General features: G+C 35.9%; 8 protein-coding genes and 7 long non-coding RNA genes across 27 annotated transcripts in view; 6 read left to right on the top strand and 9 right to left on the bottom strand.

Annotated features, from left to right (window-relative positions):
* The window catches only part of LOC147837958 (POU domain, class 6, transcription factor 2-like), a 58,536-nt gene extending 26,263 nt beyond the window's left edge, over positions 1 to 32,273 (bottom strand). Inside the window, exons 1-4 of the mRNA XM_087308948.1 lie at positions 32,097 to 32,273; positions 10,707 to 10,916; positions 5,009 to 5,165; positions 809 to 977 (exon numbers count right to left, since the gene is read on the bottom strand). Of these exons, the coding sequence (XP_087165074.1) occupies positions 809 to 977; positions 5,009 to 5,165; positions 10,707 to 10,916; positions 32,097 to 32,273 (713 nt within the window). The remainder of the gene's footprint in view (positions 1 to 808; positions 978 to 5,008; positions 5,166 to 10,706; positions 10,917 to 32,096) is intronic.
* Positions 32,274 to 45,527: 13,254 nt separating this feature from the next.
* On the bottom strand, positions 45,528 to 52,042 carry LOC147837957 (uncharacterized). The gene is made up of 5 exons (XR_015524795.1): positions 50,880 to 52,042; positions 49,999 to 50,127; positions 47,907 to 48,852; positions 46,509 to 46,921; positions 45,528 to 46,410 (listed from the first exon to the last, which is right to left on the bottom strand). It is a non-coding gene; the product is annotated as an uncharacterized LOC147837957 (long non-coding RNA).
* Positions 52,043 to 67,888: 15,846 nt separating this feature from the next.
* si:ch211-69l10.2 lies at positions 67,889 to 122,508 on the bottom strand. Its single transcript, XR_015524789.1, has 2 exons — positions 122,409 to 122,508; positions 67,889 to 69,392 (listed from the first exon to the last, which is right to left on the bottom strand). It is a non-coding gene; the product is annotated as a si:ch211-69l10.2 (long non-coding RNA).
* On the bottom strand, positions 79,394 to 87,367 carry LOC147837956 (uncharacterized). The gene is made up of 3 exons (XR_015524796.1): positions 86,833 to 87,367; positions 84,779 to 86,108; positions 79,394 to 79,896 (listed from the first exon to the last, which is right to left on the bottom strand). It is a non-coding gene; the product is annotated as an uncharacterized LOC147837956 (long non-coding RNA).
* Positions 91,109 to 93,125, top strand: LOC147837955 (uncharacterized). The gene is made up of 3 exons (XR_015524792.1): positions 91,109 to 91,216; positions 91,981 to 92,053; positions 92,915 to 93,125. It is a non-coding gene; the product is annotated as an uncharacterized LOC147837955 (long non-coding RNA).
* Positions 93,211 to 97,233, top strand: LOC147837954 (uncharacterized). The gene is made up of 3 exons (XM_087309319.1): positions 93,211 to 93,361; positions 95,148 to 95,310; positions 95,551 to 97,233. Exons 1-3 carry the CDS (start codon positions 93,271 to 93,273, stop codon positions 95,678 to 95,680), a joined length of 384 nt encoding a protein of 127 aa, XP_087165445.1. The 5' UTR covers positions 93,211 to 93,270; the 3' UTR covers positions 95,681 to 97,233.
* Positions 122,509 to 123,808: 1,300 nt separating the features above from the next.
* On the bottom strand, positions 123,809 to 126,350 carry myca (MYC proto-oncogene, bHLH transcription factor a). Its single transcript, NM_131412.1, is given in 3 exon segments — positions 123,809 to 124,818; positions 125,202 to 125,830; positions 126,147 to 126,350. Coding segments are annotated over 3 exon segments (1,251 nt in total). The 5' UTR covers positions 126,173 to 126,350; the 3' UTR covers positions 123,809 to 124,222.
* A 6,648-nt stretch (positions 126,351 to 132,998) lies between these two features.
* Positions 132,999 to 141,600, bottom strand: si:ch211-69l10.4. The gene is made up of 2 exons (XM_087309315.1): positions 141,160 to 141,600; positions 132,999 to 135,468 (listed from the first exon to the last, which is right to left on the bottom strand). Exons 1-2 carry the CDS (start codon positions 141,578 to 141,580, stop codon positions 134,969 to 134,971), a joined length of 921 nt encoding a protein of 306 aa, XP_087165441.1. The 5' UTR covers positions 141,581 to 141,600; the 3' UTR covers positions 132,999 to 134,968.
* Positions 141,601 to 145,180: 3,580 nt separating this feature from the next.
* Positions 145,181 to 183,918, top strand: ankha (ANKH inorganic pyrophosphate transport regulator a). Its single transcript, NM_001030259.2, is given in 12 exon segments — positions 145,181 to 145,584; positions 157,534 to 157,750; positions 157,838 to 157,956; positions 161,933 to 162,016; positions 164,393 to 164,563; positions 164,649 to 164,783; positions 168,173 to 168,265; positions 168,999 to 169,091; positions 176,421 to 176,550; positions 177,181 to 177,304; positions 178,246 to 178,345; positions 182,726 to 183,918. Coding segments are annotated over 12 exon segments (1,491 nt in total). The 5' UTR covers positions 145,181 to 145,488; the 3' UTR covers positions 182,855 to 183,918.
* A 1,010-nt stretch (positions 183,919 to 184,928) lies between these two features.
* LOC147837953 (uncharacterized) lies at positions 184,929 to 186,347 on the top strand. The gene is made up of 2 exons (XR_015524791.1): positions 184,929 to 185,472; positions 185,666 to 186,347. It is a non-coding gene; the product is annotated as an uncharacterized LOC147837953 (long non-coding RNA).
* A 2,307-nt stretch (positions 186,348 to 188,654) lies between these two features.
* Positions 188,655 to 231,464, bottom strand: LOC100001665. 5 transcript variants are annotated; one of them, XM_087309303.1, is made up of 12 exons: positions 231,345 to 231,443; positions 231,092 to 231,240; positions 227,269 to 227,666; positions 221,972 to 222,997; positions 218,169 to 218,345; positions 211,874 to 212,161; positions 209,489 to 209,574; positions 209,262 to 209,368; positions 204,876 to 205,019; positions 203,806 to 203,934; positions 201,021 to 201,290; positions 188,655 to 189,201 (listed from the first exon to the last, which is right to left on the bottom strand). In XM_087309303.1, exons 3-12 carry the CDS (start codon positions 227,400 to 227,402, stop codon positions 188,986 to 188,988), a joined length of 2,577 nt encoding a protein of 858 aa, XP_087165429.1. In that variant the 5' UTR covers positions 227,403 to 227,666; positions 231,092 to 231,240; positions 231,345 to 231,443; the 3' UTR covers positions 188,655 to 188,985. The 5 variants fall into 5 exon arrangements, with proteins under 5 accessions (XP_087165429.1, XP_087165432.1, XP_087165428.1 ...); XM_087309306.1 differs by having other exon boundaries at positions 221,972 to 222,994; positions 231,345 to 231,442; XM_087309302.1 differs by having other exon boundaries at positions 231,092 to 231,464.
* Positions 231,465 to 231,809: 345 nt separating this feature from the next.
* On the bottom strand, positions 231,810 to 238,695 carry otulina (OTU deubiquitinase with linear linkage specificity a). Of its 2 annotated transcripts, none has more exons than XM_087308378.1 (3): positions 238,438 to 238,695; positions 238,096 to 238,347; positions 231,810 to 232,668 (listed from the first exon to the last, which is right to left on the bottom strand). In XM_087308378.1, exons 2-3 carry the CDS (start codon positions 238,155 to 238,157, stop codon positions 232,239 to 232,241), a joined length of 492 nt encoding a protein of 163 aa, XP_087164504.1. In that variant the 5' UTR covers positions 238,158 to 238,347; positions 238,438 to 238,695; the 3' UTR covers positions 231,810 to 232,238.
* Positions 238,696 to 241,425: 2,730 nt separating this feature from the next.
* On the top strand, positions 241,426 to 247,067 carry LOC141380827 (uncharacterized). The gene is made up of 3 exons (XR_015524786.1): positions 241,426 to 242,007; positions 242,102 to 242,155; positions 244,484 to 247,067. It is a non-coding gene; the product is annotated as an uncharacterized LOC141380827 (long non-coding RNA).
* Positions 247,068 to 266,140: 19,073 nt separating this feature from the next.
* LOC141380826 (uncharacterized) lies at positions 266,141 to 270,055 on the top strand. Its single transcript, XR_015524784.1, has 2 exons — positions 266,141 to 268,428; positions 268,500 to 270,055. It is a non-coding gene; the product is annotated as an uncharacterized LOC141380826 (long non-coding RNA).
* A 505-nt stretch (positions 270,056 to 270,560) lies between these two features.
* pou6f2 (POU class 6 homeobox 2) overlaps positions 270,561 to 288,358 on the bottom strand; it is a 232,754-nt gene continuing 214,956 nt past the window's right edge. For all 8 annotated transcript variants that reach the window (XM_087309297.1, XM_087309300.1, XM_087309294.1 and 5 more), the window contains one exon: positions 270,561 to 271,927. In XM_087309297.1, coding sequence (XP_087165423.1) covers positions 271,420 to 271,927 — 508 coding nt within the window. In that variant the 3' untranslated portion in view covers positions 270,561 to 271,419. The remainder of the gene's footprint in view (positions 271,928 to 288,358) is intronic.

The raw sequence follows: 288,358 nt of genomic DNA, 5'->3' as shown, positions 1-288,358 counted from the left end.
ATCCATCCATCTACTGTCATCCTCTCTATTCTCGCCTATGTGTTCATCCATATATCTATAGTCGGCCTACGTGTGTCCACCCACCCATCCATCCATCCATCCATCCATCCATCCATCCATCCATCCATCCATCCATCCATCCATCCATCCATCCATCCATCCATCCATCGTCGGCATGTGTTCATCCATTCATCTATATACAATATCTATAATCAATCTGTTCATCTATACATTCATCTTTATATTTATAGTCACTTTATCTGTCCATCCATCCATATATCTATAGTTGGCCTATGTGTGTCCATCCATCCATCCATCCATCCATCCATCCATCCATCCATCCATCCATCCATCCATCCAACCAACCATTAGTCCATATATATACTGTAGTTGCACTGCATCTGTTCCTCCATTCCTCCTGTGTTTGTCCATCCATCCATCCATCCATCCATCCATCCATCCATCCATCCATCCATCCATCCATCCATCCATCCATCCATCTATCCATCCAGCCATCCATTAGTTGATCTATCTGTCCATCCATCCATCCATCCATCCATTAGTTGGTCTATCTGTCCATCCATCCATCCATCCATCCATCCATCCATGCATCCATATATCTATAGTCAGTCCATCCATCCATCCATCCATCCATCCATCCATCCATCCATCCATCCATCCATCCATCCATCCATCCATCCATTTTTACTTAATCTATGTATCATTATAAAAAAATACTTTATAATTGTGATACATATTTACTTTCAGGTAATCTTCGGTATATTTGGCAGCTGATAGAGCTCCATACCTGCAGATGGCAGACTGACTGTAGGCTGGACCTTCAGTTGCACTGAGTGCCTGGCCCACCTGAGTTTGAGTCAGACCCAGAGACAGACGCCGAATCTTAAATGCCTTGGCGAACTCTCGAATCTCTTCCAGGTTTACACCATCCACTTCACTGGGGGCAGTCTGGGGGTCTGTAATACGGGGAAAAAGAACAAATCTGACTCTCAATTCACACAGACTCATTGCCTGAATATAAAATTTCTGTTACAGTTGTTTCTTTTTCTAGTTTTTGTCATGGTCCCAACCTTGACAATACAATACAATCAACATTGCATTGAAATCTGTTCTTATTAGGCAAGCCAAGAACTACACTACACTTCACAAATGAATGCCTCAGTGAATAGCGTGCTAAAGTAATTTTTGAAAGCATTGTATATTTATTTTTATGCCATATTATTGGTCCTTTTGCTATAAAAGACACAGGTATGCAGATAATCAGTTCTTTGTTTGATGTATTTAGTAACTCAGGCTTTAAAGATTAAGATGCCATTTTGACTTTATTCTTACGCGCATTTTAGGTTAATAAAAGGTGATTGGGTAATATACATCAGTGCCAGGTGGTCTTACATCCTGCTTACATGCAAAAAATTTGGTCGGCTAAATAATTCATGGATGTCATTATGAATGAATTATTAAAAAAATCCATCAGCCGTATTTAAAGTCCAAATCTATTGAACCAGCACCCTGTCACTCCTAATATGCAAATCAGATGCTGAAACCTGAACTTGCTTCTATGCAGTATTGAACATTTTTGTTACCTGCAGCAATTTTGTATTTTGACCTCGAGATGATGATTTATGGCAATTTGTAAAAGCACACTATCATTTTGTGTTCAAATATTACATTTTTAAACAACTATTAACTATTAAAATTATTATTATTTTTGATCATACACCTAAAATAACAGATTTATTTTGTCTTAAAGGGGCAGTTCACTCAAAAATGTTAATTAATATCTGTCATCATTTGCTCACCCTTCACTTTTTACAAACCTGTTTTCCCCCCCTCTTTTTATCACAAAAGATAACATATTATATATATTGTATTTCTATTAAAAAAGGTTAAAGGCCAGTACCTTTGACTTCCATGTTATTTTTTTCCACATATGTAATTTATTTCTTCAAAATACAGTGTATCAGGAAAGTATTCATAACGCTATACTTTTTCCACATTTTTATGTTACATCCTTATTCCAAAATGGATGGATGGATGGATGGATTGATGGAGGGTGGGTGGGTAGATATAGATAGATAGATAGAGAGATAAAGAGATAGAGATAGAGAGAGAGAGAGAGGGAGAGGGGGACAGACGGACGGACGGACGGACGGACGGACGGACGGACGGACGGACGGACGGACAGACAGACAGACAGACAGACAGACAGACAGACAGACAGACAGACAGACAGACAGACAGATAGATAGATAGATAGATAGATAGATAGATAGATAGATAGATAGATAGATGGATAGATAGGTAATAAAACTAATTTATTCCCAAACTACAGACAATACCTAATAAGGACAATGTGAAAAAAGAGTTTTTGAAATTGTAGCAAATTTATCAAAAAAAAAACAAAACAAAAAAAAAATTCACATGTTCGTAAGTATTCTCAGCCTTTTCCGTGAAACTCTAATTGGAGTTCAGGTACATTCTTTTTCCACTAATAATTCTTGAGATATTTCAGCAGCTTCATTGGAGTTCACCTGTGGTAAGTTCAATTGATTGGACATGATTTAAAAAGGCATACACCGGTCTATATAAGGTCCCAGGGTTGACAGTGCATGTCAAAGCACAGACCAAGCATGAAGACAAAATAATTGTTGGTAGATCCCCGGGACAGGATTATCTTGAGGCACAAGGGTGGAGAAGGTTACAATAAAAATTTTAATGCTCTGAAAGTTGAAAGCCGGCCAGCCATATAAGCTAAGTGATCGGAGGAGAAGGGCCTTACTCAGGGAGATAATCAATAACCTAATGGTCACTCTGTCCAAACTCCAATGTTCTTCTGTGGAGAGAGGAGAGCCTTACAGAAGGACAACTATCTGTGCAACAATCCACCAATCAGGCCTGTATGGTAAAGTGGCCAGACAGAAGCCACTCCCCGCCTGGAGTATCTGAAGGACTCTCAGACCATAACAAACAAAATTCTCCGGTCTGATGAGCCTAAAATTTTACTCTTTGTAGTGCCAAGTATTACGTTAGGAGAAAACCAGGCAGCGCTCATCACCAGGCTAATACTATCCCTACAGTGAAGAATGGTGCTGGCAGCATCATGCTGTGGGGATGTTTTTCAGCAGCAGGATCTGAAAGACTAGTCAGGATAGAGGGAAAGATGAATGCAGCAAAGTACAGAGACATCCTGAATGAAAACCTGCTTCAGAGTGCTCTTGACTTCAGACTGGGGCGATGGTTCATCTTCCAGCAGTACAATGACCCGAAGCACACCGCTAAAATATCAGTGGAGTGGCTACACAATAACTCTGTGAATGTCCTTAAGTGGCCCGCCCAAAGCCCAGACCTTAATCCTATTGAGCATCTATGGAGAGATATGTAAATGGCTGTGCACTGTCGCTTCCCCTCCAACCTGAAAGAGCTTGAGAGGTACTGCAAAGAGGAATGAGCAAAAATTCCCAAAGACAGGTGTGCCAAGCTTGTGGCATCATATTCAAAAATACCTGAGGCTGTAACTGCTGCCAAAGATGCATGAAGAAAGTATTGAGCAAAGGCTGTGAATACTTTTGTACATGTGATTTTTCAGCTTTTTTATTTCCATTTTCACATTGTCATTATGGGGTATTGTGTGTATAATTTTGAGGAAATACATGAATTTCATCCGTTTTGTAATAAGGCTGTAACATAAAAAAAAACAAATTGTAAAAAGTGAAGTGCTATGAATACTTTCCATAAGTTTGTGTTCAACAAAAGAAAAAACAGGGTCACGCTTTATTTTAATGGTGCATTTGTTGAATTGAAGTTACATTGCATCTACATGGCAACTAATTTTTATTAGATTATAAGTAGACTGTTAGGGTTGGGGTTAGGGTTTGGGTTAGTGTAAGTGTACAAGTACTTGCAAAGGCTCTTATGGTAAGTTAAATGTCTGTTGAAGGAGCAGTATCAACAGATATTAAGCAGACAGTCTACTAATACCCAAATGGACCATCAAAATGAAGTGTTAACGAAAATAGACTCAACTTGAGGTAAATAGTGAGTAAATTTTAATTTTAGAGTGAACTATCTCTTTAACAAAGCCAAACCAAGTGATTATATAATGCCATTATGACTTCAACTTCATTAAATGCAACGAAAACACAAAAGAGTATTTTCCAAAAGTAAAACACACATAGTCCAACAGCATTTATTCCATCTGAGCTGAGCATGCTGGTTTTGGGGTCAGTCAGACTGTTTTTTCGTCCCTCTATTCAACACATGTTCTGGGGAATTAACGTTAGCCAAGGACATAGCAGCAAACACAATCTGGCATGGAGAGCTAAGCCACAGTGGTAAACCAAAGAAATGAATGGAGAGCGCTTAATGTATTGTGTATGTTTTGAACAAAACAAATCTGAAAAAAGAAAGACGCAACAGTCCACTGCTTATATCCACAGCAAGTTGATCAATGCAACTTCCTGTTTATTGGATTTAAAACTCCATTGCAGATGGTTTTAGCCCAATTGGCTGTGACAAATGAGAATTTATCTAAGTAAAACAGTTTTTAAAAGGGCCGCTGTGGCTCTGACAGGCCAGAGGGAGTGATTTATATGTGGTGCTTTTGGAGGCCAAAGCCGTACCAAACAACCTTCCATTCATTAGGTCTACAGTTTGGTCAGCTGGATGACAGAATCAACTGCAATCTGATAAAAGGGGAATGAAAAAGGGGCATATTTTTGAGATGAGAAAACATCTAGAAGCAGATTTCCAGCATTCTACTTGGGTAAACAGAGTGTTTACGTGTGCTATAATTGGATTAGTGAACATATAGAGATGCACTGTAACAAAGTGAGTGTTTTTACACAATTCATTCATGCTGTATATATATAACTTAACAAATTTAAGTGGATGGAACAAAACAATTAAGTAAAACAAGAATTTTGCTGTTTCAGCTTGTTATAAAAAAGAAGTTTTTGCAAGCAGCGAAAGTAATTTAATGCACACTCACTGCTGACTAGCTGGCCAACGCTGAGAGCCGAGGATGAGGATGATGATGTTGAGGAGGAGGAAGAGGCCTGCCGAAGGGGACTCTGGCTGTGGGGCATACGGAGCAGATTGGGCTGAGACACAGGAGGAGCCTGTGGAGTCTGGCCGGTCTGCGGCAGCTGTGAAAATGCATATGTTTAGTTGTACACATATTAGTAAAACAACACAACAAACAGTGCTCAGCATAACCAAGTACACCCCATTTTGAAAATGAATATTTTTATATATTTCTCGGTCAATATAGGCAATGTATTTTGGTACATATATTTGGTATGGATATATTTATTAAAATAATATTCTAGTCTCCAAGCATATTGAGAAATCAAAAGATAATACAATTAAATTCAAGCAAAAATTGCACTAAAAATTACAACCAACAAAATTTCAACTAAATTTATACTTTCTTTGCTTCTCTTGATTTTTCCTGTTTTCTAAATGCGTATTTAATATTTTTCTATAACATGTCAATTTGGGTGTACTAGGGTTTAGACCGTTATCGTAAGTTATTTTGTTAGATAAACTCCAGATTTGGCTTCAGTACTGACTAATTTATTGTATATGCACGAATATAATGTTGTGTACCATCCTATAAAAATGTATGAATTTAAAAGATTGATTCGTCATGGGTGTACTTATATATGCCAAGCACTTTATTTATAACTACTTTACAAATAATACTGTTAAGTAGTAAGTAAATAGTAAGTACTAAGTTAAGTAGGATGTAAGGGTTAAGATAAGGTAGCAATGTGACAGCGATTTGATTTCAAATGTCATAATTATATGACACCAATATAATTATATACAAATTATAAATTATTATTATTATAATTATTATATTATATAATTATTATATAATTATAATTATTAAACTGACAAAACATGAAATGGTACCATGGTACTTTGTCATAAAACCATTTGGCTTACCATAGTTTATATTAGATGCTATAATAAGTTCAGTACAAGTTTACGTCAATCATCTGCATTTGTGCCATAAAATTGTTTATTACAATTTATTCAGACTGACAAAATTAAAATAATTAAATGGGACCACTAATTATAATAATCATTATTCATATTCTTGTTGGCAGTAGTAGTAATTTAAAAGCAAAAATGTTATTCTTAGAACTTTGTAAAATAGTTATATTATTCAGGTAAATCTAAGTATTATTTGAGCTAGTTTTGGTTAATTCTGTTAATTTCATTTAAAAATGAATATTGGATAATTATATTGTGGCAACACAAAATACATTATCAATGTAAATAAGTGATCATTTTTCCACACTAAAATCATCTACATGGTGATACAGATAATGTTCCTTGAGGAACAGTTTTGTACCTTTGTAAAAGTTGTACTTCATATAGAACAGAAAATACTTCTTATAATACTGTTCTGTACCTTTTATGGTACAACTAAAATGAAGGTATACAATTATTCCCAAGTAAAAGTACAAAAGTGTACAACTTCTTTATTACAATACCTATGAAAATAAATATTACTGGAAAGGCAAAATGATTCTATAAATATTTTCCATATTAAAACAAGAATCACCATTTAAAGATATATGTTTAAAGAAACTCATAAACATTAATTATTAGGATCTACAATACAATAATACAAAACAACTGGTAAAACATGAAACTATAGGTATTGTAAGCTAAACATTAAAGACATTTTAAATACATGTTTGTTAAGCAGTTTGACACTGTTAAGGTACAAAGTGTCTTGTCACTGTGGTGGTACCTTTATGGATCAGATTTGTACCTTTGATGAAGGTACAATATTGTATCTGCAGGTATTAAAAACCAAAGGTACATTTAAGTTTCCCATGGTACAAATCATGTGCTTAATGTACAAACTGCAATGGTACAAATTAGTTTCTTTGTCTTAAGGTACAATTCTGTCCCATAAAAAGGTACTGCCTCAGTGACTGATTCTTTTTTTTAAATATTTCCCAAATGATGTTTAACAGAGCAAGGACATTTTCACAGTATGTCTGATAATATTGTTTCTTTTGAAGAAAGTCTTTTGTTTTATTTTGGCTAGAATAAAAGCAGCTTTTAATTTTTTAAAAGCCATTTTAAGGACACAATTATTTGCCCCTTCAAGATATATATATATATATATTTTTAAATAGTCTACAGAACAAACCATCATTATAAAATAACTTGCAAAATTACCCTAACCTGCCTAATTAACCTTATTGATCTAGTTAAGCCTTTAAAGGTCACTATAAGCTGTAGAGGTCTTGAAAAACATCGAGTAAAATATTATTTACTGTCATAGTGGAAAAGAAAAATAAATCAGTTATTAGAAATGAGTTAAATAAGAATAAAACTGTTATATTTAAAAATGTGTTGAAAAAAATCTTCTCTCCGTTAAATAGAAATTAGGGAAAAAATAAACAGGGGTGCTAACAATTCAGGGGGTAGGGGGGGAGGTAATAATTCTGACTTCTACTGTATGTCTGTACCTTCTTTGGAACAACATTGTACCATTCTTTTCTGAGAGAGCATGCTAAATAGTTCCTTGTAAAATTAAATTCATGAATATTTAATTCAAGATAATCAACATTATGCCAAAAGTTGTCCTAAATGGAACCGTAATCCTTCATCAAGCTGTTTTTTCTTCAGCAGGCTTAAGCATACTATTCAGAAGCTCTCACGTTAAATCTGAAAAACAAACTACACAATTAACTTTAGCTTCAAGAGAAAGCATGTTGTAGTTTATGACAAAACTGTTGAGTCTGTTTTTTAGAAAGCTCAAATGTGGCCTCATTTGCTTGTGTATTATTATTTATATGTTGTAAGATGCAAGAGCTTGCATTCGTCCCTCATACAATATCTCATTGAACACGGCTGTCAGATACTTTCAAGTATACACAAAAGAACCATCAGGCTATTCGGCACCCAAAAAACCTTAACACGAAAAAAGGAAAAACACGCACGTTTACTGAGCCCAGAAATCAGAATTATGTGGCTACAATATGAGTCATTATTATGGGCAATGTGGCATGACTGCGGCACCATACATTTTCATGTTTTATGCACCATCGAGCGCCTCTTGTAGATGCTGCATCTCCACTCTTCAAGAAAGCAAGCGTCTCATCTGTCTAAAAGTGGGTTGGCTTCTATCTGCTGTTCTCTTGCACTATTAATTCTCCTCTGTGTGTTTGCGTGTGTGTGTTTTTCTTTGGATGCTGAGAGATGTCAGTAGTGTTGCACACACTGTCAGAACTGTCGACAGGTCTGTGAGAATTACCCAGCTTCGGTGGATCTCTCCGCCGCCACCGTGTTTGACAGCCATAAATTATCGCTGCACGAAAACGTTCGGGAGTCAATTTGAGACGCAGACAATCCATAAACATTATTACAAATGCATTACTGCGTTTACGTCCGCGATCAAAGGTTCCAGTAAATATGACACACAGCTGCTCCGACAGAAATGAGGTTGACCTATGGATGCTTTTATAGGTGACCGCTGGAGATTATAGGGTTGGATGAGGGATAATATGCATTTTGTGCTGTTGTTAGACTCTCTAAACATGTATTCTTGCTACTCTTTTGATTATTTAATAAAGGGGGTTGATTGTTGTTTTTTGACTTTGACTTAGATTAAACTTTGTTGATTATTACTTGTTTTGTACTGTATTTTTAAGAGAAAGTTCAGCCCAAAAGGGTCATTTTCTCACCATTTGCTCATTCTCAGGTTGATTCTTTTTTCTTTGAGCACAAAAAAAGATATTTTGAAGAATGTCGGTAATCAAAATCAGAAATTAATTGGTAAAGCCATGTTTCTGCTTACCAACATTCTTCAAAATATCTTCTTTTCTGATTGACAGAAACTCATATGGGTTTGGAACAAGTAGAGGGTGAGTAAATCATGACAGAATATAAATTTTTGGGTTACCTATCCCTAATACATTAATCACACTGTAGTAGTTTTTACATGAGTTTTTCACATGAAATCTTTGTTTATAGAAATCCACAGATTTTTGAGGCCATCATTGAATCTATTTATTTACTTATATAAATGCATTTAAATTTATGTTTATTCCATTATTATATTAATTTCAGAAATATTGTCAAATATTAAGAAAATGTTTAGATGATTTATTTCAACAATACTGTTTACAAAGTAATATTTTTTCTGTCTATTGTTGTTTTTATTTCCCTATACCTCTTTCTTTTATTTGTGTTTATGTACTGTAAAGCACTTTGAATTACCACTGTGTATGAAATGTGCTATATAAATAAATTTGCCTTACTTTGCCTTGCCTTTAAGTAGATATGTCATATGAGAGACGTACTGTAGCTTTGTTTAACAAACAAGTGGTTCTAATTTCATTGTAAACCATAATTAAAAGTCTTTTTATTCCATGTGTCAACATTTTAGTTACTTACAAAGACATTCTGCATAAATATGGAGTTAGATTTGCGACACAATTCTGCGTCCAAACGATCATGTTTTAAGTGTGTAAAAAGACATTGTGCATGTTAGAAACATGATATTTCGTATGCAGAATTGTTAATTCTATGCAACAAGCCATTTTGTATACTTAAAACAGGATCTTTTTCATGCAGAATTGTTAATGCTTGTGCCACAAGACATTGTGCATGCTTAAAACATCATCTTTTAGATGCAGAATTGTTAACACACATTCAAAAAGCCATTTTTCACGCTCAAAACATGATCTTTTGTATGCAGAATTAATGCTTGTGCAACAAGCCATTGTGCATGCTCTAAACAAGATCTTTTATCATACGCAATTGTTAACACGCATTCAAAAAGGCATTTTACCCCCTTGAAACATGATATTTTGCACTGAGAATTTTAAATGAGATGCCTTTGCATGCATTTTGCATGCTCAAAGCATGATCTTTTGCTTGCAAAATTATAAACATGCATTCAACAAGCCCTTGTGCAAGTTCAACCATTATCTTTTGCATGCACTATTGTTAATGCCTCTGCAACATGCCAATTTGTATGCTCAAAGCATGATCTTTTGCATGCAGAATTGTTAACATGCATTCAACAAGCCGTTTTGCATGCTCGAAACATGATCTTTAGCAAGCAGATTTTTAAATATGCATGCAGCAAGCTGTTTTCCACACTTAAAGCATGATCTATTGTGCACAGAAATAATTTCACACATACAACAAGGAATTTTGCATGCTTGAAACATGATCTTTTGCATGTATAATTGTTAACATGCATTTAACAAGCCAGTTTGCATGCTCAAAGCATGATCTTTTGCATGCAGAATTGTTAACACTCATTCAACAAGCTATTTTCACACTCAAAACAGGATCTTTTGCATGCAGAAGTCTTAATGCCTTTGCAAGCCATTTTGAATGCTCAAAGCATGATCTTTCGCATGCAGAATTGTTAACACACATTCAATAAGCCATTTTGCATGCTCGAAACATGATCTTTTGCATGCAGAATTTCAAATGTGCAGAATTTTAAAAGCCATTTTCCACACTTAAAGTATGACCTTTTGTGGACAGAAATGTGAACACGCATCAACAAGGGATTTTGCACACTCAAAACATGATCTTTTGTGCACAAAATTGTGTTGCAAATCTAACCCCATACTTAAACCTGCAGACCTTTTTTTTACAGGATTCTCTTGCAGAAATAGCCAGAATATGTTGTGTACCTGTTGTCCAGGTTTAATGGGTGACAGTGTGATTCCCTGGGTGTTGATCACTGGCAGGATCTGGTTGCCGATCACAGTGGCTATAATCTGACCCTGTGCGTTGGTCAGCAGCTGTGGAGTGATTGGCTGGACCTGCAGGGGGGAAGTCCCGCCCCCTGACTGGTTGGAAGGTCCTACAGAGTTTGGCATCAGAGGGATCGTACCAATGATCTACATGGAAAGAGAAACAAAATTTAGTTTGGGCTATTCTTATAGTGATCAACAATATTATCGTAGGTACAGTTCAATAACTAAATAAAGCAAAACAAATTAAATACTGATATAAAGTTTGGAGTTCAAGTTTCTCATGTTATCTTATGCTCACCAAGGCTGCATTTGTTTGTCTTACTGTACTTGAACAGGTATATTTGTTGGAATAGCCAAAAATAAACTGATAGAAAGTTATCCATTTTTCTTTTATGCAAAAAATCATTAGAACATTAGGTAAAGATTATGTTGCTTGAAAAGAATTTGTAAATTTTCTTCTGCAAATTCATTAAAGCCCAATTTGTGATTAGTAATATGCATTGCTAAGCACTTCATTTGGACACCTTTAAATGTGATTTTTCTCAATATTTCAATTTTTCGTAACTCAAGTCAGATTTTCAAATAGTTGTATCTCAAACAAATACTATTATTCCTAACAAACCATACATCAATGCAAAACTTATTTATTCAGCTTTCATTCGATGTACAAATATCATATTCCAAGAATTTATACTTTTGAACATAAGTTGTCTTGTCTTGAATCATATATGATTTAAAATAACTGTTTTCAAATTTTATATTTTTAGAAATATTATTTATTTCTGTGATGGTAAGCTAAATTTTCATCAGCAATTACATATCAGTGTCACATTATCCATTCTAACATGCTTATTTAGAGTTCAACTAAATAAGTAAATAACTAACCAACTAAGTAACTAAATTAAAATAAATAAATAAATAACTTAATAAATAAATAGATAGATAAATAAGTACTGCAAGCGGACATTTCCTTGAGCGAGAATGACGTTGACTGAAAAGGCACTTCTGTCATACACTACACCAGGGGTGACCAACCCTGTTCCTGGGCATCTACCTTCAAACAGATTTCAGTCGCAACCCATATCAAACACACCTGCCTGTAATCATCAAGTGCTGTTCAGGTCCTAGTTAATTGGTTCAGGTGTGTTTGGTCAGGGTAGGAGAGCTGAACTATGCAGGAAGGTAGATCTCCAGGAACAGGGTTGAGCACCCCTGCACTACGCTCATCATTGGTACCCTTTTGGCAGTGGTAAGGCCTGCCAGATAGTGGTGACTCGTACCGATCAGTACCATACTGTACTGTACCACTCAGTGGAAAGGGGTATCCCTTTTTTCACATCCCAATATTGACAGGTATGATACAAACATGTATAAATATGTATTTAGATGTTTACACAAAGAAGAAATTCAACTATACCAAACCAATCTAAAAAAATAAATAAATAGAGAGAAACAAAAATTTTTCAAGAAGTCTTGGTCAGAGCCAAGTAGTCATATATTTTTTTTCATAGCTGTATCTCTCTTGTTTTATTTGTACAACAACTTATTTGTTCATTATCTTTTAGAAAGACGTGACAAAGATGTGTGTTTCCCCTCATAATCTTTACACCTGACAAACACGGCAAAGACATCAAACTAGAGCCCTTCATACACTCAGAGGACCTCATCAGCGCCAGAGTATCAAAGCCCTCCGATTTTACAGGATCGAGGGCTACTTAATACAGGGTGGAGAAAATACACAGTATAACCTTTTTTTATTGTTGTGAGAGGCTTAAAAGACTTACACACACTCATACATTACCACTTGCACTGAACCACAAACCCAGATGAACGCCACAGTCTACACACAGGCACAAGTACTGTATGAGCACATGAAAAGCCCCCCTCTCACACACACACACAAACACACACACACACAAAATGTGCTCTCTGCTCCTCTCTAAAGGTCAGACTCTGAGTACCTTTGTGTTAGCTGGTGCACACCACTGACTGTATTATCTATCATAAGACCAGAGAAAAAATATGTGTGTGTGTATGTCTCTGTGTGTGTGTATAAAATGCATAGAAGGGCCGAGTTAATAATGCAGCCTCTTAACCACTCGTCCTCCAATAAAGCACACACGCACACTTTTATAATCCTGGTCCCGGTCTCCATAAGGGACGCCCTCCTCCCACAATCCCTTTCTGTGGTTTTTGTGCACCCCCTTTTCTCCGGCTGTCACAGATCAAGGGCCGTAACCCTTTGTAGTTGCACTGTTTTACCTCTCAAGGCCACGGCTTCAATGAGCCATGTAGAACAACAGCGCTGGAGAAAAGGACCCGACGCCTCCTCCTGACACACACACACACACACACACACACAGCACAAGGGTGGAACCACAAGACTTAAGACCTTTATCATCCAGAGTACTACAGATAAACTCATACATCAAAATGCTTGAGTCACTTACTAGCGCATTAAGAAAGAAACACTTTCATATTTATTACTGATGACTCTAGAGACAAATAAGCAGATTTTCATGCAGTTTATTTACTGTAAATGTGTATTTCAGTAATATTATTGAAAACTATGTAAATGTTTCATGTATAATACAGTTTGTAAAGTAATAATTTGTGTCTTTTAGTAGATATATTATTTCTAGACAGACGTACTTGGATAACAAATCAAGTGGTTAGATTGATTTGCATTGCAAACCTTAATTAAAAATGTATTTTTTACAGATCATTTTCTGTGCAGAAATACAGTAGAAAAAAAAGAATCTGCAGATTTTGTCTGTCTCTGCTGATAACTTTCATATTAGAGTCAAGACTATTCATGCATTGATCAAAAGTACAGTAAAAACAGAAATATTGTGAAATAAATATACATTGAGATATATTTTATTATGTTTCTAAATAAATACACTGCAGTGATCCTTGGGAAATCACACTAATGTGCTTTTTTTGCTCAAGAAGCATTTCTTATTATTATTAATGTTGAAAATCCATGATACTTATTCACAATTATTAGATAAATTAAGCTAACCAAACCAAACCAACTGAACTGAACTGAACTAAACGGACTGAACTGAACTGAACTGAGTTAAACTTAACTAAACTAAACTAAACTAAACTAAACTAAACTAAACTAAACTAAACTAAACTAAACTAACTGAACTGATTTGAACTGAATGAATCAAACCAAACCAAATCAAACTAACTAAACTAAACTAAACTGAACTGAACTGAACTAATCAAACTGAACTGAAATAAACAAATTTAACTAAAACAAACCAAACCAACTGAACTGAACTAAACAGACTGAGCTGAACTGAACTAAACTAAACTCAATGAGCTAAACTAAACTAACTAACTGATTTAAACTGAATGAAACAAACCTAAATAACTGAACTGAACTGAACTGAACTGAACTGAACTGAACTAAACTAAACTAAACTGAATTTTTGAATCATTGCGTAGATGTTTCTGGTCTTCTTCTGCAAAAAAAAAAAAAGCACATTTCACATTCCTGTGTCATTCGCCTTTAGTTTCACACATGTAAAATGTTCTCTCTGGAACCACTGATGCCAATAAAGAACCTATATTTCAAAGTGTGTTTTCTGTTTTACCTGACATCATTTTAAACTACATCCGTAAAATAGGTTGTACATTCTGTGTCCTTAAAGATGGATCAAGCTGGAATCTTCATAAGTCTTTCAATTAAAAATGAAACCTCTCTTTCTTTCTCTCTCTCTCTCTCTTTAGTCAAAATGATACAATCTTTTACAAAACATAATATTAAGTTAATCTAAAGTCTAAATTTTTATTTGTTTTTGTCTTCAACAATAAATTAATCTTAAAATAGACTTATATACTGTAAATATACCCCGTCAGATTAACTATTCATTCTCTAGTAAGTTTCTATCTTACATCAGTCAAACTGACAAAACTATCAAGTTAAACTTGTCATGTTATTGTAACAAGCTAAAGTAGCATAAAACATTTGTTTTCATGACTTTTTGTCATATCATTTTTTTTTTACAGAGAAGAAAAGGTCAGAAAAAGGGTGAAGGCCTTGAAGTGTTACGCACATGGATTGCTGACGCATTAAAGTACTGAAACTCCAGTCTAGCACAAAAAATCAAAAGGCCAAAACCCCTTAAAAATAGAGCCGGGAGGTACATAAAGTGTTAAAGAACACTTTTCTGTAAGAATGTGGCGTGTGTGTTCAAACACCTAGACAGAAAAAGCACCATTGATCTATCGCATATAATTTACCCAGGTCTGCCAGCGGACCCCCAGCTGCGCTAACAAGCTCTGCATCTGTATAATCTCTGACCGTTCCTCTCCCTCCTCTCTCTTTGACATAATGACGATGGAGCGGTGGAAAAAAGGAGGGCTGACTATGTGTAATTCACCCTCACCACGGCTCATTTGGTTGCGTTGCTTCGCATTAAGCGACAGATAATTTATCTCTCTCTCTCTCCCTCCCTCTGTCGCTCTTTATCGCTCCCTCTCAATCCTCCGCGGCCCTCTCTCCTGCCACTTAGCATATTTTATTGTGCGGTGTGGCGCTCGTGTCCCCCGACATGGCATTTGCATGCCGTCTTGTCTCAGGGCTTGTTCCGCTCAATTATTCACTCTCATTGGACTAAGTGGCTGCTCTAACACGGGCAATAATACAGCACATGGGCTGACAGCTACATACTGTCCCGGGCTGCTCTGAATAGTCCTGTTCACAGCGCTCTCAGCTCACTATAGCTTACAGGACTTTAGAATTACAACATTACCTGCTGCCCAAAACAGTTTAAAAACAATGTTCTCAGTGATATTTGATGCGTTTTGAAGTTTCTGAGATTTGATTTGTTTTTTTTTTTTTGTTTTTTTTTGTAGTTTTATCAATTATGCTGTAAGCCTGCATTTAGTAGTGTGTGCTGTGGTGAGACTTCTAAATTATGCAGACTACATTGTTGTATTGTTTGCTACATTTACCTGACTGTAAAAAATCTTGGCTTCACACAACCAATTTGTGTTGGGACAACAAGTAGGAATGAAGTTAGCCTATAAGTTTTTACATATTTATGTGGATTAAACATAAAACAATAAAGTTTTGCCCAATAAAACCTCAAGAATTGTGTTGCTTAAGCTCATTTTAAATAAGTAGATTGACCCTACAGCAAGGCGGCATGGTGGCTCACTGGTTAGCACTGTAGCTTCACATCAATAAAGTCGCTGGTTCAAGTCCCGGCCTGGGCCAGGTGGCATTTCTGTTTGGAGAATGCAAGCGTGTATGGGTGTTTCAGAGTACTGGGTGGCAGCTGGAAGGACTGCTTAAAACATATGCCGGAATAGCTGGTGATTCATTCGACCCCTGATAATTTAGGGACTAAGCCAAAGGAAAATTAATGTATGAAGAAACAAAGAGCAAAAGTCTTTTTCAGTGTGTATGTGTCAAGTTGAATGTTTAATTTATTGGCTTCTGGATATTGATCTTGATTAGAAGTAAATTTTCTGATTATTTAGCTTTAGTATTAAATACTATGCCTAAATGGAGTCTTTTATGCCCACTATAAATGGGCATAAAATATAAACTATTGTTTTTAACCTTAATAAATGTATGGCATATCTTTCATATCAAACTATTTACTTGTAAGATTAATTAAATACCATACAATAAAATTCTACAGGGTTGGTTATAGTAAAATCAAGTGAAAGACATTTTTATTTTACAAATATGAAAGTATTAAATATAAATGCAATTACACTTTTAAATATGTAGGTAAACCACAATTACTAGTAAGTTATTTATTCAGCTGATTTATTCAGAAGGCTGATTCATTATGAATTTCTTTATGAATATGTTATTAAAATAAAGTTTGTCTTGTGGAACATAAAATAACAGTTAAATCCCAAGTGACACATTGAACACTATAGGCACTTATATACTTAACCATGTATTGAATTGAGTTTAGTGTAGTCCTAAATGAAACAATAATTATTATAATAAAATAAAAATTATAAAGTGGAAATTCAAACCTTTGCAAGCTGATATTGAAGGATTGCCAAATTAGTTAAATAAATGTAAATGTAAAAACTAATTTTAACTGTCATGAGTACAAAGTCCATTAGATCATTTTGCTTACATAGTCCAAAATAAATAAAGCAATTCAACTTTAGCCCCCCGATAGCTTTCACTATAAAAGCAAACTGTGACAACGAGTACATGGTGTTCAATATTCTGTTTTAATACACTTCATTTCCAAATAAGTACATCATCCAGGTATTTATGTGTGTGTGTGTGTGTGTGTGTGTGTATGTTTATATAAAGCACTTTTTTAAGGTTTAGTGGAAATGCACTACTTTTACTATTCATACTATAGAATAGAATAGAATAGAATAGAATAGAATAGAATAGAATAGAATAGAATAGAATAGTGTGTAAGTATGCAGTTTGGGACACACCTAGGGTCCTATCATATCAATGCGGCGCAATTGTTGTTTGCTAGTTTTAGCTCGATGCCTGACTTGTTTTGATGTCTTGCGCTACGCTGTTTAAATAGCAAATGCATTTGTGCTCATATGTGCGCCCATAGGCGCTCTGGTCTAAAAAAGGAGGTGTATTGAGGACTGTTGCTGGTGCGTTGCTATTTTGAGAAACTATAATTGGCTACACAATAGACCAGATGAAAGCTGGTCTAAAGTCCAGCGCAGAGCGCGTTAGTTACGCAGCTCGCTTAAACATTGCTTAATACATAGGATGTACAGCAATACGCAAACATATTTACAAATGTGAAAAAATAAAGAATTAAAATATTACAAAAATTATTATTTTCTAGCTTACAAATATAAAAACAACCGCCTTCATGCCTTCTTCATCTCGGGAGGCTTTTTTTTATATATATATTTGTTTTATTAAAAAAACAAGCTTAGATTTGCCCACCTGTCAGGTTTTAGACCATATGGGGTATCGCGTGTGTATTGCACACTTCGTTATTATTGTTTATTTATTCATTTGCTGGATACTAGAACTAATTATGTATAGGCTAATGGATGTCTGTGTGTACAATGCACTTTGCGCATGGATCGTCAAAATAGAGTCCCCAATCTATTTAGAGTAAATTCTGAAAAAAAACCTGATTGACTTTCCCTGTATGAACAAAACAACAGAAATATCCTTTAATATGTCTTTTTTTATGTTTCAGAGTGAATCAAAAAATAAATAATGAATATATACACACACACACACACACACACACACACACACACACACACACACACACACACACACACACACACACACACACACACACATATATATATATATATATATATATATATATATATATATATATACAGTATATATATATATATGAAGGACAAAGTGTTTCAAATTTAAGAACAAATAATTTTAAATGATATTTTTCTGAACTACATTTTTAGGTTTTAGGAGTAAAAATTGTTTATAATGTATGTTTATTGTCTTAAAGCAGCTAAGCTGGAATAAAAATTTTTGCTGAGGGACAAATTAAGTTAAATCTGGTTTCCACCAGTGTCTGACAGGTTAGAGTTGACATGTTTCTCATAAATCCTTATAAGCACCAAATAAAAATCCCTCTGATTTGGTAAAACCATGTGATACAAATGTGCTTGCCTGTGACTCAATCACGTTGAATGTTTGATGTAAACAATCTCCTGAAACATCGTCTCCAATTCTAGCATGAGCCTGAGCTACACTTAAATCTGATCATGTGGTTTAACCTCATGAGGAACACCTGCCTGAAAAAGCAGGAGATAAAAGAATAACTAAATTCTAAATGGGTCCATATATTTTGTCATACTTCCAGTGATGGAGCTAAAGGGGTGTCCATGGTGAAATAGAACACTCCGTCATCTGATTGGCCATCTCATGTGTCACCCTGAAATTTAATTCACTGCTGGAAATCTCAATTTTCATTTTATATTACCAAAAGAAGCATTTCTTTTAGCTTTATCTTTACAAAGCAATGAATTTTGCATGCTGCAATGACACAACTGACCCTCACACTCGCAGAAAAAAGACAATGTGCTAACAAACAAAACAGAGCATGTTAATTCTGATAGGACACAAGCAGCTTTCAAATTGTGTAAATGATAATTCTGTTTCGATCCTTTTTAAAGTGGCCTAACAGCATTTAACGTTCAGTTTAAGCAAAAAGGGGCACATCTGAACTAAATAAATACAAATAAACAACTGTTTAGAAACAGCACATCTTAAATGGGAAATCCGTGCATTAATATAAACAGTGTATTACTATGAACTACATCAAAAGAGTTCAAATAAAAAAAAAACTTGTTAACAATATGACACCTTATTAACCTCAGAAAAGACATTTAGTTGACAAACTCTGTACTTAGTTCTCTATAGAGTTATACTCTATACTCTTTTCTCTAAAACATACTTTAGAGAGAAAACATTTGCAAAATATTACATCCAATTGAACCAATAATGTATCACAAGTTTATAATGAATTAGTCCTAGCAGGATTATCATTCTAAGCTGATTCAAATTTTGGCAAATCTTTAAAGTTTGAAGTTAGTTTGATGGGTTACAGCAGTTCACCCAAAACAATTAAATAATATCATCATTTAACCCACCATTGACTTTTTTTCCAGATTTTGTTCTGTTGAACACAAAAGAAGATATTTCAAAGAATGTTGAAACCAGTAACCATTGAAACACATAGAAGAAAATCTATAGATATCAGGGGCTAACAGTTTCAATCTTTTTTTCCAAAATAACTGTGTATGTGTTCAACAGAAAAAAAAAAAATAATTAAATCAAGCATGATCACATTTTCATTTTTGGGTGAACTTTCCTCTTAAAAGGTAAAGTAAAAATTTACACACTATTAGCTCACCCTCAAGTGGTTCCAAACCTTTATGAGGTGAGTAAATGACAGAATTTTTATTTTTGGGTGAACTATCCCTTTAAAGGATCTAGTAAAAATTGACTCTATATTTACTCACCCTCAGGTGGTTCCAACCCCTTATATATTTTTTTCTTCTTTGCTGAACACAAATAATATATTTTGAATAGAAATAAACAATTTCATTGACTTGAGTAGTATCAAGTGTAGCATCATGTAGTATGTAGTATCATAGTATCAAAAAGCTAGCAATATGGAAGTAAATGGTTACAGGTTTTCAAAACTTTTCAAAATATCTTATTTTGTGCTAAACAGAAGAAAGGAAACTCATAAAGGTTTGAAACATGTAAAGGTTGAGTAAATGATGACAGAACTTTTATTTTTGGGTGAACTATCCCTTCAAAGCATAAAGAAAATTGACTCAAAATTTATGCACCCTCAAGTGGTTCCAAACCCTTACATTTTTTTCTTCTGCTGAACACAAACAATATATTTTGAAGAGGGATAAAAATACTATTGACTTGAGTAGTATCAGGTATAGCATCATGTATGTAGGATCATAGTATCGAAAAAATGAATGGAAGTCACAGGTTATTAACATTTTTTTTTAAATATCTTCTTTTGTGCTAAACAAAAGAAAGGAAACTTATAAAGGTTTAAAACATGCAAAAGATGACAACTTTACCCCTTTAGCAACTTTACAAAAAAAGTCCCTATGTTAGTTGCACATTAGTCTAAGATTGTACAGGTGACACAGTTGCTCAGTGGTTAGCGCTGTTGCCTTAGAGCCATTCTCCCCATGTTTGCATTGGTTTCCTCTGGGTGCTCCATTTTCCCCCACAGTCCAAAGACTGTGTAGGGGAATTGAATAAATTAAATTGTATGTGTGTGAATAAGTGTGTATGGATGTTTTCCAGTACTGGGTTGAATGTGTAAAACATATGCTGGATAAGTTGTCGGTTCATTCCGCTTTAGCACCCCCTGATAAATAAAGGAACTAAGCCGAAGGAAAACAAATGAATGATTAAGATTGTACAGCTAACTGTAATGTGTATTCAACAATGAATGTGTTTGTGGTTTCTGGTATCAGGGTATAACTGTAATCTACTTGTCTGCCATAGTCTATAGCCCCCCTACAGCCAGAGACACCCTTTGTCCACTTCATGTATAAAACTGTAGTTCCACCACTGCATCTGTCTGTCAATAAAAGTTTGTTCTAGTTCTTATTTAAAGACTTGCTTCCGTTCCTCTGCATTATATGTGTGTTTTACAGTGTGACGAGCATTCATCTCCCTTTCTCTTTTCCCCCTCTCTTTCTCCCTCTGTTTCTCCTCTTTGAGCAGAACTCATTAGGATTATACTGGCAGTGATTCCTAGGGAATGTCATCTCTTCCTGCAGCCAGGCCAATCTTCAGCGTTAGCCATGGCCGCCAGGCAATATCCCTGCCCATTTTCTGCCCTACTGCCCGCTGTTTGGAGGGGAATAGGATGGGGACACATATTGAGAGAGAATTCCAAACTTCTAACACACGCCGCGGAGACAGAAACACAGATCAGAAACGGTCAAACACAGCTTTTTCTGATTCAGTTAAAGGAATAACTTGTTAAATAATAAGACATAATTGTATTTATTTATAATTATCTAATTATTTAATCACTAAAAAAGAATCATTACTGACATGCTAGTAATATCAATAGTAATTCTAATACCTGTCCACTCATTCATCCATTAATCAAGCTTTTTATCCCATTACTCTTACTGAAAGTTTATTTACAGTAATACGTTCAACAACTGGAATTTTTGAAGAGGACATTACACCTTTTTTGTGTAATGATAATAATAATAATAATTTGTTGTATTAAATAAAATCATTCAATAGTTTATTTTATAGTAAAACATTAGGGTTAAACACATTTCAACAATAACAAAAATATAAATTCTTTGTATGTTTATGTCTCCATGAGCAGAAATTAAATTTATTTAATGTTCTACTTCTGATTTTGATGCATTGCTGCAGTCCTGAACTGAACATTCTACTTTTGGACTTTCAGCCATCTTAAAAAAAAGAATGTGTTGAGAAAGAGTGGTATTTATGTTAAACTTCATCCTCAGATTTAAAAACTTTAAGTCTTTTTATTAATAACAGCAACAGCAAAACTGCTATTACCAGTGGTGTAAAGTAACAAATTACAAATACTCATGACTGTAACTAAATAGGTTTCAGGAATAGTAATTTACTAAGTAGTACTTTTACTTTCCCTTGAGTACCTTTTTAGTGCTGTATTGGTAATTTTACTTTTTTTTTTCTTGCCTATGGGGATTGACACAAGTAGAATGATCAGTCCTGCAATTTCAGTCCGATCCCAACCCAAATCAAACACACCCGAACCAGCTAATCAAGCTCATCTTAGATATAAGAAACTTTCTGACAGGGTGTGTTGAAGCAAGTTGGAGCTAAACTTGACAGGCCCTCCTGGACAGAGTTTGGTAATCCAATACACCTGGATAAGACTGTATTTCATTGATGAGAAGTTGACGAATGTTTACGGTATGATGACTGAAATGCCCTTAAACAATCACTAAATGCACTACAGAATGTTACGTTTTCACACACATGCAGAAATTGCATGTAAACACATCAACCTTTCCCAGTGTAATACTTAATACTAATTTGAGTACTTTTGAAAGAGCTACTTTTTACTCATACTTTAAGTAATATTTACAACAGATACTTTTACCCTACTTGCACTACATTTTTGGGTAAGTAATAGTACTTTTACCTGAGTATGATTTCTCAGTACTCTTTCCACCACTGGCTATTACCAATAGTTTAAATTAATCTACAAGTACAAAACAAACAAGTTTAACAGCTTCTCTAATGTAATAATTTGTCTTAAAATACAGGCTTAAAATGTTTATATGTTTTTGTTTAATAGTTTCAAGCGTGAAGACAAATACTTTGAATAAGACTTGAAGTATTATATAGAAAAGTAAATGGTTAAATCAGTGCTCATGCAGAACTTGTGCTCAAATTGTGAACTCTTGCAGAGATATAACGATTCCAAAGAACTGTAATTATGTAGATAATTACAAGTCAAATAAAGGTTATATTTTTTTAGTTTTTTCGAGTTCTGGGTTGCGGCTGGAAGGGCATCGCTGCAGATGTTGAAATAGTTGGCTGTTCATTCCCCTGTGGCGACCCCTAAGAAATAAGGGGCTTACTGAATGAATTACTTGCATAAATGTGATATACATACCCTTTGTGTTGGTGGTAATCATTGAAGAGAGAACTGGGCTAATAACAAATGGGCCTTTATAAAACAAATACTGAATGTAGACAACAGAAAAAATATTTAAATGATGTTATTTTATTTTTTTTCAATAGTTGTGATTCATTTTCATTTCGGCTTAGTCCCTTTATTAGGGGTCACCACAGCGGAACCTGCGCAACACAGTGCAACCCATCACTGGGAAACAGGAAACACCCATACACGCCGAGTCACACACATTCACTGAACATACAACTTTGAGGTAAACCCACTCGAATACGGGGAGAACATCCAAACTCCACACAAAAAATGCCACCAAAATTACGTTACAATAACTGTGGTAAAAATAAATTTTATAACAGCATCATTGATAATTTTCTGGACCTTAACTACCGTGGTACACATTTATTTTCTCATTAAAATGTAAATGAAATATAAATGAGACTTTAATAAATTAATTTGACAGAGTCAACACTTTTCATGAGACATTTTACAATAAATTCAAGACACAATAATAATGGACTCATGACAATCATGTTTATGTCAGATTTATGACAAGTTATGTTGTCGTCATGATATGAAGCTGTCATGACAAAGGTTATTGTGTTTATGTTAACTTGTCCTAGCAATGACATCTCAAACAATTTCACCTTTGAATTTAAAATTTAATAGCAGAGCGAATGACACTTAATATTGGTTGTCATAAGCATGTATAGAATGTCATTCACATTTATGACATGTGTCATGATTATAAAGATATCAAGACAGTCTTATGAATAAGTAAAAAATTGTCATAATATCATTAAAGTGATCCTTCACTTTCCTTCGGCTTAGTCCCTTTATTCATCAGGGATCCCAACAGTGGAATGAACCATTAACTTATCCAGCATATGTTTTACACAGCGCATGCACTTCCAGCTGCAACCCAGTACTGGGAAACATCCAAACACACTTATTCACACACATGCACTATAGACAATTTAGCTAATTCAATTTACCTATTCAACATGTCTTTGGACTGTGGGGGAAACCGGAGCACCCGGAAACCCACACCAACATGGGGAGAACATGTAAACTCCAAAGAGAAATGCCAACTGACCCAGCTGGGACTCGAACCAGTGACCTTTTTGCTGTGAGGCGACAGTGCTAACCACTGAGCCACTGTGTCGCCCTAAAGTGATCATGCCAAGTCATATTCAAGAAGTCATCTAGCTTATTTAAAGCATTCAGCATTCCTGCACCATTAACACTCTGAATTCTCCACAAACAGGCGATGTATTATTTTCAAACACAATCTCTCATGTAAAATGAGGCAATGTTCAGCTGTGCTGCAGCTGAGGGAACACTCTACTACTTATAGCTTGTGCTTAAAGCCACATTTGTGTTATTTTAGTAATCTACTATCATCCCAGCATTAATGCCTAAGAGCTAAATCAACACCCAAACCAAACAAAGAATGCTTAGCTATAAAACAACACATTGCCTTGTCCTTTTTCTTTGCTTTTTTGGTGTGTGGCAGCATCTGCTGTTCCCCTGGCCACGTCTGAGGCCTGTATTAGTATCATTTTAATGTTAAAAGTAAAAGAAGGGCGGTGGGGACAAGCCTCAAAAGGGTGGTGGGTGTTTTAGCAGACTCCAACTGAATAATGCACGTCAGTAATAAGGTAGAGAGCAGAGCCTGTAGCCCTGGGCTTTGACCGTCTCAGTGACCTGATTATGTCAGCCAGTGTCAGCCGCCACGACACTACAAACACACAGCGCATCCCATCAACGGCACCGCCATGCCGATACGTCCAGCCAAGCCCTCCAGGCTTCTTCAGAAAAGACAAGGCCTTACCAGTTCGTTAGGTAACGTCTAACGTACAACATGCATGCGCACACTTGGCAGCATTTGTGCGGCAGCTCAAATGAGCGACAATTTATCATATGCCGAACAAGTATGGAATATACAGTTAAAAAAAGCAGAATTATTGGCCCCTTTTAGATTTTTTTTCTTTTTTAAATATTTCTTAAATGATGTTTAACAAAGCAAGGAAATTTTCACAGGATGTTTGATAATATTTTTTTCTTCAGGAGAAAGTCTTATTTGTTTTTATTTAGGCTAGAATAAAAGTAGTTTTTAATTTTTTAAAATACATTTTAAGGTCAATATTATTAACCTCTTTTAGTTATATATTTTTTCGGTAGTCTACAGAACAAACCTTTGTTATACAATAATTTTCCTAATTAAACTAATCTGCCTAGTTAACACTTTAAATGTCACTTTAGGCTGAATACTAGTGTCTTGAAAAATATGCAGTAAAATAGTATGTACTGTCTTCATGGCAAAGATAAAATAAATTTAAAGTTATTTAAATTTAAAGTTATTAGTAATGAGTTATTAAAATTATTATGTTCAGTAATGTTTAAAAAATCTCTTCATTAAACAGAAATTGGAGCAAAAAATTAAACAGGGTGGTTTATAATTCTGACTTCAACTGTATATGCACATAAGCACATTTATATTTACATAACAAGTTTTACAAAAAGAGTTTAATAATGATAATAAATATTACACAAAATGATACAGATTTTATAAAGGTTGGAGTCAGATCTTTTCATGTTTTTGAAACAACTCTCTTATAAAAAAAGCATTTATTTTATTGAAAACAAAAAGTACTAACAATATACTGATTATATATATATATATATATATATATATATATATATATATATATTATATTTATATATATTAAAATAAAATAAAAAAAATAAATTATATATATATATATATATATATATATATATATATATATATATATATATATATATATATATATATATATATATATATATATATATATATTATATATTATTTATTTATTTTTTTATTTTATTTTTTTGCAGCCATTACTCTTCAAATTATTGTTATATGTTGATGAACTCAAAGAAATATTTTTATTATTGTCAATTTGGAAAACAATTGCGCTGCTTAACATTTTAGTACAGACTGAGATAGATAACTTTCACAGAATTATTTTAAAATGATATACATTTCTGTAATATTTATTTATAATGATTATTTTAATTTTAATTTTTGATTTTTTTTAACCACAAAACAGCTGTTAACGAACAAATTAATGGATAGAAATTGACAGATATATATTTGCACAAATGATTTTTTACACTGCTCTGTACAACATTTCTATCTGAAAGACAAATACTTACATGTACAGTATTTATATCTGGTCTAATATTTGCACAACATCAGTAGTGCACTGGTCAGTGTTGTTCTGTCTCTGTTATTTGCACTAAATATTGCACAAACCACACTTTGCGCTCTCATTCTAATTTTTATTTATTTTTAATATATTTTTATATAGTGGTGCACAGCCCTGTGTTATGTTTTCAATTTATGTTGTGTAATGAAGCACCTTGGTCCTGGAGGAACATTGTTTCGTTTGACTGTGTACTGCACTGTATATTGCTGAAATAACAATAAAGCCAACTTGACTTGACTTATTTAAACTAGAGATTCATTGATGTTTATTAATATTCTTAATATGTTTTTATTATCAGTAATTGAGTTTTCAATGTCTTAATTTACCCTCATTTTCCTTCGGCTTATTCCCTTCGTTGTCATGGGTCACCCACTGAGAATGAGCCACCAATTTATCTAGCATATATTTTTCTTGCGGATGCCCTTCTAGCTGTGACCCATCACTGGGAAACACCCATACATTTCATTCACACTCATACACTAAGGACAATTTAGCTTAACCACTTTACCTATAGCGCATGTCTTTGGACATGTGGGGGAAAACAAGTACAACCCTCAGTGCTGGGAATCATTCACACCTTCACACACACAAACTATGGCCAATTAATCCAATTCACCTATACTACATGTCTTTGAACTGTGACATGGAGAGAACATGCAAACTTCACACAGAAATGGCTCAAACCAGTGACCATCCTGCTGTAAGGCAACAGCCAACCACCAAGCCACTGTCTACATTTTTAGTAATTTTTATTATAGTAAATAAAAATAATTCCCTGATAAATATCTTAAATTTTCAATCCGATATGTGACCCTGAACCACGAAACCAGACATTAGTGTTTAGTCTTTTTGTGATTTATACATTCATTTCAATTTAATTTACCTTTATTTGTTTAGTGCTTTTACAATGTAAAATGTGTTAAAGCAGCTTCACATAGAAGATCAGAATAAATTGAAACTGTCAGTTCAGTTTTGTGTTATATATAAGTTCAGTTTAGCTCAGTTCAGTGTGGTTACTGAAATCTGAAACTGTGGACAATGGACACTCATTCATTTTCTTTTTGTCTTAGTGCCTTTATTAATCTGGGGTCGCCACATTGGAATGAATCGCCAACTTATCCAGCTCATGTTTTACGCAGCGAATGCCCTTCCAGCCGCAACCCATTCTTGGGAACACACTCTCATACACACTCCTGTAATTAATCTATAGCGTATGTCTTTGTAACATGGAGAGAACATGCAAACTCCATACAGAAATGTCTCGAACCAGTGACCTTCCTGCTGTAAGACAACAGCCAACCACCAAGCCGCAGCAATCACCAAGCCGCTGTCTACATTTGTAGTAATTTTATTATAGTAAATAAAAATAATTTCTTAAGAAATATTTAAACTTTCGATCTGATATGTGAGCCAGTACCAGCCATAAATGTCTTATTTTTTGAATTTGTGATTTATACATCTGAAATCTGAATAAATAAACAGTGGACATTGAACACTATTTGATCAAAATACTTGAAAAACTTGAAAAACTGGAATCTGAGGGTTAAAATTTTCACAATACTGAGAAAAATAACCTTTAAAGTTGTCCTAATGAAGTGCCTACCAATGCTAATCACTAATTATAAATGCACAAAGATATTTACAAAATATCTCCAAAAACGTAAACTTTAAAAACTTTAAAAAAAAACACACTATCTGTTTGTTCAAACTAATTTAAATTGAGCTGAAACAACACAATTCTAGAGTTTTAGGGGACAACTATGATTAATCCACATAAATTTGTAACAACTAATACGTTAACTTAATCGTTTCATGATGACTTAACATAAATTGATAGTGTGGAACCCAGCATTTTTTAATAGTGAATTTAGTATTCTAATGAATTTTGGCATTAAAGCAAAATCTACACACACACAAACATGCACGCATGCATACACGCACGCACACACACACACAAAGCTTCCAGTGTCTACCAAGCTTCTTCTGCTAAGTTATAAATGAATTTGATTTGATGCATAGCTTTGGCATAAACAACATATACAGATCCCATTTCCTCCTTTCTTGTAGCCCATTTATCGAAATGTCCACACCATGTACAATTCTATGGTTCTTTTAACATATAAAACCTCATTACATATTTTTGATTACATTTACAGCCAAAACTGTTAAAAGCACCCATAAAACCTTCAATCAGAGCTGGTAGGTTACATGAAGAGGCCCTAGAGTACAATTTCTCAAACAACACTTTCCGTCATATTACGGAAGAGAAAGTGTCAATGCGCGGAGGGGAATGAGACAAGGGTTAAGGTAAATAATGCCGTCTGTAGCATGAAAGGGCACATTGGCTATACAATCTTTCCTTTAATATGGGAGCGGTGCGCACCTGCGATAAGATGATTCATTAGATAGGGCTCTGGTCTGACAAGCCTCATCGTTCAAGCCTCTGGATACTGATGGAACAATTCTGCAGCCGGCCCCGTAAATATGACAAGGTCAGCATTTTATCCCCTGCACTCCCACGCTGCTGTCCAATCTAAACACAACGCCCCTCTCGGGCTCGCTCAAACAGGGCTAGAGATGGTCTGCGAAAAACCTAAACTCATTCATAATGTGTGATTCTGTAAAACTTGAAATACGCTGGTACGTTTCTTGGCACTTTCTATATGTAACATCCACAAGAGGGCGCTGTTTTTTTTATAGGTAAATGATTCTTCAAATCTTGAAAAACACTTTTATGTTTGGTGACACTATCTATTGAAAACATCCACTTGAGGGTATTGCTTTTTATACAGTAGGTATATGATTCTTGGTATGTTTCTGCGACTCCTGAAAGGTCAAGAAGGAATCAATAAGTTTTGTGCACGAGCAGAAGAAATCGGTGCGCAAACAAAAAGATTGGCATGCTCGTATTAACGTTACATACATGCAATCCCGAATTGTAATACTGCGCTCCCCACATTTCTCCATTTGTCATTGAAATAACGCCATAGGTAGTTGGTAGATTTATGTAAAAGACCTGCTGCCACAGCTGGAAAAAATCCTTGAGGAAACACTGAACAGTGCCGAAATGTTAACGGGAAATGGACAGTTTTTTTTTTATTTCAGTGCCAAAATTTTGTATTGCGACAAGTCTAACATAGTGAAAGAATCAGTTCATTAACTTAAGTTTGATAAAAGGGATCTAAAACGTGCGTTTGGGAAAGAAAACTTTAGCTAACTGGTGCCATTTCCCTTAACTTAGCTAATAGGTACCCAATTCTAATTATGTTTCTTCAAAATTTCTAAAACAGTGTTACGTTTTTCGAGGCGCTTTTCATATGAAACATTTACTAGATGGCATTGCAATTTATGAGTATGTAATTCTGGCTACGCTTATGCAAAACCTTAAGAATGTTGGTAAGTTTCGGATTATATACTAGAGAGCATTGTATTTGTAGGTACGTGACTCAGGTTACATTTCTGCGAAACCTGATGTTGCTATGTTTCGTGGCTCATATATGAAACATCCACAGGAGGGCGTTGTATTTTTTGTAGGTAAATGATTCTGGCTATGTTTCTTCAAATCTTGAAAAAAAATGTATGTTTCTTGACACTTTCCATATGAAACATCCACTAAAGGGGAATGCTTTTTATACTGTAGATATGCGATTCTTGCTATGCTTCTGCGAATTCTTAAAAATGTTGGTACAATTCAAGCCACTCTACATATGAAACATTCACTAGAGGGCATTGTTTTAATAACAGGTACACAATTCCGATTATGTTTCTTCAAAATCTGAAAAACAGTGTTACGTTTAGAGGCACTTTCTACATGAAACGTTTACTAGACTGCATTGCTTTTTATAAGTATGTGATTTCTGCTTTTCATGGTACATTTTATGAAACACTTACCAGAGGCCATAGTTTTTTATAGGTATGTAATTTTTGCTATGTTTCTGAAACTCCTGAAAAAATGCTTTTGTTTTTTACAATTTGGGAACTTTCCATATGAAACATTCATTAGAGGGTGTTGGTTCATTTATAGTTCAAGATTCTGATTATGTTTCTTCAAAATATGAAATATAGTGTTACATTTTGAGGCACTTTTCATATGAAAGGTTTTCTAGACTGCATTGCATTTTATAAGTATGTGATTCTGGCTACGTTTCTGCAAAACCTGAAACATGCAGGTACATTTCGTGGTACATTTTATTTGAAACTGCCACAAGAGGGCATCGCATTTTATAGGTATGTGATTCTTGCTACGTTTTTGCAACTCCTGAAAAATGTTGGTACAATCTGAGGCACTCTGCAAATGAAACATTCACTAGATGGTGTTTTATTAATAGGCATGCAATTCTGATCATGTTTCTTTAAAATCTGAAAAACAGTGTTATGTTTCAAGGCACTTTTTACATGAAGCGTTTACTAGACGGCATTGATTTTATTAGTATGTGATTCTGGCTACATTTATGCAAAACCTGAAGAACGTTGGTATGTTTCATGACACTTTCAATATGTAATATCCATTAGAGAGCATTGTTTTGGTAGGTATGCGATTCAAGCTACATTTCTGCGAAACCTGAAATATGTAGCGTGGCACGTTCCATATGAAACGTCCACTAGAGGGCGTTGCTTTTTTTTTTTCTTTTTCAAATGTAGGTAAATTTTGCCTACACTGTGAACATGTCTGTTAATTAACAGTTTCATATTTTGTGCTTCACAAGTTTCGATTTATTTACGGTTACATTCTAGGAGTGTCATATCTGCTCTGTTCATTTTTAATGTTGAAAATTCAACTCTACAGCTTAACAAAGTGACTTTTATTCAAATTTTAGTACTTTGAGACTTAAAAAATAATATATAGAGAACTAAGTTTGTAAAACAACAGAAAACGTAATAGCAGCCTATTACCAGATTTTTGTATCGTTATTTACAACACAGACCTAGACAATATACAACTTGATATTAAAAATGTCAAGAAAAGTCATTTTTTTTCAAACTTTTTATCATCAAAAGCTTTTAAAGGAAAGATCAAGTTTCCATAATGCAATGCAAAAGCATAAATGTGAAAAAAATATGATTCACAAAATAAGAAAAACAGACAGTAAATATGTTTTTTTTTGCATGTTTTGTGGCACTTTTTATGTAAAACATTCATAAGAGAACGTTGTTTTTTATAGATACCTGATACTGTTTCTGTACTTTAAATTTGCTGGCATTTTCCATACGAAACGTTTATTAGAAAGCAAAGCTTTTTATATGTATGTGATTCTGGCTAAATTTCTGCAATATTTGAAATCGTGTTTTTTTTGTGGTTCTTTTAATTTAAAACATCATCCAGAGGGTGTTGTTGTTGTTTTTTTTTTATAAGTATAGCTACATTTCAACAAAACATGAAATATGTTGGAACCTTTTCCATACGAAAGGTCTGGCAGAGGGAAGTGATTCTTGCTAACCTAAAAGACATTTACACTTACAATTTTGTGCTTTACTGAATGTTATGTAGTTTTTATATAGCTTTTTACAAATAACTGCATTGATATATAGTTTAATTGTCACTAATCTGCTCCTCTAATTGTAATTTGTGTAAAAAATTATGATTGCCAATGATATTTTACTGCCTTCTAGTTCATATTTTACCTAAAAACTGCATTGAGACATACTTAAATTCACTTTTGTGGTGTTGTAGAAACATAGCCAGAATCATATAATAAAAATGAGCCAAAGTTGACCACAAAAATCCAATCTATATTTATTTGTCTGGGTTACATTTCACTAATAAACGAAATCATGTTCAGACTACTACAGGAGAATGTTTACTTGTCCTTTGTCTCGTGTTATGATTAATGTGCCGCACACTTTAGCTTACACATGCATTTCTTGAGTGCATTTTCATTTGAATATGCTTTGCGAATGTGTGTTCGTACCTGTCCTTGTGCATTGGTGACCAGTTGTCCAGTGACTCCCTGCAGGCTGGACAGAGCATTACCAAACACCTGTGACCCAGCAATTGAACCCATCGCTGCTGCTGCTGCAACCGCTGCTTGACTGGCCAAAGGGTTGAGCTGAGGAAGAGAAAACGATTCACAAATGATTCCACACATTACAGCAAGAATGCATACAATACTGGACTTTTTTCCACAAGTATATAAATTAGAAGAAAAGCTTTAAATTAAACAGATGGTTTCACACAATCAAACCAATTGGACTTTAGTTCAAGGATAAATAAATAAATTGCTGCAGATCCATAATTTTAGATGATTAAATAATTAATTGTAAATGAGAATGAATAAACTCTACATATGAACAATATGAGGATAAGTGTTTAGTAGTTCTGAATAGAAAAACAAAAATTGTATTATATACCTAAACATTCATTCGTTCATTCATTCATTTATTTTCCTTCGGCTCTCCCTTTATTCATCTGGGGTCGCCAGAGCATAATGAACCACCAACTTATCCAGCATATGTTTTACACAGTGGATGGCCTTCCAGCTGCAACCCAGTACTGGGAAATATCCATACACACTCAATCACACACATACACTACAGCCAATTTAGTTTATTCAATCCACCTATACCACATGTCTTCAGGCTATCGGAGAAACTGGAGCCACCGGAGGAAACCCATGCGAACATGGAAACATGCAAACTCCACACAGAAACGCCAACTGGCCCAGCAGGGACTTAAACCAGCGACCTTCTTGCTGTGAGGCGACAGTGCTGACCACTGAGTCACTGTGTCACCTATATAGCTAAAAAGACTTTTCATATTCCATCATCATTTGTCCTTCAGGAGTCTCCAAGTGTAAAACTAAATTTACCTAATGTTTTTTTTTCATTTTAGTGTTTTTTGTAATACACTAATGGAACAATAATGATAAAATAAATGTATTAAGCAACATAAATTATGTGAAAGTTTCATGATAAAAAAATGTTTTATTAATTACAATAAAAAACAATCTGATGACAGCTGTAATATATGTCTTTAGATGACATATAAATGATGATCTGAAGGGCGGTAGGGTGGCTCAGTGGTTAGCACTGTCGCCTCACAGCAAGAAGGTGTGCATGTTAATGAGTGTATTTGGGTGTTTTCCAATACTAGGTTGCAGCTGGAAGGGCCTCTGCTGCGTAAAACATACTGTATGCTGGAATAGTTGGTGGTTCATTCCACTGTGGTGACCTCTGAAATAAAGACTAAGGCAAAGGAAAATGAATGAATGAATGAATGAATGAAGCTTTGTTCCTTTACCATGGAGAAAAAAAAAAACGATTTTTGAATTAATTTTTGCTGTTTTCATATTTATTTTTAAAATAAATTATTCACTTTAAACTTAATAAATTGTCATCCTGAAAAGTAAAAATAATAATAAAAACGATTTTTTCCACATTTTCAGTAAAATATATATTTGAAGACAAAATTATTTACACTTAATTATTTATAAAATTTTTTAACAAAATAGTATAAATAATTCATTCGTATATATATATATATATATATATATATATATATATATATATATATATATATATATATATATATATATATATATATATTTATATATATATATATATATATTTATATATTTATATATATATATATATATATATATATATATATATATATATATATATATATATATCATTCATTCATTTTCTTGTCGGCTTAGTCTCTTTATTAATCCGGGGTCGCCACAGTGGAATGAACCGCCAACTTATCCAGCAAGTTTTTACGCAGCGGATGCCCTTCCAGCCGCAACCCATCTCTGGGAAACATCCACACACACATTCACACACACACTCATACACTACGGACAATTTAGCCAACCCAATTCAACTGTACCGCATGTCTTTGGACTGTGAGGGAAACCCGAGCACCCGGAGGAAACCCACGCGAAGGGAGGGAGAACATGCAAACTCGCCTATATATATATATATATATATATATATATATATATATATATATATATATATATATATATATATATATATATATATATATATATATATATATATAATTATTATTATTATTTTTTTCCATGATGAAAACTATAAAAATATTTAACTGGTTGTTATGCAAGATACTTATGTTCAGCTTAAAGTGCAATTTAAGACATAACTAGGTTAATTAGGTTAATTAGGCGAGTCAACAAGAGTGGTTTGCTTTGTAGACAATAAAAGAAAAAAAAACATCTTAATGAAACTAAAGTTATTGACTAGTTGTTTTTTTAATAGTGTATCTGTTTCCCAGCCAAACTAAAAGACAAGATTTTCTCCAGAAATTATTTTTATTATAATAGTTGTAAAATAAATGTCCTTGCTCTCCTAAACAGCACAGCAAATATTTTCACAGGATAAATATTTTCAGGAGAGCTAACAGTTTTGTCTTGAATATTCATTTTCCTTTGGTTTATTCCCTTTATTCATCAGCGGTCACCACAGCGGAATGAATCGCCAACTTGTCCAGCATATGATTCATGCAGCGGATGCCCTTCCACATCCATACACACTAGTTCACACACATACAATACAGCTAATTTAGTTCATTCTATTCACCTGTATGTCTTTAGAATTGTAGGGGGGAAACCGAAGCACCTGGAGGAAACTCACACGAACATGAGGAGAACATGCAAACTCCACACACAAATGCCAACTAACGCTGCCAGGACACGAAACCAGCGACCTTCTTGCTGTGAGGTGAAAGTGCTAACCACTGAGCCACTGTGCCCCCCCCATTTTTAACAGTATATAAAATATTCCATGACTTATACTGTATAGGATGATGTATTATAGATTATTTAAAGAGCCCATATTATACATGAAATAGGGTCATATCCTGGTTGTAAGGGTCTCCAACAACAGTCTAATATGCATGCAAGGTCAAAAAACACTTTCATGGTCTTATAATCTGCATTTATTTTTACCTAATTATCCCAGCGACTCCTGTATGAATCGTCCAGTGATTCATTTGTTCCCAAACCCCTCCTTAGCGCGGAGCTAATCTGCGCTGATTGGACCGATGACAGTCTGTCGCGATTGGTCGACTGCCTTCAGTCAGAGAGGGAAATGGCCAATAGCTAATCAGCAATTTAAAAAGTAATCACAGTTCATACACGCTCGATAGTGCAGACGTGGATTTTAGCTGCCACACTATGGCGAGTGGATAGTGCCACGGATAACCGAACGAAGGAGACAGTCGTGTACTGGCCATACCACACACACACAAAAACACACACACACCTCCGGATGACAACGCTCCCGCTTCCGCCCGCACCCGCCAGGTTTTAGCCTGAGAACCCGCTCCGTTTTCTGCCCGCCGCGCCCGGTCCCGCTAGAGCGGAGAACACAACCAAAAATCACCCAGTATACAGTCCAGACAGCCAAGCTGTCGTTCGTTCGTTCGCTCGCTCTCTCTCTCTCTCTCTCTCTCTCTCTCTCTCATACGCGCGCGTGCGCACTAACACACACACAAGCACCACGCAGACTCTCTCTTTCTAATTCGCATAGCAATATCCGTGATATTGCTAGACAGCCCGCTCCCGTCCCAAATTAAACCCGTTACCGACCGCTCCCGCGATTTATTCGGAAATTTATTCCCGCGGCTGTCCCCGCGCCAGATTTCTGCGGCGCGGGAATAAATTTCCGAATAAATCGCGGGAGCAGAACTCTAGCACGGAGCTCCATAAACAAACAGCACGCGTCGCGTTTTTAACGTGACTTTGCACGCGATAAGATAAAATATCCAGTTAACCTGATACAGTACACGCGGTTACAAGTAACAAATCACAACTAAATACATTTGCAAGCTAGAGTCAACGAGGCAACAACTTTAACCGCACGTACTTACACTTGAGAAATGGAAGAAACCCATCCTGATGTCCATCAGTAAGTTACTGATCCTTACAAACAAACGCAGATGAAGTATTCTTTGTAGCATGTAGCTTCCAGAAGTTTCCAGTAGTTTCCAACTGCTTGGCTATAATGCTGAGGTTTCATCTTTGGGTAGAGACTCAATATATCCATCTGCAATGTGACTTCAATCGACCGGCATGTTTGTGTGCGTGTGTTTGTGGGTGTGTGTGTGTGTGTGTGTCTGGGTTACTGCGTCAGAGGGCGGGGCCTCAGGTTTGAAATCTCCCGGGTTTGCGCGTGCACGTGAAAAACTTTGTTTCGTTCGTACGTCATGGCGAAACACCTAATGAGTCGGTATCAAGGCGACTCGTTTGAAGCACTATGATTCGACTCTTTTATAGATGAATCAACAGTTTTAAACACTGTATTCTTACAGATTTAAGCCTTAGCTGGATACTTCACTTCACTTAGAGCTGTGTTACACACTACATGGAGGGGAATTTTCAAAAACCCATAATATGGGCTCTTTAATAAACCATGTAAAATGTTTGTCTTTTTGCATTATTCAGAATCATTTAGCATCAGAAACAATCAGATTTAAAGTTTATTAAGTTAAGTTAGTAGCACCACTACTTCAGATAGTTCCCCCGCAGTAATAACGAGTGTGAATGTTCCACTTTACCAGCTCTCAATAAATGCAGGATTAAATATAGCTAGACAGAAAGATCAGAAACCGCAGACTGTTTTACTCTCATCTCTTCATTTTTAAAACTCCCGTGTTAAATTTCTCCTAGTTATAGCGATTTGCTAGCGCTAGAAACACACACAAGCACACATACAAACACACAGGTGAATAAATCAAGCTAACCTCCTAATAAGCCCGGTGAATGCAGTGCTTATTTGGTTGCAGGGCTGCAGAATACAGGCTTATTAGGTTCTTTAAGTAGATCAAGAGCTCACGCAGGACTGCACACAGACTACCCAATTACTCTTCACAATGAGGCAGTAATGGAAACAGCGCTCGGAGCAGACAGAGGAGAACAGGCACGGTGACAGCAGACAGAAAGAGTAAAATAAAAAGACAGCATATCCTAATGGCAGTCAACAGTGATATAGACAGCAGGTTATTTCTGAAATCAAATTGCTATTCTTTTTTTTTTTCTCTTGACAAGTTCTGAGTTTGCTTTCGCTGTGAATCACGAAGCGTATAATCCCAAAAGATGCTGTCAGAACAAGAGTTCACACACAGGTGTGCGCTGAAAGTTTAAAGCTGTGGTGAGTGAGAATAGGGAAACACATTAGCACATCTCAGGCACACTGATGGTATGAGAAATGACTTTTTCTAAATACAAAGGACTGTCACTTACATCGCCTTATTCCTAATTATGAGCAATATAGGAGACAGCTGCTATTTTTATTGCACTGTGGTTGATTATATTTGTGCATTATATTATTTTGTGCACAATATTCAGTTAATTATACAGTTCATTTATATAAATAGTTTTTGTAAAGTAAAATGCTTGCATTAATACTAGAAAATTTATGTAAATTAACAAACACTGAGACAACGTTTGTAAAGAAAATGTCTTTATTTACATTAAATTGTGTTTTGTTTATGTCAGTATTGTAAATATTGTATATTTTATATATTTTGTTCCTTTTCTAAGGTCATTAACCTACTCCCGCTAATACTACTACTACTGTTACAACGCTACAGTATTGTATTATTGGACAAACTGAATGCTTGTCAAATGTGACAGAATTTAAAAATACAAATGTTGTGTTGAAATAAAAAAAAAGAATGATTAAAAAAAAAATACTTGTGTTGTGAAGAAAAAATAATTGATATCATATTGAACCAAATCGATGGCATGATAATCATAACCGAACCGAACCATGAGACCAGTGTAGGCTCACACCCCTAATATATATATATATATATATATATATATATATATATATATATATATATATATATATATATATATATATATATATATATATATATATATATATATATATATTTATTATTTTTTTTTTCCTTTTTCTTTTTTTATCAATTTAATCAATTAATAAAGAGGCTAAGCTGACAAGAAAATGAATGAATATATATGTATGTATGTATGTATGTATATATGTATGTATGTATATATATATATGTGTGTGTGTGTGTGTATGTGTGTGTGTATATATATATGTATATATATGTGTGTGTCTATATATGTATATGTATGTATATATGGTCAATGTTACGGATGTCAAGAGGATTAGAGTTCCAGAGTTTGGGAGCAAAGCGACTGAAAGCTCTGCTCCCGAGACAGAGAGGTGGATGGAGGTAGAGGATCTAAGGGAGTGGGAATGAATGGTGAAATGAAGGTGTGAGGTAATGAATGACCTTGAATGTATGCGGAAGGATTTTATATTCGACTCTGGGTTGGATTGGAGGCCAGTACAGATCTTGTAAAATGGGGGTGATATGGTGAAAAGAAGGAGTTTTGGTGATGATGTGAGCAGCTGAATTCTGGACCAGTTAAAGCTTATAAAGGGATTTCTGTGGGAGACCATAAAGGAGGGAATTGCAATAATCAATGTATGAAGTGACGAGTATACGAGGAAAGAGGTAGAGTGGTGAGAAAGGTAAATTTATGTTAGAGATGAAAATATGCAGACTTGGTTATATTATTACAGTGTAAAACCCATCAGTCAACTTTATCAACTGAAATGAGTGTAGTTAATTCAAAATTGACTGAAAGTTAATTCTACTCATTTGAAAAGAGTTTTGAACTCAGTGTTGAAGGTAATGAGTTAATTAAATACCTCAATACGTCAACTTAAATGGAGTAAGTTCGCAGTACTCATCTAGATTAGTTTTTAACTCAAATGGTTTGTTGCAATCAGGTTCCTCAAACGGTTTGAGTTGGCATAACTTATTGGGTTTTACAGTACTCAGTTGGTTTGAGTTCTCTTCATTTATTGGGTTATACTGTGCTCAAGTGGCGTCGTTTACTCAAATGGATTAAGTTCACCGTAATCATTAGGTTTATTAACTTAAATGGTTTGTTGAAATCGGTTTTCTCAAATGGTCTGAGTTACCTTAACTTTTTGGGTTATACAGTGTAATATGAAACTGGGAAGAGAGTAAGCTGTGGAGGATGACACCCAAACTCTTAACCAGAGGAGAGGGGGAGACTGAAGTTCCATCTATAGTAAGGGAGTCAAATTTAGAGAGTGTAAATTTGGTGCTAACAAGAATTTTAGTTTTATCACTGCTAAGGTTTAGGAAATTTGAAGTGAGACAGCATTTTCACCGTGCCTCCCTCAATGTTTGTTTATTGTAATTTAAGCTTGAAAATAAAACTAGAAGAGAAAGAGAAATTGCCTTTTAAAGTTGCACTGAAAAAACAAATCTTGCTGCCTTATTTTTTAGTTGAATAAAACTTTTTTAAGTCATCTCAACTCACACCAATTAAATTTACTAAAAATATTAAGTTAAACTTTGTATAATTAAAAAAAAAACTGTGAACCTGATTAACTCAACAAAATGAGCGAAAAATACTATAAAATATTTGTTGTCTTGATTTTTGTCAATACATTTTTTACAGTTTTACAGTAAAAAAACAATAATAAATTATGTTTTTACTGAAATACAGAATAAATCAAAATACCTCAGAACGTTTTGTTTAGTTGTTTAATATGATCAGTTATTAACAGAAAAAAAACGAACTCCAACTCCAATTTTTTATTGTTATTATTTACTAGAGTCAATAAATCAAATAAATCAGAATTTCCAAAATCAACCAAATGAGAGACGACTATCTGATTCAGAAACTGATTCACTGGAAAGATTCTTTGACTAAGACAGTCAAATACAGTCACAGAGGTTTTAGGATGAATTTAATTCACAATAATTTTTTATTCACTATGTACTGATCTAGCATTTATCGTTCATTTTCTTTAAAGCTAAGTCCCTTGTCATTCACACTCATACACTATGGACAATTTAGCCAACCCAATTCACCTATACCGCATGCCTTTGGACTATGGGGTAAACCGGAACACCTGGAGGAAACCCACGCGAATGCGGGAAGAGCATGCAAACTCCACACAGAAACGCCAACTGACCCAGCCGAGGCTCGAACCAGCAACCTTCTTGCTGTGAGATGAGCAAGATTAGGTTAACTAGGCAGGTTATTTTAATTAGGCATGTTGTCGTATAACAATGGTTTGCTCTGCAGACTATCAAAAAAATATAGAGCTTAAAGGGGCTAATAATTTTGACCTTAAAATGGTATTTCAAAATTTAAAACTGCTTTTATCATAGCCAAAATAAAACAAATAAGACTTTCTCCAAAAGAACAAATATTATCAGACATACTGTGAAAATGTTCTTGCTCTGTTAAACACCATTTAAGAAATATTTAAAAAAGAAAAAAAAATCAAAGGGGGGATAATAATTCTGACATCAACTGTATATAAAGTTGATCTTGACAATAATGAATGTGACTTTTCAACTGTTCAAGATAATTAATCACATCAGTAATTACTCTCCATCGGTGTCTAATATGGAAAAGAGAGAGTGAGAACTGTTCATTACAACCCAGTTTGTTAGAATGAATCAGACTTTCCATAAAAATACATGAAAGATGACCAATAAGTTCAAACGGTTCACTAGAACAAATTGGACTTTCCCTGCAGTGTTTACTTTTAAGCAGTTTTACTCAATTCTTCCCCAACTTAGACATGTGAAAGCAAGCATACACACTGATAAAACCCTGTGTGGGGGTTTGAGAAACAGAAAATAATTTCTTCATTTGAGAAGATCTGTAGAGTCAAATAGAAATCATAACACACACACTCACACACAGACAGACAGAATCATTTATTTAATTGTTTTTATTTTGATATAACAAACACGATTCTTCATGATTCACAAATATGAAGTCATTTGAAAAATTCTAAGGGTCACTAAACCTGCTGGCGGCAAATGACACATGGTATACAAAACACTTCAGATGAACACCGAAAGAAAACAGAAAAGAAATGGTAACTGCTCACTATAAGATTTAACATTTGCAAATACACTGAAAAGAGCAATGCAATAGCGCAGTAGGTAGTGCTGTCGCCTCACAGCAAGAAGGTCGCTGGGTCCAGCCTCGGCTCAGTTGGCGTTTCTGTTTGGAGTTTGTATGTTCTCCCTGCGTTCGCATGGGTTTCCTTAGGGTGCTCCGGTTGTCCAAAGTCCAAAGACATGCAGTACAGGTGAATTGGGTAGGCTAAATTGTCCGTAGTGTATGAGTGTGTGTGAAAGAGGATGTCCGATCAAGTCCGCTCTGCACCTCAAGTCCGCCAATGTACGTGTCTAGCTACCGGACAAACTGAGTGGTAAGCTGGTTAGCGTGAAAAGGAACGTCGTCATTACGCCCCGTAGCATTCGTTTTAAAGATAAATTGTAGCCATTTGTACCTAACTTATAAAGTTACTAAAGGTAATTTGTTTGTTTAAATTCAACACATTTCCCAGTGACGGGTTGCGGCTGGAAGGGCATCCGCTGTGTAAAATTGTGCTGGATAAGTTGTTCATTCCCCTGTGGCGACCCCGGATTAATAAAGGGACTAAGCCGAAAAGAAAATAAATGAATGAATGAAATTCAACACATTTAAATTGTTAGCAACAATTTTGCAGACATAATTTTTTTCCGTTTTCAAACTGAGCCAATGTTGACTTTTAAAGGGGTAAGTTAGCTTGTTAAAATGTTTTCTTAAAATTATTAAGTAAATTAATTATGTCCATAATTGAATTAATTAATTTTATAAAATTAAAGCCGTTTCAAGTTACAACCGATTTTCTCAATTTTTAAACTAACGTCAACTTGTTGCTTTAAAGGCAACAGGTTTACTCTTTTAAGGATAGTTAATAATCACCTTTTACAGTGTACACTGTAAAAAGTGATTCATTACCTAAAGCGAGTAAACCAATTGCCTTAAAAGCAACAAGTTGACTTTACAAAAATAATGTAGGTAAACCAATTGTAACTTGGAACTGTCAACTAAATTTTTATACTAATGCAAATTGAACTCACCTCTTTTTAATAAAAATAAAACTAATCACTTTTTCCAGTACAACTTTATTATATTAGTTTTTTTTTTCAGCTTTTGTGTATCCAGCAAAATGACAGTAACTAAAATAAATCTGCTCTTGTAAACTTCAGTATGTGTTCTAAATTCAATGCAGGCTATAACTGTAGATTTTATAGACTTAATGAAGCACCAAATATGTTATATATGTAATTATTTGAAAACAGAAGTGCTACAATAGTCTGACACTGTAAAAAGGGATTAGTTGACTTAACAGTTCCAAGTTACAATGGGTTAACAGGATTCTGACCAGAACCAGGATATCAGAGCACATCACACCGGTCCTCAGGTCTTTGCTATGGCTGCCAGTTACAGTCAGAATAGATTTTAAAGTATTATTACTTGTCTAGAAATCACTGAAAGGATTAGAACCTCAATACATTACAGACATGCTCACTGAATACAAACCTAACACTCAGATCTCTAGGATCAAATAAACTACAAATGCCAAGAGTCCAGAAATGATCAGATGTGCTCCAACATTAGGCACATTCAAATCCAGACTGAAACACATCTGTTTAGCTGTGCCTTTACTGAATGAGCACTGTGCTACGACCGACAGATTGCACTGTTATGTTTTGCTTTTCTCTTTCATTCTTTTATAACACATTTTATCAGATTTTCTTTATTTTTTTATTATAATTATTATTTGTTTTTATTTTTCGTAAACTTGCTTCTTTTATTCATGTTTATGTAAAGCACTTTGAATTGCCACTGTGTATGAAATGTGCTATGTAAATAAACTTGCCTTGCCTAGTAGACATCTTTTTTGGAGTCACCTTGTTGCTTTAAAGGCAATTGGTTTACTCGCTTTAAGTAACGAATCCATTTTCACAGTGTAGTAAGCTGTTTATAAATACAGCTGTATAAAGTGTTCCCATTTATTCTTAATTAGGCAGCCAAACTACCGTATACTTCCAGTAAACCTGATTATGCAACCCATATCCTCTTTTTACATCCGTGGGTTTCTCTAGTAAGGTTCAGATTTTTAGCATTAACTGGAAAACATTGCATTTCTCAACTTGAAATGTTTGCTTAAGCAACTGGTAATGTGATAAAGAGGACAGATCCAAATTTGAGCAGATAACATTAGCTTTATCCAATAAAACAATTTTGAAACAAGCAGATGAACAATACATCTTTCACAGCAAGATTTCCAAATCCGTATCCAGGATCATGGGAAAGTTCAGATTAAATCTCATCTCACCTGTGATAAAAATCAAAGATGTGTATGAGAGCATGTTCTGAAATCACGGTGTACAGTTTTTCTGCAACGTTACACATCAGACTGTGAGCAAACTGCCTGTTTCAGGAATGAGACACTCCTGGGATAACGCTGATTAACCTAAACTGAAAATTCTCTTTACGTAAACATGCAAAGCAGATATTTCTTTAGTACAGAATGTGTATGGGTGGAGTGTGTTCTGCTTGTACAAAGACTTCAAATGAATTATAACAGGTGAGAGAGTGTTTCAAACATTTCAGTGCTTCAGGCTAAAACTGCTATGCAAAAATCCACATTCCACTGTATTTCCAAAACAGAAATAAAAGTTCAAAAAATAAATAAATCTGTTATCATTTACTCCCTCTGACATTGCTGCAAACCATTAAGACTTTTGTTTATTTTTGAAACGCAAAACAAGATATTTTAAAGAAACCTGAGATTTCAGATCTTCCTTTAAAAATTATTTCAGAGTTTAAAATTTTCAGAAAATCAGTGTAAAAGTAACTTACAAGACTTCATCTTCTTCATTCATTTTCTTTTTGGCTTAGTCCCTTTATTATTCTGGGGTCATCACAGCGGAATGAACCGCCAACTTATCCAGCATACCCAATTCACCTGTACTATATGTCTTAAATATGCAAACTCCACACAGAAACGCAAACTGACCCAGCCACAGCTCGAACCAGTAACCTTCTTGCTGTTAGGCGATCGTGCTACCCACTGCGCCACCGTGCAGCCCCTATATTTATTCAACCCAGGCTTATTCTGAAAGTGTAGTCCCCTGGATGTTTCTGGAGACCGCAAAATAAGTCTCGGGAGGTATGTATGTAGTTTTTGTTTTGCAAATTCAGTGTGCACTTTTTCGTATGTCAAATATCTCTCACGAGTGCTGTTCGCGCCTGCGCTGTTTTCGCATAAACTCACTAGAGGCCGCTGTCGACTGACTGAATGGTTGACTGAGCGACCTATTAATCAACTGACCCACACTCCTTCCCTAAACCCAACCAATTTTACCGATTGACCCGCCCGCCCGCTTACTTTCCTAAACTCAATCAATGGTTTACAAACGCCATCCAGAAAAAGAAAAGCCCTCCTCTGATTTTTACCATGTTTTCGGATTTTACCACATTCTCACTCTGTTATTCACTCATTCATTTTATTTTTTGGATTCTTTTTTTGTCTTACCTGATTTCTGGAACCGCTCTTCCCCGGACTTAAACCTGGTCGTCGTCGTCATGATCAACTCCTCTCTGCATTTTAAGTCCGCCGACATACACGACGAGCTAACTGGACAAACTGGTTGCCCTCCACACAGAGGTAAGCGTGGAGCCGGTAAGTGCCAAAAGGAACGGCGTCATACCGCCTCGTAGCGTTCACTTTAAAAAAATTAAATGCAGCCATACGTACCTCTGGCTACATAATTTGCGGTCTCCAGAAATGTCCACGGAAATACGTTTCCAGAATGAGCCTGTGTGGCATTTACTGTATAGAATGATCCAAATGCTTTGTGCAGAAGTTCAATAAATATTTAGACTACTTATTGACAAAATATCAGAATTTCAACATATAATTATAAAATACAACTACAACCTATATTAGTAGGAGGGTGAATAATTTTGCCCAGTGTTGTCTGGTTTTAAATTTGATTGTGTAGGTAAAAAAACAGCATAGGCGGGTTAACAAAATTTGGGCGGTTTTGAAACGTAAACTTTATATGCAGCTTAAACATATGAGAGGAGGTGAAGGAAATTTGACTCCCCAGACAAATCTGCATCACACAGCAGCTGCAGTTAAACGTACAACAAACATACAAGCGTTGTCTGATTGACAAGCAGCACCTACTTATGTTCAAAAGAATTTAAAACGCCAATTGTGATGAATTTATACCCCATTTCGAAAGTAAAACACATTCTTAATTGGTAGTGTAATCTACACAACAGTAAGTGCAGTGTGTGGGTGAGAGGGGAGCAGTGTTCTGATGTGATCCAGTTATGTTTTGGTTCTGTGACTGCTGGTGTTGGTTGCTGTATATAAAAATATGACAGTTAAAGTAACTAGGTTAATTATGTAATTTAAATAAAGTAAAATTATATAAAATATTAATCTATCATTTGGGCTATTTTTGTGTGGATTAGGCAGGTTTTGGACAGTTTTTGAGCTGGAAAAAGTCAGCTATATCTGGCAACATTAATTTTGCCTGCAGCTGTATAGATATTCAATACATTGACCAATGAACAGTTTCTTCTTCAGATGATCACATTCAAGAAATGTACTTGTGTGCACCATTTAAACAAAGACTTAATGTAAGGAAAAATCTCTTCCTCTGGTGCACATTTCAGGTATTATAGGGTGTTTCATGAATGGATATTGTGTCAATACAACACCGTTTGAATTAAAATGAAGCATTATCTTTTATTTTTAACGGTGCAAAAATACTTGGACTTAAAAGTCCTATTTACATTCATATGCATGTCCATATATGACATTTAGTGTATTTATTTTTTTTTATTTTTGGGTCACAAACAAAGCACACTTGATCACTTTGCATCATGTGGATTCCTTTCTGAATATGGATTTGAAGCTCAAAACGGTTGAAAAGAGCTTCAAATTAAAAGATAGTTCAGAAAATTCTATAATTTGACAAAAATAAATCCTTATATGAAGATTGCTAAATATACTATTCATTTATTTGTTTGTCTGTTTATTTATTTATACTAGAGTACGTTATTTGTTTTCATATGTTTTGTTTAATGTAATAATTACAAATGCTTTGGCAATATGTTTGTAAAATTTATAATACCAGTAAAGCAAGTTTGATTTGAATTAAACTGAATTTAATTGAAATCTTCATGGAATTATTAGTCTTTTGTGATACAAAGATGAATGATTTTGAAATAAAAAAGGCAGTAAACTTGCCCTCAGGTTGAAACCTCCAATGCTGTGTTGGTTGGACTACACTTTGGAAGCGTATCACTAGATAACCAATCACTCTGAGAAAAAAGAAAATGGGCCAATGAATGCCTATAACTTGGCAGCAGGCAAGCTATTCCCTAGGTTGTGGGCGCACCTGGCGACCCCCGTCCAAGGCATGGGTTTTCTGTGTCTCTCATGGCCAGATCCCACACTGCCATGAGCCATGCTGTTTCTGCACTGCACCACGTTATCAGTGCAAGTGCTGGCCATGCTGCATAAGGGCGGTTCTTCCCCAGGCTTGATGCAAGAGCTCTGCAGTGGGAGATTTAGGCATGGACAATGTGGGCGATCGCCCAAGGTGGCCTCTTGCTAGGGTCGGCATGGAGACTACAACAACACCCGACCCCCCCTCTTCACTTTCATCCGTGAAAGGGTGGCACAAACACCGGCATCTTCCTAGAGCATTATTTGCCTAGAACTCCAGTTAAGCTTGCGCTGCTACTGGCATGGAGGCATCAAGTGGTGCCACTGATGTTTTTCAGCTCCTGGGGGAGCTGTAGCCGCTCTAGCGCCGCTTAGATTGTTCATATGAGACCACTTCATCGCTGGTTTCACGATCAAATGCCTAGATCAGGCGTGTCCAAACTACGGCCCGCGGGCCATCTGCGGCCCGCAATCAGTTTTGTGGTGGCCCGCGAGGCTTTTTATAAATAATAATAGAATCTGGCCCGCTATACAAAAATGAACGTAATTCAATAAATAACCACCGGGTGTCGCTATTACATGCATTCAATTAAGCAGTAGTTCTTGTTATGATCTATCTATCTATCTATCTATCTATCTATCTATCTATCTATCTATCTATCTATCTATCTATCTGTCTGTCTGTCTGTCTGTCTGTCTGTCTGTCTGTCTGTCTGTCTACACACAGTTGAAGTCTGAATTATTAGCCCCTCGTTGATTTGTTTCTTCTTTTTTAAATATTTCCCGAATGATGTTTAACAGAGCAAGGACATTTTTACAGTATGTCTGATAATTTTTTTTTCTTTTGGAGAAAGACTTTTGTTTTATTTCGACTAGAATAAAAAGCGGTTTAAAAATTTTTATGAACCATTTTAAGGTCAAAATTATTAGCCCCTTAAGTCTTCAGAACAAACCATTGTTATAAAAAACCTTGCCTAATTACCTTAACTTGACTAGTTAACTTTATTAACCTAGTTAAGCCTTTAAATGTCACTTTAAGCTGTTTAAAAGTGTCTTAAAAATATCTAGTCAAATATTATTTACTGTCATCATGGCAAAGATAAAATAAATCAGTTATTAGAAATGAGTTACTAAAACTAATATGTTTAGAAATGTGTGGAAAAAATCTTCTCTCCGTTAAACAGAAATTGGGGACAAAATAAATGGGGGCTAATAATTTAGGGGGGCTAACAATTCTGACTTCAATTGTATATATATATATATATATATATATATATATATATATATATATATATATATATATATATATATATGCGTGTCTGTGTGATGTATGTAAAATTTGGCCCGCGACAACGTTTGTTTTTTTGCATCTGGCCCTCGGCCCAAAAAGTTTGGACACCCCTGGCCTAGATCCATCCCACCCCCTTCTCATGTCCTCTTTGAACCTCTCGATCCACATGACTCAGTATTTTTAAGATTTACGTCCATGAAGACAGCTCTGCTGGTTGTGTCGGCATCGGTTAAGGGAATCGGGTACATCGGAGACATTTTTGGTCAGCGAATCATGTCAGGAATTTGCTAAGTGACCAAGGTTCCTACTGCGCACTTTTTAGCCTAGGTAATGAACCTGCAATCCCTGCTTATGGAGGAGGCAGACCCAGCCCCTTCCATTGTTATGTCCTGTTCACGCACTGTACTTTGATGAGACCGCACTTGGAGCATACGCCTCTAAGCAGCTCTTTAAATGTTCTGATTGGCAGAAAGGGTGTGCAGTATCAAAGCAAAGGTTGGCCCTCTGAATAGATGCCATCGCCCTCGCTTCAGTGCCAGCCGTGTTCCCCGGGGGTTGAGAGTACACTAATAGGGAGCGCTGTATTAGCACATGACACCTCTATAACAAAGGTTTGTAGAGCTGCGAGCTTGGGGACATAGAGTGAAGATGGTTTCCTCATGTGTACTCAATTTTTCTGGGCTGTAAATGGGGGAAACTAAACACGGTGTCAAAACACGCTTGCAGCGCCATTCTCCCTCATCAGAAATGCAAGTGCTCATTGTGCTCTGCTTAGCGAGTTGCCCATCAGGCGAACCATAGAGAGTTCCTTCAAGGCCCCCAACACCTGACTCAGCAGAGGAGCCAGGTGCCTGGCCCAATAGGTGCCTCTTTGGTCAGCCTGCATTCTGGGAATCGGTGCCAGCTATGCGTGGTCCCAGCTTGGGGATCCCATATGCATCACTTACCCAGTGTACAGTTTCTCCTTCTCAGATGGACCCGTGTCTTCCCTACCTGATATGTATCTTATCATATGTTGTGCTCCTTCTAGTTAGGGTTAGCCCACATGCTTATATTGTCACCTGGGGCCTCATGTATCAACACTGCGTACGCACAAAAACTTTGCGTACGCCAGGTTTCACGCTCAGAATCGCTCACGTTTGGATTTACTAACGATGAACTGAACGTGGGAATGTGCGCAGCTCCACGCCAGCTTTATGGCTGGCGTACTCACATTTTTTTGTGCGTGTCTGTTTTATTTCCATTGGCGACTCCTAGAGGCAGTTGTGTTAAATTGCACTCTACAAGGTGTCTTTGAGCCCTGCAATGGCAGCTGTATGAGACGGGTTCATCTAGCAGGTATATAAGGTTTCCATACCATACAGTTGACCAGCCAAACATTAAAGCGCAATTTGCAGCGGTCGCCTTTGTTTTCCCATTGTAGTGGGAGCGATCTACCGCACACACATTGCTATAAAGGTGCCACCTGAAGATGAATTTGCATGCGTGAATCAGAAACATTTCCATTCAATAAATGTGCAAATAAAATATGATGCACAGACTTATTAATGATTCCTACTTGTCTTTCTTGTGATAAATAGTAGGCAAAATCTGATATGTAGTGGGGAAAAAAAGAAGAATGAGTTCATCAGACGCTGGATTTGAACCGAGTTCATGCTCGAATGTGTCAAAACATGTTAACATGCGATGTATGAGCTGCGCCACTGAAACTGTTAAGGGTGTTACAACAGTTTACACCTATAAATCACATTATTCTCTTTTAACTCCACAGTGCGATGTTCAGACTCAACTGTGTTAACCGCATCAGCTAAACTCTCCCACTCTATTTTTTCTTTTGTTGTTAATTCAGGAGGACAAACTTGCAAATAACAACGTTTTCCTCCGGTCTACCTCCGAAAGCAGCACCTCCAATTCACATTCTGTTCAAAGTTTCTCTTTTTGCTTGTTTTTGCCGTTGCTTTTTCGTTGAATTTTGCCAAAGAAGAGTCATTAGTATATTCATACGGGGGAGGAGGCAGGAAGGGGTTTTGTGCTCGTGCATGTTGCGCTCAGTTTCACGTTCATTCAGATGTACAAAAGAATATGCATAGGATTCGGCGTACGCAGTGTTTCATACATCTGAATTTTTTTCTGCGTACGCACATTTACAGCTTTGTGCGTACGCAATGTTTTAGTATGATTTCCACGCAAGTCTTTGTACATGAGGCCCCAGGTCTTCCCAGCTGGGTAGCAGCTTCAGGACTGACATGCTTTCCCAACATACTGTTGTATTTCAAAAGGTATGAATCTCATATAACCTCCCTGAAAATGTAATCCACAATTAGGTAAGTAAAGGCCTGAGGCCTCATGTACGAAGACTTGCGTGGAAATCTTACTAAAACATTGCGTACGCACAAAGCTGTAAATGTGCGTACGCAGAAAAAATTTCATCTGTAAAATGTTGCAGTACCCTTAACAGTCTCAGTGGCACACCTCGTAAGAAGCATGTGATCATATATTGACACGTACGAGCATGTACTCGGCTCGATTCCAGCATCTGATGAACTCTTTCTTCTTTTTTTCCCCGCTACATATCAGATTTTGCCCACTATTTATCACGAGAAAGACAAGTAGGAATCATCAATAAGTTTGTGCATCATATTTTATTTGCACATTTATTGAATGGAAATGTTTCTGATTCACGTATGCAAATTCATCTTCAGATAGTGTCTTTATAGCAATGTGCGTGCAGTAGATTACTCAGATTACATTGGGAAAACAGGCGACTGCTGCAAATTGTGCTTTAATGTTTAGCTGGTCAACTGTATGGTATGGAAACCTTATATACCTGCTAAATTAACCCATCTCATACAGCTGCCATTGCAAGGCTCAGACACTTTGTAGAGAGGAATTTAACACAACTGCCTCTAGGAGTCGCCAATGGAAATAAAACAGACACGCACAAAAAATGTGCGTACGCCAGCCAGAAAGCTGCCGTGAAGCTGCGCACATTCCCACGTTCAGTTCATTGTTAATAAATCCAAACGTGAGCGATTCTGAGCGTGAAACCTGGCGTACGCAAAGTTTTTGCAGCGTTGATACATGAGGCCCCTGGTGACGTTGAAGGACTGCACCTTTGGTGATGATTGTGCGCTCGCGTGGTGCTTGGCAAATTTCTTGCCAAAGCTTCATTTGTACAGCATTGTACTCGTACAGCATTTATTAAACATAGTTCAGCATTTACGAATGAATAATTAACATCCAAATTCATGCTTTTTAACAGCAATTATTGCACGTTGAGTGGACATGAACTAACAGTGCACAACAATATTTTCATTACCTAATGTTAACTAATATGAACAAATACTGTAATAAACGATAATAAAATAATACAACTTTAATGTAAAGCGTGAGGAAAGCTTCTGTCTTAAAGTTATTAAGCAAATGAACTGCATGCATAATTCCAAAAATTAAGTTAAGTCAACTTCATATCTCCAAATTATAACAGGTTTACTCACTTTTAACTTGTTTATTTAAAGGCAATGGGGTTTCCGCCTATTTTATAGAGTAAAGTAACTAATTGCTTTTTTGTTGTTGTTGTTGAACTAATTCTTTAAGGACCCTAGATCTCTTACAAGCAGCATTCTACAAAATAAGCTTTTTTTTACATTCCCAAAGTTGCACATTTTGAAACAAGATTTCACTATTCTGAAGAAGAAAGTGCTTGAGTCATATCCACATCAGCAGGACAGTACGAGAACTCATTGGATCAAAAAGGATGTGAAACTTAACTCAGGCCTCAAATGCACAAAGAAATATCCTTGAAATAGAACGTTCTTCTTATTTCTTTGTCCGGTCCTGCAACAGCTATTGCAAGATGTGAACAGAACAATACTCTAAACCATAGAATTACGCCACACATTTCAAAATATGAATCAAAATATGTACCTAGAGGTAAGTCTTGCTGCATTTTGTCTGTAAAACAAATGCTAGGGGGGCGGCATGACGCCCGCTGACAGCCTCTGTTCCTTTTCATGCTAATGCTGACTACTTACCTCCATATAGATGACTTCTACAGTGTTACCAGTTTGCTCAGGAGCTCGCCGCATACGACAATAGGCTTGGGATGCAAAGCAGAGTGGACTGTGACAATGGGGTCAAAGTCTGGCGAAGAAACGTTTTTTAAAAACAGGTCATATAAAATCAAAAAATAAATAATAAAAAATAAATAAATAAAACGCTGAAAATGAGACAAAATCTCAAAATGTCCTCGGCGTTATATATATATATATATATATATATATATATATATATATATATATATATATATATATATATATATATTCTTTTTTTTTTTTTGTACACTAACGGTTTCTTTGAAAACACTATCGGTTAGGTTTAGAGAAGGAGGTGGGTCAGCCTGTCGACAGCGAGCTGGTTTTGCAGCCCCCGGTACATTTACACAAGAGGAGGACACACAAATGGCATGTACAAAAGAAATCCGCTTGTTAAGTGGTGACGTGTTTGTGACGTATGTATACTGTTTCCGGGTCTGGATTTCTCCATTCATTTGAGTGGAGAAATCATTCGTTTATGATCACGTTTTATTCCTATCACGCATTAAAGTTAATTTTATATAAAATCATAGTGTACACAACAATCTCTGGGCTTGCTGCATAACAAATATACCAAAAATGTAACAATTTATAAAAAAAAAAATTATCACATTCTGGCCATCGGATATTAGGCATGGACATAAATTCTGCGATCGTGATTTTCGAAAGCATTAAATCGCTTTGTAAACGTTTATTATTACCATTTCATGAGTCTCCCCATTTAGTTGAATAGAGCGCTTGGACCTGGAAGCTGCTTCGCTTGACGTCACACTTAACAAGCGGATTGGAGATAATCAAAAAGTGTACCATCGGCTTCAGGTGGATCTGAGAAAACAAAACCTGCAAGCAGATGTACGTTGTTCTGGGTATGTATTTTGCAATCTCCAGAATTGTAGGCCTGGGAATTTATCCACAATGAGCCTAAAAAAATATATTGCTAATTATTATCTCAATCAACCACATCTTCTGCATCAAATAAGATCCTGTGAGTAACTTTTCAAAAATCATAAAACATTCTTTACACTGTAAAAAGCAATGAGTAAATCTGGCAGATGAAAGAGTAAATTCTTCTACTTGGTGTTTTACAGTGGTTGAAAACAAACTTTTTGGTGATTTACTGCCACTTCTCGCTCCAGCTAGTGACATCGCCAATCAATCATTGGGCTGACACGAGAAACTAGCTTGATGGAAAGATGACTGCAGAAGATTTATTTCTAATGCTGTGCTCTTGTTAGAGTTGAATTGGTTAAAATATATTTAATGTTTGCTCTGCAAATGTGGCCAAGTGCACTTAATATTGTAATTTATTGTAAATGCAGTATTTAAAATATTTAAAATACTATAGTGTTTATAAACAATACTATAGGGATGTAATGTGATATATATATATATATATATATATATATATATATATATATATATATATATATATATATATATATATATATATATATATATATAATTTTTTTATTAATTCGTTTTTTTTTTACAGTATATTAGTTCACAATAATATTAATACTATATTACATATTAGAACTCATTAACAAAGTTATAAACCCAAATGATGTTTAACAGGGCAAGGACATTTTCACAGTATGTCTGATAATATTTTTTCTTCTGGAGAAAGTCTTATTTGTTTTATTTTGGCTAGGATAAAAGCAGTTTAAATTTTTTCAAAACCATAGGTCATAATTATTAGCCCCTTTTAAGCTTTTTTTTTTGTTTTGCGATAGTCTACAAAAAAAGAACATTGTTATACAATAACTTACCTAATTACCCTAACCTGTCTAGTTAACCTAATTAACCTAGTTAAGCCTTTAAATGTCACTGTAAGCTGTAGAGAAGTGTCTTGAAAAATATCTAGAAAAATATTATTTACTGTCATCATGACAAAGATAAAAGAAAAAATTACTTATTAGAAAATGAGTTATTAAAACTATTATGTTTAGAAATGTGTTGAAAAATTCTCTGTTGAACAGAATAAACGGGGGGCTAATAAATGGGGGGGGGGTAATATTTCTGACTTCAACTGTATATATAAACTAAGTTTACATATTACACATATTTTGATCAGTTAGCAGGTTAGCATACCCTGATTCTTTGAGTGTAATTAAGTTACGTTTCAAGTAGAGTAACTAATAGATTAACTCACTACATTTACCATGTAGCTTGCCCAACACTGCTATACGCATAATTGGAAAAATTAAGGTACGTGAACTTAACAGTTACAAGTTACAACAGGTTTGCTCATTTTTTTGAAGTAAAGTCAACTTGCCTCTTTTTTAGTCAATAGGTTTACGCACATTTGAGTAAAATAACTAAGCGCATTTTACAGTGTGTGATATTCAATAAATAAAACTCTCAATCAAAGCATCATTCTTCACCTATTGTGGATGATACTAAATGTCTGCCAACATCATCTTTTTTTTAAAACACAGGTGATGCCATTCAGCTCTTGTGAATCAGCTGCTACCGTCTTTCAACATCCTGGCAGCCTGTCATCAGCCACTCACACGTCTAATTGCAGTGAGGGAGGAAGAGAGAGAGACTCGGGGAAAGTTTATCTCTGAATTACTGCTCACTTAAACATGTTCTGTCATGAAAGCAAACCGCTTTAACGGATTGTTAAAAGAACTTGCTTCTGTAACCCTGTATATGCTAGCAAGAGACTGACTTCTCAAGCAATGAAGCTAGTTGCTCTTATTTGCAACAAAAAAAGAGAAAAATTTTAATGTAAGTAACTTTTTTTAGTGTAGTATTTTATATATATATATATATATATATTATAATCATTTTATTAACACTTTAATTTAAATACAGATTTACTGCTTATTTTTGAGATATTGGCTGTTTATTACATCTTATTATAATCCCACTTAATACCTAAATCCAACTTCTAACGTCTGACTATTAATAAGAGGCAAATTAGTACTTTATTGAGCAAAAAGTCCTATTGGTTTGTTATTATACCTTAAATAAAGTTACTTACCTTTTTGCTTGGCACTTATCTACTGTAGGCACTCAAAGCACTTTACAGATTTTGGGGGGGATTTTCTCAGATTTTTTTTCAGAATTCAGTTTCTGTCATCACTTTATTCTACGTGACTTTGTCTCTTCTGTAGAACAGAATAAGAGATATTTTGAAGAATGCAGTTTTACGAGAAATATTTTGAAAAATTGCTTTTTATTATAGCGAACAACTGCAACAAGAGTAATTTAAAAGTCTAATATGTTTTTAAGGGACATGATTATGCAAATAAAATACGTAAATGTAAGCAACTGTAGTTTTGATATACAATGATGGCCAAACTTAATTTATTAAGTTGTGTACCGAATAATGAACCGCCAACTTGTCCAGCAAGTTTTTACGCAGCAGATGCCCTTCCAGCCAGCATCAACAAACACATTCACACACACACTCACTACGGACCTGTACCACATGTCTTTGGATTGTGGGGGAAACCGGAGCACCCGGAAGAAACCCATGCGAAGGCAGGGAGAACATACAAACTCCATACAGAAACGAGGTTCGAACCAGCAACCCAGCGACCTTTTTGCTGTGAGGCGACAGCACTACCTACTGCGCCACTGCCTCGCCCTAAACTTAATTTAACACCAGTATTTTCACATTTTTTCTGAAAAATAGAGAAATATCTTTAAGTTAGTTATCTCTGTTTTTCTTTAGCGTATCAGTGGCAAGTATTACTTTCAATTTCCAAACATTCTTTTTTATTCATCAATAATCTGTGAGGGATGACACTTTGGTTCAGTGGGTAGCACTGTCGCCTCACAGCAAGAAGGTTGCTGGTTTGAGTCCTGACTGGGAAAGTTGGCATTTCTGTGTGAAGTTTACATGTTCTGTTGTTGCTTGTTTGAATGTATGCACTATGGGTGAATTGGGTAAACAAAATTGGCCGTAGTGTATGAGTGTATGGGTGTTTCCCAGTACTGGGCTGCAGCTGGAAGGGCATCCACTCCATAAAACATATGCCAGAATAGTTGGTAGTTCGTTCCACTGTGGCGACCCCTGATAAATAAGGGACTAAGCCGAAGGAAAATTAATTAATGAACAATCTGTACGATGATTTTATACAGTCTGACAGCAGTCGGTGCTCCACAGAGATCTGATCTCATCATCATCTTTCCATGTCTCAAAATTGTTTCAGAAACAAAAACTAATTATAGACTAAATTCAGAAAAACTGTGGCAAGAGAGGGCTTCCTGCAATGCTACTGCATAGTATTATTAGTATTAAGAGTAAAAATGCTGTAAAACAAGAATGCTGTCAAAAAAAGAAAGGCATGTGTTTTCTTTTTGATTAGTTTCTGTAAACTAAATGACATAATTTGGGTGTGCGCATTCTTTGGGTTCAAAGCTTTTACCCTAAAATCCGGGTTTCTTCTGTCCATCCCATATCCAATGTCAAAAAAAAAAAAGGAAATGTAAGAAAATGTTTTTTTTTTTTTTTTTTTTTTTTGCTCAAAAAATGGGGGGAACAAACTAGATTTTGGCTCTTTTTTTTTTTTTTGGTTTAGGGTAGGAACACAGATTGACGACTTTAAAATTCATTATACACATGTAGGCGGTGCTGAAACACTTTTTCCTCTAATTAGCCAACCAAATCTGAGCTTGTGACACCACCCTCAAAATAATAGTCCTCTTATATAACTAAACAATAAAAAAACACAAAGTAAACAATATTAATTATTATTATTAGCCTATTATTATTATTATTACTATTACTATTTAGGTGTAGTAGCTCTAAAACAAGCATGCAACCCAGATGCTGCTCGGAAATGGAGAAATCTTTGCTTAGCATCAGGTGCACAGCAGTAAGACATTTGGCGGCGAATAGGCATATTAAAATTGTTATCATTAATTAATTTTCTTTTGAGCTTAATACCTTTATATTATTATTATTAGAAGTAGTAGTAGTAGTAGTAGTAGTATTGTTATTAGTAATAGCAGTATTATTATTATAATTATTATTATTATGAAGGTTTGCTCAGAAGCAATCATGCAAACTAGGCAGCAAGACGTTTGGCGGCAAACTATGACCTTATTTTATTGACAAATCTGTAATAGTACTGCTAATTTACATTTTTATTTAATTTATGCATACGCAATGAATGTAGGCCTGCTAACTGATCAAATGAAAGAATATGTAAGATTAGTTAAACTGATTCGCAGAGGACTATTTTTTTAGGATGGTGTCACAAGCTCAGATTTGGTTGACCAATCAGAGGAAAAGGGGCGTTTCAGCACCGCCTACACATTTCCAGACTGACTGGCTATTGGTGCGATCAGATCTCTGTGTGAAGCACTGGCTATTCTCAGGCTCCTTGCACATAGAAAGATCTCACTGGATTATTACAATTAATTGCAAAAATAATATTTGGAAATATCCTACTGACATATACAGTATTCAGCATAATTGAGTACACCACATTTTGAAAATGAATATTTGTATCCATTTCTCAGTGAATATATGCAATGTATTTTGGTGCATTTGCTTTCACAAAGCAGGCCCACTGACAAAGGTCCAGAATTTGTCCCATACGTGAGCTCATATGTCCTATCTTGACTGCTGTGTCATCCTAACTTGTGAAAATAACTCATCGAAGAAGATCAAGTGGAATCTTACATAAGTCATCTTTAACTAACCTACTGTACTGTTGTTAAATAGAGAATATAGTTTACAACTTTAAACTTTTATTCTAAGTTCTGCACCTTATTCTTGAATGAAAAAATGACCAAAAATATATATATAAAAAAGTGATAAAAAGGAGAAAATATGAAAATATAAAAATATGATAAAAAGGAGAGAAGCTCTAAAAGGTAATTCTGAAGCATTCGTTCATTTTCTTTTGGCTTAGTCCCTTTATTAATCTGGGGTCACCACAGCGGAATGAACTTATCCACCATGTTATACGCAGCGGATGCCGTTCCGGCTGCAACCCATCTCTGGATTACATCCTTTGCTTTGAGATGACTACTACCTATTACTACTACCTATTGTTGTTATCTATGACTTTTCAAATGATCTATTTTAAAGGAGAAACTACAAAAAGGGTTATTATTATTATGTTTTATTTTTTTATTATTATTTAAATGGCCAAATTCAACAAAGAAAGTTGAATTTGCTTTTCAAAAAAAAAATCTATAAAAAAATAGACTACAGTATTTATTTAAAACTTAACATTTTTTTTCTAATTATATATAATGTGATAAATTTGTAATTTAAAATATTAGGTAAATAAGTTTTTTATATATTTATTTATTTTAAATAATTAGGAAATGTGTTTGGTACGTTAACCTCCTACTACTTCAGTGGCCACATACATGGGCAGCACATTTTAGCTCTTAAGTGGCTCTTAAAATACTTTGAACCTTTTATATTTTGTTATACACATACAGTGTCATCCTACAACTGTTTTGCAGCATATGAAATGTCCCAAACTGTATTTTTAACTGTCTAAAATGGGGGAAAAATGTTGTTTTTACTCTCTGATAGTCAAAGCAAGTTCAAAAAACTATTTATATGTTATATATGGATTAAAAACAGTCAGGAAAAAGTCTTTTATCTAAATTTGGACCACGAGTCCACATATATGGACATAATTTTTCTCTAAAAGTACATCATATCAAAAAATAATACTTGCATTTTTATTTCCCTTTGCTATTTGGGCTTATTGGAACAAAATTAGAATAAAAATCCAAGTAAAAAAACATCTTGGGCTATAAGAGGTTAAAATTTGTGGTTATGATGACCAATAGACAAGCTAAAATTGGCCTAAAAATGTCACTACAATGCAGTATTTAAACCTCAAATGAAAAGTAAATGAGGTGAATAACTGCAAAAAAAAGTCCACTTTTTGAGAAAAAAAGAACCACCTCTTTCACCAGGCTGGCTACAGGCCTGCAAACTGCCAGATGGAATCTCTCCACCTAATCAGATAACTGAACCGCCACTCAACAATAAAACAAACCGCAGAACCATAAAACTTTAAACTGTTCAATATAAGAGAGAAGCGAGTGCTGTACATAAGAGTTTATTACTTTACAACCAAAAGAAAGAACAATAAGTATTTTCTTTCATCTCTTTCATGGTCTCTCATGTTCTGCTGTAAAATAGGTGGGAAGAATGAATCATTGATAAAAGCTACCAATTTGTGCAATGCAAGGACACCTCTCTACAAAGTGTGTATTGTTCTTGGACAGGTGACTGTGATTTATGTCATGTCATGAAATATGTCATACTGTAAGTGTCCATATTTTTGTGCATAATTCAATAAATCAATGTGTTTTCCATTGATATATTGCTAGAATAGGGCAATATCTGGCCAAGATATAGTTTTTAGAAAATCTGGAAGGTTAAAAAAAATGGTAACTGTGTGGCAACAGTGTGTGTATAATGTAAGGACACTGGACAACAAAATTGGAGATCCACATACAGTTTATTAAAGAGTAGTCAAAAACAGGAGCAAACAGAAACATTAAGGTTTTCCAAAATTTGTAGTCAAAACACAGGCTAATGGTCAGGCTAGGCGGCGAAGAATCAAAACAGTAAGCAAGACAGGGATCAAAACATGGCAAAACAATCAAGGAAAAACACTTATAACTTATATTATTATAATGCTACATAGGGTAAAACAAGACTCAGCAACGTGTATGAGAAAGTGAGTGGTTTAAATAGTCTAGCTAATCAATGATCATGAGTTTCAGCTGTGTGTGTGACCAAATGACTGTCAGCTGTGGCAGGAATGATGAGTGCAAAATGTTCTGGGAGTTGTAGTTTGGTTCAGTGGCTGAATTGTATTTCCCAAGCATTCTGCAACTGTTCATAACAATGTGAACATCGACAGCCTCTAATTGTAAAAATGAATTCTATTTTTCATAAACACAGTTAAATTGACATTTTGGCTTGTCATCAGCGGGGAAAACCCCACCCATTAGTCATGATCTTTCCCCCATTCGCATAGATAGTCCTGAGTGATAAACAGTCATCCACCATTAAAGTTTTCACTTGCTGAAGATAATCTCAGCAAATAAGGGCATTATAAACAGTGAGTTTTAGGATGCACAAATGAACACCAGAGTCTATATAGACCAGTGACGTGCGGTGAGGTTTGTGGCTGGTCAGGCACTGACTTACAAATATATGCACCCAATATGTTATTCAACTACCGACAGTGTTTCATATCTCATAGCAGCTTTCTTTTCTATACACATAGCAGGTATATAGGCCTATTGGGCCAAGGAAGAATGTAAAATGTATAATGATTCAATATGCTGCCCCAAAAAACAACAAGGTTGGCACTACAGACACAGGACCATGGCGTATGCGCTCTCTGTCTCTTATTCACTCACACAAACACACACATACACACAGGATTTGCACACTGGTTCTACCTTTATTTGTTTTGAAATGACTTGAATTCATTTGAAAAGATCAAGTTGTGTTCTGTCCCGTCCTTTGAAACAAGCCCTTTAGCTCTGGTATTGATCTGGCTATGACGACCTTTAGTATTAGTCGTCAATTATTTATTACTTCATGATTTAATTAAAAGTCCAATTTTGATGATTTTTGAGCTGAGATATTGACGTTACATCAGCCATTTTGCAGCCAGTCAAAGCAAAACATAAAGGACTCCTTGAACTGTACTTGACTACTTAAGAAGAGCATCCAACCAACAAGAATAACCGTGAGCTCACGTGCGCCCCCTCCATTGCGGCAGAGCTACTGCCTGCCTCACCCCAGGTCTTTTCAGTGCGGCTGCATTTTAGATCTTAACACTAAATAAGTGATAGACATTCCTGAAATACATTACATATTATATGGAAAGTGAGGACATACAATAAACAAATAAAAACATGAAGCATTACATTGGTAGCATACACTGAGTAAGCAAAAGGCACATTCTCAAGCCAGTGTGCAGTGTATTGCGCAATCTGACCTGAGGCACAGCTCTGTGCTGCCTCACCTCACTTCCTACGCTATCAATGAAGAGGAAATATGCAGAATACAGCGATTTTGATCATAACATGCAGATCCAAGAGTTATAAAATATTATTTGTGAGCTGAAACTCCACATACACACTCTAGGAACATAAGAGACAAAGGCCCCGTTTACACTAATACATTTTAGTTTTTAAAAAGGCATTTTAGTATGAAAACGATCCACGTCCACACTGGCATTTTACCTAGCATTTCTGAAAAGATCTCCGTCCACACTATACTGTTGAAAATGCTGCAGCGTAGGCGGAGGTCTGAGCCCCATGCAGTCAGTGGGGGCTTTGAGAAAACCCCAGGGTAGAGCTGCGCACGTCAGACGGTTCATTAAGGCTCTTCCGCTAGATCTAATCTCACTATTTTTATTAAACTTGATATTTAATTCATCTTGTTGTCTATATCTAACGACATACTCCCCTACTTTGGTCTTTTAAATCTATTATGCCTAGTTCAGACTGCGTGATTTTAGCCCCGATTTTGGTTCGCTGACAGGTTTTGAGAAATCGCCGATAAATGCCTGAAGTCACAGGCTAATCGCTGCTCGTGCACGTGAGTGACAATCACACAGTATGAACGATCAAAGACGCGATCTGAGAGAATCACCGATGAGTCGGCGATGCCTGTGAGATATTTGGCATGCTAAATATCTGGAGCTGTCGGCGATTCAAATCATGCCGCGTGAATTGAGTTTTGACTAAAAATAACATCAGCCATCGCCTACAGCCAATGAGAGAGCAGCACTCACTTGTGTGTGCATGTGTGTGTGTATACCTGCTGCAGGCCAGCGGGAGGCTGGGGGAGAAGTTAAAAGTGCTCTTTTTCGGTTTATTTGGACCCACGAAATGGAGGGAAAACTAGTGGAGGTTTGACAGGACTCAGGAGCAACCGTGTCTGTTTGACGTTTCGTACAGAAAGAAATTAGTTTATTATCAACGTTGAGGAGAAATGGCTAATTCCCTTTAAACCCAGGTGAGCAAACATGTACATGTTCTACCCCATTAAAGGCTTCTTTCTCATTATGTAGTTAATAACAAAAGATATACTACATGTTTTTGTCGGCGATTCTCCCTATAGTAAAGTCATGCAATGTGAATGTCCATGTCGCCGAATCATCTTGCAGTGTAAACAAAGCAGCGACGAAACGCTAGCCCAGATAGTCATGCAGTGTGAAAACATCTGTGACACGACTACTTTGAAAATCATGCAGTCTGAACTCGGCATTACTTGTTCTCAGGTAACGTGTTTTGGCTGAGCGCAAGGATACGTTAATCTATTAATTTATGTAACCACGCACACTGATTCAGCACATTTGACTAATTGCTTGCCTTTATTTCCTATAATGTATAAACATATTGTACGTTATACATTTATAATGGCCATTATTGATTTTTAAAACTGAAATTCAACAAGAGACGGTGTATGTTTAGCATTTTTCATTGAAAATGAATGGAGGCCGTTATGTTATAAGCTCCATTTTGTTATAAATATGCATACAGTGAAGATGACGGTCATACAAATATATAGCTACATGACCTCTCAACATTTTAAGTATCTGTTCAGTTAATATTAAGATGAAAATAGGCAGTTTCTCATATCATGTTTTCATTTTACTGTTAAGATACTGAAACAATTTAGCCAGAGTAATGCGAATGAGTTTATAAAGGACATTGTTCCCTTTGAAGATTTATCCGACGTGTCCTTGGAAGTTTTCTATATTGAACTTGTGAAGTCTGAACTCAAGAAAAAGATGCAAGATTGAACTTTTTGTAGGCTACTTAAGGCCTGTGCACACCGGGATGCTTTTTACTCGCGTTTTCCATCAACGTTTAACACCTCTTGACTAAATAAAGGGCGCCAATGTGATCATGCACCCCAACGTGCAAAACGCCAGGCGCAAATACAACCTTTTTTTAAGAAACGCCTCATGCTCGTTTTTTTGTTTTGACGCCCCGTGTTAAAACCTTCTCCTCCTGTCAGATTGGCAATTTTGTTCACAAAAGTTACAGCAAACAGCACTTTAAGTCGCTCAAGATCAAAACTGTCAATGCGAGCACACATTGAAGAAGGTGCCAAGAGGCGATATGAACGTGGAGCTGCTTATTGCTCTGTGTACAATAATCATTTCTTCATTGCTAGAGCTGGAGCTACTACTTAAACCATCCATGCTTCTTCGAGTCACCAGTAACTTTAACAAGAAGCATGTGAACTTCCTCTCTTCCTCTTCTTCTGTGTTATAAGCAGGGTGTCAGAAGCTTAAAGTTGTGTAGCGCCATCTAACGTCAAGGGGTGATTTTGCATACTCTTCTGCTTGACCCCAGTGAAAATCACTTGGATCTTGAATCTGAAAAAGTGTCTCGTAAAACGCTGACAATTAACGCAAACGAAAAGCGTCCTCATGTGTACGAGCCTTTAATATTGAGGGAAAAGCCTGACACCATCCAAACTGGAACGGAGCAGCAGCGTTTTAAAACCAAAACAGCCCCTACACCATTTTCAAATTGCTCCGTTTTCGGGGCTCAAAAACTCCAGGGTAGTGTGGACGAAAGGCATAACCGTACTTATGCATTTCAAAACAAAAAGGTATTAGTGTAAATGGGGCCTTATTGTACATCTTGTAAAAAGGGGCATATAGGTCCCAACTTTAAAGTTGCAATGCACATTAAAAATTGGGTTGACATATTTACAATAGGAAATTTTTATTAAAAATATTTACTTAATTTTATTTACTTATTGTTGCACAAAAGAAAAATAATTTTGACCCATTAATGTATTTTGGACTATTGCCAAAAAATATACCCGTGCAACACACAGTAAGAACGGTTTTGAGGTTCACTTTTGACTTTCACAGACATTTATTATAGCCCTTTACCCTTTTTATTATCAGAAAATACTACACTCACTGCAACTTCACCAGTTATATGCTTCAACAATATGAGCATGTGAGGGGCTGAAGGGTGTGAAAGCATCGCTATATGGACAGATACTGTTGCAAAGACACGCTGGCTGTGCGATATTCCAGGGATAGTGATGAGGTTTTGTCAGGAATGTGTATGAAGGGGAGAGGCTGTTTAAAAAAGGACCAGCTTGACATGTTCACACGCACACACACACACACATGGACTCATTCGATAGCTCATGCCTCTGCCCTGATTCTGTGAAGGCTGCTGATTGACAATAAACCTACAGAAGTTGCCGGTGTCATTCAAAAGTGCATGACTCAGGATAGATAATGTCAGTTTACAACAAAAGATTTACATATGAAAACAGCCAGCAAACATTTTTGTGACATCCAATAGAAATCTAAATGAAGACAGCTTGGCTAAAAAAAAGGCTAAACTTGGGCTGTCATTGAGAATCTAATAGACATCTAAGAATAGACCAAAAACTAGAGTAGGCAGATTACACTGACTTTATATGTGTAGTCATTTGTCTCTGCTTATTTGATGACTAGTCTAGTTTTGGCCTGTTCTTAGGCATCTATTAGATTTTCACCAAATTTATCCTTATTTTAGCAAAGTCGACTATGTTTAGACGTCTATTAGACATCTATTAGACATCTTTTAAAAACAAAAATGTTTGCTGACCATAGTTTTTTATTATTCATTACAATTCACCCACCCAAAAATAAACATTTATAATTCTAAAACTACAACATACATAAAATGCAATATTTTTCAAAACGTTTGTGCATTATAAACACTTTTGTAAAATTAGAGACTGTGTGTATGTGTGCATAACACCCTGATTCAACACACTTACCTGTATTACACTTACCAGGTTAAATTAACACTGTCAGCTTTAATTGCACTTGCATTATACATTACAATTTAATTGCACACACACATGCACACAAACTCAACCGCTCTTTCTTCACTGACTATTAAATCATTTACTGTTGCTGCCAAGAGCACATTCCACAGCTCCAACATACATGATCAGGACATGATTCATAAAGTTTCACGTTGGAATGAAACGCTAGTTTTCCTGGAAGATGGAAGTGGATCTTGTTCACAAATTCCAAGTTAAATTAACCTGGACACCAAATTCTCCCACAGGCATTTCAAACTAGATGTTTTTTGAATGGCAAGTTCTATCAGGGCAGGTGTGTCTTCCTATATACATATATATATATATATATATATATATATATATATATATATATATATATATATATATATATATATATATATATATATATATATTAATTCATTCATTCATTCATTTTTTTATATTCACCAAAGCAAATCCTTGTATCATCCAACAAACCTGAACTCAAGCTTCTGGGATCCATTTACATACTTGAAAACTGTTTCCATGTACAGTTGAAGTCAGAATTATTAGCCCCCCTTTCAATTGTTTTTTTTTTCTCTTTTAAATATTTCCTAAATGATGTCTAACAGAGCAAAGAAATATTTACAGTATGTTTGATAATATTTTCTCTCATGGAGAAAGTCTTATTTGTTTTATTTCGGCTAAAATAAACGCAATTTTAAATTTTTTTAAACCCATTTTAAGGTCAAAATTATTATAAATTACTCCAACTGTTCTCTGTGGTTTTGCAGGCCAATACCAGTTCTGTTAGGTCAGCAACAGAGCTGTATAAACCCTACTATTTAAGTAACAGGCTTTGGAGAGGGTCAAGATTTGTTTTAACATTCCTCATCCTATGCAGCTAGGGGTTTTGTGAAAGACAAGCACAGACCTATGGGTGACGTATGTGTGTATGCATGCGTGCATGTGAGGCGGCCGCTCTGTGAAACACAAGAGTCAGCCATTCGCAGCAAGCTGTTCATCCACTCATCTTTCATCAAATGACCCTTGCTGAAAAGTGATACGTCAGGAATGCGCGCCAGTCAGTCCCGGCCAATCACAGACAGGGAAGCGTAATGGAGCACCGTCAATGATGAGGAAGGTCTCATTCATCGTCTTTCTGCTCATTCACCCTTTAGTTAAATGGACCTTGCAGAGTTACAGAAATGATGATCCGACCTCCCAAAAAGTGGCATCCGCAAAGATCATTGGCACTTACTTGGAAGGTTAAGGGTGATTAATAACTGACAAAAAACATGATGTCTTTGTTTTTAACAAAGTCTCTCATGCTCACAACAGTAGTGATTTTTTTATTGATTATATTTATTATATTTATCTATTTTAAAATGTGCAAATAGAAAGTTTTATCTAGTTTTATTATTTAAAATAATAATTATGGTCACCTTTAATGTATTATTTAGAAAAATGTAAAAACATCTATTTGTATTGTATGTAAATAAAACAATTATATTGTTTTAGTAAGATTTATAATGTTAATGCAAAATATTAAAATTATTTCACAAAATCTTGTGGAAAATGGGTAAAAGTGAAGAACAGTAAAAAAGTATTAAGATATAAATGTACAATTTAATTGACTATTTTACTGCTGCATAGTGATCTTTAAATGCAGTATTTTAATGAGTCATCAATTTATTCTTAATAAATTGTATAAAATCCATTTTTTTGTTTTATTTATTGTTTATTTATTTATTTTATTATTGTATTTATTCATTTATATTTTGCCCATTTTATTGTTCTAAAATACAAGGGAAACTAAATAATATTAAAGTTGAATTATTATTTTAAGGATTGAAGACTTGTTTACACATAGCACATTATGTATGCTTTACAATGTTTTCTTTACAATTAATTGAGTTTTTATTAGCATTTTCTAAGTCCAATGTTAAAATTTCAGATACTAATAATCAAAGACTTTATAGATTACACAAGACAAGTCACTCTATAGTTTTGAATGGGAAAAATTGTAACAGTCAAAGCTGAATGAAGCCCCGCTTCTAGTATAAGAGACTAAGGATTTTCCTGGGGAGGGGCTTAAACCAGACGTGAGTTTCTGCAGAGTTTGTGTAAGTGGAACATTTAGAAATGCAACTAAAAAGACAGTTGTTGTTAAATTTTATAGGTGATTCCTAATTTGCAATCGTAAGCTTGGCAAGCAATTTTGGAGAATTTGATGTTTCCCCATTTACACAGAATGCCCAAGCAAAGATGGCTGCTGAATAAAATGACTTGAAAAATAATTGAAAAAAAAATGTATAGAAACAAAATGCATGTTGATAATACAGCGTACAAAAGCACCAGGATTTCTTGTTCACAATTTTATTGTACACATTTTTGCGATGTTATTGCAAAATAACACAAATTTTGGTTGTATTGTTTGTTTACAGTTTTATTGCACAAAATACACATTTCTGTGACGTTATTGCGTTATGTGCATGCTACTTTGATTGAGCATTGTAATGTTTGCTTGTTTACAGTTTTATTTTACAATATACAAATAAAGGGGCTGCACGGTGGTGCAGTGGTTAGCACATTTGCCTCACAGCAAGAAGGTCGCTGGTTCGAACCTCAGCTGGGTCAGTTGGCGCTTCTGTGTGGAGTTTGCTTGCTCTCCTCGTGTTCGTGTGGGTATCCTCACTTACCCCACATGTCCAAAGACATGCCGTACAGGTGAATTGGGTAGGCTTAATTGTCTGTAGTCTATGTGTGTGAGTAAGTGTGTATGGATGTTTCCCAGTAATGGGTTGCAGCTAGAAGGGCATTCACTGTGTAAAACATGTGCTGGATAAGTTGGCGGTTCATTCTGCTGTGGCGACCACAGAATAATAAAGCGACTAAGGCGAAAAGAAAATGAATGATTGAATGAATATACAAATGATTGACCTGTTAAAAAGTTTAACATGTTGACCTCCAGTGTGAGGTAGTTATTTATTTTTATTTAATTCACCCATTTCTCAAGTTGTGAAAAAAAAATAAATTAACAACCATGTACCAAAAAAGGTAGAATTTTGATGTTTCGAAAGAGTTGTAAAATGGTCACAGTTACGTAGCTCTGAAATATGTTATGGAAAAGCAAATAAACAGAAATAAATTACATAGCAAATAATATATATATATATATATATATATATATATATATATATATATATATATATATATATATATTTTTTTTTTTTTTTTTTTTTTTGTGAAATAAATGCCCAATGTGACATATGTTCATTGATTCATTTTCTTTTCGGCTTAGATCCTTTATTTATTATGGAACGCCACAGCGGAATGAACCGCAAACTTATCCAGCACATGTTTAATGCAGCGGATGCCCTTGAAGCCACAACCCGACACTGGGACACATACAACATACAACCCATACACCTTTGCATTCACGCATGTCTTTGGACTGTGAGGGGAAACCGGAGCACCCAAAAGAAACCCATGCAAACACAAGGAGAACATGGAAACTCCACACATAAATGCCAACTGACCCGGCCGAAGCGATTGTGCTACCAACTGCACTACAGTGCTGCCCAGATATGGGTAGCAAAAGCTCATTTGTAGCCCAGATCTGGCAAACAGGAGCGTTCCATACTGTGTGGTGTCCGAATGCAAGTGTCCAGTGTGGGCCGGATCTGGGCCAAAATAAAAACAAACTCTGGCCCAGAATAGGGTCAGTTCTGGTTCATTTGGTTGAATTCTGGCTAATATGTGACATTGCTATGGCTTAATTGTGGCCCAGATCTGGCAAACAGGAGCGGACCGCCCAAGTGCCATCATTCTATGAGGTATGTGAGCCGGATGTAATTGTCGGATTTGAGCCACATGAATTTTGTTAGCTGGGCTCAGTTTATGCCAAAAAACATAGATATGCAGATATTTCTTTTTATAAAATGTAAAATCCCAGCACAGTCACAGTTTTAGTTTGTTTATATCAATGAGTCTTCTTCAGTCTGTATTATTCTGTTTTTTGAAATTCATTTGTTTATAAAACAGCAATTTGGTTGTGGCAGAAAATATTATTTAGCAAAAAATGTGCAGCAGTTAAGAAAAAAAAAATTAAGGGCTCTTCATCTTAAATGAGTTTTAAAACATTTTATTTAAAAAATCGAGAATAAATCGTGAGATTAGTATCGTGAATCCTATCGAAATCGAAAGTCAGTTGAATTGTTACATCCCTAATAACATTACAGATCTTTCACAAAGAGGGGCTGCATTTCTAAAACAACTGCCGAAACGTGTTATATGTGGTCCATTCGGTCTGTATTATATGCCTCATAACTTTCCAATAAGGAGAAATTGGTTATTATGGACTAAAATTACTAATAAACAATTACAAATAATGCAAAAACACCAGTATAAGCTGAAGTGTATAATACATATACAAATATGCTGCCTATATACCGGTTTCTGTCCGACTCCAAATACCACAGCATTCCTTACCCTTTTCCGCATCTTTATGCCATTGTGTGAAACCCAGCTGTCCGCAGTCAACAGCCGATCTTCATCTCCTTGCAGCAAAGCAGTATTGTTGACTTTGATGGCAAAGAGCTGTCAGCTCACGGGGGGCCAGAATGTGGAGGTCTTTTCCTGAAAAGTTTGGCATTCACCCCTAGCTCTGGTTTCAGGCTTCCAGCAAGAGAACGACAGGCAGGCCGGCAGCTGCTCTGAATGTCTGTGAGGAAATGAGGTAGGCAAGTCATCAGTTTATAGGGATGAATGGGCATGACTAAGCCATAATAAAAACTGAGCATGTCCACTAATTAGGTTTCTACTATGCATTAGGGGGGAGGGACATCTAATAGCATCTCTCGCTTAGGTGAAAGAGGCGTATACCTTTTACGATGCAAATTAGAGAGAATTTGCTTCTAAAATTACCCAACAGCTGGTTCAGCTATTTTTATTTCCACACACTTACATGCTTTTTGTGTCTTCCTGCTAGCCTTTTAACCTATCTTCAACAGTTATCGGCTAAATTATGCAGCAATTCACTCAAGATTTACCGAGGAAAAGCTAAAGTGAGCTTTTATTTAATCTCTGATCTGTTTTCCTGTAAGAACTCAGTGACCTCAAGCATTTCCTTGATTCGACTGCGCTAAATCTTGAACAGGTTTGTCGGGACTCGCTGATGCTCTCGAAATGCATTAGCACCACATTATCATATATTTAACTCATTTTAGATGTCAAGAAAAGCATGTGAACGAGGCCAAGGAGACGCACTGACTCACTAAACTCCAGCTTACTAATGGCAAGAAAAAGGAGAATATACTCTTGGGAAACAGCATGTAATTTACCATTAGAGCTTTTAAGAGCGAGTTAAACGCCAATTAAATGTTCAGTGAGTCAGAATGTCATCCTCACCTTGGAATTTCAAAACAGGTTAACACACGCTGCCATTGTTGAACTTCAGAGAGAACATGTTTAAGTGTCTGTTACGCAGTGTAGATTACGGCTTAGTCACATGTTTTGACAGACGGCACCATTTTCAAAACCAACATAATTAAGGTGGAAATCTGTAAACTAGACCTGTGAGGTGTAAATGTAATCGTGGTGTGTGAACAACTTCGTTTTAACAGCTCAACAGAAAGTGATTTGTCCTAGTTCCGATTCTAGGTGAGCTGCTCTCAGCTGTGTGCAGCTACTGGAAGTAGAACTGCAAAGACGGCTCTTTTAAAAGATGGGGAGTCATACAGTATTTGCAGCTGCAGCCTATAAATTAGTGGCGTTAAACTTGGACCGGCATGTCGCACAACAGGTGCATTGCCTGAATAGGGCTATGATGCTCAGAGAAGTACTGAGGGGAGGTTTTTTTTTTCTTTGCAGCAGCAGCAGACTGTGAATTCTGTATCAGATTATAGAGTATGATTATCTGATCATCACTATAGATTGTGCAGCAGCTGTAAGAAGCTGTGGTGATGTATAGGTGTTTGTGGTTTATGTATATATACACACACACATACTGTACACACTCAAACTCACACACACAAATATACAGTATATAGAGTAAAGAAAAATCAACATAGGCTCATTCTGAAAACATAGTCCTATATACATTTTAAAGTTTAAATGGCTGCATTTCATCCCTAAAATGAACGCTATATTGGGCGGTGTGATGACGTTCCTTTTCTCGCTTACCAAGGGCCTCATGTATGAAGACATCAAATTAATACTAAAACATTGCCTATGCACAAAGCTGTAAATGTGCAAACGCAGTAAATAATTCAGATGTATGAAACTCTGTGTATGTGGAATCCCCCGCATATTCTCTCTCAGTAATGATTTTAAATCACACTGAACTGAGCTAAACTGAACTGAACTTAAACACTAAAAACTGAACTACACTGTTCCAGTTACTTTGACCATTTATGTGAAGCTGCTTTGACACAATCCACATTGTAAAAGCGCTATACAAATAAAGCTGAATTGAATCGAATATTCTCTTTGTACATACAAATTAACGTGAAACTGAGTGCACATGCATGAGAGCAAAACCCCTACCTGGCTCCTCCCCCTTATAAATATGGTAATGACTCTACTTTGGCAAAACTAAAAGAAAAAGCAAAGGCAAAAGCAAGCCAAAAGAGAAACTTCACAGAATGTGAATGGAGGTGCTTCTATCCCTCTACAAAAGAAAAAAAATAGAGTGTGAGAGTTTAGCTGATGCTGTTAACGCAGTGGGATCTGAACATTGCATGAACATCATATGAGTGAATTAAAAAAAGAAATGGTCCGACGTAATGGTGTCAATTTTTGTAGTGTCTATTTAGGCTAAGTGGAATTTAGGCACCTCGTTGGAATGAACTAGTTGGGGGATTCCCGCCCATCATCAATTGATTACCAGAGACAACATAACTAAAGAGAGCAGCAAACAGCAGTGTAAGTGGCGTAGCTCGTAAAGTGCTTGATAATATGTTTTGACACGATCGATCATGAACCCGGTTCGAATCCAGCGTCTAATGAGCTGCTCCTTTTTTTCCTCACTTACACATCAGATTTTACCTCCTCTTCATCGTGAGGAAGACAAGTAGGAATTATTAATAAGTGTGTGTATTATGTTAAGCATATTTGAGAATCACATATTATTTGCACATTTATTGAATGGAAATGTTTCTGATTCAAATATGCAAATTTGTTTTCAGATGGTGCCTTTATAGCAATGTGTGTGCAGTTGATCGCTCTGATTACAATGGGAAAACCGGCGAACGTTGCAAATTGTGCTTTAATGTTTGGCTGGTAAACTGCATGATATGGAAACCTTATATACCTGCTAGACATGCAGATGATCTCGTCCCATACAGCTGCCATTGCACGGTTCAAAGATACTTTGTAGTGTGCAATTTAACACAATTACCTCTAGAAGTTGCTATTAAAAATAAAACAAACTCACACAAGAAATACACGTACGCAAAGTTTTGCATTGATACATAAGGCCCCAGGCGATTACTGGGACAGTTTAGACAGATAGACTGCTTTTCTGCTGTTACCAGTTTATCTAGCTCGCCATGTACGTCATTGAACTTGAGACGCAGAGAGGAGTTGACCGTGACAACAAAGTTTGAGTCCAGTAAAGAACAGTTCCAGAAAGCAGCTAAGACAAAAACAAAAGCTAAAAAATTAAATAAACAAGTAAATAACAGGGTAAAATGTGGTCAAATCTGAAAACCTGGTATAAAATCTGTCTTTCTGGATTTCTTTTTAAATCACTGCAGTTGTTTAGTAATAGCTCCTGGGACGTATTTTGCTCTCTCCAGAAATGTATATAGGGGTACATAATCAGAATGAGCCTGGGTTGAGAAAAATACAGTTAGAAGAAAAGGTTGATAGACAGACAGATGGACCGATATATATCTACAGCCTCTTATTGCCATCTAAAAAAATATTCATCAACATAAAAGTGAAATTACCGAATCTACTGTACACACAGAAACTTGAGGAAAATTTTAAGTGTAATGTTATATACAGTAATTAATTACATATTTAACAATGAATTAATAAAATATTATACATTCAACCCAGGCTCATTCTGAAAATGTACCCCTATATCCATTTCTGGAGAGTGCCAAATGCATCCCAGGAGCTATGTTTTTTGCAGTTTTTGTTTTCGCGAATCCACCAGAGGCTGCTGTGTACGCATTTTAAGATCTCAAGTTTCTCTAATGAATGCCTAGCGTGCCTGCTGTTCTCATGCAAATCCACCAGTGGCCGCTATTGACTGACTAAATGAATGACTGACTGATTGACTGACCCACCCTCCTTCATTACACAATCCAATAGTGTTTTCAAAAAGCAAGGTTATGACGGTTGCGGAAATGTGTGTGGGGGGTGACGGGTTGTGACGGTCGCTGAAATCACGCTAAGTAGGGGGAGGGGGGTGTACGGGTTGTGATGTTCGCTATGCCACTGCCACCCACCCACTTCCCTTAACCCAACCAATAGTTTTACAAAGCAATCCAGCAAAAGCCCTCACGTTATTTTTACCACATTTTCAGATTTTACCACATTCTCACCCTGCTATTTACTTGTTTATTTTATGGCTTCTGTTTTTGTCTTACCCATTTTCTGGAACCTTTCTTCGCCAGACTCAAACCCCATCATCGTGGTCTACTCCTCTCTGCAGCTCAAGTCCTCATACTGCCGGTAGTGTTCGTTTTAAAGTTGAAATGCAGCCATACTGCGTACTTCTGGCTTTATAAGTCATGATCTCCAGAAACGTATACAGGGGCACGTTTTCAGAATGAGCCTGTGTTGTATACATAGTGCATTTGTAAAATGTGCTTCACACAAGTGAGTAGGCTTGACAAACCACATGCAAAACACTCATCTCTATTTAAAAAAACTCCAGCACTTAACTCTCTAAGATCCTTTGTATCATTATGACTTTTTGTGTGTATTGCCTCTTCTTGTTGAATTGCTGAATGCCTCCTCAATTGTAAGTCGCTTTTGACAAAATTGTCTGTTGAATGACTAAATGTACAGTATGTGTTGTTAGAAAACCGGAAAGTTTAGTTATATGCTAAAATTGCTGAGTCTGCACTGTTGCAGACATTATACATTACCTTCCTGTCACTCTCCTTTGAACTTTTGCATTCTGGGTGAAGGTGTAAAAACTGCAAAATCAACAGTTGACACACTGTAGTGTAAAAGTGTGCAATGTTTATAATGCGGTAAAATATAGAACAGTACTGGCCACACAGTATGTGTACATCTGTAGGGTGTACTGTAGGAAATGTAGTGTGTACTTGAAGTATATTGTTTTACTTGAGTTTATTTATTCAAATTTATTTCAAACAATAAAAACTATAACTGCAGATGATGGTCTGTCAAGACAGGAAATCAGTCCGACATTAACAGCAAGTTCTCTTTGGAGGATATAAAGGACAGCATTCATACAAACATGCTCACATCCTCTCTTTAATGATTGTAATGTAAATTATGACTTTTGGTGTGGCCTGGAGGAATGACATCACAGAAGAACCCTGTTGTCTATGCTAGAATCTCTGAGAGGTGATTCAAGATCCACAGGCCACGTCTCTAATCAATCCATCCATCCTCTAATTAACGGTTTCTTCGGTTCATTATAACTCTTCCTGTCATTTATGTTCGAAGCAAACCAACTGAGAGTTCAAACAGGGGACCATCACAATAGAGTCTGGCTGCAGATTTGCACTTGCACCTTCAGGCTTGCACGCTCGGACTTGCACGCTCAGGCAACCATGCTTCCTCTGCAAGTGACGTCATTTGCAATCGCCACCTGTTGCCGCTTGCATGAAAGTCCTTCAGTAACTTAACTTAAGGGTGTCCCTGAGGGGGAAAATCTGAGGTAGCATTCATTAAGATCGTTGCAACAAACTTCTTATGTTTCACCCTTACTCAAGTGCCTTTTTTCTAAGCGTTTCACCACTGTAGTTTCTGGCAACATACAACAACGGGCGCCACAGTTGCTATAGTTACGTAAACGGATCGAAACGAACCACGAATGCTTTCCTTACAACCACAGCTTTGCAGTAATGTTACACATAATCTGTGCTGTTTTCTTTCCGTTAAACGAGTCGAATCGTTCCTTTATCGAGTCTATCTCGACATAATGTTTGGAGGACCTATAAAACTGGGCTGGGATCATGTAGAGCAGGGGTTACCAACCCCTGTTCCTGGAGAGCTACCTTCCTGCAGAATTCAGTCCCAACCCTGATCAAATACACCTGAACCAATTAATAGTACCTAAGACAGCACTTGATAATTACAAACAGGTGTGTTTGGTCAGGGTTGCAACTGAAATGTGCAGGAAGGAAGCCTCTTGGTGACCCCTGATGTAGAGACTGCACTGACACTGCGATTTCATATGAATGCACTCCTGCGCAGAAGTGCTAACTTATCAACACATATTTATTAGTTTATTTATTAAACTGTTTTAATAAATTATTTATTTACATTCCAGTGAAAATTTTAATCTAAAACATTATTTTGGGTTAGAATGCTTGCATTTTGAGTGTCATTTGTTCAAGGGAGCTGATTAGGTCTTTAAATGTTTTAAGAGGAAATGGTTACTAAGGACTAAGGTGAAATAGTTAATAGCAGTCTTAAATTCCTTAAGTCAATCTTTTTTTTCTCCTTGCAAACCAACTTTTACTAAGGGTACCCTTAACCCTAAACTGATTTTTTTGACTATAAATATAATACTTTAGGAGCAAAGATGGGCCAAAGATCGCCAGTTTGCCAACAAATACATGAGAAAATGGTTGAAATGTTTAATAACAATGTTTCTCAAAGAAAGATAGGAAGACTTTTGGTTATTTGGTTTATTGTCGTTGTTTTTGATATTAATTGATGTTTCTTTTCTTTAAGGATAGATTCCGACTGTCGGCTTGATAAGTGGAAGCTGAGTGCACGTTTGGAGACTCTTTGTTTTCCAGCGCGTGTCTGACTGATCCTCCCAATCTTTACTCTGTTGAGAGCATGACTTGTACTTGCTAAGAATCTCTATGTATCTTATTGTCCTGATGAATGTCTCAGAATTCTGTGCGTGTCTTGTGCAGCCACCTCTGAGGAGCCATGCGGGTGTTGTTGCTATTTATTCAGTTCTTCGTTTATCTATGTTCTATAGATCAATTAATTGATTTAATTAATTATTTTGATTGAGTAATATTGTTAAATTAATTATCTATATTTTTGTTGCCACTCCTAGACGAGCCTTAAAAAAAATTGGGGTTCGTAACACCACAATACATAGTTACATCCACAAATGGCAGTTAAAACTGTACTGTGTCTAAAGGAAGCCCCATTTTAACAATGTCCAGTCCAGAAGTGCCAAAATGATGACTTTTCTAAACTTGGAGGAACTTGTGATGGAAATGTGTACTGTGGTCAGATGAATCAGTATTTCAGGTATGTTTTGGAGGGAAGAAACGGACGCTGTGTGTGTCTGACCAAAGAAGAAAAGAATCATCCAGACTGTTACCAGTCCGAAAAGCCAGTGTCTGTCATGACATGGGGTTGTGTCAGTAACTTGCACTTCTGTGATGGCACCATTAATGCTGAAAAGTACATAGAGATTTTGGAGGACAATATGCTGCCTTCTATTCCAGGGACACCCATGCATTTAGCAGAATGGAAAAGATAACAAGCAGGAATTCCGGTGAGAATATAAACATGCATCTTCATTTGTTGGGAGTCATGATCTTTCAAATGGTAGCACAAAATGGATTACAACCCATCCGTCTCATTGATTAACTTCCACTGTTGGCACAATGTTTGAAATCTTCCCTCCATCCTCTTGAGGACATGCCAATGAGGTTAAGAGCCAATGAGATGCACTCCACACATCGTCCTCTGAAACTGGAAGCTGAGTAGATCAGTGTTTCAGAGGAAGTAGCAGATAATGTGCCAGGTAATTTTTCACTCCGCTGCTTCCTGTCAGGATGTGTCGTCGACATAAATGATAAAACTTCTTGATTAAACTCTCCGGCTTTCCTAATTTAATCTTCCGCGAATCAAAGCAGGATCTACAGTAAGTGTTAGCAGAAGACAGATTTGTGATGTTATGATAATATATGCTAAATTGACTTCTGCTTATTTATATCTGCACATCTTGAACATTAGTAACTAGGGATGTAACGGTATTGTAAATACCGTCATACCGCAATATTAATTTTTTTCGATATTACCGTAGTCGCATGACTCGGTAAAACTATAGGTCTTCTGAGAAAATTTGCTCAGGCGAATGAAGCGAACGGGAGGTACCGGAAAACTACAATTCCCATAAGCCCAGGCTTGGCCATAATCCCTTGCGGTCTGTTGTCGCTACAGATCCAGTAATGCGGAAATGGAGTGTGCTGCTAGAAGCAGGGATCAAAAAGAGCTGTAAAACTCTAAAGCGGGTGTTGTCGCCGCGCGCGTCCTGAATAGTGGTGTTTTCGCGCGAGTTCTTATCAGCTGTGTTGTCGCGCGAGTTCTTATCAGCTGTGTTGTCGCGCGCGTACTGTAAAGCGGGGACGGAGGGTATGTCGCGTCGCGGGGGCACTTTTGATCATTTTGGAAGGGAACATTCTATCAAAGGGCATGTGCACTGCACAGGTTGAGCACTGTGTGTGCACGTGCCTGCAAGTTGGGGAATACGACTAATAATCAGTCATGGGGACTGCAGAAACACAGCACACTGTTCAGATTGATGCAGACATGAGATCTCTATCTCACTCATGGTTTGTCCTCTCAAGTGGGGGAAAGACAATGCACAACGTTACCCACTGCTGTCAACCTGGGCCAAGTCATATCTCTCTTGTCCCAGAAACCTCAGTCCCAAATGAGAGGGTTTTTTTCTGTTGCAGGGGACATTGTAAATACCCAGAGATACCAGCTTTTACCAGATTATATTTATATGATAATTTTCTTTTAAACCCATCTCTATCTAAGTGAGTGAGTGATTAAATCTTGAATGTGATTTTTCAACACTACTAAATTGAAACTTTATTTTTTTACATGGTTTAATATTTTTTTGTTATTAAAATTGAAGTTCCTGTTTCAAAGCTTACAGATAGATGACTAATTTGTATGTCATTGACACTTTTGGCACTTTTTTGGAGTATTTTCATAAGTTTTGTTTTTTCCTGTAAATGATTCAATAAATACCGTACCGTGACATTCATACCGAGGTATTACCGTACCGTGAAATTCTGATACCGTTAGATCCCTATTAGTAACACATACTCCAAGTTTTTAAAAATAATGAAGAAAATATGGCCAAACTCTAAGATATGATCAGGAATTATCAGTTGATCATATGATGGGAAAGAGGTCTCATTTCATCTGTGAAATAGTATATGCTTCTTCCAGCCAACTTCAAGTTTATTAATTTCACATGCCAAGTGAATTTGTTACTACAGTCATGTCCTATATTAGCTAGAGTTCCCTTGTTTTTTTCCCATAATGCTGTAAATATTGCTTCTCATGACTGCCAGGTAAAATACAGGCTAAATCAACTTAATTTACAAATTAAAGCAACATAAGACCAATTTGGAAACTGTAGCCCAATATACATTTCTGGAGATCGTGAATTATGTAGCCAGAAGTACATATGGCTGCATTTCATCTTTAAAACGAACGCTACAGGGTAGTCCAACATCGTTCCAGCTGACTGTTTACCTTTGTATGGACGGCTTTCACTCTGTTCCGAGTTTGTCCAGTTAGCTTGCCATGTACGTCGGTGGACTTGAGACTCAGAGAGACGTTGACCAAGACAAGGGTGTTTGAGTTTGGCGAAGAATGGTTCCAGAAAGCAGCTAACAAGTAAATAACAGGGTGAGAATGTGGTCAAATCTGAAAATGTGGTGAGGGCTTTTCTTTTTCTTGATTGCTTTTTAAACACTGTTGGTTGAGTTCAGGTAAGTGGGTGGGTGCTGGTTAATTGGTGCTTTTGAAAACACTATTGGTTGGATTTAGGGAAGGAGGAGGGTGGATCAGTTGATCAATCATTCAGTGAGTCAGTGGCCTCTGGTGGATTTGTGCGAGAACAGCAGATGCGAATGGCATTCGTGAGAGAAAATTGAAATCTCAAAAATTGTACACAGTAGCTTTGGTGGATTTGCGAAAACAAAAACTTACTTTTTTTTACTGTATTTGATGTATTAAAGTATTTGGTGCTCTGGAGAAATTTATATAGCGGAATGTTTTCAGTATTAGACTGGGTAAAATTTAAGTGGATTAAACATAAAACAATTAAGCTTCCCAAAAAAATAATCAAGAATTGTTTTTTCAGCTCGTTTTAAATAAGCACTTTGAACAAGCAGCAAAAAAGTGTGTGTTCTGAGTGTGTGATTCATGAAGCACATTTACGCAACTTCTGCTTTAATTTGATTGCTATTATTTAAGAAACAATAAATTGTCTCATTTGATCATGTAAATTAGGATACAAAAAACTGGATAAAGTACTGGGTAAGTGCAAATACTTTTTTTTCTTAATATCGTATGGATTTATCACTAGATCTGTTTCTCACAAAATAGCTTTTCACAAGAATGTCAACTAAAATGTCAACAAAAGCTATTAAATTGACAAAAAAAAAAAAAAGCAAAATTTTGAAATTTGTCAAAAAAAATTCCATAATGCTATTCAAAACCTTAAATAAACAGACAAACATGTGAATCACGGTCTGAGACCAATTGTTAATTAAATGATTTTTTTTTTTTCAGTTTAATAATATTTAACATTTTTAGCGTTTTTAATGTAAATGTGGTCAAATAAAAAAAGCTTCAAGTAGTTTATTAGACTTATTTAAAGAACAGTCTCATATTATAACAATTACAATAACTGAATAATAACTAGGTACTAACAATGACCCTTTGACCCAGTTATATAATCCATTAATATTACCTCACATTTACTCGCATTCGAGTGGTTTAAAACTTTTATCCACCCCTTTATTAAACGCAAAAAATAAATTGTGAAGAATGATATAAAAATCCATTGACATTCACATAGGACACAATTTATAAATGTGCATATTCGATACGTAAATTCGAAACCCAAATTCTAATTACGCAAATCCAATTCGTAAATTGAAAACATGATTCATAAATTCAAAATACAATTCTATTTTATAAATTCATCATTCATTCATTTATTCATTCACTTTCTTTTCGGTTTGGTCCCTTCATCAATCCGGGGTCGCCAGAGCAGAATGAACCGCCAACTTATCCAGCACATGCTTTACGCAGCAGATGCCCTTCCAGCAGCGTCCCATCTCTGGGAAACATTTTATAAATATAATTCTGTATTATATTCGACTTTCTATTATACAAATATTTTCAATTTTTACTTTTGAATTCACAAATAGTGTTTTGAGTTTACAAATTGAATTTGTGTATTTTAAAATTGCTTTGAATTCAAAAACTGGATTTACATAATGTGAAATGCACGTGTGCATGTATGACTTTTATTTTTGCAAACATAATATTTTTTAGACTGATCTAGCTCCATAACAACTTATCTCAAAAACCAACCCAGGCTCATTCAAATTACGTACTCCTAAATATGTTTCTGGAGAGAGAAAAATATGTCCCTGGAGGTAAGTTTTTTTGCATTTTGTGTTTTCACTAATTCGCCAGAGGCCGATGATTACGCTTTTTGAGATCTCAAATTTCTCTCGGGAGTGCCATTTGCACCAACTGTTTTCACCTAAATCCACCAGAGGCTGTTGACTGACTGACTGCCCAGCCCACCAATACCACGTTTTCAGATTTTACCACATTCTCAATCTGTTATTTACTTGTTTGTGTTTTTTTTTTTTTTTGGCTTCTGTTTTTGTTTAACCTCCTTTTTAGAACTGTTCTTCACCGGACTCGAACCCCATTGTTGCGTAAACTCCGCTTTACATCTCAAGTCCGCCAACATACGTGTCGACAGCAAAAAAACCTGTCCACATGCAGGTAAGCAGTCAGCAGGTTAATGAGAAAAGGAACGTCATATCGTCCCTTAGTGTTTGTTAGAAAGATGAAATGCAACCATATGTAGCTCTGGCTATATAATTCACGATCTCCATAAACGTATATAGGGCTACATTTTCAGAATGAGCCTATGTTGTCAAAAAAAAAAAAGTCTTACTGACTTTTGAATGTACAATCAATAGTATATTGTATAATGACAATGTCACACTCGTCCACTACCATTTAAATTAGAAAAGCTATGCAGAATGGCAATATTTTTGTCTTCTTGGAAATTCAATAAATTAAAATAAAACCTTAATACTCATAAAAACACATAACTGAATATATATATATATATATATATATATATATATATATATATATATATATATATATATATATATATATATATATATATATATATATATATATATATATATATATATACATCAGAAAACAAAACATACAGAAGTTAGATGTCATATTTCTTGTCTTTTTAATACCACACACTGGACTATAAAAATACATCTGATTTTTGCAACACTGGGGAGTACATGGAATTCAGAGATGATGACACTACGAGACCACAGATGCTATGCTTCACTGTAGTTTTGGGATGGGCTGGGTCTCAGCGCTCTATTTAAAGTTCGTCCTGACCTCAGAACCTAGTTTGAAAGTGCTGTGCAGAATTGCATAAGACTAAAGACTTACAGTGTAAACGCTTGATTTCTGTCAGATGATTTATATCTAATACATGGGGTTCTAAGTTTTATTCACCTATTCTTTAAGAATTAAATAATCTGATGACTTCTCCTATTTCTTGTACTGTTTTCACAATCTCCAAGGGAGAGATGGGTGTCAGGGTGTGTCAGAAACAGAAAGGGTCAACAGGGTCATAATAAACTGTGTTTTGATCAGGGCAAACAGTGGAAAAGCATGAAGACAATAAACGTCTGCACAACATAGATATGAGTAATCACAATGTGATCAAATGCAGTTAAAGGGACAGTATACAATGTTACAGTATTCATGTATTTGTTGTTTGTTTACTATGAAATAAGAGTAGTGTGTGCTTTTTTCCAATCCTACAAACTCAAAATACAGAGCTCTGGTTAAAAATAGTCAAAAACACACAATTTACTGCAATTTGTATGTGAAATAAACAAAAAGAAACAGTATAATGCCAATAATTTTAGTACAAATCACAGAGCAGACTACCAATAAGTCTTATTGTAATGCAGCATTATATACAATAGCATATACAGACATCTATATGTCTTTACCTACAAGTCCTATGAGCAGGATTTGTAAACATCTACGAATCTCAAAAATCTCTGTTTGGATTCTGGAATGACATTTGACAAAATAAGCTCAAAGCTGTGTAAAAACAAGTTAAAATGGTTCGGATGCTTCAGCAAATACATTATTATGTGACAGGAACTTCAATCTCTAGAGTCCAGACTGTCCAATCATTTTCTAAGTTTAAGTAAAGAATTAAATAATAATGTGGCCACACTGAAAAAAAATTATTCAGAAATGATTTCTTGGATTTACAATTTTTTTATGTTAAGTGGCTGTAAACAATTTATTTGGACAGAAAAAAACAAACAAATAAACAAAAAACAGTAGAATTTTATTAAATTAAATTTATTTGTTTAATTTTAACACAAATAGATTGTTTGCATTCAATGACATTCAGTTCAGATGCAATGACATTCAGTTCAGATGTTTGTACAAATAGATTATTTTGCTTCACAATCTCTCATCTTATAGTAAATGGCTAGAGTATTAATTTTGTTGAGTCTTAAGCTGCATTCACACCAGACTGTTTTGCATCTTAAGTCCGCCAAGGTATGTGTCGAGCTACTGGACGAACTGGTAACAGTAGGTCCACGTGCAGGTAAGCGATCAGCTGGTTGGACGCGTTAAAAGAACCAAAACAAAAATAGCATTCCGGCATGTAACAGACATTTTCAAAGCAACTGGCTTCAGCATTGTTTTTCAGATAAACAAATATGTTTACTTAGCCTATCATAGCCCAAACAAGTTATGTTATTTTTTACTTTAAAGGGCCATTCACACAGACCTCTGAGTCACAAAAAAAATACTAAACTCTAAAGTTAAAGACACCTATATCTTGGAGTGAACAGTGCATTTTCATTTTTGGGTGAGCTTTATCTTTAATATAGCTTGATGAAGTTTGCATCTGCATTTCTGCTTTTGTCACAAATATTCACTACAATCATTCACCCAGAACTTGTCTCCTGTGAGCTTTGTCCAACTATTTAGAGGTGAGTACAGAGAAAATACTTCATTCATTTCTGCCGGATCCTTTGAACGCTCCCACAAGAGCACTAAATATTTACTTGAGGTGCCTATGTTTGTTTAAAAGTTGGGAGACACACCAGAGAAGCTAAAGGGGCCGGTTAGGGGGGGGGAACTTGAGACAAAACACCTCTTTAGTTGTGATGACTGCCAGACCACCAGGTTGGTCTTGCTTGTCTTCCTCTGAGCGCCATCACCTCTTTGCATCCTTTTGAGGGCATGAGGGAGTGTAGACCACAAGCTTGCACTAACACATCCCTCTCTTTTCAAGGAATATTTACAGACTGAGCCTGCATGCTGTTGCAATTGTAGTAAGGTCTAAAGATTGTAAGTTTCACAATCACAGTTTGTATGGACTCCACAAGAAGGGAAGGATAAATATTGCACACATGCAAATTATGTTAGTCTTAGTTACACTTAATAGGTTCATAAGATGTGTTCACACTTGTAGTCCATTCTCTTTAATTGTTTGGTCCGCAAAAAAAGTAAATTTTATATATAGTCCTGGTTCATGTCAAGTTTAGACTGTCATTTTTAAACTAAACGTTGCAACACAGGCTCATTCCGAAAAATGTACCCCTATAAACATTTCTGAAGATAGCAAAATAAATTCCAGGAGCTATGTTTTTTTTGCAGTTTTTTTGCCACCGTTGAATGACTTACTTACTGACTGACCAACTGACCGATTAACCTCCACCTACCCCCTTCACTAAACCCAACCGATAGTGTTTTAAAAAGCACAGATTGACCAACACCCACCCACTTCCCTAAACTCAACCGACAGTGATTTGAAAAGAAATCGTAAAAAAGAAAAGTCCTTGTCTGATTTTAACCACGTTTCAGATCTTACCATCTACTCACCCCGTTGTTTACTTGTTTATCTTATTTTTTGGCTTTTGTTTTACCTGCTTTCTGGAACAGTTCTTTGCCAGACTCAAACCTCATAATCATGGTCGCCTCCTTTCTGCATCTCAAGTTCGCCGACGTACATGGCGAGCTAACTGGACAAACTGGTAACAGCGGGAATGCCGTCCATACAGAAGTAGGCTATCAGCTGGTAAGCGCAAAAGGGAACAGCGTCATACTGCCAGGTAGCATTGGTTTTAAAGATGAAATGCAGCCATACATTCTTTTGGCTACATAATTCACGATCTCCAGAAATGTGCATTGGGCTACATTTTCAGAATGAGCCTATAATGGAACTTTAAGTCTGCGTGAAATGAAAATCGACGATGTTTATTTTGCTAGTGCACGTTGTTATTCTTTAGGTTAGTGGTCACCAAACTTGTTCCTGGAGGGCTGGTGTCCAGCGGATTTTAGCTCCAACCCTAATCAAACACACCTGAACAAGCTAATTAGTTCTTACTAGGTATACTTGAAACATCCAGGCAGGTGTGTTGATGCAAGTTGGAGCTAAACCCTGCAGGGTCACCAGCCCTACAGGACCGAGATTGGTGACCCCTGCTTTAGGTGTACAATTAATCTGTGCAATAGGGCTGCAACAATGCAGGCTTCTGTGTGGAGTTTGTATGTTCTCCCTGCGTTCATGTGGGTTTCCTCCGGGTGCTCCGGTTTCCTCCACAGTCCAAAGAAATGCGGTACAGGTGAATTGGGTAGGCTAAATTGTCCGTAGTGTATGAGTGTGGATGGATGTTTCCCAGAGATGGGTTGCAGCTGGAAGGACATCTGCTGTGTAAAACATATGCTGGATAAGTTGGCGGTTCATTCCGCTGTGGCGACCTCAGATTAATAGAGGGACTAAGCCAAAAAGAAAATGAATAAATGAAAACTTTCAAGGATTTAAAATGTTGATGACTATTAAACTCATCTTAACAGTCTGAGTAAAAAAAGTAAATGGTGGGGTGAATATATTCATTTTCCTTTTGATGATACAGTAGTGTATCATCTTATAATAACTTCCTTTGCAAAGTGGGTTTAATTTACACAATTGCACAGGTCTATGTGTTATTGTCCTCTGCCTGCTTTATCAGGACTCTCAGAGCTGAGATCACCGCAGAGGGACAGTTCATCAGGGACCAGCACATACTGTATAGTGATTCAGCATCAACAGAAAACTTCTTCATCCCTCACTGCTCTCAAATATTTAACAGACAGTTAATCAAATATTTAGCAGACAACAACAATTTGCCAAACAAGACATGATGCTTTCCTTAACTGGTTTAGTACTGTTACAGTAATTAATGGCAGTGGTATTTACAGTATTATAACCATGTACCAAGGTACAGGCAGGGCTGGATTAAGAACATATTGGGCCTTGGGGCTATAGCAAACCCAGGGGCTCCATTTATGTAATCGCCTCACAAAAGTAGCCTTTTTTCCTATTACAATATATTTGCAAATTAATATTATTATCACATTTTTCACTATTTGATTTATATTTGGTTATAATAAACGGTTTCTATTTTAAGTTGAAAAAGCTTGTGCGAGCAAGACAGTCAACAAATCTGACTCAGTTACACCAATTCTGTCAGAAGGAATGGGCAAAAATTCCTTCAAACTATTGTGAGAAGCTTATGGAAGGATACCCAAAACATTTGACCAAAGTTATACAGTTTAAAAGCAAAGCTAAAAAAATACCAAGGAAATGTATGTAAACTTTTGACTGTCTAGAAATTACTAAAAAATTCTCAAAAAAAAAAAATTACTCTTTATTCTGGCATTTAGCGATTGTAAATCATTTAGGTAATCCTAACGGACCTAAAATAGTAAACTTTTAGTATGATTTACCATCAAACAATTTTTTAAATGGTTATGTTCCTCTTTTTATAGTGTACGTAAACTTCTGGCTTCAACTGTATAAGTTTCTTTTTTACTGGCTCAGTCATAAACCATGTATTTTCTTGCATGAGATACTCTACATTTTGATAACTTGGTGTGTAGGTTATTTGATTAGTTTCCACACTTTCTCGGTTATATTATTTGAGGGAAAGTTTGCACAGATGAGGCCAAGACTGCGGTTCAGTTATGAGTAGGAATGTAACGATTCATGATTCGATACGATTCACGAAATCTCGATTCAGGATTTAGTCACGATTTTTTTACAAAATTATTTAAGACAAATTCTAGGTGAACAAGAGCTCTTTCCTTTTTTTTCAAATGCTGCACAATGTTTTTTTACAAAATGAAATCTTTTCTGCAAATACTAAACTGGAATTTTCAAACAAACTCCAAATAAAAAAGTGAACAATACAAACTAAAGAAGACTTTGACAGGGCAGCTAAATTACAAAATTAAAACAAAATCCAAATAAAAAGTGAAAAATTAACAATACAAATTAAAGAAGACTCTTTAATACAAACAAACTAAAACTGTGACTGTTCTGGTATTTGACTTTTTGTAAAGAAATATCAGCATATCTATGTTTTCTTGGAAATTCCCAACTGTTGTATGATTAAAAATACATGACAAAAAGGCTCTTCTGAAGAGGTAATAGCTTTTAGTGTCTGCGAACGTGTTCCGCGGATCAGCAGTTAATTCGATTTGTAGAGCCATTATTGTGGAATGCACTGACTCAATGCATTACAGTATCTGGCCTAAAGAAATGAGAATTACTTACTGACAATGATTTCAATGGGGCTCACTTTGCTCTATGGAAGCTCTCCTCTGAGCATCTGACATGAAGTTATTTGCTAAACTGAGTTGTCAAGACTTCATCTGTACTCTGTGCGAATGAACAGAACAACTGATGTAGACAAGCCTTAACAAGACAAAAATCTTGATATGAAAGCAATACAGTTCTCTCTTTTTTTCTGCCCTCCCACTCACCTCCTGTTCGCTCGTACTCATAACACAAAAGCACAAGGCTCTTTTTCTATATTGTTCCTCACACTTTCGTCCTTGAGCGTAATCTCTCTCACAGACTGCCATGCTGAGAAGCTCCAAATGTTTACGTCCCATCAGTCTGTTTCTCCTCTGACCCTGGAGAGCCCCTGCTGAGGGACTTCTGACCTCCCACCTGTTACTTCCTGTCAGTGAGTCTGAAAAATGGCCTTCGGAAGTATCATCCTCAAAAAAATAGATGAAATATTTATTTATTTATCATTTTTTCCATTGATTTATTTATGTCTTACTTACATATAGATTCTTTTTAATATAAAGTGAGTAGCACGATTGCCTCACAGTAAGATGGTCGCTGGTTCAAGCCTCGGTTGGGTCAGTTGGCATTTCTGTGTGGAGTTTGCATGTCCTCCCTGTGTTTGCGCGGGTTAAGGTTCAGGTGACATGTGGTATAGGTGAATTGTGTAAGCTAAATTGTCCGTAGTGTATGAGTGTTAATGAGTGTGTATGGATGTGTGCCAGTGATGGGACTTCCAGTTGCAGCTGAAAGGGCATCCGCTGCGTATTACATATGCTGGATAAGTTGGCGGTTCATTCTGTAGCTACTCCAGATTAATAAAGGGTCTAAGCTGAACATAAAATGAATGAATGAATGAACGAATGAATGAAAACACATTTGTGTTGAAGAAGATGGCCACTAAAAATCTTCCTAACTGACAGCACTCCAAAAAGCCAAACTAATCTTACTAGTCTGTTCGCACTCTTGTAAACTATTCAACCTCACACTTTCCATTTTCTTTTTTTTAAGTAAGACTGAACTAGTTATTAGATTATTAGGTCACACTTTATTTTGATGGTCTGTTTGTTGAGTTCAGGTTAGAATGCCTCTGCATGCCAACTAATTCTCATTAGATTATAAGTAGACTGTTAGGTTGTGGTAAGGGATAGGGTTAGTGTAAGTTGACATGTACTTGCAAAGTTTCTTATAGTCAGTTAAATGTCTGTTGAAGGAGCAGTATCAACAGATATTAAGCAAACAGTCTAATACTCAAATAGACCATCAAAATAAAGTGTTACTGATTATTAGTAGTTTGTTTACAGTGGTACAACTGGGGCTACACAATATATTGTTTCAGCATCGATATTGCAATGTGATTATTCGCAATAGTCACATGGCAAGTATACGCAACTCTTAGGGCTCTATTTAAACAATCTTGGCGCAAAAGTCCAAAGCACAGGGTGCAAAAGCATTAAGGGTGTGTCTGAATCCACTTTTGCTATTTTAAGCATAGAAAAATCCCCTTTGCGCCACAGTGCATAGCCTAACAGGGTTAAGCTTATTCTCTTAATGAGTTTCATCTCTCATTTCGTTTACATTTGCTATTTACAAGACAAACTTTGTAAGTGAAAAAACTGAGCATTTCACTAGCAAGAAAACTGTTAAACAGAGCATCTGTAGCGCGAGAATGAGAGATGAGCCTCCTCATTCTTTACTTTCACTTTCACTCTCTTCCGTGGATAAGAAACGTGTTGTACGCACAGACATCCATTAGCCTACATAATTTAGTTTATTAAGCGCAAAGATTTGTTTCAAAACTATTCCTAAATTCAGTTCTAATTTCCAGCAAATGAATAAATGTAACTTGTTAATAAATATAAATATATTTGTCCATATAATAAATAATACTAATGATAATAATAACTTTATAAATGACAAAGTTGTCATGAATAAACTGAAAAAGCCCCCTGAGATGAAGAAGCTATGAAGGCAGTGGTTTTTATGTTAATGTTGAAAATAATATTATTTTGTAATATTTAATTCCTGTAATTCTTTTTTCATTTGTAAAGATATTTGTGTATTGCTGTACATCCTGTGTGTATAAAGCAATGTTTAAGCATGGCACACAACTCACGCGCTCTGCGCTGGACTTTAGACCTCCTTTTAGCTGGTCTATTGAGCGGTCTATTTTATTTCTTCAAAATAGCAACGCACCAGCAATGTGCCTTAACACACTTCCTTTTTTAGACCAGAACGTCACGTTTTCGCCGCATAGCGTTGGGTGTATGAAAGGGCCCTTAGTGTTTTTGAGGCCTGTGACTGTGTGATGGTTTAAAAAGCATTCAGGCCTAAGACAAAGAAAATACCATTTGTAACTTTGAAAAAAAATTAATGCTTAATTTTATGGAATTGTTTCTATAACAAAGTCTATGCAGTATTATTTTACAACTGATTATTCAATTACTGTATACCTAATTACATTTTGACTCTTCAGAAAACAATAAAACGCTGTTTTTTAATTAACATATTTTTCTTTATTAAATGTAATGCATGGCAAATGTGAAAGAATACACATTAATATACACTGCTGTATGGATATCTGTTATATTACTATACAACTTAAACCTGATTTAAAGTCCACAATCCATGATTGAAGCGTCTTCTTTTAAAATTGTACTGACATGTGGTACTGTGGTGATTAATTACATCGAATTTACCGTCTTTATTACTAACATGCACTGTTTTAAACACACTTTAAACTTGTAAAACTGTTTGGCAGGACCACACTTAGCATAAAATACATATCATAAGATTTTGCCACTCTACCCTTCCAGCTCTTCTTTCTCTCTGCTATTTTCCCTTTTTGTTTCCATGCTGTTCTTCTGTCATCATAAATTATAACATAATACTGTTCAGAGTAAAGCTGTCTCCGTTGCAGGGTCAGTTTGATAGTCAAAACATAATCCTGCTTACATTAACCACCGTACACAACAGCTTACATTTCATTGAATATTCCACATCAACACAGATAAATAAATCATTGCATCATCTGCAGGTTTACAGAAACAGATTGTATAACATCCAGTGGATGCATTACCGCCATTCATATTCTATAGGCAGCCCAGGCCAAACACTTGATCTGTTTACATTGAGAGCACAGATGTGACGCTCATGTAAGGATTCAGTCTGCTCTCTGTGACCTCAGGCCAGCAGGTTTCCTCCGATACATTCACGAGAATAGAAAGAGAGAGCGAGTTTCTGTGAAAAGAATTAACCAGAGTGCAGATAAAATAGACAGTTGTTCTTTACAGAGACGAAGAGACAGAGAGCAAGACGCAGACAGAAGGAGAAAGACAACACTATGATTCAGCAGAGACTGTCACTTCCTCCATATGGTGGCCGTTCTCCTCAGTGGGACTAATGAAAGGGGTAATAAATCCCTCTGTGGAAGCGAGAGGAGAGGGGAGTGCTGAAAGAAGCCCTCAGAGATGGGGCACATCAGAATGTGGATCTCGTCTTCATATGTCAGGCCTCAGGAAAATAGAAGGCACTGAACTCAATATGGCCTCGAGAGATTAGAGGATAATCTCGTTGAAGTGAAGGTATTGAACTTATATGTGAGAAGCACTGGTGTTTTTAAGATGGCTTTTTGGAAAGTTAATCAGCAAACATGATTGATCTAATAATGCTTGGCTTTTTCTGTAAGGCTCAGATTTGATGTTTTGCTTTGGGGAAAAAAGGTATAGAAAGACTTACAGGTTCTTACATGGCCACAGACATGTAAAGTAATTCCACAAACAGCACAGTGCCAACAGTTGGCTGATTTATGTAATAATCCGCGACATCTTCTTTCCAACAAATTTGTGCTGGTGCTCTTTTGAGACTTCTCAGAACTGGCTCATATTTATCCCTTTAAAGCCAAACAAATGTACTATCTGATGGTATTACACTGTAAAAAATGTTTGTGAAAATAACAGTGAAATTCTGTAAAATTGTGACATCTAAATTTTGTAAATAGAAAAACAATGAAACAGCGTTAAATTTACAGTATGCTTTTGTAAAAAATAAAAATACAGTTGTAAAATGTTAAACTAAATTAAACTGTTAATTGTACTGTAAGTATGTGTATCAATAACAATGTTTATTTGTAAAATTTGCTGATCACTGTTATTTGAATAGTAAAAACATGTAATACTGAAAACTGCTGTAAAAATTACAAAATGATACTAAACAAACAAAAATCATGCTATTACAGATAAAAGCAAGTGTAAGCAAGTAGAACTATCACAAATGTTATCCTACATGACATATTTACAAGTTTTAAATGAGGGGTTTTAAGGCAATGTGTCTGTTTAGAATTGTCCTTATGGTCTATAAGCTATTTTAGCTTTGCTAATTATCATATTTAATGTAGGCTTACATAGAAAGATAAGGGTTATTTGTCCCCAATGGTCCTTTATTTTTGCGATGTGTTTCTATTTAAAATGTATGCTTTTGCGTAAATTAACGTCTGCGTTTGAATTTCAAACTCTGTTCTGCCTTGTCCAATCACCAATCGGCTATCTGATTCTTGCGGGAGCAGCCATTTTACAGATATTGTTTGTGAGAGCGCGCGCTCAATCTGTCCGGCCCGCGAACAAAGCTGTGGAAGACGTCTTGCAGCATTTCTAACTACCGAGGCACTGGTAAGTTTAGTGAAAAGTTGGTTTACTTTGTACTTTAAACGCTTTACCATACAAACACCTGCAAAAAAAGAGAGGGTATTATTTGGGGTGTTGCACGGTCTTCGGAATAATAATCAGTGTTACAATGCAAAGGTAACGTTAACTCGACCACTTGTCATATCGTCCGACTAACGTAAAGCTGAAAAAAACTGAAGATTTTGTTAGTCTAAGGATGATTAACGTTACGTGTCATTTTTGCAACAAAACACTTGAGACACTGAGACGTTATGTGTTGCATTGTAAAGTTCACAGAAACGAACCCCATTGTTTTTTCAAATGTGTTATTGCTGGCTGTATGCGAACATTTTGCGCTTATGCTGCATTAAAAGCACATGTCTATAGGGATCACAGTTTGCCAACTGGCATGTCTATAGGGATCAACCGTTAGTACTCAAGCAGTTTTTGCTGATTTAAATGTGCCATTTTGTTGTGTGACCGCACGTTTAACACGGCTAAAGATTTAATAAGCCACTTAAAAGAGCATTTAGCAGATGGCCGACCTGTGTCTTGTCCAGTAACGGGTTGTAATACTTTTACAATCAATCGTCTTTTACAACTCACATGATCAGGAAGCATAGAGCTGCTTCAAATGATTCTATAATTTGGGTTCACACGCCATTGGTGGGTTAACTGAAAATTTCAGTCATGCTCAATATTTTTGCAGGTATTGTGAAATCACAAGAAATGAATTTCAGAGCGATAACTCAAATGTTTGTGGTCCACAGTGAACCCCTGAAACTTGATTCTGTTGTTCATGATTTACAATCTGAAGACTATCAAGAGATCAAAGGAATAAAGGTAAACTGCTGTTTTCAATACTTTGAAATCTTTTCATGCCTGCCTTTTTATCCAAGTCTTTACAGTGAATCAATCAAACATACAGAGAATTTTTTCTTTTTAGAGTTTAATACTACTGACAGAAATAATGTATAAAGGAACATCATACAAAAAGGGACATTTTTTTGTGTCTAAAAATGATGTTTGATTTTGGAGAACTTCTCATCATTTTAATTCAAAATGGCGAAGCTGTGTTTTTGTAATGAGAATACAAAGAGCTGAATATCATTTTGAATACCATCTGTACTCTATGACTAAACAGAGTAACTGGCTACAGTGTCTTAGCATTAATGACTTGGTTGATTTTTATCCGCTAATATCATACATTGTTAATGGGTACCAAGTCATTCTGCTGAAACACAGCGTGCTGTCGAAGTAAAGAGATCTTGTCCACAGAGGTGGAAAAAATATGGTAAAAATCATTTAAAGAGATAGTTTTCCCAAAAAATTTAAATGTTGATATCATTTACTTAACCTTGACTTTTTTTCTTTTTTTCAAACCTGTTTGGGGTTTGTTTGTTTTTGTTTTTTTCTCAAGAGGATATTTGAAGAATGTTGTAACTGTTGACTTCTATAGTATTTCTTCCTAATGTAAAAGTTGATGATTACAAGTTTCCAACATTCTGTCCCCCCAAAAAAACTCAAACTGGTATTAAATGTGTCAAGGGTAAATAAATTATACATTTCAAAATTTTTGGTAAACTATCTCTTTAAAATAATAGTAAGATCTGAATTTTTGTTTTATTTGCATTTAGATGAACAGAAATAAACTCTTAATAAATTTAATAACTACATGTTTAATCACTACTTGCTTAATTTCAGTATTGACTGACTTGGAGACAACATTTCTTCGTACTGCCATCACAGAGGTCTTGCCTAACCTTCCAGAGGCAACAAAAGATAATTTAGAGGAGTTATTGCAATCCATTGGAGTGGAGACATATGATGATTTTCAGTTTATTGAGGAATCTGATTTGCTGACAGCATTGAGGCCAATCCAAGCTCAAAGTTCTTGCTGCTTGGAAGTTAAGATGTAAGTCGTGTTACAGAGCAGAATGCTACAAGACAAGTTCACAAAGTAACAAGTGTAAAAAGGTCTTGAAAAGAAAATATAAAAAAAAACTTTGTTACTGACTATTGTTTGTGTATGATCTTTTGCAGGCCAGACACCTGATACCATGGGATACATTTCCTCAGGAACTAAGGCAATTTTTGGAGAGAGGAAAACGACCAAGTTCACGAATGAGAAAAGAGATGGTCCGAATTGTGGTAAATGAGATTCTTCACTAAAGAATAGTACCCTGGCCCAACCACACCCCCATCTATTACATCTAGAGACTCTGTATACTTTGCTAGCAGTCTTTTTGAATTCCATTCACTGGACATATCCAGTTTGTAAAAGTACAGTTTCAAGTTTTCAGTAAGAAAAAAATTCAGAACATCAAACTCAATATTCTAAAATTCTAAACCAGATATTCAGATTGTGAAATTCAGATTCAGCAGAAAGTAGGTCAGGAGTCATCAACAGGGAAGAGTAGACGATCACTGAAAAGTTAAAGCTAAAATTAAGCATTTTGGCTATTCACAGAGCTGTGTGAGTTTACTGGTGTATTTGAGGCTCAGGAGGACACAATTCTTCTGCAAACTGACTATCGAAGTCCGCTATTTTCAGTAGTTTGTGTAATAAATATGCTTCAGTGAACTAAATTCATATATTTAATTCAGTTACATCTCATTGATTAATCAGTTTCATTTTCAAACTCCCTGCGTTTAACAGCTGTGGTAAATGACATATTTGCATGCTCCTGCTTTTTCGTCAAATTATATAGGATATTATATTGCTAAATTTCATCAAATTATATAAAATATTTATTACAATATTTATAGTACAGCATAGCATATAGTATAGTATTTTAAGGAAGATTTGAATGATGTTTGGCCAAAGCCTATCATCAACACTGAAATGCTGCCCGTTTTAAATATCTATTTGCATCCAAAATGTCATATTTAACCTTGCATTTATATTTATTTGAATGATCAGATTTTTCCATATATTTAAAAATGAGATTTTTTAGCTAAAATACGTTGAAACCAAAATGTCCAATAGGTGGCGCCAAATCCCTATCTTTGTCATTGAATTGTTCATTCAGAGTCGTTCGATTCAGCTCATTTATAAATTAATTAAGTGACTCACTATGAATGACTGCTCAGAGATTCTTGTTAACCTCATTTGTTAAGTGCTTTAAACTTTGTTTCAAATGGTTACAACATAAGAGGTGTTAAGTTTATTGTTGTGAATAATGTACAGGGAAAGCCACTTGATGAGTTTTCAACGTTTTTTTTTATGTGACCCGAAACTAAAAGCATCCTTCCCCATACCCCCCCCCCCCCCCCCCAAAATCCCACCCTCGTGGTGAATGATTCCTAGTTTAACTTTTCAGTGATCGTCTACTCTTCCGTGTTGACTCCTGACCTACTTTCTGCTGAATCTGAATTTCACAATCTGAATTTCTGGTTTTGAATTTTACAATATTGAATTAGATGTTCTATATTTTTTGTTCTGAAAACTTGAAACGTCTATAAAAAATTTCAGCCTTAAAAAATTTAGTTGTCTTAAATTTCAGATGTTCATTATTCAAGTTAAGAAATTCAAATTCAAATTTTTTTAACAGCATATAAAAATTTAGATTTATAGAATTACAATTGTCAATAATTCAAACTAACACAATTCAAATTCAGATTGGAAAATCATATTATTAGCTCCATACCTTACAATAAGAATAAATGCGTTACCATTAGTAATCATGAACGTACAACAATACTTATATGGTTTTTATTAATTGTTGTTACTAAAATTATTATGTATTTCAAGATCAAAGACTGTCATGATAACATTTAATAGACCATTCAGTAAAAGTATTGATAATTTTACATTCATTTTAAATAATAGTAACAAATAAATCTTGTAAAAGGTTTTTTAATTTGTTTGTATTTTAAACTTTTATGGTATTATAAATAAATACCAAATGTAACTTTTATTTAACTTTTTTCTTAGGCCAATCCTGCTTTTCATCGAAGCGTTTCCTGCTGTGTGTGGATCGAAATGTTGTACATGACAACATCCCCTCCTTTATTTCTGCCCTGTGCATGATGTTTGGGAGCTATTATTGCATCCATTACCCATCAGAGCTGGCATCAATCTTGGAGTTTTTGCAGAAGTATGTGTTTTTGTACAGGCTTTATTCAAAATTGAAGTGAAAAAAATTTAAGTAATTGATGCAGTGGCTTTTTATGAATACTTGAATTGCTAATGCAAAGTTTTCTTTTTATTTTCCCTGGTTTATATGTATAGGTTGATAAATTTCACTATAGTTTCAATTAAAAAGGTATTTTTCCCCCAAAAAATAAGTTGTTTTTTTATCATTAATACAATTTAATTTTTTCTCTTTTTTGCCCAGGTGTTTCTTTTCTATCAACCCAGAGAAAGGCACTAAAGTGGAGAAGACAAACACAGCCCGTCTTCATGTGAACCCAAGAGTTCTTACCTTGATTCAGGAACTTTCAGATCATAAATGGTGTGACGTCTAAATATGGACTGAAGTCAGTAAGATTTGACATACACTGAATGCCAGTTTCTCAGGTTTGTTTGATCTGCCATGCTTAATGTATGTGTTAAGTTGGTACACAATTATTAGCGTTTTTATTGCTCTAGTGTTTTCTGAATTAGGTTATTCCTGAATTGGTTGTTTGTATGGAATATTTGTTTATAAAACAACTCTTAAATGTTCTTAAATCGATTTAAAAGAAAAGTTGGTAACACTTTATAATAACTACAAACTATGAACCATTTATTAAGCATTAGCATATAGTGTATTCATTTACTGTTGAGGATTAACTCTACTATAATAAACATTAGTAGACAGTTTATAGCTACAGCTAAAAATGCTGTATTCTTGACTTAAAAGCATGTTTATTGTGCTTAATAATTGTGTTTTCTTACTTGGTTAAAGATTTTTTTTTTTATTACTAAATTAAGTATAGCATTATTTACAAACCAGTTATTTAAGAGTAGTTGGTGGTTTTTTTAAGATCATTCAGAATGCGTATGTTAAATATTAAACTATTGAAATCAACATTTATATATCTTATTATTCGGGCATATATTAATAGTTAATTTGTATGTTAATAAATGCTTTTTTTAACTCAACTTCATCTAGTTTTGTGACCTAATCTAAAGTGAGGACTATTTATGCTTTATAAATCCCTTTTTAAATTCTTAACAGGAATTATTTTTTTAATTTGAAGAAACACAAATGAAACTCTGTCAAATGAAAAATTAATCTTTGCAATCTTATGTAAAATAAAATTACTGTACAGTTTAAACATTGCTAAATAATAAAATGTTGCATCCTATTATATTGTTAAATTATATTGTTGTTTAATCCAATTTTATGTCATTATGACACTCCTGTTATTCAGTAATGTTTAAACTTTACAGTAGTTTAACTTTTTAGATCAGATTGAAAAGATGTATTGGTCATTTTATACTGAGCCTTTATTAGTCATTTATAAAGGATTTATAAAGCATAAATAGTCCTCACTTTAGATTAGGTCACAAAACTGGATGAAGTTGTGCTAGTAAAGCATTTATCAACATACATGGTAACCATTTCTATATGCCTGAATAATAAGATATATAAACATTGTTTTCAATGGTTTATTAGTCATTTACTAACTCATTCTCAATTATCTTAAATATCTCCAACTGCTCTTAAATACAAATGGTTCGTAAATAATGTAATACTTAATTTCGTCATGAAAAATCAATTACTCACAAATTATGAAAGTACAACTATTAGGCACATTATAAATGTGCTCATAAGTCAAGAATACAGCATTTGTAGCCTTAGATATAAACTGCTTACTAACGTCTGTTAATGTAGAGTTAATGCTTAACAGTTAATGTTAATAGCTATTAATGTTAATAGCATATAGTGAATAGTTAAATCACTATATGCTAATGGTTGATAAATGATTCATAGTGTGTAGGTATTACAAAGTGTTACCGAATAGTCTTTCATTTTATTGCCATTTAAATTTTAGTTTTACTGGCAATGTCTCCCATGTCTTTGTCAATAATTTTCCTTATTTGTTTTTTTAAAGAAGACAATCATTAATCTGTCACATGCTCTCAAAGTGGTGAATGTATAGTTTGTAAGGAAAGTAAGCAATACAAATGTGAACTGACAGACAGTGTTGACTTGTTTATGGTTAATAAATACAAATTATAGTTTGGTTACTAAGTCTTTGAGTGCTGTTTCTGGTCTAAGCATATCTAGAATTTATATTCCTAAGTAATGTGTAACATACAAGTTATCGTATTATTGGTCAAGGGTAAAGCAAATGATTTACAGTTGCTACTGAAATCAAACTATGTTCAGTATACGAAACAACATTGGTCTTCTTAAAATAATTGGTTTAGGTGTAGTTGTGCCATTTCAGAAAAGATTTACTTGTTTACTTTTTGATAATTATGAATAAACACAATTGACTAAAGTGATGATTTTATGCTGTTAAGCTGTTTACATTTTACAATGTATTTTTGTTACATAATTATTGTGGCAACCACAGCTGCCAGATTAGTAATTCTATATGTTCAACAGTTTTAAATTGTAAAGAGGTTTACATTTTTATTGTAATTTTTACAAAATTATTCTGGCAACCACAGCTGCCAAAATATTTTTGTAAAAACAACAAGATTTCTTTGTTAAAATACTAAAAATGTAATTATTTCTTACACAAACTTTCTGTAAATTTTACATAATATTAATTTGTTTTTACATAATTATTCTGTACATAAACAGTTTTAAATTGTAAACCGGTTTACAATTTTATTGTATTTTTTACAAAATTATTCTGGCAACCACAGCTGCCAAATTGTTTTTGTAAAAACAACAAGATTTTTTTGTTAAAATACAAAAATTTTTATTATTTCTTACACACAATTTCTGTAAATTTTACATATTATTAAATAGTTTTTTTACATAATTATTCTGTACATAAACCGTTTTAAATTGTAAACAGGTTTACAATTTTATTGTATTTTTTACAAAATTATTCTGGCAACCACAGCTGCCAAATTTTTTTTGTAAAAACAACGGAATTTTTTTTACAGTGTACAATATAATCGGGCACAAACATGCTAAATTATACAGGTGCTTTTAAGAACATATTGTAAATTGAGAAGGTACTAAAATCTGCCACTCCAATATCAAGTGGCTTTAAGGTGATCAGCAGAAATATTACATGTATAATTCACAGCAGTCAATTTACATTGATTTCCTTTGATATAGAGAAGAGGAATGGAGTCATTTTGTGTACACTTGAAGCATGAATCAGGATCCATGAACCTTGATTATTACGCCACATCATTATTCCATATTTATTAATTTAAACATAAAATAAAATATACTAAAAAGCACTAAATCCATATATAAATTAAACAATTTAAGCTAAACAAAAACAGCAATAATTACAATTAATAATTATTAAATTACTAAAACATAGATGTAAAATTAAAATGTAAAAAAACTGAAAAATTAAAAATTTTTATTGTTAATACTATAATTTAAACAAAACATATTTCAATAGTATTAACTATTTATTATATAATTAAATATTAATATAAATATAAATATATATATTTTTTTAATATCACATTTATGAAACCTAGAGCAACAAATGCAGACGGCTGACTTGCATTTACAGTAATCGAGTAACATGACTGAAGCAACTGACTTATTTAAAAGTATATAGTGCAACCGGAAAGTATTTACCGTGCTTCACTTTTTCCACATTTTTTATGTTACAGCCTTATTCCAAAATGAATTAAATTAATTTATTTCCTCAAAATTCTACACACAATACCCCATAATGACAATGTGAAAAAAGTTTTTTTTTAATTGTAATTAAAAATCAAAAACTCGGAAAAACACATGTACTTAAGTATTCACAGGCATTGCCGTGGGGTCATTATGGGGTAGAATTTTGAAGAAATAAATGAATTTAATTCTGTGAATACCTTCCAGATGCACTGTAAGTAAACAAGTTAGTTCCATTAGTATTATAATTCACAATAGTCTAGATTTTAGATTTAAAGAATAGTAAAGATGTTATTAGTATTTATAGCCAGCCTGATCTCACGGGGAAATGTAACTATTTTGCGTTTTGTCACTTTAGTGTCTAATTAGTTTAGAGTTCAGTCCTACAAAAACGTACAATTTTGGAAAGGAGGCATAGCATCCAACCCCGCCCCTAAACCCAACCATCATTGGGGGACAAGAAAATCATAATAAATTGTAAGAATAAAATCATTTCAATTCATACGGATTAGCCACTAAATCATAAAAGTTACGAATTGCTGTGATATCGTATTGTTATAACTCCTAACTCAATGAAGCAGGTTTTGTGACTATGATGAATAATTACCTGAACATTTTCATACATGAAAATTAACTTAAATGTATGCACATAACTAATGGGTTTATTTATTTTTTTCTTGGTCAATTAAAAGTACAGTGTGCAATTTTAACCACTAGAGGGTTTGTATATCACAACAAACAAAGGCAAAGTTTGATGATGCTGAGACTGAGTGAGGAATAATGGCTGCCGTCTTCATTATGTTCATTATTAGTACAGCGGTCCCTCATTAATCATGTGAGTAATGTTCTAAAAATAATCTGCAATAGGCGCAATGTTTTTTATTATTAATATATATGTCTTAAGGCTGTAAAATTGAGTGTAACAAACTGAAGATTCATTTATTCTGCTGTACAATGGACAGCATCTTACTCTGCCTTTTGGCTGCTACCGCAGGTGCCTTTGAGGATATTTATGTAAATTTAGCAAGCTGAAAGCAAGCTATTTCCTAATCCATACCCACTGAGGTAACACTCTTAAAAAGGAATTCATGCTGTAGTCTGGTTTATTACGGTGACCAGGCAAGTCCTGCCCCCTGTGACTGTTCATCTGCTCCGGTGTGAAATGGTTCTTCTTCACACCCAAACAAACAAATTAAATGAGTGCACTTAATTAACACAATGAGCTACATGCTGCCTGGGGCTGTTGATTTAAATTCCCCCTGATGTTCAGTAGGTAAGCCAGCAAAATGAATGGCGGTGATTATTAGAGTCTAACTGTGGGTAACTACCTGATTAGTGTTAGGTCAATACCATGACACCTATTAGCAGGATTGTTAACAATAAGAGAGGGGCTGTATTTAATCATGCAATAATCAGCTTTTTATCACACGTGTTTACTCATGAAAACCTGCAAAAATGTTTCCTTTTTTCGTTTGTTCCCTGATAATTAACAATAAACTGCATGATTTTCAAAGATGATGGTTTGCCGGAGTTTGTGAAGTATTGCAATAATGAAGTTTCTTAAAATACAACATTTCCCCTGAAAAAGTCTATTATTATAAGCTATGTTTCTTAATTATTTCTTTACTTAATGATAGTAAAACAAACAGGTACACGGTATTTTTCAGATTTAATTAATTCTAATTCAATGTCAATTAACGTGACAATGTGCAAACATTAAGGCTGCATTCCAGTCCAAATTTGTATGCCCTTCACTTGCCATCTTGCTCCCATCTTGTTCGCTCAGATATGATTATGCTATCTACTTCTGGTGGAGCATCTGAATTGTTTTAAATGGAATAACCTAAAACCTTGAGCACTTCAATAGTGTTGCATTCTGGGACATACAGGTGATGGAGAGAACATATGAAGTAGACTCGCTTCCTTTGTCAAAATCTAGTGATCGAGGATATTTCCATGTAAGCATTTCTCATCTGTTTAATAAAATGCAATGTACTTTTAAAAAGTGGCGGGTATTCCCCTGAGGAAACAAGTGAAGGAAAGTTTGTGAGTGTGTGTCTAAAAGTGGACTGGGACACCATTTAGGCTTTAAAACAACTTGAATGAGTGAAAACCTCAGTAGATATTCTTACTCTGATTGTATAATGAGTTGGTTGGCGTCAAGGGTTGGATCCAGCTTTTATTAAGAATCCTCATACAGGCAAGGTGAAAACCGGGACAGACAGAAGCATGCATGTAATCCAAAGAGTAAATGGTTTGACAGGTAAAAGGTCAAGCATGTGGCAAAATGCGCATTAATAAGATAATAAACAAAGGTCAAAAACCACAGTAAGACAATGGTTTGTACAAATGCGTTGTAGTGCTCACTACAGGGAAACAAGACTTAGAAAAGATGCGTGTGATATATATATATAGTTCAGATAATTATTCCTCAATGGTTTAGACTGTGTGAGTGTAATCAGGAGGTGAACTGGGACTGGTGTGTGAGTGAAATACATGATGGGAGATGTAGTTCAGTTCAGTGGCAGATGTTCTACAAGATATTTTACCTGTGCAGTGTGAACATACAAAGTATTGGATGAAATCAAATTTGTCAAATATGGTCAAACCCAACAGTTGGGTTAAAAAATAGATTTAAAAAAGATTCAATTCAATTTAAAATTACCAAATGCTTAAATTTTTCCATATTTCACCCAATTTGAAACAGAGCTTTTTTAGTGTATTCAGTTATGAGGTCATCAGCTCATAAGCAGACAAAGGAGACATGCAAAACATGCAGTGATGGTGGTCCTCCAGGAACATGGTTGAGATACACTGTTCTAGGTGGTATATTACTGAAGCATGTTTCCACCATTGAATTAAAAAAAAAAAATGAAAAATTGCAAGCTTCAGTTGCCTATAGTAAACCAATAATAGTGTTTTTTGGTAAGTGCTGTAAGTGAGTGGGTTTTTATTTAACCCCTAATTCAATATTTAAGACTGAAGTGAAGTAATTATCATCAAGTATGGTTTTTACCCATACTCAAAAACTGCTTTTGACCTATTCAAGTGCACACACACATTATAAGTGAGGAGTGTGAGCACACCCACACACAAACAGACCGTTCAAGCACACAGCAGTGGGCAGCTATTTCTTCCAGCATCCAGTGAGAAATTAGGGGTTAGGTGACTTGCTCAAGGGTATCAAAGATGGATAAGAGGTTGATACATTCACTCCCCACACCTTCCTGTCGGGACCAAAAACCTACCACCTTTGGAATATCCAAGTCCAAATCTCTAACCATTAGTCCACAACTGTCCCACTGGCCTCTTTAAAATCTTTTTGTACAATCCAAAAATAAGCCAAATGAAAACAAAAAAACATTAAATTTCTGAGCTACCGATCAGTGCATCTCTAATTATGTTTAAATCTTGCAATTTACATGTTTTTTTTACTCAGAATTAAAGATGCACAGATTAACCTGAATGGTGATCGCATGATCCAGCTGGTCCATTTATATTGTAAGTGTACTGTTGTCCATTTATATTGTTAGTGTACTCACAGCCACCTGATAACATGTGATCACTGAGGATTCACTGTGTAAAAGCAATGCTATGTTCACTATATGCCGCTATGACTGCCCGAGTTGTTTATTTCATGTACAAATGCAGCTAGATTCAAGCCAATCTCATACGTGAAACCCAGACGAAGAATACCCCATTCGTCTGGAAAGGAATCTACAGAGCAAAGCTCTCCACTCACCTCTAGAGTCTGAGCTCCCCAGCAGCAGAAATGAAAAACACGCTGACCTACTGCACTGGAGTATCAACAGAGATTTGTCCCTTTGCTAGTGTTGACCTCTAGATTAAATGACAGCAAAATGTATCAGGTTTTTAAATGTCGTTTAAGACAATGTTAATTTTTTTTTTCTCTCGTTCAAGCTAAACATACATTGGTCAAAGATTCAGGCTAAATATACATGAATCAAATTTGCTTTCTGAGAGAGAGAGAAATCATGTTGTCAGTAAAAAAAAATTTAAATACAAATATATTGCATAAAAATCCAAACATAATTCATAAGAAGGGCTGGGTAATTTGGCCTAAAATCAAAATCTCGATGAATTGAACATCTTAACTCGATTACAATTAATGAATAGTGGCACAGGACGTTAACATGACGTCATATCGACGTTGTACCCCAACGTCATGGGGACGTTGGATTTTGTTTGGAAATGAAAATCAGGTTAACGGTGGGGTATATTATCTTTCCTTAAAGAATCTGTGATTGTAAATTTTGGTTTCGGGACTGGTAAAATAGTTTTTTCTATGTAATTGTGTCTTATGATAATCATCTTTTGTAAGCAGTTTGAACAGAACTGTGTGTAGGTATAGTGTGTTCACTGTCATAATGTAATAAAAGAAACTCAAATAGGGGCCGATTACACTGAACACGATTGTTGCATTGAGATGCGCCTTTTTGAATGATTTATTAATGTTCACAAGCTTTTTGTTTGCTGCTTATGCGCCCTGTGCATTTTGCACTATGTCATTTGCGTCTTTTTCATTCTCCAATCAAATGAAAGCAGAGGCGGGGTTTCCGTTGAGGTGCCTGCTGTGTTTGCGTAATCAAGACAACTATGGAGACTTTTGAAGATGGAGGAGAGACTAGAGGCTGGTATTTTGAATTATCCAGGGCTGTGTGACTTGAACAAATGTTAAATATCACAATATTATCAACAGCAACACTTTTGCACAAAACACAGCTGATTCAGTCGTTGCCTTGCAACATAAAAAGTGCACAGCAATCCTTTGTTTCTTGTCAACAAAAAGACAGCGTGATACGCCTCACATTTTTGGAATGTAAAAGCATGATCGGTGTAATCGGCCCCTAAGTCTCTCTTTTTTTTATTTTCTGACTTTAAAATAGGTCCCAAATCCTTCCCATTTTGAGTTCAGTTTCCCCGCCCACCAAATTATTGACAGCCACCTATTAGCATGTCTACATAGAAACACATATAATCATATCAACAAGACAGGACATGTGCAAAGCAACTGGGATTAAAAGATCTGTTTAGCTCTCTGAGATCATCAGTCATCATCAAATGTGATCAAGAATGAGTTTTACAAGTTTAAAACTTTTTTTAAAACAGTGCATGTTTGTAATTATACAATTATTAAAAAAGATGCTTCAATCCCTGTTTTTGGCCGTTAAATAAAGTTTAGTTTGTACATTAACATCATGGATATCCATACAGCATTGTATATTGTATTATATATGCAAAAACAGTGCAAAGTTAAACGCACACGCTTGTCTGTGTGCGTAAGCATTGAAACAACATAGTGTGTGACTCATCGTAGCAGAAAGGCTTGAATTAACTCGACAAGTATTGTGTGAGATCTGCTTCCTTCACGTCTGTCACTGTTCTGTTTATCTGATGCAGCAAAAGATGGAGACAACATGGGAGACACACATCAGAGCCATAGTAAGCCATCTCTGTGGCTCTGACAGGCCTGTGCGAGTGGTGGGAGGGGATATCTAGCTCAATTTACATTAAAGGCACAGGCAACTAAACAGCCACAATGTACTCAGAGCTAAAAATTACAATGTTAAGAAAAATATATTAATTAATCTGATGGGTAATTTGAGCTGAAACTTTACAGACACATTCTGGAGATACAAAAAACTCGTAAATCTTGAAAAATGTAAAATAGATGCCCTTTAAACATTTGTAAACTTTGTAATGTATTTATTTGTATTTATTTATATGTACATTTTGTATATCTGTATTTTATGTATAAGTACCCCCCTGGCAAGTACTTTATTCATAGAAGTTTTTGTAAAAACATAAGACCAAATAGTGTACATCTATATATCTGTTAACAAAATTATCTTAGTGTGACTACCTGGTACTAACTAGAACATGCACCAAAACCCTAGCAAACAATACAGTAATTATACAGCACCATAAATAATAATAAAAAAACATTAAAAAAAAGTCTCAGCCAGATTAATGGAATAAGAAACAACATAGAATGACATGTAAAAAGAGAGAAGAGAAGAAAAAAAGAAAAAATATTAACAAAAATAAATTATTACAAAAACATTATTAACTTATACATCTAATGAAGGGGCCCCATATTTTTGCATACAACTTCTGTTTGCTAAATCTAGAGTAACGTAACCTTTCCAGCTTGAGGGCAGAAATAATTTCAGCTAACCATTTAAAAAAATGTGGAGGTGTCAAGGATTTTCACTCCATCTCAATCCCTCTCTTGGCAAGCACCATGCCAAACATGGGAGAGTTGTTGATGTTTAGGCCAAGTTAGAACTTGGTCTGAACTAGGATTGTGCCGATAAACGATTGCATCAACCATCGTCGATGGCCGACAAACTTCACGATGCTAGACCGGCATCGCGATCCATCGCCCCGCCCCACATTTATATTGATGTATAACCTATTATTTGCATGTCATCTTAATAGCAATAGCGGTCTTTTCATGAGCTGTGTTAAATGTTACATATAGCTGCCACTTGCAAGGGTGACAGCATTGTGAGGATTAACTGAAGGTTTATACAGTTCCTCTCACGCTTAAAATGTGTAGATTCAGTGGTAAACGCTGTTACCTGCAAACTCACAGACTTTACAATGAATGGCTTTAGTCATTTTCATAGCGGACTTAAACTGGAAGTCTTTTATCCACTTTTGGAAAAGTGTAAATGGTGGATCAACATTCAGCACATGAATAAGATGTGCCATTATTAGTAACTGTAGGTTAATCTGTCAGTGTTATTTATATTCTCTCATCTTCAGCGCTTCACATTTTCGCGGTTGCAGCTCCTGTCATCTGAAGGCAGAAGGCATTGACTGAGTGATTGACAGCTGATATTAACCAATCATTCGCGTTCAGTTCAAAAGCAGTGAGCCAATAAGAAAAGCACAAAGGCGGGGCAAGCACTGCGGGCATTTATACTTTAGAAAGTTCACATAACTGTTTTAATCTGTTTCTGAGTGCTGTGTTTGGCATTTTTAGGTGCTAGGATGCAATCTGCATAAATGTCTCCTAAATCCGCGCACACGGTGAGGATTTTGGCGTGAAAACAATGAAAATGTATGCACTACAGTGAACTCCAACCGAACTCTCGTCTCCTCCACCAGCTGAGGGAAAAGCCATTAGAACGTGGAAAAAAAGTGATTGACAGGTGAAATTTGTTTGTAACTTGTTTTGTAAGGTTATGGGTAAAGCAAAGACCATGTGGGTCAGTTAGTGAAAACTGTAGGCTACAATAATTAATTCGCTATGAATTAATTGATAATTAAAAAACCAACCCACCCCCCGCCTACGACGACGATGGCCTCGTCCATCGCGATGTTTCACATTAGACATCGTACGATGCCAAATTGGTCAACATCGCCCAACCCTAGTCTGAACATCCAAACAGTGCTACGTCCACATCAATTTTAATTTTCATGTCAAAAGCCTGGGAGTAAAGTCCTAAGATACTTCTCCAAAATTCAGATCCTTCTGGACAGGACCAGAATATATGACCACAGGTCCCGACTAAGCCTTTGCACTTATCACAAAGAGAAGAGATAGACGGATACAGCAAGTTTGGCTGTAGTATAGTGTAATCTATGCATCACTTTAAATTGTATGAGCTGCAGTCTTACATTTATAGAACAAGAATGAATACGACTCAGTCACTCCTCCTAAATAAAAAATAAATAACATAACAACTGGTGGGCTACATGAGCTTACAAAGCGGTATCGCCAACTAGTGGGCTGGCATCATAACACAGTTTTATTTGTTTGGAATTTTATTGTGAAAGACGATAGCTTTGACATGCTTGTGGTTTGACGTCAAAAACGTGAAATAAAAAAAAGGTTAATCACTATGAAAATTAATATAATTTCTTTAACAAGCAACACACTCATTAATTTCCAAATGATCATAAGCCTAGTAATAGAGGTAAGTTTAAATGCTTGAGCAATACCAGCAATAATAGCAACACAATTTAAAGGTTTATTGTCCGTGAGAAAAGTACACAACATACCTCAACCATTCTGTTACATAACAACCAAACAATGTTCTATATATATATATATATATATATATATATATATATATATATATATATATATATATATATATATATATATATATATAAATGGCCACTTGTTTTATATCTGATCGTTCCAACTGGATAAATGCTCAGATATCCTGTTAAACAGCCCTCCTCTTTAGCGTGCCTATTATGTAGGTCAGTTGTACAGTTTGGATTTGAATAACCCTTTAGTTTAAAACTGCGTGTGTGTGTGTCAGAGTGTAGTTCATTGTCCACTAGTGTCTGTTGTCCTGGCATGCGGTGTGTTGGCAGGCAAGCAAACACACTGTTTGTAGTAGCAATGACTCACACATTAACAGAAGCTGGAAAATGGGCCAATGAGACCAGCCCATCATCCATCTATGGCTTTTTCAATCCATCCCTTTTCACCCTCCACAGCTGCTGACATTCAACTGGTTTGACTCACACTTTCAATCTGAGTAATACTGAATCCTTAAAGATGTAAGCAGTGTGCTACTGTGTGCTTATGGTCTATCTGAATAGAACAGGCTATTCGTTGTATTTGATGTCATACCATTTGATATTAAACCATATCATTGTCTTTCATTACTTTTTTTTCCTCAAACTACAAACATAACGCAAGGTGGTTTGATGACAACTCAAAGATGGACTTTGAAGGCTCAAAGTCCCATTTTCTTTGTTGTCATCAGAGGCTTGTCAGTTGTAGCTTTCATTACCTTTGCAAATTACATCACCATGACACGCCTCTACTATGGGAACTGTCCGGCCAGTGAGAATTAACCTTAGGCTAAATCCTGTTGACACGCAGGTGAGTGAATGGAGAGAGAGATTTGTAGATTAGGTGATGAGTTTGAACTTGACTTTGTGTGTCAAAGGGTGTGAGAAAGGACGGATATCTGCCTAGGGCAATGTTATCTCACAAATTCAAAGATCAATTTTAAAAGAGGAAGAAAGAACGCATTCAAAATTCAGAGCATATTCAGAAGCTGTTTCAAAAATGTGGCTCTTGTTAACAAGTAAATGTCAGGTTTGCTCCTAAACTTGAAAAGTACTGAGATGGGAAGCATAATAAATTTATAATATATTGCATATATACAAAACATTATAGGGATATAATTCTCAAAATAATAAATACACTCAATGGCCACTTTATTAGGAACACTTGTCCAACTGCACACACAAGAGTTCACACTTAAATAATGCTTGACTATTTAAGCAAGTTTGGCATGCTGTCCCGGGAGAGAACCCTGAGCTCGGTGATAGATGAGCCCAAGGCTCCCGCCTGGTCAATAAGCATTAGGAGGGATATGAGATAAGGTAGTTCTCGATAGCTTCCCAAATAGACCACTAGCTACCCTAGTTTGTAGTAAGTGCTTGTGACTTTAACTTTTGTTGCATGGTTTTTGAGTGTGGGAGGAAACCGGAGTACCCAGGGAAAACCTACGCAAACACAGGGAGAACATGCAAACTCCGCACATAGAGTATCGGTTGGCTCAGGTAGTGTTAAACCAACGACCTCCTTGCTGTGGGGCAACTGTGCTAGCCACCGAGCCACCGTGTCGCCCGAACAGAGGAGGAGGGAGAAGGGATGGATGGGGGGGGGTTTCCAAAACAAAGATGAGTAATGAAGTTTAGGCTGGATATCTATATTGAATTTAGAGTGATCCGATTGGCTAGTTAGTGATTAGTGATAGGGATCAGCTGTAGTCAATCCTATCACGTGCTCCTCTCGAAATTAGTTTAAGAAACTTCACTTAACGCAAATTTCTAATCAGCCAATCACATGGCAGCAACTCAATGCATTTAGGCATGTAGACATAGTCGAGACGATCTGCTACACTTCAAACAGAGCATCAGAATAGGAAAGAAAGGTGATTTAAGTGACTTTGAACTTGGCATGGTTGCTGGTGCCAGGCAAGCTGGTGTAAGTATTTAAAGGGTCACGAAACACCAAAACACATTTTTTGAGCTGTTGACAGTCGTATATGTGTCCCACACTGCTAAAAACACTATTAGGACACCTATATTTCACTAAAAAGTGTAAATTGGTTGTTTTTGCGTTATTTTAAGCAAATTCGTACTTCCTGTTTGAAACGAATTTTTGAAGCTGCGTCACGGTCATGACATAATAGCGTGTATTCCAGCGTGCAGACTGGACGTCTGTGCCCGAGTGAGTCTTATTACGTCTTACAGTGTGTTGCATTAATGCATGAGTAAGGCTTGGGTCAAACCAATCAGCGCACTCTATTGTGCAACTTCATTAATATTCATTACTATCACCGTGTTTTCAGGACAGAGACGCCACGTTGTGTTGGCAAAACAAGCGTGAAGTGTTGCTTTTATAGTTTGCTGCAGTTAAGTTTCGTTTTCATTTTCACTCTGTGAGAGCTCAGACTCACGTGTGGATTAACAGTGTACGCGACGCGCGACAACAATAACTTACGTGTCTAAGGAGGATTATTGTTTACCTGAGAGCTGTTCTCATCTGCAAACGCTGGGATCTGGAATCGTTTGTAGTATTCTCTTCATAAAGACGCGGCTCTAGTTGCTGGTGATTGTCCTGTCTCTACAGATTTGGTAAGTGAGCGACCAGTGCTCTTTGTTTATTCAGTTTGTTCGTATCTAACAAACTATTGCACAGAGTGTAAACACGTTAGCACCACAACCAAACTTTAACCTCGTGTAGGGTTTTTACCGCATTTAGTGACCGGAATAACACGCGCGGCTTTCTGACACTACCTGTCGTGTGCATCTAAGTTTCTGGGAAATGCAGAGGGTTTTTTTCTCTCATTCGCCGTGCGGTATAAAACATTGCATGAAAAATACACGCTTAGAGCAGTTCCTCGAATCAAATATCTCGTGTGTCGCGAGGGGCATGAATGAATTCCCTGAATGAAAGAGCCAAACTGCAGTTAAAGTCCACCATTTAATAATTTGGCTAATAATTCGACTACAGATGTCCATGTAGGTTAAACACCATCACATTCTCCTGTATGTATGTGTGTGTGTGTGTTTATTTTGACTCTGAAACTCGCGCGTGCCCAAATCGACACTCCCACACCCTCCCACTTTAGTTCCTCCGACACTCCCCCCTAAACAGAGCTGGACATGCCCACTTTTCTGACTTTTTCCAAAGAAGAGGTGTGAAAACACCCTGCTGAAACGAGGGGGTTTCATGGCCCTTTAAGAAACTGCTGATCTACTGAGATTTTCACGCACAACTATCTCATATCTAATCAGCAGCAGTTCTGTGGGCGCAAATATTTTGTTGATGCCAGAGGTCAGAGGAGAATGACCAGACTGGTTTCAGCTGATAGAAAGGCAATGGTCCCTAATTCGACCATTCATTACAACTGATGTATGCAGAAGAGCATCTCTGAATGAATAACACGTCCAACCTTGAGGCAGATGGGTTACAGCCGCAGAGGGCCAAAACGGGTGCCACTCCCAACCCCCAGTGACATCACTTGTAGAAAAAGTGCAAGGAAGGAGGAGCTGGAGCTCAAGCTCCCAAGTGGCTCTGCAGTGAGAACTAATGGTCTAACTTGATACTACTGTAGTAAGGTGTACCTAATAAAGTGCTCGATGAGTGTATATTACAAAAATACATTGCTTTTTTCAGTAGTTAAAGTACTTTACACATTTGGAGAGGGAAATCACCGCAATCACCCCCTGTGTGCAAAACCAACCTGGATGACACAACAGCAGCAGAACTGCGATCGGAGCACACAACAGATGTGTCACACAGTGTTTACAACAATTATTGGATAAAGATATGGTAAGAAGGCCATGATAAATGTGTGTGTGTGTGTGTGTGTGTGTGTGTGTGTGTGTGTGTGTGTGTGTGTGTGTGTGTGTGTGTGCGTGCGTGTATATATATATATATAGAACCACTGAGATTTAGCATCTCAACATCCAAAATGGTGCTGTTGCCAATAGTTTCCTTAGCACTTACTGTGTTACAGGATCAACACAGAAAGCAGGTTAAACACCCCATTTTGGCCTCACAATCACCTCTTCCCGCAGCACTTTAGTTTTCTCAGGATGTCTCCAATCCAGGTGCTGACCAAGCTCAATCCTACTTATAGTAGGCAACTAGAACAGAACTACAGAGGGATGAGATTACTGTTATTGAGTACTGTTATTTTATGCATTCTAAGAAGTAGGTGACTGTTTCTTAAGTACAAAATACCCAGTGTCGTTTATACTATATATTGAGGTTTTATGAAGAGAAACAATTGGTTTATTTGAGAAAAACTATTTACAATAAGAACATTATTACTATAGCCTCAGCAAATGCTCCTGACAACAGTTCAAAAGTAGCTTGAGTATTGAGAAAAGACTATTTTGTTGAACTGTCAATATTAGTATTCATCTGCTTTAAAAAAAAAAAACAACAACAGCACACTGTTTAGCAGTTAATGTAAAGTTACAAGTAAATTACACATCAAGTCTGTATTCTTATTAATGACACTTTTCTGATTAGGGATGCAAGATATATAGAAATACAACTGAAATAACGGTATTATTAGATTGCAAAAGTTAAGTAAATGCAACTTTCATATTCAGAAACCATTTTACACCCAAATGCATATTTTTTGGTTTAATATGAACAAATTAAAAACAAAATAGAACAAAAAAATGCTTTGAATTTGCTTGCAGTGTAAAAGCATGTCTTAGTCAATACATGTAAAGCTCAGGTCACGTATAGCTAAAACTAATCCCTCAGTGTTTACATGCAGGTCATCCCAGGTCAGGTACACTATGGCATCAGACGGCTGCCTATTCTTCAAAATCTAGTTGCTGTGTTCATATTAAGAGCAACTGGTAAAGTGCAAATATATTTAAATAAGAGGCTTTTGTTTACACAAATTCAAACGCAATCGCAAATAAAATGATTCGTCCAATCACTGTGCCGGTTATTTCCTGACTCTGTTTCTCAATGAGCTGAAAGTAAATCAAATAATTTACTTAACTCGCACAAATACTTCTCTGAAATTTCCATATTGCTTGGAATTGTTGCGTTTGTGTGTGTGTGTGTGTGTGTGTGTGTGTGTGTGTGTGTGTGTGTGTGTGTGTGTGTGTGTGTGTGTGTGTGTGAGTGTTTGAGTCTGTCTGAGCTGCTTACATACTGTCACAATCGCTAGTCCATACTAAGTCTTTAGCAGCTTACATTCAACAGTCATCCCTTACACTGAGGTACCTATTGCATATACAAATACCCTTTCATTTAAGCCCGAGACAGACATAAATAGTCTCTACTGCTGAGTACTGACACATCACAGAGCACATAGTAGAGAGTATATAACCGTAATTCAGTCTATAATTCTGAAAACAATCTTGTTTTTGGAATAGAGCGTCTAACATAGGCTCTGACATCACAGACTTTTTCCCTCAACAGCTGTTTGAGACGACAGGCGTGTGCATTCGCGCGTGTTCGCCTCTGTGTGTTTGTCTTGGGGAGGTCTGCTTAAATATTCACAGAGGTGCCCTGCGCTCCAGAGACTGTAAATGAGCAGGATTACAGCGGGAGTCCTGATCTTTGGTGGTCCGAACATGTCTCTTTAAGTGTGTAAATTTGGATGGCTTAGTTTTCCAGCGCTGCTTTTTATGCCTAGAATGCACTCAGTGAACGCCAGCTTTCGCAGAGCTAACACGGGCGAGAAAAAGCAGAAAGCTACTTGGCAAGCTGACAGCCCAGGGTCAGCAGGGCCAGGAAAACACAGACGCCGCACCAACGTCACTGCTGTCTGATGGAAAGAGTGAGAGATAGGAAAGAGAAACTGGAGAAAAAGAAGTGAGAGAGAGCATGTTTGAAACGTAATCAATTAAAATGATTTGCTGATGATAAAATTAGCAATATAACAATTATTTTAATGAACATTACATTTCCTGCAGAGGCTGAAAATTGCAACAGTCCTCACTGCAGCCTGTATTTCAGTGCACTACGTCATGGACATTGATTTGCGCATTGGGAATGTGACATGTGTAATGGAGGTCAGCTAGCAAGTGCTGTGCAGGTAAACCTCACTCCTCTGACCTCTAAAGGTGCTCTAGCGACAGACGCTAGGGGCCATGGGCTTTAGCCGCCTTGGTAGAGCAACTAACTTTGATGGGGACGGTTATCGGTTCAATCCCAGTTTGAAGGGGGTTGGGTTGTGTAGGACCGGTGGGTTTACATTGGTGCCGTTACCTGGATGGGAGTGAGGTTTAAGGGGTGAGTGTAGCGGAGGCCAGCTAGTAAGTACTGTGCTGGTAAACCTCACTCCATTGATCTCTAAAGGTGCTCTAGTGACAGACGCTAGGGGCCATGGTCTTTAGCCTCCTTGGTAGAGCAATCGACTCCCATTTGTAAAGTCGCCCTTTTGATCCCAGCTCCGAGCAGGTTGGGTTGTGTAGGACTGGTGGGGTGACATTGGTGCTTTGACTCGGATGGGAGTGAGGTTTAGGGGTTGAGTGTAACGGAGGCCAGCTAGTAAGTGCTTTGCAGGCAAACCTCACTCCTCTGACCTCTAAAGGTGCTCTAGTGACAAACCCTAGGGGTCATGGTCTTTAGCCTCCTTGGTTGAGCAACTGACTTCCATGCGGAAGGTCGCTGGCTCAATCCTTATTCGGAGCGGGTTGGGTGGAGTAGGACCGGCGGGTTTACATTGGCGCTGTGATCTGGAAGGGAGTGAGGTTTAAGGAGTGAGTGTAATGGAGGCCAGCTAGTAAGTACTGTGCAGGTAAACCTTACTTCTCTGACCTCTAAAGGTGCTTTAGCGACAGATGCTAGTGGCCATGGTCTTCAGCCTCCTTGGTAGAGCAATCGACTCCCATTTGTAAAGTCGCCGGTTTGATCCCAGCTCAGAGCGGGTTGAGTTGTGTAGGACTGGTGGGGTGACATTGGTGCTTTGACTCGGATGGGAGTGAGGTTTAGAGGTTGAGTGTAACGGAGGCCAGCTAGTAAGTGCTTTGCAGGCAAACCTCACTCCTCTGACCTCTAAAGGTGCTCTAGTGACAAACCCTAGGGATCATGGTCTTTAGCCTCCTTGGTTGAGCAACCGACTCCCATGCGGAAGGTCGCTGGCTCAATCCTTATTCGGAGCGGGTTGGGTGGTGTAGGACTGGCGGGTTTACATTGGTGCTGTTATCTGGAAGGGAGTGAGGTTTAAGGAGTGAGTGTAATGGAGGCCAGCTAGTAAGTACTGTGCAGGTAAACCTTACTCCTCTGACCTCTAAAGGTGCTCTAGCGACAGACGCTAGTGGCCATGGTCTTTAGCCTCCTTGGTAGAGCAATCAACACCCATTTGTAAAGTCGCCGGTTTGATCCCAGCTCCGAGCGGATTGAGTTGTGTAGGACTGGTGGGGTGACATTGGTGCTTTGACTCGGATGGGAGTGAGGTTTAGAGGTTGAGTGTAACGGAGGCCAGCTAGTAAGTGCTTTGCAGGCAAACCTCACTCCTCTGACCTCTAAAGGTGCTCTAGTGACAAACCCTAGGGGTCATGGTCTTTAGCCTCCTTGGTTGAGCAACCGACTCCCATGCGGAAGGTCGCTGGCTCAATCCTTATTCGGAGCGGGTTGGGTGGTGTAGGACTGGCGGGTTTACATTGGTGCTGTTATCTGGAAGGGAGTGAGGTTTAAGGAGTGAGTGTAATGGAGGCCAGCTAGTAAGTACTGTGCAGGTAAACCTTACTCCTCTGACCTCTAAAGGTGCTCTAGCGACAGACGCTAGTGGCCATGGTCTTCAGCCTCCTTGGTAGAGCAATCAACACCCATTTGTAAAGTCGCCGGTTTGATCCCAGCTCCGAGCGGATTGAGTTGTGTAGGACTGTTGGAGTTACATTGGTGCTGTGACCCGGATGGGAGTGAGGTTTAGGGGTTGAGTGTAATGGAGGCCAGCTAGTAAGTGCTTTGCAGGTAAACCTCACTCCTCTGACATCTAAAGGTGGTCTAGCATCAAACGCTAGGAGTCATGGACTTTAGCCTCCTTGGTTGAGCAACCGACTCCCATGCGGAAGGTCGCTGGGTCAATCCTTATTCGTAGCGGGTTGGGTGGTGTAGGACCGGCGAGTTTACATTGATGCAGTGATCTGGAAGGGAGTGAGGTTTAAGGAGTGAGTGTAATGGAGGCCAGCTAGTAAGTACTGTGCAGGTAAACCTTACTCCTCTGACCTCTAAAGGTGCTCTAGCGACAGTCGCTAGTGGCCATGGTCTTCAGCCTCCTTGGTATAGCAATCGACTCCCATTTGTGAAGTTGCCAGTTTGATCCCAGCTCGGAGCAGGTTGGGTTGTGTAGGACTGTTGGGGTTACATTGGTGCTGTGACCCGGATGGGAGTGAGGTTTAGGGGTTGAGTGTAACGGAGGCCAGCTAGTAAGTGCTTTGCAGGTAAACCTCACTCCTCTGAGCTCTAAAGGTGGTCTAGCGACAAACGCTAGGAGTCATGGACTTTAGCCTCCTTGGTTGAGCAACCGACTCCCATGCGGAAGGTCGCTGGGTTATGTTGTGTAGGAGTGGCATGTGTTTAAACCATGCATGTTCACAATTTGTCCATTATATAGTAGATGCTGTAATGCGCATGCTGAATGTTAAGTTTAGGGTTGGGTAGACGTTAATAACAGTGAGGGGTAGACAATGTAATGTGTAATTTAATAACTAATACAAATAATTCTCCTTTATAGCAACAACCAAACATATGCACAGCGACATATTGGATGTAACTGCTCTACACCCATTCATTTGTGTGGTTTATTTATAGACTAATTTTGAGAGGATCATGGCTGGTCCCGCATCAGCTTCATATATTGCACCAATCAGATGAATCTGATTGGTACAATAATTAACTCACTATAAACAAGTTTTTCACTTCAGTCATCTTTGTCTTGAAGAATCCTCACGTCCACTTCCATTTCCACCCCTTCCACTCCATATTTGAAGTCCATCAGCATTCAAGAAACAGAAGCTGTCAGGGGCGTCATAATGCCCCATAGGATACATTTTACAGATGAAATTCAGCCAGATGTACCTCTGGGTACATAATTCGTGGTTTCCAGAAATGTAGACCTGGATACATATCCACAATGATCTTGTGTTGGTCATTTCAACTTCGGTGATCCCATAGATCCTTGTTAAAAAAAGTCATCAGAAACCAGCACAAATTCCATCTTGGTCCAAGGCTAGTTTATGATTGGAGCTGGTATAGAGATGGTCTAGTTAGTGAACCAGCATTCTCAACATAACCTCAAAACCAAGCTAATATAGCAATCACACCTTCCATACCAGGAACCTACAAACCACTAGCATCTCATGTCAGTCCCATCATGCAAAATATGCCCCGTGCTGGTGGAAAGCATGGCTGGATTTTTCACCACTGATCCCAAACCTTTGAAGGTACACATTGATATAATATGTTGCAGCATTATGTGAGCAAATGACAACAAGCAGTAGAGAGAGCCTGTGGTTATAAACAGAGTGATGTCAGCAGGAAGTGATGTTGTTGGTAACAGAGGCCAACGTTGGGGGAAAGAGTTTAAAAAAAAAGAGACGATGAAGACAAAGACAGGCAGTCCTGCACTGTGCTCAGATCTTGCCGCGGAATGGGGACCTCCATTACAAACTAAGGGAGGGATTACATAACACATGGAAAAGCATCCAAAGAACTAAAACAGTCCGGTCTCTGTGTTGCCAAAGGAACCTGTTCCACCCTCTCTCACAGCCTATAACACAACTGATGGATCCAATTTGTCTAAAGTGCAGTTCAACAGAGTTCTTGGAGTCTGCTCTCAGAAGTCAAATACCAAAAGTTATACACAGAACAATGTTTAATAGACTTTGTTCCCTGAAACTGAAGATCTAATAAATATCAGATGAAGGTTTGTTAAAAGGGCACTACACAAAGTTAAACTGAGCTGCCAAAGTGCAGGAGTTTTGTTTCCAAAACCCTGTTTCGATTAAATTTTTTTCTCCAGTTTTGCTTGACGTGATGTTTCATGGGGATTCGCAAATGACAAATGAGCATTGGGAGGCACAATTTTGAAGTATAGGTAGATTGTGATAAATTTGGTCATTGCGAATTTGTATTATATGTAAACACTTTCTAGATGCTTTCCTCTCAACATTAAATAAACACAAAAAAACTGTGGTCAGAAAACAGCCATATAAAAACACTTTGCACCAGCTTTGCAATTCTACACTCTGGATAAAGGGATAGTTCACCCAAAACTGAAAATTCGGCCATCATTAACTTGTCACAAACCTTGTTTGAGCTGTGTTTTTCTTTTGAACAGAAAATTAGTTATTTAGAAAAATGATAAAAACCTCTAAACGTTAGCTATGTTTCCATCCACCTATTTTTATGCTCATTTTGGATATGCCCATAAAAATACGGATTATGGAAACCCCAAGATGCACATAAATTTGCACATACGTAACATAATGTATGTGCATAACTGAAGAAGGATAAACTTTTTATTCAATAAGAAAAGATGCACATAAACTATGATGGAAACACTTCCACCAAACAAATTCCAGTATACGCATTAAAAATTCTTGTGATTTTGTTATAAGAGATCATGTGATGGTAAAAATGCGTGTGAATGGACAAACCAGCAAGCTGACACATTGTAAAACATCTGAAATGTAGTTTTGGCCATTCTAAAACGCCTTACCTTACTGTTATTATATAATAAATTACCTCCACGTCTGACACCTTTAAATGCCACCACACATTCATTCCATGTCGGCATACTGTCTTCTGAGGTGCAAGTCATTTATTAAGTAAAGAAAAAAATACATGCAGCTTCTCCTACTGTAGCAAATTCCGCTTTTACTTTTGATATTTGGTGCGAGGTAATCAGAAAGTGACGATTTTGTTCTCTTTGACTTCTTGGGTGGAAACACTACTTTATTCACATGTCTTATATGTGATATTCCAGTTTTGCCCATATATTTATTTCACGACTTGGGATGGAAACATAGCTGTTGACTTTCATAGTATTTGTTTTTCCTTCTATGGAAGTCAATGGTAATGGGTTTCAAACATATGCTCTTTTGTGTTAAAGGTATGGAACCATCACTTTAATTAACGTCATATCTACTTGTATGTGATTTTTACAACAAACTGTTTAAAACAGCTTTATAGCATCAAATATGAAAATCATTGTATCATTTGCTTACATTTCAACTGACAACTTCAATATCTACTATAAACCTAGGGTGACCAACTATCTAACAGTCTGAACAATCCCAACATTGGGAGTTTGTCCCAGGTTTTGAGTACTGGGAGCTTTGACAATATGTGAGCAGTGTCCCACATTTAAATTGTATCTGTAGCCTATTGTTTTTTTGCCCTGAAATAAAAATAACACAATAAAAACACCTTTTTAATTGGGTTAAAATTGCTGCACAATATATTGTTACAGCATTGATATCACAATGTGTGCACTCACAATATTCATTCATTTATTTTCTTTTCAGCTTAGTCCTTTTTTTTAATCTGGGGTCACCACAGTGAAATTAACTGCCAACTTTTCCAGCATGTGATTTACGCTGTGGATGCCCTTCCAGCTGCAACCCATTACTGCGAAACACCCATACATACTCATTCACACACATACACTACAGACAATGTAGCTTACCCAATTCACCTATACAGCATATCTTTGGACTGTTTGGGGAAACCGAAGCAACCGGATGAAAACCCATGCCAACTAAGGGAGAACATGCAAACATGCATGCAAACATGCTTTGTTTTCTTGCTTTTCTTACTTTGTTTTTTTTTGTCATTTCTAGTCCAAATAAAAATTTAAAAAAAAAATCTTAGACCAAGTAAAAATATTGTTTTATTTGTGGAAAAGACATCCACATGTGCCACATTGTCCTGCAAAATCTGATTATTGTCCTGCAACAGAAAAGTAACCAGATGGTCATGCTTTAGCTTGATCTTAGAAGAGATAAACCAGAGAAGAAGTTCACATCAAACTTTTCTATGGTGTGCATTTGACAAGCTATTTTCAAACAACCAAAATAAACACGAAAATTACACAACAGCTTTTACCTTAGTTATGGGTTCGTACACATTTTTACTGCAAAAATTCCTTCACTTTTTCAGGACTTTCAAGTCAATTTTGATGACCTAATGTTTCATGTTATGTCTACATACAGTTGAGGTCAGAATTATTAGCCCCCCTTTGATTTATTTTTGTTTTTTTATTTATTTTAGCGTATTACCCTAACCTGCCTGGTTAACCTAATTAACCTAGTTAAGCCTTTAAATATCACTTTAAGCTGTATAGAAGTGTCATAAAAAATATCTGGTAAAATATCATTTACTGTCATCATGGCAAAGACAAAATAAATCAGTTATTAGAAATAAGTTATTAAAACTATTATATTTAGAAATGTGCTGAAGAAATCTTCTCTCCGTTAAACAGAAATTGGGGGGGAAAAATAAACAAGGGGTCTAACAATTCATGGGGGCTAATAATTCTGATATCATTTGTACGTGGTAAATCATGAGAAATGTTTCAATTTATTACAGCATATCACAAAACATGCAGTAGTCTCAATTTATTTTTATATTTATGTAAAATAAATGATGCTTACACATGTGAGAGCATGTTTTTGGCCAAGAAAAGAAAAGAAGTCAAATCAACTAAGCTCCATTCCAATATACATATATTTGTCAAACCAATTTTAGATAATCTTAATAGTTTGTTAAACTAGTAATAGTTGGTAAAAACGACTTCTATTATAAAACCGTGATCACACTGCACTTTTCGCTCCATAGACTTCCATTTATAGGCATGCAAATGCAGCAGAACAGAAACGCAAGCACGTCTTTCGCATTTCACTGCACTTTGAAAGTTCTTACCTGCAAAATCACATCAGGTGATTGCTTGAGACCAAAAAATATCATTTAAAACAATTAATTTTAAATATGGAGCAATCGCTCACTTTTATTAATGAATAAAAATATTGTTTAACCCCGTCTCTTTTCGCAGAATTTTGCAGGGTGTGACTCAGCTTAAGTCACTTTGAACAAAATGTCTGCTAAATGATTAAATGTAAATGTAATTTCCATGACTTTTCCAAAACCTTGTGGGTTTTTCTGTTTTTCCAAAACTTTCCAGGTCTGGAAAATGCCATCAAAATTCTATGACTTTTCCAGGTTTTCTGTTAACCCTGTTAGTTTTACTTGATAGTTCAACCAAAACTGAAGAATCTGTCATCATTACTTGTTCCAAACGTGTTTGACTTTTTTCAGATGAACATAAAGAAGATATTTTGAAAAAAGCTGAAAACATGTATCCACCCAGCAAGCCTATTTTGTTTTTAAAAGATGTCTAATAGATGTCTAATAAACATAGTCATCTTGGGTAAAACAAAGCTAAAAGTTTAGCTTCGTTTCAGCCAAGCTGTCTAGGTTTAGCTGTCTATTAGACGCCAAATTAATAAACACAAAGTTGTTTGCTGGGCATTCCATAATACTTTTTTTTTTAACTATGGAAGTCGAATATTAAAGTTTTTCAGCTTTCTTTATAATAACTTCTTTTGTGTTTATCAAAAGAAAGAAACACATAAAGGTTTGGAACATCTTGAAGGTGAGTCAATTTTAATTTTATTAAATAAATAAATTTAATAGGCGGTTCATTCCACTGGGGCGACTCCGGATTGATAGGGGGACTGAGCCGACAAGAAAATGAATGAATGAATCAATCAAATTTAATAAATATATTTATTTTTAACTATTCTATTGGTCCATCAAGTGACACTCACAAGGCACTTGAAAATAAAAGTTTCCTTAAAAAGCTGAGACTTCATCATTCATTCCTAAAGCACAAAGTGCCAAAGTTTAATACATCCACTTAAGAGTTTGTTCAAAGTTTGAGCAACAGCAAAAGTGCAATCACTGATGTTTGTCATGTTTAATCTGCTACATAAACTTAAGCGAGTTCAATAAGACAAGAAGGTATAAATAACGGCCAACATATCCTAAATGCGCCAAGTGCAGGTCTGTTAAAAGAACAAAGTGTATCATCTACTGCTTGCTGATCTAAAATCACTCATTGATTCAATTTGTGGCTTGCAAATAATAAACACAAGCTTTATCATTTCAGGCCACCTGTATTTACATTTATATACACCTAATATATGCTGTTAAACAGGGTTTTAAGACTGCAATTTGTGTCTGTGTTTCAGACTAACCCCAAGGCCAGGACAGACCTCGACTGTGTATTAGTGTGTGGTCTACCTCCCTCAGTCAGACGTATTCTGCCATTGCCAAAGGGAATCATGTGACCCTAGAGAAGGATGAGCCAGAGAAACCAGTTTCTTTTCTGCTTACAAGTCACTGCTAACATTTGCTGTGATGTAATTTTAAGAGCATAAAGTAATTAATTGTGTTTCTCTTGCTTGCTGTTTTTATACTAGGCGTTTAATGTTACAGACTAAAACGTATAGCTGTACATCAAAATCTGTGCACCACACCTGTACACTTTTGCAAGGTTTCTGCATACATATGTCAGCTGACAATATACAGAAAATAAAAAATGATTGTATTTTTAAGTCCATATGAACATTTAAAGCACACATGTTTAAAATCAAATCAAAACAAGAGAACGCAATGGATATTCCGTGCATGGAAACAATAAATGCATGCTGTATGGTCGATTATAACCTTGTTGGTGAGGAATCATGCTTTATTAATACGGAATATGAACGTATTAATGCAGAATACTTTTAAACATTTATTAGAACACCTAATATACTTAATAGCCGTTATATGTTGCAGCTTACTGAGACACAAAAACAATATTTTAATGCAGGAGCAATCATTTATATATATATATATATATATATATATATATATATATATATATATATATATATATATATATATATATATATAATTTTATTTAAAACAGTGAAGATGTTGTGGTGCAATGTGGCTGCTATACTTATCTGATAGACAAAAGGAGCTCAATCAAAGCAAACACATTGCAAATGCTTACTTAAGAACCGTTTGATTTTGTATTTTTTGTCATGTATTAAACATTATTAAGTATATGTGTGATCTGGGGTGTTCATATGTTCTCTTATATTGGTTTGTTACACATAACAGCATAAAACAAAGAATATGAAAGATAATAGTCTATAAGTGTTACAATGACACAATCAAATCTTAGATAGGCAGTAATAATAGATACATAAAACATTATGAAAACTGGAAATAATGTGAATAAACATTATGAAACGGCTAACGTCTGAATACATATAATAACAAGCACATATGTCTATTGTCAAAGCATCAGTTTGTGCAGCATAAACACGTGAGGCTCTAAAACAAAATTATAACGCACAGTATTGGAAAAGAATACAGCACCTACCCTCTTTTGTTCCAGAATTGATTCGGTTTCTGCAGATATTCCCTTTCAGGTGTGGAGTTATTCTTTGGATACTTCGTCTCGAGCCCTCTTCCATGTGCTCAGAGCACGCGCTCCGCGGCACGCGCTGCGTACAGTCATACAGTCGATGACGTCACGCAGACCCAATACAGCGGAGTCGGGGAAAAATCACAGCTTTGTGTAGTCAGTGTGGAAGTATCGTCATGCAGGAGACAAACACTGAGCGTTTAAAGAAGGGACAAAGCGTGAGCCTTGCTGCGACAAGCATGCTCATTGATTAGCTTCTCATATTGATGCATGATGTTTATATTTTTATGGATATGAAAACACTATAATCATGTCAATCACCATGTGTCCACACATGGTGTGAATTATGGGACAATACAGATGGTGGCGTCTGACCACTTCATTAAAATAATGGTTGTGGTTAGCTTTAGTAGTAAGCACAGTATCAGTGTTTTTTTCTTGTGTTTACATTTTGCCAGTGTTGGGAAAAAAAGTAATATATTACAATTTTACGTCAACCTTATCTCTTTAAAAAAAGAGAAAAAATTACCATAAAACAACATAGCACATTTATATTCACATTAGGCCTTAAAAAGTCATTAAAATATTTAGTTAAGTTTTATTTATTTTAGTTAAATAAAATATTTTATTTATTTTATTTAGTTTTTATTTATTTTTTAAGTGACAACAGATTGTAATATATTACTTTTTGCAGTAGGCTAAATTTGTCATTCAGGAACTGAAATAGCTTGCGTACATGTAACAAACATTTAACGCTTGTACTGCTTATTAATTTATATATTAAATAAATAAAAGATCTGAAAAGCTTGCTTAAGCTGAACTACAACATATAGTTTTAAAATGTGTTTAAAGAAATCAAGGCTATAATTCTCACACTGTTTAATTATGTCTCCATAGCTGCTGCACTGGTTTCTGAGTGGTTTGCAGCTCAGACTGCATTAACAGAGCTTTGCCACATCCATAGCAGATGCTCTGTGAGCCTTCCTTCTAGACATGATTGAGAGATCTTAATGACTCAGCTTCGGTAAATCACCTGAAAGGGACTTCTCCTGCAGGCAAAACGGTCCACAACATACATTTCAATAGCTTTCATTTTTGACTTCTGAATGCCAAATGTGAAGGGGGTCAAGTTCATCTTGATGCAGGGATGCAAGTATTTATATTCTTTAATCATGCTTTTAAGTATTGTCTGTGTATTTCATGCAGCAATCCCACATAACATTTTGGACAGGCATCTTTTCGTTGTAAACAAAATGCAGTATTATACATTACTTAGCTATTTTTTCTGAATAAACACTCTACAAACATTTCAATAGTGTCTAATCTGTGTGTATAATGAGACCAAGAGAGTCAAGTTCAGAAAGAAATTCCTTTATGATTGAGTGAAAACATTGAAAAACCATATAGTGAAAACGAATATGGTTTATGAGAACACATAGCTAATACAGGTTCAAAAATATTTTTCTTAGGAAATATTAATTCGTTATATACAAAAACTTACAAAAACATTTTAATCTAGGGCTGCGCAGCCCTATATTTTTCTTATTTTATTAATAAAAATAAATGCCTTAAATACAAATTATTTGAACAACCTTGTAGTTTCCAACCAAACTGGCAGTTTCAAACATAAAAAAAGTTGACAATATTCAAAAGGAAAAAAAAAAATGCATTTGACATGCAACGTTCAAACTATACACAGCAACAGTCTTGCATAAAAAAGCAGGGGGTGGGAGTTCTTGGAAAGTCTTTTCGCTTGTGACACAGATTCATTAATGTGAACTCCGCAGCTGCTGAAGCCTGTGTTTTAACTGTTCGCTCTTTCGCCTCAGCTGTTCTTTGATGGACAGCAGCCTCTGCTCGTCCAACTGCATGCTGTGGATGCACTCTGTCGCCTTCTTTAGGATAACCACTTTAGCAGCTTTCTCGTTATTCGCGACCTCAGGGATCTCATCCCGTAGCGCGAAAAAGCTGAGTTTGAGTTCATTCCTGCGCTGGCGCTCCAGCACATTGTGAGTCCTGCGTTTGTCATTGTCCTCAGAATCCGATGTGCGAGGACTCGCACACTTGCGCTGCTTCACATGCCTGTTGCTGCTGTTGATGCTGTGATTGTTGCTAGCCTCAAGTCGTAGCCTCTTGACAGCAGGCTGGTCATGCCGCGTTGACGGATGGGCGGCGTAGTTGTGCTGGTGGGTGGAGACGTGACAGCGCTTCAAAACCAGGGGACTGGGGTACCTCGACTCTGAAGCATCCGTCTCGTGCCTTTTCTGTCGCTTTTCCACAGTCACCACATCAATTTCTTCCTCCTCTTCCTCCTCTTCTTCCTCCTCCTCTTCTTCTTCCTCCTCCTCATCCTCTTCTTCATCTTCTGCAATTGAATGAAAAAATGTTTAATGAATATTACCTTGCAAAAAACGTCCCAACATTACACAGCAGAGTGAATACAACGGAATTTGGCAAGTGGCTTTCCACAATGGGTGGGGTAAGTGGGGGGTGAAATCTCTGCATTCCAGTCCCCGCCCACTTTCCTCATCAGCTGATATTTGAACATTGCAGCCTTTCCTACAGAACTGACTCGGGCCGAACAGGGGGAGGTGAAGGGATCTTACGCAACTACCACTTGCATCAAGGGTACAAGGATAAAGTCCCGTGACCGGCACGCTCCACCTCAGCGGTGACAAGTAGAGGTCACTTACAAACGCGAGCATGCATTACATCAGGATGTGGGGAGATCTAAATGACATAACATACCTGAATCGCTGCCACTGCTGCTGGAGCTGTTAGGTGGAGTGTCCAGGACCAGCATGGGCTGTGGTGATGCAACCTTGCCGGCTTTCCCACACTCTGTCAGAGGATATGGGAAGACCACAGAGGGATCGATGCATTCTGATGCAGAGGTGCTCAGATCCTGCAAATAGCTCGCGTTTAGTCGATTTGAGTTGCTGTCAGACATCAGTTCCTTCCTTTCCGCGTGCAAAGACGCCAGTCTCTCTGAAACCACTTTCTCCAACTTGGCAGCGGCGGAAAAGCCGCTCCACATGCAGTCCTGGATGATGATGGACTTGATGAAGGACTGGGAGTAGTCCGCATCATCGCAGATGAAGCTCTGGCTGACCACGTCGTCTCCCAGGAACTCGCTGACCATCTCCAGCTGTTCCGCGGTGGAGAGCGACTGTCTCCGGCTGGGCGAGAGGGGCGGTGTGGGCAGCAGTTCGAATTTCTTCCAAATGTCCTCGCTGGGGGCTGAAGGTTGAGTCTGTCCTTGCTGATGGTGATAAAAATCCTCATCGTCGTTGTCGAAGTAGAAGTAGGGCTGGATGGAGTCGTAGTCGTAATCGTAGTTTTTACACGCCAAACTCGCACTCACCGGCATTTTGACACTTGAGGAAGGAGATTAAAAAAAACAAATATGAATCACTACGGTGCAGAGGCAACGTCTAACTAAACACACAACACAAAAGCTTCACCAAAAAAACTGCACATATAAAGATATACAAGCGTGTAAATAACACAAGCAACTGACAGCGTGTGTAAAAACAGCGAGTGAAGCCCAAAGCGGCGGTTACTTCTACCAAAACATCCTCGAGCATCTCTGCTTGTGGTGCTTTATTCGAGCGCACATCCGAACCAAACTTACTGTCAAACAACACTTCAAGTCAAAAACACGCGTGAAACGTCCAATTGTCAGATCCTTACCTTGTATTTAACGAATGCCGTTCCAGAATTGTTTCTTTCGAGACGCAATGCAATGAAAAGAGAGCAAAAAAGAAGGAGCGAGAAGTAAAATCCAACAGTTTTTGCTCCGGTCACTTGCAGCATAAGTGGCGTCAGAGTCACGGTCAAGTGGAAAGGAAAGTGATGGAAAATATAAACAACCCTGCGCGCTCGTGCAGCTCTCAGATGCTGGACAGACTGATAGTCTGAGTGTCAGGGGCAGGATGAATAAGCTCCCGCGAGCTGATTCTGAAGCAACGCCCCCTGACGTATGGCTGTGCTAGTAATGTTTCCCGCCAAACCAATACACGGTAGTTTGCGAATTACATTCAAGCGTTGAGCTCAAAAAATACAGCTACTGTTTGAAATCATATATTTACTTCACAGGCGTGTTGCTATAAGATATGAATGTGAAAAATACGGGACTATACTCGCGGAAGGAAAACAGTAGGCAGACTGGGGGCTTGACGTCACCGCTCGATCAAGCAGTGACAGCTCACTTTTTACAACGAGGGTGTATTTTTATATTTTCGTAAACAAGAGTCCAAGCAACTCCCGCATGTCATGCGTTTAAACACCACACAGAAAATATGAAAAAATGGCTTGAAAGAATTCTAATAGAAATGCAGCATCATTTTAGACATAAGAAACATAACAAAAAACACAAAATTGTTATTTTAAATATTTATTCTTTTATATGTATGCTTCATATTCATCTGCTGTTTCATTATAATTTTAATTGCTTCGAGAATTTGTATATTTATTAAATATGATATTAATGCAAAATATAAAATAAAATTATGATATTCCTGCAAAATAGTTACAAGGAAACCGTCACTAGTTTACACGTAATGCCCATTGACTAAAATAAGTAATACCATCATCAGCTAACGTCAAAATGGTCAAAGTAATCCACTAGGGGGCTTTATAAAACATCCAAAGATGTTGCAAAATGACTTTAATTGTTGCATTATAATGAAGGGATTAATGATTACAAAAAAAAAAAAAATATATATATATATATATATATATATATATATATATATATATATATATACACACACACACACACACACACACACACACACACACACACACACACACACACACACACATATATATATATATATATATATATATATATATATATATATATATATATATATATTATCTCCAAGGTTTCCTCATTCCTTAGACAGGAACGAGCATGGAAAGATAAATACAGCCTAAATGATAAGGTAAAGCTTTGTGGTTTAGAAAACCATTAAACAAGATGGGTAAGATAATTGTAGGGGTGAAAAAAATTTATTAGTTGAGAAGAACAAGCCCTGATGTTGAAGGACGGTTATGAAAAGAGCGCCATGTTTTAAATTTCACCAGGTATTGTGTCTTTAAACATAATCTTTAAAAGTAATCAATTATAATTAGATAACTAGAAAAGTGGTTAGACTCTTGCTCTTGAGGAATGAACTGAATATGAAGGTACTGTAGAGATTTCACTGACTCTACGATAGGACAGTTTGAAAAAGCGTTGGTATGCGGCGCCCTCTGCTGTTAACTCTTATAGTGGCAACATCATATTTTATTTTAATTTAAACAAATCTTAATTAAGCAAATAAATGGCTTAAAAGTAGGGCCAGACGGAATCTGTGGACGTTTTTTGCTATTTCTGCGGAGAATTTTGGTAAAAGTCTGCGATTTTTTGCAGAATTATTTTGGGAATATCATAACTAAAACTTTAATATATGAAAAAAATGTGTGTGTATATATATATATATATATATATATATATATATATATATATATATATATATATATATATATATATATATATATATATATAATATCTGGATTTTTTTAACCTTTTATCAAGGTCTTGGACATGTGAAACAACATTGCCTTGGATCTATAGTTTTTTAAATAATTTTTTTTTTCTCTACTGTTGGTGACTGTTTTAACCCCAGTGACTTTCGTTTTACCACATTACCACATTTTTACCACATTTAAAACCCTTTAAATTGGCCTGTGCAAAATAAGCTTAGCTTCTGGATTTTATATGGAGTATAACTGCAAAGTAAATTGTGTGTGTGTGTGTGTGTGTGTGTGTGTGTGTGTGTGTGTGTGTGTGTGTGTGGGAGAGAGTGACCTTTATGCACTTAACTTGATGTGTCTGAGAAAATCAAAATATGCAATTCAGCTTTCAGAACTACATGGAGTACATAAAAACATAAAGACTGCATATTTATACACCATCAAATAAGGTTATAAGTCAACGGAGCAAAAACAGCCACCAACAGAACATTAGGGAGAACATCTTTTAAATCTAACAATTAATCAAAGCCAATGTTTTTACTAATCACTCACATGTCCAAGACAGTGGTAAAAAGTTTTTTTTTTTTTTAATCCAGTCCACAACTCCCTTTTTATTAAAAAATACATAATTGTGTGTGTCTTTTACTAAATCAGTGACATCAATTGTGAACTTGTGAATTCTGTTATTTTCTAAACTTACAAATTAAATTTTTTGATTAAAATTTAGTAGTTTTAATCAGGACTGAGGATGATCAACAGAATTATGCAAAAAAAATGATTAACAATAATATATATATATATATATATATATATATATATATATGTATATATATATATATATATATATATATATATATATATATATATATATATATATATATATATAATTTTTTAAAGATATTTTCCAAATGACGTCTAACAGAGCAAGGAAATTTTCACAGTATTTCTGTTAATATTTTTTTCTTCTGGAGAAAGTCTTTTTTTGTTTTATTTCTAGCTAGAATAAAAGCAGTTTAGAATTTTTTAAACACCATTTTAAGGACAAAATTATTAGCCCCTTTAAGCTAGTTTTAGTCTACAGAACAAACCTCCTTTATACACCAACTTAATTACCCTATTCTGCATAGTTAATCTATAACCTAGTTGAGCCTTTAAATGTCAGCTTTTAAGCTGTATAGAATTGTCTTTAAAAATATCTAGTAAAATATTATCATCATGGCAAAGATAATATAAATCATTAATTAGAAATTAGTTAATAAAACTATTATGTTTCTGCTGAAAAAAAAATCTCTCTGTTAAACAGAAATTGGAGAAAAAAATAAACAGGAGGGGCTAATAATTCTGACTTCAACTGTATATGAAAAGATTGGTTGCTTCTTCAAGTGGAAATACAGACATTACTTTGATTTCATTGAGCGTAAAAACTAAAATATTGCTGTGAGACTCAGTCTAAAGAACTTTCGACTGCTTAACCAGCAACTTGTTCAAGCACTTGAATAGAAAGCAATCTAAGAAAATACTCATCACCAAGGAGGACACCGGCGCCCAAAAACACAATGACCCAACTCAGCCTACGTGTACGCTTGATGCAGAAGTATAGATCAGCCTTAAAGAATCAGGATGGTGACAGAAGTGAGGATCAAAATGCAGTTTATTTAGTAAATGATTATTTTTGAAGTCACAAGTAAATAGTCGGGGCGAGCAGCAAAGCAACATGAACAATAAACAAAGCGAGGGTCAAAAACACAGCTTGTATTTCATTGCAGACAATAGAACAAACATTACTTAATGTGTTCCTGTGTAATTTTTATTTATTTATTTTTCAAGATAAACACATATTCCAATATTGGTTCTTGCAGGACTTTTTTTTTTTTAAAGTTGGAACAGTAAAGCATTTACAACTTTGTAATGTTGTCTTTCTTTTTCACAACACTTTAAGAGACTGAAGACACTAAGTGATGCACATGGCATCCATTTCTCACAAAAAAAATACCTAAAATACTGATTCATCTGACCACAGTACACATTTCCACTGTGCCGACGACACTTCTGGACACAATTAACATAGGTGTCCATATTTACATTATACCTATCCCATATTTGTGGATGCAGCTACTTATTTTGGTACTTGACAAACGATTGTCAAAGTAGTCCTGAGCCCATGTGCTGATATCATTTACAGATGAATGTTGACTCTTGATGCAGTGCTGCCTGAGAGATCAGAGATCACAATAGTTCCATTTAGACTAACGCCATTATCCTTCAAGCACTGACATTTTTCCAGATTAATTGAATCTTTTTATTATGTAATGTTTCCTGGGGACGGGTTGCAGCTGGAAGAGCATCCGCTGTGTAAAATATGTGCTGGATAAGTTGGCGGTTCTTCTGCTGTGGCGACCCCAGTTTACTAAAGGGACTAAGCCAAAAAGAAAATGAATGAATGACTTATGAAATGCTATCTTATGCTGTTGAAGGTGAAATGTACAACTGTCTTCCTTTTTTTCCTTTGAGGAACATTGTTCTTAAACATTTCAATAACTTTCTCACGTATTTGTTGGCAAACTGGCGATCCTCAGCCCATTTTTGCTCCTTAAGGATTAGACCTTTCTTGGATGCTGCTTTTCTACCAAATCGTAATTGTAATTATCTGTTGACATCACCTGTTTCAAATCACATCATTATTTACATGATTACTATCCCTAAATTGCTCCTATCCCAAACTTCTAATACATGTTTGTTTGTTTTTTTTTTAATGTTAATAAAAATAATCAGAAACACATTAAAAAATGTTTGTTTTACTGTCTGCAATAAATTACAAGTCTAAGTAAATTTGGAAATCCCTTAATTTTTATGTGCATTTTCCATACTCTCCGAACCTTTTCTGATTTGGGGTTGTACTATAAAATCAATATTTTGGAATATATATTGCATATATGTACATAAGTACAGTTGAAATCAATTTATTCTAGTTTTTTCTAATATATCCCAAATGATGTTTAACAGGGCAAGGACTTTTTCACAGTATTACCAATTTCTTTTCTTTCAGGGATTTTTTTGCTTCTTATTTGTTTTATTTCAGCTAGAATAAAAGTAGTTTTATAAAACATTTTAAGATAAATATTGGTATACCTTTTATTTTATTTTTACAGAACAAACCACCTTTATACAATGACTTGCCTACTTTAAACTGCCTAATTAATTAAGCCTTTAAAATGGACTTTAAGCTGAGTACTAGCATCTTGAAAAATATCTAGTACATTTTGTGCTGTCATGATGGCAAAGTTAAAATAAATCGGTTAGAAATTAGTTATTAAAGCTATTATGCTTAGAAATGTGTTTAAAAAAAGTATTTCCGTTAAATAGAAATTGGGTGAAAATATACAGGCGTCTAATAACTCAAGAAGGCTAATAACTTCAGCTGTATACAGTTTTATGCAAAGGTTTGGGCACCCCTCTGTGGCTGCATAGTAATGTGCTCTTTCTTTATAAGAGAAGATTGGAGTGATATGCCATTCGGCTTTTACACTTTAAAGCCCAAAAGTCCACTTTATCAAATGAAATGAGTGAAGTTATATGATTTGAAAAGAGTTTTGAACTTAGTGTTGAAGGTAATGAGTTAATTAAATACCTCTTTACTTTAACTTAAATGGAGCAAGTTCACAGTAGTCATATAGATTAGTTTCTGAACTTAAAATGGTTTGTTGCAATCGGTTTTCCTCAAATGGTTTGAGTTGCCTTAGCTTATTGAGTTTTACAGTACTCAGCTGGTTTGAGTTCTGTTCATTTATTGGGTTTACTTTGCTCAAATTGCTTCATTTAATCAAATGGATGAAGTTCACCATACTCATTAGGATTGGATTTTGAACTTAAATGGTTTGTTGCAATCCGTTTCCTCAAATGGTTTGAGTTACCTTAACTTTTGGCGTTTTACAGTGTAGCGAAAGCTAGATAATATCATGTGTAGTAGTATCGAGATTTGTGAAATTAAATTAAACTGAATAATAGTCTGTGCAAAAGTTTGTCCACCCTCTCTTTTGTGTGAATTTGAAAATCCCTGAATGAATTTTGTATTACGTAACAAATGTTGTACTGCTGTGATTTATTAATTTGCTTATCTAACTTGATTTCTTTTTTAATCATGTAATTTGTTATAGGTCCCCTCCTTGACCCAGCAGTACAAGTTGTTGGAGAAACTGTTAAAGGACTCACACCTCAACCTCTGACTTCCAATGTTCTTTATGATTTCTCTGAACTGTGTTTGGTGGACTCGATTTGGTCCTGTGCTCAGAGGCTATGTGCTCTCCTACCAGTGCCTTACGGTCATCTCCAGAAATGAGGTAAAACTGATGCTCCCTGATGCTCCTTTGTTCCCAAAACTCCCAATTGATGGTGATGCGTTTCCAAGGATCCTGCACTTTGTCCCACATTGCCATAAGTTCCTTCATTTGGAGTCTAAAAGGAGTTGGCATCTTAAATAGAACAGCAAACTGAGACCAGTCTGACTGTCTGTTGTGGATAGACATGCACAGCCCAAGAGTCACAGCTAGCAGATTTCCTGAGGTTTGTCACGTGTGAGGGAAGACATCAGTCCTGGCACTGGCAAGGCGAATACTCATGGGTGCAAAGCAAACAAAGGCTATGAAAAGAGGCCTTGATAAGGAATCTGAGGTTCTTCTACGTTACTCAAATTTGTTTAATGCTAATGTGTTACCTTGTGGTTTTGTGGTACATCCAGATGCCCCTTACCTTGGAGCCAGTCCTGATGCCGGAGTTTATGATCCTAATTTAGACCCCTGTTTTGGCCTTGTTGAGGTGAAATGTCCAGATGTGCTTAGAGTTTTAGAAGCTAAGCATATTAAGTTTGTTAATGGACAGGCAACCCTGAAAAATCCTATAAATACTACTGGCAGGTTCAAGGTCAGCGTGGTATAACTGGACTCAGCTGGTATGACTTCATTACTGACACAAAAGAGGACATTACAGTGGAAAGAGTGTGGAGGACCAATGACATCATAACTCAGATAAGAGGGAACCTGGACCTTTATTATTTCTTTAAGTACATTAGGGGAGTAAGGGGAGGCAACAAGTCTCATTTGACATTGCACTGTGTAAATGTATAAAATGGTAATACTGCTTAAATAAGTCAGTCTGGAATTGGTTGTACATATGTTATTTATTCAATGTATTTTTTTCAAGATTTATATAATACATTTCAAAATATACATTTGTTGACATTTATACACGAGTATATGCATTATGCGTATATATGTATATCAGTTTGTATAGTTGTATATGTATGTACATGAAATATATATATATACATATATACATATATATATATATATATATATATATATATATATATATATATATATATATATATATATATATATATATATATATATATATATATATCTGTGTGTATGCATACCTACACTTATATGTATATGTATGTTTATATGTATATGTATGTATGTATGTATGTATGTATGTATATGTATATATATATATATATATATATATATATATATATATATATATATATACATATATGTTTGTGTGTGTATGTGTGTGTGTGTGTGTGTGTGTGTATATATACACACACACACACACACACACACACACACACACACACACACACACACACACACACACACACACACACAGTAATCAACATTTTACAAGAATGGGTGTTGTTTAATAGTTTTAGGACAACTTTGATGAAAGGTTGTAATCCACTTCAAATGTTGACTACTGTGTGTGTGTGTGTGTGTGTGTGTGTATGTATGTATGTATATATATATATATATATATATATATATATATATATATATATATATATATATACACACACACTCACACACACACACACACACAAGCTGGCTATGATTAGTGACCTTTCAAGAGTTCACACTACTTAGCTGAAGATTGATAATAAAGCTTGTTTGGCAAGCTGTCCCAGGAGAGAGCCCTGAGCTTATAAGACCCTCGAGCCCTGGGCTCCCTCCCGTTGCAGGGCGAGAGGGGAGTTTGAGCTCAGGTAGATCTCGATGACTCCCCCTCCTGCTTGTTGTAGCTAAGTGTCAGATATGAATGCTGAGAAAGTGTAGTCAGAGCTTGGCTAAAAAATTTTGGATTAATTGTTAAGTGTACTGGTTTTTAAAACTGTGGGAAGAAACCGGAGGACCCGGTGAAAACCACGCGAGCACGGGGAGAACAAGCAAACCTCCGAACAGAAATTTCATCTGGTTTGGAAGGGAATTTAACCAGGGGCATTTTTGCTGTGAGGCAACAGCGCTAATCATTGGCCACCGTGTCACCTGTTTGAAAGGAGGATAAGTAGGGTTGGGAGGGGGGTTTCTTCAAGATGAAAATATTAAGATGAGTAAAGTCTGGTTATTTATAGTGAGTTAAGGATAATTAGTCATTAGTTAAATTTGGAACAGCTGTGGACAATCATAAGCACTTGATCCTCTCGAAATTTGTTTATAAATAAACTTCACTTAATATCAAGCGGCCACTGAAAATTATTCATCAGGCAGCAGTTAGTCCACAGCTGGATAACTGTTCCACACATGGTCAAGGTTACAGGGGTGTCGCAGATGCGAAGCTCTTTCACTCTTCTGATGGCTCTCTCAACAAGAATTTGAAGGCGTGCTATGGCTTGCGTTCTCTCAGCATCTTCTTTGCTGTACTGAGTTGCTGTTTGGAAAGGTGGTATGATGAGTTTGGCCCCTCGCTCCACCAGAATGTTCTCAATGGTGAATCCTTTGTCAGCCATGCAAGCATCCCCTGGTTCCAACAGTTTGAGTGTGCCTGACTGTTTTGTCAACTCTTAATCTGAAATGGAACCAGTGAACAAACTGGAAACAAATGTGATGGTGGTGGTGTTTTTTATACGAGGAACTCACCTCAGACTGGAGTGTGAGGGAAGATGGACTCTGGCACCTTATCTCTATGCAGTCGATGATGACCCGCACCTCTGGACAGAACTACCTAAACTTCTCAGGCATTGTGGAATTGACTTGCCTTCTGCTCATCCATACTGGCAAAGATCCAAATATCAGGTAAAGATAATTAGCCCAGGTTATGATGACACGACTTACTGTGGAGAGACTAATCTTGAAAATGTCTGCTAACATTTTCTCTTTAAGACCTGCAGAAACACGACAGCAGTATAGGAAAAACTCATCAATCAGTGGCAGGCTTCGCTGATGACTTTGAGAAGCTTCCATTCCAGTTGTATGTCCCTTCTTCTGGGCCAGAGACCAATAGACCATCATGGACGCAGAGGGCTCAATTGCTTTCCAGAATGCTAGGAAGACTTTTTCAGATGGAAAACTTGTGTAAAAACGTATGTCTTCATCTGAAGCACAAAATCTCTGAAACTGTGAAAGAGATTGGTTTATTTTCAGCTGCCCGAGCTCAGTTTCCAGTCTTCTGACTTCAGCTTCAAGTTCCTGTATACGTGCTGCTGCTGCATCCTGTGCACCTACATTCACAAAAATGAGTACATTAAAAATAGGGCAAAAAAAGAATCTAACTTGTCTGAAGTCTGACAAACGTGCAGAATTGACCCTTCGCTAAGCCACACACGAAAACCACCCCACACACCAATCATGGTTTAGCAACCGTAGCTACGAGCAGGAGGCCTGTCAGGCTTTTGAGTGAGTAAAACAAGCCAAAGCGTTGTGCATATGAATTGTGCAAATCTGATACTTGGTTATCCTAAAAGTTTGGCTGGAGTGGTGAAATTTTTTGCCCAAAGGGAGAAATGCCAGCATGGATCAAGCTCTGTGAGGGGCACTAAAGGAACGGAGAAAAGTTGGTTTTGTTTTCGATATTTCTGACACATTCAGTGATAGACTGCAATAACTCACACACCTCTTTTACCCTAAACAGATCTAAACTGTGTTTCCTAAAAAAAAAATACAAAGCAGGTTATGTTTCACAGCTGTCTTTTTCTTTCTTTTTTTCTCTCGCTCGATATTATGAGCTCCGTTTAAGCATTCACATTAGTAGTCATACTAATAGCAATCATAATTCCATCTGTTTCAAGCTACAAATATTTGAAATGACATATCAACAGAACAAAAACCGAGATGTGATCACAATCTGTGTACTTATGATCAATATACTTCATCCGAAGCTGTTTTTGAGTAATTTATAATCCTCGATGTCCATGTCAGAGCTACAATTCACTGATGTTTTCATCAGTCTTTTTGAGATTTAGTCATTGGTGACGACGTTATAGCGAGTTGGTGTCTGCTTTTATATTTGATGTCGGACTATTTGCTGGTAGGGAAAATTTATTTGTTCATTTCTGCTATGTATACTTTAATTTGATTTGAATTTACTTATTTTTTCCAGCTAATTGCAAATTAGAATAGAAATAGATAAACAGCACACAAACATCCTGATAGTTATAGGTATTGTACATTGTTATTGGTCAATGATGCTAATATTTGGCACAAATCCATCAATTTCCCCTTTCTGGCTGTTCTTTGTATGAACGAACTATGTAGAAGCACTGTCCATGCTTGTTTCCTTGTCAGTTAGTAACGCTATATCTCATTGCACAACAATAAGTCTATCAGCAGGTCTCAAAATTAAGCTTTTTTTCCAGCTAGCACCGGTGCTACTAACTTTAAAAATGTTTGCGTACCAGACAAAATTTAGTTGCACCGAAGAAAAATTATGAGCACCGTTACTACTACACGTTTTATATTAACAGATTCTATTATAAATTAACACTCTAATTACATCTAACAAATAAATAAAAATCTGCATGTGCTCACCAGCCCTGCACACACTGCTTGACGTGAATGAGATTAACTGAATTAACAATAACTGTGCTGTTCTCATGGGCGGAGTCTGATATTGCACAGATGATATGGACATATAACTTATATTTGCATACGTCATCTTAATAGCAATAACAATCTTTTCATGAGCTGCAATATTAGTTTCATCTCAGTGAATTTATGCTCTTGAGCGATGATGAATGCGGTGTCAGTCGCACGACTCACAGCATTGTGACAATTAAATGAAGCATTAAATAACGTTAGAACATCTTGTGCTTAAAATGTGTAGGTTTGCAAACACTGTTAACTGAAAACTCCGTCCCACTGGCTTTACTGTGATTGGCTTTAGTCCTTTTTATAGCAGACTTTAAACACTGGAAGTCTTTTATCCTTTCTTCGAAAAGTGCAAATGCTGGATTGACATTCAGCACATGATCACTAATCAGATGTGTCATTATTTGTAACTTTAGGTGGTTTCTAAAACTAAATCTGTCAGTGTTGTTTTTTATTCTCTCGTATCTAGACCTTTACATTTTCACGGCTGTAGCTCCCTGTAATCAGAACTGAGTGATTAAAAGCTGATATTAACCAATCCATTCGCGTTCTGTTCTAGCGCAGTGGGCCAATAAGAAGAGATTGAAGGCGGAGCAAGCATTGTGGGCTTTGTTTACTGCATCAAGTTGACATGTCAACTGTTTTAAATCATTCCTGAGCTCTGCATTTGGTGTTTTTAGGGGCAAAGATGCTTAATGCGTTAATGCCTCCTAAATTTACGCAAGTGGTGAACATTTTGCTGTGAAAACTGGTCGCACCACATCAATTTTATGCACTCGCACAAATGCTCCTAAATATATTTTGAGGTTGCATAGATGAAATTTCGGGTGCACGTGCGCCTAAAACGGTCGCAATTTCGAGCCCTGTATCAGGTTTTTTGGCTAAGAAAAAAAAATCGTGGTTTAATTTGTTATTATTAGATTATTTTTAAAATTCACCTCTCCTGCTGTGCATACATATTGTAATAGACGTGCCAGGCACGAAAGCTTGACAAGCGTAGCAACAGTAACTAGGGAGGGCAAGGCTTAGCAAAGGGCTAATTGTGACATGCTATGCAGTATCGTAGATATATACATTGGCTGTTGCCTACCCTGCTGTTGTCTATTAGAAGGAATGCGTCAAGAGCCGTATGCAGGGCCGGCACGTGGCATAGGCAGTATAGGCAAATGCTAAGGGTGCTGTACATCCAGGGGGCACCAGAAATGAGCGGGGGTAAGTTGATTTTGTTTTTAATATTCCTGACACACATTCAGTGATAGATGGCATAAACTCAAAAACCTCTTACCCTAAAAAGATCTAAAGTGTGTTTCCTACAAAAAGACAAAGCTGGTTATGTTTCACAGCTGTCTTTTTCTTTTTTTTCGCTCGATATTACGAGCACTGCTCTGTTAAGCCTGGCATATGCGTTTAGCCGGGAGAGCTGTGAGCGGAGCTCTCCGTAAGGGGCCGTCGGAAAAGTGCTTCTTTTTTTCGTTTTTTTTTTTTTGCTCTATCCTGCTTGTTTTATTTTAAACACAACTATTTTTCTCTTAAATGAGCACAACAGTTACTAAAGTAGTCAAATGCTTCATTCATTCATTCATTATAGATCGGTGCATTCTTACATTAACACCTCTGTTATCAAACAAAACACAATGAGAGATTCATTTGCCGCTCTTCACTAAATAACTATAGTAACTTTAATCAATATGCTAATACAATTAAAAGTTAAATAGATTTTATAGCTTTATTTAATTTCTGTATAGGCCATTGAATTTAATAGGTTAAACATTTTATTTTATTGTCAATATTTTCTATTGTTTGCTATGTATTCTATCATTTGAATCTATTTGTTGTCCCATATTTTAACACCCCAACGTTGATAGATATGACATAACATTGCTAATCAATAAATAGCTATAGTGCTATCTGTTAGTTTTACGTCAGCTAATGTTATGGAAGGGCATAGATGCTTTCATGCATCCTTCCTTCCTCAAGCAAATGTGTAAATATTAGATCTATTCAGCAATAATGTTAATTGCATTGGCATATTTATCTGACATTTTCCCAACTTGTAGTAGTCGATCAAAAAGCTGTTTAGTTTCTTATGACTTTACACTAGCAGTGGAATTTACTGCGATGTGACGGGGCGCCACCTAAAATCTTGCCAAGGGCGCCAAATTGGTTAGGGCCGGGCCTGGCCATATGTATTTGTGTATTACCTCTCTGCCTGTTTAATTTGATCTAATTTGTGTTCTGAAACAGCCTCTCTTCTGCTTTCACTTCTCATTCTGACAGAGGGAGTGATTCGTTTGTGAATGAATCTGTCATGAACGACTCGTTCACTTATCTGACAATAATACAAGTTTCTGGCAACGCAGCATCTACTTGTTATATATCTTTTACATTTTTTGCTTATTTTATTCATCAAAACTAGAAAACGCATACAATTTAGTGTGAGTTGGTGCTCCTTTGCCTTATAGTGAATGCAGTAGGTGACAGTATTATCATTAATAACGTTAATTGTTGAGCACAAAAGTTCACAACATACAAAACTGCAAAAAACTAAATCTTACCTATGAAATGTTCTGCCTTTGTTAGCTCGTCATTACACCCGTACCCTGCGCTAAAGTTCAGCATCTTCACATTGACTTTGGTCTTGACTAGTAGGGCTGTGCAATTAATCGAAAATCCGATTTCGATTTTGGCCTCTAACGATTATGAAAAACTATAAATCGAGATAAACGATTATTCCATTATTTACCGCCCCCTTTCTAGTTCCAAACGTGTTGCTCTTAAAGGCGCGAACTAAACCGCATACTCCTGTGTGTGAAGCATGCGGTTTTGCTTCTCACAGTGTGCACACACAGAAGCATGCGGGCTGCAGACGGTTGTGCTCATTCGCACACTGTGACGAGCAGAGCATCTAAAGTCATCTTAATGTGAGCGCTTTAATGGTCAAATAGGTGTCAAATTGCGGTTTAGTGATTATTCATATTAACCCTCATTTGTGTAATAAACAAACGAGTTGAAGATCAAAAGAAATGTGAAAGCGAAACCATTAAAGTGGCAGCGCGCAATTCCTACTCCCACCTGTTTCTATCATTATTAATTAAATAAGAAAAGGAGAAAATCCCTCGCTGCTCTTGACTGGACTTTTGTAGCTTAAGTGTTTTTCTTCCAGTGAAGATGCTTAAAGCACCGTTTGTTTCATATTTTTATTCTATTGTATTTATTTGTCTTTCCTTTTTCTTTGCAGGGAGGAAAATAACTGTATATATACAGTTCAAGTCAGAATTATTAGCTCTCCTGAATATTAGCAACCCTTTTCTCCCAATTTCTGTTTAATGGAAAGAAGACTTTTTTCAACACATTTCCAATAGTTTTAATAACTCATTTCTAATAACTCATTTCTTTTATCTTTGCTTTGACAGCACATAATATTTGACTAGATATTTTTCAAAATACAAGCATTCAAAGGCTTAATTAGTGTAATTAGGCAGGTCATTGTATAACAGTACTTTCTTCTGCAGACAATAAAAAAAATATATATTGCCTAAAGGGGCTAATAATATTAACCTTAAAATGGTTTTCAAAATATTTAAACCTGCTTTTACTCTAGCCGAAAAAAACAAATATGACTTTCTCCAGAAGAAAAAAATATTATAGGAAATACTGTTAAAATTCCTTGCTCTGTTAAACATCATTTGGGAAATATATATATATTATATATATTTATTTATTTATTTATTTATTTTTTATTCTCAGAAGCGCTAATAATTTTGGCTTCAACAGTAATCGTTTTGAATAATCGTGATTACAATTGACCAAAATAATCGTGATTATGATTTTTTCCAAAATCGAGCAGCCCTATTGACTAGTGCGGTTAAATGACACTTGACCTGGAAGCACTGTACTGTGGCAGCGCTATTGATGCATGCTCAGGGTCCGTATGCGATATCTAGTGTAACTATTTATTTATTTATTTATTGTCTAACGTTAGTGTAAACATCTATGGTGCAGTAAAACAAAAGCTGACCTTATCCACAATCTATTGCAAAATTAGCAATAGTGTAAAATCTGTAAAAATCCAACTTACTATAGCAAACATTTAAGTTACTTTAACAGACTTGTGTTAATCTGAATTTTGACTCCTTATTTATAGAAGCCTTTAAAATTAGACAATATACAGTATTTTTTTCCCTGAAACGTTAAATTGTTTTGAATAAAATGGAAACTATGATTAGGTATGAAACATTTTTTTAGAAAGTAAGTTAATACATTTTATTAAACATTAAAGGAAAATGTCCCTCAAGAAATTCTTTTCAGGAATAAACACAAGTCACCTGGAAGAGGAGCGACTGCATAGTCGTGGTCTGCTCCAGCTTTTGGTGGTACTTCAGGAACGATGTCGCCGTTTTGAGAAGGGTCAAGTCCCCGTCGATCTACTCCTCCGTCGTACACCGTCAGTCGTGATGAGTCTCCCCAGTTATTCCAGTGGAATCGGGATGGAACGGCCCCTTTTCTGAGGCGCTTTCGGCCTGTGGCGGCAGTGTAATCCGCCTCAATGAAGTGCCGGCTGCAAACATATGTGCTGCCTCTGAGGATGTTAAAAGTCAGAGACTCATCACGTCGAATGACATGCACCCACTTCTTCCTGTCATATTTACAGCTGGGAAACGCGTGAAAACTCAGATATGGTTGACGACGCTTATTGCTAGAGCAATAAGGGACGCTACAGTGACACCTCGACGTTGCTTCAGCCATTGTTGTTTAGACCGGAAACCGCTTTACGCAACTAAAGGTTCTTCCGCATTCCAATCCCGCATGCGTGAAAACGGCCCGTTATGATAACTATCAGGTGTGGCCAAGTTTTGCATAATTAAAACAAAGAAAGGGTAAAGGGTATAATTTTAGTAGCTAAATCTGAAGGTTTATCATGGTTAACATACGCTGTTCTCTCTTTAAATGTTGATTCAACCGGAAGAATAAAACTAATTTTATTTGGAAATCTGTACTCATGAATATTGTAGATAAAGGTGGCTTAAACTTTCTTGATTTCACAACTTTAAACCATACCTTTAAAATAAATTGTATAAAGAACTGTCTTAATAACCCATTGTCTATATGAAATCTGATCCCTAATGTATTTTTTTCCAAATTAGGTGGATTAAAAATTGTATTAATTATATTATAATATTATGAAAATCCTCATAAAATTGTCCCATTTTCATAGGCAAATGTTATTAGCTTGATCCCTCATATTTGAACCAAAGTCCCTTTGTATTCTATAGTCTTTGTTTAAACACAATTTTACACCTGATTCATACTGTATATCATTTGGAATAATAATAACATCTTGCATAAAACAAATCTCTATTCTTCAATAACTGCTTTAAAACTGATATAATTTTTGTGTCTCTACTTTTCAATGATAGGGGTTTACTTTGTAACTACTCTGACTTTTTAGTTAAGCTTTGAATTCCTATAAGCCCAACAGACTTTGCTATTTGTTGCTGATGCTATCCCACAAGGTGTTTTTATGCTTTTAAATTCATTTCCAATTACTTGTCATTCAGTGGACCTTTAGAAAACATTTATTGGTAAACACTGCCTTTCTTTATCTTAATCAAAATCTAATAAGAAAATAAGAGCCCTGTTTCAGGAAGATTCTGTTACTGTGCCTTATGTAATGTCATCTTGGAATGGTTTTGTGAATGATTTTTCCTGAAACTAAGTTTTTTCATTACTCCGCAAACTTTTTATAACAAACAAAATAAGAGAAGTTACCTTTTAACTGATTCATAGATGCTATCCAGACAAGTGTAATCTTAAAAGGCTTTAGAATGATATTAACACCAAGTGCTCTTTTTTTTTTTAGTGAATCCTGAAACTTCTGTTCATTTATTTTGAAATTGCTCTCATTCCATGACATTTTGGTGTGATGTTCTTGATTTTATAAAAGATTATGTGAAGGCAGATTTTGGATTTACATGTAAGAATGTTATCTTTGGTTTCCATGAATACAAAAAGCAAAATAATACTTATTTCATAAACCTTTTCTTTTTTTTTTTTGTTGGAGCAAGTTTTGTAAGTGTAAACCTTCTTTTTCTTAATTTTAAAATTAAAATTAAAATGTATTTTAAGTGTATTGAGGGATCAACAAACTTTAAAGCAATACGAACAAGGACTTTGATGAAGGACTTGGCACTTATCTTGGACTAAATGACTGAAAACCCCTGGATTGTTGTTGTTTGATTGATGGCATTTGTTGTTAATGTTTTTCAAGCATTCAATAATAAAAAAATGATGACAGTATTATCAAAATTGTCAAAATTAACATGACAGAATCAATATATTTTCTCAGAAAGTCATAGTTGGACAATTACCAAAATAATATTTTACAGCCTAAATAAATTTGTAGTAATCCCGTAGTCAGGGGGGTTTATGTGGTTCGAAAGACCCCAAACCCCCACTGATGAAGTCCAGAATTTGGCCCCTATACAAGGTCATTTGTCCCATTTTAAATAGTATGCCATCATGTATTGTTAAAATAATCAATAGGAGAAAGCATTAAGACTAAATAAATTTTTAATTATTCAAATGGACAAATTCAAAATCAAGGAAATGAGCTGTCCAGCTTGTTAATTGGCTATAGGGTACAGTTTTTTTTAAACAAGTTTTAAAAGATTTCTAATAAGTTGCTTTAATGATGAATGATAATAAATTAGTATTTTAAAAATAAGTATTTTTCATATTTCTTTATTCAAAATTATTAATTTGAAATTCTAATTTTAAAACAATTTTTTTATAAAACAAATAGCTTACAGTTAAAATGTACATTTGTAAATAAACACCTTGTGGTAAAATTGTACGGTAAGCACTTTGACAAAATTGTAGGAAATATTTTTCTTGCGTCAGAAAGTATGGTTATGATGATCATCATCTGACAAGATTAAAATGTTTTAAATAGTAGTAGTAGTAAACTTTATTGTCCTTGACAGGAAATGTGTTATGGGCATCACCATTGCTGCCGACATTCCATAAAAACAAACAATAAAAGCAATACAAAAATACCGTAATTAGAAAATTTATAATGCTAATTAAGATAAACTCTTATTAAATAAACCCATTAAAACTGGAACGATTTCTTATCACAGTTCAACCTACAATTTGAGACTCTATATTTCCTACCAGAGGGAAACAGTTCATAATGTGAAAACAAAAAATGAGTTGGATCCTTTAGAATCCTTTCCACCTGATTGAGGACACAATTCTCATATAAAACTTGAGGATTAAAATATTCATCATGCCCAACAATTTTCCATCCTGTCTTTAAGAGATGCATAAACTTAGATTTACACTGAACATATTACCAAACCACACTGTTATACTATACCTGAAAATGCTTTCAAGAACAGCTTTATGAAACAACATCATGAGCTTCTTGTTAACACCAAAAAGACGTAACCTCCGTATAAAATACAATCTTTGGTGTAAACGAGAACAAACCCACTCCATGTTTGTACTCAGAATTGTCAATGTAAATGCCCAAGCAACTTTTATGTTTCTGACTAAATATTAGGATGGTCATGTACATCCACTTGATGATGGTCAACTATGGGTGAAATACCATCTCTTCTGTTTTCTTATTATTTATTTTTAACTTGTTTTGATCTCACCAATCAATGAACCGGCTAATTTCTGACTGGTGGATAAGACTAATATCATCATTCTCGTAAAGTAAACTTAGTATGGCTGTGTCATCGGAATATTTAAAAATGTTTTATAAAATAAAATGCCAAAAATGTCACTAAAATTTTGTATTTTAACCTCATGATTTAATAAAAAATTAAGCAATAGGTCCACTTTTTGAGAGAGAAAAAAAGAACCACCCCTTTTAACAGTCTAGCTCTGACCCTGCTTAACAGTAACAAGGTGTGCTCACTGATGACTCTAAAAGCCTATAGAGCTTCTATTTAACATATATGGCTTATAACAGTGACACAGACATTGTATTATTTTGATTTATGTCATTTATAAACTAATATTTCAAGTAATTGCAGCATGTTGGACCACATAATTGTTTATATGTTGATTCATTAAGTTGCCCTGTCTATTTCTTCAAATAGCCTCCAGTAGAGGGCAGCATATATTTAAAAAAACTAAATAAACATATCTTTCCATTCCAACGCACTAACGCATTTTCTTATTCTAACCTCATTGCTCTAAAACAGATACAGAATAAACTCAAAATATGTATAAAAATAAAATCAACTCTCAAGATTAATAGCACAACGTAGGTCAGTAGACTGACGTGAACAGCTGGGGAAGGATTGGTGTTGTGACGCCCCACGTGTGTTCTGCACAAGAATAAATAACAGACACGCGCGAACACACGCAGCCACCAGCTCTTCAGCTTGATGGAAGCTAAAACGCCGCTTTCCGACATCAGCACTTCATGACAGTGAGATTTAATTCGCGGGCGAAACACATCATGATATAATGCGAAATGTTTGGATGACCTTCTCATCTTATCAGGAAGGGTACCGAAAATGTCTCCAGTTTCTCCTGTTTTAGTTCAGGCAGCAGGAAGCCACCAGCCATAAGCAAATCTCCAGTGCAGCCTGCCGGGGACGAATGCCTTAATTATTATCATCACCATCATTTTCATCATGAAGGACTGTTTATCAGAAACTGCGTACTGGCCCCTTATTCGCTTTTTGCTGCCACTGGCCATAACTAATATAGCCATCGACTTCGGGGAACAGGTGAGATATGATGACATTGAACTTGTCCACTTTGCTATTTTGACATTTAACAGCTTTTTTAACGACACAAACAACATTGGAGTAGGCAAATAAACACGTTGGACTTTGATTTTTAGATCCGCAAAGTTCAGTTTGGGTCATTTGATTGATATTACTTAAAGGTCGTCTATTGTGTTTGTCATCTCTTTTGGTTCTCAAAGATTAGTGTCGAAGTTAAAACTTGTTCTATGTGATTTGCTTTAGTACCCTTGAACAGTGAACTTTTATGAGGATAGTTGATCCGTGATGTTTGTGGTCATTTGCTTTCTATTATCAAAACCAAAACAATTGGTGTTTATAAATGAGTTTTATTTTGTGCATTTTTTGTTGTTGTTATTTTGTGAATTATTTATGTTAGATTCCTCTTTCAACATTGTTTAAGCCTAGACTATTGCAATTTACTTTAAACGTTTGACTGTTTTAGCATGTGTTGTAAATCTCTGCACTACGTGGTGATCACAGTTTTGGCCTCAAGAAACTATATTATGAAGATAGATTTTACTACTGCTACTAACATTTTAGAAGTGGGATTTTTAACTTTAATTATGAAAATCAGAGTTATTCAGAATACAGAATTAGAAAGGGCTTTATTGCTTAGTGGGCTTGCACACACAAGGAATTTGTCTTTGTGATGGGTGCTTCCAGTATAAAATACAAACATAGTGAGTGCAGACTTTAATAGAAAAATCAGAACATGAATACGTAACAATATCATTGTTATGTACAGTTAATAATTTTGTTATTTTTGTTATTGTTATGTAACTTAAAAAAAGTTTTAAAGTCATTGGTGTGCTATAAAACGTTGTCAAATTTACATAAACATCTCTGAAAACATTAAAAAAACTATATTGTCATTTAAAGTTTTTTTGTTTATTTTTTTATGTGTACCCTATCGAATACATCATTTAGATAACGTTTTAACCTAAGCATGGCAAAAACAGCAACATTTGGTTGTGGAAACCTTATTTTCAACCATAACAAATTAAAACATTTATTATTCTGACCAACTTCATAACCACTTGAGTGTGAGTAAATGGTTTAGTTATGCAAGGTAATGCTAGGTTTTTGTCAATTATTTAATGGATAACATTGTTTTAATAATTGACTTCTGCAGTTAAGACCATTCTTGAGGATGTTTGTACAGTATATGCGTATTTGCATTATGTATCAACACTACCACTACCACCTACACTTCCAACCTAAGATTTTGTTAGAACCAGGGAAACTTCATCATGCATCGGGTTTAATAAATAATGGAATAAATAAATGAATAAACAAAGAACGTATCATAACAATCCAGTTTAAATCAAATCACTTTTATTGTCACATCATCAGCAGCACATGTGCTCTGATGAGTGAAAAGCTTAGGTGCTGGCTCCAGAAAGTACAAAATACAGATGGTGCAAATACAGCGACATTGCAAAATACAGACAGTGCAAATACAACAACATAACACCCCCCCTCCCCCCAAAAATATATAAATAAATAAAAATAAAAAAGACAATGTAAAATTGGAATTTCACATTGATAGCAGCGGTTTAACCAACTAGTCGACTTTAATGCTCTGCCGTGACGTTTTTTGATTGATGTCAACTACTCACATTATGCAGAACACAGTGTTATTTTTCTTATGTCAGCACCAAAGATTCATGTGAACTTTAAATCATCAAACAGATTATGCACTTAGGCCACTCTACAAATACCCTAGAGCAGATGCTGGCCGATCACACAATAAATGTAACCCTGGAAAAGTCATGTGATTGGCTGTTGTCCTCTACGAAGTGTAGATGCTAACATATTTGGTTGAATGAACTGTGAAGCGCTCAACAGTGTAGTATGCAGCTGCCGGAGGTGTGGCAAACTTCATAGTGTGTGTAATAGGGTTGCATGGTTTATCGGTACTATGGTAGTATCATGATACTATGGCTCCAAAATACTGGCGGTGCCACTGTAGTTTGTAAACGGTAGTATTTAATGCCATTAACTGTGTACAATACATAATGTTGCATGTGGAAAGTCACTAAAATTCTCACGCGTTTGTGCAAAAATAGACAATTTATTTTAATAGTCTATGGACTCCTTTAAGGTTGCAAAACTTTGTAGAGTTTGCACCTTTTATAGTAGACTATTGCATGCTTTCTGACGCTTCTGTTCAAATCTGAATTAGTTCTGCTCCTTTCAATAAATTCAAATCAAATTCAAAATTAAAATTTAAAAAATTCAAAGTTTAGTGTCATCTTTTACATAAAAAGAGGAGAACCCATAGTACACCACTTGGAGACGTTTCTTTAAAATTGATTTTTTTTCCCTATATGATACAAAAACGTATTTTCTGTATATTAGATTATATTAGTCAGTACCAGTAGGTTGATATCTATTTTATGCTGTACGATATATTCCATTAAAAAAGGCGTGACTAACCCTGTTCCTGGAGATTGACCTTCCTGCAGATTTCAGTTGCAACCCATATCAAACACACCTGCCTGAAATCATAAAGAGCTGTTCAGGTCCTAATTAATTGGTTCAGGTGTGTTTGATCAGGGTTGAAGCTGAACTTTGCAGGAAGGTTGATCTCCAGGAGCAGGGTTGAGCACCACTGCACTAAAATATATTGCGATTTTTAAACTATATTATTTTCATTTCATGCCACTCATTATATAATGCCAGATTGACAATATAATATCATCACAATGCAAGTACATTCTTTTAAAGAACACATCATATTTTATTCTTAAAAATATTAAATTTAATGATAGTCATTTTTAATAATTAGGCAGTGGAATCGGAATGTGAAAACGCATATCCTAAATGAATAATAATAAATGTTATAAATAAGCTACCAAATATATTTTCTGTTGTCAATCGCCTACATGAAATTGTACTATATTCATTTATAGTAAATACTACAGTGTGTTTTTTTGACCCCACTGACAACTGAGACCTCCGATAGAGATGTTGCACTGGTAGAATTGGTTTTAATGTATGGGTGACATATATTGCATCACCAGAAATTATCAAGGTTATGTGTTGTGCAGTAAGTCAATATATTGATTATTGTGACAGGCCTAAGTACCAGAGCCAAAACTACAGCTAATTTTGCTAAATTATTTTAGATTATGGTGCAAAAATATAATCTATCCAAACTAATATGTGGGAACATGTTAGTATAATATAGGGAAAAAATACTAAATAAAATAAATAAAGAGGTAAAATCAAAAGAATCAAATTTCTGTTACAAAATTTGCATTTTGTAATTTCTTTTTATTTATTTTAAATGTTTGTTTTTATTTTTTGTAATGTTCTCTTAATCATGTTTGGTGATCAAACTCTTATTTAAATCAATATTACTTTAATGTTTAGGGATGCACCGATACCATTTTTTGGAACCATTCCGATACCAAAATTTTGAGTATTGACTCAGAATTCTGAGATCCAATCCCAATACTGTACCTTTTTTTTCAGTTTCTATAAATCTGGTGATAAACTCAAATAATATATAAATAAATAACAGACCTATAGGCCATAATCATTCTATTATCCAATCAGCTCAAGAGCAAACCCCTATAAATAGTCAAACACGTCATACCTCTGTTTTCTCTTGACTTCAGCGCCCCTCCACCACCCCAATTCCACATTGTTAAACTAGACCTGTTTAAATCTGAGGGGGAAGCGTTCTGGAACCGGGTTAGACACTGCGCTCGGACCTTATCTCTCTTCATCCTGATAAGGAGAATAACACGACTTGGGGTGTCTTTCCTAGCTCAGAGCCCTCTCCCTAGACAGCACGCCAAATATGCATATTCTATTCAGTCAAATATCTGTGGGTGTGAACTCGTGAATTGAGCATTCATTACAACATTGATGGGATCTGTTGTGGTCCAGCTTATGTTTTCTTTTTTTTTTTAATATTAAGATTTTTCTGTGAAATCTGTAATAGGCTACCACTATTGACCCTCATCGCTGGTAAAATAACCAGCTGTTCAGCAAAGCCTGACATTTTCCTGCTGGTTTGATGAAGACTACACTGTCTGAGGCCAGTTTGACTTATTAAACACTTCTTCGCCAAATCTTGATGTAAGTGAGAAGAAGAGAATGAAAGCACATCAGCACCGAGGAAATATCTGATGCTTAAGTCATATTCTTTAAAATTATGATTTATCTAAAACATGTAGCAAATATATGACAGGTTTGTGATGCAACAATAACAGTGGAGCATTAGTTTAATCAAATATAATGAGAGAACAAACTTGTATGAGAATAATTTATGGAGCGGCGCAACTGATGCATGAATGAAGGGCTTAATATGTCACTAACACATAGCGCACCGCTTCGGTATCTGCGGACATATCCAAAACTTAGCACCACAAAAGGAAGAAATCAGTGCGTTGAGTATCTGTTCAATGTATTATTGAGCATTTTCTAATTTAAAATTTCATGTAGGCCTACTTTGTGTGTGAAGAGATTATACCTCTACTCCAGTGATGTGAATGCAATCTGCTAACCTAACAGACACAGCGCAACATGATTTAGAAACAGCGATGAACTCCTTGTTGCTGGTCAAAATTAACCCATTTATTGCAAAACTAAATGCATTTCTCCATTGATTATTTAAACTATACAGAACAAACAGTCGTGGAGAGTTTTTCGTGTTGTCGTAAACAAACGCGACACGCAGTTTGAATTGTGAATAAATGGAGAATAATGCACAGGAGTAGCAGAGGGAAACGCTGAACTGAATTTATCCACTTGAATATTCAACTGTACTTCACATTTAAACTATCGAATGGCTCCAGAACATTTGGGATCTAGCAGGCCTACAACTTTCTAGTGCCTTACAAGAGGCTACCTTCATGGCTTTTGTTGGCTTATTAACTACAGAGAATATAGCACATGTGCAAGATCGGATTTGGATCGGTACCAGCTGGCCGATACCCGATCCAGCAGAAATTTGCAGTATCGAACCGATATCCTATCCGAGTATCAGAATGGTGTATGCATAATACTCTAATCAGCAAAATTTTCACTTAAATTATTATGTCTATATTCATTGAGAAATGGATAAGTGCGTGTGTTTGTGTGGGTGTGTGTTAGTGTTTTATCTCTTATTTATTTATTTTTTTTATTTATTTATTTTTTAATACATGGTTTAACCATTAATTACCTTTTAAACCACCCCTGAAGTATGTATAGAAAGACATGCCTTTGTTTGGACTCAAATGATATAAATAAATGTTTTTACTTATATTAAAACTAATATTTACCCATAATATTTTTTGTAAACAGTCTAAAAAATTTAAGGGTGGCATGGGCTTTTTTATGCTATCAGTGATGCCACAGATGTAATCAAGTTATTGTTCCAGTTTCTTTGTGTCAAAGCTCAACTCAAGTCTTAATTTTGCAGCTTGGGTATCTTGCGCTCTTCTGTTTGCGTATATAAAGATATGCAGGACTAATGGATTCATTTCTTTTCTCACTGATGTTTAACATACACCTTGTGTCCTGTAGTGTTGGACATTGACAATCTTATTAAGTGCGTGTCTGTGTGTTTAAGCTAGGAGCAAGGGTAAGGATTAGTTATGTAACTACAGTGTAAGTGTATTTATAGCAGACCCCTCATTGTCTCTCTGACTCTTGTTCTTCCTCTTCTGTAAAGCTGCACAAATATGGAGACAACGAAGAGAACTGGGGTCTAGGTTTATCATGTACTGCAAAAGTTTATTTACAGTTGCAAAAGATTTATGTTTATTGTTTTATTGATTCAATAATGATGACCATATATACTAGGGCTGCACGATATTGGAAAAAATTGACATTGCGATATTTTTTTTCCCTGCGATTATATATTGCGATATTATATATATATATATATATATATATATATATATATATATATATATATATATATATATATATATATATATATATATATATATATATATATATATATTATATACTTATTTAAATTTACCTGTACTTATTTACACATATACTTAATTCTCTGTTTTTTAGAATACAAGTAAATAGAGTTAGATCTTTTTTTTTTCTGTGTAATTGTTTAAGACTTGAAAGACCAAGTTGTGAAGTACTTGCAGTAGGGCTGGGCGATAATTCGATATCGATAATTATCACGATAAAACTTTTTCCGATAAAACGATAATGACAGTTCGATAATTACTCGATAATATTTACGCACTATGCGTAACATTGCGCAAGCATTTTGCAGCCTGCCCTTTTAGATGCCGCTCGCCGTACAAGTTTACAGCCATAGTTGTACTTAAAGGAGTAAGGAAAATAAGGTAAAAAAGGTCAGAGTCACATACATTGTTGACAAGAAACGTCACTAGACCTCAGTCTTGAGCTACTTAGTTTTTTGCTATCCGACACAAAACCGCAACGTGCACTGCAAACTGCAGACGACTCCTGTCATCAAAAGCAGGCAACACCACAAGCCTGTTTCAACACTTAAAACAAGACCACCCTTATGATGATGCTAAGAAATTACAGACCTAAACAAGTGCTGGTAAAGAAGGGCAACTACCCAGCAGAGTCTCATGTCATCATTTTCGAAAGCCGTGCCTTATGAGAAAAATCCCCCCGAAAAGACAGATGAAAGATATGACAGACAACACAATCTCAATTACATCTCAATGAACACTTGACGCTTGCTCTACAAGCTGCATTAAGGATATTTACACTACAACATTTACACTAATAAAAAATAATAAAGTAGCAAGTTCAAAGTATCAAACAAAAATTAGTTAAACTCGAGTAAGGGGACGATAGTGAAGCCAAACAAAAGAAAGAAATATAACAAAACATTTCTAATTCATGAATAACCCCTCTACTCTCTAAAAACTGATGAAAAGAAAAAAGTCCTTCAGGGCAGTGCGCCGCATTCTTCCCTATAAAATAACTATAAAGATGACTTTCACCTCTTATGATTTCTTTAACAATACATTTTCTACTTGTTTGCAAAATGGAAGTCGTACGACATCTTCCCTATCCACCTCACTCTGAGAAAAGTGTGAACTTGAGGAGATAGCTCAATATTGTCAGGAAAGAGCGAGCCAAAAAATAACATACAAATCAATCTAAATAAATATGAACAAAACTCACTAAATGTCTCAAAGTGGGCAAAAGTAATGTTCACACACAGTTTTCTGATCGCACACGAGTATATGCGCCAAACAAATAAATAAATAAGGGAAAGAAAACATCTAACCTGAAAGGCTGGTTTCTTTTTGCATACAATCACCTTTATGTTTTCCTTTTAAAGGTAAGGCTGTTGCATAAAATAATAAAGTTTTAATTTATAAGTGACTTTTCTTTGCTGCGTCCTTCTTGATGTTTCAATAACGCATAATATTCTTTATACCATATTAAAGGCACAGCAGACAGTAAAGGTTTTCAAGAGTTTTGTCAAGTTTAAAAGGTGTGTTTGTGTGAGACCGAGGTAAAGTGCGGTTCCTTCACAGCTGTGTTGATGCCGCGCGGCTTTTTTCTTTTTGTTATTTATGTTAGAGATAATACACAACATGAATACAACAGAAAGACATGAAACTTTACAAATTTCGTGTTCACTTTTGTAGGACTTTTGACTTTTTGTGTCATATCTTGATAAAGTTGCCTAAGCTTTATTGAAATAATTTAAAGAATTACAAATATCAGATATAATAAAATCGCATTAAATAAATAAACCAATATATAAAACTATTATAAAACCTGTATATAAAACTAACAAAAGCTATAACAATTTAGGCATATACAATACATAAATTAAACCGTATTAAACTTTCATTTTACAAAGGCCTATCTGAAAAAAAAAGATTATAGATATTTTCTAAAAACAATAAACACAGGAGAAGGTTTGAAATATTGATTATTCAGTATTTGGATACGATAATAATAATCAAATCATGCAAACAAAGCATTTTTTCTGTGCGTGAAAGCAGAAAGGCGACCTTTTTTTTTTGTAGGCTAGGCAATCTTTTTTCTTAAATACATGAAGAGCTTTATTAGTGGATATCTGCTGAGCGCAACGAAATATAGGCTCTATTTTATTACTTGCTCCTATGTGCTGAAATACTTAACATTTTCCTTAAATATCCTTAAATAAAGGGGAATCACATATTAAGTGTCATAGCCTATAGGGAAAAATGAGTGTTTTGGGTCTCTCCGGAGCATTTGGGCTGAAGGATTTGACGGTGTCTATCTAGATGAGGATGTTATAAAATGCATTGCATTTTTCTTTTAATTTTTCTGTCTTTATTAACAGAATTTATGTGGTTTTATATTATGGAGTGTGCGCTCACTGCGCTGGGTCCCGCCATTAGTGGCGAGACCACTTGATTTCGATGCCAACAGTCGGTGTGTGAGTTAATGAATATGATGAATGAGAACACACAGGCATGTGCATATAGACATAGAATGTAATGCTGAGCAGTAGCAGGTCATTAGTTTGTTTCGGTTGTCTTTATTCGAATGGTTTCGTGATGATGTGGTGTGCTTTATCTGCCTGATTCCCACTGAAGTGGGCGGGTTGTGTGACGTTTTGATTCGGGGAACGTTCTGGGGGCGGGGTTTGGGTGACGCGCTACGAGCTACTAGCCAGAAAGTGGAAACGTGACATTCTTTCGGCCTCGCTGTTCAACCTCCCGGGCGATTTGGCCCGGCCCGATTAAAGCCCTGGCTCGCACTGGCCCGATAGTGGAAATGGTTCAAGTCCTTAACAGGCCAGCCGATATTTCTGTGTGGAGTTTACATGTTCTTCCCATTCTCCCGTGGGTTTCCTCCGCATCCCCGGGTTCCTCCCACTATCCAAAGACATGCGACATAAGTGAATTGACTAATCTAATGTGGCACTATAGATGAACTCTAAAGGCTCATACACACCAGGACGCTTTTCAGTTGTGTTTATCATCAGCGTTTTTCGAGATTTTTTATCCAGATTTAAACCCAAGTGATTTTCAATGGCGTCGAGCAGAAGAGCATGCAAAATTACTCCTTTATATTAGATGGCGCTACACAATTTTAAGCTCTTGACATCCGCTTGTAACACAGAAGGAGGGGACAAAAAGTTGACATGCTTGTTATTAAAGTTATGGCGATTCGAACGCGCATGAATGGTTCAAGTAGCAGCTCTAGCGATGAAGAAATGTTTATTGTTCACCTAAACAATAAGCAGCTCCACATTCATTTCGCCTCCGGACATCTTCTTCAATTTGTGCTTGCACTGACAGTTTTGAGCTTGAGCGCCTCCAAGTGCTGTTTACTGTAACTTCAGCAGCTCCGTGCATGTGAACAAAAGTGCCAAGACTTTCAAAGACAAGACAAAAAAACGAGTGTGGCTTTTTTAAAAAAAATTTTATTACGTTTTATGCCTGCCGTTTTGTGCGTTTGTGTGCACGATCACATAGCCGCCCCCATATTTAGTCACGAGGCGTTAAACGTTGATGAAAAATGCAAGCAAAAATCATCCCGGTGTGAACAGGCCTTTAGGCAGCTATTTATCTCCCATAGTAATTCCTAACTCGTCATCGGCTACAAGCAGGGGAGTTCTTGAGACCTACCTGAGCTCAAACTTCCCTCTCGCCCTTCAAATGGGTGAGAGCCCTGGGCTCGAGGATCATCTGAGCTCAGGGCTCTCACCCGAGACAGCTTGCCAAACACACTTTATCAATCATCAGCTAAGCGTGAACTCTTGAAAATGAGCTTTTGTCCTATTAATGTAGATTTTTGTAAAATTGACCAATGTTAACTATTGGAGCCTTATTGAATGGTGTTAACATGCATTAGCCCTATTAACATTCACAGAAGTCAGTATTACTGAATTCACTGGATATTCGAAAGGATAGAGGAAGAAAGAAAAAAAAATAGCTTATGAAGTCCAGACAGTCATGGGATATTATGTAGGTAGTATGGGGTCACCTTAACAGAAAAAGATATATTAACTTGAATCTTAAGAAGAATTCTAGGCAATGCTTGATAGTACATGATTACACATACACAATATTTCAGATAACCTCAGGACAGTCTGCCCAAAATAGTTCAAGTTGTTCTTGGTCCTTAATAATGTCATATTTGTGGGCACACCGAGGTGCTTGACGCAAAACTAAACCTATCTTTGTTCAGTCTTGTCTTCAAAAATATTTTGAAAAAGTCAATTTAATTGGTGGTCAAATATATCTATGACCAGTATTAAGATTTAGCCTAATATTTCAATATTACTAATCTTTTCATATTTACTTGAATTGGGGATAAGAATAAATATGCCCTGGGAATGCTGATTCAGTTTGGCCAACCAAAACCATGTTTAGCTTTTTTCTTCTGCTTAAACCTTGTGTATTGTTCAAATTGACTACCTTTTTGTTATGTTCGGCGCTGTTTTGCCCTGTTGACCTCCATTATAATGACATTTTTTGATTGCAAAGCCATGACAGCAAGTAATTATGCATTCTTGATTATTGTTTTCCCTGCTGGGAAGAGGTCAAACTTTTAATTTTTACTTTTGATCACCAGTTGGCCCCATTAAATCTTTAGATAGGCCTGTGCAAACAAGTTTCAGGTTTTTATATGGAGTTTTATTGAGTAAAACGGCAAATATAGTGTCCATGCATAAATACACATACTACGTTCTGAAAGCTAAACTGCTTATTTTTCTGTTTTCTCAAACATGTCAAGGTAAATGCACCAAGGTCTTTCTTACACACTCACACATGCCAACACACACACACACACATACACTATACTTCAAATAGCCATATAGTTTTTATCCAGAAACTAAGCTGATTTTGCACAGCAACTGATGATCAACAGTTAAAATTTGAAATTTTACCTCTTTCCAACAGGAAAAATCAGCAACAATCAAGAATACATCATAATATGGTGTCATAGATTTGCAATCAAAAAATGTAATTATAATAAAAGTCAATGGGGCAAAAACAGCCATGAACATAAGGAAAGGGTAGTCAATTTGCCCAGAGTGTATTGGTAAAATTTCATATTTTCAATTTTCAAAAAGCATTTCAAAACATTTTACCAAAATATGTGTTAAAATAAGATTTTTCACCAAAATGCATTCTATTTGCTGAAACGTAGAGAAATTTTTGGCCAAAATAAGACTCAAAATCACCCCAGACTCTATGAAAACTTCCCCAACAGCACTTAAGGGTGCACATACAGTAACTTTTGGCTTTCTATAGTAATCGCAATGTTTTTATATGCATTTTTTTGGCCCAATCGATTATTACAGACTAAAACATGACTATAATTAATCATTTTCAGAACTAATAATCTGGAAAAAAATTGTGAATATTTCTTTGGTTCACCACCAATATGGTTGAATGATGAAGCAGCGTGATAACACTCCATACTTTGACTTTAGGGATCATCAGGAATTTTTGTACAAATTAACCAAGTATCTAAAATAACACTATTTGGGCAGCGTTGGGCAATACATTTTACAAGTAACATAGTTAAACAGTTGAGTTTTACCCAAAGCTTTTGCAAAGTTTCTTGATTATTGCACCAAAGTGAGAGTATAGTTCCTACCCATGTCAACTTAGAAAACAGCAACTTTTCATTTTTCATTAGTTTTAGTACACAATGTGACTACAGAACATTTTTAAACATTTTCTTTAAATAAAAAAAATGATACAGTAGATACTTTCTTTTTTTTTTTTAATTGAGTGAGATGCTAATGATCTAATATGATTCAGTGATTTATGCTATGCTAAGCTAAAGTGCTCCCACCAGACTCAAAGATTGGCCGAATGGATTATTAAAATTTTAAAACTCAACTCTTTAACTCTAGGAGATTTGTTAATTAAAAAAAAAATGTGTTACTTTAAACTAATAAAGTTGGTTTGTGTATATTTTACATTAAACAACTTCTCTTCTTGTTGTCTCCAGGCTCTAAACAGGGGTATTGCTTCTGTAAAAGAGGACAAGGTTGAAATGCTGGCAAGCTATGGTCTAGCATACTCGCTTATGAAATTCTTCACTGGACCCATGAGCGACTTCAAAAATGTGGGACTTGTGTTTGTCAACAGTAAGAAGGAGAGATCCAAGGCCATCCTCTGCATGGCTGTGGCTGGAGTCATTGCCATTATCTTACACGTCCTCATAGGTGTTTATCTTGTAAATCAGTTTCTCAAAGATATCTGCAAACGTTCCTCAATGTAAAACCTATTTTAAAACCATTATATTTCCTTAGCTTACACAGATCTGGGCTACTACATCATAAATAAGCTCCATCATGTGGATGATTCAGTTGGAAGCAAGACCAGAAAAGCTTTCCTGTACCTCGCACTGTTTCCATTATTAGATGCAATGGTAAGTATGAAAATTATATGTATAACCTTAAAGAGCCCCAATTATACATTATAAAGGGTCATATCTTGGTTGTAAGGGTCTCCAACAACAGTCTGATATGCATGTAAGGTCAAAAAACACTTTCATTGTCTTATAATATGTATTTATTATTAGCAAATTATCCCAGCGACTACCATATGAATCCTTGAGCGATTCATTTGTTCCCAAACCTCTCCTTCGCGCGAAGCTAATCTGCACTGATTGGACCGATGACCGCCTGTTGCGATGGGTCGACAGCGTTCAATACTACTTCAATACTGTTGATAAGATGCGCTGGGCATTTCACTCTCTCGCGCTGAAGCGAGAGAGTGAAATGCCCAGCGCATCTTATTAACAGTATTGAAGTAGTCACAGTGCAGCATGTGTGAGCATACCTGCCACCACTCCCGGGGTTCTCGTTTATTTCGAACCCATAATTTCAACCAGCCCCTCCCCTGGTTCTCACCATTTTGATACTGTCTGTGAAACCCCCCGGTCGCCATCACTGGTATAGGATCTGATCGCAGCAGCCGTGCTTCATAGTAGTTAACTGATCAACACCACAGTACCCGGTTCCCAACAGTGTTATTCAGACATCTCGCCACCGAACTTAACCCCCCACAGTCTCCCGGATTTTTTGTGTGTGCATGAGTGCATTAAAGCAGTGCAGTTAAACACCAGCATATTGCTTCATTCTTAACCATGACACACATTCAGTATACAGCAGCAAAGGCTGAACTATTCTGAACCTTGACCGCTGCACGTGTGTAAGAACAGCTGACGGTGGCCATAGCAATGACAAACAGCAGTAGATCATAAGCTCACAAATGCATTTAAGTCTGTAAACAAAGCAGCATGCATTGCGTTTTCAACGGGGCTTTAGACGCGAAATGAGAATATAAAAAGTTAACCAGATAAAAGCGGTTGCAAGTAACAAAACACAATTAAATACATAACTTGCAAGCTAGAGAAAACAAGGAGGCAACCGTTGACTTACACTTGTGAAATGGAAAAAGAAACTGATCCATAATCTATTTACTGATAAAATTCCTCTGCAGCTGTGTCAGTCTCATACATCAGTAGTCTTTTCTGATCCTTCCTTTAACAAACGTCCGACGAATCTCCTGTTGTAAGCGTGTAGATTGCTGAAGCACTTGTCAGAAAAATGACAGGAATAGCACAGGTTGGGCTATAATGCTGAGGTATTTTCGCAAAAACTGACAGACTAGGTCTGTGCAATAAGGACAAAATAATTAGATTGCGATTTTTATTTTTATTTATTTATTTTTTTTATTTATTTATTTTTTTTAAACAAATATTGCGATTTGCGATTTAATATGCGATTTTGACAACTGTTTTTGCTTTTTCAATCAAGCTACATACATCCATTGTAAATGTATTCAGTGCACAAAAAGTGCATAATTAAACATTTCACAATGAAATAACATGGTAAGTTTATTAAACAAAACTGTAGTACAATTGTCTTTAAAACAGACAACATAAAATAAATGTGGTGATAGACACTTGTTGCTCTTCACAAAGTCCCCATGATGCTAGTCAATATTTATCAATAGTTTTAAACACTGTCCACTTTCAGATTTTAGCCTTAGCTGGATATTTCACTTAGAGCTGTGTTACACACCACATGGATGGTAATTTTCCAAAACCCATAATAGGGGCTCTTTAATGTAGCAAATTGTTCCTTTTCCAATTTATTACACAGCGGCCACTTTATTAGGTACACTGCTCATCTGCTTTTTAATGCATATACCTAATCAGGAACGTAAGTTTTGGGCCGACAATCAGCCAAACTAATCCAACCTGGTTAAGATCAGAGGGCATTGCACAAAAGTAAAATGAGGGATTGATCTGGGATTTTGAGGCTATCCTGGCTGAATTTAGCATTGACTCAGTTGCATGAAAGCAGGCTAAATTAAGTTATTATGGAGATTTATTCTTTGCAGCTAGTATGCTCCAGAGCAGGCTAAGATTTATCCTAGTAGTTTATATGTTAGTTTCATTGTCAATGTTACTAGAAATTAATGTGTTTTACAGTCACTCCATGCTTTTGGGTATTTACATTTATTTTCCAACACATAGATTAAAAAGTATGTTTAATTTTTTCATGGGCTCCTAACCATATCATATCTGCCTTCATCACTATTTCTCCTCTCCACCAATCAGCAGGTGTGTGGTGTGTGGTGTGCGGTCTGGCGCAATATGGCTGCCATTGTGTCATCCAGGTGGATGCTGCACACTGGTGGTGGATGAGGAGATTCGCTCTAAAGTGTAAAGCGCTTTGAGTGCCCTGAAAAACGCTATATAAATGTAATGCCTCATTCACACTGGGCCGTAAGGAATTATCAACTCGATGCATTTAGGCATGTAGACTTGGTCTAGACCAGTGGTTCTCAAACTGTGGTACGTGTACCACTAGTGGTACGCAGGCTTCCTTCTAGTGGTACGCAGAGGAATGAAATATGTCATGTACATGCTACACACATTTCAAAATGTACCAAAAATGATGTATATGATATGACAAATATGACATAGCTTATATTTCTGAGGTAATCTGCCACGATTTTTGTAACTGTGCAGAGTTGTAGCTGCTTTACTGGGCTTACTTCGCTACTTCTTCACTTTTGTCAGCAACACCCCACTAAGCTCACTTTCGTCCGCAACACCCCTCCGCCATCCACCGCACCAACCTCCAACCACACCTCGCCCCCTGCTCTTCACTTTCATGCGCGACACCTCTCCATCCTCGCGTAACTTGCTGGATCCGTTACCCTAATCTGTTCTGGGACCTCGCAATTCAAAAATTAAGTACTGGTGTGGGGGATATTACCTTGCCACGCTTTGTGCCCATTAGTACCGATTGAGCATCGTTTTAACACCACAACCTACCCAAGTATTGTTGCTGACCATGTCCATCCCTTTATGACCATCTTCTGATGTCTACTTCCAGCAAGATTACACACCATGTCATAAATGTGAATCATCTCAAACCAGTTTCTTGAACATAACAATTAGTTCACTGTACTCAAATGCCCTCCGAAGTCACCGGAACACAATCCAGTAAAGCACCTTTTTAGTATGTGGTGGAACAGGAGATTCGCATCGTGGGTGTGCAGCTGACAAATCTGCAGCATGATGCTGTCATGTCAATATGGACAAAATCTCTGAGGAAATTTTCCAGTACTTTGTTGAATCTATGCCACAAAGGATTTAGGCAGTTCTGAAGGCAAAAGTGGGTCCTTCCCAGTACTAGTAAGGTGTACCTAATAAAGTGAGTGTAAGTTAGCATGTAAATTAGTAAATATTCAGTTAGCCAGAGGTCTGTGTGCAAAAATTGTTTAATGCTTTAAACTCTCTGTGAATATTTACTTTAATGGACCTTAAAAACAATTGTGTTGTATGGTTAAACTTAGCAACTAATACACAAGTGAGATGCGTTTTGAACACTAGTGCCTGTGTGTGTATGTTTAGTGCAATGTGACTTCATGTCAACACAAAAATGCAATGAAAATGTATTGAGCTAACAATGAGAGTTTGAGTGAAACATGGTAACCAAATGTCCATCCAACAGAGTTATCTTTGTTATTTAGGGGAATGAGAGATTTGTATATTCTTAATCATATCAGTATTGACCAAAATCTTTTTTTTTTCTGTGTATCTAGTTAAATCTGTCAGTTAAGAAGGCAGAAATGGTTTCCAACTCAGTCATTTTGTCCATTGGGAATTTCATGGTGGCTTGAACAATACATGATTCAGTATGATCTAAAACTGTAGGAGTGGAAGTACAGGAAGTGCAGTATTGGAAGTTTGTTTGGGATGATAAACTATTATTAGCACAGCTTTGCTTCCTGCTTGATGTTTAATGATAAACAATAATTTGTATGGAAAACTTGTTGCATGCATTTTTTAATTCTTGCTTTTTTTTGGTTTTGCTCTAAAGGCATGGATTCATGCTGGCATCCTCCTGAAACACAAGTATAGTCTTCTAGTAGGCTCTGCCTCCATATCTGATGTTGTTGCACAGGTAAATACTAACATGTTCACTGTCAATCATGTTTTACATTCCTTTTTTTCACAAATTAAATGAAAAGTGTTTTGCTAACCTTTCAAAATAACCGATTTAGGGATGATATTCAAAAGTAAGATACACGACTTTGTTTTCCCCTTGCTGATTTCTTATTTTTTGCATGCTTGTCTCATTTTAATCTGTCAGATCATCAAACTAATTTAAATATTAGTCCAAGATAACGCAAGTAAACGCATCATGCAGTTGAAATGAAGGTTTTATTATTAAGAGAAAACAAAATGCAAAACTACATAGCCCTAGGGGAAAATGTTGGGCCAATTTTAGTAGCAACAACTGCGGTCAAGCACTTTCAATAACTTGCCAGGAGTCTCCTAAGTTTGGTTAATACTCGACGCATCCGCTAGTTCGTTTGATGTTCACTTTGGTTGCATGCGAAATGATTTCGGCAGACGCAGCGCATAATTTTTTTTTTGATACTCGAGTGAACAGTTCCTGCAGCGCCATGTTTGATTTAAGTTGAATATGAATCACTTTGAAGAGATTTTGTCTGAAACGGGTAAGACTATGCAGACATCTTTATGATCTGTGGTCATAGAAATAACCAGATGATCAATAATTCTTGACTAGAAGTTGCAGCAGCCGTGGGAAAGGAGGAAAGTTTTTGTTAAAAACTTTGGAAAAACCTAATGGATGAGTTTGTTGAGGCCAAAAGAGGCCATGGCAAAAGTAGAGACCCAGTTACACAATTACAGAATATGTTTTCCACCAGTCATATGTTTTACAGTGATGTCTATATTACAATTTTGAATTTAAAACGATTTAATAGTTACAAAACTATAATTAAGATACAAATTATTTACTTGATAACTGGAAAGGAATATTTGAACCTATCAATCTACAGTATACTGATTCCCAGTTTTTCTAGGCTTTATTGGTGATATTGGTCAGGATCATTGGACCATTATAGCCTTTTTAGCTTAAGTAGAGGACAGAAACTAGCCAGACAGTAATGTGTAAATTGTGGAGCGGGCTAATTCTAAAAAATAAGTTTTTTTTTTTTTTTTGTAAGTGTGCTTTTTTGATGCGTTTTATTCTTTCCATAATAAAAATATATATTTGTAGACTAACTCATGTTCAGTTGTCATTTAATATTTCAATAAACTTTAATAGGTAGAACTGTTCGAGAAAAGAACAAAGGTAAGGTATGCATAAATTTTTTTTAAAAATCTTAAATGGTTATAAAAATCCATATCATTAAAATAATTTATAAAAATAATTAGTTAAAAAATACTGAATGATATTAATGATATGACGTAGTTCCAGAAACGTGCTACTTCTCTTTTTATCCGCTTGACTTTACGGTCAGTTTCTTTTGAGAATATCACAACAAATGCAGCAAGTATAACGCGCAGTCCGCAGAGGTGCACGATGCGGTGCAAGACGAAAGTATAAATCCAGCTTTACAGCGCTGAAGAATTTTGGCCCACTCTTCTTGATGTAGTTCAGCAATATAGGAGTTTTTGAGCTTGAATGGCTTTTTAAGGTCATGCCACATCTCAATTGGATGCAGGTCAGGACGTTGACTAGGCCACTATAAAGTCTTCATTTTGTTTTTTTGCCTTCAGAAGTGGATTTCCTTCATTTAAACACTGCCTGATGTGTTTTCTTCTTGGTTTTTGAGTAAAATATTGAAATTACTTTGATTATCTGAAACATTAAAGTGTGACAAACGTAAAAATAAGAAATCAGTACTGGGGCAAAGACTTTTTCACACCTCTGTTTAAATATAAAGTAAAACAAATTGCAAACAATGCAGTGAGGATTTTATCAACCATTAGAGTTATTACATGCTCTATTTTATCAGATGCACTGGTGTCTGATCACTGATTGATCAATGTTGACAACTTTTTTTAAAAATAATTTGGGAAAAAAGTACTTTATATAGTTTTTTTTGTAACATTACATACACAAATGACCTTATAGTCATGTTAGACACCCTTTAATATATTTGTGGTTATATAAAAGTATTAAATTATTTATATTTCTTAACAAAAAAAAGCATAAAAACAAGTGGAATATATTGTAAAAATATGCGATAACAAAAATGAGTCATCACAGCATATTTTAATATTTAAGCTACATATGGGCATTCTTCCTTTACTTGTAATAAACAGTACAGTATATGCAAATTTTGCTGTTCTAGCTGCTGACCCCTATTCTGAGTACTCCTTTTGCATTGCACATTTGCATACAGCAGGTACAGCATATCCCTTCTGTAACCTTTGAATGCAAGTAGTTTTGTGCAGGTTTGTGATGTGTGTAAACATGTACACAATTTCGCTCAATAATAATATTTGATATTGTCGCTCACAGATAGTATTTGTGGCGATCCTCCTCCAGAGTAACCTGGAATGTTTCGAGCCTCTTCTCATCCCCATTCTCGCTCTGTATATGGGAGCCCTTGTGCGATTTACTATTGTAGGACTTGGCTACTACTGCAATGTTCACGACATCACCCCTGAATCCACCAGCACTGATCAAGGGGTACGTCCATCAAACAGATTATGGCAGAAAAGTAATGATTCAAATAAAAATAATTCATATCAAGTGTACTTTTGGTCACTTCCAGGGTGATGCCACCATAAAGAAGATGCTTAGCTTCTGGTGGCCGCTTGCTCTGATTTTGGCTACTCAGCGCATCAGCAGACCCATCGTCAATCTGTTTGTGTCACGGGACCTGAAAGGCAGCTCTGCATCAACTGAAGTGAGTGCTATTGTTCACTTCATGTATTTTCTCTGATTGGTTGGCTGATTTGTTTGGAAGTCCTAAGAGGCCATGCTTTAAAATATTTGTTCTTTCTTGCTTTCTCTTGATTTCAACATAACAACTCGTTTTGGTGGAATCGCAACTTTTATTTTCTCACCTTGACATAAAGTAGTTATTCATCGTCTTAACACTCATTCTTGTAGTTGTTGTCGTAATAGTTGTCATCGTAGTAGTATGTGTAGTAGTTCTTCTTGTGATCTCGACAAAATTTTTTCACTTTATTCATCTATTATTATTTTTTTATTTGTATTATATGTATTTATTTTCTTCTTCGTTGTCTTCTAGCTTGTTTGCTACACTTTTTATACAGTTGAAGTCAGAATTATTAGCCCCCTTTTGATTTGATTTTTTTAAATATTTCCCAAATTGTTTTTAACAGAGCAAGGACATTTTCACAGTATGTCTGATGATATTTGTTCTTCTGGAGAAAGTCTTATTTGTTTTACTTCGGCTAGAATAAAAGCAGCTATTAATTTTTAAAAAATATTTTTGGGACAAAATTATTAGCCCCTTTAAGCTAATTTTTTTTTCGATAATCTACAGAACAAACCATCGCTATACAATAACTTGCCTAATTACCCTAACCTGCCTAGTTCACCTTATTAACCTAGTTAGGCCTTTAAACGTCACTTTAAGATGTATAGAAGTGTCTTGAAAAATATTAAGTAAAATATTATTTACTTATTATTTAGATAAAATAAATCCGTTATTAGAACTAAGTTTTTAAAACTATTATGCTTAGAAATGTGCTGAAATAATCTTCCCTCTATTAAACAGAAATTGGTGAAAAATAAATAAACTGGCGCTAATTATTCAGACGGGCTAATAATTCTGACTTTAACTGTATAACATGATACAGAAATGGCAATTGTAACTGTAGCATAATAGACCCATAATAGTTTCATATGTAAGGTAATGATCGTGGTTAACGGAGTATGATGAATAGGGAACGTGAGTCTTCTGCCTAGAGCAGCAGTTGAGTCTGCACTGGCCCTTTGAACCATGAGAGAAATAATTGCAGATGTGTAACGCATTGAATCATAATATCCTTGATTATATCAAATGAGCGTAAAGATGTGTGTTTATGATTATATACATTAAAAATCCCTCACGGTTTATACCATTAAGAGTAGGGGTGTTAAAATTAATTGTTTCTTCTGTGCACCGAGATGCAGACGCTGACAATTCGGTAATGGTTCAGTAATAATCATAACCGGTTATTATATACTGATGTCATTTATCTCAAATGCGCTGTGTAGCCATTGTTTACTATGAAGAGGGAGGCGAGCCCCGGTATTTACAACGCTCCAACTACTTTAAAACACAGAAGCTGTGCACAATTTCACTTGTGTGTGTGTTTGCTGGATAGTCTTTCACTGACACTTACAGCAGAAGCCCCTATTTCACTGCGATTGAGAGAATGAAATTAAACACCATTTCTCTCTCACTCTCACTGTGGTCCATTTGACCTGCTGGCATCTACTTGACCTCCTCTCCTCTCGGCTGTTACAGCGATTCTTCTGGATACAGACACGGGCGCGTGCCTGCAGAGTTTTCTCCACCCTGTCTGTCATGGATCAGCTGTGATCGTCGCTGCCGTTTATCAGTGTCACTCATCTGTGAAGAGCGCCAGCACGCAAGAGCCAATCGCAACCCTTTCTGTTAAGCGTGTGACCAATCAAAGGGGTGTAAAAACTTGTAGTCAAGGCTCAGAAAGGCTCCGTTCATATATCTGACTGTATTAAAGGACAAAATTGTATTACAAATAGTATAGAAATATAAATATACATTTTAATACAAGAATTGCTGCTGTGATAAAATAAACTGTGTACGGAAAGCATCGTCAATGCACCGCGATACCGAATTGAACAGAATCAATGGCATAATAACCGTAACCGAATCGTGAGACCAGTGTAGGTTCACACCTCTAATTTAGAGCATAGGTTCTGGCTATTGCAAAATAAGTTTGTTGCTTGTATGAATTCGATTATGAAGAAAGATAAAGACCATACTTTTGCCTTAAATCATTTTCATTCTCATTTTCTATTACTTTATAAAAGTTAGTAGTACCGGCAAAATCTAATGCAATATAATGTGTAGGGCTGGGCAATATTGCAAAAAAAATTATCACAATATTATGGTTTATATCATTTGATACCGATAACTATTGAATATTTTTCTTAACAATTTTTTTAGAATTATTAGGATTTTTTTTTTAACCATTTTTTTTAAATTTACTAGCATTACTGCGTTAAATAGTCTAAATAGTTTTAATAGTCAAAAACAAAAATATTTAAACTATCTGATCTCTTTTTAATAAAATAAACATAAGAGACTCATAAACTTGATGAATAAAATGTTACAAAGTGTGTGCAATGGTAAAGGTAGATCAACATCTGTAAGATGTCAATGATACAGTAAACCTCAAACTTTGTAAACACTACTAATTATGATAATCACATCTGAGCATTCAAGTAAAGGAACCTGCCATCATTATTCAAATACATACTGAACATTAAAAATTGTGAAGTTGAAAAATGTTTGCATTTATTTGATAGGATAGTAGGATAAAACAAAGAGGGTCCACAAACAGGGATATGATCATACGACTTCAAGACAGATGCCGTGTATATGTCAGCGCACTAACCACTGTGATAACTGTGTTTAAATTCTCTTATTACAGTTATGAAATGGTTTGATAACAATCAAGAAATGTTTATGGACCAGTGGCATCACAACATTCAAATGGTTTATATCTTATTTGATATACCATGGGTTATAAATGCTAAAGAAAACATCTATTTCTATCATGCAGGTACATGCAAGGCATTCAACACTGTATAGGGTTTACATTAATTTGTGAATGACCTACTTAAAATTATGTTTTAATTATACACTTCTAAAAACTGCTGGTAATTTAGTTTCCTCTCCATTGCTTCAATTAGATATTTATTTACATTATAATTTTATAATTCAGTGGATAATGAGTGGTCAGAAATAATTAAATTCAAAGAAACAAACAACCCAAAACGCCATCTGTGGCATTGCATTAGCACTACTACATCTGACTATACCATATAATGTAGCTCAACACACTTGCATGTTTGTTTTTCACATTCATCTGGAATGCATCCTGGATCATCTCGTGAATTGGTTTGAGCGATCATATTTAAATGTGTTTCGGGGCGTTTACATCTCTGCTCTTTTCACAATCAGATCAGAACAAATGTATAAAGTGAACAGGTGTAAACGGCTCTCTAGTGTACTATTATGTACCACAGTAAATAGTAAGAGTCTTTTCAAAGTGAATTGTGTTTGTTTGATAGGCAGTAGCAGTTCTCACAGCAACGTATCCAGTGGGTCACATGCCCTATGGGTGGTTGACAGAACTACGTGCAGTGTATCCAGCTTTCGATATGGTAAGTAATGGGTTTCTCCTAAAATTTACCCTAAATAAAAAAAGAAAAAATTTTTTACCACCACCACAACCAAAAGAAAAAACCTGTTTACTTCTTCAAAAAAAAATTGGATTTTTTTTTTTGCCTTAAGGTTCAGGAAATTTGTTTTGCTCAACACATGATGACTGGCATTCACTATAAAATGCCTCATCTTGCAGACCTGTAATTATGGACCATTTAAAGGCCTGCAACAGTCAGACTAAGATGTGCCTGATTCAACTTGTTTAGGTTTTGCCCTTTAGACCGATTACAGACATAACTAATATCAGATGTCTGTGTCTTAAGAGCCTTCAGGTTTTAATTGTGTGGTTGTGTTGGCATGTTTGAGTAAAGTATTGCTGAGAACTTGTTTTGTAACTTGAAAATGTGTTTTTGCCATCACTAGAACACAATGTTCTTCCTGTTGACCTGAAAGACAACACTTTGGTTTTAGCAAAGGTTTTGGTTTCGTGGTTTTAGATGTTTTGGATTGTTGTTGATTATTATTATTATTATTATTATTAATAATAATAATAATAATAGTAATAATAATAATAATAATAACAATTTAATTGTATTATATTGAATATTTCTTTTTTATTATATTGAATAATTCTTTCACATGATTATCTTTTTGTTTATTAAATTAACAATTGTTGTTTTTGAGAATAACTAACATTTGAGTAACTGTATTTCTTTCTTTTTTTTTAAACAGAATAACCCGACCAATAAGTTGACCAGTGGTGTGATGGTCACCAAATCACATATCAAGAAGTTCACCCTTTGCTGTTTTATTCTCTCTTTAGCGGTAAGATATTTTAATAAACACCACAACTTTTTTAAATACTTAAATTTAGAAAAAATGTATTTAATTGATCAGTTCGAGGCAGTTATGATGTTTGGTAAATATATATATATTTTTAGAAACACTTGGGGAAATAAACAGCGTTCCTTGTACATTAGTGGAAAATTTGCATATTAGAATAATTTTTGAGCATTCAGAAGTAATGGCTGCTGATTATCAGTTATGCTATTAAAGGAATAGTTAACATTTTAAAGCAGTGATTTCCAACCTTTTTTTGCCTGAGACCCCCTTTTCCCCTGGAAGACATTGTAAGCTCTATTACCACTCATTAGTTTTCAGTAAGGACGTCAAAAATGTTGTTTTCAAAAAAAGTGTATGTGTATTATTACTATATCTAGATCCGTTTATGCACATATAATAGCCTAATGTAAATTATAAAAGCAAAACATCAGTAGGCCAATACTGATTTAATATTGTATTGGCCTATTTTGTTATTCAATGACAAAATTATCAGTATACACTCTGGTGTTTAAGGGAAAGATATAATATAGGCTATTACAATTTAATACTTGCATGTTATTTGCTATGCTTTAATAATCAGTGTGAGGATTGCTACTGGCAGTGAGCAATAATTGGGTCTATAGCTGGAGAGATCTTTGTCAGAGCAAGACGCATTTCATCCTCAAGTCAAGCACAAAGCTGATCCCTCACATCATCCCTTCATCCTCTTCAAATAATTCCTTGACAAACTCTGTTGCATGTGGCAAAATCTAATTTTCTGCAATTGTATGCCCTCTCTTTGGTTTGGCGATTACCATTACACTTTTAATATTCATTTAATTGCATTTTACTGCTCGTTAATGCAAATTTCTAATCAGCCAATCATATGGCAGCAAGTCAATGCATTTAGGCATGTAGAGATGGTCAAGACAATCTGCTGCAGATCAAGCTGAGCATCAGAATGAGTAAAAAAGGGGATTTAAGTGACTTTGAACGTGGCATGGTTGTTGGTGCCAGACGGACTGGTCTGAGAATTTCAGAAACTCCAGATCTTCTGGGATTTTCACGCACAACCATCTCTAGGGTTTACAGAGAATGGTCTGAAAAAAGAAACTATCCAGTGCCTTGTTGATGCCAGAGGTCAGAGGAGAATGGCTAGACTGGTTCCAGCTAATAGAAAGGAAACAGCAACTCAAATTACCACCCGTTACAACCAAGATATGCAGAAGAGCATCTCTGAATGCACAACACGTCCAGCCTTGAGGCAGATGGGCTACAGCAGCAGAAGACCACACTGGGTGCCACTCCTGTGAGCTAAGAACAGGAAACTGAGGCTACAGTTTGCACAGGTTTACCATAGTTTGACGGTAGAAGAATGGTAAAACGTTGCCTGGTCTGATGAGTCTCGATTTCTGTTGCAACATTCAGATGGTAGGGTCAGAATTTGCCGTCAACAACATGAAAGCATGGATCTTCCTGCTTTGTATCAACAGTTAAGGCTGGAAGTGGTGGTGTAATGGTCTGGGGGATATTTTCTTGGCACATTTTGTGGCCCTTATTACTAATTAAGCATCATGCCAACGCCACAGCCTACATACCCGAGTAATGCTGCTGACCATGTCCATCCCTTTATGACCACAATGTACCCATCTTCCAGCAGGATAACATGCCATGTCATAAAGTGTGAATCATCTCAGACTGGATTCTTTAACATGACAATGAGCTCACCGTACTCGGAAAGCCTCCATAGTCACCAGATCTCAATCCAATAGAGCATCTTTGGGATGTGATGGAGTTTCGCATCATAAATGTGCAGCCAGCAAATCTGCAGCAACTGCGTGATGCTATCGTGTCAAATATGGACAGAAATCTCTGTGGAATAATTCCAGTACCTTGTTGAATCCGTGCCACAAAGGATTAAGGCAGTTCTGAAAGCAAAAAGGGGTCCTGGTACTAGTAAGGTGTACCTAATAAAGTGGATGGTGAGTGTATTTTTCATAATGTTGTGTTTAAATTTTTGGAAAGCATAAAGAATTAAGTTGGTCAGATAAATATATCCATTTCAAAACGCACACATATAAAACTAAATAAAGAAACGACCCAACTGAATTTTCTCCTGCTCCTGGAAAAACTTGCGTTTTTCACATGCCATACAAGTAATAAACCCCTTTTTCAACTGTTTACTTGTCATGCTCTTACCTCAGGGCCTGTACACAGAAACCAAAACAGCAGTAGGTGGAAACAGATGTTACAATAGCAGTGTTCATTTTGTCAATGACACAACGGGGCTAATATGTGTTACCTAAAGTTTGACACAAACCGAAACTTGACAGGTTGTCTGCACTAGTAATGTGACTGAAAATCAAGAATGTACACACTCTGATTCACCTATGTAATAAATGAACAGCGCATGATTGTTGCCGAAAAATTACAAGACTAAAAAGTAGCCAAAAAGATAAAAACTAATCAACATATATTTGTGTTATAATCCACTGCACTGTGTTGTCATTCATTAGATGAGCGTATAGAAGCCTTTGCATTTAGTTGCACTACTGTCCTATTAGTAGACTTGTAAGGTTTATATTTGTCAAGCTATTTTTGTCAAATGTAATAGTGTTGCACATGGAGAGAAAGTTATACTTTATCGTGTACAAGCAAAATTGACCAGTGACTATAAACGTGTATATGTTAAAAAATAAAAACAGCAGAATAAACCAAAGAGATTATTTGTCCATCTCAAAGTTTTGAACATTTTGTTTTTCATTACTTGACTTTAAGGTGTGTGTTGTGTAATTATGGATTAGATGTTCAGATCAAATTAAAATTAAAAGCGCATGTTTGTAGATCTCGCACACCCACTTTTTTTTTTTTTTTGTATAGCTCTACTGTAAAACCCGTGCCACTAGTGGAGAAAAACTCAAAACAGCCTGAAGATATTTGGCAGCTGTCTTACTTCTTGTTTCATAATAGTACAAATAACATATCAAAACACCTTACAGTGAACATCTGTCAGCAACCGAATGACAAACAGATTTTTTGCATAAGTTTTTATTTTTTTTAGTTTGCTTGTTTTGCTGTTTGAGAGCATACCTGTAAACATCGGGATGTACAAATACAGGACAGCAATTAGCTTAAAATAAGGTTTTAATTTTTATTAATTTTATTTTTTATTTATTTTTATTTTTTAAATTTTAGGTAAGTTAGGATGATCAATTTTGTTTCTGTTATGCTTAATAGGAGAAAAATGAGAGAGATATTTTTTTGAGAAATTGTTTTCTTGAAAGTCGAGTTACAAAACTAACAATAAGATTATTATGCCTCTAAAAAAGCTCAGATAATGGTGTCAGGGTTTTGTAAGTTTCTGATTGGCTAATTGACAACATTTGAGTTAATTAGTGGCACAACTGTAGAATTGTATTTAAGAAAAACCTCAAACACACTGCCTCCTTTTGTGACAACATGGAAAAATCAACAAGTCAGAATCAACAAAAAGGCCAGATTACAATTTGCTAAATTACACTGGGAAAAGAATATTTTTTGGAGACGTGTCCTGTGGTCTGATGGAACTAAGATTGAACTGTTTGTCCAAAATGACCAGTGTTACATTTGGAGGACAAAAGGGAAAGCTTACAAGCCTAGGAACACCATCCTAACTGTGAAATATTGGGGCGGCAGCATCATGTTGTGGGGCTGTTTTGCTGCAAGAGGGACTGGTCCACTTCACAGCATAGATGGCATCATGAAGAAAGAACATTATGTAGAAATACTGAAGCAACATCTCAAGACATCAGCCAGGAAATTAAACCTTGGCCACGAATGGGGCTTCCAAACAGATCATGACCCTAAGCATACTGCCAAATTAGTTAAAATGTGCTTTAAGGACAACAGAGAGAATGTTTTGGAGTGGCCATCATAAAGCCCTGATCTCAATCCTATAGAAAATGTGTGGTCAGAGTTGAAAAAGCTTGTGCGAGCAAGACAACCTACAAATCTGACTCAGTTACACCAATTCTGTCAGGAGGAATGGGCCAAAATTCCTTCAAACTATTGTGAGAAGCTTGTGAAAGGATACCCGAAACATTTGGTCAAAGTTATACAGTATAAAAGCAAAGATAAAAAATTACCAAGGAAATGTATGTAAAATTTTGACTGTCTAGAAATTAATAAAAAATTCTCAAAAAAAAAAAAAAAAATTTAATTCTCTCATAAGTCAGGCATTTAGCAAATGTAAATAATTTGGGTAATTCTTACCGACCTAAGATAGTAAACGTTTAATATGATTTACCATTAGACATTTAAAAAAAAAAACAAAAGGTTATTTTTCTTTTTTTTAATGTGTGTGTGTGTGTGTGTGTCTATATATATATATATATATATATATATATATATATATATATATATATATATATATATATATATATATATATATATATATATATATATATATATATATATATAATAGTATTTATTTTATTATTATTATTATTATTATTATTTATTTTTATTTTATTATATATATATATTTTTGCTTCTTCTTTATCAAGATCTAAAAGCCAATTGAAGGTTGTATAGCTTGTATTTTTATCCATGATCCTACTTTCTCTCAGATTTTACTCCCAGGAGCATCTGACGTCAGGGACCTCACTCCAGACATGCATTAGGTCTTTCCCATCCATAATATACCTAAAACACAGATTGCCATATAACTCGTCAATGGCAGAGAATCGGTTTCTCTCATTACTGCAGGAAAAGAGTTCAATGAACCCATTTATCGATTTTAAGCACATTAAATTCCTACTTTCACTACACCTTTGGTTAAGTCTAATTAGCTCTGCGCTAATGTCGCTGAAGCAAATCTAGCTGCTATATGTCAATAGATTTCAAATTGCATGTCTTGCTAAGTTCTTCAATTTGTCCCAAGTTCACAGGTCATATATCCAACTTCTAGAACTGTTCTAGAAGTAGGAAACTCCATTTTGAGTTGTTTGCAATACTGCATTACACAAATCAAGCACGACGGTTGTCATAATGATGTCTCTTCTTGACATTTCTTGACATCAAAAAAATGTTTAAAAATTATTTTATTTGAAAATTTCTTTTTTTAAAGAAATAAATAATAGAATAGTCATTTTATTTTAATTGTTTAGATTTTTTGCATCTACAGTATATTGAGCTTAAATGCTGCAAATAATAAATAATGTAGCTTGAAACCATTAGGTTGACTTGACTTTTTATTAATATGCACAAATGTCATTTACTTAATATTTTAAGACCATGTTTTACTCCCTTTTAGTAAAGTCAACTGAACAGTGTTTAAGGGCACTGAGATTTACCAATTTCAAACCTACAAGTCTTGACATTATCATTTTCAAAGAATCTTGTTGTTAAGCGTTTACACAGACATTTCCCCTTTGAAACCCATTTTCAGAATAATACATTTTCAGTCACCAAATGGGAGTTAAAAAGTTTATAATTTTTGGCTAAAGACACTGTCATATAAATCAACCCCTAAGAATACTAAAGCATTTGTGGGTAGAGATGTGGTGAGACATGAGCAGTGAAGATCAAAGTAAAGGCCACATTATCTGACTCAAGCCCATCGCCTTTAACTTAGTCAGATGTGGAGGATCTTTCTCTGTAAACACAGGCATGCCAGGCCTTTGTCAGATTGGATTGTGCCAGATGAGAGGAATGCCTGTAGGCAGGGCGTTGAGTAGGCTTGCTGTGAGATTGTTGTATAATCTTTTCTTGCTGGAGTGAGAAGAGTCTCATCATAAAGACCCATTTAAAATGAACTGGCACATCCGAGGGGACAGTATAATGAGAGTGTTTACATGGAGCACATTTTTGTTTGTTTTGTTGGTGCTAGTAAAGCTTAAAAGTCTGCTTAAAATCAAAAGTTACCATTTTTTTATTTTGCTAGCTCACATTGTTATCACATCCGTGCAAGTTAATCCACTCCAAAAATGCTTGGTTTTTGTAATCTTCAATAAAAGTCTGAGCATTTGCTTCCACATTTGGAGGGGTAGTGCTTCTGTTGATGTCAACCTGAGAGCTTCCATAGCAATTGCATAATAATATCCTCTCTTATCGGTAGTTTCTACTTTAGGGAATGATGCACAAAAGAAAGACCCCCAGCCTACTCAAGTATTTTGATGTAATTCTAACTCAAGCAACCTCCGGTTCACACAGACCTTAAATCTGACACAAACGACTCAAGAAAAATAAACTTCGCCATCACAATTGCATTTAAACATATTAAACTGTAATTTGAGACTTTAATAAGATAACTTAAAGATAACTTAAAGTATTAATATATACTCACCTGCTACTTTATTAGGTACACCTTACTAGTACCACGTTGGTCCCCCTTTTGCCTTTAAAACTACCTTTAATATTTTGTGGCATAAATTCAACAAGGTACTGGAAACAGGGATTCGCAGGGATTTTGCTTCATATTAACATGCAATCATCACACAGTTGCTACGGATTTATCGGCTGCAAAACCTTGATCTGAATCTTCTGTTCCACCATATCCCAAAGGTGCTCTATTTGATTGAGATCTAGTGACTGTGGAGGCCATTTGAGTACAGTAAAGTCATTGTCATGTTCAAGAAACCAGTCTGAGATAATTCACGCCTTGACATTACACGTTATTCTGCTGGAAGTAGCCATCAGAAGATGGGTACACTGTGGTCATAAAGGGATGAACATTGTCAGCAACGATACTCGGGTCCTGAAACGATGCTCAGTTGGTACTAATGTGCCCAAAGTTTGCAAAGAAAATATCCCCCTCACACACCACCACCATCAGTCTGAACGATTGATACAAGGCAGGATGGATCCATGCTTTCATGTTATAGACACCAAATTCTGACCCTACCATCCGAACGTTGTAGAAGAAATTGAGACTCATCAGACCAGGACTACGTTTTTCCAATCTTCTATTGTCCAATTTTAGTGAGCCTGTTTGAATTGTCAAGTTTTCTGTTCTTAGCTAACAAGTGGCACCCGGTGTGGTCTTTTGCTGCTGTAGCCCATCCGCCTCAAGGTTTCACATGTTTAAAGTCACTTAAATCACCTTTCTTCCCCATTCTGATGCTCTGTTTAAACTGCAGCAGATCATCTTGACCATGTCCACATGCTTAAATGCTTTAAGTTGCTGATTAGATTGACTGATTAGAAATTTGCGGTAACAAGCAGTTGCACCTAATAAAGTGGCAAGTTCTTGTTTACTCTCCTAATAGATGGTTTTAAAGCATCATAACACAAAGACAAACCGAGTAAACAAGTCATTTGACTTCTGTTAATATTTGTGTTTCTGTTTGCCAGATGTGTTTCATTGTTTTCTGGAGTCCTCATGTTTCTGAGCGTATCCTGGTAGATGTCATTGGAGTTGATATGGACTTTGCAGAGCTCTGCATCATGCCACTGAGAGTCTTTTCTTTTTTTCCTGTGCCAGGTAAGGTTAAAGCAATACTTTGTTTTTTTGTTTTTTTTTTTTAAATGGGCTCATTTTAAGTCACCCAGAGTTATGCAATTTTTCAATCCATTCAGCAAGTCTCCTTGTCTGGCCAGAGCACTTTTAGCCTAGCTTAGCATAAATAATTCAATCGGATTAGACCATTAGCATTTTTTTTTAGATTTCTAAAAATGTTTTGATGATGACTTTTCTATTTAAAGCTTTATTCTTCTGTAGTTACATCGTGTGGTAAGACAGACAAAATTAATTATTTTGTAGACCAATATGGCTAGTAACTATACTCTCAATCTTGTGTAATAATCTGTTATCTTTGCTATGGGACCATGGAAGCAATGATATTATGCAGCTCTTGAAAATAGTTCCCATCTTGGTAAGAGCACTATGTTATATCATTGCACTTGCTTCATTGGTCTAATCCAATTCAATAATTTATGCTAAGCTAAAAGAGCTCCAGCCATACTTTGAGAATGGCTGAATCGATTTAAAAATGGTAAAACTCAACTGCTTAACTCAGGGGGAATTGTAAAATGAGCTTTTGACATGTAACTTTATTCTAATTTCTAATTTGTTCTGCATTAAGTCAATGCGACCTTGTTTCTTTGTGTACAGTTACGATTCGAGCTCATCTGACAGGCTGGTTTATGACGCTAAAGAAAACGTTTGTGCTGGCACCAAGTTCAGTTCTGCGCATCATTGTGCTCATCACCAGTCTTCTCGTGCTACCTTATATGGGGTTGGTATATAGTTGAACCTTGCAAATATGCTTAAATGTATCATTTAAATATCATCTGAATGTGCTCCTCAGCTCGGTATGATTTGTGAAGCAATTAATTCTCATGCCTCTGAATGTTTATGTTTATCACGCATTTAGTGAATTGATTATGGCTCAGCTCCACAGCTAAAGCAGACGGCTGCAGCAACAGTAAAAAATAAGCTTTATTATTAAAATGATGTGCAACAGTTCACAACATTAAAACGCAGGGCCTTACAATTTTTTTTCTTTTAAAATTTAACTGAATTCAATTCAATGCTTATAAATTTGCTCTTGTGGTTTCAAACTTTTTTTTGAGTTTTTTTATTCTGATGAGCAGTAAATGCTATATTTTGAAGAAAGCTGAAAACCTGTAACCATTGACTTCCATAGTAGGAAAAACAACAATGGAGGTCAGATGTTACAGGTTTTCAGCTTTCTTCAAAATATCATCTTTACTGCTCATCAGAATAAAGCAACCGATACATGTTTGGAACAAGTGAATGGTCAGTAATTGAGCAAATTTTCATTTTTGGCTGAACGATCCCTTTAATGGTTAAACTATTAGTGCAGGGGTGCACAGACTTAGTCCTGGAGGGACAGTGTCCTGCATATTTTAGTTTCAACCTAAGTTAAACACACCTGAACCAGCTAATCAAGCTCTTTCTAGGTATTCAAAAACTTCCAGGCAGGTGTGTTGAAGGAAGTTGGAGCTAAAGGGGACCGAGTTTGGGCATCCCTATATTAGTGATCGAAAATGTATTTAATTAAGACAATGATACTTATCAAATTAACTTTTATATAACTTTCAACGTTATTACATTTTATCATTAAGTAATGCTAATGAAATGACTCTTAGAACAATCATAGGGTCATAAAAATCTAATTTTTTTCAGCTGATCTATTTTTTTTTTTTTTTGCAGGATTCATGGTGCTACACTTGGCGTTGGGTCTTTATTAGCAGGATTTGTGGGAGAGTCCACCATGGTCGCAATTGCTGCCTGCTATGTTTATCGACAACAGGTGAGGAGTCATCAGACCAGTCATGGGAAAAGCAAAGCTTTAACACAATTAAGCCAATTGCTTCACAAAATCATTTGTTGCTACGAAGCATTTGAAACATCACATGCTAAGGATAGCTGGTGGTCAAAACTATGGCACCACCACTTTTAGATTTTAAACCAGTTATTCTAATGAAATTAAAGCAAGCAGATGCTAATGCTACCTTTATGGGGTATACAGTATGCGCTGACTTTAAATTTTTAGTCAGCCAGTCCAAGCGCTGCTGGTGAACTGTCTTGCCATTACAAAACTGCCGTGTTTAAGATCTACTTTCTTTAAAAAACAGTGATCCTCACTGCCTGATAGATATACAATATTAAGTGGGTCTCAGGCTGCTTTCACACCTAGACTTTTGTTCTTGTTTCCCTAGTTAGCGCGGTCCGCAATCATGCTCGAATCGGCACCAAAACAGTCTGGCCTGAGATTGCCTGAATGAGGTGGTCTCGGCTCGATTGAAGCAAACTCTGGAGTAGATCGATTGTAGTGATACGATCCGAGCCCGTCTATATCACAGTGTTTTATGGATATGTAATAAGCATACGGCTATATGAAGAGAGAATAACGAGTAGGGCGGGAGGTCATTCCAGACATTCCAAGTGTCCTGGAAGTTCCGTGAGTCTCCCGCAAATGCACAGAGACTCCCAGATGCCTGCAAATGAGTGATAATCTCCCGGAAATTGTGCGTCTTCCTCCCAGTCCTCAAATGCATGGTGCACCTATCTCACTCCTCCCCACCGCATCCCTCTTCGCTCTTTAGACACGTTGCAAGCACCCTGTCAAACGCCACCAAACCCCCCGGTCTTCACATTGCTTATATTGTCTTATTATTCATTGTCTTAACGTAAATAAGGATGCATGACAGCTGAGCGGGACTTTGCAAAATAAACCGTTTTGAGTTTACTCACACGTGACTTGTTTTAGCTATTTTGGTACGTTTAGAACGGTTGCTGTGTGAAAGCGAACTGCACCAAGAACAAAGAGCCACAATGTAACAATTTTAATCCCTGTTTCCCTGCCATATCTGCGCTAGCCTGCTGCTACTGACTGCAGTAGCATTTACATGGACTTTTATCTCGTTTGACGCTTGAACAACTAAATGAATGCTTAAGTCCATGGGCTCTATTTTGACGGTCCATGCGCAGAGTGCAAAACGCAGGGCGCAAACGCTTTCAAGGCGTGTCAGGACGCGTTTTTGCTCATTTAAGGACGGGAAATCTGCCTTGCGCTGCGGCGCCTGGTCTAAAAGGGTTGACTTTATTTTCTTAATAAGTTATAGGTGTGTTTTGAGAATAAACCAATTAGAGTTTCATCTCCCATTCCCTTTAAGAGCTAGCTGAGTCGCGCCAAGAGCGCATTCGCTATTTACAGGACGCAAAGTAAGTCTAATTGGAAAAAATTAGCATTTCACAAGCAAACAGTTGACAGTTTTTTAAAAGAAAACTGTTAAACAGAGCATCTACTGCGTGAGAATGAGAGATAATGGAACTACTTTCACATTCGCTCTTGGATAGGGAAACCTTTATGCACAGACATCAATTAGTCTATAAATAAATAAATGTGTTTGTTAAGCACAAAGATTTGTTTCAAAACGATTTCTAAATTCAGTTCTAATTTCCAGCAAACGAATAAATGAATAATAATAACAAAATGTGCTCAAAAACCTGAGTTATATCCTAAAACACATGCTGTGCCCGATATGGTCTGAAACCTGACAGGTGGGCAAATCTAAGCTTGTTTTTAATAAAACAAATATAAATATGGATATAATAAATAATATTGCTAATAATAATACCATTATACAAAAGCAAATTGTTATGAATGAACTGAAAAAGCCTCCCGAGATGAAGAAGACATAAAAGCAGTGATTTTTCATATTTATGTAGGCTAGAAAATAATATGTTTTGTAATATTTTAATCCTTTATATTTATATTCTATATCTATTCTTATTATATCCTATATATATCCTTAATATTTAATTTTTTTCATATGTAAAGATATTTGCCTATTGCTCTCTTGTGCGTATTAAGCAGTGCGTAAGCGAAACGCAACTCTGCACCGGAGTGTAGACCGGGTTAGTTTTGGTCTAATGAAAAATCTATTATAGTTTCTCAAAATAGCAATGCACCAGCGGTCCGCCTCAGAACGCCTTCCTTTTTAGACCAGAACGCCTATGGGCGCACAAATGAGCGCTAATGCATTTGCTATATAAACAGCATAGCGCAACGCCTTAAAATGACTCTTGCGCCAAGCTGAAACTACCAAAAGACTATTGCGCCATGCCATGCGCCACACTGCGCTGGGTGTATGATAGGGCCCATGTAATTGATTGTATTTTAATTACATTACAACATTGATGCTGTTAAAGAAACCTTATGAAATTTTAAAAATCGTGACAATAACCGTTCACCACAAGTTTATCGTTGGCTCAAAAACACTAGTTGTGCATAGAGCCCATTGACTTTCAACACCCACACATCTGTATAATTAGAAAATTTAGTTAAGGCTTTCCTGATCCTTTAAAGCAAGGGTGACTCTGTCCTGGAGGGCCGGTATCCTGCAAAGTTTAGTTTCAAACCCAATTAGACACACCTGGGCTAGCCAATTAAGCTCTTACTGGGCTTTCTAGAAACATCCTTACAGATGTGTTCAGGCAAGTTGGAGCTAAAATCTGCAGTACACCGGCCCTCCAGGACCAAGTTTGGACAACCCTGCTTTAAAATATAGTGCATCTGGAAAGTGTTCACAGTGCTACCCTTTTTCCACATTTTTTTTATGTCACAGTCTTATTCCAAAATGGATTCCAATGATTTATTTCCTTAAAATTCTAAACACAATACCCCATAATGACAAGTTGAATTTTTTTTTTTTTTGTAGCCAATAAAAAAAAAAATACCTGAAAAATCACAGGTACATGAGTATCCACAGTCTTTGCTGTGAAGCTCTAAATTGAGCTCAGGTACATTCTTTTTCCACTTATCATTCTTGATGTTTCAGCAGCCTCATTAGAGTTCTTCTGTGGTAAATTCAGTTGATTGGACATGATTTGAAAAGGCATACAACTGTCTACGTAAGGTCCCAGGGTTGACAGTGCATGTCAAAGCACAAACCAAGCATGAAGACAAAGGAATTGTCTGTAGACCTCAGAGACAGGATTGTCTCGAGGTTCAAGGCTGGGGAAGGTTGCACAAATATTTCTCCTGCTCTGAAAGCTCCAATGAGCACAGTGGCCTCGATCATCCGTAAGTGAAAGATGTTTGGAACCAGCAGGACTCTTACTAGAGCTGGCCGGCAATCTAAACTGAGTGATCAGGGAGAAGGGCCTTAGTCAGGGAGGTGATTAATAACCCGATGGTCACTCTGTCTGAGCTCCAGCGTTCTTCTTAGAGAGAGAACCTTACAGAAGGACAAACATCTGCGCAGCAATCCATCTATCAGGCCTGTATGGTAGAGCGTCCAGACGGAAGCCACTCCCTGCCTGGAATTTGCCAAAAGGCATCTGAAGCGCTCTCAGACCATAAGAAACCAAATACTCTGGTCTGATGAGACTAAAATTGAACTCTTTGTAGTGAATGCCAGGCGTTACGTTTAGAGAAAACCAAGTCAAAGAAACTTGATGAATGCAGCAATGTACAGAGACATCCTGAATGAAAACCTGCTTCAGAGTGCTCTTGACATCAGACTGGGGTGAGGGTTGATCTTCCAGCAGGACAATGACACAAAGCACACTGCCAAAATATCAGTGGAGTGATTTCACAACAACTCTGTGAATGTCCTTGAGTGGCCCAGCCACAGCCCAGACCTAAATCCTATTCAACATCTCTAAAGAGATCTGAAAAAGGCTGTCCACTGTCGCTTCCCCTCCAACCTGATAGAGCTTGAGAGGTACTGCAAAGAGGAATGGGCAAAAATTCCCAAAGACAGGTGTGTCAAGCTTGTGGCATCATATTCAAAAAGACTTGAGGCTGTAACTGCTGCCAAAGGTGCATCAAGAAAGTATTGAGCAAAGGCTGTGAATACTTGCGTACATGTGATTTTTCAGCTTTTTTATTTTTAATAAATTTGCAACAATTTCAAAAACTCTTCATTTCACATTGTCATTATGGGCTATTGTGTGCAGAATTTTGAGGAATAAATAAATATAATCCATTTTGGAATAAGGCTGTAACATAAAAAAAAAAAAAAAAAAGTGAAGCGCTGTGAATGCTTTCCGGATGCACTGTAAATGTGAATGCAACTTTGCAGATCAGGAGTATGGGCATCAAATTACTCCTAGACTTTAAAAATAATACACATTCAGTATCCATTCTGCAATACCCATATTTCTAAACTTCTGTTTTCAGAAGAAAACCCCTGAAGCAGAAGTGGTTGTGGAGGACAATTCGGCGCCGATCACTGATGTCGCTTCCAGAGCAGAGCTGGATGTCATTTCTGATGATGGTGTTCAGGAAGCGGAAAGAGCAGATCAGTGATTTCATTTGGATATGCTGAAGAAGAGGTGGACATTTGCAGCAATACATGGATTTTTGATAACAAGTACTTTATTTAGTTCTATTAATATCTTTGTTTCTACAATCTCTGGAACTGTCAGATTGACTGCTGCTTGTATGAGGAAGCAGGAGCAGATTTGCATGTCTGCAACATACAGTACGCACTCCTGCACTTTTTGCATATTTACACACACGGACGTCTTCCAAAGTTCCGTGCAAAGCACTCGCATCTGAATATAATCTCTTTTGTTTTGGGAGAAAGAATGCATCAAAATGGACTTGTAATCTGTTTTAGGGACAGAAATGTTACTTGCTAAACTTTGGCCGCGAGATGTGTTTTCCTCTTGCCTTGAGACGCACAATAAATATTTACATCTTAAGTGAATTAGAACTTGCTTAAGAGGGATTTATTTTACTCACTTGGGGGCACAGACTAGATTTAAAGGCATTGTTCATCAAACAAAATGGAAAAAACTCATCCTCAAGGGGTTCCAAACTTTTTTCTGTTGGACACAAGAGGAAATATTTTGAAGAATGCTGAAAACCTGTAACCGTTGACTTCCATAGTATTTTTTCCCTGCAATGGAAGTCAGCGAGTTAGAGCTTTCTTTTAAAATATTTATTTTCATTTTTGGGTGAACTATCACTTCAAGTTGTATATTTCAATTGATTTATTTTTGTATTTACTGCACATTGCTCTGATTTGGTACCTTTGCAAAGAGCGTTATGGAGTTCGTTAGGTTTGACAATCACTCTAACACTATATATACTGTACACACACCATGGACTATTTATTTGAGCTTTTGTGAAAGCATGAATCGTTTCTGATAATCATCTGATCCAGTATTTCAAATATAGAACCTGTTATATTCCATATTTCAGCTATTTACTTGATTTTTCAACATATTTTGTCAACTTACTAAATAGAACTATCAAAACTACTGTATGTTTTACTTGAGGAAAGTGGTGCTTGTATATGCAGATGCAAGTAAACTAAGCACATTATGAATGGATTAATGCGTTTATTAAACAAATGTTGGGCTTAAGCTGTTCTCTGTTTCATTTCTTACGTATCGTGTTAATTAAAGTTAGAGACTCAAGTAAATCATAATATTTTATTCATATTTTCTCAAATGATGTCTTCCAGTTCTTGAAAAATCATTTTACATAACCAATGGTTATCTTTTTTTCTTGTATGTTGAAAAGATAATGAAAGATACTTTGAGTTAATCTGTCATTCATAAATACAAAAATCTGATGAGCAGAAAACAAAAAACAACAACAAAAAGTGCAAGTAGTTGCTTAACTTCAAAATGAGCTAACTATGAAGAAGTCTTGAAGTCTTCTTGGCATCCTTGTGTACCACCAGCTGCCTGTTAATGAGATTGATGCACATTATTGTAGCTTTCGGTGTCGGTTAAGAACACGTAAACATAACATGGTTTCAACATAAGTCAGACTTTAACTGCTCAAATTTAAGATTAATACTTGGTTCACTCCAAATGCAGAATTTGTGTCTGTGCAAGTAACACAAAGCCAATGCAAACGCATTTACCATGTACCACGGTTGGCTGAGAGCGATTAATGTGCTTTAATTTATGAAAACGCGTGCAATTACAAAAAACGCTAGCAAATTGAGAAAAGATTTTCATCGGTTTGACAGCACACGTGCTGGAAATCGTAACAACGCAAACACATTTTTAGAAAACGCAGAGCATTTTCTCACGTCACAAACAATTAATGAAAACGCGCTGCATTGTCTAACAACACACGAAGAATGGATCACAATGGAAAAGTGTCAAGGGGACCCAAAAATATAATTGACACCGCTGTGGCGTAACTAGTCAGTGAAGTTGTAGGTGATCTTTGAAGAGCGAGTTTTTCTGTTTGTTTATTTTAATATTCTGTAACATTTTATTGTCTCCTTGAAACATTTCCGTTGTGTTATAAAAAAATACACCATGTTTTCGTAAAATGTTTGTGTTGAGAGAAAATGCAGCGCGTTTTTGTGAAATGTTTGCATTCTGAGAACACGTTTTCTTAAAATGTTTCTGTTGTGAGAAAATGCAAAATTTTCGTAAATTGTTTGCATTGTGAGAATGCAGCATGTTTTCGTTAAATGTTTGTGTTGTGAGAAAATGCAGCGTCTTCGTAAAATGTTTGCGTTGTGAGAATGCAGCGCGTTTTTGTAATGTGATTGCGTTGTGAGAATGCATCGCGTTTTCGTAAAATGTTTGCGTTGTGAGAATGTAGCGCGTTTTTGTAAATTGTTTGCATTGTGAAAAAATGCAGTGCGCTTTCATAAAATGTTTGTGTTGTGAGAATGTTGTTTTCGTAAATTGTTTGTGTTGTGAAAATGTAGTGCATTTACATAAAATGTTTGCGTTGTGAGAAAATGCAGTGCCTTTTTTTTTTGTAAAATGTTTGCATTGTGAGAAAATGCAGCGTGTTTTCGTAAATTGTTTGCGTTGTGAGAAAATGCAGCGCATATTTGTAAATTGTTTGCGTTGTGAGAAAATGCAGCGCGTTTTTGTAAATTGTTTGGGTTGTGAGAAAATGCAGCGCGTTTTCGTAAATTGTTTGCGTTGTGAGAAAATGCAGTGCGTTTTTGTAAATTGTTTGCGTTGTAAGAAAATGCAGCGCGTTTTCGTAAATTGTTTGCGTTGTGAGAGAATGCAGCGCGTTTTTGTAAATTGTTTGCGTTGTAAGAAAATGCAGCGCGTTTTCGTAAATTGTTTGCGTTGTGAGAAAATGCAGCGCGTTTTCGTAAATTGTTTGGTTGTGAAAATGCAGTGCATTTACGTAAAATGTTTGCGTTGTGAGTGCGTGTTTTCGTAAAATGTTTGTGTTGTGAGAATGCAGTGCATTTGCATAAAATGTCTGCGTTGAGAATGTAGTAAAATGTTTCGTAAAATGTTTGCATTAAAAGAAAATGCTGTGCATTTACGTGAAATGTTTGCGTTGTGAGGAAATGCAGCAGGTATGCTGTGATCTTTCCTCAATTTGATGCCGTTTTTTGAAACTGCATGCGTTTTCATAAATTGCAGCATGTTAAGCTCTCTCAGCCACCATGCCAAATGCATGGAATTCGCCTCAATCTTGACGACAACGCAAATTCAAATTATTGAACTCCAATGGTAAATTTGTGAGGTGAAAATCAAAATAAAGCAAGTGAAGCGGTCTTCTGCGTTTGATGTAAACTCAACAGAACAATAGTAACAAATGTAGGGGTGTGCAATAATGATAACATTATTCATGTATGTGCGTGTGTGTAAACCTTTCATCAAAGTTGTTTTTCAACAACAGTCATGTTGTAGAAGTAAACGTATTTATAATCCACTTCATATGTTGATTACTGTCTACATATATATTATATACTCTGTAAATCTATATGGTACTTTAATCCCCTTAAAGACTCTGCTAAATGTGTGCTGGTTTAGGCCTGTAATAAATAAATAAGAAATAATGACTGGCAGTAGGGACAGAGAGTCTGTTTTAATGTGTAATAATCAAAGAATTATTACTTCAAGTGATTTGTTTAAAATGGATTGTATAGAATATTATTAATGGATGTTATTATCAGTATCTAGAATTCCATCCACCTATTTTTATGCGGATTTTGGATTTGTGCATGTAACAGCAGGATGAGCATACATTTTGGAAATGCGCAAAAAAGTGATGAATTTGTTCTCTTTAACTCATCGGATGGAAACTGCTTTATTCGAACGTCTTTTATGAGACATTGCAGTTTTGCGCATAAATTTAATTTGTAACTTTGGGTGTAAACATAGCTACTGACTAATAATGAATAGTCGGATTTCATTCATGAACCAAACACTGTTGTTTTCACTGACAAAAATCTCAGTATTAACATTTTACTGAACTGTTGTATGAACTCAATATATCACAGTTAGATTTGCATTCTGATATTTGGCAAATGGGATTCTTGCTTGCGATACTTCTTTAGATCAGGGGTGTCAAACTCAGTTCCTGGAGTTAAGTTCAAACCCTGCTTCAACACACCTGTAGGTTTCAAACAAGCCTGAAGGACTCGATTAGTTTGATCAGGTGTGTTTAATTAGTGTTGGATCTAAACTGTGCAGAGCTGCTCTCCAGGAACTGTGTTTGACATCTGTGCTTTAGATGGTATGTTTTAAAAATGAAAGCAAAAATATTCCTGTATGGGATTTAGATGTTTATAACTAATGGTGGCACTCTTAGTTGGCATCAGCATTGAGTAAATGCTTTTAGAAAAGGATTGATGTTTCTGCACATTAAAACAATAATTATGATCTTAGACAATACATATCACACACCCCTACATGGCAGTGTCAATCAAAACCAGTATTAGACATTTGTCGCAGTGTGTCCGTTTATGATTAAAAAGTATAAAAAAAATATGATTAAGGATATTTGACAGTCTTTGTTTTGTAAACGCCACAATCCCAAGCCAGACTCATTCTGAAAACGTACCGCTATATACATTTCTGGAGTGCGCAAAATACATTCCAGGAGCTGTTTTTTTTTTTTTTTATATTTGTTTTTGCGAATTCACCAGAGGCCGCTGTTTACACTTTTTGAGCTCTGAAATTTCTCTCTCATGTACCATTTGTGCCTGCTCTTGCGTAAATCCACCATAGGCCGCTGTGTATGCTTTTTGAGCTCTCAGCAAGTACCATTTGTGCCTGCTCTTCTCATGTAAATCCACCAGAGTACGCTGTGTATGCTTTTTCAGATCTTGAATTTCTCTCACGAGTGCCATTCATGCCTGCTCTTCTCACGTAAATCCACCAGAGGACGCTGTGTACGCTTTTTCAGATCTTTAATTTATCTTGCGAATGCCATTCGCACTGGCTGTTCTCACAAAAATCCACAAGAAGACGCTGTGTATGCTTTTTTCAATCTCAATTTCTCTCCCAAGTGCCATTCGCACTTGGTGTTCTCAAGTAAATTCACCAGAGGATGCTGTGTATTTTTTTCAGATCTCAAATTTCTCTCGCAAGTGCTATTCGCACCTGCTGTTCTCATGTAAATCTACCAGAGATACACTTTTTTTTAGGATCTCAAATTTATTTCGCAAGTGCCATTTGCGCATGCTATTTAAGCGTAAATTCACCAGAGGCCGCTGTCGACTGATTGTTTGACAAACTGACTAAGTGATGGATCGACTGACCCACACTTCTCCTTCCCTAAACCGAACCAATAGTATTTTTAAAAGCACCGATTGACCCGCCCACCCCATTTCCAAAACCCAACTGACAATTTTAAAAAGCAATCTAGAAAAAGAAAGGTCCTTGCTTAATTTTTATCAGGTTTTTAGATTTCACTATATTCTCACCCTGTTATTTACTTGTTTATTTATTTTTTTGGCTTCTGTTTTTGTCTTACCCGCTTTCTGGAATCGTTCTTTACCAGACTCGAACGCCGTCGTCGTAGTCAACTCTTCTATGCATCTCAATTCCACCACAGGAAAGCAGTCCATACAGAAATAAGCGGTCAGCTGGTAGTCGCAAAAAGGAACAGCGTCATACCGCCGCATTGCGTTCGTTTTTAAGATGAAATACAGCCATACGTACATCTGGCTACATAATTCGCAAGCTTCTTATATAGGGCTACGCTTTCAGAATGAGTCTTGCAGAATCCATGCCAGTGACTTTTATGTAGAAATTTTATATATTGAAATAATAGAAAATTTAACTAATTGACTTACAGTAATTATACCATTATCTCATTTCCCTTACTAAACCCACAATACATTCTTTTGAATTAAAATTCTCTAAAATTATTGTTGTAAACTCTTTAGTATTTTTTTTTTAAAAGAAATTTCCAACAGTGGGGGAAAAAAGATCATAGCTACAGTAGAAAGGCAGTAAGGTTTTTTTTGTTTTTTTCTTAACCAGTGTTAATCATCACAGCGTTTCCTGGCAGACAGATGTTCATTCTGTGATTCATTTGGGGGGGAAAAAACCTGAGCACTTATGCATGCAATTTGATCTTGGTAGATTGCTGTAAATTCCCTTCGTGTTCATTCACTGCATGAGCAACGGATCAAATCAGAAAACAAAACGTCATGCCACTTTGTAGATCAGCTTTGCTCTCTGAAGTGTCTGCCGTTAGGTCATTGTGGAATCATCTCTGTGCTGGTGTTGAACAGTCCTCCTGACGGGAACATTGTAATGGCGATCGTCCTCCGTGACGATACACACACATGGCCACTCGTGCTTGTGGTCATCTGGGTAATGCGTCACAAACTCTTCTGTGTCGGTCATGTACAGACGGAAGGCTTGAATGGTGTAGTTTAAGGCATAGCCCAGCAGAAACATCTCTACCTACAACACACAAAGTAAAAATACATTCATTTCAACCAGTTTTCTAATTTAACCCTCTATGGCAAGGGGGGGCAAACTCGGTCCTGTAGTTCCGGTGTCCTGCATAATTTAGCTCCATCTCTAATCAAACATACCTGAACATGCCAATCAGTGTCTTCAAGATCACTAGAAATCTATTAGCAGGTGTGTTTGATTAAAGTTAAAGCTAAACTGTGCAGGACACCGGCCCTCCAGGACTGAGTTTGCCCATCCCTGCTCTATGGCATGAATTTTTGTTTTAGGGGGAAAAAATATTTCACCCTATTTTTTTGAATGCTTGGGGGTCCCTTATAATAAATCAATCATAGAATGTGCTCCCCCCTAGCCCCCCACTAGATTTTGGTTTGTTGTCTTTCAGGGGACTAAAACAACAATATATTATTATATGTCAAATGAGGAACAAACGAGATGTAAATACATGGTGTCCTGCAGAGTACAGCTCTAACCCCAATTGGACAGCTACTCAAGCATTAACCAGCATATGTACTGGCAGGTTGGCAACTAAACTCTGCAGGACACCGGCCCAACATTACAGAGTTTGGGCACCCTTCTTTAGATGAATCTTTGCATACTCTGTATCTCCCTTTCTGTATGATCATCAAGTGGGCTGAATCCAGATGCGCATCAAACTTAGTTCCTGGAAGGCTGCAGCCCTGCTGAGTTTAGTTGCAACCCTGCTTCAACAGACTCACCTGTAAGGTTTAAACAAGCCTGAAAAACTCAATTAGTTTAATCAGGGTTAAAGATAAACTGTGTAGAGCTGTGGCTTTTTGCATCTTTGAATGCCGTAAGCAGGCTACAGTCCCAAAAATGGCTTGTTTGCCTCCAAAAGAAAGGTCTAACCCACACTTTGGGCTTTGCGGTATATCAAGTTCTGGGGATATATCGATATGATTCCCCAACGTGATGAGGTATTATCTAATATTGTTCATATCGATTTGGTTTGAGGCCACATGTGTGCATTCTGTGAGAAACAGACCACTCTAAGGCAGCAAGCGCAGTATTGTTAACTAGTTTCATTGAAAAGTAGCAAACCGTTGCCAGATTACGTCATGCAATAATTCGCATATCAGTGACATCACCCCGTAGTATCTGACAAGCGTAAGCCTGTCATGTCTCTACTCTCAGAGGAGCCGTGTATTATATTAAGACATTACATCCAGATGCATAATAAATAGGTTCTTATTGACATATTACTTTGCGTGATGGCATCATTGCGTAATCACAACTCAGAACTACATCTTTATGTAGTATACAAAATAATTACTGTTTTCTCAAATTGACTGGCCATCTCAGCAAAAAGATTATTTGAAATATGTCCATTCAGATTTGCATGAACATATTGACCTTATTCTAAAATGCCTGTTTTCGTGATTGTCTTAGAACAGGGTTGCTCAATCCTGTTCCTGGAGATCTACCTTCCTGCAGATTTCAGTTGCTACCCATATCAAACACACCTGAACCAATTAATTAGGACCTGAATACCACGTGATAATTACAGGCAGGTGTGTTTGATATGGGTTACAACTGAAATCTGCAGGAAGGTGGAAGGAAATATCAGTTTGCAACATCAAACAGTGAAACAAGCAGTTTTTAATGTCTAAAAATGAATGGAAGTGAATGAGACCGGAAGTCTCGAGCTAAAGATTCAAATGGCTGCGCCCGCTCGTCGGCGAAGAATAAGGTGAATAGTTGTGACTATTGTATACTATTTGTAAAAGTAAAACACTTTCTTTATAAGACTTTTTTATTTTTAAATGTGAAACAGTTACATTCTTTTAAACAATCACAGCTTGTGTACTTACTCTTTTTAACTTGTAAAAAATAACACATTTGTGAAAGTGACAATTATAGCACTGTTGGAATTTATTGCTACCTAAATTACCAACAATTATATGTGCTAACAAATATCAGTAAATTAACAGTTATGAAAAACAATACTCTACTAGAGCAAGTACTCTACTAAGTGAAGCCAACAGCCACTGCTCTTTTGAGTCACTTTTTAAAAATTGCTAAAAGTAGCCAAATGAATGTTAAAAATTGCTACATTTGTTGCTAGGTGCTTTTTGAAAAAAAAAAAAAAAGCTGCTAGGGTAGTGTTAAAAGCTGCTAAATCGAGCAACAAAATTGCTAAGTTGGTAACAATGAGCAAGCGAGCTCCGCTTGCACAAATGTGCAAATGCACAAATGAATGACTCACTCCAAACACACAAATGATTTGTTCAAAATGAACGATTCTATCAAGAACGACCCATCACTGATGTGACATGGAGGAACATGCAGTACTGGTCTTGTATCGAAATCTGACTTTACGGACAAATATGAATCCTGCTCGAGTGCACGCACATCACAGCGCCAGAAGCTGCCACAACGGTTTATCAGAAACCTTTAATCGATCAATTATTCCGCAATTGACAGCAAGAACAAACATAGAAGCCTTGTCAAATTGACAAGCAGCACTTGAATGTGTTCAAAAGAATTAAAAAAGCTAAAATGGGACGAATTTTTACTGCATTTCGAAAGTGAAACCACCTCATATTCACTTCAGAATTTATTACACGACACTCTCTTCTTTACATTTACGTTATAACACATTTAGCCCTGCGTTCTGGTCTGTTATAATGACTGTTTACATCTATATGTTTAACCAGCATTTCATCACAGTACTCTGAAACTATTTCGTTGCTTCTCATATCTATAGTCTATTCCTTTTCATCTCCTTATTTAATATTTAGTAAAACAAGTTTAGCCAAAACGAAAGAAAAGAAAAAGTGTAGGATTTTTTTTACGTGGAATGAAAGACTTTTTTTTAGATATCTTTAATAATTGTGCACAATACATGTAAATGTGTAACTAAAACATATACAGCTGATTTAATTGTTTATAAATCACACAACTGTAGTGTACAGGATTACTTATAACACTGTAATTGTGACATAAAATATCATGTTTCATATTTACATTCAATGTGGTTCTTTTCAAACCTACAAACTTTTTGTTGTTACTATTTAAGTGTTTCTTTTTTACTCTGACAATGTAGCTATGTTTTCTATGGTTCTGTTTTTGTTTTTTGTTTTTTTTGTTATTTGCACAGCAGCACAGTAGAGCTGTATATAGTATTAAGTAGGGAAAAAACCCTGTACTGTTTTTTTTTTTTTCCAAATCGTTTGTTTCCCTACTGCTCTACCTTCATTTCGAAAGAATGCCCCCTTACACCCTACCTTTTCCTTTTCTAAGGGGAGCTCTCAAGACCTACCTGATCTTGCATCCCCTTATATGCCTATTGACTGGGTGAGAGCCTTGGGCTCAAGTATCTCTGAGCTCAGGGTTCTCTCCCGGGACAGCATGCCAAACCTGCTATTAACGCAAATGCTTGAAACAGTACCTATAGGGAAGTGACAATGTGTCTTTGCCAGCTCGGTGCTTGTATCCATGTATAACTTGCCATGTGTGTAAGATGTATATCTGCTATTTGGGAATAATGTGAAGTAAACCCACACTTTGCTGATGATGCATTAGGAAAAATTTGAGCATGAGCATGACTTTGTATGTTTGTTTGCAAATGACTTTAATATATAGACCCCTAAACAACTTACTATGCATGCGCGTAACATCATCGTTTTCAAAGACTTTCATTTTCGAATGTTTTCACGGACACAATGAGTACATTTACATGGACAACATTAATCGACAGTACTATGATTAAGAGTCCACCATGTAAACAGTGATTTTTGACGACCTTTATCTGACTAAAGTCATATTCAGACTAAACAGAAATCAAATGAAGACATGTGGAGTATGCGGATTTTAGTGGCATAATTGAAGTGCAGTAAAGACATGTAAACACTGCAATCAAACTATTACCATCATGTTGGACTTTTCACTGCATTTTGCGACAGGATAGTCTAAACACACTATTTGTTTGACACTATTCTCTGCACCTACCGAGTCAGTAAATGACCACAGACACATTTAAAACAACACTATGCAAGCAGTTCAGACTTGCATCTAATAATTTGTTTGTCATGGGGGCATGCAGGAAATGTTCCCGAATGGATATGAAAGTGTCAAACTGCAGTTAAAGTCCGCAAATTAAAAATGAAAGATCCAAAACTACATGAAACTCCAGAGGAATTGTGGATAGCGTGATGACACAACGAAGTTAATCAAATTATATTCTATAACATGTAAAACAGGATCATGAATGGAACATTCAAAAAGCAGCTCATGTAAACACCTTAATCATATTATTTTCTTATTCATGCTTGCTTACATATGTCCAAGAAACAGGCAAAAAATGCTGTATTGTGTATGCCACATCAGAATTTGTACTGTCAGCTTGTTAATAAACAGTACCTACAGGGAAGTGACAATGTGTCAGCAGCGGCTCAGTGCTTGTATCCATGTATAATTTGCCATGTGTGTAAGATGGGTATCTACTTTTGGGAATAATGTGAAGTAAACCCACACTTTGCTGATGATGCATTAGGATAAAATATAGTGCGATTTTGTATGTTTGTTTGTAATCTACAGACCCCTGAACAGCTTACTATGTGCATGGACGTGACGTCATTATTTTCAAAGACTTTCATTTTTGGATGTTTATACGGATGCATCAATGACAGCGTTTTCAAAAACATCGACTTTGAAACCCATTTTTAAATGTATGTCTTCATTCCCAAAAATGGCACCAAGTAATTGAACAGGCAAAACGCTTCCAAATTTTGGCTGAAAGCATTGTCATGTAACACTAAAACCAAAAAGGGACTGACACTCAAGGGCTAAATCTGTCAGTATTTCAATGAATCAAAGTTAGCAAGTTGAAAATGTTGTGATTGATTTTGAAATTCCAGTTTGTTTAAAAGGGTACATTTGCTAGGTTTTGATTTGGAAATTTAAGGTTTGATTTTTCCCTGACTTTGTGAGGCAAGGACAAGTCTCTCACAAATCCCACAAGGTAGAGGGGAACTGTTTCTTGGGAGTAGTCATGATACTGGAATTCGGTACTGAAATTTTTGAACATTTGAGCGCTATCGAGTGCGATCTTAAACATTTGCTGTTATGTTCTCGTGCTCAACAGAAATGACTGTGATTGGCCTTAAAGGTCATCAATTGCTCACTGCTGTTCACTTAGTGTAAACTACAGATACACGGACACTGGAGCATTTTAAAGTAACGAAGATCAGCTGGTCTGTTTATGAGCTGACATACGAATGATCCGCAGATGAATCAACTGTTCTTCATGGCTTTAAAATCAGAGGCACTCTGTTAAGGGCTGTCTCGTCCCTTTATGAACGGAGTAGGATTTTGGTTTGTGTTACGGGCAATCTACGTTCCTACTCTCACCTATAGTCATAAGCTTTGGGTCATGACCAAAAGAACAAGTTTTTGAATACAGGAGGAGGCCTCAAGGAAGACCCAGGACACGCTAGAGAGACTACGTCTCTCGGCTGGCCTGTGAATGTCTCGGGATCCCTTTGGAGCAGCTAGAGGAAGTGTCTGGGGAGAGGGAAGTCTGGGGTTCTCTCTTAAGACTGCTGCCCCCGCGGTCCGGCCCCGGAAAAGCAGAAGAAAAAAATAAATGAATTGATGTTTCCCTATTTAGACAGAATGCCTGAGTATACTGCCCAAAAGGCAATTCAAATATGGCTGTCGAATTAAAAGACTTGCCTTAAAGGGACTTTGCCAGTAATCACACAATTATGGAATCATATCACAGAATGATTCATTTTAGACATTTGACTAAAGTTATTAGGTGAGTTTGGAGTAAAGAATGTTAACTGGGGTTTAAAAACAGATTATGCTGCTCAGAATTGTCTTGTCTTAGTCCTATTAGAAAACTGCAGGGGCCAAGGTTAAATTGCTGGTATTGGTTTGGCCAGGAGTCGAAACCAAAAACTGGTATTACCATCCAGGCCTGTAGCCAGCCTGGTGAAAGGAGTGGTTCTTTTTTTCTTAAAAAGTTGACTATTTTGCAGTTATTTGCCTATTTTTTACTTAATTATGAAATATAAATACTGAATATAAGTGACATTTTAAGCACTGTTTTAGCTGAATTAGCCTGTCGTATGGTCTTCATAACCAAATTTATTTCCTAAATATTTAGAATAATAAAATGTGATATATTTATTTTTAAAATACAAATTTATTTCATCAAATATCATTAAATAAAAGGTTTTAAATTAAAAACTGTAGCCTATTTTAATTTACAGGCAAATAACAAACTGGCCAACGGCCAGCACAATTCACTTTCCTCAGTCAGAATTTGGTCATTTCATATATAAACCATATTAATAATAATAATAACTAGATTCTTAAAGTTTGAGGACAAACTTTGAGGCTGGCTTGTGAACGTCTGATGTTAATAGTTTATTTAGTTTAAACAGTTTTAAAAAGTATGAAAAGATAGATAGATCGACAGACAGACAGACGGACGGACGGACGGACGGACGGACGGATAGACAGACAATAGATAGATAGATAGATAATAGATAGATAGATTACCATGTTACTAGCATGATTCTAGCATAAATTAGCATGTTACTAGCATGATTCTAGCATGACTTAGCATGATTCTAGCATGAATTAGAATGTTACTAGCATGATTCTAGCATGACTTAGCATGATTCTAGCATGAATTAGAATGTTACTAGCATGATTCTAGCATGAATTAGAATGTTACTAGCATGATTCTAGTACGAATTAGCATGTCACTAGCATGATTCTAGCATGAATTAGCATGTCACTAGCATGATTCTAGCATGAATTAGCATGTCACTAGCATGAATTAGCATGTCACTAGCATGATTCTAGCATGAATTAGCATGTCACTAGCATGATTCTAGCATGAATTAACATGTTGTAAGCATGATTCTAGCCTGAATTAGCATGTTACTGGACGGACGGACGGACGGACGGACGGACGGACAGACGGACAGACGGACAGACGGACAGACGGACAGACAGACAGACAGACAGACAGATACAGATAGATAGATAGATATAGCTGCTGTTATATCGTTGCTAGATTAGTCTGTTTTGTTGCTATGGAGTTGATTGACAGCTTAGACTGATGATGTATCAAAGCTTCTTGCCAGTATGAACAGTTAAAAGCAACACCCATGTCTCTATCACACTGCAGCATGACGATATCAATCTGAACCTCTATAATGGCAGTCTATGGGACCGTTGCTAGGGGGCCATATCTGGTTGTTAGGGGTGTGGCTAGAAAGTTAAAAGTTCATCAGTTATAGGTAGTTTGGTAGTCTGAGTTAAATGAGCCCAGTTCAAAGTCTGTGCGACAGTCTGATGTAGAGTTATGAGCTCACAAAGTTTGGTGCAATGTTAAGTCAATGGGATTTTTCCGATGGTCCCGGGACGTTTTTCGGAAAACCGAAAGTCGGATCAGTCCGAAAAGATATAGCAACCCGAGTCAGACCAGTTTGGAGGTCTGGTGTGAGTTTGGTGGTCATAGCTCGAAAGCTCTAGGAGGAGATAGAGTTTAATTTTTAGTCTCAGAAGAAAAATAGGATAACAATAGTCTGGCTTGCTACACAAGCCAGCCTAATAATGTAGAGCTTCACAATTTTTCTAGCATCTCTTGTAGTTCATCTGAAAATTCACCGATAAACACACAAGCCAAAATAGTATTCAAATTGATTTTAATATGAGTCGCTTTGATGCTTTACACTTTTTTACTGGTCATTTTTGTTTCAAGAATAATGTCCCAGATTTAGAATAAAAGTTACTTGTCAAATCTTTTCTCCATTTAAAAATAATACAGTAGGGAAAGATGTCTTTGCATGTGTCAGATATTTTTTTGCACAGCTGAATGTTGGACTCTTGAAAAAATTATTGTTTGCATTGGTCAAAACCGATTAGCTGAAGTCACACCAGGATTCCGCTTGGTCTTAAGCCTTTTTCAATGGGTAGCAGTCAAAATAGGACAAATGAGCTCACGTTTGGGACAAATTCTGGACCTTTGTCAGTGAGGGGTGAGTCTTCTGAACCAACTAAATCCCCCCTGGCTACGTGCCTGTCGTCGCTGATGCCATCGTAACATCACATCTGCATCACCACCACTGCTCAACACAAGCCAAGCCAGAGTTTACAAACAGCCTGAGCAAAACGCGCCACCAAAGCAGCTTCCACAACAACATCCTTCATATTACCTATAAAAAAAACTGAAGCACATCTTATCAACCAGATCTGCCTCTTTGGAAAGAAGAAAAATGAAGTTGGGTAACTTAAAATGAAGAGGAACTCGAGAAAAACAGAGATGTTTTTTTTTTTTTCCCCAATGGTTTAAGTGGCGCTTCCCCAAAGAATTGTCCTTTTTTTTTTGCCTATGGTCAAGAAAAACATTTTTAAAAAGGCTGTAAGACACTTGTCTCATCCCAAAAGCTCAAAAGAAAAAATAGCTACAGATCTTGAACTGTATTGCCAGGAATTCAGCCCCACTTTGCAAGAGACTGAGTGCTGATGCTCAAGTTGGGGCAAAAGTCTGGCACAAAAATGAGAAAAAGCTACATAAGGGTGCTGTGACCCTGTATAAAAGTTTACAAGAAGTGAGCAACAGAGGCTGTTAGATGAGGGTGCAGTAGAGGACAAAGATCTTCTTTGATTGATCCCGAAACTTGTCACTTGTGTCAAGAAAAAGGACTATCCAGGGTTGCGGAATCAAGTGACACAAAAGACAATGAAGACCATACCAGATTCAGAGCGGGCAAAAAGGGTGGGGGGAATCTGGAGCAAAGCTCACCAAGGCCACTCATCCAACACAGATAAGAACAATACACACCACAAACCACACTCGCTCATACTCTAAACTGCAGTGATGACTTGCTTTCCTGTTTACATGAACACGCTTTAGTAAACCAAAAAGGTACAAGTAGGCTCTATTTTAATGATTTAGCATACAAATAGATGGCTGTTTTTGTTAACAGGTAAATGCCCTGCAAAAAATAAATGTACATATTGGGTATTTCTATTCTCCTGTGTTCAAAGGTAATTTAAGTCAACTAAAAGATACACTCACCCACCCACCTTTCTTAATCCCTTACAGCTATGCAGGCTTTCACCACATCTACGGATTTACAACAGTCGGTGAGGGCTGAGTACAAGCCCAAAACAATCTGGTTAAAGACCCAAGACAAGTAATTTTTCCTAAAAACTTCTCTAACTTTGCAAAAGTTACGCATGGTTTAGATCACAAGTGTCAAATCCAGTTCCGTGTGGGCCGCAGCTCAGTACAGTTTAGTTCCAACCCTGCTTCAACACACTTACCTGTAGGTTTCAAACAAGCCTGAAGGACTCAATTAGTTTAATCAGATGTGATAAAGATCAGATGTGTTAATTAGAGATAAAGCTAAACTGTGCAGAGCTGACAAGATTTGACACCTGGGGTTTAGATCATGTAAAAAGGAGAGGAATGATTTGCTAAATCAGTATTGGTTCACAAAAAGATTTACTTCCTTTGTGGACAGATAATGCAAGTGATGCATAATTAGTGCCACAAATGTTGTGATCTGAGGACAAACAATAGCTTTGTTTACATCAAGGGTGTCCAAACTATGTCTTGGAGGGCAGGTGTCCTGCATATTTTAGTTCTTAACCCAACTAAACACACCTGAACCAGCTAATCAAGATCTTTCTAGGTATACTAGAAACTTCCAGGGAAGTGTGTTGAAGGATGTTAGAGCTAAACTTTGCAGGACACAGGCCCTCCAAGACTGAGTTTGGACATCCCTGGCTTACTTGAACCCAAGAAATCCACTTGTAACCAGACATAACTCAATCGGAATAACAAAAGTCATGAGCTAGCGGTCCAATCCCAGTGGAGAAAGGGCAGTACAAATACTAAACAGAAATCAGCACTGTGGATATTTAATCTCCCCCAGTGTCTCATTAAACGGTGTACTACAGGACTGCTCTCAGTTGTACATTTTCAGAAAACACTGATATTTTCAGCAGCTTAAAAATGCTTTGGTGGACATGTGGCTTGATACCCTTTCAAAATGTTCCTTCCACTTTCAGAGAAATACTGCAGGACCGGGTTTCTTCAGTCATCCATATACAGATGCCTTGTTTAGTTGGGGGAATGCAGATATAAAGCTTAATAAATAAAGGCAGCAGGTCATAAAGGTATTCTGTGGCATTGATGCAATGCTCAATTGGTACTAATGGGCCCAAAGTGTGTCAAGAAAATATCCCCACACCATTACACCACCACAACCAGTCTGAACTGTTAATACAAGGCAGGACGGATCAATGGTTTCATGTTGTTGATGCCAAAATCTAGCTCTACCATTCAAATGTCGCAGAAGAAATTAAAACTCATCAGACCGGGGAATGTTTTTTCCAATCTTCTACTGTCCAATTTTGGTGAACCTGTGAGAAACTGTAGCCTAAAGCCTGGTTTATACTTCTGCATCAAGTGACCGGCGTAACCCACGGCGCATGCAACGCGCGTAGCTGTGCATTTATACTTCTGCGCACTGTCTCTGTTGGTCTGCATTAACACTTCCGCAACGCTAGTTGGCAGTGAGTTGTAAATGTTTCTCTGTGTCGAGTTTCTTCGCTGTTGTTTTGTTTTCCTGAACACTTCCGGGATGTACAAGTGGCTCAAACTCGCTCATTTTGAGGCAAGAACTGGCGGACGTGCAACAACTTTGACTATGAGGTAAACACAAAACAAAAATTTCCATCCGGAGCTACTTCACAGGACTCCACACTTGTAAACAATTGCTCCACATGGCTCTCAGTCCCGCCCAGACTCGTCAGCGCTACCAAGCAGACCAATCACAGACCTTGCGCTACGCGTCGTTGCAACGTGTAGTTACATTTTTTGAGCTACGCCGACGGCCACGGCGAAGGACTATGCGCCAGCGCCGTAGCATACGCGGGCGTTTGACGCAGAAGTATAAATCAGCCTTTAGTTTCCTGTTTTTAGCAGTGTGGTCTTCTGCTGCTGTAGGCCATCTGCCTCAAGGTTAGACGTGTTGTGCATTCAAATATGCTCTTCTGTATACCTCGGTTGTAACGAGTGGTTATTTGAGTTACTGTTGCCATTTTATCAGCTGAAACCAGTCTGGCCATTCTCCTTTGCCCTCTGGCATCAACAAGGCATTTGCACCCACAGAACTGCCGCTCACTGAATATTTTCTCTTATTTGGACCATTCTCTGCAAAGCCTTGAGATGGTTGTGCGTGGAAATCCCAGTAGATCAGCAGTTTCTAAAATACTCAGACCAGCCCGTCTGGCACCAACAACCATGCCATGTACAAAGTCACTTAAATCACCTTTCTTCCCCATTCTGATGCTCGGTTTGAGCTGCAGCAGATTGTCTTGACCATGTCTACATGCATTGAGTTGCTGCCATGTGATAGACTGATTAGAAATTGTCATTAACAAGCCGTTGAACAGGTGTACCTAACAAAGTGGCCAGTAATGGTATTTGTCAGTTATTGTTAAAAATTGATTTCTAAGATAGAAAAGGAATATCTTTCTGGAACCAGACTCACACGGAACGAGACATACTCTTTCTGGAACAAGACATACACCACACGTGCGTGAATGCAGCTTGCTGCCCCCAAACAAACTGATGACCTCAAAATCAAAATCTGAGTTTTCTTAACAATTGTACAAAGTCAAACTATCCAGCAACATTACTGACAACTGAGATTGTTCTATGTGAGCATGTGCAACTGACAAGAAACAACAAAATAGGATTATTATTACAAGCTGTACAGACTGCATTAAGTTTGCCGGTGCGGTCATACCTGTTCTACTCCTCCACTGAAGCCGATCTGGCTCAGGTGATTGGCCAGGAGGGATTGTGGGTTTTCTGATGTGTCGCGGGCAAAGAGAAGCCAGCAGAACACAGGCACTTCTTGATCTGTCACCATTTTACGATGAAGCTCAATGGCTTTGGCCAGCATCAGGAACTTGAGTGCTTCCAGGAGACCATATTCCTCATCTCCACCTTGAAACACATGTTCACAGAGACTCTGCTTCTCCTCTGGGCTCTCACAGGCCACTGCTGCTCTCCACTGAATATGCAAAACATAAAGACACTAATACATGAGAAGAAAGTAACATTGATGATATTTTCACTTTCATAACCACACAAAGTTCTGTCAAAACTGTAATTGACTTAGAGTAGGGGATTATGTACACTACCAGACAAAAGTCTAATCCCCTATCCAAGTTTTAGGAACAACAAATAATAACTTGACTTCTATTAAGTTGATCATTTGGTATGTGAAGGGGCTTATATGAAAGGTAAAGCCCTTCTACATTATGCTTATTTTACCAAAATAAAATCTGATCATGTCTTGATTTTTAATTATTTAATTAGTACAGTAAGGTCTCACTTTGCATAGACAGAAGTCTTGTCACTCAACAGAAATAATGTATTGTACAGAATATAAAGTCAGGGTGCAGTGGAAAAAGAGTGAATATTGTGTATGACTCCAATGAGCTTGAAGGACTGCCTCCATACATCTCTGCAATGACTCAAAGAACTTAATAAAGTCATCTGGAATGGCAAAGAAAGCGTTCTTGCATGACTTCGATAGTTCATCAAGATTCTTTATATTCATCTTCAATACCTTCTCCTTCATTTTAGCCCAGACATGCTCAATAATGTTCATGTGTGATGACTGGGCTGGCCAAACCTTCTTTGCTTTCAGGAACTTTGATGTGGAGGCTGAAGTATGAGAAAGAATGCTATCCTGCTGAAGAATTTGCCCTCGCCTGTGGTTTGTCATGTCACAGCACAAATGTCTTGACACCTCAGACTGTTGATGTTGTCATCCACTCTGCAGATCTCTCACATGCCCCAATACTGAATGAAACCCAAAATAATGATTTTTTTCTTCACCAAACTTGACTAATTTCTGTGAGAATCTTGGGTCCATGTGGGTTCCAATAGGTCTTCTGCAGTGTTTGTGATGATGGGGATGCAGTTCAACAGATGATTAAACAGTTATTATTTGTTGCTCTTACAACTGAGATCAATGATGATACTTTTGTCAGGTAGTGTACTTGGACTAATCAGAATTAAGCACTCCATAAAGACCTGTACATTACTGGATAAAACATTCACATTTCACATCCTTTCCACATTCTATTACATTTATGTAACTTTGGAACTACATTTCACAAACAAGTCATTGCTAGACTTTCTGCTTAAAATCTGCCAACACTTGATTTTGTTGAACTCCTAACAGACGTCCTACTGTCTATAAAAATGATAAAAGTATGACTTTTTTATTTATTTATTTATTCATTCATTTTCTTTTCAGCTTAGTCCCTTTATTAATCTGGGGTCACCACGGCGGAATGAACCACCAACTTATCCAGATTATGTTTTACGCAGCGGATGCCCTTACAGTTGCAACCCATAACAGGGAAACATCCATACACACTGATTCACACACAGAAAAATTTAGCCTACCCAATTCACCTATACCGCATGTCTTTGGACTTTTTTGGGGGAAACTGGAGCACCCGGAGGAAACCCACGCGAACACAGGGAGAACATGCAAACTCCACACAGAAATGCCAACAGACCCAGCCGAGGCTCGAACCAGCGACCTTCTTGCTGTGAGGCGATCGTGCTACGCATTATTTATTTATTGACTAACCCTAATCTAACAGTCTACTAATCCTCTAATATGTGAGTGGTGTGTTGTTGTGAAGTTATGTACAGTACAACCTACTGAAAAAAATGCATCTTACACTGTACGTTCCAGTGTATTCATTTACTTATTCTTACTTGTCTAAAGTGATTTCAGAAATAAACATACATTATTAAAAAAGATAACCGCCTTGATGTTTTTTTATCTCTTATTTATTTATTTATTTACTTACTTAATTACCTATTTACTTACACTTCAACGCTTAAAAATATATATGAAAAAACAGAATGGCAAAATATGGGTGAAATAATAACATTGAATAAAGTCATTCAGCATATAATCATACACAAATACTGCAGAAGACCTATTGGAACTCGCATGGACCCAAGATTCTCACAGAAATCAAGTTTGGTGAAGAAAAAATTATGGTTTGGGGTTACATTTAGTATGGGGGCGTGCAAGAGATCTGCAATGTGAATGACATCATCAACAGTCTGAGGTATCAAGACATTGTGCTGCCCATTAAATTACGAACCACAGGAGAGGGCAAATACTTCAGCAGGATAGCGCTCCTTCCCATGCTTCAGCCTCCACACCCAAGTTCCTGAAAGCAAAGAAAGTCAAGGTGCTCCAGGATTGGCCAGCCCAGTCACCAGTAATAAACATTATTGAGCATGTCTGGATTAAAATTATATAATAATATCAACAAAAAAAAACAACAACTTTAACTAAATTATTAAAATGCGGACAAAAATAATCTTGATGCCCAAAATGATTATATTTTAAATAATTAGTTCTTGCTAACAAATGTTTAAAACTAGAGCTTAAACTAGTGGCAGTGCATAGCGATTTTAAGGTTGGTGTTAAACACATTCATTTTATTTAGGCATTTCTAAATAAAAGCAAGAAAACAGAGCTTTACCTGAGTTTTAAGAAGATCCAAATAATATTTCAGCTTCTCCACAGAATTCTCCTCACTTCCCAACTTGCATTGTGGGGGAAACACCCATCCACCAATCAAATGCTCCCGAGTTTCAATACTCTCTGGCAACTGTAAGAATAATTCGCAGCTGAGAATTTGAGCTAGAAAGCATTTGTAATCTTGGGGGGGTTGGGGGGATTGCAGATATTCGTCCAGCACTGTATTTTCTTACATCAGTGGTAAATTAAGATGTTTCTCTGCTACAACAAAATCTCTGTTTAATAGAACACTCCACTGCAAAAAGTGGGCTCATTTTAGAACTACCCTGTGGTATGGCAGCAAAGTTCCTTCATTATTATGCCAGAATGAGAGGATACTTCCTAGCCATAACAACCTAGAAAATAGCAACATTTCATATTCCGTCAGTTTTAGTACAAGATTTAACTACAGATGGGTCAAGCTTTAAATTGGAAAATTATCTTTTTTGAAATTTTCGAATGGGATGCTAATGGTTTAATCTGATTCAATGATCTAAGCTAAGCTAATCGTGCTCCTGCCAGACCCACTGACTGGCTAAATGGATTCAAATATGGTAAAACACAACGGTCAAACTTTAGAAATGAGTTTAAAAGTGCTGTGCTCCTTTATTTACGGGCTAATGTCTCATAGATAATGCACTGTCCTGCCAATGAAAACCCAGAGAATTACATTTGTTAAATCTCACTACAGCAGTTTTCTCTGCTCTCTCTAGCCATGTAGCCACTGATGGTGGATGAGGAGATTCAGCCCAATGTGTAAAGCACTTCCAGCACTGTCCAGAAAAAGCGCTATATAAATGTAAGGAATTATTATTATTATTATTATTATTAGGTACATATTACTTCTACCACAACCACCACCACTAATAATAATAATAATAATAACAACAACAATCACAATAATCATAATAAAAATGAAATTACTAAAAAACAACTACTCCATAGCTGGCCACATTCCCAAAGATGAATAAGCCCTAATATAACATTCAAAGACATCAACTGAGCTCCATAAGAATCCTCAGGTCTCCTTACCAATAGAAAGCTTTCGTCCTGCATCCAGGTGGGCATGTTTGTGCTGGTTGCCAGCACCTGGTACAGTGTAGCACGCAGGGCACAGTAGTTATCGCCTCTGACTCTCCTCAGACCACTGAAGCTATGAGACATCTCACTGTAGCCCTGAAACAAACATAGTCAAGCAAGTCAACATTTGCATGCATCCTTAAATGGGATGCACTTTTTTTTTTTTACACAGCCAGGATTACAGCAGTCAACATTTGAAGTGGATCAAAGCCTTTTATCAAAGTTCTCCTAAAACTATTGAACCCCTTCCTGTCTACTTTGAAATATCACCAATCTAAGGCCACTGTTGCTCAGATTGTACGTCATGTTCTGCACCATCACATGAAGTCCAATTTTTGGGGACTGAGCATGTTGAAGTGGCATGTTCAGATTCTGATGATGGTGAGAGCGACAGTGAGAAGTGACAGTGACAGCAGTGAAAGTAAGAAAACGAGAAAGTCCAGTAGATATAAAAACAAAAGTCCATTCTCACTTTACGCCATCTTAGCACAGAATTCCAAGGATTCACAATAACCTTCTGGAATTAGGACAGAGTTCAACATTAAAATGATAAGCAAGCACTCCCTTTTTGAATGACAAATGTGTGTCACGTACTGATATAAAGATTTATTTCCCCCTTAGGCAAAGCATGTAGTTCACTGTTGTCTCTGGCTGCATCCAGCTAGACTTGTTTTGAATTAGTAATTACTTTACCACTGCTAAAAAATGTGTCTATACAGTATATCTGAGCCATATGAATCTATTCTGGCCTAATGGAGTAGTTACATGTACATTGTATGAAAATTTTACAATCACATCAGAAGCCTACTATATCCATCTTTTGCCACACATGACAAGTCTAGATCACATATATCATAACTTATGTGATGCTGTACAACAATAATTCATATTTTTACAGTACTGTGAGGGTTGAGGTAGGAGTAGATGTCAAAAAATACTGTATAATGATTAGTTTATTAAATAATATGAACAATACTTTTACTATGATGGTTGGTTTTAGGGTTGGGGTAGACATTAAAATACAAATAATAGGTAATTTAATAAAGAATACAAATAGTTCTTGGTAACTTCTGGCAATGGCACATGACCAGGGCTATTTTTGCTATTTCTGCAGAGAATTTTGATAAAAATCTGCGCATTTCTGAGGAATTATTTTGGAAGTATCCAGCGGAGTATTATAACTAAAACCTTAATATAATAAATAAAAAGTAATAAATTACTGAATAAATGCAGATTTACACATTTACTCAAGTAAATAAACAGAGTTAATGATGGGCTAAAAATCTGCAGAAATTCTGTGCGCGCAGATTCCGTGTGGGCCTACACGACTACTGTTTCAAATCAGAGGTTACACTTCCTGGTTGGAGAACTTATAATCAAAGAGATTAAAATGAATCACTTCAAAATTCTGGTTGCACAACAAACAATCCATACTTAACCAAAGACTATAGAACATACAAGACATGTTACTCTTAATTTTTTAATAGGTAAAAATGCAATAGTCAGTATGGATGCTCTAGCAGAGGAAGCCCTGCCTTCTATTAATGGAGTCAATTAACAATCGCTAAAGACTGACTATTTTCTGGAAGAGGGTCTTGGATCAGTGTGTTTTTTATGAAAGTTTCTGCTTTGCTATTGGGTCATTAAACATGCTGGATTATCATTGAATACTTGTCGAATACATCAAAAACAATTGTTCTCTGGTTTTGTAATCTGTACGAAACAAATGCAAGGTGCACTCTTCCTTGTCTGGGCTCTATTTTAATGATCTAGACGCATTTTAAGTCCTAAGCGCATGGCGCAAAAGCATTAAGCACTTAGCACTTTAAAGACAGAAAAATATGCTTTGCACCCTGATGCATGGTCTAACAAGGTTGTGCTTATTCGCTTCATGAGTTATGGGTGTGTATTAAACCAATCAGTCTTATCTCATGTTCCTTTTAAGAGTTACTTTGCTATTTATTTATTTATTTATTTATTTACATACTTTATAAAAGGAAAAACTGAACACTTCACTAGCAATAAAACTGCAGTGCGAGGATAACGAATAAGTCTCTTTCATTCGACCTCTATACTTTCCTTTTACTCTATTTTACAACTTTACTTTCGTGGATAAGGAAACAGTGTTGTACGCACTCCACTGAAGACATCCATTAGCATACATATTTAATTAAGTTCGTTAAGCACAACGATTTGTTTCAAAACTATTTCTAAATTCAGTTCTACAAATAAATGAACAATAATAACAAAGTGTGGTCAAAAAACAGTAATATCCAAACACACATCCTATTTTAATGCCCCATATGGTGATGAATACGTCTCCAATACCTGACAGGTGGACAAATCTAAATAGGTTTTTAATAAAACAAACATAAATATGCTTATAATAAATGTAATATGTATTTTTGTTAATGTAATGTGTATTTTATATAGAGCATTTATTGTGTATGGCCATACACCCAAAGCGCTTTACAATCATGAGGGGCGTCTCTCCACACCACCACCAGTGTGTAGCATCCACTTGGATGATGCCACGGCAGCCACAGGACAACGGCGCCAGTGCGCTCACCACACACCAGCTATTGGAGTATTATAAATAATACTGCTAATTATAATAACATTATAAAAAAGCTAATTGTTATAAGTAAACTGAAAAAAAGCCCCACGAGATGAAGAAGGCATGGAGGTGGAGTTGTTTTTTATATGTATGTAGAGAATAACAATTTTTATAACATTAATTATTATTTTTTCAAATGTAAAGATATTTGTGTATTGTTGATCATGTTTGTCTTGAGCAATGTGTAAGCATTTTGGACCTGCATATGCGTATAACTAACGCGTTTTTCGCTAGACTTCAGACCTATGGACTTTTAGCCTATTTTAGTTCTTCAAAATAGCAACGCGCCAACAATGCACATTAACCAGTTAAACTCTGCTGTTATTTTGGGATTTCCGCCTTGATTATGCCTACCCAAATTTAAAAGCTTCCCAAATCCACATGCAGAGGTGTAAATGCAAAAATTTGGTATAATTTTAAAGCAAACCATTTTCATAAAACATAATTGAAAGTGTTTAAAATAACTGTATATGTTGTCTGTTGTAACATATTGTTACACTGTGTTATAATAAACACCTAAAAAAGAGGCGCTTTTTGTATTTTTTTTTATAAACTCGAATTTGAAAGTGTATCTTTTAGGTTCTGTGTGCTCTAGCTTGCTGTAATTAATTTTGGTGGTTCCTGCACATGTCTGTAATCATAGGAAAAAAGAAAAATGTCTCTACCATAGTCTATGCCAGGGGTGGCCAACCCTGTTCCTGGAGAGCTACCTTCCTGCAGATTTCAGTTGCTGCCCATATCAAACACACCTGAAGCAATTAATTAGGACCTGAACACCATGTGATAATTACAGGCAGGTGTGTTTGATATGGGTTGCAACTGAAATCTGCAGGAAGGTAGATCTCCAGGAACAGGGTTAGCCACCACAGGTCTATGCAAAAGTTATTGTATTCCAACTGATGAGAGGTGCTGTACAAGCCACAGGGACCGATCATTGTTTTCATATTTCACTATTCTTTTGTTTGATCAAACATAGTTCACTATGTTTGGACAACATCAGACATATAAAAGGATTACTCATGCACACCACCTCAAAAACAGAGGAGAAATGGCCCTGAAGAGCACAGCATAAAGTAAGAGATGGCAGATGTCAAAGAAGTTGTAACATTACCGATAATTTCCCGGAATTATGTGCTGTGTGAACGCAGAAGGATGATTGCCGGAAAGAGCGCGTGCATATCTACAATGCGCTGATGGAGACGTCTGCTTTAGCCAATCAGAGCAGTCAGACGCATTCACGTCCGCACGGTTTATGAGAATAAAAGCCTTTGATCACATGGGAGTTGTTGGGATAATTAGGTAAAAATAAATGCATAATATAAGACAATGAAAGTAATTTTGACCTTGCATGTGTATCACCTTCTTGTTGGAGCTCCAAACCAAAATATGACTCTTTTTAATGCATAATAGGGGCTATTTAATACTAGATGCGTGAACTATAAGGAGCATAATGTCAACACTGTACCCAATTCACTGATTATCTACAGTTTAATGAAAATCACGTATTCTAAGCAATGCACCATAGGACAAAAGAAAAAGGTGAATAGTTGATGACTAGCACAAGCTGGGAACAGTCATTTTCCATCTGCACTTGTTCTTCAATTTTGGATTGGTGTGTCGTTGCAAAATACCAAACCAATGTATATTTATTTAAAATAATGATCATATTTATATACTATAAATTATACATCAAATCACAGAAAAAAAGATAGTTAGATCACCTTTCGTATGCGAGCACTTTTATCTGTGCTCCCCTTCCATTCTCGCTCACTGTAGGCCAGTATGTCCACAGCTGATGCTAAGCTACATCTGGTCTCGACACCAGGAACTAAAAGAAAAAAGGAAAGTTATCAGATTTTAACATAGATTTGACTGTCTCTAATCACTTTCCCAAACAGCAATATTAGCACGATATTCCTATATTTCTGACATAAATGAATCTGTGTACTTGTGAGCTCTAGCAGTGGTTTGGATGGCTTGTTATTGCTGGCTCCCATTTCAATCTCCTCAGCTCCCAGATACAGATCTGCACTCCTACAACATAAAGAGGAACTGTCATGCATATTTTTTCCACTATGACATGCAGTCATGAGTAGTCTAATATGAAGAGCTAAACTGTTATATTTATGTACAACGTGCATGAAATCACATCCAGATAATGATTCATCATGAAGGGCAAGACTTTACACTCGGTGTAAAGTGATTTTTTTTAGCTCTTTTAGATCAGTTCCTTGTTTTATCAGTCACACATCAAACATTAGTCTGTTTAGTTATAGCTATGATTGTCTTGTTGATTTAACAGAGGCTGATTAATAGCTTTATTCACACAAGGACGAATATTTTAAATTTACACTCACCGGCCACTTTATTAGGTACACCATGACCAACTGCTTGTTAACGCAAATTTCTAATCAACCAATCCCATGGCAGCTACTTAATGCATTTAGGCATGTAGACATGGACAAGACGATCTGCTGCAGTTCAAACGGAGCATCAAAATGGGGAGGAAAGTTGATTTAAGTGACTTTGAACGTCGCTGTGGCTAGATTGGCTTGTCTGAGTATTTCAGAAACTGCTGATCTACTGGGATTTTCACACACAACCATCTCTAGGGTTTACAGAGAATAGTCTGAAAAATGCACAAATTATCTTAGAGTGGTTTCTTGATAATGACATTGAGTTCAATGTACTCAAATGGCCTCCAAAGTCACCAGATCTCAATCCAATAGAGCACCTTTGGGATGTGGTAGAATGGGATATTCGCATCATGGATGTGCAGCTGAGAAATCTGCAGCAACTCCGTGATGCTATTATGTCAATATGAACCAAAATCTCAGAAATATTTCTAGAACCTTGTTGTATCTATGCCAAAAAGGATTAAGGCAGTTCTGAAGGCAAAAGGGGGTCCAACCAGTAAGGTGTAACTAATAATAACGGCTGGTGAGTGTAAAATCTATATTTTATGTTCTACAGAAGTGTTGATTGATTTACATTTCATATTTTATAATTTTATTAGACTCTACAGCATTTTATTGCCAAAAGTTAAAAAAAAATATATTCATTAAATTAAATGAACGTAAATTAAAATTGCAAAACTACACTGCACAATTACAGTTGTAATATTTAAATTTTTAATAAAATAAAAATTGTAATACAAAAGCTTTCCTAATTAAACATCTAAATAGATCTATTCAGAGTTTTTTGTTTTTTTTTGGTGGCATTGGCACAAAAGGACTGACATATATAAAAAAAAAATAATAATAAATATATATATATATATATATAGTCGTATATAAGGGATGTAAATTAATTAATACACATTTGAAAACAAACTCAGGCTTCCAAATCTTAAATAACTCTTTGTGTTGAAAAACAAATGTAGTTTTTAGGTTGTAAAGAATATGGTATAGAGGGATCAGCCTTAAGAGGATTGAAGATACTCCAGTTTATCCATTAATTTGATCTAATTATCAATTAAAGGAATAGGTCACCAAAAAATATCATCATTGTCATCATTTACTCAAACTTCACTGGTTTAAAACCTGTTTGAGTATCTTTCTTCTGTTGGATAAAAAACAGACTTTGATTTTGTTCTTTTCTAAATAGTTTCCAAATTATGTTTAACAGAGCAAGGAAATTTTCACAGTATCTCTGATAATATATTTTCTTCTGGAGAAAGTCTTATTCGTTTCATTTTGACTAAAATAAAACCAGTTTTTAATTTTTAATCACCATTTTAAGGACAAAATGATTAGCCCCTTTAAGCTATTTTTTTCGATTGTCAACAGAACAAACCATTATTATACACTAACTTGCCTAATTACCATAACCTGCCTAGTTAACCTAATTAACTTAGTTAAGCCTTTAAATGTCACTTTAAGCTGTTTAATAGTGTCTTGAAAAATATCTAGTAAAATATTTTTACTGTCATCATTGCAAAGATGAAATAAATCAGTTATTAGAAATTAGTCATTAAAACTATTATGTTTAGAAATGTGTTGAAAAAAATCTTCTCTCTGTTAAACAGAAATTGGAAAAAAATAAACAGGGGGGCTAATAATTCAGACTTCAACTGCCTATTTGAAAAATGCTGATTGCTGGCACCCATTGAATTCTATAGAATTTATTTATTTTGTTCCAGCTATGGAAGTCTATGAGTAACAGCAACCAGCATGCGCTCAACAGAATAAAGGTCATGAATGTTTAAAACCACATGAGGCAGAGTAAATGATGATCTTTATTTTTGGGTGAACTATCTGGTGTCCAGACATTATCTGACCATGTGTTTTCCGAAACCACAGCTGGAAAAACTAAATAAAAGAGTGACACATACTCATCTAGTGCCTCCTGCACTTCCTCCACATTCTCTTCTGGCTTTCTTATGACCTGAACCTCCACTGAGGTACTGCTGAAAATGGTCTCTGATTTTGGGGTGTCGGAAATGTCTTCATTTTCCCGGGCAACACTAGTTTCGTCTTCCTGTTTGTCCTTTTCTTCTTCTTCTTCAGTTTGTTGAGGTCCAGTCTCTGCAACATCTTTTACAACTTCCTTCAGTAATTCTGCCATGCTCGACTCTGTAACCTCGGCTTTGGCTTCAGTGTCTTCTACAGCAACAGAATCACTGTAAACACAAAATGACTGAGTGCCAATTTTGGTGAAGAAAAACAAGTTGATCAAACACTACTTCACAGTAAAGGCTTGTTTACATCAATTATATGAATATATCTGTTTTAATAATTAAATATTATTCATTCACTCACTCATTATCTTTTCAGATTAGTCCCTTTATTCATCGGAGTCGCCACAGTAGAATGAACTGCTAACTTGACTGCTAACTGCTATCTAGCATATGTTCCAACTGCAACCTATCACTGGGAAACACCCATACACTCTCATTCATACTCATAAACTACAGAAAATTTAGCTCACCCAATTCATCTATAACGCATGTCTTTGGACTATGTGGGAAACTGAAGCACCCGGGGGAAACCCAAGTGATCATGGGGAGAACATGCCAACTCCACAGAAATGCCAACTGACCCAGCCGAGGATCAAACCATTGACCTTCTTGATGTGATGTGACAGATCTACCCAATGTGCTACCCTGCCGGCCCCCTAATTATTATATTATTTCACCCATATTTGGACACATTGAAGACGTTTTTATAAGTATTACCTGCATTTAATGTGCTTTTCATTTATATAAAATAACTATAAAATTAATTTGATTAGAACATCAATATGTACTTGACTCATATCATGTATTTTAAATAGCATTTTTATATTTTTCAATACTTTTTCTATTTATTCAGACCCCAAAATATTGCAAATATGACTGACTAAACTAAATAATACTAGTGTTTAAAAATGCAATAAAATAAAGCTAAGATTTTAATACTAATTTAAAAACTATTCTTTATATATTATTTACTGACGATTTCAAATTTGTATAATTTCTCAGTGAATATAGCCAATAATTTTTGGTGCATTTAAACAAAACCATATTATTAAACAGTTATATCCATCAAAATAAGAGATTGGTTACCAAACATATTTAGGAATAGAAAGATAATACATTTAAATTTAAACAAGTAAAAAAAAAACTACATGCTATATAATAAACGGTAACACTTTACAATAAGGTTCATTAGTTAATGCATTTACCAACATGAACTAATCATGAACAACACATGTACAGCATTTACTAATCATTATTGAACATTTACTAATGCATTATTAACATCCAAGTCCATGCTTGTTAACATTAGTTAATGCACCATGAGTTTACATGAACTAACAATGAACTACTGTATTTTCATTAACTAACGTTAACTAACATGAACAATTACGGTAGTAAATGTATTCTTCATTGATTGTTCATGTTAGTAAATGCATTAATTAACATTAACTAATGAACCTTATTGTAAAGTGTGACCTAATAAACTATAATACTTAAACTAAATTTGATATTTTTTATGTTCCTCTTGATTTTTCTTGTTAATTAAAAGTGTGTTGACTATTTTCCCACAACATATTAAATTTGGCATAATAATTATTGGACTGCATTCCTACAATTTTTTTTGTTTGTTTCTGCTGGTTTCAAAGTCAAATTTAGGACTTTTTAAGACCTTTTTACGACCATAAAGAATTACATTTTAGACGTATATAGGGATAAACACGAAAGATTTTTTAATAGCCCATAAGAAAAAAATGTACTTGCCCTAACAAATGATTTGCATAAAATTATAATTAGCTATTTCTTGGCCACATATTTTAAATAATGTGTCAAAACAAGCAGACCCTAGTATATACATATTAGGGCTGGGCGATATTGCAAAAATAATATCACAATATCATGTTTTATATCATTCAATATCGATAATTTTAAAATATTTTTAACAATCCATTTAGGAATATATATTTTTTTATTTAACTGCCTTATTTTAATTTACCAACATTATTAAGGCAAATAGTTTTAAGTCAAAAACTAAAATATTTAATCAAAATATCTGATCTCTTTATAATAAAATAACATAAGTGTTCAAGAGACTCTTAAACTTGATAAATAAAATGTTTTAAAGTGTGTGCAATGGTAAAGGTAAATCAACATCTGTAAGGTGTAAATAATAATGATACAGTAAACCTCAAACTCTGTAAACACTACTAATTATGATCATCACATTTGAGCTTTCAAGCAAAGGAACCAGCCATCCGGATTCAAATACATACTGCAACATTACTAATTGTGAAGTTGGATGACTACATTACCCCCATGCTAAAAATCTTTCAGATGGGGAGCTAGGGGCTGGGATGCACAAGAAAAGAAACCAAAAAGCCACTCAGGCAACTCCCTTACATCCTTTTTCATTTACAATCACCTCACTTTTGCGTGTGTTGCTATTTCTAAAGTGACCAGCGTGGCACGTGCTTTCCTTCACCATTTTCTATAGCGTCTCTCGTAAATAGGCGACCATTTTGTCAGAGGATTACAAATGGAGAAACTATTGCTACTGCTCCGAAGCAACTTTATGGAGAAAAGTAAAAAGCACTGCAGTGTTTGGATGCCCTGTGCTTGTCTGAGGTACTTAGTCGTTACTGAAATGTATATATTCCATACAAAATGTGAAGCAGATTGGTTAGTTCTACTTACATAAATCGCAGTGCCCCCGGGGCATTCAGAAAAGTTTAGATGTTTTTCAACTAGGTGTACCTGGAAAATGGACATGGGAGAGACATGCTTATAGTGTGCCAATGGTACGCACATTACATGCGGGCCACTTGCACACTATGTGCACGTCGCTCCCATGTGCATGTCGTGCACGGCGCACATGCGCCTCCATTGGAACTGACACCCTAAGCTTATTAGGGACTGCTTCCAAGGTGCATGCTAACATGCAAGCTACATTTTAATAAAACTATATTGCTTTATACCGAAACTACATACCAAACCTTTTTTATTATTGATATTGACAATGGTGTTCGGTCAATAAATACCAATGGACGATATTATATCGAATCGTGATAATATATATGTCAATAACAATGATAAGCTCTGGGCTATTTTACACTATACTGATCTAAGAGCCAATCACACCTAAAAAAAAAAAAAAACCTAAAAGTGTGTTGATACTTCAGTAACTGCTGGTGTACTCTTTTAAATCTGGAAGCAATAACTGATTTTGATATATATATTGTTAAAGTTCAATATAGAAAATAATTATCAACATTGCATTTTTGCCATATCGCCCAGCCATGCAAGCGCAACAAACTGTTTATTCTGTTAATTTTATTTACTTGTATTTGTTGGTGACTGGATGTGTGTTGGAATAATTGGGTAGCTTTACACACTGTAAAACCCAATAAGTTAAGGTAACTCAAATCATTTGAGGAAACTGATTGGAACAAACCATTTAAGTTCAAAAACTAATTTTAATGAGTACTGTGAACCTAATCCAATTTAGTAAATGAAGCAATTTGAGCAAAGTAAAACCCAATAAATGAAGAGAACTCAAACCGTTTAAGGAAAGCGATTGCAACAAACCATTTGAGATAAAAAAACAAATATATTTGAGTACTGTGAACTTACTCCATTTAAGTTGAAGTAATGAAGTATTTAATTAACTCATTACCTTCAACACTGAGTTCAAAACTCTTTTCAAATGAGTAGAATGAACTTTCAGTGGATTTTGAGTTCACACTCTACACTCATTTCAATTGATAAAGTTGACTGTTGGGTTTTACAGTGCAAAAACAAAAGAAAATTGATTTTAGATCTACAAGACAATATTTTAGTCAATCAGTCAAAGACTTTTTAAGGCCTAAAATTATTCTTTTGAAATGTAAGACTTTTTAAAACTCCACAGATACCCTGACAAATATATTACTGTAAAGCATCCTGTAGAAAATATTAATTTTAAAAAGAGGGCAGGAGAGGTGTACTCATTCTCAGCACTAAATATGAAATATACAAAAGGCCTGGGCGATTAACCGAAAAACTTTAAATCGAAAATCGACATTCAGAACCTACAATCGATCTAATTTTCCCAGGTTAATTTTTTCAAATATTTCTCTTGCAGTGTATGGAGTCACGTGACCCCGCTCCATCAATAGCACACGTATGGTCCGGTGCAGCCTTTACGCAGTCGCATTCCCATGCACCTCTCAAAAATTGACCAACACATTGTGATGACGCGTTGTGGAAATTGTGTGAATGGTTGGTTTGTTAGTGTTGGCAGCGTGGAGAGCCGAAGGACAGCAGAGAGCCCTTCGTTGGAGTGAGTGTTTACAAGTGTGACGTCCCGTCAACTATTTTAAAATCAAGCAATGCACCCTTCATTCAAAAATCTCTGACTTGTAATTTGCGAGCATATTTACTGTATAAAACTTGTTTGTGAACTATGAAGGCAAATGGTTCATTAATCGTAATCAAGTTAAAATGTTCAATTAATCGAGATTTTGATTTTAGGCCAAATCGCCCAGCCCTAAAATATGATAACTACTTAAGTGCCACATGCTTTTTTTTTTTTTTGTATTAGTCATACTATGACAATTTGTTTCCTAAAAAAACATTTCTGCTTATTATCACTATAAAATGTAGTGAGCAAAAGAAGAGGAACTGTTCAGACTGTCTAAATGTCGCCATCCCAGATATCTTAAACTATGTCAAAGGTCACTATGCACTTCAATCACAAATTCCCAAAATAAGAATGATAGGAATGAGTTTATCTTTTTTTTAGCTATTGTAAAAACAACTGAATAAATACTTAACCAAAATAGCCTGATCACAAATAATAAATAAATCACATAAATAATAGTACCACAGAAAGTAGACAAAGAATTTAACACTGTTTCAATAAGCACTCAATAAATGTTTTGCTACTTCTTCAAACTAATTTATAATGAGCTAAATCAACACAACTCTTTAAGGGTTATTTAGGGTATAACTTAACTGTTTTATGTTCAATTACGTTTGCAAAAAACAATTAAGTGTAACTATTTGTGTTGGGATAACATGAAGTAATTGTGTGAAATCCTACATTTTGAGGGTAAGACAACATTAATCTAGAAACAAAGTGCCCAAAGTAGGATCCTTTGTAACCTTTGATTTGGCCCACCATACTAAGAGGAGAATGAGAATGAGAGGGTTAGGGTGAATGTCTTTAACAAAGAGATCGTCATTTTTAATTTGACATAAACATTTGTGTTAGTTTTATTGCTGAGCTACAAAAAAGCAAACTGTAATTAAATGTTTCAATTAAATGTTGTAATTAAATCCGAGTTTTTAAAATGTAAATACTGTCACTCCACGGATAGAGGACTACTGTATGCAGAAGACATTGGCAAGCAAATCAAGGCAAAAACTAGTTTAATTCTGGGTAACACTTTACAATAAGGTTCATTAGTTAATGCATTTACTAATATTAACTAATCATGAACAACACATGTACAGCCTTTATCAATTATAATTGAACATTTACTAATGCATTATTAACATTCAAGTCCGTGCTTGTTAACATTATAATGCACCATGAGTTAACATGAACTAACAATGAACTACTGTATTTTCATTAACTAACGTTAACTAACATGAACAAATACAGTAGTAAATGTGTTGTTCATTGTTTGTTCATCTTAGTGCATTAATTAACATTAACTAATGAACCTTATTGTAAAGTGTGACCTAATTCTGTTATAAATGTTTTGTTTTTGCTGTAACAAGTTCATAATAAAATGTAAAAAAAATACTGTATTAGTTCATATAAAGCAATGTTTTCTTGTCATTTTTTTTTTAATTTTATTAAATAAATTCCAAAATTACCTATGGCAACCTTTTTTTTACCTTTGGCCCACTAGCCTCAATCAAGTTTGGTTTTTGGCCCTTCATAAGAAAAGGTTTGGGCAGCCCTGATCTAGAGGAATGATGCAATATTATATCATTTGTTTGTACGTAATGGCTAGTTGTTTGGCTTGGCATGGCAAATAAGCTTTTGTTATATCATCATTGCTAATATGAGAGGTCTGATTATACTGTGTTAACTACTGTACATTTAGTAACTGAACACTTCTGAATGTAAACTGAGAATGTTACACCACCTAATGGTAATAATGGTGAACTGCAGAAAGAATACCTCATAGTCTCAGTGGGTCTGCTTTGTTCAATAGGGCTTGACGGTAAAGAGGCACAAGTGGAGTCCAGGCCATTCTGAGTGGGTTCTGTAGCTTCACTCTTCTCCTCTGAAACCTTCTCACTCTTCTCTTGATCAGTCAATGAGTCTGAGACTTCAGGTATGTCCAACTCAATAGTGCTGTAAAAGAATACAAAGACTGGTTAAAATATACACGAGAACCAAGGCTATTAGGGGTAACTAAGGCCCAATCCCAATATTTGAAACAGAGTGCCAAGGGGAAAGGCTTCAAAATTTACCCCTAAATGGGATACCACTACAACATACTGTATGAGATTGAAGATGGCGACTGCTGTAGTTATTACAGTTGTGTATTTTTTGGTATTTCTAATAATAAAAGCAATGAAATCATGTTATCACAATGATATAATGTGGCAATAAAATCCTAACTGTACTGTGAATTTACACAGTGGCCATATTAATTTATGTAAACACACAAAACATTATACCCGACACTGTAAAAAGCTCTTCGAGTGTCAGAATGCTGTGGGACTGCTATACAGGAGTTATTATTGGGGATTATAGACGTTTTTTTATAGACGTTCATTTTTTTTTAACCTGACTATAAAACATGAATGTGGTTTTGATTGTATTAAAACATGTGCTTGTTTGTTGTAAAAATTTTGTAATAATGACAAAAAAATATGAATTTGTGCATTTCTTTACCTGTTTGTTCAGCCATGCTGCTGATGTAGATGTCAAATCATACGGTTTTCAGTGACAAATTTATCAAGTTTCTATTATTTACAAATATTTCATTGGCTTAGTCCAGGGGTGCTCAATCCTGTTCCTGGAGATCTACCTTCCTGTACAGTTTAGCTCCTACCCTGATCAAACCCACCTGAACCAAATAATTAGGACCTGAAATCCACTTGATAATTACAGACAGGTGTGTTTGATAAGGGTTGCAATTGAAATCTGCAGGAAGGTAGATCTCCAGGAACAGGATTGAGCACCCCTGGCTTAGTCCCTTTATTCATCAGGGGTCACTTAAGCGGAATGAACCCCCAACTTATCCAGCATATGTTTTACACAGCTGATGCACTTCCAGCTGCAACCAAGTATTGGGAAACACCCAGACCCTTTCATACGGTCGGATTTCGTTTGAATGCCCAGAGAGCTTGGTAGCCAGGTTTCAAAAAACGTAAGAGGGCGATCACCTTCTATATTCTCTGGAAGCCCAACGATACGTATGTTCTTGCTTCTTCCTCTATCTTCCAAATCGTCAAAATGTTCGGCTAATTCCAGAATTCACCTCTCTAGCGCCTGTAATTTACCCTTGACTGGAGCAGCAGCATCTTCCATGGCGGAGATTCGTTTCTAAGTTTAGTTTTTCGTGGTCATCGAGTTCTTCGTTCTGTTGTTGCAATAGTTGAGAAACTTTTTAACTCAACTTTTCATCTCACTGGAGATGTTACTTCCTGTCTCCGATTTGCGGGATTTTTTGTGTTCTGTTGAGGCATGGCGATTGATTGCTTCAAAAAGTATGTGTCTAAACTCATAGCAAAGTGTGCTGCAAGTAACACAGAGGATAATGAGCTCCTCCGTCAAAAATAATGATAATTAAATTTCAAAGCATGCACCGTCTGATAAACGTGAACGTTCTTAGATCTCCCCACCCATACACTCTCACATTTACACACATACACTACGGCCAATTTAGTTTATTCAATTCACCTACTGTATACTGCAGGTCTTAGGAACGTGGGGGAAACCGAAGCTCCCGGAGGAAACCCAAGCAAACACAGTGAGAGCAAACAAACTCTACAGAAATGCCAACTGACCCAATCAGGACTCCAACCAGCGACTTTCTTGCTGTGAGGTGACAGTGCTAACCACTGAGCCATCGTGCTGCCCCATTCAGAAATATATTAATGAAAAAAAGATTGGCATTTACTGAAATAGCCACTTGTAAAAATAGGCCTGACGTATTTAATATTGATTTTATGCTTGAGACAGAGACAGAGATTTGGCTTAAAAAGTTTTTTATAACAAGAGGTTGATGAAGGGCTAGGCAACGTTTAGCCATTTACTACATTGTTAATGATGATAATACTAATTATATACGCTTGTGTCATGTGTGACACTGAAAATGCAATGTCATGTCAACAACCGGGCGACGCAGTGGCACAGCAGGTAGTGCTGTCATCTCACAGCAAGAAGGTCGCTGGTTCAAGCCTCGGCTGGGTCAGTTGGCGTTTCTGTGTGGAGTTTGCATATTCTCCCAGCATTCGCGTGGGTTTCCTCCGGTTGCTCCAGTTTCCCCCACAGTCCAAAGACATGTGGTATAGGTGAATTGGGTAGGCTAAATTGTCCGTAGTGTATGAATGTGAACGAGTGTGTATGGATGTTTCCCAGAGATGGGTTGCAGCTGGAAAGACGTCCATTGTGTGAAACATATGCTGGATAAGTTGGCGGTTCATTCCGCTGTGGCGACCCCCTATTAATAAAGAGACTAAGCTGAAAAGAAAATGAATAAATTAATAAATTAATGAATGTCAACAACCCATATATATAATTTCACATTTAGATTTAGTTTAACTTCAAGTACTAAAATAACGACAACTGGAACAAGAAAACAGAATATACAGTGCTCAGCATAATTGAGTACAGCCCATTTTGAAAATGAACATTTTAATCCATTTCTCAGTGAATATAGGCAATTTATGTTGGTGCATTTAAACAAAACAGATTTATTAAACAGATATATTTATTGAAATAACATTTTAGCTACTAAACATGTTTAGACATTGAAAGATAATACAATTAAATTCAAGTAAAATATTGCAAAATAATTACAACCTACAAAATTTTTACTACATTTTTCAAATTAGAAAATTTGCTTCTCTTGATTTTCCCTTTTTAAAATTTGTATTTAATATTTCTCTATAACATATACATTTGGCTGTACTAGTTTTTGGACCGTTATTGTAAGGTGTTTTGTTAGATAAGCTCCAGATTTGGCTTCAATACTGACTAATCTAATGTATATGCACATATTAATATTGTATAGCCTCCTATTAAAAATATGAATTTAAAAGATAGATTTGTGATGGGTGTACTCATATATGCTGAGCACTGTATAAAAAGTAAATAAAATACTGTAAGATAAATAAAAATAATAAAATACAGTCATTTATTATCACAGTGACAACTAAAATAAAAGTGACATTAACTACTGCAATGTTGATTGAATGTTGGTGTTAAGACCAAAATTGTATTTTAAAATATATGACAATTATTTTTTTTTTATTTTATAATCATGAATGTTTAGTAAAACTTATTGAAGCTGCAGAAATAAAATTAAAAACTTAATGAGAGAATCAAAAATTACCATCTTATAATCATTTACTAAATTCCGCTGTGGCGACCCCTGATCCATAAATAATGGATTAAGCCAAAATAAAAATAATTAATGGTTTTATGACTTTTTGCATTCGGCCGGACTCGGATGTTAAGGACTAGAACTGAAGTCCGACTCAACCCCTTTTGGACTCGGACTTGTTCTCGACTGGTTAAGCACTTGATCTTGACTTGGACTCAACAAAGTTGGACTCAACCCCAACTCTATTATTTAGAATAGCTTAAATTTTATATTGTCGATTAATATACAACAAATAAGAATGATAAACTTTTATAATGATAGACTCAACTTTCTACCAGTTCATTGTGTCAACCAGTTTACTTCCTACCTCTAATAAATTAATTGATTGGTGATTAATTATAATTGAATATTTATCATTTACCTTTCAGTTTGTGCTGAGAGTTGACTCTTGGTTTCCAAGACTTCCTCATTTGGTTTCTGGACTGCATCCTCTTTCTGAGGCAGCTTTTCTACCACCACGACATCAGCACTTCTTTCAATCTCGCACTTCAGACTCTCAGAGTCTTTCACTAGACCGTTCTCAATGCCAGGAGATCCTCCATTGGAAACATCTACACCTGGGGATTTAACTTCCTGTGAAAGTTCCTGAGTATGAGAAGCTTCAGATGTTTCTTGCTTCTGTTCTTCCTTCTCAGACTGAACATCCTCTGAAAGTTTCTCCTCCACTTCAACTGTTGGTTCAATCACGGGTTCCTCAGCAGTCACTTCAGGTACGCTTTTCTCAATAACAACCACCTCATTAATTTGACCTAAAAGGCAAAATTCAGGTTCAATGCTACTCTTCTCCATCAGTGAAACATCTCCAGTGTTACTGAGACTAGCATCTTCAGTGGCGTCGTTCAAAGCTTGTTCCACTTCCTTCTCATTCACAACATGTGTTTCAGGCTCTGGTTCCGGCAAGTTCTTTTCAGCTTTTACCTGAGTAAGCGCGATCACCTCTTCAACAGGTGCTTGTTTAACAGGTGTCTCCTCAGCAGGTGTGAGTGTTAAGTCTGAACTTGCCGGAGCAGCAGCTGCATCACCTGGCGGAGCAGCTGTGATGTTTCCCTCTTCAGCTGACCCATGCTGACCCTCTATCTCCACTTTCACCAAGGCAACGGTTTCCGCAGGTGCTTCGACAGTTTCGTGAGGTGCTTCTAAGACTTCAGTTGCAATGTTTTGGAGTTCTTCTGTCATTGTTTTTGGCGTTTCTACAGCTGAGATTGGAGTGTCTGTTTCAGGCGAAACATTGTGATTAACTTCAGTAGCAAGAGAGGCTTCAGTGTGCAACAATGATATGGTTTGAGAGTAAGAGCTCTGTGCTTTGGGAACTTGAGCCTCGGCGACTGGCTGCTCAGTTACAATGTGTTCATCCTTCGGCTGTGGGGGTTTTAGTTCTGCATGCCTGCTGAGAGATTACAAATGCTTTCAAGTCAAATGTGTCATGAAAAAAAACATTGGAAAAAAACATTCACTAAACTTGATGTACCATTAATTTCACAATGCAGAGCTCTCTGCAGACCATCTACAGATACTAAAATAAATAAGAAATAAGCTACTGAAAAAAAACATTATATTTTTATATTATAGTTACACAGCAAAATCCTATGAGTAAAATTTACCAAGTTCAGACAGAATTTGGTCCCTCTCTACATAAATTTTAAAGTAAAGCCGTGGTCACACTGGACTTTTCTCCCTATAGACTTCCATTCATTTGCACGCGAATGTATAAGACCGGAAACGCAAGCTCTTGCAAAAATTTTCACAGTTCGCTGAATTGCAAAGTTGAAGCTTGGTGAACTTTGACCTGCGTCATCGCATCACTTGACTGCATGATACCAATCGAGGATCAAAACTTGACCTCTCTGGACAGAAATTTAAAATATGGACCAATCGCTCGCTTTTTTAAATAATCTTGTTTATTCCCGCCCCTTTTATGCAGTGCCGTACAACAGAATTTCGCTAGCACAAACCCTATTGTGACCGCAACATTTAAAGGATTGACAAAGTGATTATTGAGCACTGATGATGAACACCTGCTGTTAATTAGCAGAAACACAGAAGAGAAGTAAAACTATAACTGACTTCAAACAGCAGGTGTCACTTATTACTAACTTGGGGTGCGTTTTCCAAACAACGACATACTTCAAGGCTGAACTACCATAGTATGATGCATCGTTTGGAAAAAGAAAGATGTAGTGACGCGTGTTTCCTAAAACCACAGTTGCTTTGTCGCAGATTCATCGTTTCAATGTAAGTTATAATGTAAAACGTCCACAATGATGCTCTAAACTAAACGTAACACTTTTAATAGAGACAAACAAAAAATGAATGAATGAATGATCACTATATGGAATCTTGTATAGTCTGGCAGAAATAAGGCCAAGCAGGTTGGTAATAAATAAAGCGGCTGTTTGTAGAGTTGCTTAATGATCCTCTGTGGTGATTCAATGTGTTTTATTTCAGTTGATTTAATCTAAACCGCGACTGAAGTCAGTTGTACTGTAGTTTTGTATTTCTCTTCTGTGTTTCTGCTAATTAACAGCAGGTGTTCATCATCAGAGATAAATCAACACTTTATTATCTCATTCTATAATGAATGATGAGCATATATAATGAGCATATATAATGTAAAAAGCAAGAGACAAAGAACTGAGCCTTGTGGTACTTCAACAGTGTCCTTTTGATTTATATGATGTCTTTGTTAATTGATGAAATTGGTAAGCAAGGCCTGAACCAAGCCAATGCTGTTTCAGTAATATCTATATATATAAGTAATTTAGTAATGTAATTAAGTGTAAACATAATTACATAAAAAGCTAGTAAATAAATTAAAGGGATGGTTCATACAAAAATAAAAATGTAAAAACTTACCGGAATTTTGTTAGGCCATCAAAGGTACATGTAAGTTTTTTTTTTCTTTAGTAGATCATTAAAAACTAAATCTGTGCTTTTTTTATGATTCATTTAATGTGATTCAATGGTTACCCGTTTTTTATATTAAAAATAAACACACAATGTTTCATTTCATTATATAAATGTTCATATTCTTTCACAGACCAATCATTTTGATTCATACGACCTCAATATATCCTCAGAATGTATCATCAAAATAAGTTGTACTCATCTGTATGTGTATCTATATTTTAACCTCAAAAATGGGTGACAATTAACTTACATTATACAAATTATACCACAAATTTAGCTAATAATCTTCTTTAATGTTCTACTGAAAAGAATAAAATTCGCCTTCAATGGCCTGAGGGTGAACAAATTTACATTTTCATAATTTATATATAAGTAAAATGCTAAAAAAAAAAAGTATTCTAAAATGTTGCTCTCATTGCTCAAATTAATCGCTCTCATTTTTAAAATTAGCCTACTATAGCAAAAATAAATGAAGTTTAAGATCCATGTTTAATAAAATGTTAATTGAACTGAACATGTTTATTAAAAAAAAACTTTATTTTTATTCAGTTTATTATACTACACATTACTTCTATATACAGTGTATCCATAAGTACCCATAGTCCTTCTCCTTTTCATTTTTTACAGCTTTATTCCACAATTGGGGAGAAAAAAAAACTGTATTTTCATCTAAATTAACATGAAAAAGTTCGTATAATAATATACATCAATTTAACATGCAAAATCAAGCTCATGTTGTTAACTCTGAGCAGTAATGTTAACATACATGCATTGTAAAAATTGATTAATAAATGTTAAACTGTGATTAATGATAAATTCTGTGTGAGTATTGTAAATATTTATATTAGTAAATGCAATAATAACATTAATTAATGAAACCTTATTGTAAAGTGTGACAATTTTTTTCTAATATCACATTTTGGTTTGGTACATCATTTGTATTGGGGGTTTGGACTGTACTAAAATCTAACATTCTCACTGACGTCCTATCAGTTTTTCCGCAATCTTTTCAGTTCATAGACAAGAAAATAAAGACCTAAAACACAATACTTAAAGGAGCACTCCACTTTAATTATTTTTAAATGGTCTCAGATCTCCAGAGAGCACTCTTAGCTTAGCTTAAATCAGATAAGACCACTAGCATTTCACACACACAAAAAAGAGTTTTAATTTTCCCATTTAAAGCTTCACTCTTCTGTAGTTACATACTACTATTACTCTTATTCCAGAGTTTTAATTAAGGCACTTTGCTACCCTACCATGGCTGCAGCAGGCTTAATGACATTATGTAGCGCTGTTACCTAGCTGGGGACTATTTTCAGATGCTGTGTAATATCATTGTGCCTGCTGCAGCTGTGGTACAGCATTAAAATTCCTTTATTATAACACTGGAACGAGAGTATTGTTCCAGGTCATATATTTAGGTGAAATGAAAGTATTTAAGGCCTAAAACTTTGTTTTTTGAAATTTAAAACATTGTGAAGGTAACATCGGATGAAATGTTCAGGGGGGGTTTGTTTGTTTGTTTGTTTGGCAGATATTTTGTATTTAGCAAAAAAAAAAAATGTAAAAGGATTTTGACACGGTTAAAATTGTGTATATTTACTCCACAGTTGAGACATGTAACAAAAGTAAGACACTTTTCATTAAAACCACAAAGAATCATTTCCACTCATGCAAAACCCACTTCAAATGTTATCACTCAATGTAATGGGCGTTATCAGTGGTTATCAGCTGATAGATATGGGCCTCTAGGGGCCTTCTGGTATGCCCAGAAGGCTGTTATTATCCATCCACATGGTTAATCAGCTGTACTAATAGCGAAGACTCCAGATCTAGATCTGTTTTTACATTACTGTGACGGATGGGTTTAGGATTAGGGTAGGGGTAGACATTAATAAAATACAATTAACGGGAAATGTAATAACTAATATAAAATATTCGCTTATGGCCACAGCCGTACGTAATCTATAGCTTATTAACCATGTGGATGGATGATAATAGCATTCTGGGCATACCAGTAGGCGCAGAAGGCCCCTACTGGCTCATATCTATCAGCTGATAACCACTGATAACACCCATTTAACCGAGTGATAACATTCGAATCGGCTGATCTTTAAGTGCAGGGACACACCAAGTCGACACCAAACAACTAGCGCAGACCAATACCAGCTGTGTTGTCAGCTTGTGTATGGTCCCATCTGGACTAAATAGCTGCACCTGAACACACCAAACGGACAGCAGCCAACTGAATCAAGAGTGCACGTTCTCTGTCTGCATGAGAGGATGTGTCTTTCTGCAACCTTAAGAGGCTGTAATCTGTATTCTCATTCAACAAAGAGAAACCTAAAGATAAATTGCACACAGCATTTAGTACCATCACAGTTATTTTCACTTAACACAGAGGGATTTGCTTGTGCAAATATGTCTGATTATCTAATAATCTATATCATTTGCAAATATTTGTGAAAAGTAGTGAAATTACAGCCAGTTTTTTTTTTCTTTTTTTTTATTGTTTACTTGGTTATTTGATTACAGTTTTTGTTCTCATGGTCTGATTCAATGCTGAATAACCAATCAAAGCACTCTCTAGATCAATCAACTAGATGCATCAATAACCTGAAGAGAGGTGTGGAACACACCAGTCAAACAAGTCTGACCAATGGACGATCGTTGGCTTGGTGTGTCCCAGCCTTATGACTTTGGAAATTATGAAATAACCTGAATTAAAAAGACAATTCATATATTTACCTGCACTCCTCATCTGGACTGGTGCAAACTTCTGTTCCAGTCTTTGATTCAGAGCTGGGCAGTAAACCTTTAGTTTCATCCTCTGTATGGTCACATGGGGCTTTTTGTCCACAACAGTCCAAACAGTTCCCCATATTGGCACAGAACTCAGTGAAAACTTTTAATAAATCCACTTTCACTGGGTCTAAAACCAAAGTATGTGCAGTTATCTAGCGCAAGCCGCTTTCACTTCCAGAGGGTTAGCCATATACAAATATTATTTCTCCAGACGGGATCCTACATGTCTTGTACAAATACATTTGAGCAGTGTCTGTGAATAAAATCTTTCGGCAAGACTAGTCCAGCTGCAGGAGCAGACTGTAAACTGCACTTCTTGGTATCTGGTCATCTGTTCAAACCTGTAGATGAAATCACAAAACTCTTTATTAGTCTGTACATTTAAAAAAAAAAAATACACACACACACAAAAGCAAAAAAACAAAACTGACATCACATATTTACAATGATAATCATGATTACAAATTTACAAATTAAAAAAAGAACTATTCTAAATGTAATGTTATTTCTACAAATTATTATTGCTTTTATTATGACTTACTAATAATTATAATAAGCTCATTAAACTGTAGCTAAATTAAAGACAAAATTTGCCCTAAAAAGAAAATTGTCAATAGCTGGTCACTATTCAGGCCCAGATTGGCTAATCGGGAGGACCGTGAGAATTGGGTCAGCCGGTCCGTTTTTTGGCCGCAAGAGCCGGTGTCCTTTTTTTCATTTATTTATTTATTTATTTGACTATAGCCTCACACTTTTTATTTAATATTTTGCCGCAGTTCTGCTCTTTTTATTTATTTTATCGCAGCCCCGTGAGCAAAATGCAGCCTGCAGGTTAATGATGACAGCTTTAGTCATTTTACATTTAGTCATTTAGCAGACGCTTTTATCCAAAAAAAAAACAGCTGCACCTTAGTGAATACAAGAATTACAATAATTAATATTAATGAATATTACACATGCTCAAAGAAAATCAGATGATGAACAACATTAATAAATCTAACATTACTTGATCAGAAATATAAAAAGGGGAAAAAAAGTTTAGGCCAATAAGCCAAAGTCTTGCAAGTAACAGTACAATGCTTATTTTTTATGCCACACGTGCCAACATAACAGCGCCATTGTGGTCCAGTGGTCAGCATATTGTGTTACGACGCCGCCGACCCGAGATTGAACCTCACCTAAATAATAATACTTTTTTTTTGTGTGTGTTTAGACATATAATACTGTTTGGGTTACTTACATAGGTGTACATATTTTATTTTTATGTGGAAGTTCAAACCTCACCTAAATAATAATACTTTTTTTTCTCATATTTTGGTGTTAAGACATATAACTGTTTGGGTTAGTTATGTAGGTGTACATATTTTATTTTTATTTTTTGTGTGACCACTGTTACAAAGGACTGGATATCTACAAAGAATTTTGCACCGAATATACATTCAGATATTGCAGGAAAGGACATTGTGATGTTTTAAAGAATAGTGTTGGAGATTTAGCTACCCTTTAATGTTCTCATATTTATGAAAAACATTTGAAGTTTTAAAGCAGTTACATATGCTCACGGACACAACCTCTCATTCTTACAACTGAAAAAAAAGTGTACTTTGACAAATGAAACTACGTTTTTGTATCTTAAGTATACTAAGATATTGAACCAGGCTTTGATACAACTTAAAATTTTTTCTCTATTATGGGTTTTTGAAAATGACCCTCCATGGTGTTGTTGTGTAACAAATCTAAGTAAATGAAAACATCTGAGGTTTAAATCTGAAAGTTCACCATGGTTAAAGCTAGAATCGCTCCAAAAAAGTGGACTCAGAGTCGTTTTACTTTCGAATTTTTAGCTGTTCCGTCGTGACGCCTAAATGTAACATTGCCCAGGGAAAACTTGACCCTCATAAAAGTCCTTTTACTGATGACTGCTACTGTTACCTAACCTAGCAGGATTCGCTGGATGTTTGATCAGCACCAAAGGCTACTGATGTATGGGACTTTGTCACACAGTTTATTTAAACCAGCTTCTTCTTCCTCAAAACCACCTGAAAGTGTGATTAAAATGGTTGCCTCATTCTTCTCTAAAGCTTACAAACTATGTATTGTGTGTTTTATTCGCTTCAAGCAGCTTGTAGCTCTCTACTTATCTGGCTATGGGGTTATTTTACATTGTCTTCTAAACTGCATAAAAACACAAGGTGAGTCGTATCCAACAAATGTATGATGGCTAAGTGAACTATTTTCAAAATATTAATGTGATGAATGTGACAGTACTGAGAACATTAACATAAACCTGAATTTGTAGTCATTTTAACTATTAGACACATTGAATCCCCTGATTACTGAATTAAAACAATCGCAACAAACTGTATGTTATTGTTTTAAAACCTTTTAAAACATTTACACTTATTCTGTTCTTTTCAAGATTTAGATTTAAGAAAATCTGATGGTGTTGGGATCTGACGGTGTTAACATTTTAGCTATTTCTTTCACAAACCATAACGGAGCTTATGCATAGTTGCCATTGTTTGTTCCCTTGAAGCAAGCTGCTAGTGCAGCCAGTTTCAGAGAAAAATCATTTCCTCAGAAACTGGAGGACGGTGTTGTTCATATATCCTGATTGTGACAGGATATTTTACCATTAGCATTCTAAAACTATAAAACATATATAAACCTATCTGACACTGATGTACTTTGCAGAGGTAAACTGTGGCAAGGGGTCCTTTAGAGTGATGACTACCACTTATAACTTAACACTATAAAAACAATATAAAACAACATAAAAATAACAATTGATATAAGTGTCTAAATTGCTAATAACGATATAAAAAACACCATACAGTGTTGACATTAATTGCAGACATAACTTTAAAATCATAACATATGTCATTGTCACAGAACATTAGTTTAATATGAGATGTTGCTATTGATAAAAATGTTTGATGACATGACTAACTCTTCTCTGTAGAAGCACTGTTTTAGATGTAGCAAGAATTTGCTAAAATAAAGATAAACATCAATTCTAAAAGAAAAAAAGGAATAGTTGTGTTAAATTGATTATTAATGCACTATTTGCCCCATGTTCCATGAATCAGTGATAAATACTGGTTTTACTAGCTATAGGATTCAATCAAATGACAACTGATCTGACTGAAATTTAGGGTCATAAAATAATGATTTATAATTTCATCTGAAGTCAAAGCATAATCTGAGCTGTCTAAATAATAGTATAAAAGAGTTTGCACTAAATGGTTAACATTTTTATGCAAATACGAACTAATCTGACGACATTTTTGCTTAAATTTGTAAAAGTGTCATACATTGTCTATCTATACACTCACGTTTGAACCACTTTCAATAGTTCCAGCTAAACAGGTTGTTGCTAATTACTTCTTTCAGTTTCACGAAGACATTGATGTTCGCTATCCTTGCATTCTTCCTTATACGAGTTTTAGTGCGTTTATTTGTTATGGTGACAGAGGGTGTATAGCCCAGCATGGCACAAGCGTCCGCAGCCTCGGAATGATGGTTGTTGACAAGACACAGTTGCAGCACTTTGTCCAAAACACATATTCGAAGTGCTCTTATTTCAAAATAAATTAAATTTTAAGAGATTCAAATACAAACTGAATATATTTTTTACTAATGTTCAAAGGTTTGGCGTTAACAACGTGAACTGTCAACAACATCACGTGTATCTGTAGGCTAATCAATATTGCACATTTATCTTTATGTCACGAACGCTAAAATATATAAATGCCATGATTCCTACCTAAATCTGAAGACTTGTCCTTTCACTTCTCAATAGAATCGTCCATTTTTGCGTCCAGGAAGATCGACGTGTATTAATGACTGTAGTTTCACTTTCCGTCTATGAATATACTCCCCACAGGAACTCATTGAACTGCAAGCTTTCTTGAACTGTTAAAAGTAAGTTTTAATCGAATAAGTTGTTTTAACTGACCAATAATATGACTTAAAAGTAGCCCAGGGAGTACCCTTATTTGTTCTTGAGTTTTGCTTACATGTGAGAAGCAGTGCAGTTTCAGATTAAAGGAATGTAGTGAAATCTGATTCTAAAGGTCTCCACATCCATTAGCCACATATTATCCACACAGCACACAACTATATCAACCCCGCCGGTCAGAACTAGGATTAGGAAAGTTATTATAACTGCTTTGATACATTTAACTAGAACTGCACTTTCACTACAATTAAGCTCACTTATTTTCTGGAAGGGTATAGACTTTTCCTCATAGATTAATGTTCAAAACAGGATGGTTTATAGATTACTAATAATTCTGCTGACATTTCTAGAGATGCAACCCGCTAAACAAAAATACACACACATTAGAAATCGTGCCCTAGTTATTTGATACCTGACCCATGCTCCAAGCTGCTTAATTTTGTTTATATAAATACATCATATAAATCAAAATGGCTAAATAAATAGGATAAATAGAAGCATAAATAAGTTGCTACACAACAGCTTGCTTAAACGAATCGCTTTATTGGGTGGTAATTCGCTCAGTTTGCCCATGTATGGTGGAATTAAAATGAATCACTATACAAAGTTGAAATGTTTTATTGCAAAACATAGATTTCTTATCAACTCATTGCATTTATTTTTTTTATCCCTGACAAGTGAATAAGGATTCAACTGTTCACATCATATCACACAATTCCTCAAAAGGTCTCAAAATGCTCAGCGTTGATGATAGTGTATGTAAAAAAATGCAGAAAAATCAATCACAGTGTAAAAAATATATAAATAAACTCCCTCAAGTACTTAATCAGTTTGAGTCAACTGATGCACAGGCTATTTTCTTTCCAAGAATATGCTGTTTGTTTCCTGCCCACACAGGATGTTACTCAGACGTTATGCCGCAGTTATTAGCAAATGCAATCCTGAATCCACTTTAAGTGTCTATGAGCTGCTGAATGTGCAGTTTTAATTCTTCTGGAAGCCCGAGTTCTGTTACCAAGTCCAAGCAGCGTTTCTGCAGCTCTCTGAGACTCTCTCTTTTAGAGAAAGAACCATGAGGGGGAACTCCTGGGGAATCTTTACTCTCTGCTCTGACGTCACAGCATTCACGATTCGCTCCATCTCTCCGACAACAGTCCCCATCATTTGAGCATTTAGATTCTCCACCCTGGTTGGTTTGCTCAACATTTAGGTCCTCCATGTCATCCACCATCTCAGTCACACTAGGTATAGGCCTCTGCTGGGCTTTCCTCATGGCTTCCACCAGTTCATCCTCATGCGTCTCCAATCTCTGGAGGAGATCAGTGACAGAGGCTAACTCGGGGCTTTCAGGCAGCTGAACCTGACACCAGCACCGCAGCGCACTGTGAAGAAGAAGAATACAAATACAGTGTCAGAAACAACAGAAGACTGAAATGAATAATCTTAGTATTGTAGAATCACCAAATAGAAACAACTAAATTATTGTCAGTGATAGGGCTGCACGATATTAGAAAACTTTAACATTGCAATCATTTGTATTTGTGCGATCATTACTGCGATATAATTTCACCACATGACTTCGACATGAGATCGACATGAGTGCATCTCCATAAAATCTAATAAGCAATCTATAAACTTTTTGGGGTTCCCCGACACATTTTCATTGTGTTCGGATAGCATAGTGTGAGTATGCCCTAAGTCTTTTATCGTTTCCCGAGTCTAACGGTTTTCAAGTACAGTAATTGAATGATAAAATTAATTCAATAAAATTTGTTGTAGTAAGGGCACAAATGGTACAATTTCTTATACCTGAATGCTTTTAAAATCATTATACAATCAGAGGCATCAAAAACACAAGTGATAAATTATAAAACAAACTCAACATTGCATACATCCTGCAACGTGACTATTGCGAATGATCACATTGTAATCAATGTTGAAATACTATATTGTGCAGCCCTACGTTGTGATATCAATATTGAAACGATATACTGTGCAGTCCTACGTTGTGATATCAATATTGAAACGATATACTGTGCAGTCCTGCGTTGTGATATCAATATTGAAACGATATATTGTGCAGCCCTAGTCAGTGACTGATTTTCTTTAGGCTCACACAACTCTCTTAAATACGTTTAAACAAAGATTTTATGCTTGACAGCTGTGGCTGAATGATATAATTATTACAGCGTATAAAATATTTGAAGCTTTCCTTATAAATGTTTTTAATTTTCAGTTGAATTTGAGTTTTAGGATTTGTTCACACTTGTAGGTATGTTGAAAATGATACATATAGTCATGGTTTGCTAAGCATCTACACTGTAATTTTTGAGTAAAACAGATTTTATGATGTGCATATTTTGTAACAGACATATAAACCAAGTCAATACTGTGTGCAAAAAAAAAAAAAGTATTATTAGCAGGGCCAGACATAACCTGTGGACATTTTTTTGCTATTTATGCAGAGAATTTTGTACAAAATCTGCAAATTTAAGGAATGATTTTGGGAGTATAATACCTAAACACTTAAAACAAGAATTAAATAGTAAGAACTTTTTAACTTATAAGGTTTACCATGCAAATCTAATTACAGCCCCTTATTTGTTAAACAAAGCAACCTTTTCATGTAAAACATTTACCAAATGACAGAAAATATTTCTTTACAAACAGTATAGTAAACAAATCGTTTAAAGATGTGCATATTAGTAAATAATATTACAGAAATTAAAATAAAACCGAAAAAATATACAATGCTCAGCATATACAAGTACACCCTGCACAAATCTATCATATTTTGAATCGAAAGCTATACAATATTATATTTGTACATATACAGATTAGATTTGTCAGTACTGAAGCCAAATGTGGAGCTTATTTAACAAAATAACTTCGATATCAGTCCAAAAACTAGTAAACCCAAATTTATAAGTTATAGAAAAATATTAAATACAAATTTAAAAGAAAAAGAGGAAATTGTAAAAATTTTGTAGGGTGTATTTTTATTTTTTTTGCAATATTTTGCTTGAAATTAATTGTATTATCTTTTAATTTTTAAAGATGTTTCGTGACTAAATTTGTTTTTAAATAAATATATCCGTTTAAAAAATCTGTTTTGTTTAAATTTTCCAAAATACATTGCCTATGTTCACGGAAAAATTTTATAAAAATGTTAATTTTCAAAATGGGTAGTACTTATCCCCATCCTGTCATCCTGAGCACTGTACATTTACACATATTTACATAGTAAATAAACAGATTCAACAATAGGCTAAAAAAAATCTGTCGAAATCTGTGGATTTCCAATGTGGTCTACTATTGTACATGTGATGTTGATTTTGTTATTGTTTCCATATGGTGTAAAGAAGTGAAAACAACACTAGGATTTCCTATTAAGCGACACACAAAGATTTGCAGCAAAGACACCATTCATCGTCATCACTGCCTGAACTGAATAGTAATGAGCAAGACACAGACAAAAATCTGAGGGCAGGTACACTTGAAGAATTTTGTCCTGTTGTTGGTTTGTTTACTGTTTTTTTTAAATCTGTGTTTTATTCATATTTCAGACCCACCAAAACAGAGTTTGTTTAAAATCTGACTAAGCCAGCTGAAAAGGCTTCTTGTTTAGTTGGAGAGCAGTGTTCAGTCACACACCACTAATAAACAAGAAGTGGTAGAGAGGAAGTCAGTCATTTTCTGTGTTCAGAATGCATAGAATGCAACCATCTGACTGGACGTAATGTATTGCAGTTAAAACTGTAAGCTTCAGGATAAAAATACCAGAGCATTTTGACTAAATGTTATTAGTCCAAATGTTATATGTTATAGTTTATTATTATAATATTCCATTTTCCATATCTGTAATGCCTGTATTTTGGCATTTTTTGCAGTCCACTTAGAATCCAACATGGAAATCAATGTTTTTTTTTTATTTTTTTATTGGCATTGAAATTGGCATTTTATTGGTTTTAAAATTCAAATGGCGTTAACATGCCTGTGTTTTAATTTCTGTAATAAATATGGCTGTCAAGCCAGGATCTTGATTGGGGGTATGTTGTTTACATGAAGAAATCTGTTACAAGTTAAACAAAAATTCTAATAACAATTATATTTTGAATTTAAATAGTTTTTGTCTTGCGTTTACATTAATTTTACATTTGAATAGCCAAAATTACAAGTTTCAGTGTTTTAAATGCGATTATTTTTTTTAAAAAGGTGCAATTTAATTAGTTAATTTTTTTTAATCGATTGACAGCACTAATATATATATATATATATATATATATATATATATATATATATATATATATATATATATATATATATATATATATATATATATATATATATGTGTGTGTTTGTGTGTGTGTGTGTGTTCATATATATTTTGCACAAAGAAACACCCTCATCACATTCTCTGTGAATGTCTAGATTTCCCCATGTGAGTGTACAGTATTTCATCACAATAGGTGTAAAAAGTGTTTAGCAAAAAAGTATTCATAAAAGTTAATGGTAGAAGATTTTTATTGTGTGTGTGAGCATATGTGTTTGAGTGTGCCTATAGTCAGTGTGCGAATTAAACATTGACCATCAGCGGGGTCAAATTTTTTGGTTGTTAGTTTGTGTAAGACATCCTTCAGTCATTTATGTATTCATTTAAAATGACATCTAATTTATTAATAAAACATATTTAAGTTTTCAGTGTTTTGAGACATTTACATTTAGCAGACGCTTTTCTGACCTACACTATCCTCTGATTAGCTATTTCAGAGGTTACTGTAGGTCAAATTATGTGTCTAATTTGACCTTACTTTCAGGCTTTGTGTAGAAACAAACAACTATTTTACAAGAAAACAGTCTTGTAAACACTTAGGGCCCTATCATACACCTGGCACAATAAGGCACAAGATGTGTTTTCCCCAACGTGTTTCTATTTTGTTTTCCACCATGTTGTTTAAATAGCAAATTCATTTACGCCACTTTGTGGACTCATGGGTGTTGCGGTCTAGAAAAGGTGTGTTGTGCGCATTGTTGGTGCGTTGCTATTTAGAGCAACTAAAATAGACAGTGCAATAGTCCAGCTAAAAGCAGGTCCAAAGTCCAGCTCAGAGCGCTTTTGTTATGCACCTCACTTACACATTGCTTAATACAGCAATACGCAATTTTTTTTAATATATGTAAAGATATCTAAGGAATAAAATATTACAAAAATTATTATTTTCTACATGAATATAAAAACCACTGCCTCCATGCCTTCTTCGTCACACATTATTTTTTTTTTTAGTTTATTGACAACAACTTGCTTTTGTATAGTGTTATTATCAGTAGAAGTTTTTATAAGCATATTTATATATTTTTTTTTTTTATTAAAAACAAGCTTAGATTTGGCCACCTGTCAGAATTTGGACCATATGGAGCACAGCATGTGTGTTTGGATATAAAGTGACCACACTTCGTTATTATTGCTCATTTATTCGTACTGAATTTAGAAATAGTTTTGAAACAAATATCTGCGCTTGAACAAAATGAATTATGTAGGCTAATGTATGTCTGTGCATAGAACACCGTTTCCATATCCATGAAAAGAGAGAAGTGAAATTAAGGGCCGAATGGAGGAGGGTCATTCTTTTCCTTGCGCTGCAGATGCTCTGTTTAACTGTTTTCTCGCTAGTGAAGTGTTCAGTTTTTTTCAATTACAAAGTCCGTCATACAAATAGCAAATGCGCCATGGCGTGACGCAACTGACTCTTAAAGGGAATGGGAGACGAGATTCCGATTGGTTTATTCTCAAAACACACTCATAGCACATTAGGAGATTAAGCACAACCCTATTAAACCATGCGCCGCAGTGCAGTACGTATTTTACCGTCCTTAAAACTGCAAAAGTGAATTTGGACACGGCCTTAATGCTTTTGCACACTGTGCTTTAGACTTTGTGCCTAGATCGTCAAAATAGAGCCCTTACGGTGTCTATCGGAGCACTAGATCTGCAGTTTCAATCTGTTAAATGAATGTTTATTCTTGCATAGACTGATTAGCGCTAATATCCATTCAAAATGGTATTAACCATAAAAAGGGTGGTCAAATGCATATATTTTATTATTTTATTAAATATTATTATTTAAAATACAGATCAGAGAAACAATTTTTCAGTAATAAAGGGCTTACCCCCATATATCTCGTTTTCATGTCCTTCAGGGGGGGATCTAGCATAAATTAGGGGGGTCAATCCCCCTCAAACCCCCCTGTAATTTGCACCATGCCTATAGTTTATTTGGTGTAAAAATGTTTTTTTTTTTTAGCTGGCGGTTCACAATTGTACCCTAAATATGAACAGTATTCATGAAAACAAGAAGATGTGATTCATTTTTTATAATGTTGGTGTCATTTTAAAAGAAGTCACCAAATTTTGGATAAAATTTAAGGTTTATTTCTCCTGTTAAAATGTATTGAAACTGGCAACATTTAATTGTTTACTTTAATATTTATAATTAATGACATTCATACTTTTGACTACCAGAACATTTTGAGAATGTAGTTACAATAAATTAGCCTTACTTCTGCAATTCTGTTGGCTAGTATTGTTGGTTACTCTCATAATTATGCCATTGTTATGTGAATTTCACATAACAAATATGTATAATAACAGTAAAGTATAATAATTAAAATAATTTGTAAGAACTGCAAAATTAAGTATCACTCCTACTAAATGTATCTAAAAAGCTGTCTGACTATCTAAAAAGTCTCACTGACGGTGTACTAAAAGAAACCTTGAAATAATGACAAATAAGACAAAAGCACCTACTTACCTTATGATTCCTTTGAGCTGACCGATGACTGTCATTTTAGTGGCTCCTTCTCTGTATCCCATGTTGAAACCAGCCTGTAGTGACGCTTCTTTCCCTGCATCAATGCCTTCTCTGAAACCATCCTGACAGAAAACCACATGGCAGTCGTTTCTAGACTGCGCTGCTTTCTCTTGCTATACACCCTGATTGTTGCTTTTGTCATCGGTTTTTGTAAAGACTTACAACCAACATATGAACGGTCTCATTTACATTCTAATAAAATAATAGATTTTAAAAAAGGATTTCAGTACACACAACGATTTAAGTAAAAGGTTCGACGTTCATAAAGGACTGTTCACATACCTTTACGCGTTTTTCCATGTTGTATTTCCATTCTTTGTTCTGCAGACTAATATCATCCACATCCTCGTCGAACACTTCCTCGCTAGAAGCCACTGATTTCAGCCACGACATGATGTTACCAGTCAACGAATGGCGATGGTTAATTTCACTGACAGCGAACTCAACCTAAAGAAGGCGTCCGAAGAGTAAGAGATGCTTGTTTCGGCCTGTGACAGGAACCATAAACCATATTCACATCCACGTGGTCATGTGACTGACGTCATTAGAGTGCATATTAAGCGCTTTTCTTCTTCTGGTCGCTTCTGGGCTTATTTGCTCAGTATGTCGCCCCTGCTGGTCTGCCCGTGAAGAGCATGATTTTATTTAACCTGTGACTTCACAAACGTTTAACATAATACTTTTGTGTACAATATCCTGTTCACATTTTTACATTTTAAATTTTTAATTGTATATTATCTGTGTTTAATGATGTTGACAATGTTTTAAGTTACAAACTATTTATGAATCTCCATAACTTCTGCAACTTTCCATATTTAATACCTTAATAAAAGCTATTGCAGCTGGCTTAAAATAATAAGCCAAAAGTTATCTTCTGTTTAATAAAGCTAGTAGTGATATTCCAGATATTTGGGTTGCATTGATATCTTAGATCGGAAATTCATTCATTTTCTTTTTGGCTTATTAGTCCCTTTATTAATCTGGGGTCGCCACAGCGGAATGAACTGCCGACCAATCCAGCACACATTCCATGCAGCAGATGCCCTTCCAGCGGCAACCCGTCACTTGGAATCACCCATGCACTCTCATTTACACACATACACAATGGACAATTTGAGTAAACTGATTGAAACCATTTAAGTTCAAAAACTAATCCGAATGAGTACTGTGAACTTAATCTAGTTGAGTAAACGGAGCAATTTTAGCACAGTAAAACCCAATAAATAAAGAGAACTCAAACCAATTGAGTACTGTAAAACCCAATAAGTAAAGGCAACTCAAACTGTTTGAGGAAACCGATTGCTACGAATCATTTGAGTAAAAAAACAAATCTATATGAATACTGTGAACTTACTTCATTTAGGTTGAAGTCATGTGGTATTTAATTAACTCATTCTCTTTAACACAGAGTTTAAAACTCTTTTAGATTGAGTAGAATTAACTTTTAGTAATTTTTGACGCTTATTTCATTTGATAAAGTGGACTGTTAATCAGGTTCACAAAATATTTCAACAGAAGAGAAGAATTACCCCCAGAGGTAAATTCATCTGGGGTTCCTTTATATAAGATGTGAGCTGGAGAAAGGCCTGGCTTTGGGCAAATAAATTTGGTATAAGGTTAAAGAGATTCATTAAGCCTCCACAATTTCGCTCAAAATTTACCCTGTCAATTTATCTTCATCAAATATGCTGATGTTGATGCGTCTTGTTCATTTTGTGGATTTGTTGAAGAAACAGCTCCCTATTTCGTCACCTTGCAATTATAAGGTTTTATCTTCTGAATAATTTTGAGATATTGAGCTTTAAAGTTTTTGCATTCCAGCAAATGTTATGTGTGTAACATTTGTTTTTTTTAATAAAAAGTCTTAAAATGTAAACAAGTTATAAAAAAAACATCTGATAATGTAAATAAGTTGTAATTTAATAAGAATATGTCAATAACTCAATTTTAACAAAATTAGATAGTCAGATAGAACCTATACTTCTACTATACTTCTTCTTATACTTCTTATGTGGCATAACAAAAAGATTTTGGATTGAGTTAAGTTTCTATGTTTTTAAGTTTACAAATTTGGCACACTTTTGTCCTCAGAGATATTTTTTTACTTTAAAATCCCATTTTTTTGGTCTATTGAATACACTGTTAACTTTTTATAATGCAAATGTTTTTAAGCATAAATTACTTAAATCTCCTTTGTATTTTTCCCTTTTTTTTTTGCTGAATTTGACTCTCACCTTCTCTCTCTTAGACTAAAAATAAGAAAAATTGCTAAATTTTTGACACATCATGACAACCTTTTTAAGGACACATAAACCCTTGTTGATTTATATTTTCTCTATTTTCTTGTTCTTGTTATTATTTCTTTTACTCTGTATTTACAATTAAGAATTGTCATATTTCCCTGTTAATGTTAAGTTTGACATTACAAAATGTAAATACGATTGAAATAAACAAGCTAATCAAAAAAAAAGATAAAAGAAAAAAAGCTGTGTCAAAAATGTAAATAAATGCAATAAATAATAATAAAAAATGTAAACAAACAAAAAACAAATTAGATTAAAATGAATAATCCAATGTGATGTAAATGAATAAAACATATATTAAAATAGGCATATAAATCAATAATAATGTATAACATAAATTTACTACAATTCAATAGAATATTATTGTTATTATTATCATTATTGTTGTTATGATTATTAGTATTATTAGTATTTAATAATAAACTATACAAATGGCTTTTTGTATAGGTATATAAATCAATAATATTTAAGACCTATGTATAACATCAACTTATTGCAATTCCCAGTATAAATAGATTATTATTATTATTATTATTACTATTATTATTATTATTATTATTATTATTATTATTATTATTATTATTATTATTTATCAGTAAACTATATAGATGACATTTTGGTATAGGCATATCAATAATATTTAAGACCTATGTATAACATAAATTTATTGCAATTCCCAGTATAAATAGATATAATAATAATAATAATAATAATAACAATAATTATAATAATAATAATAATAATGAAAAAACCTATTGAGATGCGTTTTACATTTTAAGATTATGAAGTCCTAAAAAGGCAACTATAAAAACTGTACTGTAGTATAAAACCGCTAGATGACGCTAAATACATAATAATTTGTGTTTGGTTTCGAGAGGGGGTTGAGCTGATGATCTGTCCGAGTCCTCTATGAGTTAGCCTTGTTGTAATGAATCGACCGGGGAGCCAGAGCACCCGGAGGAGACCCACGTGAACACGGGGAGAACATGCAAAGTCCACAGAGTAATGCCAACTGACCCAGCCGAGGCTCGAACCAGCGACCTTCTTGCTATGAGGGGATCGTGCATTGCGCCCTGTGATAATATATCTATAATGTAGTTTTTTTTAAGGACAAAAATACAATTCTGCTGCCACATTAAATAAATTAAAACTGAAATTGCATAAGGAATCAGAGCAGAATGCGAATTCAAACGTCTCGGTCAATAGCCAATAATAAGTGTGAACAGTTTATCGGAAATGAAAGAATCTGACGATGGTCATTAGACAAACAATACATGGAACAATTTAGATTATTGAAAGACCCATTAAATCAATACTTCAAGTGTCAACATCACTTAAGCAACACCACTTTATTTCTCAAAAGTGTCATGTTTAATGAGAAATCTAATTAGTTTGGCTTGTCGAAGCTATTATGCTACATATGCTAAACAGAGCGGTTATTATAATGTGAAGATGAATCCACCTCGACAGAACTGTGACCTTTACAATTATGCTAATTAAAACGCTTCATTCATCTCCACTGCTATTTTGGGAAAGGGATAATTTTCAGGTATGCAACTTTCAAAATGAGTCGTTTGTCATCCTGGTGCCTTGCACAACAGTGAATAGTGCTTGATCCTGGTTATAAATTATGTCTCATAAAGGGCCCAATTTTTACAAGCCGGTGTGATGGTTCAGACAGTGAAGTGGCCCAGCAGGTGAGAGTTTTATGAGAAGAGAATCATCCTCTGTTGCCCAGTGGGTAGAAATGTATCCATTTAGGGTTCTTTTCCTCACCGTTAGCACTTTGTTCAGTGCTGATATCAGTGTGGAAAATCCAAATTCATCACAGGTGCCGGGAACCCTCAGGAATCCATGGTGAAATTTAATTGAAAAACCACCACAGAGTGATGTTACTCTGTGGAAAAGTTAAGCAGCTAAGCAAGTTTCAGCTTATAGAAGACTTTCAGAAAAGAAGTAACAGAGATTATGACATTTAAAACGTAAATGTACTATTCATTTCTTAATAAAAATGTATCTATATTTAAATAAGTTGTATAGGTATATAAATATAATATATTAATTATAAATGAAGGAGAATTAATTCTAAACTTGGCAGAAAATCAATATGATTCATTAATATTTGGAATAGGCTTAAATAACATTCATTTATACTGCATGTTTGATTTTAAAGAGTAAGCATTTTTTATATTAAACATTTATAAATACGCAAATAATATATTAGTAAATTATGCATCAGGAAACAATTTAGGTCACACTTTAGAATAAGGTTTATTTAGCTAATGTATTTACTAATATGAACTAAGACTGACCAATATATGTACATTATTTATTAATAAACCAAAAAACAGAAATGTGTGCACATCTGAGATTCTCAAAGGGAGGTGTTCGATCAAAAACACAGTGGAAAAAGTCCAAAGAAAATCGGCAAGAGGCCACTTTACCTCTCAAAATTGTTTTTTATTGTAACTATTAACAATGACAATAATAACTGTTACAATAAACGTTTTTGAGAGCTAGTGCTGCAGTGTGCTGGTTTTCTTTTTACAAAATCCAAAGTAAAATCCAATTATAAAATTAGGTCTTTATTTTTAGATCTTGTCATTTAAAATCCATCTTCTATTTCTTATTGGAACAACATTTTTAAAGATATTAAATGGTTGTATGTTTGGTCACTCCCCCAGAATTAAAAAAAAAAAGTAAAATTAAAGAAATGTTTTTTTGTTTTTTTTATTCATAGATTTTATCCAGTAAAACAATTTTTACAAAAATTCTGAAATGCCATTAAAGTCTTGTTCTTTCTGTGAGACTTCTTCTGAGTCTGTTGAACAATTTCTTAATTCAACTTTTTGTAAAAACCTCATTTAATTATTAGAAAGTTTTATATATATATATATATATATATATATATATATATATATATATATATATATATATATATATATATATATATATACATACATAAATGCAAATATACTCAATGTAAGCTAAAATTTGTATTTTTTTAACAAGAATTGGAACTGTACTTAAAAACCATAGTTCACCAGTCTAATAACAAGAAATTAAAACGTATCAAACATGTGCTTTATTTAATATTCTGCATTAATTTGTATTATTTTTCATGTGCCCTCATTTATATATTTATTTTTGTTTCTTTTTCTTTCTCATTGTCTTTCTTTTGCTTTACCTTTATTATATTTATTTAAAATTGCCACACTTCGCTTGTTGCAAAAAGTAATATTTGTATGGCATGTACTTCTGTCTGTTTGTACTTCCATCTGTTGTAATTGCCTATTTTGATTGCAGTAAAAAAAAAAATGTTGTTAACATGAACAAACAATGACTAACTTTTATTTTCATCAACTGACCCGAACAAAATAAATCAATTCATGAATAAATACTTTAACTTATGTTTTATGCATTGTTAGTTCATGTTAATGAATACATTAACTAACATTAATTAATGGAACTTTATTGTAAAGAGGTATTATTTTACCTCAAGATTGACTTTCAAAAAGCATATTCAATTATAGATATCTAAGTTTAATTCAAATGGGCATATTTTGTTAATCTGTTTGACTCAGTTAATAGGTACAGTAATTATAAATAATGGTAAATATTAAAATGTATAAATAATCTGACACATATTCATTTTGGTATAAGAACTAAAAAAATTATTCACTCACTGTGTCTTTAAAAATTACTTCGAAAATAATGTCTACATATATTTGAAAACATTTTAAAATAAATAATCTGATTCGTCTTTTTTTAGGTCAGTTTCTATGTAATAAAGCATGTATTGATTGTCTGTTTATTTAAATGTTGAGTAAAGTGTTTGATAAAGGAAGTATAACAGTAGAAGGGATTGGCTTTACTATAATATTATAATTATAATATGCCTACATAAATAAGTTAAAATGAATGCATATAAAAAAATATATAGTTCTAACACTGATTATTCTTTTAAAGCATGTTATCTTCTGGAGCAATATTTAGTTTTTTTCCTCTTCATCTTTTGTACTCAGGTTCTGGAGATACGCTACAAGTGATGACAAACACATTACTCTCATCAATATTGCATTTTCCCTTTCTTTCCTGCGCACCACAGAGACAAAGAAAAGAGGTCCCTGCTTTATTTTAAGATGGGCTATTCTTCATCTCGCGCTTTAAGGGAACACACAGGAGAGATGCAGCCAGTGGACAAATGCATTTCACCTTGCACAGAGTGCATTTGCAGGAGCCGGACAACAATGGCCCAGAGAATACTCGGGAGGACCGCGGCGAAGGCCTGAAAATGGATTCCGAGGGGCCTGCATGCGGATGCCAGGCTTTCTGCCGCCACACCTTCCTCCAGCACGGCGCTCTTGCTTCCTCGCTCTCTCTCGCTCGCTCTCCAGGAGAGCAAAACAAGCAGCCGGGGCAATCACCTGACACATTTCCATCCAATTTCCACTGCCGAATGTGTTCATTTTCGGCCCTAATGGCATGTCATTTCAGCGGAGCCTTTGGTCAAGAATTAATCCTGGAATCAAAACAGATTTTCCGGGGAGCAATCTTCCATCAAGTATTGATTTTTTTACACTCACAGAGCCTGTACTCCCTAATTTAACCTGACAGCACACTGCACAATGGACTAGAGAGCACCTTGGCGACTCGCAGAGGGAACTCTCTTGCGTTTTCTCTTTCTCTCTTGCTCCCACTTTTCACCCTCTCACCCCCCTCCCCCCTCCTCCCCACCTCCACCTCCTTTTGAGCAGCTTTTCAAAAAGTCAGAGAGAAAAGGAGAATTTCCAGGAGAGAGCTTTAAAAACAAAGGACTTTGCGATGGTTACGTGCAAGGATGATGGGAGATGCAGTCACTGTTTTACCTCTAATTATGCTTTCAAGCGCACCGCGTCTGAGGCGTGGAGCAGCGAGAAGGGCTCTAGGAGAAGGAAAAGAGGGAAATTAAAAGAAAGAAGAAAAGGGGGAAAGAGAGAGGAGTGTTTTCCAGGGGCTATCAGGTATCATTATGGGCCTGTTGACATCCAGGACTCTCTGTGCAATGCACCTCTAAGATTTTCTCCTCCTCCTGCAGCCATTTTCTTGCTCTGAGTGGGTGAAAAGGGTTTCATCAGGGCCTGGAGTGGAGAAGAGGGGGGACAGGAGAGTCCGAATGTTCAGGGTGCAGCTGACCACTAATGAGTGGACCCTCCTGAAAGGGCTTCCAAAATCCACTATAGCCTCAACCTGTCTCCTGGCAGAGGTTTTCCAGCTCATTTTGACACTCTTGTTGTTTCTCGGTTGACACAGAGAAGTCTTTAAAGTGATCCCTAATGCTGTTTTAGTGACTTCGTTAAATCTAAAACTATGTCATGTATAATAAAAATGACGTGTGCTAAATTAAAGAAATATTAAAAGGGATTGTTTGCCCAGTAAATAAAAATTAACTCATCATTTACTTACCCTCGTGTGGTATCTAGACATGGGACGATAGCCGTTTTGAAGGGACCGCTGTTTGGAAAAGTCAATGTTTTAAACCGCCAAGATTTTCTGTTATATCGTTCCTATATGTAAGTATATGTAATATTTTTGTTTTACGTTTTATTTCATTTTTAGTACAACAGTATCTCCAGCAGAAAAGATATCCAAAGTTGCCATTTTAAATTGTAATGAAATCTGTGATTCATTTGTATTATTTAGACACGTTTACTGTTCCAAAATATTTTAAATGTTTCTCAAAATAAAATATATATTGTGTTTAAAGGGGGGGAGGTTGTTGTTTTCTACCCAGACATTTAAAAAGAACATGTTTTGGAGCAGTAATCACAATGCGGTGAAACCATGTTTTATCGGAGGTTATCATACTATCAGAATCCTACCGGCCCATGCCTAGTCGTAACCATTGACTTTGATAGTAAGAAATGGTTACAGGCTTCCAACAGGAAAATCTATAAGTAAATGATGACAGATTTTTTAGTTTTGGGTGAACTATTACTTTTAAGATTGACATGAAATGAAAATGTCATATTCAGTAAGTCATAAGTTAAACTTTTAGTCATCATTTGCTCACACTTTAGAACAATACATTACTGTATTGTCAATGCCACATCATTCTTTTTCATACCTCAAAAAGTAATGTTAAGGATGTGGCTGACACATTATTTAAATGTACAATTCACACTCTTAACAAATCAATAACTAAGAATAGCTTAACAAACTACAAATTAGCTGCTTATTTTTAGTAGTAATAGGGTTTAGGTAGATTTTGGTAGGATTAGGGAAGTAGAACAAGATCACTTTATAAGTACTAATAAACAGCTACAATCTTATAAGCAGGTGATTGTTCCTTAATCTAAAGTGTTACCAAAATATCTAGTTTGTTTTGGTTGTAAACAATGGCAGTAAATATTGACAAGCATTACACTTAAAAAAAAAAAAAATCAAAGATTCAAACGAATGGTCCCATGGAAGTGTCCTGGGACTGCCGGTTGCAACCCAGGCTCATTCTGATAACGTACCCCTACATTTCTGGAGAGAGCAAAATATGTCCCTGGAGCTATGTTTTTTTTATTTTTATTTTTTATTATTATTGTTTTTTTTTTTTTGCAGTTTTACTAAGCAATCCAGAAAAAGAAAGAAAAAAAGCCTGATTTTTAACATGTTTTCAGAATTTACTTTATTCTCCAACCCATGTACAGAATTTATTAATCATAGTTCAACATTCAGTGGTGATTTCTTAGAAAATGTTTGGGGAATTTCAATAGACACCTGACAAAGATCAACTCAAGCAGGTTAATAATATGTGAAGTTGTTGATACACTGTAAAACCCAACAGTCAACTTTATCAACTGAAATGAGTGTACAGTAGGTGAGAGTTCAAAGTGACTATTACCGCCGCGTTATATACCGCCGCCGTTTGAAATAGGAGCCGCTTTGTTTTTACTGTATGACCGCAGTTTGTGAATGAGCCGCCAGGGGTCGCAAAGGGACGGGATGCAAACCGACAGAAATAGCCCACACAGCAACCTTAAATATGCTATTGTGCTTGTAAATGAGATTAAACAATAAGTCAAAGCCTTATAATTCCTTTATTAATCATTTAAAATTTGTTAACACGATTTATTGTTATTCTAAACTTTTTAAGTGCAAAGAGGTTGCTTTCACTTTAGTTGTCTTTCATTTCTTCAATTCTATTTTCCAAAACGAATCCTCTTTGCACTTAAAAAGTTTACAATAAACCAGGTAAACAAATTTTAAATGTAAGTTGAGGTGATCGCAAGTTCACAACTGTGAGGTGATGTGCTCTACCGGCAGGATAATCTATATTATTTTGCTGTTTTTCATATGCGCACGTTTAAGATTTGAGATAATAACATTGCCATGATAGTCAAAGAAATCAAAACATTATTTTCACCCCAACGCAATTTAATCGGGCACTGAAGGCTAATAACTTAATTCTTATATTTGCTTTTTGACTTCTCACCATGTATCTTTTCTACAGCATAGTATAGTGTAAGAGCATGTCTATTACCAGAAAAACTAAATTAAAATTATATTTTAATTGAACACATCACATCACACACAGTAAGCTACGCCTACAGAACAGTCTGTTTAGCATTGTGAAAAGGCAAAGCTGAATATCTGTGGTTAAAGTGTGGCGGCACAAGGAACACATTGAAGTAGTAACATCTGTAATTAACTCAAAATTTACTAAAAGTTAATTCTACTCATTTGAATAGAGTTTTAAAATTAGTGTTAAAGGTAATGAGTTAATTAAATAGCTTATTACTACAACTTAAATGGAGTACTCATATATATATATATATATATATATATATATATATATATATATATATATATATATATATATTTTTTTTTTTTTTTTACTCAAATGGTTTGCTGCAATCGGTTGCTTTAAACGGTTTGTGTTGCCTTAACTTATTGAGTTTTACAGTACTCAGTTGGTTTGATCTCATTTATTGGGTTTTACTGTGCTAAAATTGCTTCATGTACTCAAATAGATTAAGTTCACAGTACTTATTAGGATTAGTTTTTTCACTTAAATGGTTTGTTGCAATTGATTTCCTCAAGTGGTTTGAGTTACCCTAACTTATTGGGTTTTACAGTGTACCAATGTATTATTTAAATTCAAATTTAGGCTTGCTAACATTAATTAATGCACTGTGCGTTAAAATGAACTTTATTTCCATTAACCAACATTTGCAAAGATAAATAAATACTGTAATGAATGTGTTGTTTATTGTTTCTTTATGTTTGTAAATACATTAAGATGAATTAAGTAAATTAATATTCAATAAAATAGTTTTCTGTTTTGGTGCAAAAACATTGGACACTTCACATTTGTAGTGTGGTTCTCTTTGAAGAAACCTTTTTTTTCTATTTTAATTTTTTTTTTCATAAAACAATTGATGAAAATTATGCAAAAATTAATTTTTCCAACCCAGGCTCTTCCTGAAAACATACCCCTGTATTTAGGAGGTACATTATTTTGCAGTTTTTGTTTTGCGCAAAGAAGCCGCTGTGTATGCTTTTAGAGATCTCAAATTTCTGTCACGAGTGCCAGTTGTGCCTGCTGTTTTTGCGTAAATCCACTAGAGGCCGCTGTCGACTGACTCACTGATCAACTGACCCACCCTCCCCCTTGCCTAAACCCAACCAATAGTGTTTTCAAAAGCACAGATTGACCCGACCACCCACTTCCCTAAACCCAACCGACGGTTTTAAAAAGCAATCCAGAAAAATAAAAGCCCTTGTTTGATTTTTACCACATTTTCAGATTTTACCACATTCTCACCCTGTTATTAACTTGTTTGCTTATTTTTATTTTTTGGCTTCTGTTTTTGTCTTACCCGCTTTCTGAAACCGTTCTTTGCTGAACTCGAACCCCTCATCATGGCTAACTCCTCTCTGCGTTTGAAATCAGCCAGCATATATGGCAAGCTAACTGGAAAAACTGGTAACAGCAGGAAAGCCGTCCATATGAAAGTAATCAGTCAGCTGGTGAGTGTGAAAAGGAATGGCGTCATACCACCCCATATTGTTCGTTTTAAAGCAAAATGCAGCCGTACATACTTCTGACTACATAATTTGCGATATCCAGAAACGTATATAGGGCTACGTTTTCAAAATAAGTCAGTGTTAAAATTATTAAATGAAAAACAGGCCTATTTGTTATCAACAGAAAACAACTAATGCATACATTTTTGAAATCTTTCAGGTAGTAGCTATACAGCATTTTGCATTGCATCCTGGAGCTCAGGGCATTTTGTTGTTGGCCGCTCTCACCTCAAAGTTCTACTTACTGAACGCTAAAACGCGGCTTTAGCTGCTAAAGATAAATGGAGCGGAGGGCAATTGGATCTGTTGTCCCAGTCACATCTCCATCAGCATCAGAGGCAGGGGCATTATTTACCCTGTTGATAATGGAGAGGAGAGATGGACGGAGGGAGAGCGTTGGGACGGGAGCCCATCCACTGACACCTCAGACAGGCTGTGAGCATCGGTAATTGCCCCTCCGGAGGCAACAAGGTGTGCACAAACAGCCGAGATGCCTGAGTGGCTATATATTTGTGTATGCGCCTCGGAGTGTGCAAGGTAGACGCGTTTGAGGTATATGGCGACAGTTCATTTTCAGAGAACATCGTCCTGCCACACGTCCAGCACTGAGGAGATAAGCCAAGAGAGCACCTTGCCGCTGATGGAAAAACAAAAAGAACAATTTAAAAGCATCGGGATCGCACAAACACACGCACACATTCACCCGCAGCCGAATATTCTCTCTCACTTTCCTTTTCAGAGTGTCTTGACTGATATTGAACAGTAATCCATTTGAGCTGCTGACATTTCATAATGTTTTCTTCTCTCTTGTCTTCCTTCTCTCTTTCTCTCTCAGGGCAATTTCTGACACTTGGAAGTTGAGCAGAAACGTGTTCCACTGAAGCAAGCAGTAAATATGAGAGGATTCTGCTTTTGAAAAGCAGCGTGAAGTCTAGCGTGAGGATAATTATTGCTTTCACTGCCCTGAACAAATCGATCCAGATACGGCGCATTATCGAGACCTCTGCTTTTAGGAGAAGTTGGTCCACAAGCAGGACGCGCTTCTGCTTTTCATAAAGGATAAGAAAACATTACGGAAAGCAGAATGAAAACAAGCACTGGTGCATTCACGTAACTTATCTTGTGCTGAAGTTCTTACAATTTATAGCTGGGAAAAAAAACAGCTTGCAGGAATAGATTTGTTTTATGAAATGTATTAGTAAAAGACATTACGGAAGTTATGTGAAGCTGTTCAGTTGGTATGTTAGTTAGTTTAGACAAGATTCATTTTTATTTAGCTCTAGTAGATCAGGGGTTCCCAAAGTGTGGGTCGCTGAACAATGACAGAGAGTTGCTTCAAAGTTTCCAACAGACAAATAAATTTTATTACACTAATAAATTATTATTTATGTAATAAACTATTATTTATGTAATAGTTACATAAAAACAACAACATTGCAAATAAAAAGACATCAGCCTTTCATTTTTTTGGGGGGGGGATTGGTGTGTTTGCGTTAGATTAACAACACAGCAATAGCGTCATCTGCAGAAGATTGATTTTATCGCAGCAGGTTAAACATTCTGACACCTTTCTGGCAATCAAATACATTAAAAATAAATATATGCTGAAAACATTGTGCCCAACAATCTCATTAGGTGAGGTAAATAATAAATTAAACTAATTAATAAATGACTATAAATATGATATAGTTGTTAGACTGTTGCACTTTTTCGTGTTGTCAATATGCTCATGTTTATGTAGGAATTGTTGTGCGCTCAACATTTGTATATTTATTACCCCCTCAGAGGATATTTGGGTCATGAGTCACTGGCATTGTTATTTTAGAGGTCGCGGGCTGAAAAGTTTGGTAACTCTGTAGATCAGGGGTGTCAAACTCAGTTCCTGTAGGGCCGAAGCCCTGCACAGTTTAGTTCCAACCCTGCTCCAACACACTTACCTGTAGGTTTCAAACAAGCCTGAAGGACTCAATTAGTTTGATCAGGTGTGTTTAATTAGGGTTGGAACTAAACTGTGCAGTTTTGGAACTGAGTTTGACACCTGTGCTGTAGATCAGGGGTTCCCAAACTTTTCAGCACGCGACCCCTAAAATAACAATGCCAGTGACTCGCGACCCCCAATATAAATACAGAAAACTTGCATGCAATGGCGCACTTACACACCAATAGACCAAAGTCTATTCTTCGTTTAATTTTTTTTAATGTATATCAGTGCTGTAAATGGGCCAGAAAGTTTAAGCTGGTGTTATAAAATCAATCTACTGCATCTGACGCTATTGCTGTCTTTAATATAATGTATTTACCCCAGGGGTCGCAATCCAATAGACTAGTAAAAAAGCTACTATAGTAACTATAAATAACTGTTTTATTCTCTTCAGTTGGTTATGGATAAAATATGGTAATTCTTATGGCCTAATAATAATAAGTAGATTTTTGGAAATAACCAGGCGACCCCCCTTCATTGTTCCGCGACCCCTCAAGGGGTCCCGACCCCCACTTTGAGAACCACTGCTGTAGATGATCACTAGATAATGCTCTTTTTACCAAAGTAACCCTTGTTCCCAGAGGGGTGGAACAGAAATGCTATGTGGAAACTTCCACTATGGGATTTCATCAGAATCCAATCATCTGAAAGAGTATACAACTGGGAAATGAAATGCCAATGGGTTGGCAGCATCAGCACGCACAGCTGGCGCTACTTGCAATCAATTTGGAAATAAAAGCACAGCGCGTGCCAAGCTGAGGCATCCTTTTCTAGCTGAAGAGACTTTCACCTCAACTGCTAAGGGGCGATCATTGTGGTAAAGGAACATAGCATTTCCGTTCCCCCTCTCAGGGAACCAGGGTTAGTTTAGTAACCCAACCCCAACCTCCCATGTTTAAACAAAAACCTATATTAAAATATTTCCTGATGTTAAAATAGGATCTAAATCCCAGTGATTTTGAGTCCTATTGCGAGGTGACATACCAATGTGGTTTTCCCTGCCCACCGATATTAATTGGCAGATGCATATTACCATGTGTCAGTATTAATGTGTAAAAACATGTCCACAAGACAGGATTTGCTAAGAAACTGAGATTAAAAGATCTGTTCTGTGATTCAACTGCATTTCAAAAAGAAGTAAGTGGTACACAAAAAAAAAATATAGCATTTGAAAATACTTTTTGAACTACGTAATTCATGTTAGCTGGAATCACCATAGCTGCATAGTGTACACAACTATAAACGAGGATGCTTCAATCACACTGGAGTCCCAGTTTGTGGACATTAAATCAAGTTTATTTAGTATAGTAATATAGATATAATGGATCTCTATATACAAGCATATTTGCCTGTTTGGAGGGCAACTTATCACATTTGCTCTGAATAAAAACAGCATAACATGTTAAACACATGCGCAGCTAGCATTGTTATGGCATTTGTGTGTGCTCATTCCTTTTAATGTGGTATGTGTGGTACTTGTGATACTTAAAATATCTGCACAGAGGAGTCAAGTCTTGATCTTCTGTCAGAAAATCGCAGATCAGAGTTCAGAGTTCAACAAACTTGAACTTTTGAATGCACCGACATGCAAAACCTGTTGCACGAGCTTGCTGTTCCAGTCAGCCACATTTGCATGCATATGAATTTAAGTCAATGGGGCAAAAAGTGATGTGTGACTGCAGCTTTATACTTCTCTGAGGGTATATGTCCCAAGAGAAGGCAGGATTGGGAGAACCAGCTCATTTTTAATTGACACATGTTAAAGGCACATACGCCAAAACTGCTACAATTCCATCTGACCCCAAAACTGACATTTCCATCAGGCCATAATAAATCATCCGATTGGTATTTGACCTGAAACTTCACAGACATTCTGGAGGCAGAAAAGACTTATTTTACATCTTGCAAAAAGGCCAAAATTTGAGCCCTTTAATGCTTGATCTCCCCTGAAAGGCATCAAAACAAGATGTGGAGAGGGTCAGCCCTTTAAATTGTGGAGTTCACACTGATCTGTAGCTTTAATAATAATAATATGGAGTCATCAGCGGTAAAATCAGATACCTGTAGAAATTAATTATTTACATGAACAAATACTGTAGCCAGCTGTGTTACATTACCTTTGTGTTTAAGCTTATTAGTTGACAGATGAACTGGAGACAGTGGTTCTTTTGGTCAATGAATCAAGATCTGTCCTTCAGTCTTCTGAAACCAAAGCCACAGCTTGCAGATTTGGTTTTTGATCTAATTAACATTTGCCTTTTAATTAACATTATCTCAGGCTCTGTTAACACTAATATGTTTGAAATCCTTCGTTTGCTGTGGATAAGCCTTCTTTTCACACTTCCCTGAAGTTATCGACCACTGAAAACGGAGAGTTTTGAAAATGCTGAAGAGGCTATATTCATTTGAAAATGCTGGTGCTCCATGTCACTGTAAATGGAGGAAAATGGAGACATCTGAAAACGGAGGCTTGGCTGCTGATATTCACTCCCTGATTGGGGTCGTTTCTCAATATCAAGTACACAAATTTCCAACTTGCATCCTTTCCATGTAAGTTCAGACTTAACAAGTTAGATAGGGAGAATGAACCAGCGAGAATGCAAGAACATTTGACATAATGACATTTTATTTTTATTCATAGTTGAAAAACATTATGCCTATTTTAACGTAACAAGAGTATCACAACCATATCTCTTTTGGATTGTGTTTTGGTCCTTAAGATTATTTTGTTCTCCCTAGAGTAAATAATGAGAAATAATGAGAAGTGTGCACAAACACACACTTAATTGTTTTCATTTAAATTGTTTACAAAAATACATATCAACACAGGAGGACAGAAAGCACATCTAAAATAGTGGAAATAACTACTAAAGTAATACTGAAGGGAACAACACACACAGCATAAATGTGTGTATGTGATTTATGTGCATCGTTGACTCTTTTAACTGTATATGTGGGTTTAATATACATTGTAAATTTTTTTTTGTCAAGTTATGTTTACCTTGTCACAGTCAAATTTCTTCAGACTTTTTCAAATCCATAACATGTTAAACCTTGAAGCAGATGAGCAACAGCAGCAGAAGTGCACTGCTGCAAGCTGAAAACATGACATGACACAACTTCTGCTGCCACATGTTTAAATGACACAACTGTACAGTATTGTTGTCGACCATGTCCATTCCCGTAGTGACCACACTGTACCCATCTTGATGTCTAATTTCAGCAGGATGAATTAATTCTTGAACATGAGTTCACTATACTCAAATGGTCACCTAAATATCTACAGTAGATTTTAATTTAATATAGCACCTTTTGGGATATGTAAAACTTTGTTGTGTATAAAATAAATCTCTCTCAACTTAAATAACCCCTCCACTCTTATTAGACCATTATCATCTCACTCAAAAAAAAAAAAAAAAAAAAAAAAGAGTTTTAGGGCCCTATCATCATACACCCGGCGCAATAAGTGTAAATGTTTCTATGACGTGTTGCTATTTTCAGACACTAGTTTTCCTGCATTTCCACCACATAGTTTAAATAGCAAATCCATTTGCACTTTGTGGACTCATGGGTGTTTCGGTCTAGATAAAAGGTGTGTTAAGGCGCATTGTTGGCGCTATTTTGAGGAACTAAAATAGACGGCACAATAGACCAGCTGAGAGGAGGTCTAAAGACCAGCGCAGAGCATGTTAGTTGTGCGCCTCGCTTAAACATTGCTTAAAACACACAGGATGTACAGCGATAGGCAAATATATTTACAAACATTAATTATGTAAGCTAATGGATGTCTGTGCGTACAACAAGTTTCCTTATCCCCGAAAAAGAGAAAGTGAAAGTAAAGAATGAGGAGGATCATTCTTTATCCTCGCGCTGCAGATGGTTTGTTTAACTGTTTTCTCACTAGTGAAGCATTCAGTTTTTCCACTTACAAATGTACAATGGCAGGACGCAACTGTCTCTTAAAAGGAATGGGAGATGAGACTCTGATTGGTTTATTTTCAAAACACACCCACACACTCATTAAGAGAATAAGTTCAACCCTGTTACACCATACGCAGTGGCGCAGAGCAGATTTTTCCGTCCGTAAAATAGAAAAGGTGGATTCAGACACACCCTTAATGCTTTCGCGCCCTGCGCATTGGACTTTGCACCTAGATCGTTAAAATAGAGCCCTTAGAGTTTAGAACTTGTTGCTAGGGGCGGACTGTACATAGGGAGCAACGGGACATTTCCCGGTGGCCTGAAGGTCAATTGTGAATGTATGCATTTATATTGAGGCTGTAATAACATTAGAATCATTAATGTAACATACTCCCTTGTAATACCATGTTGTAAAGCCAACATATACTTTTTTTGAGCATGTCAAAAACAAAAAGAACATAAATTCTGGTTTGGAACAAGTCAAGGTTGAGTAAATGATAACAGTTTTCCTTTTTGCGTGAACCATCCATTTAACCCAATTTAAGTTAAACCCTTGCTTAAAAAAGTTGGCCTAATTAAAAAAAAAAAAAAAATTACAGATAAATTAAATCATGGATTTGGAACTTATAAATCTGCAGGAACAGTGTGATGCTGTCATATGAGAATCAAAATCTCCCTTTTTGGGTCTTCGCTAGATAATGGAAATATATCTGAAGACATAAGGGAAAGGGACTAAAAGAAAATGAATGAATGAACGAACATAAGGGGTCCAGCCTGGTATTAGCAGCGAGCACTTAACAAATGGCATAAGTTAATGGTTTCAGGCTATTACAATCCATGTACATCTATTACTACTTCTCGTTGCCTGAATCGCTACCCGAGAGCAACTAGAAAACTGGCTTATTTAGCAGAAAGATCCCTGTAATTGCTTCAAAAATGGAGCCGTTGTACTTTCTTCCTACTTGGAAAAGTTTTTGAAAAGCTTCAGCTCGAACGGCAAAAACAATGGCTGCAAAAATAGCACATCTCTGCGCGTTCATTACAGAACTAATAGAAAATATGATGAAATGGTGTAGACAAAACAAAAGAATTTCAAATAGCACAACTTTTAGCCTATACAACTGAAAAATACATCTGCTACGTTTGAAATGAAGAGCAGGATGAGAAGAAAGGACGGCGCAAACATCAGTTCTCAGCCTAATGTTAATAATTTATGTTGTATGTGCTTCTTTATGATTAATATTTATTTATTTACCGCTCTTCAATTTGCCAGCCAGTCAAGCTTTCAAAGGCTTCGTGGACAAGAGAAGCCGTCACAAACTTCAGAGTTTACTTTCAAAAGCCTTTCAGCAGAGAATGTGCTTTCTCTCTTAGAGACGGCTCATTATTGTTATCTGTTGCAGCAAAGAAATGAAATATTGATGCGAAATAACCCTGGCAATGGATTCCTCTCTACTGACCCTATGGAAATCTAAATGAATTGCTGCTGACCCTGGAAGCCCGTGGGCCGCCGGTTTGCTTTTAGGTGTGAATTCACCATTGAAAGCTTGTTCGGCTTTAAGAAGAAAAGCATTTCTGTGCGCTCTTCGCTTTATATCAGCGATTACATGGAAGGACGCTGCATTACAGAGCGACAGAATGAAAGACGGCTATTGTTCACAGGAAGAGACGAATCACTGGAAAATCTAGTGGCTTTAACGTGGTTAAAATAGCAAGACAATGTGTCTTTTAAAGGTTAAACGAGATTGTTTTGCCAAACAAACGTTTGAATTCAGCCAAACTCTTGAAAGTACATCGCTCTGTTGCGTGACAAAAGCTTCTAAGGCATTATTCAGAGTATGCGCAAGTAATTTCAAGTTTGACCATATGGCTATTATTTACCATCATCATCATATCTCTTTTAAGCTTTTGTTGTTTTAAAAAAAATATAACATTTTGCTGTTTTATACTTGAAGTTGAAGAACTTAGAGAAACAAACACTGTAGAAACTTCTAATTAAAAGTTAGCTGTAGGTTGTGCTATCGAATTGCATTATGGGAACTGGATCTTTGTTTTGTCAACTTTTCCAGTCGAGGCAAGCTTTATTGTCATTCTGCTACATGTGTGGACATACAGAGAAACGAGATGTCATGTCTCTAAATAATATAATATAAATAATATAATATAATAACATAAATTAATCATAAATACAAACACAACACTGGACATAAGGTCTTAAAGGACACCTATGGTAAAAAATCTACTTTTAAAGGGCACCTATGGTGAAAAATCTTCTTTCCAAGCTATTTGGACAAACATATGTGTATATATAGTGTATAGACCATCATATTGGGGTGATACAAACACACCCAGTCCTTTTTTTTAATTTAACAACATAAAAACGGTGGACCAATTAGAGCGGTTTTCAGACTGACCGCAACTTTACATAGGAGTGCGATCCCCCCGCCCACCGAATTGATTGACAGCTGCACGCATTAACATGTTTCGGTAGTCACGTGTATATGTCAACAAGACCAGGCAGACATACGCAAAGCGACCGGGAATAAAAGGTCTGTTCTGTTCGCTAGGATCAGCAATCATCATCAAATGTGATTAAGAGTAAGTTTCACATGTTTAAAGTGTTTTAAAACAGAGTATTTGTGTACTTAATTAAAGCAATTTACTTCAGCTTTATTTCATCAGCACAGCCGCGTGTCAGAACAATTATAAAAGAAGACGCCTCAATCCCGGTTTGTGGAAGTTAAATCAGGTTTATTTTGTACATTAACATCACAGATATCCACACAGTACTGAAGGTTAGCCTGTATCCTGTCACATACGAGTGCAAAAACAGTGCTAAGCGCGCTCTGTCTGTCTCCCTGCCTGTGTGTGTGTGTCAGCTGTGGTGTGCGTGTACATCTGTGTGTGTGTGTGTGCGCGCGCGTAAACTTTGTAATGATATTGTGTTTGACTCATCCACGCAACTTCACAATACTGATTAGTAAAGGTTAGTTCTTACTGTAGTATTTCTCACAAACGCTACATGAGACCTTCTTCCTTTAACTCTGTCTGTTGTCTGACGCAGCCGAGGGAGGAGATTAAAGCACGCGGGAAGGCATGTAAAACAGTAGGCGGGAAAGACTCATCTTAAAGGCGCAGTACGACAAAACCACCCCCTGCTGGAAATCAGTATAAAACAGCATCTTGTAAAAGGTATAATGAAAAATCTGATGGGTGTTTTGAGCTGAAACTTTATATACATATTCTAGAGACGCAAAAGACTTATATTAAATCTGAAAAAAAGGGGTAACCTAGGTGCCCTTTAAAGCTGTTTGGACAGACATGTGTGTAAGTTTAGTGTATATACTGTCATATTGGGGTGAAATAAACACACCCAGTCCTTTTTTTTTTTCAAATTTAACAACATAAAACTGGTGGACCAATTGGAGCGGTTTTCAGATCAACTGCAACCTGTCCCCCCGCCCACCAATATTGATTGACAGCTGCACGCATTAACATGTCTCCGTAGTAACGCATATAATCATATCAACAAGACAGGATGAGCGCAAAGCAACCGGGAATAAAAGGTCTGTTCAGTTTGCTAGGATCATCAGTCATCATCAAACGTGATCAAGAGTGAGTTTTACAAGTTTAACATGTTTTAAAACGTATGCACGGGTGTAATTAATTACAGCTATTAACTTCAGATTCACTTCATCAGCACAGCCGCGTGTCTCTCTCTCTGTCACTCTGTGTGTGTGTGTGTGTCTGCGCTATTTGTGTGTGTATGTCTACGCTATGTGTGTATGTGTGTGTCTGCTCTATGTGAGTGTGTATGTGTCTGCGCTATGTGTATGTGTGTGCGTGAACTCCTTGTTGCAACTCCACAAAAAATGCATCAAATACTGATTGATAAAGTTCTTACTGTAGTAAAAACAGCAACAACCTTTTCCCAGCTATAATACAGACACTTCAAACACCTATAATAAATAATCTGATGGGTGTTTTGAGCTGAAACTTTACAGACACATTCTGGGGACACAAAAGACTTTGAGTGATGTGAGCACTGGTGAATACTATAGCAAATCAGCGCTGTTTATTAACGCACTCAGCAGCGCTTAAATGTTAGCGGGAAATGGACCTTTTAAAACTTCAGTACCAGGACAACACTATTACAGACAACACGAGGATGTGCTACAGAGGAATGCAATGTTTTATCACTCACCGGGTATATCGCTCACCGGTATTAAGGTATATAAGGCTTAATAGTTCAGTTCAGTTATTTACTGTAAATAATATGCTGTACTAAACAGAAACACATTATAGTATATAACCGCAAAAACAAAAAATCCAAATAAAAGCAGGTGTTACATATATATGGTCACGAGGAATCCTGCTTCAGAGAAAACACCTCTCTCCACAGTCATCTTACCAAGCAAGTTCACACTGGTTCATACCAAACAAGGGCAAAGAGGCGGAGAGTGAGGGGTACTACAGACAACTGCTGGCATTTTGCTTGGACCTGGCTTAGACAGACTTAAAAACGCAGAAATGACGAATGGTGATAAAATGACAATGACGAAATGTTGGATGTAATACATCCGAATTCCACTAATACTTCTAACATTCATACCGTATAGAACATACTTTTCTAACGCCTGAGTAGTATGTTTAAATACAAATGCAGTACCTACTGTGTACTAGGAGGTTTCGGACGCAGCCTAACACCTAACCCAAACACACATTCATACATGTTGAAGAAAAGAGTAAATGGAGAAAAATAAGAGTTTAAGAGAGTGTTAATCATGAAAAAACCTCGGATTCTGTAAGACCAAACCAAGCAAACCAAAAATAATCAATTTAACCCTTCTATGGTTTCTTTAGGGTTGCATTTAATTTACACCAGTTCAGTGGTAATCTGGAGGCATTACTTGCATTCTGTTTGTGATGTGAAGAACTTCCTCTGTTGAGCTATTCCCACATGCTCAGCTGGTGGTCGGCTCTTTGTCCTCGTGAGGCTTGGAGTGGGGTGGAGTCTGGATTTTCAGTTGAGGTGGCAAAAATGGTAGTGGTGTTGACTTTTGGTTTCACGGCACACTAAACTTGAGCAGACTCTCGACGGAAAAAAAAGAAAGAATGTTATCGAAATGGGAATGTCTGAGCTGTGCGGTTAACCCATTTTTCTAGGGTCCAAGTCTCTTCACTAAATCTTAAGAGAAACTGTGTCGGTTCTCTTCCTGTTTTGTTTCTCTCTGGGGTTCTCCTGGGGTTTTGTACCCACCCTCTGCAGCTGAGTTGACCAATGAGAAAGTTATTTTCCCATAGGAAGTTCTATGGGGCGAGGCAGTGGCGCAGTAGGTAGTGCTGTCGCCTCACAGCAAGAAGGTTGCTGGGTCGCTGGTTCGTACCTTGGCTCAGTTGGCATTTCTGTGTGGAGTTTTCATGTTCTCCCTGCCTTTGCATGGGTTTCCTCAGGGTGCTCCGGTTTCCCCCACAGTCCAAAGACATGCTGCAGGTGAATTGGGTAGGCTAAATTGTCCATAGTGTATGAGTGTGTGTGTGTGTGAATGTGTGAGTGGATGTTTCCCAGAGATGAGTTGCGGCTGGAAGGGCATCCGCTGCGTAAAAACTTGCTGGATAAGTTGGCAGTTCATTCCGCTGTGGTGACCCCAGATTAATAAAGGGACTAAGCCGACAAGAAAATGAATGAATGAATGAAGTTCTATGGGCCTTTGTTCCAAAGCATAGTGATCTGCATATGCATTCTGGGTGTAAGCTGATGCAGAAATGTTTAAAGCTTCGTAAATGTTAATATGTTGCACACATATTAACATAAAATGTAAACAATTGTTCAGTTCACCAAATTAGTTCTCAAACATAAACTATCTATGATCTTGTTTAGCTGTGGTAGATTTAAACATTGATTGCAGAAGTGTTAAAACCGTAATATTAATACATGAGCAAGAGACTTGTTACAAAACACCTGATTACACATAAAGAGGGAATAAATGTTTACATTAAAAGTGTCAGTCTTAAGCAAGTCATTTCTCAACATTCCTTCGTGTCGTAAATACCTTGGAATGGTAATACACACTGACCATTAGGGATGCAACGGTTCTCTGTGAAAAAACACATCGTCCTGTTGTACTCCCATGGTTCGGTGCGCCCTGTGATCTGCAGTTCAGAATATGCAGCATTATTATTGGTTTCTTAATAAAAACAACTGTAACAACTGACTAACTACGCTTCTGTTTCCCATCCATTACACATGCGAAGACCTGTCCAGTCACCTCTTTGTATGTAAATCTGTTGTTGACATCACGTTTCCTCAAGTGTCGGTGTGTGCGTGTGGAGCTTCTGTGTGTTTCAGCATGGCAATTAAAGGAGATAACGATGTGCAGGTGAGGCCAAATCACAGCACATTGCCATCATTATTTCAACAGACACTCAATATAAAATCAGACAGACACAAAAACATAATCAATGTCATTGTGTTGTTGTTGTTGCAAAGCATTAGATTGGTGGTCACTAACAGTCGGATCGAGGTCTGCGAACATACAACAGGTCTGTTACTTCAGTCCCGCTTCTGCTGGGCGTTCTTTTACACACCTGATCACTCCCGTTATTCCCTCTGTTTACCCGCTGTCTGCTAAGAACAGGGGCCTGTTTCATAAACCAAGCTTAAAGAAAGAGTCAGGCTTATTTTGCTAAGTTAGGTTTATTAATGGCGAATTTGGTTTTATAAATAAAATTTACGATAGTTCAAACTCAGCTACTCTGGCAACTTATGCTGGGATCTAGCCTGGTCCGGGGCAGGCTAACTCTCAGGCTAAGTCTTAAGTTAAAGCTTAATCAAGGTAATGTTAAAATTCACCTGCTGTAATTTGATGCCATTTTAATTCACTTAACCTCTTAATAATGATTCAAACTTTATAGTCATTTAGCTTTAAAACTTAAAATTAAATTTCATAGTAAATATATAGTAAATATATCCTCCGGGTGCTCCGGTTTCCCCACAGTCCAAAGACATGTGGTTCAGGTGATTTGGGTAGGATAAATTGCCTGTAGTGTATAAGTGTGTGTGGATGTTTCCCAGAGATGGGTTGCGGCTGGAAGGGCATCCGCTGCATAAAAACGTACTGATATATTGGCGGTTCATTCACCTGTAGCCACCCCGGATTAATAAAGGGACTAAGCCGAAAAGAAAATGAATTAATGAATAACATCCCTTTACGTATTCATTTGGGTGTACTAATATTTGGACTGATCTTCAGTTAATTGTTTTGTTCGATTAGTTCAAAATTTAGCTTTAGTACTGAATAATATAATGTATATGCACAAATATAGTATTGTAATGCATTCTGTAGAAAATAGTCATTTAAAAGAGATATTTGTGTATATATATATATATATATATATATATATATATATATATATATATATATATATATATATATATATATATATATATATATATATATAAAAGCCTTGGAATAATGGAATAAGTGTGGAATAATCGGAGATGATCGGGGCCGAGCAGTAGCCTCACATTAATATACAGATATTTTCCCACGAGCTGCATTTTATTTGAACATACATTTTTCAGAATGCCCCATTTTTATTTAATTAATGGAAGAGCACAAATCTACAGTCATATGCATGAAGATGTTGCATTGTCTGATGTTTGTTACCCAATAAATATGTATATTGTTCTTTGAATTGTTCTGTTTGAACTTTTTTTAAAGCGTAGCACAAACCGTACCGTAACTGTGATACATACCGAACCATGAGTAGATTGAACAGTTGCACCCCTACTGAACATCCAGTCTTTTTCTGGGTAGGAGAGGTTGATGGGGTATTATTTGTGGAATAAAGCTAAATAATTATGTGTCTGATCAGCCATATTCGTTACGTACATTTTGGTGATGTAATTAGTATAAATTATGTTTGCAAAGTAACTTACCCAACACTGATCCTCACCAATAAGAATCAAGTATTCCACAGATTTTATATGAAATAGTAATCTACTATATATCATCTGGGGCCAGTTTTTTAAAAGGTTTAATCCAGATAAAATTTATCCGGATTTAGTAATACTTTTTTTTTTTTTTTTGCGATCAGTGATCATGTAATCCATCTTACTTTTTGAGCCAGTTTTTCAAAGCAACATCGGATTGGATCAATCTGATCCGGATGGGAACTTTTCAGGATCACTAAATCTGGATAACCAGTGCTCGAACAGGATAGGAAATCACAATGTGGAACTATAGATATGTAAAGAGAAACAAGTAGAATAGCCAGTGTGCGGTCACTTTTTTTTTATTTGATATGAAAACACACACAATTTAAAAAAATAAATAAATAAATAATGAAAAACAAGAAAACCCCCCACCCCATTCTCTTCCAGCAGTCCACTCTTCTGAGACCTACAACACAAACACAGTACATTGAGGATATTTAGAACAAGTTTTAAATATAGATGTATTGAATTAAAAAAGGACTTAATGTCAAAACCTCCACAATAATTTCAGACTTCCTCATCTGATGTGTAGAGACCAGCTTGTCTGAGCGAGCCTTTAGGAGGTGGATCTCAAGTCTGGCCTTGGTTTGCTGCAGTTTGGTCAGTTGTTCCTTTGCCAGATGAAGCTGTGCTTCTGCCCTTTCAGGCTCATTTTGTAATTGTTAAAAGTGATTTCAAAAATCAGAGATTGCCATTCTTTGCATTTTTTGGTTATTTTGTAATCATTGTGTGTATAACTAATAAATATTCTAAAAACAAAAATATTTTCCTTTGTGATGAATATTTAAATCAATTAGTGACAGAATAAAATTTATTGTTTTTGGTCAGTTTTGAAAGCTGTTTGGGGGATTATTTTAAAAGGCCAAACTCTTTCTACTTTGCTGTAGGCCTATACTGAAAGGCTGAATACATTAAAGCCTACCTAATTAATGTAGCCTGATGGATGAACAAATACAATTAAAACCTTATGAATAAATAAAATATATTGTAAGATACATGATCCAAATATAGTATTATTTGATACGTTTTTAAAGTTTTCATTACATTTTGGGCATGAAATCCACGCAGAATCCACCCTTCTGATGGGATCAGTTTAATCCAGATTTTTTAGGTCAAAGTGATGCAAATCCTACAAAAAAGGTCTAAAAAACCCTCAAACTAAATGTTTGATCCAGATCAAAACCAAGATTAGATTACGTGATCTCACCCAATTATGTAATCCGTGTTTTTCTTTTGAAAAAACAATTTTCAAGACTTGATCCAATCCGTTATCCAAAATCCTAGTGGATTACTTAAAAAAAAAGGGCCCTGGCTACATGGTAGCTTAGTACTGTTGCCTCACAGCAAAAAAGGACGCTGGTTCGAGTCCTGGCTGGGTCAGTTGGCATTTCTGTGTGGAATTTTCATATTCTTCCTATGTTGGTGTAGGTTTCCTCCGAGTTCCCCTACAATTCAAAGACGTGTGGTATAAATTAATTTAATATACTAAATTGCCCATAATATATGAGTGCCTGTGTGAATGCTAGTGTATGGGTGTTTCCCTGTACTGGGTTGCAGCTGGAAGGGCATCCTCAGCCTAAAACATATGCCAAATAGTTGCCGGTTCATACCGCTGAGATGGCCCCTGATAAATAAGGCACTAAGCCTAGGAAAATGAATGGATGAATAAATGAATATATTACTTATAGGGGGTGTTGGGGGGTGAGGTTTAGAACTGGGATAGGATGCAGCGGGTTTTGGGTGGCCGCTTCGATCGGGTACTGTGCCAAAGTTGGCAACCCGAGGGTGTTTAGTTTACAGACTGTACCAAAGAGGGGGGTGGGTGAACTTACGAGAGTTTTTTTTAGAAAGACATAAAAACGGGATGTTTGCGGGAGACTGGTCTGAAATATGGGATACTCCCATGAAAAACGGAAGTGTTGGCAGGCTGCTTACCAGTTTAATGTTGATTTGATCTGCTATAGTTAGAAATCAGACTGTTATATCTTCTAAGCGTAAAGGTTTATTATGCTGTTCAGTCGCCTTCTTGAAGATAGAAAACGTCAACTGTCGCCGACGAGCTGTCTCTCAGAAATTGTAAATATTTTAAAATAGGCACTATTCTTGCAAACAAACTGCATAGTTGCAATCTAAACAACTATATTCTCAACTAAAAGGCCTCAAAACTATATTTTGTTGTGTAACGGTAGTACTATTTGTTAAACTGTAGTGTCTGCTTGTTGCTGGCTGTATGTGGGCGGAGTAATACACAAAGGGTAAAGAGGCTGTACTGATGCTGATATTACTTATTATATATATATATATATATATATATATATATATATATATATACACGGATGGATGGATGGATGGATGGATGGATGGATGGATGGATGGATGGATGGATGGATGGATGGATGGATGGATGGATGGATGGATGGATGGATGGATGGATGGATGGATGGATGGATGGATGGATGGATGGATGGATGGATGGATGGATGGATGGATGGATGGATGGATGGATGGATAGATAGATAGATAGATAGATAGATAGATAGATAGATAGATAGATAGATAGATAGATAGATAGATAGATAGATAGATAGATAGATAGATAGATAGATAGATAGATAGATAGATAGATAGATAGATAGATAGAAATCATCTTCTGGACATTCTTCCTTTTTGTCTTTTAAATCTGATGAACATTCTTCAACAAGAAATGCAGCCATCATGTTTCATGTCAAACAATTGTTTATTATTAATTATTATGGTACAAATTAATGTGACAGACTTGAAGCTGTTAAGAAATACACAAAGTGCAGCTTAACTGACCGAACAGATATTGCTCTATATAATACATACAGTTTTCAGTCTATAAAATTTAAAGCATCCTTAGCAGGTTAAACAGCTTTGGTTTCGAGGTCTTGAGAGTAATAACAACGTTGACTTTTTAAACTCGACTGCGTGTTTGTGTGCGTGTGTGTGTGTGTGTGTATTCCAGTCTGTGTTCTTCAATAAATTTCAAAAGGTTTCCATCAGCTTTCGAAAGCAATTGCGTTGAACTGCCAACTTTTCTTTGTTCTCCATTTATACAGGGCAATTCCAGGCAATCAAACTCAAAAATGCATCTCACATAGTGGAAAGAGAAAAACAAACATTAACAATGCAGAAACCCAATGATAAAAAAGAAGAAAGTCAGGTAACAATCGTCTGTTCTATACACGTGACCCTGGAAAGCACATGGTAAAAGTAAAGCAGGTGAGAATCTGAAAACTACTTACAAACATATACACAAGTCCTTCATGTTGAACTTTTACAGAAAGGTATCGTGTTTTGACATTGCTCACTACTTAGCAGGACAGTGCTGAGGTAATTCGAAATGATATACTCCTCCGTTTAATCAATTTTCTTCAATCGGTTACATATTTCAAGATTGTCAGCGACATTTAGCCATTTCTCTGTACAATGTGCATATAACTATTGAGCTTTGGTCCAGCATTGAAAGGATGAGCAGAAGGCAGAGCTTAGATCCCCGTCTCTTGGTTTTCATTTTTGGTTACAGCTTTTGTTTCCTAAGCCTGTATACCTTAAGACGTCCTGTCTCTGCAACCGAGCGCAGATGCCATGCTTCTGAATATTCAGGAAAAACAACAAGCTGGTGAAATGGCATTCTACCATACAACAAGAGTTCAGTTAATGAAATTAGACATCTCTTTTAATATGAGCCGAGATTTCTGTTACGTGGATGATTTTTTAGTTAGTGTATAGTAAATGTTCATTGTGATGAACAGCAAGTGTAAATACCTTAAAATATTTTCCTTTTTTGTTTGTTTTTGCTGATGGACAGGTAGATTGGGTTTAATTTTAGATTTACAAATTTACAAATCAGTACAAAATTGTAAATTTTATGAACTTCGGAATTCTGATAGCATATTTAAATGCCATAAAGCAAGCCCCCTTTGTAGTTTTTGACTTGTTCAGTGGAGGACAGAGACATAAAATGAACATCTGCTTAATTTACTCACCCTCGGGCCATTTAGTAAATATGTGACTTTGCTGTCTTTGATTTTGCCTCACTTTAAAACTCAAAAAGTTAAGGTAACTCAAACTGTTTGAGGAAACAGGACTGCAACAAACCATTTAAGTTCAAAAACTAATCCTAATGAGTACTGTGAACTTCATCCATTTGGGTAAAGGAAGCAATTTGAGCACAGAAAAACCCAATAAATGAAGAGAACTCAAACAGTTTGAGGAAACCGATTGCTACAACCCATTTGAGTTAAAAAAAAAAATCTATATGAGTACTGTAAAGTTTCTCCATTTAAGTTGAAGTAATAAGGTATTTATTTAACTCATTACTTTAAACACGGAGTTCAAAACTCTTTTCAAATGAGTAGAATTAACTATCAGTCAATTCTGAATTAACTACACTCATTTCATTTGATAAAGTTGACTGTTAGGTTTTACAGTGTGGGTTTACACTTTAGTTTCGCCATATAAATGGCGGTAATTTTAATATTAAACATGTAAAAATACTGGTCAACAGTATGTTTCCTTTTATATGATGAATAACTGTAAATTATTAAGTAATGATTATCAGTAAATCCCAGAATTCACTTCCTTTGTTGTTGACATTGTTATGATTTTCTTTACTATTGTTCTGCTTTTTGTGATGAGCATTGCTTCGTTATATGACTTTCCCATCACCAACATGCTTTTGGTTGTTTTTGTCTGTGTAGTAAAGGTAGACTCAAAAAACATTTTTTTGTATTGCTTGTTCAAACTACTTATTTAAAATCAGCTAAAACAACACAATTATTTAGATTTCATTGGGGCAACTTAATTCTTTATGTTCAATCCACTTAAATTGGGTAAACCTGTAAAGTTAATTTAATCAATTTGTGTTAGGACAATATAAATGAATTGTGTGGAACCCTGCATTTTTTAAGTGTATAACACGCTCAAAAATGACTTATTTAATATGAGTTGAACCAACACAATCCATAAAGTGTTTTTGGGAAAATGTAACTTACTGCTTATTCAAACTACTTATTAAATATAAGTTGAACCAACCACTACCATAAGGTACTTTTAGGACAACCTAATTGTTTTATGTTTAATCCACCTAAATTTGTAAAAACAATTCATTTATCATAACCACATGCTTTTGGTTGGTTTTGTCTTTGTAATAAAGGTATAATGTGCTCACTTACTGCGTATTCAAACTGCTTATTTAAACCAACATAACCCATAAGGTACTTTTGGGACAACGTAATTGTTTTGTGTTCAATCCACCAAAATTTATGAAAACAATTAATTCATCATAACCACATGCTTTAGGTCGTTTTTATCGGTGTAATAAAGGTATAATGCACTCAAAAATTACATTTGCTGCTTATTCAAACTACTTTTTTTAATATGAGTTGAACCAACAGTCCATAAGGTATTTTTGGGACAACTTAATTGTTTTGTGTTCAATCCGCTTAAATTTTTTAAAACAATTAAATTAACTGCACTGTAAAAATGCAGGGTTACAATTCATTGCTGTTGTCCAAACAAAAATAGATTAAATTTATCGCAATTATATTTACAAATTTAAGTAGATTAAACATAAAACAATTGACAAGTTGCACCCAAAAAAACTTTGAATTGTGTAGCTTCAACTCATTTTGTTTTGAGTGTGGTATCACTTTATTCTGATGGCCCCTTTAGCGCATTTCGTTGAATTTAAGTTACATTGCATCTGCATGCCAACTAATTCTCATTGGATTATAAGTAGATTGATAAATTGGCTTTAGGGTTAGTTTAGGTTGACATGTACTTGCAAAGCTACTTATACACAAAAAAAAAAAAAAGATGTCTGAAAAATTGTTGCACATGATTTATATGTGTTGAAACAAACAAATTAAATTTGGTATTGTTTAACTTAATTTGTTGGTTTAAATTCAGCCCAAATACATTGTTTACAACCACTTACCTTAAATAAATAAATAAATACAAAGAATAATCTTTGAATAATTTTTAGTTTAGTCAGTTAAATGTTAAAGTATCAACAGATATTAAGCAGACAGTCTACTAATGCTCAAATGAGAAGTAGTTGCAATGCAATTTTTAGTCAACAAAATGCGCAATAGGGACCATTAAAATAAAGTCTTACCAATTAACTTCATTGATTTGTGTTGGGACAATATGAAGGAGTTGTGTTTGTTTTTTTACAGTATGTATAGATTTTAATATTTTAAAACTTTGGTGTATTAACACTAAAATGAATGAAATAGAGCTTATATTTGAATTCTTCTACCATATTTATGATGGTAAAATTTAGGCAACTACAGCTGACTTTTGACATAATTGTTTTTACAGTTCATGTTTATTGATGTAATTGACTCTAAAAGTGTCAGTAGTTTTGAGTTACATTATTTGGAATTACTAAATAGCTTAAACATTTCAGTTCCAGTTTAAAATCTTTAATATTCTAAAAATAAAAACATCACCTAACTTTCAGATGCTCTAAGGGTGAGTAAATTAACTGTCAATTTTATTTTTTGGTTGAATATCATCATCATTTATCTGTAAACTTACACCTTTTACTTTTAGTTTTACTTGTAGTCATTAAATATGAAGTGAATCCATTAGAGAAGTGTTTCTCAACCACATTCCTGGAGGACCATCAGCTCTGCACATTTCCCATGTCTCCTTAACCAAACATACCTGATTCAGATCACCAGCTCATTAGCAGAGATTGAAAGACCTGTAATGGGTGTGACAGACTAAGGAGACACCCAAAGCATGCAGTGCTGGTGGTCCACCAGAAACGTGGTTGAGAAACACTGCATTGGAGAACACTTTCAACATTAGCATTTCCCTTCGGTTGAATTGTAAGCTATTTATATCGCTGTTAAATCATTAACATACTTTCTAAAGACATTGCCAACAACTATACGTAAAATTTCCTTTGTGATTCTTGAAATATAATATAAAAAGGAATAAAAAAGAATTATGAATGTTGAAATATTTGATTTTCAATCAAAATGAGCATTTTCCAAATTTTTTTTGACATCAGAGAAAATAGTTCTGACACAATGTGAGTTGTTGCACAGTCCAAATGATAAAGACACACAGACAAAAAGATAACTTGCATAACCCAAGAGAAATCTTTAAAAGTAATCCATCTCATTTACTTGAAATCTTTATGAATATATTTATATATAGAATATATTTAGTTGAGTGTGACGAGTAAAATAAAACCCTTTGCTTTAAAAAATAAAACATCCGATCACATGTAAAGAATAATAGAATTTGAGTAGTTTCAGGCCAAGGTATAACACAATGTCCTTGTTCTTTGGCTAGGAGGCTTTGGCAATGCCGTAAAATAGCTTCAATCAAAGCTGCAACAAATGCGGTACATGTGGTATAATCACTGAGAATCTCTTAGCAAAATATTCCTCCCAAATGCACTCTTCACTGGCTGATGCCTTAATGTTAATGAACCGATGACACAGACGACGAGGACTTCACATAAATAATGTGACAAGTTTTGAAATAAACGTTGATATTTTTGGAACTTGTGATTTCAATTTTGGTGACAGATTAGCAGAGATATTTACATTAAAAACCCAAGTGATAAAATAAGACATAGATTGAATGTCACACCCACCAACCCCATCCCTCTTTTTTTTGTTCCTTTTTTTCTTTCGTTTTTTTTTTCTCCCCAGTAAAAATGTAAAAATGTAAAACACATTTACAATTAAAAAACCTTAGGAATCAGATGCAACAAACTTTGGTAAGTAGTTTCTTCACCATCCTTGATTTAAATATGATCCCACAATCTGCTTCACACAACTCTGTTTTTTTTTTTTTCTTGACTTTTTTGGTTTTTGCTTTTGTGATGATAACACTGACAATAATTCTTTTAGCCTTTGTCAACAGCTCATCCAGTCGACAGAGCATTGGATAGCAATCGTCCAGTTCTTTAAAGTCCGCAACATCAGATGTTTGACCATCGCATTGGATGCTCACTGGTGTTCCTCCATATTATCAACCAGAGGGTCCATCGGTGCGCCCGGCACAAGTCCCTCAGGCTGTTTAAGCCTCTTTATAGTGTTTTTCAAAGCTTGCCTCTTATTGCAGAACCAGACGCGCACCACCTCGCGATCATAGTTCAGTTTCTCAGCGATTTCTGTCATCTCCTGACCGGAGGGGTGAGTATTCTTCTCGAAGTGGCTGTTGAGGATTTCCAGGGCCTGCGGCGTGAAAGAGGTCCGGCGTTTGCGCTTTTTGGAGGGCTCGCTGCCGATAAACTCGGTCAGGTTCTGCATGCCAGAGCGATGGCGGGCTTCCGCCTCGGCCATCCAGCGCTCCAGCACGGGCTTAATCTTCTGGGCGCTTTTTGGGGTGATGTCCAACTTCTCGAACCTGGCAGGATATAAAAGGCCAGGGTTCAGTTTGCCTGTCAGACTGCTAGCTATAGTGTTCTCTTGGGCTTCCTGTGGTAGGAAAAAGTGGCTTCTCAGGATGGTGTGTCTGGGGGAGAATTGAGAGAGAACAAGCTTACTCAAGTGCCCGGATTGAGCGAGGGGTTTCCTGTCTGACCTATTTGCCTGAAAGGGATCTCCTGGCCCAAGCTGCCAATGGGACAGAGAGTATTTGTGGCTTCTACTGCATCACTTTACCTGTTCAATTCATCATTATGCAAGTTCACGGAGCTTTTTTTTTTTAGGTCTTCATGCGTCATTTTTGTTGACTCTCTGTACCCATGATGCATTGAACCAAGAGGACTCTTCCACGGGCCGGTCCAAAAACAAACAAGCACCTGACTGATATCATAAAGACAACCCAGGCTCATTGGAAATATGTGCCTTGGGCTAAGTTTTTGTGAAAGTGTAAAGAACGAGCTTCGAGCATACATTTGCCTGCTGTTTCTGGGTAATACAAAGGTTTTTTGCTACGATAAAATCATGTAAGCAACATTTGTTCCTTTTCACACATGTACATACAGTGCATCCAGAAAGTATTCATTTTTCCCAAAACATTTTATGTCACAGCCTTATTCCAAAATGGGTTATATTCATTGTTTCCTCAAAATTCTACACACAATTCCCCATAATTGCAATGTGAAAAAGATTTTTTGAAATTGTTACAAATTTATCAAAAAAAAGCCTGAAAAATTACATGTACATTAGTATTCACAGCCTCTAAATTGAGCTCAGGTACATTCTGTTTCCACTGATCATTCTTGAGATGTTTCAGCAGCCTCATTAGAGTTCTTCGGTGGTAAATTCAGTTGATTGGACATAATTTAAACAGGCATATACCTATCTATACAAGGTCCCAGGGTTGACAGTGCATGTCAAAGCACAAACCAAGCATGAAGACAAAGGAATTGTATCTAGACCTCCGAGACAGGATTGTCTCGAGGCACAAGGTAGGTTACAGAAAATGCTTTCTGCTTTGAAAAGTTCCAGTAAGCACAGTGGCCTCCATCATCCTTAAGTGGAAGATGTTTAGAACCACCAGGACTCTTCCTAGAGCTGGCCGGCCGGCCATCTAAGCTGAGTAATCGGGGGAGAAGGGCCTTAGTCAGGGAGGTGATCAATAACCCAATGGTCACTCTGTCTGAGCGCCAGTGTTCTTCTGTGGAAAGAGGAGAAGCTTACAGAAGGACAACCATCTGTGCAGTAATCCATCAATTAGCCCTGTATGGTAGAGTGGCCAGACAGAAGCTACTCCTTAGAAAAGGGCACGTAGCAGTCTGCCTGGAATTTGCCAAAAGGCATCTGAAACCAAGTTCTCTGGTCTGATGAGACTAAAATTTAACTCTTTTAAGTGAATGCCAGGCGTTAGGTTTGGAGAAAACCAGGCACCGCTCATCAGCAGGCTAATACCATTCCTACAGTGAAGCATGGTGGTGGCAGCATCATGCTGCGGGGATGTTTTTCAGCAGCAACTGGAAGACTAGTCACGATAGAGGGAAAGATGAATGCAGCAATGTACAGAGACATCCTGAATGAAAACCTGCTTCAGAGTGCTCTTGACCTCAGACTGGGGCAACGGTTCATCTTCCAGCAAAACAATGACCCAAAGCACATGGGTGGCATCATCTTCAAAAAGACTTGAGGCTGTAACTGCTGCCAAAGGTGCATCAACAAAGTATTGAACAAAGGCTGTGAATACTTATGTACATGTGATTTTTCAGGTTTCTAATTTTTTTGTACATTTGCAACAATTAAAAAAAATTGTCATTATGGGGTATTGTGTGTAGAGTTTTGACGAAATAAATAAGTTAATTTTGTAATAAGACTGTAACATAAACAAAAAAATAAAATAAAACGTGGAAAAGATGAAGTGCTATGAATACATTCCAGATGCATTGTACATATTATCTATGAATAAAAGATTGCGATTCTTTGTGCTGAATAAATACCACAAAAATGGTTAACCATAGTAAGTCTATGGTTTGTAATCGCAAGGTGATAAATACATGGCAAACCCCTAGCTTCTCACTGACGTGTGTAAATAGCACATTTACGTATCGCAGTAAAGTATTTGAGATTCACAAATATAAAGACAGCGCCCTCTAGTGGATTTGTCATCACAAGCACTAAGGAAAAGTCGCTGGAGCAACACATTTGACGTTTCGCAAAAACGTAGCCCTGGGCACGTATTTCCAATGAGCCTGGGTTGCATAAAGAATGAGTCATTTATTTGGCCTTGCCGTTTTCTTCTCTAGCTCTTATGTATAATCAAAGCCACAGACAGCATCACATATGATTAGGAATTCTGTTTTGTGTGAGAGACTAATACATATTGTCAAATGGATAACACAAGCATGCGGTAAAACATTAAAAGCATTATTAATTCACAGATGGCTTAAATTATTCACTCAAATGCACACACATTTTAATACACTTTTCTGACATCTTCCTCAAGCAACCCTGATGCTCATTTAATGTTTAATGCTAATACATTTTCACCTTCACTTTTGAATATGTCTGCAAGTTTAAAGGGTCTCCAGGGAGGCAAATCAGTCTAATATGTAGGTTTTGCTATTGCTGTTGAAACTTTGCTTTCTGTACAAAAACAATGATGGAAAATTTGTCACGGTAACTAGTTTCACACTTGTTTAAACAAAGCACTCAGAAAAAGCTATGGCTAAATTTTATACAGCAGCCACACAGAAATATATTTCAGGATCTTATTTAGATCTTCGTTTGACTTTTTACTCAATTATGGAAATAATGACAAATGAGGAGATGGATGTATTTTCAGTTATGCTCTAGTTTGACAAGCTGGTAGGTCATAATACAAAATCAAGTCTGTTGGGGAAAAAAGTGAGAAACATTATAGTATATTATAGTAAACGTTCATTTATTGAATTAATTATTTTTTTATTTTACAGGTTACTATTTGTATACTCTGCAAGAAGTGCCACAGTTAAACTATTGCTGTAACAAAACCATGGTTATTTTGTAATCAACATGTTTTTTTTCGTTTCGTTTTTCTTGATTTTTTGTAAGATCAGCCCAATTTCATAAGAAATTGTTATTATTTTATGTATTGTCAGAAAAAGGGTTAATTTGTATGAATTAATACATTGAATATGAAAATGTAAAATTTTTAAAAGGGAACTGTCCCCAAAGCCCACTTCTATTACTTTCCGTAATTGGGAATGTGTAGGGCTAGACGGAATCTGCGGACATTTTTTGCTATTTCTGCGCAGAATTGTGTTAAAAATCCACCATTTCCTTATGCAAAGACACCGACAAAGCACTTGAGTACTTTACTGTATTGTTTTACTTCACACTTATTTTTTGTTGTCAGTGCACTTTTATTATGTGTTTTCTAATTCCTGTTGTTACTAACACTCGCAAAACACGGGAGGTGCGCTGCAGGCGTAATCCTCACAACCTTCGTTCAATACATGTATCTACTATTTCACAACTCTCTCTCTCCGTGGGCCTCTGGAATTGTCAATCAGCTGTTAACAAGGCTGATTTTATTACCTCCATAGCTACATATTCTGACTATAATCTCATGGCTCTAACTGAGACCTGGTTGAGGCCGGAGGACACTGCTACACATGCTACTCTTTCTGCTAATTTCTCTTTTTCCCACACTCCTCGTCAGACAGGGAGAGGGGGTGGGACTGGACTACTAATTTCCAAAGAATGGAAATTTACTCTGATACCGTCCCTGCCAACAATCAGCTCCTTTGAATTCCATGCAGTCACCATTATCCACCCCTTCTACATAAATGTGGTTGTCATCTACCGCCCACCAGGTAAATTAGGTCACTTCCTAGATGAACTGGATGTTCTTCTCTCATCTTTTTCTAATTTTGCCACTCCCTTATTGGTGCTAGGTGACTTCAACATTTACGTTGACAAACCGCAAGCTGCAGACTTTCAGACTCTGCTTGCCTCTTTTGACCTAAAAAGAGCACCTACTTCTGCTACCCACAAATCAGGTAATCAGCTAGACCTTATTTACACACGACACTGCTTCACTGATCAAACAATAGTAACTCCACTACAAATATCTGATCATTTCCTTCTGTCTCTCAACATCCACATTACTCCTGAGCCGCCACACACTCCAACACTGGTTACCTTTCGCAGAAACCTACGATCTCTCTCACCCAATAGACTATCCACCATTGTTTCAGACTCTCTTCCTCCATCTCGCAAACTCACTGCACTTGATTCGAACAGTGCCACTAATACACTCTGCTCCACACTAGCATCATGTCTAGACCGATTATGTCCTCTTGCATCCAGGCCAGCCCGTGCCAGTCCTCCTGCACCCTGGCTCTCGGATGCTCTCCGTGAGCATCGCTCAAAACTTCGGGCTGCAGAGAGAATTTGGCGGAAAACTAAAAATCCTGCACATCTCTTAACATACCAAACTCTTCTGTCCTCTTTCTCAGCTGAGGTTACTTCTGCAAAGCAGACGTATTACCGTCTGAAAATCAACAATGCCACTAATCCTCGCCTACTTTTTAAAACATTTTCCTCCCTCCTCTATCCTCCTCCTCCACCCGCATCCTCCACACTTACTACTGATGACTTTGCTACATTCTTCTGCACCAAAACTGCAAAAATCAGTGCTCAATTTGCTGCACCTACAACAAACACGCAAGATACAACACCAACACCACACACACTCACCTCTTTTTCTCAGCTCTCTGAGTCTGAGGTGTCCAAACTTGTGCTATCTAGCCATGCAACCACCTGTCCACTCGATCCCATTCCCTCTCATCTCTTGCAAGCCATCTCTCCTGCAGTCATACCAACACTGACTCACATAATTAACACATCTCTTGACTCTGGTTTATTCCCCACTACATTTAAGCAGGCTAGGGTAACCCCACTGCTAAAGAAACCCAACCTGGACCATACGCTACTTGAAAACTACAGACCAGTATCCCTGCTTCCATTCATGGCCAAGATTCTGGAGAAAGTAGTGTTCAATCAAGTCCTGGACTTTCTTACTCAAAACAATCTCATGGACAACAAGCAATCCGGCTTTAAGAAAGGCCACTCAACTGAGACTGCCCTGCTCTCGGTCGTGGAGGATCTCAGACTGGCTAAAGCAGACTCTAAATCATCAGTCCTCATTTTGCTGGACTTGTCAGCTGCTTTTGACACTGTCAACCACCAGATCCTGCTATCTACGCTTGAGTCACTGGGCGTTGCGGGCACTGTTATACAATGGTTTAGATCTTACCTCTCTGACAGGTCATTCAGGGTGTCTTGGAGGGGAGAGGTGTCCAACCTACAGCATCTAAACACTGGGGTACCTCAAGGCTCTGTTCTTGGGCCACTTCTCTTCTCCATCTACACATCATCTCTAGGACCAGTCATCCAGAGACATGGATTCTCCTACCACTGCTATGCTGATGACACCCAGCTATACCTCTCTTTTCATCCTGATGATCCCTCGGTTCCAGCTCGTATCTCAGCCTGCCTGTTGGATATTTCACACTGGATGAAAGATCATCATCTTCAGCTGAACCTCGCAAAAACGGAAATGCTTGTAGTTTCTGCCAACCCGACTCTACACCATAACTTTTCAATCCAGATGGATGGGGCAACCATTACTGCATCCAAAATGGTGAAAAGCCTTGGAGTAACGATTGATGACCAACTAAACTTCTCTGACCACATTTCTAGAACTGCTCGATCGTGCAGATTTGCACTCTATAACATCAGAAAGATCCGACCCTTCTTATCTGAACATGCAGCTCAACTCCTTGTTCAAGCTCTTGTTCTCTCCAAACTGGATTACTGCAACTCTCTACTAGCTGGGCTTCCAGCTTACTCTATCAAGCCTCTTCAACTGCTCCAGAATGCAGCAGCACGAGTTGTCTTCAATGAACCTAAACGAGCACATGTCACTCCGCTGCTAGTCCGTTTGCACTGGCTGCCAGTTGCTGCTCGCATCAAATTCAAAACTCTGATGTTTGCCTACAAAGTGACTTCTGGCCTAGCACCTTCTTATCTGCACTCACTTCTGCAGATCTATGTGCCCTCCAGAAACTTGCGTTCTGTGAATGAACGTCGCCTCGTGGTTCCATCCCAAAGAGGGAAAAAATCACTTTCGCGAACGCTCACGCTCAATCTGCCCAGTTGGTGGAATGAACTCCCTAACTGCATCAGAACAGCAGAGTCACTCGCTATTTTCAAGAAACGACTAAAAACTCAACTATTTAGTCTCCACTTCACTTCCTAAGCTGCAATTGCCTCTTTGAATATCACACTAATTGTACAAAAAAAAAAAAAAAAAAAAAAACTACTAACACTTCCCTTCTTAGACTTTACAGACCTGAAACTTGCCTTTAGTACTTATTCATTGTTGCTCTTAGTTGTGTAAATTGCTTCCTTGTCCTCATTTGTAAGTCGCTTTGGATAAAAGCGTCTGCTAAATGACTAAATGTAAATGTAAATGTAAATGTATTCACGAAAGTAAAGAAGTAATAAGTAAAAGTAAAGAGACAGTAAAGAGGCCGAATGAAGGAGGATCATTCTTTTTCCTCGCGCTGCAGATGGTCTGTTTAACTGTTTTCTCGCTAGTGAAGTGTTCAGTTTTTCCTCTTACAAAGTCCACCATGTAAATGAAAAATGCACCAAGGCGTGACGCAACTTACTCTCAAAGGGAATGTGAGATGAGACTCTGATTGGTTTAATGCACGTTATGCTTAAAACACACCCAAAGAGTAAGCACAACCCAGTTAGACCATGTGATGCAGCGTAGAGCATATTTTTCTGTCCTTAAAACACCAAAAGTGGATTTGGACATGACCTTAATTAATTTGCGCCCTGCGCTTTAGACTTTGCACCTAGATCATTAAAATAAAGCCCTTCAAGTTAAGAATTGCTGTAAGTTTGCGTTGAGTAAAACAATGGGTACTTTTCTCAAGAGGGTTCCAGCATGTCTTAGCACATGATTTACATGTTGCTAGCATGTTTTAACTGTTAGCATAATTTGTCATGATGCTAGACTGTTTGTAACATGTAACTAACATCTTTTAGCATTATGCTACAATTTGTGTTACTGGCATGATTTCAGTTTGTTAAAAAAATCCTAGCATGTTTGTAGCATGTACCTAACATCTTTTAGCGTTATGCCACGATTAATATGTTAGTAGCATGTTTTCAATATGTTCAAAAAATTGCTAGCATGTTTGTAGCATGTAATTAACATCTTATAGCATTATGCTACAATTAAAATGTTACTAGCATGTTTTCAGTATGTTTAAAAAAAACCTAGTATGTTAGTAACTTGCTTCCCAGTGATAGGTTGCAGCTGGAAGGGCATCCGCTGGATAAAACATATGCTGGATAAGTTCATTCCGCTGTGGCAACCCCTGATTAATAAAGGGACTAAGCTGAAAATGAATGAATGAATGAATTTGTAGGATCTTTTAGCATTATGCTACAAGCTTAATTAATACTGTAACTTACTTAATACTGTTTACAGTATTAAATATTTGCTGACATTAATTAGCATGTTGTTAACATATTTCTACAATTTACAACATGTTGCTACCATAAAACAACAGGATGAAGCTTTAGTTCGCATGTTTGCTAAAAAAAATGATGGTATTTCTCCACTTGCTGTCATTGATAAATAGGTTGGCAAACACTTAGATCTACTGATCTAAAAAACCTGATCTGTATAACCAGCTATAGAGTATAGTAACAGAAGATCCACAAAAAGAACTTTAGTCTCCAATGACTTCACTGAACGTGGAGATTTCCAAAGTGCTGAAGCAGGTGTGCCTCGCACAGGCTTTAATGGAAAGATGTTTCAGTGAGTTCCCTGACCTGCGCTCCTATCCAACGCATGGACATCTGTCAGACAGACAGAGAAAAGCCCAGCTGAGAGAAGGGGAGAGAGGTGAACGGCTGCTCTCTGAAACAACACACAGTCTCTCTTGGTCCATAACTCCTGGACAGGCTCCTGCGAGGAGACCTTTGATGGAATCTTAACTGGCATTTGAAAAGACGCCTGAAGCGGGGGCAAAGGCCCTCGCTCTCCCAGGTCCTCAAACGCAAAGACGCTTTTTTCCAGCACGGAGATGAGTGACAGCACCCTGTTAAATCCAGCCAAGCAGGAAACAATAACGGAGTCTAGGCATATTGGATGCCTCATTTATTATGTTGTGTATTATTTAACTTCTTAATTCTAGACTCTGTTTGTTGAAGCAATGTCAGAAAATAAAAGTGAAATATTTCAGCTTTTGGAGAGAGACAGCAGGAATCACAAGGGTTTAACAGTGACTACATACTTCATATTTATTATTATTAGTTTTCCTATTAGCAACAGTAGTAGTAATAGCAGTTAAAAAGAACAAAGATAACTGATCAATAATATAATAATACACAACCTTTAAACTTTTTAATTATTATTATAATTTCTTTTTTTTTTACAAAATTACAGATAATTTATATTATTATCAACAAAACTAAAACTATTTCTAAAAAGTTGTTAAAAAATCTATCCTTTTGCTAAAAATGTATTATGTTAAATGAAAATGATGGTTTTGAGCTATTTTAGGATTTAACTATTTATTTAATTCAAGGCTGAATTTACTGCAGCACACATATAGCATGTATATTAAATACAACTTTAATATAATTAATATAACTTAATATAATTTCAAATAACTATTTTTCATTTTAGTTTCAAAACAGTATTTATTTTTATGCAAGCACAACTAAATTTCAAGACTCCAGTTCTCAACGCAAGACGCATGAATGATCCATTAGAAATCATTCATTTGATATCAGCTCCAAAAAATCACATCCATTATGAAAATAGATCTTTGAAAACAATAATTCTTTGAAAATAACATTTTAGAATTTTTAAAGAACATTTGTCACATTTCATCATTATTAATATACTTACTGCTACTTTGTATTAATCTTCATATTAGCCCTTGTAAAGTTATATTAAATATATATTTTTAAATATGCCTGCAAGTGATGCTTAAGACAGAAAGACCATTGTCACAGTATTTCCTATAATATGTATATGTGTATATATATATATATATATATATATATATATATATATATATATATATATATATATATATATATATATATATATATATATATATATATACACTGTAAAAAATTGCTGTTAAAAAATGGTCAGATTCTACGGTAAAATAATGTTTTTTTACTAAGACAGTAATATTCTGTTAAAAACAGTGCTTTCTGGGTAACATTTTTGTTTTCGAGAAAGTAACCAACTGCAGAAAACTGTGAGCTAACAGAGTTCAGATTCGATGTTTTGAAGTCTGTGTTTGAAATCACACTTTGTGTCCTTGTTCACTATTTCATACACTAGTTAACTAATATAGTTCACCTGACAGTTTTAATGAACACTAATGAGTGAATTCAGACACTGATGAACACCTGCTGTTAATAATTACAATTACTGAAGAAAATAAACAAGAAACACAAACAGTGACTTGAGTTACAGCATTAAATCAAATCAAATAAAACAGCTTCAGTCTCAGCAGAGGATCATTAAACAACTCCACAAACAACAGCAGACACACTTATTACTGACTGATTTGACTTCCATACTATTCTCATTGAGATCCAACAGAAATTAAGGTGTTTTTTGTGTCACCGTAATGGAGTGAGGGGCTGATTTAGTTGGGCTCTTCACCCTGGAACTCATTTAAGAAGACTTTCCAACTGCTGTAATACAGAGTTAACAAAACGTTTGTATTATAACAATAAAGTTGGAAAGTCAATAAATAGAGAAATCTATTTGTCTGAAATTAGTTCTGATAAATGTTTTGATATAAATCTGGAAGAAGGGCCACATGCAATAGATTTTATGCTTAGTTGCAGGTATTAATTTAATTAATGAGAAGTGGAAACAGAAAAGATACCTCCATAATTACTTAACAGCTAAGAAATAACATACAAAAACAGTTCAGTTATGACAAATACACACTCAGACCTGATGAATCTGACCTTGTATCTCAACAATGGTAACATCTCAAATGTTTCATGCTGCAATGCATGCTGGGAGTGGCACAATATAAATATCCCAGCATGCATTGCGGTATAAATAAATGTTGTATAATGGTCTAACAGTTTTCTTTATTTGTGTTTGATTCTGCTGTTGTTTATGTTTAGACTTTCAGTTGCCTGTTTGTGAGTTAAACTGTTAATTTTGTTAGTTGTCACCATTATTGAGGTTCATATGCTGACTATTGATGTCTCTTTGAGTGCGATTTACACCATAGAGCAGTGTTATTGTCCAAGATATTCTTTAAAACTTCCAGAAATTATTGCCATATATAGGCATATAATGTAAAACAATAGATTTAACATTGAATAGGAGCAGTAAATTTTATTACACTCAATGAGAACAGACTCTGCCATTTAATAGCAACATGAACATCACCAGATCCTATTTAGGTTTTTGGCTGGCTTGCCTCAACAAATGAGCTTTTTAAACAAAGTTCTTAACAATTGCAGCAGCCAAGATATATAAATGTTACAAACGTCAGGGCTAAGAGCCCAACTAAAGTAAACTCTGTTCTCCATGATGGTGACGTAAAACTTTCACTTTTTCTCAAGAAGAACTTAAGTAGATGTTATACAAAAATACATGTATTAAGTAATAAGTGTAGCTGGTGATGATGTTTGTAGAGTTGTTTAATCATCTGCTGATCATTTCAATGATTTAATCATTTGTTGTTCTTCAGGTTATTTCATTATAAAGCTGTGACTAAAGTTTTGTATGTTCTGTTCTTGTTTTTTCCCTTCAGTATTTCTTCATTTGTTCATTGTTAATCCTCAATTATCATTTAATTAGTCAGTTAATTAATGAATTTACTTCAGCTTTGCTACATGTTTCTTGAACACTCAGTAGTGTGGACACTTCAATTAAAACTGAAGTATATGCTCTGGGGTTTAAAGGGTTAAAGGTGTGAGAGGTAAAAACACAGTGTAAAAATGTATTTTAACAGTAATATACTGTTAATTTACACTATGGAAATAGACTGTAAAAAAACAGTAGATTGCTGGCAACCACAGCTGCCAGTAGATTACTGTTAAATCAAGGAAAAAACAGTATTTTACTGTAAAACCTGAAGCTAATTTCTTCTGTGTGTCACCGTTGTGGAGGAGAGTAGAGCCAGTGTATGAGTTAAAGATGAACAGTGAACTGCTGTTGTTATTCTGCATGTTTCTCTATTTAAAGACAGCGGCTGTTTAGTTGCTGATGCAGTCAGAATCTCTCTGGTAATTCCAGGTTTACATGTATGTGTACTGTTGTGAAAAATAAGACATTAGAGTTAAACCGAACTTTTTTAATTAACTAAAATAAATTATCATTATAAGTATGCTTCTAAGCATTTATAGCACATTACTTCATAAACTCATTCAGCAGTTGACCAATTTGAGGCAGTTGCTTTCAGTGAGCAAAATGAGTTCCCTTGAGTATTGTGTAAATCAATGTAGTCCGTGTATTTTTACAGCAACATACTGTAAAATAACAGTACATTGCTGGCAACTGCAGCTGCCAGTATTTTACTGTTTTTTAACGAGACAATTTTTAACAGTGTATATATATATATATATATATTTCCCATAATTATATAGGAAATATATATTTATATTTATATATATACTTCTTCAGAAAGTCTTAATTTATTTAGTGTGGCTGGAATAAAAGTTTTATTAAAAAAAAAAAAAAGGTCCATATTATCAGCCCCCCATAGGAATTTGGCTACAAAACAAATCACTGTTGTCCAATGACTACCCCCCACACGGAATCTGCAAGTGCAGAAATCCAGATTTCTACAGATTTTTAGCCCATCATTGAGTCTATTTATTTAAGAGTCTATAAAATTTATATTTATTACCTAATATATTTAAATTAATTTCAGTACTCTTACTGACTAATATAAAAACGTTCATATGATTTACTTACTGTACAAAACAGTTTGTAAAATAATTATTTTTGTCTTTTAGTAGATACAGAATTATTAGCCCCTCTGTTTATTTTACTCCTCAATTATTGTTTACGGAGAAAAGATTTTTTCAACACATTTCTAAACAAAATAGTTTTAATAACTCATTTATAATAACTAATTTATTTTTTCTTTGCCATGGTGATGATTCAAGACTATACAGCTTAAAGTTTCATTTAAAGGCTTAACCAGGTTAATTAGGTTAACTAGGCAGGTTGGGGTAATTAGGTAACGATGGTTTATTCTGTAGACTATCGGAAAGAAATATAGCTTAAAGGGGCGAATAATATTGACTTAATTTTTTTTTTTTAAAACTGCTTTTACTCTAGCCAAAATAAAACAAATAAGACTTTCTCCAGAAGGAAAAATATTATTAGACATACTGTGAAAATTTCCTTGCTCTGTTAAACATCATTTAGGAAAAATGTAAAAAAGAAAAAAATTCAAAGAGGGGCTAATTACTCTGACTTCAACTGTATGGTAGATATATTATATGAGAGACTTGCTTTGTGTACCGAAATGGATCTAATAGGACTTGCTTTGTAAATATTAAATAAAAGTAAAAAAATATATATTATTTTTTATTAAACATGTTAAGATTTTAGTTACAATAAACCCAAAATCATTCCACAGAAATCCGCAGATTTTTCACAATATTCGGTGCAGAAATAGAAAAAAAATACCAATACCGTACCAATGTCTAAGTTAAGCATTGAAACGGCACTATAAGCTGAATATTAGTATGTTGCCAAATAGTAAAATATTATATACTGTCACCGAAAAAGACAAAATAATTTAATTACCAGAAACTAATTAAGTAAAAAAAAAAAAATCTCTCCATTAAACAGCCAGTACCAAATGTAATAAATGCAATTAATAAAGTTCACAAACATTTGTGCTGGATATTTATTAACATTCAATCATGTTATTAAAAAACATTAAACTTCTCACTGCTCTCAAATTACAAAAACTGTCATGTAAGAGGCAGAATTGTCTTTATCGTTTCAGATGAATACGGAGGACAGCCTTCAGACAGAAATGAAGCAGGCGGCCAGAAGGGAAAGTAGGTGTGATTAAATATATATACAGTCATGTTAAGCAGCTCTTCTGCCCAATTTGTTGTGCAAATTACAGATGGCAGCTTTGCAGCCTGAGACATGAATCATTGATGCGAATCTAGTGTTCTGGTGTGGATTAATGTTGTAAATCCACACAGCTTAAAAGTGGAAAAACGATTCCCATCTCGCAATTATGTGATGATATGACATCTCATGAGCAGCGGCGCATGCAAAAGCAGCCTCGTTCCAGGAACGGCTGTGAAATGTGCCGTGTAAAAGGAGGAAAATTGAATTTGTCGCACAGAGTATGGTGTATTTAACCAAACAAACGAAAGATCAGGATATGATTTAGATTTGTATTATCTAATGTATTCGCATTTATATTCAATTCAGGTTTATTTGTATAGCGCTTTCCTCAATAATTATTATTCCAAATCAGCATGTTATTACATTACAATCAAAACCAGAACAAATATGTGGCATATAGGAACAAAATCTTATATTAATAAACTATATTTGATAACATTTCTGTAGTTGATAACACTTCAAAATATATTTATTATGGTACTTATTCATCTTTCTTAACTATAGTTCATGTTAACTCAGTGTCTATTACCTAATGTTAACAAGCATAAGATCGGATTTTAATGCATTATGCATTAATGTTGAGCTATGATTAATAAATTACAAAATTATTTATACTTAGTAAATACATTAACTAATGGACCATTAATCTAAAGTGTTAACTTTTTGTCTTTTCCATGGTGACAGAATTTTTTAGTAACACTTTAGATCACAATTATGATCTAAAAGCCAAAGCCACATCACCCTGCAGCCCAAGACCGGTTCCTCACTGAAGCTAAGCAGGGCTGAGCCTGGTCAGTATCTGGATGGGAGACCACATGGGGAAAGTAGGTTGCTGTTGCACGTGATGTTAGAGAGGCCAACAGGGGGCGTTCAACTATGCGGTCTGTGTGAGCCCTAATGCCCCTGTAAAAGTGAAGGGGACACTATACTGTCAGTGGGCGCAGTCTTTCGGATGAGATGTTAAACTGAGGTCCAGACTCTCTGTGATCATTACAAATCCCATGGCACTTCTCATAAAGAGTAGGGGTGAAACCCTGGTGTCCTGGCCAAAAGTCCCTCATTCTGCCTTTTTCCATCATGGCCTCCTAATCATCCCCATCCACCAAATTGGGTCTATCACTATCTCTTCACTCCACCAATAGCTGGTGTGTGGTGAGTGCACTTGCGCCATTGTCCTGTGGCTGTCGTCGCATCATCCAAGTGGATGCTGCACACTGGTGGTGGTGTGGACAGACCCCCTCATGATTGTGAAGCGCTTTGGGTGTATGGATATACACAATAAATGCGCTATATAAAATACACATTACATTACATTACATAATTCATGCTATCAACTACTGATTTATTACTTGTCTTTTATTAAGATATTAACTGTTCATTAGTAGTTATATGATCTTATTCTGCATCCTTAATCCTGCCCTAAACCTAAACCCGACTTCTACCTTACTAACTATTAATAAACAGCTAATTAGATTATTAAGCTAGTAGTGGTAGTTTATGGTTTGTTAATACCATGAATTGTGATTAGTGTTACATATTTTTTTCAGTACAAATATATTTGCAAGATTTTATTAATAAGCTTAAAGTGCAAATTAAAGACTGTTTATTATGTTAACTAAGCAATTAGGTTAATTGGATAGCAGTGTTTGCTTATTTACAGAGTTTCTTTAAAAATTAAGACTTTTTAAGACCTTTTAAAGACCATTATGAATAAAACTTTAGACTTATTTACAGGGCTAAATGCTGAGGATTATTTTGAATATCCCAGTTGGAAAAGATTTTCATTTGCCCTATCAAAAACTGATTATAATTGAATACATTTAATAATACATTAATAATGATTTAATAATGAAACATATAGATCAGGTCAGTATTCTCAGCAGTGAATAAATGGAGAATGCTTAAACAAATATTACTTAAAGTAATATTCAAAACAGAAATGTGTGCACATCTGAATCTCTCAAAGGCAGGTGCTTGATCAAAAACAAACACAGTGGATAAAGTAAAAAAAAAAAAAAAAGTACAATCAATTTTTTTTTTGAGAGCTAAAGTGGCAGTGTGTCGATTTTCTTTAGACCTTTCCCAAGGAAAGTGATTAAACATTATAGTAAATACAGTTTAAAATGCTATTTTTTTAAATAAAAGGTTTTATTGAGATGGATTGTTGGTCTTTGTATGAGTGTTAATGGCGAGATTGTGTATCTTTGCATCAACAAAGGAAAATTAAGAACTGTTAAAAAGATTTAAGACCTGCAACACAATATTTCAGTAGATTTAACACTTTTTAAGGCCTAAAATTTACCTTTTGAGATTTAAGACATTTTAAAACGTTTTAAGCACCTGCTTTGAATGTTATCACTTGACTGAATGGGAGTTATCAGTGGTTATCAGCTGCTGGATATGGGCCAGTAGGGCTTTTTGCGCTTATTAGAAGGCTCAGAAAGCTGTTATATTAGATTCACATGGTTATTCAGCTATACTAATAGAGAAGTCTCCAGTTCTGATTTTACATTACTATGACGGTTGGGTTTAGGGTTTGGGGTAAACGTTTATAAAATACAATTATTGGCAAATTTAATAAATAATATAAACAATTCTTGTGGTTAATCTGCTATACTAATAAAGAAGACTCCAGATCCAGATCTGTTTTTATATTACTGAGACCATTGGGTTTAGGGTTGGGGTAGGTGTAGACACTGTTTCAAGACCCCGCAGATGCCCCTGTATTAAGACTTTTTTTCCAGAAGAAAAATATTATAGGAAATACTGTAAAAATTATTTGGTCTGTTAAACAGCACTTGGAAAATAATCAAAAAAGCATACACATTTTCACAGAAAATTTCACTAACTAATTAGTTAAATGACTTTAATTGTACAGCAGGGCTTTTTATTGGTGGCTCGCAAGCCAAACTTGGCCCCCAAGGCAATTTGTTCCAGCCCTCCAATATTGTGACCATTAAAAACAAATTTAGTTCAGTCGAAAAACGGCCGTTATTGTTATGAAGTGACGTGCATCTGTTTAATACAGCACAAGCTGCAGTTGAAGGCTGTGCAGAGCATGAGTCACCTGACATCAAGCGAGTGGCGCGGGCAACTGAAAACATTTGGATATGTTTTTGTAGAAAAGGCCTTTTGTACAATGCACTAATATCGTTATAAGAGATGCAATGATTAGCCGATTACACTATTAACCACACTTTAATTTGTCATGCTTAATTAATCTTAAAGGCTTCCAAACGCTCTGTTGCACGGAACGCAACTGCTGCAACTAAGCAAAGTTGTGTCAACTGTGATTTAGTTTAA

The sequence above is a fragment of the Danio rerio genome, chromosome 24 (genome assembly GCF_052040795.2).
Source record: "Danio rerio strain M-AB ecotype USA chromosome 24, GRCz13ab, whole genome shotgun sequence".
In the NCBI taxonomy this organism is placed as follows: Eukaryota; Metazoa; Chordata; class Actinopteri; order Cypriniformes; family Danionidae; genus Danio; species Danio rerio.
This window is presented reverse-complemented; position numbering and strand designations above follow the sequence as displayed.

Excerpts from the sequence above, each read along its gene's own strand:
- LOC100001665 (XM_087309302.1), bottom strand. The coding sequence starts at position 227,402 with ATGGGGAACTGTTTGGACTGTTGTGGACAAAAAGCCCCATGTGACCAT. Across the intron at positions 205,020-209,261 it reads AAAGTGCTCGCATACGAAAG|GGCTACAGTGAGATGTCTCA; the intron begins GTGATCTAACTA and ends TGTTTGTTTCAG. Across the intron at positions 201,291-203,805 it reads TGGATCTTCTTAAAACTCAG|TGGAGAGCAGCAGTGGCCTG; the intron begins GTAAAGCTCTGT and ends TTGCATATTCAG.
- otulina (XM_087308378.1), bottom strand. The coding sequence starts at position 238,157 with ATGGGATACAGAGAAGGAGCCACTAAAATGACAGTCATCGGTCAGCTC. Across the intron at positions 232,669-238,095 it reads CAGCTCAAAGGAATCATAAG|TGCGCTGCGGTGCTGGTGTC; the intron begins GTAAGTAGGTGC and ends TCTTCTTCACAG.
- si:ch211-69l10.4 (XM_087309315.1), bottom strand. The coding sequence starts at position 141,580 with ATGGCTGAAGCAACGTCGAGGTGTCACTGTAGCGTCCCTTATTGCTCT. Across the intron at positions 135,469-141,159 it reads TGCAGTCGCTCCTCTTCCAG|GTGCACAGGATGCAGCAGCA; the intron begins GTGACTTGTGTT and ends TTGTGAATGTAG.
- LOC147837954 (XM_087309319.1), top strand. The coding sequence starts at position 93,271 with ATGGGATACATTTCCTCAGGAACTAAGGCAATTTTTGGAGAGAGGAAA. Across the intron at positions 93,362-95,147 it reads AAGAGATGGTCCGAATTGTG|GCCAATCCTGCTTTTCATCG; the intron begins GTAAATGAGATT and ends CTTTTTTCTTAG. Across the intron at positions 95,311-95,550 it reads ATCTTGGAGTTTTTGCAGAA|GTGTTTCTTTTCTATCAACC; the intron begins GTATGTGTTTTT and ends TTTTTTGCCCAG.